The sequence below is a fragment of the Podarcis gaigeae genome (genome assembly GCF_964106915.1).
Source record: "Podarcis gaigeae genome assembly, chromosome: 2".
Taxonomy (NCBI): Eukaryota; Metazoa; Chordata; class Lepidosauria; order Squamata; family Lacertidae; genus Podarcis; species Podarcis gaigeae.
The window spans coordinates 38694663-38983020 of NC_139679.1; the positions used below are offsets into that span (position 1 = coordinate 38694663).

Genomic DNA, 288358 nt, shown 5'->3' on the forward strand with positions numbered 1-288358 from the left:
GGATTTATAGCATTTTGGGATAAGGCTCCAATGAAGTTATTAATCAGAGAGATGGAAGAGTCCAGCACAGTTTATGGTGTGATGTGGATGAAAAGAGAACTCTGAATATTAATGTCTCAGATAATGATTAGAAGATAGAGAAGAATTTGAGGGGGGGATGTAGGAAGGAAGGACAGGAAGCATTGTGGGTAAATATATGCAGCTTCTGGTGGTGATTACCCTCCAAGTAATTAGTTTTTAAAGCAGGCAGACGTTTCAGGAGCCACTTACTCTGAGCTGCTTTAATTATTTATGTTCTCTTTTATTCTTAATATTTATGGCGGGTCCTCTTTTAAACAGGAGTCGCGTGGTGCAATGGGGCCACTCATCCTGAACAGAGATCCCTCTCTGTCACAGGTCCCATTCCTCTTCCTCCCCCCACCCCAAACTGGATATTCATTGACAACAGCCCCTGGCTGGAGTCAGTCCTGCAGAGAAGTTTATCTCTGTGTTTTCTCTCTCCCCTCTCCTTTCGATAGGATGACAAATGGGATGTCAAGAATTCCACAAGACCCCCGCCCTGCACTGCAGAAGCTTCTCACTCTCCTTCGTTAAGGCAGCAAACAGTAAACAATGCCTGTGCCCCAAATAAGCTTTATAGAAATATCGTAATATTCCAACCAAATAATCATGGCAGCCACCTGGGATAATTGCGTTTTATGAAATGGGTTCTATGGGTGGGGGAGTAAAATATAAAAATGCACCAGGGGAAAAAAATGCAACCCAACCCCTAGATCGTCTCCCTAATTTCGGTTGTGTTTTGTATCTCTGCGTGCACTACATTCCCAACTTGTCATCCAGCACACGTGTGCACATTTTTTAAAAAAATATTTTGCAAAGCATGTAACACTTAGAAAATCAGTTGACTTTCAAAGGATAGGGGTGGCTTGGTCCAGGGAGTCTTATTTTAAATATGTATGTAGTTTTTGGTTGTATGTAGTTTGTTATCTGCTTTGAACCTTTAGTTTATAAATGTGTCAGACAGAACAACCTCACAGGGTTGCTGTGTGGATAAAGTGTGTGTGTGTGTTGGAAGCTGTCACATATGCTGCTTTGAGCTCATTGGAGAAAAGGGAGAAGAGGCAAGGTATGAATGGAATGATCAATAGTATCCTAGTGTGATCTACATTGGTAAGCATTGCAGAGACAAAGGCACACACACACCTGTGTCACTGATGCTACTTGTGCCCCACATTGAATACCCCAGGTTACACAGAATTTTAGAGTTACAAGAAGGGAAGTCTCACTGCACAGTACAAGGGACTTTTGGATACAGCAACAAGGAGTCATTATTCAGTTGCCAAATAATTCCACCACCCAGCTCATAGGAAGCTGCCCTATACGGAATTGGACCATTGGTTTGTCTAACTCAGTATGGTCTCCACTGGCTGCCAGTGGCTGTCCATGGTTTCGGATAGGAGTCTATCCTAGTCCTACCTGGATATGCTGGGGATTGAACCTGCATGCAAAGCAGAGCTAGGTCCTGCTCACTGAGCTACGGCCTTTCTCTAGGTCTCAGCCTAAAATGGATTGCAGTAGTGTCAAATCTATATATTTGCCTTCCTCCCACCAATGGCTCAGCAAACATGCACAGTCTTGAAGGATTGAGATGTTGTTACCGTCTGCAACCCACACTATGGAAAACAATATAAATGTTAAGACAATAAGATTGAAAAGATAAAATTTGTTTTTTGGTAGCATTTGATACCATAGTTCAAGAAGATACAGAGCAGGGTGGTGATGGGAGAAGCTATATTAGTTTGCTGCAGAAAAATCAACCAAGTCAGAATTGGCCCCTTAAAGACTAGCAGATTTATTGTGGCAAAGGCTTTCTTGGGTCAGAGCCCAGTTTTTAAAAGAAATAAAGTGATACAGTGGGCTATGGCCCAGGAAATCTTACACCACAAAAATTGGGTGAGTTGTTAAAGGTGCCACAGGATCCCTTGTTTTTTTATTAACCAAGAAGTGTTTTAAGTGTAGTCCCTGACAACTGTTTGGGGACCATGCTCGAATTGTTCGCCTCATGCTGCTAGGATGATCCTACAGAATGGTGATGAGGAATGTATTGGCCTCTCTACATACACTTCCTGTGGAGTTCTGCTCCACCTCCTCCTGTTGCTACTGGCTCGGGCCAGAGGACAAAACTACATAGAAATATGGAGTAAGGTATGACTGTACTGTGCTGGCGATGCCCAGTTTGGTAGATTTATTTTTGGGCTGTGGCTGAAGGTGGTAGAGCCAACTGAACACAGGCTCTAAAAGTATGAGAAAGGGAGAAAAACCTCTCTGTCCACTTATTCCATACCTTGTTTCATTTAATACACCTCTATCATGTCCCTCCTCTCACCATTTTTCTAACCTGAAAAGCCCCAACTGCTGAAAACCTTTCCACATATGGAAGTTTCTTCAGTATCTTGATAATTTAGGTTGCCTTTTTCTGCAACTTTTCCAATTCTATGGTATCGTTTTTGAGGCAAGGTGACTAGAAATGCACACGGTATGCCAAGTTTGTCTTAATTTTAACACCCTACCTTGTTTTTTTACAATGTTAATTATTTTATAATTCTCATTGTTTTTAATATTTTACATTCAATAGTATGCTTAACATATTTTATTGTGTTGTGTGTTTTCTTCTTGACCAATATCTGTGCTATGTTTGTAATTAATAAGTCATTACAATAATGGAGTTATATTTTTGATCCTTTTTGTAATAATCCTTAATATGGCATTTGTGTTTTTTTCACAGCTGCCATGAACTGGGTCAACCCTTTAATGGAACTATTCACCACCACTACCACCCCAAGATCCCTTTCCCAGGATCAGTTGGTAAGACCTCATCTGCATATGTTGTAAACCACCTAAAGGTTTTGGGGTGTTGTTGTTTTACAATCAAGTGGTAGAGTGAGTGGTTACTTTTTAACTTGCATCACCACTATTTGCCTCAATTCCGTCAGATTCCATTCCTGAAAATGTCAGTTCAGGAACGGCAATCTTCCGTACTGCTTCTGCACTGAAGATGGGGGCAGGGGGAGAGACACTCAAGCATCTCTGCAAAATAAGTTACTATCTTTCTCACCATCCCATTTTTGTTGCATCTTTTGGTCCATTTGCAAAAGAACCTTTAGAAGCTGGGAGAGCAGTTGGGCAAAAGCGTAGTTCCCAGCTAAAGCTTACACAAAATATACCTTTTGGCCCCGAAGACAACAATAATCCTTCTGACATTTTCCATTTGAAACATTTATTTTTGGGAAATACATATTAAACACTATTATTTATACAAAACAGAACTAAATTTGTCATAATGCATACAATCCTCAAAAAGGCCGTTTTTTAATAGATTTGGATGATTTATTTTTTTGGTTTCATTCGGTAAAACCTCCCCCCGCCCCAAAGTACAATATAAAAGGAGAAAGCCATTTTTGTCTTGCTTTCGCTGGCTGAGATACTGGCAAACAAGATACAATGCATTTTAATTTTTATGTTGCTGAAGTGCATCTAAAAAAACCAAGAGACATTCTCTATTACCCTTTTCATAGTCTTAAACACTTGAAATATATATATTTTTAGTTAATACAATTTTTATTTTGCTAAAATATAGCAAGTCAGCAAGTAAAAAAAATAATTTTCCTCAGCTTAACACAGCTCAGTAAAGAGTCCTCCGTTTATTCATTTTTTACGTTTGGGAGGCACAACACAAAAAGTTAACATGGCAGGCTTAGATTTAACTTGCAACACAAAAACAATAACAACGTATGAGTGCCTCTGAGCAAAGAATATGTGCAGATGCATCCATTGAGGGCCATGAGTGGCAAAACAAGTGAACTAAATGCCTGACACAGTTTTTGAGTCATAAAGGAAAGCACTTGTCAGGGAACACTGTGGAAGCAGCAAGTAAGCTCATGAGAAGTCTTGGTTAGAGTCAGTTTGTAGGCTTGCATCCTAAGGACATGCAAGACAAAGTGGCCACTGGCTGAGATCCCTGTGTGCTGTGTGTTAAAGTGTGAAGCATTCCCCTTAGGCATGCTGAGAGTGGGCTACATCAGTGCCAGTGAGAGCAAGATGAAAACTTATCATTTGCCTTTTCTGAAAGCCAGGAATCAGCATGCCCGTTCTGTTCTTTGCAGCTCCACAAGAGGGCAGCATGGCTCAGAGCTTTCCACTTTGGAAAAGGAGCTGTGATGAGAGTCTTCTGCACATGGCACAAGTGGAGGTGATTCTATAGAGCTGGCTACTTAAGATTTGCTGTCTGAGGAAGAGAAAGCTGTGACTGCTGGGTAAGTGTGTGAAATCTGGGTAAGTGTTTAGCAAGCAGTTCTTTCCCCCTTTCTCTGTAAAGAGATGTTTCCTCTGACAAATCCAGAAGTTGCACAAATGAACCAACTTCTGGGTTTGTCAGAGTTTAGTCGCCTGACCACTAGAGTTAAGACTGACTAAAGTATTTGAATGAAATCAATGTTAAAAAGAACCCTTTGAGCAACTGGCACAACTCTGATTCAATATTAAAATGTGACATGGAAAGTAGGCATAGGACCTCAAGTATTCGGACCAGCTGATGGGGCAAATAGCTTCCACATGGTCCCTACCTCACAACCGCCCTCAAGCACAGAGATTATCTGGAAAATTTTATCGTGTAAATTGACAATCTTAGATTAAGCTGTGTGCTTAACCAAGGGCCATGCATTACTGCAGAATGCATGCAAGATCCCGGGGCTCAGCATATGTTGTTGCTTGGCCATTGCTCAGGGATGATGGGAGCTGGGGTTTGAGCAACAGCATCTTCAGGGTTACAGGTTCCCTATCCCTTTTTGCATGCATGGCACATCTATATGTGCAGACCTAAGGAATTTTAGCCACAGATAGTTAGAAAAGTTATACACACACAAAGCTGCACAATGAGAAACAGCCAGGAAGACACACACCCCATAGCCTCTCTAACATTTTAAATAATGGTTAAAACAAGAGCTCGGAGGATTGAACTCTTTTCAGCTGAGATTAAAGGGACAGGGGGATTGGGGAGGAGAGGAATGTCCTAAGAATCAAGGTGACTTACATTTGATCCCATAGTAGACCACCTCCTTTTCTCCACTGAGCAAGCTGGCTCCCTATTATTGCTGGCTTTTTTTAAAAAAGGAAAGGGAATATAGATCAGACATGCAGGGAGTAAGATGTGCATAGTGCTGGGTGGAATTGTGCCTTCTGCTAATACTCCATTCACTCTACCCTCACGTTAAAAAACGTTTATCTAGGTCATGAAAATCTTCACTTGAAATGGGTGGAGATAAGATACAAAAGAGAGAGGAACACAAACACACGTACACACACACACACACTAAAAACAAACACACAATGCTTTCCCCCTTCCCACTCTGGTTTACAGAACAATAAACCTTTGGCACTAGGAAATCAAGTGGCTCAAGAGGAAGATTACCATAGACTTGAACCACTGAAACAAAGAAGGCAGACAGGAACACCTCTTTTCTCTCTCACTTTCATATGGGGGGGGGGGGAGAGATGCTTTGGTGGCATGTCTGACCTAGCATCCATCAGTGCCTCACCAGGCCTGTATCAAGCAAGTTGCTAATGAAAGCTTCCTCATCCAGATCAACCTCACCTGGTCAGGATTGCAACTTTTGTTGCTTTAACTGGAGGTGAAACTGCATGGATAGGATATGGAATGTGCGGCACCTTCTTCTCTCTTTGACACAGCCCTGTGCCCCATAACTTAATAGCTTCAACTCATGGCACAACACAAGGTATCACATTCAACTTCAACACTAGGGCAGCTGTCTATGAAACTTACAGTTCACCTCCCAATTGACCAAAGGGGACAGGGGAGGGGGGGTCAGTCTGTGCTTTCTAACAAGGTCCGTCTCAGCCTTAGTAGGAGCTCCCCCAGAGTTTCAAGAAAGGGACACTCACCTATCACAGTAAAGGACCTATCTATGGCAAGGAGGCCACAACTAAAGTAAATCATCAAACCAATGCATATCCTGTTGAGGTTCCCTCTCAACCTCATCCCCTCCCTAGGGATCAGTAACTACAGCCTACACAGAAGAACAGAATAGATGTTTCACATCACAGACACTAGAAAAGAGAAAGACACTACATTTATTACAGAAAAGTACTGTTATTTGGTCAGTTAATGTCAGCAGCTTGGGTACTGTTGGCAGAGAGGGGAAAACAACAGTGGCATAGAGTTTATATGGGGTTTTTCTTGGGTTTTGTTTTTTTTAACGAAAAGAAAAGTGTGGGGCGGGAGGGGGAGAGGAAGAGAACAGGCTGGGTCCTTGCTTAGGCATGGAGTGTTACATTTCATTGGCCACCAACTCCTCTTTGTCAGCTACGCCATTGGAGAGCATATTCTGGCCTTCATTCAAGCGTTTGACTCTGTAGGCTTCAAAATGGATGCTGCTGGTAATGTCCTTGATGTTTTGCATGTGTGTCCTACAGGAAGGAGGAGAGAGGATTAAAAAGAGATCTTTCTGATGTTGGAAATAAAATCAACAACAGCTTGACACAGGAATGTAACGGAGAAGGGCTGTAAAAGCAGTGCCTTGCAAATGCAAAATCTGAGATGCTGTTCTTGACATCTTCAGTAACTTTGGCAGACCCCTGCGTGAAACTATGCTGCTAGTTAGAATGGATAGCACTGGGGTAGATTGACCCTTTGTCAGATTCCTATAACAGCTGAGTGCTGCCATGGGAAGTAAGTATAATAGACCAGGATACCTTAATAACCGCCTGAGCCCTCATATCCCAACTGGTTCACTGAGATCATCACTGCTAGTTGCCTCCTAGGTTACAGAGGGACAACTGGCCTCAACCAGGAGTTGGGCACATAGTATTGCTGGAACACTTTTCCAACAGAGATTTGGCAGACGGACTCGCTTTTTTCAGGCATCCATTGATGACCTTTTTATGCTGACAAGCTTTTACAGCTGTTTAGGTGGGGTTTTTTTTATTATTAGCCAGTCACTTTAATGCTTACCTGTATTGTTTTTATTGGAGTTTTATGTTTAAACATTGTATAAACTGCCCTGATATTTTATGATATGGTGGTGCAAAAATACTTTTATTTACAAATAAATAAATGAGTTACTAGCAGCAGTACTAGCTGTGGGGTGGTAGCATCCAGGATGCATTGGCTGTGATGCTACTTCAGATAAATAGATATTACACACATGTGCATGTGTGGAAATACGTGTGTGTGTGTGTGTGTGTGTGTACACACACACACACACACACACAACAAAGTTGTACATACTCTACTCTTAAATCGCAGAAACAAAATTAAGGAATCTTGAATTAACACCCCCCCTCCCCGTTCTCCCTTGAAACTGTTACCAACCTGATCAAGAGATCCCGCAAGTATGCGAACTCACAATGCGTTGTATTCTCAACTGTAAAAGAAGGATACAATACTTGATATGAGCACAAAATCAATACACACTAGACTTCAGATTCACAAACCACATCAATACCCAAAGAACTTGCAAGTGTCTGAAGCATAGTTTAAATTCTCAATAGTGGCCCTTGAAGATCTAGCATAGGTTAGAACAGGGCTAGCTGTGCCCTCTAGATGTTGTTGGGCTCCCAGCTCTCATTAGCCCCTGCCAGCATGGCCAAATGTCAGGGGTTATGGGAGTTGGGTGTCTAACAACATCTGGAAGACAACCGGTTCCTCACCCCCTGGTTTTGAGGAACAGGACAAGTTCTTCACAGTGTCTAAACAGTGTTGCCTTGGGACTCTCTCTTTACAGAGTGTATGTAGAGTGTCCCCACTCTCAATCATTTATATATAGGCAACAAGGCAAGTGTCATGAGTTCAAGAAGACCCTGCTTTGTGATGGGCTCACTGATTCCATGAGTTACCAAGGATTGGCCACAGGGGGGAACCAGAAGGCTTAAAATGAAGGCCTTTCTTTTCAGAGAACTCTTGCTTTGAGAAAAATGTTTCTAACCAAGGAGCCAAAGAATCACAAATCAGAGAAACCCACAGTAATAAAAAGGTGGCAACAAAACAAGTGTAGCTTGTGCCGCTAGATGCACAAAAGGAGTAACACAGGGGAGGGGAATCATTTGATGTTGCAGTTGACATGGTAGAGGCAATTTTGAGGGAACACACAAACATTTCCAGTAGGAAATCACACGTTTCTCAAACTGTGGTGATCTATGAGCGCCATTCAGACACCCCATGAAAAGCCTGTGGAGTAGTCAAGAGTAGCTGTAGTAACTGAAGTATATGAGATACTCTTGCATATTCCAAAAAGTACCTGAGTATCTGTAACTGACTCTGCCCATGTTTAATAATCTACATGGTCTAGGGCAAAGCAGGCTCACAAGGCTCTGGACTTGTGGTTTTCATCATACGGTGCGCTTGCGCAGTTTACTAATTCCCCACCCAAATCTAACAGTTAAAGGGGCTTTTCTCAGCAGCCTGGCCTAAGGTCCATGACTTTCATTTCATTTCAAATATTTAAGAGTAAAGCTCTCTCAAAGTGGCTTTCATAATAAACAAATATCTCCTGCCTTCCAAATATACTCTCCCAGATTTCAGTTGTATTAAGATCCTATATTTAGTATGAATTAAATCCTTAGTATTTATATGGCATCATCAGTACACAGGGTTGGTCCAAGAAGTTTACAGCCTAAAACTCAACACAGGGGCACCACAAAGGAAAAAGAGAGAGAAGCAGAAGCAGGGATAAAATAGGGAGGCAATGTTGCTTATTTAGTTTGCATGCACTTAGTCTTAGTTACAGGGGAGGCCACAGTCGCGAGGCAGTAGAGCTGTGCACCATTTGGCCAACGCCCAAGCCACAGATTGCAGTGAGGCAGGTTTGATGGCCCTTGGCTGTCAGGGGTGGGGTATCAGGCAGGAAGAAAAGGCAGGTAGGGCAGGAAAACTGTAGGAAAAGGCTGAGACCTACCCTACCAGTGGCTGCGTCTTTGCAGGCGCCTGATGACTTTGCAGGATCAATGCCTCTGCCCAGCTGAATAGAGGCATCAATCCTATGGGGGGTGCAGCCACTGCTTTGGAAGCAGCTTTTCTGCACCAACCCTGAGCGGTGCCATTCGCTACTTCTTCGTGAGCAGAGCAACTTCACTTGCATGAAGTGAAGCCACTTGCAAAGGCGCAACACTGCACAGGATCAAATAGTCCCACTTGCCAGCTTGCATGTGGTGGGAGAAACCAGTGCTACAGGGTGCTGGCTCTTGCTCCTCCACAAGCAGCTTGTTTCCCTCATGTGCAGGGAAGCTGCTCACAAAGGAGCAGCATTGTGCGGGGTCAGATGTTCCAGCTTGCCAGCTGGCAAGCAAGAGCATCTGATCCCGTGCGGTCCTCATCTTGACCATACTTTTAAATCCTATTTTAACTTTTTTATTTTAAAAACAAACAAACCCTGAGTCCTGCTCCCTCAAATTTCTTAGCGAATGGATCCTGGGAAAGTTAGGTGTCCCCAGGGGCCTCCAAGGTGGATAGTACTGTCATAGATTGTCCCTGGGGCAGATCAGTGGGGCTCTGTACAGCCCAGGAGAATGGAGGGGCCTCTAAGGTGTTTCTTTGGCAGTCTTAACAGTTTAAAGTTACTAGGAAGCAAGAGACAGGAGAAAGAGCTCTTACCTTCAATTGTGCCCCACTTCGTTTTCCTTCCCAGAATTCGCCTTCCATTTATCTGGTATTCCTGGTCACTGCCCACCACAGCAAACGGAATCATTTCCTACAGTTAAATTGCAAAGTGTCAGAAATTGGGGCTCATGAAATCCAACCCTTCTTCATTAAGTCGGAAATGTGTTAATTCCTGTTACCCCCACCACCACTATCACCACCACATACTCCTTTATTTCAGAGAGTTCCAACATCCACTTTAGCTCTTCTGAGCCAGTGAAACAGGTTAAGAGGGTCACCCAGCCAACCTAGGGAAGCCTCTCCAGGACACTGTCTCATGAGAGATGAGCGATTTTGAGAATTTCACAGGCAAAACTGACTTTTCACTTAAGTATTCTTTTCCTTGACAAATGACCATTGAGAAGGATGCTTTAGGTTCTGTTTGCCTTCGAGCAAATGCTAAACAAGTCAAGGAAGGACCCGCTCACTTACTCTAAATTTCTCATTTATTAGTCGGTCTTCAGAGTCCTCATCAAACTGCTTCTGTGGGTAGACATCAATGCCATTGGCAAGGAGATCTGCTGTGATCTGTGGGAACAACAATGCAGGGAACAGAAGAAGCCTGTGGTTAGTCAGAAATGCTAATAAAATACCTTTATTGAAAAAGCTATCATAAGAATGTAAATACACCATTGCTGGATCAGGCCACTGGCCCACCTACTCTAGCACCCCAATCTCACAGTGGATGCCCAGATGCCCATAGGAAGCCAGGAAGATGGACCTGAGCCCACTTTACAGCATCTGATATTCAGAGGCACACTGCTCCAACAGTGGAGTCCTCAAACTGGAGCAGATGGGAATTGCAGTATGTGGCCATGTTCTTCATCAAGCCAACTGATGCCATGGTTTGAGGCCCATGATGTAGAAACCTTACCAACGGTAAGGGTGCCTGAGTTCTGATCAGCATCTGGGAAAAGACTTGGGAAACTGATGGACAGCGCCTTGGGTTCCAAGGAAGGGTTCCTTCCTTATCGTAAATAAACAACAACTAGATAAATTGGCTTTTCCCAACCTGTGCCCTTCCAACTCCAAGCCCCACTGGCCATGCTGACATGGACTTGTGGGAGTTTGGAGTCCAACAGCATCTGCAGAGCGTCAAGCTCTCCAGTCCCTGTTCTGTATGAAAAGCAGAGTCCAGGATCTTGCATATACCCTGCAGTGTACAGCTCTTGATTAAATGACACCAGGTTGGAGAAGGTGGAGATACAATATTAAATACTAAGTGTAGTGCAGTTCTAAGGAGCATTAAAGTTTGAGGGTGACATTTTTGGTACATCTCCTTGATCCATGCTGCTTAATGCAGCTTCACAAACTGATGTTTTACTGCTGCTCTTGCTCCAAGGGCAACAATGGTTGGAAATTGACCCATGCCCTCAATTTCCTACTACAGTCGTACTTTGGAAGTCGAACAGAATCCGTTCCAGAGGTCTGTTCGACTTCCAAAACATTTGGAAACCAAAGCATGGCTTCTGATTGGCTGCAGGAAGCTCCTGCAGCCAATCGGAAGCGGCGCCAAACGTTCAGCTTCCAAATATTGTTTGAAAACTGGAACACTCACTTCCGGATTTTGATCGTTTGGGAGCCGATTTGTTTGGGAGCCAAGGTGTTTGAGATCCAAGGTACGACTGTACAAGGAGAAATCCAGCAGTTAATTTCCAGTTACTGGGTCAAAAGGTAGCAGTGGAAGATAGAACGATAGGTAGCCAGAGCAGGGTGAGAGGAGCATATACACCTCTTAAGTTATTAGTCACATGGCTGGGCATATGTTGCAGAGTTAGGTGGAAAAAGCAGGGGGTTGATGGTACACTTCTGTAGCCATTTGGACAGCAGGCCTGGACCATCTTTAAAATCCAGGAGAAAGATTTGCAGAAGGAAAAAGAATCAGAATGGGAAATTGAATTTATTCCTTCTCCACAGAGAGAGAGAGGCCAAGCCAAGAGAAATACGTGCAATGGCTTGGAGATCAATGAAGGCCTTTCCTCTCACCATGCAAGATTGCTCTGAGCTGCGGCCCGAGGAATGTGCTGGGCTCCTAGCCAGCGACTGGGATTCAGAGACCTGCACAGGGGAAGCTGCAGGAGAGGACAAGAGATCCTCAGAAAGGTCAGAAAAGAAGGCACCATCCCTCTTACCCTTTGCTTGAAGTAGTCCCTCTCCTCTAGTGTTAATGTGTCTGCTTTGGCGATGACAGGCACAATGTTGACCACTTTGCTCAGGCGCCTCATGAATTCAATGTCCAGCGGCCGGAGGCTAAAAGCAAGATGAAAGGACTTCTTAAAACAAAAAGGAGACCAAAGATGCTGAGCCATATGACATTCCACTTCCCTTCCCAACTGACAGTAGGCCTTTCTAGAAGCACTAAAATGCCACAAGGAAGCAATTCGCTCTGTGTGATACTCAGGAGGCCAACAGCTGATCTAGGGTGTGAAGTGGAGGTGGGTGAAGGCTCTGGTCCTTCTGCCCCACCAGCCAGGTATCCTCTTGCCTCTAACATGACTACGTTCTCAATAGGACAACAGTAACCAAATGGGGGGCTGGAACCACTATTTGGTTACTGTAAGTTAATCACTTAGGCTGCTGGTTATCAAGCAGGCCTTCATGACCAGGTGTGCCAGACAGTGCCTGTCTGTGAGGCGTACATCACAGGGTGGTTTTCCTGGAAGCATTTGTGGCAATTGCCACCAACAGATATATGACGATTGCAACAGACAAAGAGCAAGTGATAGCAAACTACATCTGAACACATTTAAACATTTTAGACATAGACATTGTTGCTAGATGGACTAGTTGTCCCAGACCAGAACTACATTGAGGACAAAGGGTTAAAGCCCCCCCCATCCCAATGGGACCCCTCACACCAGCTGTTTACTTTTTTAAAAAAGAAGTGTGTTTTCGCTAATTTGGTCCTAAGTCTCAAGACAGATTACATTTCTCTCCACCTTATATGCAGCTATAAATCCTGCTAGTGTATGCACAATGGATGCTTCTTGGCCTGTGGAGTCACAGGTTCAAGTCATTCTCTTAGCCCAGCCTACTCTGCAGGGTTACTAAGAGGAAAAAACAGGGTTAACCCCTTTGTATGCCACTCAAAGTGGCAAGAATAAATGCAATGGACAAACAAACTGTGAGCATTATGGGTTAGGAATTTGCTACATGCCACATTCATTTGCAGAAAAATATGGAGGTGGATTGTTGGATGGAGTAGCTTTAATCATTGATACATGGGAGAAATATGTTGTTTTCTTTGTATTATGTGCACCCGCACCACAGGCACATCTGTCACTTATGATTGACCATGCACTGCATAAGAGCTTTTGGGGGTGCGGGGTGGTCTATGGGAGTGGTAATCCAAATAGGAAAAATCAACATGTGTGAAGCACCCTCACTGTGCAGGAATCAGCAAAAAACAGAAGGCCCAAGAATTTCAGCTCAAAGAAGCCTTCCTAATTAGGGATTGTTTTTGCCAACGAACACAATGCCAAATGCTTAGCAGACCAAAAGTGCACGCACACACACACCACCAGCTTTCCAAAATATCTTGGCTGGGTCTGCCTGTTTACAGGGAGTAGCCATTTCATACCAATGACCCACAAAAAGAAAGTGTGCTTTGTTTTTTGCATTAATCCTGAAAGCAAGTTAAGCAGATTCACGGCTCCACAGCACTATTACTCTGCTCTGCACTCAGCAAGGTACTCAGGACCAAATTAAACCTGAGTTTGCATCAACACTGGTCTAGCTGGGCAAAGGGGCAAATCCTGGCTGCAGGGGCTATAAGCTGTTTCCTCTACTAGTCCTACCAGTTTGCCTCCTGGCGGGGGGGGGGGGCAGATCCATTCCCCTGTCCTCCTCCAGGAAAAAGAAAAGAGGAACATGAGAATTTTGATTAGATTTTTATTTTTATCTTTTGTGGCCTGGCACACTTTGCCAAGGGAGGAAACAGCCGCTAGCAGAAGAACAGAGCATGTTAGAATGAAGAGCTCAAGGAGATGATGACAGTACTGAGCATCTTCTACATGCACACACAGACACGGATGACAAGCAGAGAAGCCAGAGAATTCTGAGAGCCTTTAAAGAGTAGAGTCGGGCAGGTGAGTATGAAGGTCCCAGTGTCAGCCTGCCACATGAGGGCGAGTGTGGGATACCAGAGAGGAGGCTGCTTGCTGAGGAGATACACCCAATTTAGAAACCTTGGCCTGTTTAAAATGGGCCTTAGGTACCTGATAGGATTCTGCTGGTTGTTTAATCACAGGATTTTGTATTTTATGCTAAATGTCATCCTGTGCACCCTGAGTATTCTGAGGGTGAAAGGTGGGCTAGAAATAAGTACTGCTAGTATTTGTTTCTAACCTCATCACCATGATGAAAAAGACTCACAATGCATCCTTTTATTTATGCATGTTGTATAGCAGGAAAACTCAGGGGATATGTGAGTGCGAACACAGAAGGTAGAACAGTAGAATGTTCTGCAGGGTTGGGCAGGGTCTACCAAAGCTATTATCTTCCAAGCAGGTGGTACTGCCATCAGAAGAAAAGGTGAGGGATGCCACTTGTACAGGCCACTCTCCCATAAAAATGGTGCAGAAGCATCTAAGTTGTTAACTATGAGTGGGATTCACCCAACAAACCCCATAAGCAGAAGCCCTGTGCAAGTGCTTTGACTTAACACACTGGGGGCTTTCCCCTCTCTTTCTCTTTGCATGCCCCCCGAAATTGCCTTGGGAGGTCAGGAAAACCCACAGAACAGTGCACAGGGGATCACTTCATCAAGCAAGCTGATACACATGTGCAGATAGAACAGTCCACACGTATTCAACATGACTTAGTCCTGTATTTAAAAGATATGTGCAGGTGCACCACAGTGACACAGGATGTTCTGGTTAAGGTAGTCACTTGCTCTTTTATTACCTGCTAAAACCACTTAAATTTTGCACAGCTTTTAGTCAAGATGCCGAGTATACTGTTTTTTATATATTTATAATGCTTTTAATGGTTTTTAGTGATGATACAATTTGTGCAGATGGATTCACAGTCAGTGTCACACCAGACTAGATACTCAGCTCTGACTCACAGCTTTGGTTTTCATTTATCCCTTTGCTCTGAAGGAGGCAGTGTCTGAAAACATGTCGCACCATCCACCAAAAGGCACAACACAAGCTGTCCTCCAGACATAGAATCAAGCCCTTTACCCTTTAGTGAAGTTATGAGCACAGAGGATGACAAGAAGTTCCTGTATATCATGGTACTGTTTCTCAAATCAGCATGCACATCAGGAAATGACAGAGTCAACTCAGCCTCTACAGTCTGAAGTGAAGCTTGTAACACAAACACACAGTGGCCTAGTTTGGATGACACACTTAAGTCAGCAGATGGTTAGGTTCTCTAACCATCAAGCAGTATATAAATTTTGTTAAATAAATAAAAACCTGATCTGGCTTGTGGGCAAGTTTTCCATATTTCCCCTACCCAAGATTTGTTCTTTGTTGAAGCTCATAGTTAACAATGAGCCCCAGTACAAATGGCACACTAAGCGAAAGCATGGCTTAACTATGTGCCCAGAGAGGAGCAAAACAGCTGCAAACTCCCCTCTAGGAGCTTGTGCATTTGCATAGTCCCAGTAAACCAGAGTTTGGCTTTGTGAGCTGTGCAAAGCAAGAGAAGAGGGAGAGAGACAGACAAAGAAAGAAAGAAATACAGAGTACTGGAGCAAGCATCAGTAGAGCTGCAGAGTTAAGAAGGTGTCCTGATTCACAACGGCTTGGATTTTCCAGATGTCAAAACAGAGCCTGATGGTGAATTTATAAGGTGGGGAGTGTTTGCAATGTTACTACCTTGGCCACTCCTTCCCTCCACTCCAGTATAAAATAACTCAGCCCTTTAAAAATGAGTTTTACTGTCCTGGGGAACATCAGACTGGTCTCAAGTCTTGCTCGTTCAGAATGGCCCATCCTGATATATATGAAACACAGATGCACAGCTCAGCTACAAGAGGACAGGGAAATCATCAGATGATTTGCACAAAAGTTCTACTTTAGAACAAGCTAAAAATGAGAAGCTTTCACAAATGCTGGTAGACGGTTTTGAGATAGGGGCAGGCAATCCGTCAAACTAGGGCTGTAATGAGATGGGACAATAGCTCTGGCTTACAGACTGGAGCAAGGGATTCAAAAGGCTCGTAAAAGCCACTCTGAGCTTTCCCGGTTCTCGCCTGTTTCAGTATATGATAAATATTTATGACTATTGCAAAAAAGAAAAGAAAAAAGAAAAATAGACTTCAGCTGAATTGAATTTAATCCAAATTCCATCATCCCAGAAAGCAGTGCTCAGTGCAAGATGGCCTCGTGTCTCAAAGGCACTGAAGTTTGATGTATAATATGCTAATACAGGCAGCGTGTGAAAAATGCATGCGTTGCAGAGAGATGGTGCCAAAACCCACGGGTGGCTTAATTAGAACAGGGAGAAACCAAAGACATATTTTGAGCTTATTGGCATGTTTGGGGGCTTTTGTGTATCTGGCCTTTGTGGCTATAACCTGCCATCCACACCACCTCTCTCCCTGCAGTGGTTTCCTGACTAGGAAAGACCCATGAAAATCCCTCCTACTTCATGGACATCATCATGAATCACATAATATTTCCATGATATTGCTCAGCTATTTCCATGCTTCTCTCCACAACTCTGAGGGTTATAAGCTTTTAGTTTTTGAAGTGTGAGATCCAGTGGAGTCTGCGTTTGGTGCTGGGTTCTGGATTATACAGCATAACCACGGCCATGTGTCTCTTAATACGAATAAAATGCACTTCTCACACTCCAAACTAAAGGAATATGGCAAGTGGCCCAATCATCATTAGGTGTCTGCCAAAAAACTTCACAGATTATGAGCAACCCCTTTGCGGGAGCATCTATGACATTACCAACCAAGAACAACCTGACAGCAAATAGAGGATCCAGTTGCACCACAGTTCTGTCATTAACAGGGTAAGTTAAGTATGCATTTCATAGACTCCCAGAGTTGGAAGGAACTGCGAGGGTCATCTAGTCCAACCCCCTGCAGTATAGGAATCTTTTACCCCACATGGGGCTTGAACTTACAACCCTGAGATTAAGAGTCTCATGCTCTACTGCCTGAGCTATTCTAGCTATAGATTTTGCATACGGTGTGCATCAATTGGAGACCCATCCCTGGTACAGGTGGAGAGAAGAAAGCTTCTAATTCCCCCAATTATGAAAATATTTGTGGAGATATCACAACATGGCAGTCGTGGATAGGCTGGCAGCGAAATACACACATGCAAGCAACACACATCTCTGTATGACTAAAAAGTAACAGAAGCAGCCTTGGGTCTGTTGAGGAAGGAGTGGGGGGGAAAGCAGGATTGTAAAGAATGAAGACATATCTACAGGCAAGCTGAGTCTTCCACCTACCAGCGCACCCTTCTGAACCCACAGGAATATAGAATTACATTGGGTATCAAGCAGACTGTGCCAAACTAGTACTCCATGATAATGATGCAGGCAGGTTAGAGAGTTTGGATTTGATATCCTGCTTTATCACACTACCCGAAGGAGTCTCAAAGCGGCTAACATGCTCCTTTTCCTTCCTCCCCCACAACAAACATTCTGTGAGGTGAGTGGGGCTGAGAGGCTTCAAAGAAGTGTGACTGGCCCAAGGTCACCCAACAGCTGCATGTGGAGGAGCGGAGATGCGAACCCAGTTCCCCAGATTACAAATCCACTGCTCTTAACCACTACACCACACTGGTTAAGGGAAAGTGAGATGTACTATCATTCCCATTGGAAAGCCTTGTTACAACTAATTTCAGTCACCAAACTGCAGCCACTGAAGTGGGATGGTACGCCATGCTAAAGAAGTTCTAATGCACTGAGAACTAGCAGAAGATCCAGAGTTCTCCATGTGCTTTTTTACTGTCCCTCACTAAGGTTTTTTCTGCTCCTCACCTCCACCCCCCATTCATAACCTGCCAGCTAGGCTGCAACTCAAGTTCATTCAGAAACACGTTCTCACCCATCCCTAGGTCTGTGTCCTCAACTCAAAACACAACGATAAGAAACTCACACAATGATATAAAAAAGCCAAGACATCCATTTTGACATTGGTGAAGAAAACCAACAGCCCAAGAACAAGCCGTTTGTGGCCGCTGCCAAGGGAACACCTAGTTCTAACCTCCAGCAGGGGTATCACACGACTTGTAGCCAAAAGCAATTTCAGGGACATGAAAGCCAGTGATGGGGTGTATCATAGCTTCAAAACCATTTCCTATATTGGAAACACATGTTCCTGGGAGAAGGGGAATACATGAGGCAGACTTCTAGGCACCAATTACCATGCAAGCAGCAGGGCGAGAGGAAAGCTGCGGGGCGCCATTAGACGGGCAGTCTAATGTTTCAGTGGCTACATACGTGGGAAAGAGAAATGTAGATTTACACACTGACTCCCAGTGAGGGTGTGTGTGTGTGGAGCAGGTCCTTTACATGCTAGGAATCAGACCTATCGCAGAGCCCTAACAGAAAAGGGGTGTGAGCACAAGGGTGTCTCAAAATAGTGCTAACAGGGTTTTAAGGCCTGTTTGAAGCCAGGGACAGATAAGACTCTTTATTCACATTAAGACTCAGGACCAACTGGTGGAATTTGGTCTTCATTCATTATCTCTTATTTATTTTTTTTATCCTGCCCTTCCTTCCTCCAAAGGTTAGTGTTTGCCAGGTTTTATGGCAGAGCTTTCCAAACTTTTCATGTTGGTGACACACTTTTTAGACATGCACCATTTCATGACACAGTAATTCAGTTTTACAAGCAAATTGGAGGTTAAACTAAATCCCTTCCAGCCCTGGGAGGAGCGCAGGGAGCATTTGCACGACACACCTACACACTAACATATTGTGACACAGAGTTTGGAAAGCTCTGGTTGATGGTGTACCCCCTCTTTTTTCCCTATGAGGTAGGTTACCTTGAGAAACAGGTGAGCGAGGATTTGAACCTGGCTCTCAAAACAGCCCAATATTCTAACCGTTGCATCCTATGAATGTTCCAACTCATGAGCTGCAAAAGGAACCCCTGTTTGAGAAAATTCACCATAAAGAAAAAGGTACCAAGAAACCAATCTCAAGGAGACAAAAAAAAAGGGGGGGAAGTGTCAGTAGCAGACAAGTAAGTATCTAGACTCTGGGGAATGAGATTTATTTGCTCTGCTCCTCTTGGAGACAGGGAGGTGGTGCAGTCCAAAAGGAGGATACGTACGAGTGACCGGTGGCAGGGATGAAGTATATACAGCAGTGGACTCTGGTATCTGGTATCCGCTTCTTCCGGTTAATATTAAGCTCTTCCTGGAGGTACTTCTCATATTGATCATTGATGAACTTCATAATGGGTTGCCAACTGTGCAAGGGGAAAATGCCATGTATGAAATAAAAGAAACTATGCCTGTGCACAATTATTCAGACTACACACACATATAATATTTGCATGCTGGTAAATGCACTTACATGGAAACAAGTACTAATGCAATCATGTGAGGACCGAAATGGGGAAGGGGTTAGTGTAGGACTGGAAGGGACCTGACCCAAATCCATATACTTTTAATGGAATCTTCTACATGCTCTGGGTGAAATCCATGATCACCCTGGAGCAGGAGTTATAGGTAGTGTGTTCCAGGTTCCCCATGACTTGGAGAGCTCTTGAGCCCATTTTCTGAATATCAGAGCTCAGAAGAAAATACATAAGAACTGGAAGGCGGTTGAAGCATCTCCCACCACATAACAGCCTATGTCTCTTTGTCAAGGAAGAAATCCATGGAATGATCAGTGTTGGCATTTGGAGACTTGTAAGAAGAAAAAAGCAAATCTAAAACCTGATCAGAAAGAGACTTTGACAGAAACAAGAACCATTCAGCATCTCAAGAGAAGCTATCTTTTCCACTGTAAAATAATAGTTTCAAAATCCACAAACTTTTCCCAATCCTGGGAAAAGATACACAACCACATAGTTACTATTTTATTTTCATTCCCTTCTCTGAATATTCCTAATATTCAACTAACCCTGTGATCCATGCAAAGACTCCTACTAGTGCAATAGGGCTTTCTTCCCTCCTCCTCCTGTGCCTCCCCCAGAACAAGGTGCAAGGGGAGGGGAGGGGATTATTCTGTCCAGCAAGCAGAAAAGCTTGCACTGACAGGATGATCAGAAGACGTTGGGTTCCTCCCATCATATTTGCCTTTTTCACCCCTGCAGCCAAGGCTTTCGCCAAACATGTATAACTTTGACTCCTTGTTTTAATGTTCCTTACTTTGTACTTACTAATATTGAATGTCATCTGTTACTACTTTGCACACAATTAAGAAGTCTGGAATTCTTAGCGGTCTCCTTTGGATCTGCTATCCCAAATAACATGAGATCACTGGCAAACATGCCAACTTCCATCATCGTACGGCAGGTTTCCTAGTGAGGCACATTCCCTCCCTAGCCTTTTCTCACAGATTGCCTTCAGTGGATCAGCAGGCAGTTAGACAGCCTATCTTTGGTTCAGATGCAGCACAGCTACTCCCTGGGTTTGCATGCACAATTTCCTCGTCGCTTCCTATCCATGGCAGTGCATTCTGCATTAGAGCCTTTGTTCTGCAGCAGCACATAAACAACACTGTGTGTTCCTAGGGAGGCATCTCTCCCTGTGATCTTCTGCTCCCTTTCCTCTGCTCTGTTTGCTTACAGAATTGTGGTTTAGGAATGAGATCTGAAGCTGATTTGCATTAGCTGCATTTGGGAAGGTTCAGCCATTTCGACTTTTGAAGGTTGACACCATTTGACACTCCACATCACTTACAAAGTAGTTAAAAATATGATTATGCATTCTTTCAACTATACTTCCCCTACCCATATAAGCCACAGAGCACAGTTTAGTGTTTAGTGATGCATCAAGGCATCACAGGAATAATTCTATCACAGCTGTCCCTTGAGAAACTTAATTAGGAAGATGATCCTCAGGAGTAGGCACTTGCAAAGTTCCAAGCCTGTACAGGTTTGTCTTAGAATATTTGCTAGTTATGAGAACCCTCTAGAGAATCCTGGCATAATTTCTCCCCCTCCAGCTTCTGCCTTCGTAAAATGGGGAAAAGCTGAGTAATCTAACTCTCTTCCCAATGGGAAGAACATCTCCTTTGGAAGCGGCCAGTAAAGATAAAATATTTTCTCTCTAGCATCAAGATGGCACCACTATTTTTACCAAGATTGAATTATTCCTTCCATATACTTCATAGTCCAGAAGCACAATCAGCCCAATAGGATAACTTTTTTGCACCAGTCAACTAAAACCCAAGGCAGACCTTGTTAAAGTGATGCTGCTCAGAGTCCACACAAACATGCACACACACCCCACTACCTTAACTGCCAGCTTAATGCAGTCTACTGAAAAGCCTCCCACCCACCCCTTATCCTCCCTTCCAGCCTCTCCATGAGCAGTGGACTGGAGAGTTTCTTGTTTGATGGCTACTCACCAATTCTCATTGTTGATGTGGTCTCCAAATCCAGGGGTGTCAATGACAGTGAGTTTCATACGAACACCCTTTTCTTCAATATCTGAAACAGAATGCAAAGAAGGTAGGCAAGAAAATAACACCCTAGGATGAATGCAGTTGGTGGGTGGGGATCTCTTCAGATACACATCTGCATCAGAGCTGAAAAGGGTCATGGAACTTATAGGTGTTTCAGAAATTTTATACCCTAGTGAGCCAACTGAACAGTCCTCTTGGCCCTGTTTCTTCTTCAACATCCCCATCTCCCCCAAAAGCAACCCCATGATCTCTTGGAAAGGCTCACCATGTGTGATTGACTTGATTTCAATCGTCTTGGGAATGCGCTCTTCAGGACTTGGCTGCACAGATTTGCGACTGATTTTGGATTTGAAGAGGGTGTTGATTAGAGTAGATTTTCCCAGGCCACTCTGACCTGAAAGGCAACAGGAGGCACAAATATCAGAAAACCCTTCTGTTTCACTATTTATATCACCCCCACAGTACAAATTCAAACTGTGTTCATTGAGACACAGACACACACACGAGAGAGAGAGAGAGAGAGAGAGAGAGAGAGAATGAGAAGGATGCCTCAGCTATTGGCTGCAGCAAGTATAATCATGTTGATTTTGCCCTCTTTGGCTGAGAAAGATCGGCTGCTCCCACAATAAAAGGCTTTTGGGAATATGTTATGTTTGATGCTGTGTACGAAACAAACCATCTGAATTTCAACTGGATCTGCAAATTAGCTTTCTAAACAACTCCCTTCTTTTAATTTTCCCTAGCATGCACAAAAGAAGCTCAAATTTATGAAGAAACAAAAATTGAGTCACCTTTCATTCAGCCAATAGAAATCAAAATAAAGAATACATTTGTTCATAACATGTTTGATGTCCGCCCTTCACTTTTGCTGCAAATTTGGTTTCTTTCTTTTAATTGCTGTTGTTTACAAAACTAAAATTTGGCCCAGGCCCGTTTTCTGTCAAGCTCAGAATAAGTTTTGTAGAGGTTCTTATGAACCACTTCAAGTTTGCCTTTCTCCCAGTAGCAGGTTTCCCGCCAGCTAAGGGAAAGAGGTCTGCTTTAAGTAGATTTCCCTTCAATTGTTGCTTTCCAACTGATACCTAGCATTCCCTGGTTCCTGGTGTCCAACCTTGGCTCCACACACACACACACCACACCAAGAAAAAGCATGCTGACAGCTCCATCTTGTTTTTCAGTGACTCCATGTGGCTCAATTTCTGTCAGAATGTGGACACTGAGTTCACTCTGATATGTATGGAAGGAGGGGAAAGTGAACACATCTCAGTTCTAACAGCAATTAGCTTTCTTCTCAGTGAAGAAGAAAAAAAAACCTGCCTCCATCCTCAAGGTTTCAAAATGACCTCTGATCTAGCCACACATTGTTTTCCTTTCTTTAGTCAAACAGTTTGCATTATAAATGTAACTGCTACAAAGGAGAGAATGTGGCTATATTTCTGAAAACTATCCATGGATACCAAGAACCCATTATTAAACTAAAACACCTATAGGTGGTACTGGAAATGAATATACTGTAGCTATCTCCCACAGTCCCAAATTCAAGTCAAATTTCTAATAGGGAGAAAGGGAAAGAAAGAAAGAAAGAAAGAAAGAAAGAAAGAAAGAAAGAAAGAGAAAAGACAATGGAGGAAACACTTGCAGCTACTTTTAAATATCAAAATGAGAGGCCCCTGCAGAGGCATTTTAAAACAGTTTACCTAATGCCTACCTAACCCTTCCAGACTTCACTTCATACTCATGGTCTAAAAGCAAGAAATAAATCAGAATGTGCTGCCATAGCTTATTTCCTAAAGCAGATTTCCCCAACCTGGTGCCCTCCAGATATTTTATACTACCGTCACTATGGGACAAACCCAATCATGATATACAACAGAGAAAGTCAACATGGTGGGCTCTAAAGCTTATTGAATGACAGCTCCCATCATTCCTGACTATCTGATGTTAATTGGAGTACAACAATATGTGGCGAACACCACATTGGCTACCCTTCTGCTGTAGAAAAAAAACATGGGGAGGGGACACCCCCCCCCCAATTATAAACATCTGGTTGAGTTTCCAGGCAACCACGTAAATGGAAGATATTTAAAGCTGACCAGAGTTTTATATAACTGTTAAAGGGGGGAAACAATCCAGAATTGCTGGATTGGTTTCATCTAGGAGCAGACAGGAAGTTGGAAGAGATGCAAGGCAAAAGGGATTACTGAACAATAGAGGCATTTACTGACAGTGCAATCCTATGCATGCCTATTCAGAAGTCAAGTCGTTTAAATCAGTGGGACCTATTTCGAGGTCACACTCAAGAGACCACCATGCTTATGATCTCTACAGCCAAGACCTCAGAATGTGGGATTCTCCTCTGTTAAACTGCTAATTGCAGATAACATACAAGGCGAGGCATATCAGTTCACATGGGAGGCATACACTTAATGCAGAAGGAACAAAGACATTATGAACCTGAATTCATTGTATTAGGGACTATGAATGGGCTTTCTGTTGCAAAGAAAAGAGATGAAAAGACTAGGAAACAAAGGTTGTCCAACCTTAGAGCTGCATTAATCATTTTTCTTTTCCTCAGCAGCAACTCCCTTCGTAGTATCTATTACGATAAATTCAGCTTCATAATGTCTTTGTTCTTTTCATGTTAAGGGTATATGCCCACCGTGTGAACTGATAGCTGCAAACATTCATCCTAAAGAGCCAGTGAAACTCTAATTCTTTCAGAGAGATTTCTCTAAGGATAAGCCACAGCACAAGATTGACTGTGTGGAGTAGCCAGTTTTCATATTTCTACCCAACTCGAGAGTGAATTACAAGACAAGCAGCTTGCAAACCAAGGGAAGAGAAATCCCAGATAACTTGAGTTGTCTGGGATTGGTATACATCTACTCCAGACATATTTGCCACAGAGCAGATCCACGCAAATTTACAAGGCTGAAAATAAATAAATAACATCCCCAGGGAAATGCTGCAGTTTTAATTCAGCAGGCAATTTTGTTGATTCTGCAAAATATCCACATATGCAGAAATACAAACACTGGAGTGAATCCAACTCAGTCTTCCAGGGGTACAGTCAAGCTGCTGTGTGAACAGGAATGGTTATTTTATGGGTCTCGGAAGAAACAAGGGAAGCAGATTTATTCCTGGCTGTGTCTGCATCAAACCACAAATAAAGACAGAAGAATCCCAAACTGAACGCTTCACTTCCTAAACGTTTCGAGTTGGCTCAGCCAAACCTGCACACCGAGCCATTGCAAAGTTCTCTTTAAAAATTCAAATATTTGTTTCCATTCAATTCATTAAATGAGGACTTTGGGACAGAACCCTGTGCTTTTAATTCAAAATAAAATCTAACTACCTCAGTTTGTTTGCAGCTACCAAATTTGGCCCATAGCCAGGGCTAAATATGGGTTAAAATAACATAAATACAAACTGTAATAAAATACCCCAAAGAATGCACACCTATTATTTAAAAAATCCTAGCAAGAAGGCACATAGAAGCAAGTATTGACTTGGTAAATGGGCTGAGTTTGGTCAGGGAGCAGGAGCTGAGAAGAGCAGGAAACGTTCAAAACTTTATTTAGGTTTGGAAATTAGCACTTTGCTTTTGTTGTGTAAAATTTGCCTTTAGGCAACCAGCTGATTAAAGTTTGTGTGCATTCACTTATCCTACAAATCTGGGGGTAACACCAAAGGTGCTACATGCTGTTGAAAAACCACCACTAAATTCTGGAGGTTTCCTGCTGATATGTCTCTCTCTTCTCCATCTTACAGCAGGAGGAACATCTCCACAACAAGAGCCAGGTAGAGGTGACATGAAAGACCCCTTTCCTATGACCCTGGAGAACTGCTGCAAGTCAAGAGTAGACAATACTGGGCTAGATGGACAAATAACCAGACAAATCAAAACAGCATGGCTTGTTCCACTGCAGCTGGAACTCCCAACAGGAAGTCAAGCCATGTGCAAAGGCAGACCTGCACAGAATGGCTCGTGCATCTCTGTGCATTTTGCTGGACTTCTCATGTACACAACACATGTGTGCACACAATAAGTTCAGCATGTCTAATAGATTAAATGTCAGAACTAGCTTTTATACAGAGAAAATCTCCCTGAGGCTTCACTGCAGCCATACATTAGGACTCATGTTACATTGTCCTTTTGCACACCTGGAGTTGGACTACTAGCCATCTTATTCAGGCCACATGCTTCATCTTTGACTCACCACAGCTTGCCATAACTAAAGGCAATTGAGTTCCTTCCTATCCCTTGAAATAGCAGTGACATAGAAGGCTAGAATATGAAGCAGACTGATTGGCAGTTAGTCTTAATTATGTGATTCCCCCCCTCCCTTTCTGAACCTGCGACCTATGCACCACTTTTGCTTAATGCCAGAAACTCGGCAATGCTATAAATCCAGCCCATTCTCTCATTCAGAATTCCAGAATAATTCTTTCATATACTGTAGAAGCCAGTCCAGCTGGCAGTCAGTCAGCCCAGTCTCAAAAGTAATGCCAGCTCCCCCTGGTGTCATTCTAATTACAGCACTTGAATAATGTGTCATTTTTTTGTTCCTTCCGGCCAATTAATTAGAAGTTGGCACTTCACAGGAAGAGTTCCGGGATTGTGAAAAATGAAAGCGTTCTTCTCTGCGCTGTCCTGCAGAACTGACAGCCTCTTAATTCCCAAGTGAAGCCTCTTGTGGACAGAGCACAAGATGGGTTATATCATCACAGAGGAAGATCTGACAAAGCAAGAAATATTAGAACTGTGTCCAGTGAAGTTCATAAAGGCAACGAGCCCCACCTTTTTTCCAGAGTTATGAGCAGTGAGTGGCTGTCAGGTGGAAGGAACACACATCCCTTTTTCCAAAGCATGAGAGAATACAGTAGGCATTTCCTCCAACCTGGGATTCATAGATCAACTGAGAGATAGTGTATGCAAAAATGTTGTGTCTAGATGTTCAGAATGGTCAGGGATAAGCTGGTGACTTCCCTAGTAACACTCATACCTCCCACTTTGTGACTACACAGACCTCTCTCTCTCTCTCTCTCTCTCTCTCTCTCATACACACACAACACTGAGCAGGAACCAAGAATGCACTAATTTGTGTTTTAAGTAAGTCACACAGATTTGCAGCATAGCCTTCTGTTGCAAGTCAATTGTAAACAAAGAACCTGCAGTGAGGTCACATTTAGTCCTGAAAATGGAAATAAGCCCCTGTAGGGCTACTTATCTCTTGCAAAACTTTAGCAAGCAACACCACCCTCATCATCACCAACCAGCTGAAAGGGCTGGGGCACTAGAAGAAATCAGAGTACTTTCTGGAGAGGAGAATAGGGGAGGTAGAGAAGGTTGATGGTCCCAACCAATTCATCAATGTATCAGCAGGCGATAGGGCAATTTTTCCAGTGGGTGTCTTTTTTCCAGGGGTATGATTTAGCAGTCCCAAACAATCAATGACAAATGCAATACAGCTATTCTGGCTGCAGCAACAGAGTCAAACTATTAAAAGGTACAAGTTCTTGCTCTTTTGACATTCCAGTCAGGACAAAGAGCTTATTAGAGGAAACACACGGTCACCTTGACATTCAGCCCACAACACATGGGGAATTAGTTTCGTAATGCATTTAACAAATCTGATAACTTTAAAATTCCCAACTCTTACTAAGCCCTCTGTTGCAAGGATACACAGAGAAAATAATTCTCTTAAGAAGCCATACAAGAAACAGGTTCTACCCCAATGGCACTGCTGCAGCATATGCAAGAACACCAGAAGAATCCTGCTGGACCAAAGACACATCTAGTCCAGAACCCTGTTCTCACAGTAGCCAGCACAAGAGCATATGAGAAGACCACAAGCAGAACATGAGCACAACAGCTCTCTACCCACTTGTGATTCCCAGCAAAGGGTATTCAGAGACATATTGCATCCAACAGTGGAGGTAGAACAGAGCCACTAGCCTGTTCTGCATCTGTAAGAACTCAGTTGTTTACCGTGGCAGCACCTACACGTTGGAACTCGCTGCCAATTGATAACAAGCAGGCATCTTCACTCTATTCTTTTCAGTGCCTGCTATAAATGTTCTTGCTTAGACAGCCTACCCAGATGCTTACAGATACTGATATGAATTTTAATCTGTTTTAGTATATTAACTTCTTGCATGTTTTAATGTATTGTAAATTTCCCCTGATTTTATATGTTTTTGTAAACCTCTTTGAGGATTTTTTTCAATCAAGTGGTATATAATTTTTATGAAATAAATGAACAAATAAATAAATAAATAAATAAATAAATAAATAAATAAATAGCCTTATCCTCCATTCATTTCTGTTTTAAGGCCATCCAAGCTGGTAGTCATCACCACCTCTCAAGGGAGCCAGTTCCATAGTCTGACTAAAGTGAACCACATAGGAAGAAGACTCACCGACTACCATGATGTTGAACTCAAACCCTTGTTTCATGGCTTTCCTCCGCATCTGCTCCAAGATGGCATCTATCCCAACATAGGCAAAATCAGCAGCTGGTTTCTCTGTCCGCGTTGGTGGGACTTGCTTGATGCCAGCATCTCGAGTGGCTTCCATCATGCTGCTTGGGTAGCTGGGAATGGCCTCTGAAGGGAAAATGTAACGAATATTAATATATTATTTCTTTCTTTTTAACGAAACAGTACAAATAAATAAAACATTGGCTCATTTCTTAGTAGCTGCAAGGAACAGAAACCAGGAAGTTTGTTACTGCTTTTTAGACAAGATGGATGTTTAATAACAACAACCATGTCATTGCTGAGTTTTCACACCTAAAGATAGCTTGGGAGTTATACTGACATGAGACAGGCACACCTCTGATGCCTCCATAGTAACCTGCACACAGATCTGGATTCACTTGAGTATTGGAAGAGACTAGTCTACAAAAAACTTGGTTTCCAATGGAACCAAGGGAAGCCTAGGTCTCCCAGAGGGGAGAAAGAAATGTGGCCCTATATAACAGTTGCTCTGAATACAGATATATTGCTGAATACGGATATATACAGATATTCAGTTGCACTGAATACAGAGACAGATGGAAGCAGAGTCCAAATGAAACTCTGAATTGTGTGAATATGGAACCTGAGGTCTTCTCAAAATCTGTGACTTTCCAAATGCCACATGCTGGCCTGAAAGTCCATAATTCAGGATGCAGTAATCACACGTATGCATTATTATAAATACATATATGCAGTATACATCCACATTAAAAAAAGAAAGAAACTGCAAGAACTGCTATAAAATGTTTTTATGTACAAGTCTCCTCTTCAAAGACCAAGTCTCCTCTTCAAAGACACCCACAACATGGTTTTAAAACTCCCTTCTCATGCCTCCTTTCCTTTCCTGGTTTTTATTCCCTGTCCTGCCTTGCAGCTTACAATGCATTCTGCTTTACTTATTGGAACAGCTAGGTAGGTTTTTAACTCCTGTAGGAACCTTGCATGTGGCGTGCCTTGCTCAGACAATCTGTCCCTAGATAGTGGTCAGGGTCATTTTAGGGTGTGAGATGGTGCAAGGTGCTGGGTGAGAAGCCACAATCTTTAGATCCTCCACATGCCCTGTAATTCTAAAACTCATTTCAAACACATGCAGTGGGCTGCTGGCAAAATTCCTGGGTCAAAAAATTATAGAGTGAGGACGCCAAGACGCCTTTCAATGACTCCTGAAATAGCGGCATTTTTAAGATGGGAGAGCCAAGCATTTATTTTATTTTTTGCTATTCTTACACACAACTAGGAAAGAATCATTCCACATGGAAAGTATTTTGCCATTAGTAGGAATGGTTTGTTATCCAACAGTTGAACCTCAGCCACTAAGCAAAACAAAGCGTTCCAGCATTCCCACATTTCAACCCACCTAGAAAAAGGAGGGACAAGAGAGACATGCAGCACTAAAGCTCCCTAACACTTTTACAGATCCATTCAAGATACCTGGGACATCCTCCAGCATGTCAGAACAAGAGCCCTAAAAGTGAAGGAGGTAGAATAGATGGGGTCCATTTAATACAGTGTTTTGCCAGTACTCTAGATCTTCCATATTTGCAGGGCATGGGCAGGTATAAGTCATCCACACCATACCATATAAGCAAAATGGGCTGTAACAGGTTATTTCTGATGCTTCCAAAAGTTATCCTTCAAGATTAACCAAGACTTGGACCAGAAACCTCACAACCTGCATCTTGGTACCCCCTTAAGGCCATAGCATTGCAAAAACATGGAGCCCCGTCCTCTTTAAGTACTTGGCCACAAATTCTTATTTGCTTACTTAATTCATAACCCAAATTTTCCTCCTCAAATGGAGGCAATTAGAGCAGGCAGCAAAGTATACAAAACCAAAAGCAGTAATTCAGTCATTAAAAGCAAAATAGATGTCGCAAACAACATACCAAAACTAAAGAGAGCATAAAAGCAAACAAAAAGAGCCAGAACTAATAACATTACTCTTGTAAAATCAGATCTGAAACCTTGTTACTGTTATTATTTATTAAATTTGTATTATCAACCTTCATCTGAAGATCACGGGACAGTTCACAACTTGTTGGAAAAGAAGTGCCTTCAAATGCAGGGAAAGGGCCATAGACCTGAGGTAGAACATCTGCTCTGCATCCCAAAATTCCCAGGCTCAATCCCCTTCCACCCTGCCTTCTCTGGAGCCTAGCTAGCAAACACTGCATCCTTTGGAGAGCCCCCTGCTGAATAGTGCTTCAGCCACAGGCAAACAGTATGCTGGCCCCTCATCCTGCTGGACTCAAGCTTGGCTCTGCTTTGGCTGCCCCCCACCCAGCATTCAAAAAAACAAAATGGAGAGAAATAAAGATTTAAGACTTCCCTTCCCAACAATGTGTGTTATAAAAAAAAATATTGCATATATTAAAAACTATTTACAAACATTACTATACATTTAAAAACAATTGCAGAGTTGCAATGTATCTTAAATTTAAGGAATGTTTGCAAGAGACCAGTGGTAATGGGTGCGACTATTGCTCTCCCCAGCCCAGTCTCTTCCCTCACCCCACCGCTGGCTTGTTTCTTTAGCTAGGCCGTTGTGTCATGATCTCATCTTCCATGCCTTTCCCCCATTTTTTGATGGAACTTTGGAAGACTTGGCTGCTCTGAATATTTAGGATTATATAGCACCATCCATTATGGCAAGGGGTGATATCTGTGTGCCAAAAATGTGCATATGTTTGAGAATGAAGTCTGCACAGAAGCAGTGACTGATTGCATAGAAAAACGGCCAGAATTTCCTGTTATGACAAAGAAGTGTGTCGTCAAACTTGCTCCTGCTAAGGATGCCAACGCTTTTAAAGAATGTTCCACATTCCTCCTATCAGGATCACAGGCTAGGAACACATTCCCAAACAGACACCATACTTCACGCATATGGCAGGCCTCTAATAGGAGTGCAATGATTTGCTCACATCTTTAATCATTTTTTAAAAATGTTGGTAGTAAGCCAGGGATAAGGAGCCTGTAGCCTTCTCAACTGCCATCATTCCTCACCATTGGTCATGCTAGAAATTGTACTTCAGCAAGGGCAAAGAGACAGAAGCAGTGAAGATTTCAATATTCCTGAACCCAAAGAGAATGATCAGGGAACAGAGATTATCTCAGAACCAGCTGTTCTGTTATGGCAGAAGAGCCTCTTTACTTAGGGGAGAGAAGGCACACAAGGTTCCAAGAAGGACCTCTCAAGGGACAAGGGCTATTGCTCTCCTTGAGGCTTGATGGTTCCCTAGGTCTGGCTTAAGACTGACAGTATTCTTTGGGACAACCCTAAAATCTGAATGCACTTATGCCATTTGAGGATTTTGCCATGTGTACTTAAGTAAGGCTACAGTCTTTCAAGGCACAGCTAGGGAACATGAGGTCCTACAGATGTTGGACTGATCCTATCAGTCCAGCCAGCATGGCTAATGGCCAGTGAGGATGGGAGCTGTAGTCCAGCAACATCTGGAGGGTCACAGGCTCCTCATTCCTGTTCCAGGGTCTTGTGAGGATCTAGAATTACAGCTACAGTGGTACCTCGGGTTACATATGCTTCAGGTTACAGACTCCGCTAACCCAGAAATAGTACCTCTGGTTAAGAACTTTGCTTCAGGATGAGAACAGAAATCATGCTCCGGTGGTGCGGCGGCAGGGGGAGGCCCCATTAGCTAAAGTGGTGCTTCAGGTTAAGAACAGTTTCAGGTTAAGAACGGACCTCCAGAATGAATTAAATTCTTAACCCGAGGTACCACTGTACTGCTTAGAGAAAGAAATGTAGCTAGCAAGAGATAAACCCAGCAGTTCATTTTTAGCACAGCAACGGAGAAATAAAATATCACTTTGTCACAAGCCTTAAGAAACAGCAATACTCTGTACCTACTCACCTACCTAACTTTCCAGCCTTTGCTTTTCTGAAAATGCAGACCTCTTCTATTTACACATCTGTCTACTATTGGAAGAGACACTACTATCCTGCTCTCCCTGACCCAGTTTGGTGGGACGTTCTGAAACCTTGTAAACTGGAATAAGCAGCAGCTAGATAAACACCTACTGGGTGTCTTGAGGTGGAATAAAGTAAGGTAAGGTAAGGGCAGTACAGCCCTAAAAATACATTTACTGAGAAGCCACCCTCATTGATCTTACTCTCTAGTAAATATGTTTAGATTTGCAGCCTATATGTTACATATGCACAGACAAAGCTTAGAGAAACAAATTGAAACTTTGTCCCAATCTGAAAATCAGCCAAAGAGGCCTGGTGTATTAGACATTTGCCATGTGGTATATATTAGCTTTGAATCACACAGTATATCCTAGAGTTACTAAGCCTCTGACAGGCTGGGGAGAGGGCAAATCACAGATGTGCGTGAAATCGAAGACTGTGTCCCTTACAGAGATGGGTGCTCTCTTATCTATGCTTCAACAAGGGGAAGTGGGGTTTGTACTCACAACATATTTGACACTTAACCACTGCTTGTTAAAACCCAGCTGCAAAGAAAAGAAGGATAAAGATTTCTGCAGAAGTAGTTCCAGAAAATCAGTGCAGAACTTAAATATGCTGTATTACTTACACACACACACACACACACACACACACACAAAACATGGCACCGGTTCAAACTCAGCAAGATTCTCCAGTATCCTCATGGGAAACTATCTGTGCAGGTATCTTTCCACAGTGGTTGTAAACATGTGAGCTAAATGCAGAAATTTAAAACAGATTTCAAGACTGATTTCAAACAACTCTCAACCCCAGACACCCAAGGAGCAGAAGGAACTTCCACCTATGTTTATGTCTGGTTGCTATAACGTGGGACATCGTGAGGATTTTCATGGGGAAAAGAACTCTTTTGACTAAAAGTGAGCCTTTATCCATAAACCCATGTTTGTTTCAAAATTAAACACATTTTAAATGTAAAGTGTGATGTCAGCAAAATAATATTTCTTTTTTCATTTTGGAATGGGAGGAACAGAAGGTCTATAATATTTTTTCTCTAGCCACCGATGTCTCTACTGTGGAATAGAAGGGAGGAAATGCTTTGACTTGGGCAAAGGGGAAGAAACAGCACAGTTCACCTTGAGGTTTTTTATTCATCACTGCCTTCTTTTTTTAAAAAAAAGTGCACACAGAGACACCCTTGCTCAGGCGTCCTCTTTACTTGGAACTTTTATGACAGACATAAATGGATGCATATATCTCCTAGGTCAAAAATGTTGGGAGTGAGTTGCAACATATGAACAATGCCGCCTGCTCAACCAGAGTTCAGATTGCTGGGGGTGGGGACCCAAACAACTCTAAGCACACTTAAAGGTAAAGGTAAAGGGACCCCTGCCTATTAGGTCCAGTCGTGACCGACTCTGGGGTTGCGGCGCTCATCTCGCTTTATTGGCTGAGGGAGCCGGCGTACAGCTTCCGGGTCATGTGGCCAGCATGACTAAGCCGCTTCTGGTGAACCAGAGCAGCACACGGAAATGCCGTTTACCTTCCCACTGGAGCGGTACCTATTTATCTACCTGCACTTTGAAGTGCTTTTGAACTGCTAGGTTGGCAGGAGCAGGGACCAAGCAACGGGAGCTCACCCCGTTGCAGGGATTCGAACCACTGACCTTCTGATCGGCAAGTCCTAGGCTCTGTGGTTTAACCCACAGCGCCACCCACGTCCATTCTACGCACCCTTAAGAGACTACAATTCCCAAGATTCTTTGGGGGAAGTCATGACTGCTAAAGAAGTATAATAGAACTTTAAATGTAGAATGTAGATGTGACCTCAGGGTCAAGTCAAGTCATATCGGGGATTCCCAGTGATCTTATCAGCCCTGCTTTCTGGAGAAGAAGCCCACCTTTCACTCTGTAGTATGTGGAGAGCCCGGGAAAAAGGCACAGAGGAGGAGGTCCCAGTGAAAAGCTGAGGAACAGGGTTTAGGTACCCACCTTTAAAGAGTTTGTTTCTAGTCTGACCTTGAACTCCTCTTGGAAGAGAGGACATTGGGCTTAAAGCATAATAGCAGGATTTATTAAAGTTAATCAAGTATGTGTGTGAATGTGACCTACATCTCTAGTCCACAGCCACACTGCATACGCCAGCCAAAGTATAGTGGTACTTTGGTTTGCAACCATAATCCATTCTGGAGGACCGGTTGTAAACCAAAACAGGTTATAACCCAAGGCACACTTTTGCTAATGGGGCCTCCCCCCCAAAATGGGTTGTAATCCAAAAAAAGTTGGGTTGTATTCCAAAAAAGGAACACACACTTCCGGGTTTGATGTGGTTGTAATCCAAAACGGTTGTAATCCAAAGTGGTTGCAAACCAAGGTACCACTGTAGTGCTTGCTCACAGCCTCAAGAGGGGGACGCCCCATGCTTCGCGCAGGTGTCCACAAGCCTTGTGCGCAACCTCGCCATCGCTCCCGAACCCGTTCTGGGGGCTGGGGACGGGGGAAGCTCGGGCTTCCCCCGCCCTGCAAGCTCTGGGAGCGATGGCGAAGTTGCGCACAAATTCACCATCACTTCCGGACCCGTTCTGGGGGCTGGGGTCGGGGGAAGCTCGGGCTTCCCCCGCCCCGAGTCCCGCAAGCAAGCAAGCTCCGGGAGCGATGGCGAGGTTCAGCGCAACCTCGCCTTCGCTCCCGGACCCCCAGCCCAAGGCTAAAAATGAAGCCAGGACAGCGAGCAGGATCCATCCCGCTCACTGTCATGGCTTCTTTGCTCTTTGGGGCTCGGGGGGGGAATAATTTTTTTCTTTATTCCCCCCCCCAAAAAAAAATAAGTGCGTCCTATGGGCCGGTGCATCCTATAGGGCGAAAAATATGGTATATAGGCCTAGGACTCAATGAGGTGGCAAGTATACTGCCAGTTCAAGGCTGCAGGAAGAGACACATGCAACACATACACAGTGGGGGGGGGGGGGCAAATCATTATAGGCTAGCTTTCTCCTTAACAAGCTAGTTTGCCATGTGCAGGGGTTTTTGTTGGGCACAAGACTCTGTTGTGCAGCAGGCTCTGCATTTGGAAGTGGTTTGCCTTGTTCAGAAAAAAGGATTAAAGTATGCTAGCAGAGAACCTATTTCCCCCTCCCCACTTCTCTCCATCACACATATATAACCCTCTTGAAGGAGAGAGACATCAGCAGGAGAATACCGATTCCAACTGGCCAGCATAACACATTTCTGGGGGAGGGGAAAGAATTGCAAGAAAAAGCAAACGACTGCACATCCTGCCTATAGAATTTCAAGGCTGCTCTGGATTCAGTTACCACACTGAAGGGGAGATTTTAATTAAATTAGTTGGGTCTGCTTTGCCTGCATTTACCAACTTGTGGTGAAGGAAATGGCTGTTTGAAACATATCTGGCCTTAAAAAAATGAGAAAAAAGCATAGAGGGAGCTTTTCAAGTTGCTCATCAATCGCCGCACACCTCCCTCAAAGGGAAATACAGCCCCCCAGCTGGGTATGCAGTTGCCAGCAACAAATGTGTGTATTAAAAGAGTGTGGCCGGAAGCTCTTTATCATACAGCTAGTTTTCTCTGAAAGCTCTGCAAGAAGCAAAAGGGAGTTTTAACCCCCTTTTGCTGTTCTAAATTAAATGTGGAGTTTTTTCCCACGACAGAAACCCAGAACGGCTTAGTATGGATTGACGAGCAACAGCTTTCTTCAAATGAGAAATCCCTGTGGGAGTTCTTGCCCCTCCATGTGAAACCTCCTCAGCCTCTTCCTCCTTTACAATACAGCTGCCGGGGAAGGGGAGGGGTGAGAGTGAGGGAAATGGGGGTGGAAGGCAGGCACTTTGCAGCAGTAGTGTGGGGAGGGCTGGTGCATAGGGAGGGCAGGAGGAGAGACAGAGTGGAATCTCTCCCTACTGATGAGTCATTTGGGCATTGAAGCTTACAGCCAAAAGATTGCTGAACCCTGAGTCTCCTGGGAATGCTGAGGAACTCCAGGCAATGACGCCAGCTAGAGTGCAGGCAGCAAAGATTCCAGGATGAATCCATTCAAACACAAGTCCAAGCACATCTTCATGCCTACCATGTGGTGGTGGACTTCTCCTCTAGCTTGATTACCACCACCACATCCCCAAGCAGCCACCTCCGGAATAGCTTTTCCAGGTGGTGAATGGGATTGTTGGATCTGCTGCTCGGCCTGGAAGAGATGACTGTTGTATCAGAGGCTGTGAACAACTTGCTAGGCGCTTTGACTTTGTAAACAACTTTGAGGTTTTCTACAACCAAGCGGTATGTAAATTTTATGAAATAAATAAATAATCCTTGAATTCACATGGAATTGGACAGGACAGGACAAAGCTTAAGAAGGTGTTCAGAGGCCAATTCATTTTACTCATGAGAAGCATGCATGGAATCACAGGCATGAAGAGCCTTTTGTCATCCAGCAACAGCCAGTGAGCAACTTTGAATTCATTGGCGCTTTGGTACGGGACCATTTGTTGAAATGCCATTTGAATGGGAAAGGAGTTTCACAAAGCTACTTCTGGGCAAAGTGAAAAGCAGAAGGCAAATCTCTGAATTCAATCTGTGCCAGGGCAATTAAAGGGGGTGGAGGAAGCTGTACATCATCAAGTCTTCCTACTAGCAAGCAAGGATGCTCAAACCTTGGAAAAGCAACACAGACACGTCTCCCTGCCTTTATTGTGAACTCTCTCAAGCTTTCTATGCCAGATGCTTACTTATTTCTGCCTGTACCAGCAGAAGTGCTGATCCACTGGCTTGCCAGTCCTTAGCCAGCACAGAGGCTCATTCCCCACCCCCCTCCTCACCAAGAACACAGATAGCCATTCATTCAATGCTAAACAATACAGAGCATCTAAGCAAGCCTTCACCATTGGGGGGGGGGCGCGTCGGGGAGAGAGGAGAGAAACAAAGACTCTTCTTATGGAATTGGGGCAATTAGTTCCACAGACAAGGGCAGGACAAAAGGGATGGAGCGTAAGTATTTGCCAGTTGGACCTCATATGTGACCCGATGGGTTTTGCGTACAGCATACTATGAAGTATTAGCACCATATGCTGGGAAGAACTGCAGCCTGCATTGCTTTCTAGCCATTGTTTACTGACCCAGATTAACACACAACATGCTGCCCGTTATCCCATCTTCTTTTGGTGATCCCTAATGTATCCTTGCTTCCCCAATGTCTTCAGTCTTCAGCCTGTTGACTTTTTTTCTTATTTGTAACCTGCCACCTCATGCCACGGCACCTCAAGGTGCTTAAGCCTGCCAAACAGCTTTCTGTTTGCTTCAGCTTGCTCACTGAAGCTGGTTCTGACAATGGGCCATGCGTTAACTCTGCTGCTTATGTCAGAACATCAGCAAGGGCTCAGGCACACCTGCTTGAACTCTCTACAACTTTGAGCAGCTTCTCTGGTCAGAAACTCCCCTTTCCCCAAGACCAGTTTGAAGGTGGAGCAAGAGGAAGAGTGCACCAAGCCCCACCCGAAGGAGCGACTTAGATAGAAGATAAATAGAATCAGAGAATTGGAAGGGACAACAAGGACCATCTAGCCTAGCCCAACCCCCTGCAATGCAGGAATCTCACCCAACATGGGGCTGAAACCCACAGCCCTGAGATTAAGAGTCTCATGCTCTACTGGCTGAGCTGTCTTCTGGTGACACCACTGTGTGTTGGCAACTGGAGTGCTGGTGGTGGAAGACGGTTGGCTTCCAAGTGATAGTAGTTCTACTTCCACAATTTTCTGTATTTGTTTTAGCTTTATGTGGGCATTTTCTATAGATCACTAAGCCCTGCAAAGGCCTAGGAAGGGAAATAACATCTGTTTACAAGTTACTGCAACAACAATCCTTTACATAGTTACCTGGGAGTAGGTTCCATTAACCTCAATGGGACTTAATTCTAGGCAGAGGGTTCTGCTAAGAGCAACTTGCCCAAAACCACACCAGCAAGTCATTCTTGACAAAACTGAATTTGCTACTTTATTACACACATACACACTACGTTTTTATTGATGGTTGATGCATTTTGTTTTGTGTTTGTTGTATATTGTCCTGGGCTCCTTCTGAGACAGTATGCTTAGTAAAAGTCCTAAACAAAATGAGCAAACAAACAGACTGACTCACATTTGAGCAAAGGACTGCAAGTTGCAAGATCAGCAAACTTTTCAGCAAATCATCCTGGCTTCTACTGTTGCAATGGCAAGGCTACAAAAGATACCTGAGATAACTAACCACAGAACAGACCATTGCTAGTCAACATACTGCCATCCAAATGTTGCTGAATTACAACTTCCATTAACCTTGACCATCGGTTATGCTGGCTGAGGCCGATGAATGTTAAAGTCAACATCTGGAACAGACCATTTAGTCATTATCTGCGCACAATGTCAATACATTGCAAGACAGTCCAGAATTTAGTAAAGCGTACACCATGAAACTCTTGCACATTTTCAGTCTCCTAAAACAGACAGAAGCTTTGCTTCCAATAATGTAAACTCCACAAGAAGTGTATAGACAAGGTCCATATGTTCTTCTCACAGTTTGCTTTCAGGGAATCACACACCAGAAATAAATTGCTACTGAAATATTAGTAAATATCTCCAATTACATTTCATACCCAATGTGAGCTCAAATATTCAAGCATATCACTGCTTGCCGTGGGATGGAACAAATCTCACCTTCAAATCCTTCCCATAGCAACAGCTAACAGTAGCATCAGCTAGTTTAAAAGACACTGCAGCGGTCCACTTCTTTCAAGAAGAATTGCCTGGACCCCTCCTTATTTAAACAATTCAATTACCAGCCTTGAATGCTTCTTAACAGCTGGAAAATAAGTTAAAAGTCCCTCATCCCAAAAAAACCCTTTTTACAAATTCAAGGATACATCAGTCTCCACCACCATCAGCCAAGATATGAATACAAGTATACCATCTTAAGCAGGGGTCAGCAAACGTTTTCAGCAGGCGGCCAGTACACTGTCCCTCAGACCTTGTGGGGGACCAGACTATTTTTTTTTGGGGGGGATGAACAAATTCCTACACCCCACAAATAAACCCAGAGATTCATTTTAAATAAAAGCACACATTCTACTCATGTAAAAACAAGCTGATTTCCGGACCGTCCGCAGGCCGGATTTAGAAGGCGATTGGGCCAGATCTGGCCCCCAGGCCTTAGTTTGCCTACCCGTGGTCTTTAGTCTTCCAAGCCAATTCTCACATACACTCAAAGCATTCTCACAAGGCAATAAAGAAACTGTTGAGATCTGCAGAGTTATTTTGTTACAGAGACTGGTTTTCTTTGCAACTTTGAAGCTGAAGATGCCCTGCTGGTGCAAAGAAGATCGGCACACAGTAAGATGTTTCATAGGCCTACTTGCAACAGTTTTGTCTAAGGAGAGTGGAAGATTATGAACACCAAAAATTTATGGGTAGGAGCTCCCAAACAGCTGGCCCTGTGTCAACTCTAAAGAAGGCAATGCATACCAGTGCATTAGCTGGGCATGAGACACCATTTTTGACAATGTACATCTTTTTCAGCAGCAAAAGCCATCTTTGGTATCTGAATTAGAAGACCAGCATTGATACACATAATAGTTTTATGTGATTAAGAAACAGTGGGCATCTGGCAGTTGCCAAACTAGTCAGTAGTCAACTTATTCAACAACAAAACCAACACCCTCATATGTAACAAGCTTGAAAGATGGATGCAGAATCATAAGTGTTGAAGAACATATTTTGGGTTTCTTGCTTGCTTGAACATTTGTCATTACACTTCCCTGAGGGCTATAAACTTTAGAAAGAGAATTATTAGAAATCTAATATGAATTGTTATGCTGTCCAAGTACCATGCAACCCAAGGCTGAAGACTTTAGCTTAACATATCTAAGAGAAACATCACTCACATAGTGATGGGGCTTACATCTGAATAAGCATGCTTCGAACTGGACTCTATACTATTCAGCGGACAGGTAAAATAGAACAATCTTAGGAGATCACGCCATGCCTGACTCCTTTTTCCTAGTAGGGACTCTCAAATGATGTAATATGGACCTTGGTAGTTGATAGAGGAGAGCCAATCTTCATAACTTCCTCTCCTGCCCTCTCTTGATCTAGGAAAATCTCAGAGAATAGTGAACCTTCCCTGCTATTTTATGAATTGAACAGCTAATTGATTTTCTAGTTCTATTCCTCCACAAATCTTAGGATGTTTGTTGCAGTAGCTAAACAGAGACAACCGTCATACAGCTGAGAGAGACTTGGGGGCCCAGCTGACTAGAGCACCTTTTGTTTACCATATTCTTCTAGAGGGAAAGGGGGGTTCATTGCTCTCTCCAGGGCACATTGTCAAAAATGAGTACCATACTTTAAATGCAGGAAGAACTTCACTTTCTTCATCTTGCAAAGGATCTCAAAACACATATAACTTGGTATCCCCATTTTTTATGGATGGGAAACAAACACCTTATTCCTTATCCAATTGATGTTAAACCAGATTGTTTATATCTGAAGCCTTATACACACTTACTTGGAAGTCTCACTGGACTCAATAGGAGGAATTCAGTGGAGTGCTAAGGAGATTGTCCCATCAGCACATGCATTTCACCTTGCCAGATGGCACAATCTCTCCTCTCCTGTCCTCCTTCCAGCTGCTGTTTGGGGTTTCTCACAACGCCTTCCACAAGCCAACTGGGGGGCAGGGGGAGGACAGGGATAGAAAGCCCCATTGTGCCAGCAGAAGCCCTTGTGCTGGCTTTTGCTAGTGGGACCCATTAGCTGAATCCAGCCCAATGGGGTTTACTTCTGAATAAGCTTGCACAGGGGTCAAGCTCCAAAGCTGATCTATGTCGCACATTATCGGTCAAGATGAGCTTAGGACTCAAGGTTCAAGCTATTAAATTGAGTTATACAGGGTGAGTCCTTTAAAAGAGGCCCCGTGGATACAGAGTACACATGTTCCACGGGGCCTCTTTTAAAAGATTCACCCTATACCAGCTTCGCATGGGCTTCTTCAGTTCATTTCACCACCGTTGAGAGCTGCAGGTTGTCCAACTCCTCCTGCACTCATGAGTTGGCTTTTCCTCTCCATAATGAATTGCTACTAGCGGCCTTATTTCCCATATTCAGGGCTCAGCTTTCTGTTGATTAAAAATGTAACACAGCTCAGCTGGATGCCTGCCTTTCCTTCACTATGCTGCCAAGAGCTGTAGTGATGCACCATTCTGAAGGTAGGGTTGTCATTTGTTTTGAGAGAGAGAGAGAGAGAGAGAGAGAGAGAGAGAGAGAGAGAGACCGACCCACAATCAACAGTGGAAGAAATCCCTGCCACTGTGCTGCAATCCAGCTTCAGTCTGCCCTGCTGGCAGTGCAGTAACATGCACATTGCAAATGGATTACAACTCCACTTTTTATGACTTAATAAAGCTTTGCCCACTATCAATGGGCATTAGGGCCTTAATCTCCTTAATCTTGGTGAAAATCCTCCACTTGTTGCCAAACATGGGCTTGCCCAGCAGCAGCTGGTCTCACTTCTGCAGAATGCAAACTCTTTCCAGGTTTGCATTTAGTTGAAGCCAGGGAACTGGAGCCAGGTTCAGATAGCCAGCTGAATGGATGGATTTTGCTTGCTCACACTTGACCATTGCCATCAAACAGCCCATCTTGTTTTACTTGGGGAAACAAATAGGCAGAGCCTATCTCTGGTGAACTGGTGCCAAAGCCCACATGCTCCGTCATCGCTAGTGGTAATTGGTTGTAATAATGTCTAGAATGCCATCAAATTGTGCATCTGCTGGTAGAATCCATGTCCTTCTCAGCAGGCAGCCCACAAGCCACACCGCAGCTGGGAAGCGGTGAGATGGGAAGAGTTAAAACCTCTCTCCCTGTGAGCTGCATCTGCATGAAGATCACTCCCCCTCCAGCAATTAGGCAGGGGATTATGCCACAATCATGCATGTGGACTTCAAGTTCCTCACCCCTGATCTAGGTCACTAGGTGATAATGTAAAACACAAAATGCATAATAAAAACAAAAAACAAGAATAACCCAGTAATTCCCCCCTCCCCAACATATTTTAAAAGGGAATTGGATGTCAATCAGCCAAAGGCCTGGTTAAATAGGAATGTTTTTGCCTGGCACCTAAAGGTGCATAATGAAGGTGCCAGGTGAGCCTTTCTGGGGAGAGCATTCTACAGATGGGAAGCCACTGCAGAAAAGGTCTGCTCTTGTGTTGCCACCCTCCAGACCTGTTGTGGAGGAGGCACGTGAAGAAGGGCCTCAGAAGATGATCTCAAGGTCCTGGCATGTTCATATGTAGAGAGGCAGTCCTTGAGGTTTTGTGGTCCTGAGATGTTTAAGGCTTTATAAGTCAAAGCCAGCACTTTGAATTGGGCTTGGAAACTAATTGATAGCCAGTGCAGTTAGATCAGGATTGGTGTAATATGCTCAGTATTAAGTACTGCTATTGAAATGAAAGCATCACATATAGGGGGCAAAGAATCGATCACCACACCCACACCCACACCCACCCACACACACACACACACACACAATCTAATTCCGCAACAATTAAACAACACTGAGGATCGATGTCTGCTATGCTGTTTTCACCATTTCCCACTGCACTGTTGTGCCTCCAGGAAAAATGGATGAAGCTGGAGAAAGAGCTGTCAAATGCTACCTTTTCTTTTGGGGATGAAGAAAAAGCAACACATTCCTAAGGAATGAGCCAGAGCCAGCTGGCTGACCCTTTGCTATGAAGGAAGGAGAACATGTCCCACAGATCCACACCTCCAGCCTGATTCATGCACAACAGCTAAAATGGACTGTATCAATAGCTTCATAAACCACTCTGCAACACAACTGCTGCTATATTGGCACCAGGGGAAAAGAAACAACATTGACAAGCCAATGTTTCTATAGATGCATCTTATGTTTTGTGAAACAGCATGAGAAAGCATGCACCACAAAGACAAGCAGCAAAGAAATTGGCAACATTTCAAACAAAGTGATCAGCAGAGTGAACAGTGAACTGCTTTCTAGAAGGATCTCAAGAGCAGTTGCCAATGGAATAGGGTCTGCTATAGTACATGGAGAAAGCCTAAAAGCTTTGTACTCAAAATACCTTGGTATATTGGAAACTCTGCAGAGAAGGAGGAGAGGAGAGAGGGAGAAACAGTCCTGGAAGTTTTACTAACATTTTAAGAGGTTTTCATAACTGATTGACACCACATTCATAACAAATGGCACTCAGGCTATGATTTCATTGTTCTAATTGTTATTATAATCTCTATTTGAAAGAAAAAAATGTTAAGTAAAAATATCCAGGGTTGTTGGTTTGTTTGTTTTTTGCTAAAAATGAGCACCCAAGCTTAGACAGTTTAAAATGTTGCTCAATCAGTCCTTAGTGTGGAAGAGTATTCAAGCTTTACCTTGTTAACACAGGGTATAGCAACATTTAAGAATATTTACTCTGAAGAACAGACACAGTACCTAACTCTGTGCAGAATGGGGCTTTTAGTTACCTACCTCTTGGAAAGCATTAGCACAGATACTTCCAGTTACCAGCTGCCTTTACCAGCTGCCTCATGGAAGCAACATCCAGATTTTGAAACTGGATATGGTGCAATATTTCTCTCTCTAGGTTTCGTGTTTCATAAGTAGGGCCTGGGTAATATATCAATATATCGTCCAGGACCAATATGTGGGTGCAGACCACATTGACAACTTCACTCAGTGGTATTTCACTGGTGAAACCGTCAACGCTCCTGAGTCCCTCTGCCTCCAGCGCCCAATGCACTGAGGGAAAAGCAAACTAGCCGGGAGCTAGAGCCCCATGAGGCACTGGGTTGAAAGCACCTCAGCTCCCCCACCATCTTGCTGGCTGAGGCCAATGCAGCTTTTCTCAACATCGCAGTATTTCGCCAAACCACAATGTTTGGCTGATGATACACCGCAATGTTGAAAACCCAACATCACCCAGCCCTATTTGTAAGCAACTCAGAGAATTTTATGGACGAATGGAGTATAAATCCCTAAAATAAAAATAAAATGATAAACACAACAACCAACTCTTAGGCAATTGTGCCTCTGTACAACCCCAAGTGCAAAGAACAATGACTCTCTCTCTGGGTTCTTGCTGTAAAATTAGACTCACAAGAAAATAAAACCACCCAATAGAATAATATGCATTTGTTCTGCTGAGCACAATAATAATCTGTTCTACTTTGTCAAAAACAGCTTATTTTCAGAGGCTGCCATACTGCATTCTTCTGGTGGTTTTCCATCACTAATGCTTCAATCCTTGGCTCATTCTAGCCCACTATAATCTGTGGGGCTGATTAAAGACTTCTCTGTGATAAACAGATTGAGGGTAGCAGTCTAAAACTGCACCCCTCAGTTCACTGACTCAACTAACATAATGGCTCTATTCTGGAATAAGACAAGGGAATTTGGCTGCATGTACACTAACCCACCTGCAGCATAAAAATGTAGTTTTGCTCAATCTGGAATTGTTCGTGCTCACCCCCAGCATGCTGCTTTCAACCTAGACTGATTCTAGATTCTTATCTGTGTCCTATGCAGCTCCTGTCCTATTTCATGAGATATGGAATCACAGATCTCCAACCTGCTGACCTCCTGAGCTTTGTGGCTCTAGCCTCTCTCCTTTTGGCAGCTGACTGGTTGTTTTCATTTGCAGTGACAAATGAGTTGTTAAAGGTTTCCTGTTTATCTCCATGGGGTGGCACCAGATGCTGAATGTGTACTCTTGTGTAGAATATTTCTCCCACCCGCTTCCTTTGGAAGCACTTCCCTGGGAAACTCAACACACACTCCCCGCTTGTCGCATAGTCAGCTCCTGACAACAGGGCCGGAAGGCCTGAGTCTGTATGACGCTGGTCTGACCTCAGAGCACTAGCTCATTTTGGTCCCTCATATGCAAGTTGTGAAATGCGTCCATCTGTCCCCAAGACTGGAGAAACTGGTGGATTCAGTTTTCCTCTGCCATCACTTTACATGTCTCGAAATGGGCTGAAGTCAAAAGCATGCAAACCAAGAGGAAAATATTCCTCTCACTGGTCCATGAAGGCCTCAGTCTGCCATCCCATGCCTTCCATAGCAGTCAGTACTAAAAAGAAAGGCAGAGCACACCAGGACAGCAATCTCTCTCCTCACTGTTGCAGTCTGATTTCTCCCCAAAATTCCCCACCCCATTCCAAATAGTAGGTGACTGGATTTGCTAACAAGCCACCTTTTCCAGATAGGGGAAGGCTTCACACCCAAACCAGCATTGCTGCCAGCCACACATTCTCTTGCCTTTGAATCAGAGAACCAGACCCAGAAGTGGCTTCATCAGGGCAGCTTGACAAGCCATAAATCCCACTCAGTATCCAGGCCTCCATATATTCCAACAGTGCGCCACAAACTGCTGGGCTTGTTTCCCTCCTCCCTCCTTTGCAGAAGTGGAGAACTTGGTGGGTGGGAAATTAATTTATCATTTAGCTCAAGCAAACACCCTAAAAAAAAAAGCCCTGTTCTCCAGCCTGGCAATGTCACATGGTCACTCCAGGAAGCCCTGCCAGGCTGACATCTTGTCTGCAAAGAAACATGGGGCTTTTTATAATATTGTTTGAACTAAGCAAGCAGAGCCCTCAGCCACCTTGTTAATTCCAAAGGTAAGCACAAACCCATCTGACTCTTCCCTTGAAATTTATTTGATTTGATTATTTTATTTATTTATAGCTAAGTTCTACCTCCTTTTCTGGTAGCAAAGTTGCTTTGCCTCTATTTTGAATGGGCAAAATAAGGGTCATCTGAAGATTTGTCACAGCACTAATATATTCTATCTATGGAATTAATAGTGTGTTCCATTTCCTAATTCACACACACACACACACACACACACACACACACACACTTCCTTCCTAAGGTGCCCAGACCAAGAGATTCCAGAGTTTCTCAGGACCACCTTTGCAGTCTGGAGACATTTCATTCAACCTGTTGTAACTTGAACTCATTCATTCTTGCCCTTCTCTCAAAACACCTTGTAAGCTGCTGTTCTCTTTCAGTTCCTACCCTTGGCACCCTTTAAAGATAATCTGCATGCATGCATACACACACACACACACACACACACACAAACCATTGCTTCCTCTAGCCATAGTTTCAGATCTCCCCTTCTATTAATAATCTATTCTAAATTTACTGGATCCATTATGCCACACCTAATTGAATAGGCCAGGCTGCTTCATCACCCCCTTCACATTTCCCCCCTTTTCACTCTCCCCTCAGCCCCTGCACATCTGGGGAAGCGCCATACTGACTATCCATTTCTTCAGCATCTTCAACAGAAGCCCCCTGGGGAAGGGAGTGAGAGAAGGACTGTTCATATGGTGATTGTTCAGTTAGGGGGAAACAAAGGGAGAATTCTGAGCAACTGTGGCTGACGGACCTCTAGAAACAGGCTAGTTTCCAAAGGAATACAGTATAGCAAAAGACTCAATTTCTATTGCATTTTTCTGTCGCACTCTCTCAATATTACCTAGCCAAGCCTCCCCTACTCTGAAGTAATAGTAAAACCCAGCAAGAAGGGTTTAGCAAACAAAGATAACTGGAGTGTTGTTGTTTTTTTTGCAACTTTAAAAATAGTATTTTCAGCATAGACAAAGCAACAGAAGGGCACCGCATTTGTTGAGGCAGAAGCTCCCATGGCCCAGAGCTCACTCTGTCCAACATATGTCATGTTATTTGTGGATTAACAAACAGATACATAACACACACACACAAAACCAGAGCTTAGACAGAAGGTCTAACAAGTGTGGTGGCCACAATGTGGAGTGGGTATGACCTACTTTCAACTGGCAGTGAATCAGCAGAGCAAGGTGAAGAGAACACACAAACCCCTAAGAGAGACAGTTACTTTCTGTTGTAAATAGTCATGTGCACACTGCAGTCCTATAGATTTCTCCTCAGAAGTAAGCTCCGCTGAGTTCAAAGGTGACTTAATCCCAACTAAGCATGTATAGGGACTGGAGCCTTATGTCTCTGTTGAACCCAAGTTAGAAAATGTCAAACCTGCAAATGAATTCCGACTCAGCAGGCTCACGCTGGGATCTTCCTTAGAAAGAGCAATCCAGCTTGTTCAGTCGGAGATGGATGCTGTACTTATAAGGGTTCTTCCTTGTTAATGAAATATCTGTTCTAAATTACTATACTGAATCTTGAACTTGGTGTTGAAGACAGCACATGGCACCAGGAGAGAAACACATTATTATGTGAAGGCACAATGGAATATTTGAGGGGACCACATCCTTTATATGTCTCATATGAGGGAGCTGAGGACTGGAAGAGGGAAGAATTTGAGTGCAGCAAGGAGCAAGGGACACCGACATATTCTCTTTCATTGCCTACCTTAATGCCACACACTCATTTCCCCCCTCTTCAAGTCTTCCTTCTCTCCAAGTCTTCTCCAAGTCTCAAGTCTTGAGAGCTAGTGTGGTGTAGTGGTTAAGAGCGGTAGACTCTTAATCTGGTGAACCGGGTTCGATTCCCCGCTCCTCCACATGCAGCTGCTGGGTGACCTTGGGCTAGTCACACTTCTCTGAAGTCTCTCAGCCCCACTCACCTCACAGAGTGTTTGTTGTGAGGGAGGAAGGGAAAGGAGAATGTTAGCTGCTTTGAGACTCCTTAGGGTAGTGATAAAGCGGGATATCAAAACCAAACCCTTCTTCTTCTTCCAACTTTCTTTCTCCATCACCAGAGCCCTAAAACTGTCTCCTTCTCACACCTTCCTATTTCCCATATTTTCTGTCATTCCTTTAAGTGTCACCTTTATCCCCACCCAATTCCACCTGCTCCTTCCCCAATTCTTCCTCTCTTTTCTCCCGTCACCAGAGGACCAGAACTGTCACACACCCCTCCCCCCCATCAAGACCTTAACTCCCACAAGTCATTTACTGCATGCTCCATAACCTTCCCCCTCCTGCCTCCTCCTTTTTTCCCCATCCTTGCCTTTAGAACTTTGGGAAACAGCTAATGAAAACAGCACAATGGCATAGATTAGTGCAAATATAGTATAGAGAAAAACACCTGCCTGTCATGCTGAGGCATGACAGCCACTGTGAAAAGTGAGGAACCCTGATTCATAATATTATTCCCATTTTAATTCCTGCATTTCACATATATAATCTCAATAATCATCTCAGTACACCTTTAAGGCAGGCAGGAAGGCAGGCACACATGCTCTTTGGGGTTTCCCCCAAACCATAATCTCCTGAAGGCAAAATGTACAGGACTGCTCTTCTCATTTGTTCTGTGCGAAACTAGCTTGCTTCCACCTTTCAGTGTTTTTAGGCAATGAATTCCTAGCAATGAAATCCTAGAAAGCTAGAGTGAAACACTCATTGTTATCTAAGTTCTTGGTTTGTTTTTAAGCATTTTCTGCTTATCTTCTCTGGTGGGGAAGTGATCACTGCCCCATGGGGGGGGGGGGACAGATTTCCAGAATTTTAGTGTGGTTGTAACTAGGGAAGTGTGTCAACTCAGAAACAAATGGTAGTAGCAGACACTGAAGCTCATGAGCTTCCTCATTCAAGTCTTATTGCATTGGGGGGGGGGAGAAAGAATTTTCTGAGTTTGTAAACATCTTAAAAAGTGCTTTGTTAATGCCACTAAAGTCCGCTATTATTATATTGCAGGGAACAAGACTGTGGCTGAGAAGGTGTGAGTTATGCCAGCCCTACAAAGAAGCCCAGTGTTGTTATACACTACCCACACCCTTCCTTAAGCAACATGAGTATGACAACTCTGGAGTGTAGTCCAGTGTTGCTAACCTGGTTTTATTTTATTTCTTTAGGGAAATGCAGTGGGGTGAGGTGATGTGAAGTTAATTGTAGCAGCAGTGCAATTAGTTACAGGCTACAGGAGGTGAAGGGAGTCAGGGTGGGGGGTGGGGATGAGGGTTTCGGTTGCATTGTCTGAATGCCAGGTCTACCTAGCAGGTCAACCCGCTGTGAACCCATGGAGCTGTACAGCTGGAAAGAAGTTTATCAGAGGCCAGCTCTACTCAGGCCTCACCACTGATCAGTCACCAGATCTGCCAGAAATATTCAACCTTCTCAAGCTGTTAGTTGTATGTGTTCATTTATTTGGCACATTTGCTTTGTCGCCCACTTGGAAAAATATATTGCTGTCTCCAATGTAGGCAGCTTATCTGCCTAATTTGGCAAGGTAGGATTTGAACTGAAGTGTTCCAAACTAAATTCCCACCTTCCAGCCCAGTTGTTATCATTTAGAATAAAGTAATTCTCAAACATCAATAGCACTTCAGAATGGTTGGACGCAATTAAATCATTTGAAATGAATTTCCCCACTTGTTTGTGCACAAAGGCCCCTTTCCGTGGAACCTCATTAAATACCTGTAATGAATACTCCCATTACAGATGCAAAGCTTAGGTTAATCTTAGAAACCAAGTTGCACACTCATACAGGATGTTTACTCAGAAACAACCCTCACTGCATGTGTGTGGACTTACTCCCAAGTGTGCACAGGCTTCAAGAGTTTAACTGCTGTGCAACGCCAACCACTCTCAAATGCTGAAGGACATGTTATTTGCTGGCAAATCCTCTCCTGTACACAAAGGACTAAAGACACTCCCCCCAAGTTTCATACATGCTGGTGTGGGAGATTTTTCTTCCTCTCTGCGCCTTCCTTCCTTTTTAATTCCCTTTATCATGGAGTAAGCATTTTGTAGCCTGGGGTATCTGACGCTGCTATTTTGCTATAGGAAGAAGGCAGTTTACATCCTTACTTTACCTTCCTGCTAGTGGAATGCCCTTCAGCCACAGCTTGGAGGCTGGCCTGTTAGTAAACGGCACAAACATCTCTTGGCATGGGGCAATGTGTGCATAATCTCTCTGGAGCTTTTTCAAACTATGAGCTAGCTTAGTTCTTTTCTCTCTTACTTGTTTCAAAAGCTCCTTCAACCAAGAGGCAGGCCAACACCTATTCCCCACATGGAGATGGAAAGAGAAAACCCAGAAGCTTTCACTGGCTCTAATTGAAACAGGGATGATCAATACACAAAAGGTTTAATGAGCTTCCTCTTACAAGGCACTCCTACAAACATAGTTCAAACTAGCTTCTTCCTTTTTCAAAAGGCTAATTTAATTCCCATCGCCTGCAGGCTTCAGATCTAGCTTCTTAAGCCATAATACATGTTATTTATAAACTGTATAGGCTGCTTTTGGGGGCACAGCACACAGTAAGGCAACTTACATTATGATATACACACACAATACAACAACAATCTCCCCTCAGTTCAAGTCCAGTAACTTTGCTACAAAACAACAAGGGTATGATTGTAGAGTGGACTAAAGGAAGGGGATTACAAGGCCAACACCACTCTTGTGTCTCCTCCAAAACGAAAGGAAATGCACTAGAGAAATGCAAAAAGATAATGCTCTGGCAGCCACCACATTTATGCAAATTAAGGATGCCTAAAATATCCTTCAGCTCATCCGGCTTTTATCATCTGCACAGAACCATCAGTGAACATGGCACCTTACAGAGAAATATAGCAAATAAAGAAAAAGGACAGGTCTCTGCCTCAAGGAGCTTCCAGTCTAGATTTTGAAGTATGAAACAGCTGGGAGGGAATGGAACAATAGAGGGAGATACGATAGGGTAACTGAGGGGGGGAGGATATGAGATACTACATTGAATTGACACAAGGAAATGATATTACACATGCTTAAGCATCATTTTGTTTGAAGAAAGGGACTGAGATATTGAGCCAACGTTTTCACAATATGAAGTTTGAGAAGGGATTTGAATGAAGAGGGAGATTTGCCTTCAGTAGTAAAAAAACATCAACCCAAAAAACCACAACCTACCCATTCCTGCTAGGAAGAAAAGATTTGGCATGCAAGACTCAGTAACTGCAATCTGTCTCCCCATCAGCTAGGAACAATGGCACAATTAGAATCCCAGCTGCACATACTCAGCCTCTTGTCCCGGCTTGTTATAGGGATAGGAGGAACAGAAAGGAAAGTTGTCATTCCTTCATGGAGGACACAAGAGGTCCCAGTGGGTCCTGCACTAGATCAGGTCAGGTTCATCCCAGACTCAGCTTTGTTAGCAGGAGAAGATAGGGAAGCATTTTCCTTTCCCACTGGGAAAATTAAAGCAAGGATGTCAGTTTCATACACAAGAGAAGTTTTGAGTTTAAGGGAAAGTTGTTTTTAGATTTGATTTGGGGAAGGTGTGCTGGCATGTGCAAACCCTCTTCTGGAAGTGACTGCAGAGGGCACCTACCAGGGAATGCAAACAACCCATGCACCTTGGCACTGCATGGATTAGTGCCCCCCTTCAGAAACCACAGGGCCCATACTGCTCCCTTCACTCCACTCCAAAACTGTGAATGGATAAGTTTCCATTTCAGATCTATTCCCTTCCCTTCCTACATTCTCTTCTCATTCTCAGCTTGCAAAAAAGAAAAAGAAAAAGGAGCAAATGCAACTCCCTCCCACCCCCACCCGTGCACTCCAGGGGTTATCTTGGCAAAACTGCAAAGACCTAAAGGTTAAAGCAGCACATTTTGGGATGGAAAGAAAAGTGTAAGATAGCTTCAAAACAGCCTTGCCCACCTCCAAGAATAAAACAGGCCTCAGCATCCCCACACCCAGCTTACCCTGCTGGCCCCATGGCACACAGTAGGCCTCAACACAAAGGCCTGCATACATTGTATTTCATTGCAAAGTTTGCCCAAAGGGAAATGAGTTTTACAAAGGTTGGGTGGTTGTCATTTGATCCATTCCCAAATGAAGCCACACTGCATGTTATTAAATCAATAACTTCCGACGCCCTTCCTTCAACCAAGAAGGGGCACCAGACATACCCTTACTATAAAGAAACACCCCATACATCCCAATACACAGAATACTTTGCCCCACAGCAATCCTGCACCCGTAACTCCCGTACTCTAAAATTCCTTGTCAGAACAGTTTATTCCTTTTCAGAACAGTTTATTTGGAAACCTCTCTGCCTCCCTCCCTCCTCCAACACACATTAAAAACAAGGGGGGATATACAGCCCCATTTTCTGTTTCCTACAACCCCCCCCCCCATAAGTGGCGGAGCCCCAGCAGTACTGATGAACATAGGAAAACCCAGAGGGGGGGGGGCAGAGAGAGGAAAAAGTTCCCAGAGGAACAGTTAGCAGAGTTTAAAAACCAAGGCATGTACAAGTCCAGCACACCTACCTCTGGGGCTTATGTTCTGCAAAGACAGGAAAACCCAGGCACTCACACTGTGCTTTCTCAAGCCAGATGGCTAGATAATAAGTAGTAAAGGGGAGGATGGGTTTGGGAGGGGGTGGATTACAGTGAAGTTTTGTCCCTTCTCTTTAGAGTGCAACGTACACTATGTGGAGAGAGGAAAAACTGGGGGTGGGGTGGGGAAGCCTCAGAGGCAGAAATTAGCACACTCGGCTCCATTGGCCAAATATTTACAAAGAGATAGCTGTGAGGCACAAAGCCCTTTTCTTTCTGCAGCGAAGAAATCTGGTCAAGACATGGAAACTGAATTCCCCTAGTCCCTGGTTCTCGCTAGTTTCAGGGTCCTAGACATGAGGCTCACACGCTTTCTGCACCCTTGTCCTTCCCTCCCCACCCACCCCCAAAAAGCCACGCCACGCCACATCACACCAGACACCGCTAAACCTGAATGAGAAAGAAGCTTGAATCCTTCCTTCCTCGCAAATCCAATTGCCTTGTCATAAAACAGCCCACAAAACACAAGGATTTCTTTCCTTCCTCCAGCCCACCCTTCCTGCACTCCCCCTGCACAAAGCCAGAATGGCAACGCAACCTGAGGCAGGAAGTGGGGAGGAGAGAGAGAAAGCAACCTATCTGCAGTTGCAGTGCAAAGGGGTAGGAGAAAAAAGTTTGAATTATTTCAAAGAACAAAGGCAGTTTTGAGGAGACTCACCCAAGCAGCTGAAAACTCTCTTACTCTCCTGGCTGTGTTAGCAGAGAAAGACCCGCCCCCTCCAGGGTCACATGGTTCAGAATGCTAGTCAATGATCAAAGGAGCATTGTCATTCTCTGAATAATGAGCATCCCACAGTGCAATGGAGGTAAGCAGAAGCTGGGAGTGGGGGATAATTGCTGCCCAGGGGTGCAGATAGCAAAGCCAGAGCGGCTAAAAAGGGGAAAGGTCCAGACCCGGCTGTTTAAAAAAAGGAAAACGGCTGGACAAGTTCTCCTGAAGGCAGCACAGTGTCTTCAAGGAGGAGATGAGGCTTTGATGGTTAAAACTCTCTCATGGCAGACTCAGAAACTAATATCCTGTCTTCAAACATGTTTACTTTAAAAAAGTAAATGTCATTCATTTCAGCGGGGCTTGCAAAAAAAAAAAAAAAAAAAAAAAAGCATGCTTAGGTCTAGGTCTGCAATCCTCTGCACTTTTTTTTTTCAAGGAGCAAGTCCTGTTGGACTCAAGCAGGCCTTTCTACCAAGTAAACTTGCACAGATTGAGCCTGTGTATCCTCTCCCACCAAGGGGAATCTGAGCTGGCAAAGGCAGCAACAAGTTTACTCGCTGCAGAGTCCTGGTAAGGTTCTGCAAGCCTGGTCACTCATGCCTATGCACACTCATGAAAAGCTCCACCGAACTCCTAATAATAATATATTATTTATACCCCACCCATCCGGCTGGGTTTCCCCAGCCACCCTGGGGGGTTCCCAACAGATTAAAACATCAAATATTAAAAACTTCCCTAAACAGGACTCAGTGAAACTTACTTCTGAGTAAGCATGTAGAAGATCAAAAGGCTGCACTTCAAAAGCATGAGTGCTAATTCAAAGCAGAAGATTAATGCCAGTGAGGAGCCCCCTACCCCCCCAAAACCCCAACATACATTTATTCAGTTTTCCACACACACAACAGCAGCAATGCAAAAAGCCAGTGAAGAAAAGCAGTTGGGAGCATGGGGGTGGAAATGGCAAAGCTAAATCCAAATCCCACCTTAATTAGGCGAATGGTTTAGGGCAAGGTCATGCTCTGGGTAGGTCTACTCCACAGGGTTGTTGTGATGTTAAATTGTTGCCCTAAGGTCTTTGCACACGTTTCCATGTGCAGCTCTGGCTCGCCAGATGCAGCTTTGTCACGCTGGCCACGTGACCCGGAAGTGTCTCCGGACAGCGCTGGCCCCTGGCCTCTTAAGTGAGATGGGCGCACAACCCCAGAGTCTGTCAAGACTGGCCCGTACGGGCAGGGGTACCTTTACCTTTACCTTTAAGGTCTTTGTATAACTAAGCACAAAGGTAAAAGGTAAAGGTACCCCTGCCCGTACGGGCCAGTCTTGACAGACTCTGGGGTTGGTGCGCCCATCTCACTCAAGAGGCCGGGGGCCAGCGCTGTCCGGAGACACTTCCGGGTCACGTGGCCAGCGTGACAAGCTGCATCTGGTGAGCCAGCGCAGCACATGGAAACGCTGTTTACCTTCCCGCCAGTAAGCGGTCCCTATTTATCTACTTGCACCCGGGGGTGCTTTCGAACTGCTAGGTTGGCAAGCGCTGGGACCGAGCAGCGGGAGCGCACCCCGCCGTGGGGATTCGAACCGCCGACCTTTCGATCGCCAAGACCTAGGCGCTGAGGCTTTTACCCACAGCGCCACCCGCGTCCCATAACTAAGCACACATGATCCCTATTGATATCTCCCCACCACCACGCCCATTCCAAGGCTGGCCCCCTCGCACATAAAGCACGGGTGCTCATTTCTCCCCCTCCCTTGCTAAAGTCTTCCCACCCCAAGACAAAAGTACAGGTATCTCAAAACACAGAATGGGAAAGCAAACAAGGCCTTAATGGGGCAATGTGAAGGGTGAACAAAGAACAAGCCAAATGCTACCGCAAATGGACAAAGTGAAAACAATAAAGATGGAAACTGAACTGGCTGGAGTTCAGGAGACTGAATGACTTGTTATGGGTGAAGCAGTTGGGCGGCAGAGGCATTCTTAACTGGAACACAGGACGGGTTTACTGACTGCAGGCCTAAAGCTGATGAAGGCCTGATCAGACAGAGGGCCTTCTCGGTAGTGGCGCCTGCCCTGTGGAACACCCTCCCAGCAGATGTCAAGGCAATAAACAACTATTTTACTTTTAAAAGACAACTGAAGGCAGCCCTCTTTAGGGAAGTTTTTAATGTCTGATGCTGTATTGTTTTTAATATTCAGTTGGAAGCCGCCCAGAGTGGCTGGGGAAACCCAGCCAGATGGGCGGGGTATAAATAAATTATTATTATTATTATTATTATTATTATTATTATTATTATTATTATTATTATTATTATCCAGCGCATTAAGTGTGCCTAACCTGACTGATCCCAATGGGACTAAAGGATCAGGCTATTAAAAAGACGTCTTCCTCAAAACCAGTTGTTGTTTTTTTATTTCCCTCGCCTTCTTGGGATGCATGTTTTGGACAACATTATGTGCACATTTAGTTTGGAGTAAATATGGCTGTTAAGGGAACTTTGCCAAGTTGCTAGCTGTTAAGGAAAGCAGCTCTAGAAACACGAATGCTTGCTTTAAAATCTGTCTGCCCTTTCAACCAGGTTTTCTGTGCACTGGAATTCCCCAGAAACAAAAGCCAGGCTTTTATGGTTAGACGAATGGAGTAACATTTGGGAAACAATTATTTTGCTGTTTGCTCTGTATATGCCACTGAGCACAGTAATTGTGGTCGTCTTCTGAAAGAATGAAGAATCTGGTATTTCAGTCTCGTGGAATGTGTATGTATCAGGAAGAAATATAAAAATGGTAGATCAGTTTTGAGAGAAACATGGTGGGGGGGCAGTTGCCATCCCCTGCCCAAACAAATGGGACTTCAAAGCTCCCTGTAAGATAGGCTAAATAAATTACAGAGGGTGATGGGATTGTTTTGTGTTGTATTCCTAGAAAGCTACACTGCAGTCTTGGTGTTCTCCAAATGTTGCTGGCTGGGGCAGATGAGAGTTGTAGTCCAACAACTTTCATAAAGGGCACAAGTTTGGTGAAAGCTGCTATGCAGGCAAAAGAAGGGATGCTTTGATCAAATGCTGCAGGCAAGAGCTTGCAGACTTGGAGGGGACCTTTCATCATGAGAGCTAGCAAACTCACACCAACACATTTCAGACCCGTGTATATTCTATGGTGGCACTATGGGTTAAACCAAGGAGCCTAGGACTTGCTGATCAGAAGGTTGGCAGTTTGAATCCCCATGACGGGGTGAGCTCCTGTTGCTCGGTCCAGCTCCTGCCAACCTAGCAGTTTGAAAGCACGTCAAAGTGCAAGTAGATAAATAGGTACCGCTCCGGCAGGAAGGTAAACAGCGTTTCTGTGCACTGCTCTGGTTCGCCAGAAGCGGCTTAGTCATGCTGGCCACATGACCCGGAAGCTGTACACCGGCTCCCTCAGCCAATAAAGCGAGATGAGCGCCACAACCCCAGAGTCGGCCACGACTGGACCTGATGGTCAGGGGTCCCTTTACCTTTACCTTTATATTCTATGGTTGGTGGTTCCCATCTCAGGTAGGAGGCATCCTATGAAGCTTTATTGATGTGAGGCTTTAAAAAATATATTTTATTGCATTGTGATTTTAAATAATTATACTACACTGCCTTCAGCGGGCACTAGGGGAGGGTAGGACAGAAAGTGTAAGATAAATGAATAACAGGCAGAAATCCAACAAAAGAAGCTTTCTCATCACATTATCTGATGCAGTGAAGGCCTCACTTGTTGAATTTGTGTCTGCCATGTTGCCATTAAAGAAACAGGGCTCCTGCCTCTGAAAAGGTGACAGGTTTGTTTACACACCTCTCCACAAGCATGTTATTTGGAAATGTGTATCAGTGGAGCATAGTACCAGGCAATGTGTACCAGAACTCAGGGGGGGGGGGAATTCTACTCTGTCTTTCAAGAAGCTGAAAGGAAAACCAGTTGTGAACAGGCCTGGAGGTAAACTCAAAAGAATTTGCAGACACAGACTAATGGGGCTTGGAAATGTTTCAAAGTTCATCTAATGGTCCATTCTCCTACAGCACCAAGACAAAAAATAATAATAATTAAAAATCTAGGGAGCAACTATAAGTTGGTGAAATATTGCCTCTATGCAGCAACTTGGGAAGGGGATCAAATGGAATTTTGTTTTTTTAGAGGAAGGGGAAAAATGGGAGTGTTAACTGATAAATAAGCCAAAGGCTGTTAAGCCAAACTATGAATGTCATTATTCAGTTTAAACAGGAAATTTGCTGCATTTTGACCTGTCATGCTATGCTATGGGCTGAGCTGTTCCAGAGACTGCAGGAGAAACAGAAAGATAAGGTTTTGGTTACATTTAAGAGATAGCTACAAAGATAGCAGGCTGCTTTCAAGAACAAGCAACAGGGTTGCTAAACCAGCCTTACATACCCAGTATAGGAAGCACGGAGGGGCCATAAGTCAGTGACAGAGTACATGCCTTACATACAAAACGTCCCCAGTTCAATCCAAAGTATCTCCAAGCCCCACCTTGTCTGAGACCCTGCTTGTAGAATTAGGACCCCCTGAGCATTAGGTCCAGTCGTGACTGACTCTGGGGTTGCGGCGCTCATCTCCCTTTACTGGCCGAGGGAGCCAGCATGCAGCTTCTGGGTCATGTGGCCAGCATGACTAAGCCGCTTCTGGCGAACCAGAGCAGCGCACCGAAACGCTGTTTACCTTCCCGCCAGAGCGGTACCTATTTATCTACTTGCACTTTGATGTGCTTTTGAACTGCTAGGTTGGCAGGAGCAGGGACCAAGCAATGGGAGCTCACCCCGTTGTGGGGATTCAAACCGCCGACCTTCTGATCAGCAAATCCTAGCCTCTGTGGTTTAACCCACAGCACCACCTGCACCCGGAGAATTACTGCCAGTCAAAAGGATCTAAATCCTATGAACCAACTCCTGGCTCAGATTCGCACATAATTCTCTTGGTGTCCATATCGCTCCATATGAGAGCCTGATGAGAGTGTATAAAAACAGTACTAGCATTACTAATAACACCTTTTCACAACTTTTGCAAACAAAATCCAAGTGATGCAATGCATCAGCCAGGAGGGCTATTGTTTACTAAGCTTGGAGATTCAAAATAAATTGAATTTTCCAAAATAAATTGAATGAATAAGAATAAATTGGAACACATAAACACAGAGGAGGATGCAAATTCCCACCTATTACAGGCACCAACAGAGCAATCCTATACTCGTAGTACATTGGGACTGGAGACTTCCCTGCTTCCCATCCACAACACCACCCTGTTTCAACTTCTCCAGCTGAATGACTCTGTTTGTTGAGTCTTCTGTCCTCATATCTGGGGAATTCCACCAATATTTTTTCTCTCTCTTTCTCATAGTGGTGGTGTAACTGGCATTCCCCTTCCTGCTTACTCATAGATCTTTCAGTCAGGTACTGTAAGAATACCAATCATTTCCCATCCACCCCCATGCCTCACTCTGAGTTTCTTTAAAGGATTCACATGAGATTTGTTGTCAGAAGTGTTCTGAAAATCCAGGTACGCAATGCTTGCTGGACTCACTCTTTCTGTATGCCTGCTGACACCTTCAGTCAGATGTCAAATGTTGGTAATGCAAGGTGCATGCTGATTTCACCCCTGCAAGGTTTGCTCTTGAAATATAGCCACAATAATGCTTCCTATTAAATATAATAGTCAGAACTCTAACCCTTTCAAAATCTGGTGTAAATTGTGTACATTCCACTGCTAAGGAGGTGGATTTTTTTTTATTTTTAATATACATTATTTCCGTTAACAACTTTCAGAGTTTCAAATCTGGATGAAGAACTGTTGAGCAAATACCCACACGTTCCACTGACTTCTTGATTTGTCATTTTCTTCTGAAACATGATCTTTTGGCTCCCCTATTTCATACAGTTCTTCAGAAGCACTACCTGGGACTCAGGTTACAGAACTGGGAGGTGAATATTTTAATAGAATATGGGTGTAAAAAGTTGCACCCCATAGTGGCAAGTGCTTCCCACTGTATAATGTGTGCAGCAGCCCTCCATAAGACCCCTATATAACACTGTGGAAAGAAATGTTGCTGTGTTTGCCATCTAGTTCTGGAGAACTCAAAAGTCTCTGCCCACTGCTTTGCTGACCTAAAAAGGGTTCTGCCCAGTGTGGTGTAGTGGGCAAAATGCTGGACAAGGGTCTTGGAGACTGGGTTCATATCCACACGCAGCTATGAAGCTCACTTGGATGGATCTAGGCCAGTCACCTTCTCTCAACCTAACCTACTTCTCAGGGTTGTTGTAAAGACAATACAGGAACTCCTTACAGGAAAGGCGGAATATTAACAGAAGGATTAATCAATAAATTTCAGCAATGTAGGGTCATTCTGAAGCAGAGGATCTGGCCTTATCTCCCCCAACCACCATAGCCCAAGTTTGACAGGTATGGGGGCCATCAGGTGTCCCAATTTTACCTGCACCATTTGAAATTAAACTGTATGACATGTGTGGTGCTTTGAAACTGCTACGGTCAGCTGACGATCAAAGTGTCTACATGTTGCCCATGGCTCCCTGCAGGCACAGATGGTCAGCTGATCACCTCTGCCAGCAGAGATCTGTGCACAACATTATGGGAGCCCTAACAATCAGTTGACCACCAGGGCCTAAGAAGAGCTATGTCAGGCACCATGCAGAGGGCTCTGTAGGCAACCTCAAGCAGCTGGTCGATGGTGCCTTCAAACCCCATTTTGGTCCAGCCATGACTTTACCTTTCCAGCACCTGACATATATGGCATTAGGTTTAAGGCAGGTGGGCAGGGCTTGGCCAAAATAGCCTCACAGGCCTAAAGTGGAGTTCTAATACACATAAATACACACTACTGCTTCAGTGCTATCTCATGCATGGCTGTGTGTTGTGTGCCTATTAACTCTATCCAGGACAGGGTGTCACATCCCATTTTACCACTTGAGGTGAAACAGGAAGTGCTGCTTTGCCCTGCCACTGCTCCCACCACTACCTACCTGCTCCTGCTGCTGCTGCTGCCATCACATGCCCTGCCACATCTGATGTGGGAGAAGGAGTGGCACCACCACTGGCACTGATTTTGGGAGAGATTGCACCCAAAATGGATGTGGTTTTGCCTAAAATCAGTGCCAATGGCAGTGACACTTCTCTGAAGCAGAGGCCTCAGCCTGCCTAATGGCTGAGCCAGCTCTGATCCAAGAGTGGATATTGTCTGTACAAAATGGTATCTGAACTGTATCTAGTGGGCAACCAGCCAATAACAGCTCAGTGGGGGGCTAATATAAACAGCTTTGGGGTGGGGAGGTCTGTTTGGTGATTATGATGCAGTTAGTCAGCTCAGCTAGGCAGTGTGGGAAGAGTGACTTGTCGGGAGTGACTCAAGAGTGCCAGGCATTCTGCTGTGCATAATCACCCTCCAAGGTCTGAGCTGGCATTGCTTGATATGTTTAGATTTCCCATAGATGTATAGGATCATTAGGATAGTTCGCTCTGACTATAAGAACACATTCACCTGGCCTTCCTGTTTGCTTCTGCAACAGGTCTATTCCTCAGCTTGCCCCACTACGGCTTCCTGTTTCTCACTCCTACACCCATCTCGAATGCTCAGTCCCTGCTTTCTCTCCCCATGTCCATCTGATGCTCTGCAGAGCCACAATGGCCACCCAGTAAGCAGCCATCCTATGTTCAGCCACTCCTTTCTTACTCTTGCCACCACCACCACCACCTCCCTTCCTGTAGTAGCGGAAGAAAACGGTGGATCAAATATGAAATGCAACATTCCTCTAAAGGTGTCACACCATTTTAATTCAAATTTAATTGAGATTTCTTTAACCAATAGAGCAGGTTGGTGGGGATGGTGGCGTGGGGAGAGAATGAACCAAGATCACCTAATAAAATGAAGCCAAATTCAGTCAGGCAATTCAGAACTGAACAATTCTGCTGAGAGCTCTGTATTATAATACTGAACTGGTTCTTCCATTATAAGTCTGCAGGGCATGGTTATGCTGAATTGGCTCATCACAGAGGTTAAGGAAAAATTAAATATGCTTATGAACAAGGACAGCCTCTCACCTCCAGAGGGCAGCTCAACCCTTCCTTTCTGCTCCAATGGAGTTGCAGGTTTGTGAACCACTGGGCAAAGTATGGTTTCCCAGGTGCAAAACATTCAGGGGGACACCAGTGAAATACTTGGAGCAGCACCAGATAGAAACTGCACAAGAACACAAAGGCACCCTAGGTCTTAAAGCTAAATAGGGTCACAACTTTGACTCAAAAATGCACATTCACAAATATCCTGCACTTTGAAAAAACCTTCAGAAGCCTTTGAGAGCTTCTCTATTATCAATAACTGCTGCAGTTTGGAAAATTCCTTTCCCTGTACTGATGGGACCTGGAATGCTGCCCCAGGAATTCCAAGTTAAGGTAAAGAGAAGAACCAGGCAGTGCGCGGACTAAGCAGTTTTACACTTGTACAAAGAAGCTGGAGAGGAGAAAAACACAGTTAATACAGCTCCATGTTGTGACAACTCTGCTGCATTTCTACAGACTTTGTGGCAATGTCAAATTGGAAGCTGTGTTTAGCCTCTTGCCTCCTTCACACACCGTGTCAGTACAAGGTTAGCCTGGTAAAGCCAAAATGAATAACTGGCTGTTCACTGCAATGACAGAAATATATTGAAGCTTGTGTAGGACAAAGACACAAATCCAGGTTTTCCTACTTTCTACATATGTCCTTAAAGTAAATACATAAAATCTGTCCAAACCCAGTGGTTTCTTCATTCAGCCTCCTTTTGGAACTTTTTAGAGTGGGACTAGGGACAGAATACCTTTGACATGATGAGTTTTAATATTAGCATTGACAATCAAAATGCAAACACTATAAGGAGAAACCTGCCACAGTATTCCATGGTGATACACTAGAAGGACTTCAAGCCTTGCTAAGTTTTTCAATGTACTAAATTCTGTGATTAAAAAAACAAACCTATTTCTAATTTAGCAAGAGAAGATCCAATAAAAGAGAGATAATCTCACTGCCTGAATAATACAATCCACAAATTTACAAACTTGACACATTTAAACTTCAATGGGCTTAAGTCCATGGAGACTAAACCTACTGCAGTTATGCATGCACTAGGTTTGCAATTTGCCTTTCACAGGCTCTAGATCATCCTCCAAACCCAGGGCAAAAGTATTCTTAGGATATGTTCACATTACCATTTACTCCACAACCAGGAGCACCCACTGCTAGTTTTTGAAGCCACAGTCACATAATGTTAGCCACAATCTATATTAACTCTGTAGTTTCTTTAAAGTACTGCTTTTTTATGCTTCTCCACTTCCTCAAACCAGCTTCAATCCAGCTATAAAATTTAAGCTTCAGAATGGTGTGTACATTTGAGACAGCCGTCGCACATGTGCAGATGAGCACACATGCACAGACAACAATTTCACGAATAGGAGTTTGTAAACTGCTTTGAGATTTTTCCTACAACCCAGTGGCATATGAAATCAATAAATCGGAGTTCAGGGGTGTGTGTGGCAGGAGCAAGGAAACCAAAATGAAAAAGGTATTTAAATATACCTTCCTGAAGAAACCAGAGGCCTTTCTCCTGGGCATGGTCAGCCAATCGGTGCCAAAGAAGGACAGAACTTTCTTTATGTATGCTACAACAGCAGCAAGAATACTCATTGCAAAGTACTGGAAGACACAGGACCTACCCACTCTGGAAGAATGGCAGATGAAGGTGATGGACTATATGGGATTGGCAGAAATGACTGGCAGAATCCGAGACCAGGGAGAAGAGTCGGCGGAAGAAGATTGGAAGAAATTCAAAGACTATTTACAGAAATATTGCAAAATCAATGAATGTTAGAACGATGTCGGATAGAAATTAAGTGGTTTCTAGCTCTAATGTTTTAAGAGAATATGGAAAAAAGCTTTAGAAGTAGGTTAAAGCTTATTGATAAGGATTTGCTGAACTAACAATTTGAATTGGAATACAAAAAAGGGAAGTATGAGGAGGTCTGGGAAATAAGTTAAAGGAAAATAAGTTATGGAAAATTTGTGTGTTTTTAATTATTTTTATTTTTGTACTTTTGTTATTTTTTCTTTTTTCTTTTTGATTTTTATTGTATTAATATTGAAAATTCTAATAAATATCTTTAAAAAAGAGAGAGAGATTTTTCCTACAACCCAGTGTCGTATGAAATCAATAAATCGGAGTTCAGGGGTGTGTGTGGCAGGAGCAAGGAAACCAAAATGGTCATGTGAAGACTTCCCTGCTCCCTTTCTGAGGTGAGACCTCTGGGTATATAAATTCAATCAATCAATCAATCAATCAATCAATCAATCAATCAATCAATCAATACAACACTGTGCAAATGCAGCTTGAAACAAAGCAGATGGAATGACTTTGCTGCATTTTAAAGTGGTAATGTGAACATGCCCTCTGTCCCCTGGGCAACAATACTGCAAGTGGCCCCAACATTCCCCATCCCACTGTTTGGGGTCTGTGTGCTGCCTTGTGTGCTGGGAGAGTCTTATTACATCCATTGGGAGTCAATGGGAACCATACTGTCTTAAATCCAAAAACTTCTGAGCGGAGTTCTTAGGCTTGGGGATATGTGTCAAGACAAGATTTAAAGAAAAGGTTTTTGTTTTAAACGGTGTATAGCTTTCCAAGATAGTTTACATGCAGCAAATTCTGTCTTGCCAGCAGATAGCTCTTGGCAGTTGCTTTCCTCCTTAGAACTTGAGAGCTAGTAATAGAGGTTACTGGCTACTAGCTTCAGCTATGAGAAAGGAAGTCCCTTGGTTCAAATATCACCTCAACCACAAACTCCACAGCTGCCTTTACATATGTAAGCTACCATTCTCTCTTCTTCAGCTGCAATGTGGAGGTAATTACTGTATATTAAAACACACTACATAAATGTTAAGTATTATCAACTTAATGGCTGGAAACGGTGTTCTTTTCCGTCCCCATTCACCAAGCGGCTTGGCTTTTGAGATCTGAGCTGAGCTGCGGCTAGAGGGTGGAAGAGAAGCACTCGCAGGTTCGCTGAGGTCAGGGGTGCTCTGCTCTGAAGGTTTTTCAGTTGCGCAGGAAGGATGTAGCTTTTCTTTCTGGTGCACTTTGGTTTTAGCCAAGGGCAACATCCTGCTTCTACAGCAAGGCCTGCAAAGCGAGGCCTAGAGCTTGCAGCAGAGCAACCAGATGGCTCTTATTTTCAGGGAAACACTTTCTTGTAGAGTGCTGAACCTTGTCCCAGAGCACCGCAGCACCACAGGGCATAGCGGATGTATCCCTGATTTCACAACATTCCCAGCTTCAAAGCAAATGCAATGCAACTCCAAACAGTATTTCCCATTTTGAGAAATCGTGACCAGAGAGAAGCTCTAGCCTGCGGCGAAACCATGCCAGTTAACAGAGTACAGGCTTGCATAACACCAACTTAAGGTTTTAAAATGAAATAAGTTAAAATGTATTATGAGCCTATGTTTTGCTTACATACATATCTCTACTGCAACACTTTTTCCTGGCAGTTTCCCCTTCCCCTTTCTTCATATTTCTGCGGAGGTTCTGGCTGACACAAAAACTGCTCCCCACCAACACCAGTCTTAACAGCACATCTAAAAAAACACTCTGCACAGCCCATATTGTACAAATCACAATGCAACATGATATTGATGACCCCACATCCCCGTAGGGCTGCCTTGTATTCACAGTGTTGTACAGAATAAGGGAGCGGGGAGTTCCAAATGGTCCCCATATATTATGTCCTTAAGAAAGGAATGGTGGGATATTCCTGGGGATGGCCCCTTCTTTACAAAAAAGAAGAAGGTAAAGAAGGTATGCCAGACAATAATACAACAGTTATGGAGAGGGCCTCATTCCCCTTTCTTCCTAATAAATGTCAGAGCTTTAAAAATGGATACAATTCCAGCCACTCTCTTGATCTTTTTATATGCCTAGTAAATCTTCAGCTGAAAAGCCCTTTCCTGAAATCCTTACCTCATGCCCCCAATAAAGCGCACCAATTAAAAAACACGTTTTCATGCTTCTTAAATGTGTGCCTGTAAGGTGGAGGCAGGTGGGTGGGAGAGGTTAAGCAACACAATGGAAAGCAACCCTTGATCCTGCTCTGGACCCTGCATCAAACTGGGACCCGTCCACAGTAGGCTGTGCCTGCCTCTTCTCTGCTTGGAAGGATTCGAGGAGGGATGTTTGCATGGTTGAGCATCCCACGACAACCCTATGGGCAATTCATTCACAGTCAACCCTGGTAATTTCTCTAGAATTTTATGAAATAAAGAGAATTTTAACCTGTTTAAGTAGGTCAACTTTTTGTATGTTTTAAGCTACTGCTGTAATTTTTCTTGAGTCCATTGTAAACTGCTTTGAGTTTCGTTTTTGTTTTGTTTTACAATCAAACAGATGTCAAGGAAAGAAACGACTCCCTGACTTTTAGAAAACATCTGAAGGCAGCCCTGTTTAGGGAAGCTTTTAATGTCTAATTTTTCATGGTGTTTGGGAGTCGTCCAGAGTGGCTGGGGAAACCCAGCCAGATGGGTGGGGTATAAACATTTGATTGATTGATTGATTGATTAATTAATTTTATTAAATAAATAAACTAAGTGGAGTAACAGGGGTGCCGCTCAGAGAGGTGCAAGCAAAAATGAATGAGAACAGGATGATGTGCTTTGCCTATTTTCTGTCCACAGTTCGCATGTAGAAAGGAACTAGGCTCCCTTCAAACCAAAACGCAACATGATTGCAACACTTGAAATCACAGAATTGTTTCTGGAAAAGAAAATGGCAGCTTTGTGAAACTGGCACTGCTACAGATGACATACAATACTCATTCTGCAGTTGCAAGAAAGCCAACTTTTAGCATGGCAGCAGCTACACCTTGGAATTCCCTACCTATTGGCACCAAGCAAGTACCTTGGCTGGACTCTTTTCTGTACCTGCTTAAAATACCGTATATTTGCTTAGGCAAGCCTATTCAGACCTGTAGATGTTGACATGTTTAAATCTTTTTCGCTGTTATTTTCATTGTATTTAAATGTTTTCAACCATTCCCATAGATCATTTTTTAAAATTCTATTGTTAAATGTTTAAAGGTTTTAAAATGATTGAGCACTATATATATTTTGGTACATAAAAAATAAAAATTAAGGAGGGGCTGCTTCTTACAGAGAGCCCGGTCCCCATCAGTGTGAGTCTTGATTCATTGTAATTACACCTGAAACTTGCAAAAAAAAAAAGTGGAGGAGGGAGAGCTTTTCCTCTTTGTTTCCAAGTACAGTGGTACCTTGGTTTACAAACAGTCCTGTTTATGAACTATTTGGTTTACGCACTCCACAAGTAGTGTTCCAGTTTGTAAACTTTACCTCAGTTTACGAGTGGAAGGGCACTGGTGGCAGGAGGTCTCATCAGGGAAAGCATGCCTCGGTTTAAGAATGGACTTGAGGAACGGACTAAGTTCGTAAACCGAGGTACCAATGTAGCTTGCTATGCACTGTAAGCCATACTTAGTTCTCTAGTGCTATTGTGAATCTTTTAGTATCTTCTAGGATAAACTGGACTGCTGAGCTCTGTGCAGGGGCTTCTCATGGTGATAGAACTTTGCACAATTAACTGAATCATTATAAGGGTGTTGTTTCCGCTAAGATGTAACATCTATCAGAGACAGGATATGGGACTGGCCTCTTTCGTGTAACAAAATCCTCTTTCTAACTCCTAAGTTTCCCTGCCCTTCCTCCAAGCTTCCCTTCTCAAAATTTATCTCTTGAACAGTCCAAAGACAGATTAATGCATATACCATGAGGCGGGGAGCTACTCTTCTTCTGATATTAAGCCTCAGCCAGCTTTGTTTAGGATCATAGAATCAAAGCCAGAAGAGACATACAAGTCAGTCAACGCCATGATCCAACCACACTAACAATGTAGCCTATCTCCAAATTGTTGTGTACCAAGTAATGATTGAGAAGTCCAGGTTGCACCGTGCCAGAGATGCCTGAAGGTACTAAAATACTCCTAGAAGGCTCAAGGAGATGAGCTGTGTTTCAGGAGGAGCAGTGGCTGGAGACAAAGGGGTACTAAACAGACAGGGTATCAGTGCCAGAAGGCATGTGGGACATTGGGCAGATAGCTGTAGCTCAGTCTGTAGTGGAGTAACAAGTTGTTAAGACTCAGGAGCCAGACCAGGGTCAGAAACCTTACAGGACCAGGTGGAACCCTACTGGCCCCCTGAATCACCTGATCCTGCTGAGCTGATAGCTGAAATTCTGTCTTCTGGCCATCTGCCCTAGAGGTGCTAAGGCACAATAGAGAATAGGCCTCCTTATGGAAGATGCCGTCGTGGCACAGAGAGCAAAGCACCTGAGCTCAGAACTCCAGTGCCATACACCATGCTGCTCAAAATAAACCCTACTTCACATCACATACAGAGTTTGAATCCTTCACCTATCAGAATGTAAATCTTGCCCCAGTCTCATGGCCATGGATCTGCCTGCATGCTGCAGCGTCTCTCTTCAGTGTGGCAGATTTAGAACCCTTTCACACTTTGTGGAGCAGTCCTGCTTGCTATGACTATACCTGTCTTGGCCCTTTTCAGACATTTGTTTTGTGTGTTATTAAATACACAAGGAGGGAAAGTTCTGCCCCATCACTCCTCTGCACACACCACTTGGAGGGTGACTTTTGGAGCCTTCCTGCACATTGTGTTTTCTCTCTTGCTGGCCTTCACCAGGTTGGCATCATTACGCAAACTCCTAGTTCATGCCAGGACATCCTGGGAGAGGCACCCTCTCTGCCTGGAGTGGATACCCACACAGCTCTCATCTTCACCAGCAGAGCTGTCATGTAGCTGAGAAGCGGCAATACTCAAAATGCACAAATCGCTCAGCTGAGCTGGGCTGTGACAAATAGGCTGCTACAATGGGCCATGCAGAAGACCACCTGGGGCTCATTTAGTTCCAGGCTCTGCCCCCTGATTTATATAACTGTAGTTAACAGAGTCGAAGAGAGAAGTGCACTGTGGTGACATCTCTCTCTCTCTCTCTCTCTCTCTCTCTCTCTCTCTCTCTCTCTTTAGCTATGTGTTTTGTGGGTATTTTGTCCACAAAGTACAAAGTGTGGTCTGTGTCTCCATCTATACATTCTCTCTCTCTCTCTCTCTCTCTCTCTCTCTCTCTCACTCACTCACACACACACACACACACTTTTTCACTTTGTAATTAAACAATTATTCTCACATCCTTCTTATCTTATTGATAAAGACTGTTTCAGTAAAGCAAACAAAATTCGCTTTCTAAAAGCTGACAAATGTGTCGAAGGCCTTCCTTATACTAGTATTGCAAGTGAATGACTTTAGATACAATGCTATGCACACTTATCTTGGAATAAGCTCCCCCCCCCACCCCAATACACTGGGAATTGCTTTTGGGTAAACACGCACAGGGTCAGGCTGCATGAGGGAGGTGTGTGAACAAGCTGTTAGTCATCAATCTGCCATTCAGTTTCCAGACCTTTACACTTCATAAAATCCAACTTGTTTAGATCAGTTGGTGGTGTATGGAAGTCTCCAAATAAGCAGCATCCCAGCTTGTATGATAACAACAAAACTGTAACTGTCCTATAGTAACAGTAGACACATTATCCAAGGGTGCATTCTTTATCTAGCCAAAAAAAGGCACCATCCACACACAAAATTGAATTTGAAGTAGACATGGGAGGTTTGCAGAAGCTGGAGGGAAAACGGCTGATTGGGTCTGATTGACCTCTAGTGTTACTTACATTAATGGTCACACTAATGCATTTTATATCAGGATGACCTCTTCATTTCAGATCTTTAAAATACAGCAGCAGTTCTGGCTGGCAAAAGCCTGCTGATACAATCTGCAGGCTGCTATCTTTGAGGCCCAATTCAGGGACCATTTCAAACTTGGCTGCTTTCTCTCATTACATTTAACTGGAGTCAAGTATAAAGGGTACACACATTTTCAGATTAGGTGCACGTCTCTCTCTCTCTCTTAAAAAAGTGGAGGTGGCAGTCTGATCCTTCCCTAGAAGCTCCTTCTGAATATATTTTTAAGGAGGCATATTCTTAATTCTACAGGTATGTGGCTTTCATACTTCACATGCAAATGCATCCCTAAGTACAAATAATAATAATAATAATAATAATAATAATAATAATAATAATAGGTCCTTGGAATCTTCTAATTCAAAATCTAGCCCAAGATCCTGTCTCCCAACTGGCCAACCATATCCACAAGTAGGACTTAAGAGCAACAGCGCTTTCTCCACTCCCACTGAACTCATGTAAAGGTAAAGATAAAGGGACCCCTGACCATTAGGTCCAGTTGTGACCGACTCTGGGGTTGCGGTGCTCATCTCACTTTATTGGCCGAGGGAGCCGGCGTACAGCTTCCGGGTCATGTGGCCAGCATAACTAAGCTGCTTCTGGTGAACCAGAGCAGCACACAGAAACGCCATTTACCTTCCCGCCAGAGCGGTACCTATTTATCTACTTGCACTTTGACATGCTTTCGAACTGCTAGGTTGGCAGGAGCAGGGACTGAGCAACGGGAGCTCACCCCATCATGGGAATTCGAACCACTGACCTTCTGATCGGCAAGTGCTAGGCTCTGTGGTTTAACCCACAGTGCCACCCACGTCCCTCGTGTAGTTCTCTGAAATTCCTTCCCTGTTGATATCAGGAAGGTGTCAACAATGCAACATTTTCAAACCTTGCTTAAAACCTTTTTGCTTAAACAAGCTTTCCCAAAAATGTGACCTAACCACACAGCATTGAATTTGAACTTAGTATTCTGGGTGGGTTTTTTCTTGTATTTTAAGGATACCTCTATGATTTTACATTGTCCACTGCTTTGGGATTTCTTTTTTAAATGATAAGTGGTATAAATAAATATTGGATTACACTGTCAATGTAGCTTCACCGTATACTAACAGCTTAGATAAGGAAGCCAGAATTGTATTCCATCAGACATCATCACTTCACCCACCAATGCATTTCCTACTTGATCTAGGGACTTAGGAGTTGACCTTGTCAGTGGGGTGAACCACTGGAGAGAGGGAGGAAGGCTCAAGCAGCCTGTGAGGTAATTTCCCACAGGCTCCACTTTATGATGCACTGGGCTTCAAGAGGAAGTGAGTTCATGGTCACCCAGAGTTTGTCTAAACACTTTGGTGCTTTCTTCAAAGCACAGCTCAGATCTCATTCTTTTCCCAAGCAAATCCTGACAGCTCTGAATAAAGTTCCTAAGCTTCCCCCCTCCCTTCTTTCCAAATATCAAAGGGTTTGAGGGGCTGAAAAGACAGACTGACACAAGGAAAAAGAACTGGAGTTGGTACAAGTGGAAAGAACTTTCAGAATTTAAAATTTCACATCTCCAACATGGGCATAGCCAGGATTTTTGTTAGAAGGGGGCAGAACCTCAGCCATGTATTTTTATTGGTTTTTATTGATTGGGGGGCAGCTGCCCCCTTTGGCTACACCCATGATCTCTGAAGTTTGCCTTCACCAAACTACAACTTATGAATTTATTTGAGGAACGTCATGGGAATTAAACTGAATAAACCAATATAGGTTTTAGGATTTATAGTTTGGATTCATCCCCTGGACCTCAGAGACCCCACCTTCTGTCCCTGCAATTTCATCTGGAGACCATATTCTCAAATGTATGGCAACACTAGAAACATTCTAAATCCATTGCCCTGCTGTGCTTTACCGCAGAACAGCAGAACATTAGTTCTTTTGTGAATTTTTTTAAAAAAGAAGTGTCTCCTACAACAACTGCTTGCAAAACATCAGATATGAGCTACCTAGCTGTTAAGATTTAGCAACAATTTGTTCTTATTTGTATAAAAAGTATCTGAGGGTTTGTAAAGAGTTCTGATTAGATCTAGTACTTCCTGTTCCACGCAAATCTTATTCCAGGGCGCTGAGTTTGAAATGAAAAAGTTGATGGTTGCCAGGGAAGTGGGCAGCAGATGCAGATTTTAATCAAAAGCTGCTCGTTCAGAGTGCTAATTGGCCTGCAAAAATGCTTGAGAGGTGTTGTTGCATTGCTTCCACTCTCCTTTTTCTTCTTTGAAGCTGGCACCTACCAGCTGCAAGCTGGTCCTACCAAGATGATGCTCATGGCAGAGTATAATGAGATCATGATGAGATAAGAGGGAAAGAGGAAGGTTTGAATCTATGCATAACTAAGGTTGTCTAGGGCTTCATACATTAAACCAGGGATCAGTGTGTTGGGCACAATTCAAAGGATAGTTTAATGCCAGAGTGCTCTCAATATGTTGTGGAACTCCAACTCCCATCAGCCCCAGGAAGCTTGACCAATGGTCAAAGGATCTCAAAGATGATGGGAGTTGTAGTCCAACATCTGGACAGCACCATGCTGGCTACCCCTCAATTAAACCACATTTGGTGTGTGCCCAGCACATTCATATAACTTTGCTGGTCTAAAGCTATCCCAGTGATTCCCATCCACTTAAGAAAGGGGCTGCTGCTGCTGCATTTCGTACCAAGTTTCTATGCAGTCCTCAGAGGCAGCTGTAATCAATTATCTGCAACCAACAGAGGAGCAATCTGAGTGCTGCAGTAATCTATTAACTACAACCAGATGAGCAGTTTTGAGTGTTATATTTATTTTCACTAATCACAATGCAAGCTCTATCAGCAACATCTTAGACAGGAGACACATGGTAATTTTTAGAGAGTTGAAAGAGTTGGTTTGAAGAAGGATTTACTGCTCATGAAAATATTTATCACCCCACTTTTGCATCTGTTCAACTGGCTTTTCAGTATTTGGACTGTTTCGGTAACCTGTATATGGGTTGTACACAATGGGAAGAAATGGGTGTACACAGCATGCGAAGTAAAGTCTCCCTCCTAAACAACGTTTTCCTAAAAAATATTGTTTTCTGTTATCAGCCTTATACATAGCTCAGCTAATGTGTCTCTTATTCCACATTTATGGATCTCTTTGAATTTCTTATCCTTTCTCACTTCAGGCTGTCAGTTTGCACAGTACTTTTTGTGACTTGGAGACAGCCTTGCTGGAATCGTAGGTAGAACTCTACTAAATTAAATTTCCTTGGTGATCTCATCAGAATTTTGGCAGAGAACAATGAGTCCATCATCCCTGAGGGCTTGCCAATTGAATCACCATCACCCCATAAACAAAACTGCCATCTCCCTTGCTCTCCTTGCTGGGGAAGGGAAATCTGTGCTCAGATGTTTGTGTTTGCTCCAGTTTGTTTTTATTCCAAAAAATAAAAAGCCTGTCTGTTATCATGCAGATGTTGCTGGCCATAAACACACAGAATGAAAGGGGAGAGAAGGTGCCTTAAAAAGAAGTGATATCCTTCTGATGACAATGGCTTTTCAAATTTACTGTAAGTTGCTAGAAGAGCTTCAGACTTTGTGAAAGTTAATGCAAGAGCAAGACTGCAGGGGAGCAATAAAAGCCGTTTGTGCAGGCGTCTCACCTTCTTTTTAGTAATGAAATGATGAGTCCAATGACAACTTTTGAGCCTGAATGATGTGATCACAAAATGAGGGACACATATTTACTATCCTGCTTTATAGGTAAAGGTAAAGGGACCCCTGACCATTAGGTCCAGTCGTGGATGACTCTGGGGTTGCGGTGCTCATCTCGCTTTAATTGGCCAAGGGAGCCGGTGTACAGCTTCCGGGTCATGTGGCCAGCATGACTAAGCCGCTTCTGGCGAACCAATACTGAACTGCTTTATACCGAATTGAATCCTCTTAACCTTGGTGCTGTCAACTTTACTGACCTTTGTTACTTTGGGTCTTATATTGAGGCCATTCCAACTCTACTGCCTGGGAATAGTTAGCATGCTAGATGGTTTGAGCACATTGTTTTAAATGCAAAGCATGTCTTATGCAGAGCCAAGCCAAAATCTACCAAAGGGCCACCCCCCAACTCCTCGGAGATTTTTCTTTTTACCACATACCTGGAATAAGATCACTTTGCAGATTTCCCCCAATTATTTTCCAACAGTTTTATGTGCATGCCAACCACTATTTCTCTCCTACGGTGCCTTGAAATAACACCAGATCCCAGACATAATGAGGGATACAATATGGTGGCCAACAGTTGTCAACAGACTTGTTGCTGTTGCAGCTGCAACACCTGTCCTGCCAAACCTTCAGGGACAAAAGGAGCTGTGCTACTGCCATTGCTAACGGTGAACCCCAACCATGAGAAACTGTTCAAGAATTTCTCCTTCCCCTTTGGTTCCCCTTTCCTAATTTCTCTGGCCAAAAATAAGGAGGATAATTTAAAGAGAACATTGGTGTACACCTCTGGTGCTCAGCCCATGAGTTTTGAAGCCTCCCTACTACTGCACACCTTTGGTACATCTTTTGTGCAGCACGATCAGATGACATCTTGGACAACAGCAAGTAATAAAGGTTGCTATCAAGTCCAGTGATGCGGTTCATAGATCCGTCAAGGTTTAAATGCAGACATAACAGTTTTTGTACTTGCTCCAAGCAGCAAGAAAAGCTGGAGGGGGAAGACATTGCTTTTGTTAGGAAAAGTCAGTGGCTTGGGTGAACATCAAAAGAGCACTGATTTATTCTTCTGAGCAGGTGATTATTAAGCATGAATTGATGACAAAGCTTCCTGGCACAATGAGGCCAGCTTTCCTGACAAATGCATAAACAGTGGAATGAAGCAGACAAGGAAGGAGAAAAGGCTGGCTGGTAGTTTACAGAAGGCCAGATTATTTTGGCACCTTTAGGTCAACTTTGGGCATAATATACAACCACCAGTGGCTGCTATTTGACAGCTGAATATGGCCGCATGATGACCTGTCATCAAGCTATTGGTTACTGCTTGTGCTCATGTGGTTTTTGTTACTGTTTGGATATGGTATGGTTATATACCTGAGAAGTTGCAATACATCAGCTGTTCATTAGTCCCTCCAGAAGATCAAAGAACTGTAGAATATTTATTTACAGTGGTACCTCGGGTTACATACGCTTCAGGTTACACATTCTGCTAACCCAGAAATCGTGCTTCAGGTTAAGAACTTTGCTTCAGGATAAGAACAGAAATCGTGCTCCGGCGGCGCGGCGGCAGCAGGAGGCCCCATTAGCTAAAGTCGTGCTTCAGGTTAAGAACAGTTTCAGGTTAAGAACGGACCTCCGGAACGAATTAAGTACCACTGTATTTGATTTATATCCTACCTGTCCTCCCAGAGGAGCCCAGAGCAGCACAGATTATAGACACAGAATACACATTTATCTTTCAAAAGGCGACTTTTCACCACAGGTGAAAGAACAGTTTTGGGCAAGTGGGACAGGGGATTCTGATCAGGAAAATGGCACTGGGGAAAGCGGGGACCCTGATAGGCTATGAGGCTTCCCACAGGTGCTTTCAGGTTTGGGGGGAAAAGCCACGGGAGATCTAATTGCAGGTCCACCCAATGTCTCAACCAAATAAATTATCAACTGTTAGGAACAGCATTGCTACTTTTTTTTCTGGTAGGGCTCCTCTATCTTCTACAGTTGCAAGCTAGAAAATAATCAAATTTCATGGCTGGATATTAGCCGATATCATTTCTTACAACAATACAAATTAAAAATGGAGGTACAAGGAAATTAACAAAGTACTAAGAGATGGTATGATGACTAAAGCAGTGGTTCTCAATTAGCTAAGTACTGCAGACCCCTTGTTTTTCAAAAGCCAAGCCATGGATCCTCGGGTTAAGTACTTAATTTGTTCCAGAGGTCCATTCTTAACCTGAAACTGTTCTTAACCTGAAGCACCATGAACCTGAAGCTAATGGGGCCTCCTGCTGCCACCACGCCGCCGGAGCCCAATTTCTGTTCTTATCCTGAAGCAAAGTTCTTAACCTGAGGCACTATTTCTGGGTTAGCAGAGTGTGTAACCTGAAGTGTATGTAACCTGAAGCGTATGTAACCCGAAGTACCACTGTATTCACTTTTCTTAAAACATTATGAACAAAAGGAACAAAAGGAACAATGACTGGACCCAAGAAAGTTTCAGTTCAGGCTCCATTCCAAGGAGAGCCGCTTCTTCCATTTATAGCTATGTTGACTCCTGGCTTTGTTGCAACATCCCAAGTCTAGGAAATAAACTGTGACTATGTGTGTGGCTTTAAAGGACGGGTAAAGAAGAATAAGAACAAAAAACCCAAACTGGCCAATTGTCAAATTATCTTGTCTGCTCACAAGGAGGTTTGATGTTCCGAAAAACACAAAGCTATCTTTGTGCAATCTTAATCCAGTGCCTTAACTCCTTCTCTGTGATTTATTGGGGTGGCATGTTAGCAGCCTCTTCCCATACCACGTGCTGGTCAACAGAATAAGAGAAACGTTATGCTGAGGCGGAACCAGGTCTCTATAAATAGTTTTAGGACACAGTGATCCAACGGAGACAAGCCCATTCCTATTTTGTTTCTTGTAAACCGTGAAAGTATTTATTGGCTGAGCAGCGGAGCCTCACCTACGGATACCAAGCTGCAATCCCTTATTCACTCAAAACAAAATGAAATAAAGAACCTTCTCTCTTTTTAACTCAAGGGGTCTGATCATTTGTAGACAGCCTACAGAATGCATGGCCAGAGGTGCCACTTCTTTGCCAGAGTCGCAGCACTTTGGGAACTGGAGGTCTCCAGTGAACATATAGCCATCCACTACAATCAAGCAGAAACCATAAAAGTCCACCATCCTATGCTCCACTTCCAGGAAGGGCCATACATTGTGCCATAGTGGAAAGACCTGCTCCCTGCCTTGCAGGCCTTTTCCACCTGGCCTGGGAGGGTGGGGCCCTGACTGACTGCAGCTACAAAAGCAGAGGCTGCTGAATAGACTCTTGCTGGTTTTTTTGTATCTTTATTTTAGATTGTCCTGTGATTTAAGTGGAAACTGTTTGGTTTGGTTGTGTATTTTTTCAAGGTTTATTTATTGTTTATCACTACTTGTGTTACATTGCAGTTATGTATTATTTTCATCTTTTGAGCTACATGGAGCATAGTTTGAACTGTGGAAAGATGGTATACAAATAAAATTGTGTGTGTGTGTGTGTGTGTGTGTGTGTGTGTGTGTGTGTGTAGCAAGGCAAATGGCTTTTATTTAGAAAGGAAAAGCTTGAAATGTACTATTACACAGTGGAAGAAAGGTACAGGACATCTGATGTGCTGTAAATCTCCTGCATCCTTAGCCCATATTTATCTCTGATTAGTCAGACCATGAACTGCATTTTTCTTCCCTATCGAGTAGGAACCAGTTTATTGGCATGTTGACCCAATTCAAGCCATGTAGCATAGAATACCCATAACTCAAACCCATTATATCTCAGGACTAAAGTGGCTTAAAGCCTCAATGGATGCAGCAAGTAATCTTTTCAAAAAGTCATTTATGCTGGCACCAAGCAATGCAGAATCTTGTTATCTTGGACATCAATATACTACTTATCATTTCCAGTGGATGACTCCAAATGTTTGTGTTTTGAGTGTGAATAATTTGTCACTGCTACAATAATTTCATTAAGCACTGAAATTGCTTAATGCTTAGCCTTTCTTGAAAGCGGAAGCAGCATGATACCATCCTTCCTGCTTGCTCTACAGCAAAGGTCATGCTCCACTGTCCATGGATGCTGACTAAGGCTGTGATGGCTGTAAGAAGCAGTTCCATAAGCCATGTTTTATGAATCTCTGTGTCTCAGTGCCAATTCTCCTGTCCTTACCAGTGGTAAAGGAATCAGGTAAGTATTGCCACACCACTTCCTTTGTGAGATGGTTCAATTCCAGATTATATTTATGTCCTGGTACCATTGCTAACTCCACTGTGGGTCCAGAAAGACTGACACAGGGACTCACAAACTTCCTTGTTCATTGCAGACTTCAGCTCTGCAAGTGAGAGTATAAAGTGATTAATCTGTTAACACAAGAAAATACATTCTGAGGTCTGGCTGTAATTCACACTCAAAGGGGGTGGGGTGGGAAACTACATTGTCAAAATTATTAATAACTGCTTGAATAAGTAAGGAGGCCTTGTGGGCCCACCACACTGTTCAGATTTAATACTCCACATTCCAAGGCTTACTTGGAACAAAAACAATTTCCAAATGCAATTCCTTCTCCCCTCCGACATTGGTCCACGTTATAAGAGCCTACATTATGATGAATAGAAGAGGGCAGGTGAGAAGTAGGATTGCAGGTGCTTTCCTTGTTGAGTTAAATGTTTCCATAAAGCCCACATCATCTCTACACCAGCCGGGCACTCTCAGTATAGTGAAAGAACAGGATTCCCCATGACGGAGAAAGGTTCATATGCACCCAGGCTGTATGCAAAGGTCCAGGTGAACACGGGGAGGCTAGGAGCAGAGGCAGCCTGCATGAACCCTTTTCCCACTCCACCCCATTCACTGTGATATATGATCAAGTGAAAGGGTGCACCAATATCGTAATTTGTTTGCTGTGTGGTCAGTCTATCTTGGCATGTCTCATGCCATGCCCAAGCCAACAGATACTTCAGCATCTGAAATCAACCCAGACTCCACCTAGGCTGGTGGTAACATGTGCTTGGCTTTAGCTCTAAACAAAATGGATGGCAGGGATAAAACAAAAGACAATTTCTCATTCACGATTGCCGTTCTAGAGTTATATGTCCAGGACAAGATTAAAACCTGTCAGATAATAAAATAGGACCAAAGAGTAGAAAATTCTTTGCTTTAGAACAGGAAACCTGTCATTTGAGATCTCCAGGAGTAATGGCCAATCATCACTGCACTGCACTCTCTGGCTTGAATGGATGATGAATATAGCATTGCAATGTCATCTATTTCACCCAGCCTCTCTTGCCCGGCTACCCACTCCATGTTCCAACCATGAGTCTTGCTGCCCGCTGCAGGCTCTGCTATGTTGACACACCCTGTTGACACTTAGCATCTGATTTCCTTGCCCAAGTCCTTCCCTATGGTCCTTTAACATTATTGGAATAGTTTCCCTGGCCTTGGCATTCAGATTATGTGTGTCACTGGTACTGTCCCCTTAGTGCTCCAGCCCTAGTCACACATTACAGTGAACAGATGCATGGAAACCCTCCCTGTGTTCAGCCCTTTTGCTCCACTGTGTTTATATCCTGGCATCTTGGCATCCATCTGATCATCAGCATGCCTCACCTCAATGAGTTTGCTTCCTGATTTCACCACCCATATTCCTCAACATATTCCTGTCTGTAGCTTTATACTGGAAAGGATTAACAAATGGTCCACGGGAGTAGCAGGGCTGTGATGTGCTTTCAGGTCGAAGAAAGCACAGGCTAACTGTATGTTTTGTTCTTCTGCACAGGTTTATATCACAAGTGTGCAGAGTCTTTATTACCTAAAGTTTGATTATCCAAACCTGGCAGTTCAGTTTATCTACATATCTCATTATTCAAATGTTTTTAGATGCACTCCCCCCAACACATATACACATCACACGGATAAAGAACACAGGCCCCAATCCCTCTTCAGTGAAACTGGAGCAGTGGGGGGTAGAAGGCCATATTCCCCTATCAACTCAGCCCATATCCCATTCTGCCTTGACTCATTCTGTCTCTTTCCAAGTGGAAAGCTCTGCAGTTTTGTTTTTTTAATTTTTCCAGCTTATCTCATATTTGGCACCTGTTCTGCCTGCACAAAATTGGACTGAGTATACCACCCCTCCCCTCTTCAAACCACACACACACACACACACACACACACCCCTCCGGTATTAGTATCTCAGGGCTGGAGGCTCTTTCCTGTTTAAAACTATATCAACACACATAATCTAGCCCAAATGTGTCAGCTGGTTTTAAGGAAATGTTTCCCCAACAGCTTTTATTCTCTCAAACTGCTGAGCTGCTCAGGGAATTGGAAAGGATTACTCACTGTTTATCCACAAGGCTTTTTGCCTGGTCCTTATTTTTTTTTGGGGGGGGGGAAGTTGTTGTGCTTATTGTCTTTTAAAATCTGTTTAAAGCACTGGCTATAATTAAGCAATCACGAGTGAGCTGCAAGACAGAGCCCAATAAGGCCTCGGGAAAATATACTGGAGGGTTTTTGTTCAGCATATTATTTCACTCCCACCACTGTCTCTCCCACCACCCAAGAATCTTTATCCATAACCAGGCCTAGAGTCATGATGGGACTCTGCTTTTGCAGAGAAACACTATTTATTCAAGACTTACTTTAGGGCAAAATCCACCTAATGGCAATGGATATGAGTGAAATAGCTCAGTCGGTAGAGCATGGGTCTCTTAATCTCATGGTCATGGGTTCGGACCCCACGTTGGGGGAAAAAGATTCCTACATTGAAGATAGTTGGACTAGATGACCCTCGAGGTCCCTTCTAGCTCTACGATTCTATGATTTTCCTTCCGAAGGCAGAAGTGGCTCACTGGGTGGGAAGGAGCTACCATGCTAGTGAGGAGTTGCCATTCCTTCCCAAGGTAGGCAGAGTGAGGTGGCTGGGAGGTCAGCATGGTGCAAATGCACTGACAGAACCAATCTGGTGCTCCTGCCAGTACATTTATTATTTTTTAGAAGTTGTCAGTGTGGTTTTATTGTTTGCAGAGTATGCAGAAATGATTTTGGTTTTAGAACTTGAGCTTTTGTGTTTGTTCTTGTTCATATTATGTACTTCGTATTATGTACTTTGTGCTCTCGGTTTGCATTTTCAATGTTGCAAACTGCCCTGTAGACAGTATAATTACTACATCCTCAGTACCTCCAGATAGGGCTGGGAATGTCCCCCATCTGTAATTCTGAACAGTTACTGTCAGTCAGTGTAGAAGTGTTGCCTTCCTGGACAAATGCAGTGTAGACAATTCTGAGCTAGATGGACCAGTGGTCTGACTCTGTATATGGCACCTTCCTATTGGGGACTCAACCAAGCTTCCATGGAACCCCAGGGGTTTCCTAGAGCAGAGATTGAAAACTATGATAAGGAGGGAGGTGAACACCATATTTGAAGCTAAGCCAGATGCCTAAAGGGCTGGCACAGTGCGAAGCCCGCTTCTCTGAGAGAGGAAGAGACAGAAACTGCTAAGATTAAGTTTACATTATTACTCATAAAGTTGTGACAGGCAGTGGCGTAGCGTGGGTTGTCAGCACCCGGGGCAAGGCAAGTAATTTGCGCCCCCTAACCCGTGGATTTGCGCCCCCTAACCCTAACCCCCAGGTGTTGCGCCCGGTGTGGCTGCCCCCCCTGCACCCCCCACGCTATGCCACTGGTGACAGGGTAGCTCGGGGGAATTAGAGAGAGGAAACCAAAGTTAATCCCAAGGATAAAATCCCAATTCTTGTTGTTTATAAATGCATTATTTGAAGACACCATAGACCCTATGTGAAGCAAATACTTAAGAGCAAGATCGGACCTATTACTCCAAGACGGAATACATTTCTTATCTCAAGGGTATGAACCTAGCAGCACCAGATTAAACACCAACAAAAAATATGCCCCATCTAATGAAATATGAGACAAAAGAACATACCCTCCAGTCCTTGCAGCCACGTAAGTTTGCCAATTGCCCGAGGCCTTCTACTACCCATAAAAGTTTCACTAATCGGTCATTTCTCCGTTCTTTTGACTTTCTAGGCTTTGGTCATCCTCCCTGTTCTGTTCCTGGTGGCAACTTCTCCCCATTTCCCAGCTTTCCCTGGACACATTCACAACAAAAGCAGCAGGCCCATGTCTACATTTTATTGCAATGTTATTTTATTGTGATGATTAGTAAAACTGATCAGCAGCAGGCAACCGGAAGCACAGTGAGAAGCAGCTGAGTTCTACTGACAGGACGGATGCAGTTGCTGAGCTTGTTAATTGTTTCCTCTTTCACTCTCATCAGCTGTTTCTAGGACGCTGTTGGCCGATTCAGAGGTAATAATCACAGCACACAAGCATGCCTTTTTACCTTGTCATCTTGGTATATGGACCTTGCTAGCTGAAGCAACAGGCTGCCAAAGGTTGACATTTAGAGGTCCCTTGAGGATCAATTAAAGCGTTTTCTGGTGGCAATGTTTTCGTAACAAACATTTCAGCTTAATTTGACTCTAAGGGTTTCATGGAAATACACTGCCATCATTGGTCCAGTGGCAAAAATACCAAACTCCACCATTGCCAACTCAGCGGCCAGATGCTACAGAAATGAACCAGTACTCATCCCTGGTTGGTATAAAGGTGTCTGCTGAACTATTTCCATTACGGCAGTGTTAAAATCCTGGAAGGGATCTATAGGCCAATGTTGGAGGCCTGAATCCACAAGGTGTTATGCCACACTGGACTGGAACAAATGAACACAGCAGAGGCAGAGCCAATGGGTGTCAATCAGGGCTATGAGGGATGGTCTTAATGATGACATGCACCTGAGCATTGCCTTTAAAACTTTGATTAAACATTCCAGGAAATAATTCCTACTAAGCACCATTCTCAGACAGATTGACTCATCTCGTTCAGTGGTTGCATAGGTGTCAGTCAGAGTAAATATGTATGCTTCGAAGGGCAGCTTTGCTTTCAGAATGAAAATGGATACCCCTAAGACAATTAGCCCAACTCTAGACATCAAGAAAGTACGTCTGGTTCATGATAGTTTGCAAAACTTTACTGACCAAGGTGTTGGCATTCCAACCAGAAGGTGAGACAGTCAGATCAGAAGTGATATTGTGGGGAGAGAATGCCAAGGATTCACACAAAACTGAGCAGGAGGACCAAGCAGGGAGTCAGGTGGGAACAGGCAAAAATCAGGGATGCTGAAGAAATCAGGAACAAGGGGAAAGAGCATGATCACCTGTGGTGAACGAAGAGAGGAGAGATGACAGCTGAATAAAAGGGGATGGCAAGAATTGCCAAGGATGCAGGAAACAGATGAGAGGAGAAGGTATGTAAAGTCTGGGGTAGCATACTGTACTACTGGGTTAACTGGTAGGAATATGAATAAATAAACCCGAGATCTACTGACACTGGAGGAGGAACAGGGGTGTGTGGGGGAATGCATTGCCCCTGGTGGCACGATCCCGGTGGGGTGCCATCACGGCTGCCCCCCCTGAGCTGGGCGCCGCCACCCCCCGGACGTGTGCCACACCCCTGCGGGTAGTGCGCCATGCCCCCGCCTGCTTTCTGCTCCCCCCCCCCCCAGAGCTTGAAACTCCGCCACTGTCTACTGATAAGAAGAGCCCTAACTGTGGAAGTGGCAGGGTGTGGAGTGTCACCAGGTGGCTCTTGAGTACATATGAGATACACTGGAGCTCTTAAGACAAGATAGATAGGAATTCTGTCAACTAAACTAAGCTTCTTTACAAATACCTACATTCAAAGTTTGTAACATGCAGTTTAGAACCAGAACTGCTCCCTTAGCTCATGAGTAGGCAACATTGTCCACTGTCTCCATGTTATATGATATCGCTCTTGAGCCATTAGCCTGTGCCATTAGATATTCAGAAGACATGAAAGGTACTAAAATTCAAGGCCTAACATTTAAACTAATATTCTATGGAGACAATATGCTATTATTGCTCTTTAACACAGGAAGTTCACTTCCTGCCTTATTGAAAAACATTACAAATTGTGGCGAATTGCATGAAATGGAGATTAAGAACAGAACTCCCCAGTCTTCAAGCAGAGAAGCTGTCCTTTAAAATGTACACTTTTCCATTTTATATCCTACAGCCAGGACATTTTCTGCATAGAAGCACGAGAAATTAACAATGAATTGTCATCAGACATTAGTATTGTTCTGAATAATATTCAGAGGCTTCTCTCATCCTTTTCTTTGGGTAGTGGTGGTAGTGGGGAACAGGAAGAAAAATACTCTTTAAATGAATGTTATGTTTCAGGAGCCTTCCTTTTCCCCCTTGTTTTTACATTTATAAGCCACTCTTCATTCAAGGATCACAGGGTTGTTTACAGTATACAACTGTCATATTTTGAAACGGGGAGTGCTAAGAGTCACAAACTCTGTGTTTTCTGTAACATGTAGTTCTACCCTGAAGAATAAAGCAACTTCAAAGCAGTCAGTAGTATCTCACAGTTAGAAAATATGAGGCATCCACCACAGACCCATCAGGGAAGAAATGGATCAGCCCATCAAGTCCAGTATTTTATTCTCACAGCAGCCAACTAGATACCTATGGGAAGTCCACAAGCAGGGCGTGAGTGCAACGGTGCTCTCCCAACTTGTTGCTCCCCAGCAACTGGCATTCAGAGAGGTACTCCCTCTGACACTGAAGGCACAACACACCCATCATGACTAGCAGTAGTCATGGATTGCTCTAAGCACCATCCAAGTTGATGGCCACCACTATCTTGTGGAAGTGAATTCTCTAGGTCCTCTGGGTGAAGAAGCCCTTCCTTTTGCCTGTTCTGAATCTCCCACCTTTCTGTTTCACCAGATGGGAACAGACTCTTGATGGAAAGAAATCAAAATTAATCCAGGGGATACCATATTTTTCGTTCTATAGGACACACCCGACCATAGGACGCTCCTTGTTTTAGAGGGGGAGAACAAGAAAAAAAAAACCTCCCCCCTCTGTGCAGCGCCCCTTCAGCGAAGCGGCAGGAGAAACGGAGCCCCTTCCATTTTTCCTCCTGCTTTGCTGAAGGGGCGCTGCGCAGCTCTCCCTCTCCCACATTGAAGCCTGGAGAGCGAGCGCACTGAACCCTCTCGCTCTCCAGGCTTCAGTGAAGGCAACCCAAAGCCTCTGGAGCATGGCGGGAGCACTCCCACTGTGCTTCTGAGGCTTCGCATTGCTGTTGCTGAAGCCAAGGAGCCTGCATTCACTCCATAGGACACACACACACATTTCCCCTTAATTTTTGGAGAGGAAAATGTGCGTCTTATAGAGCGAAAAATACGGTAACTTTGAGGCAGCAAAGACACACAAGACTCCCCCTCCCCCACCACACATACACACACTTGCGAATAGTGTTTGTGAATTCGCAGGTGCTGATTCCACTTCAGTTCTGCTTGAAATATCCCCAGCACTAATACTGGCAGATGCTTGTTTCCAAAAGGAACTCTTTGGAAAGACAGAAAGGAGGGAGTTTCTGACCTTAAGCATCTCTGCAGCTGTACTCTGCTCTTTATTATTAGGCCTCACTTAAGCTGCCAGAAGTCCAGCCACCAAACTGTCATCACTCTCTTGGTTAATCGGAAGTTGGGGGCCCATTTCATCCACGGAGAAAGCCTGACTTGCTCACCATTTTGAGCCAGGCAGCTAGTTGTTCTTGACTCCCCCCCCCCCCTTTGGATACTTCATGAATGTTCTAGTTGAGACACTGCATATCTTTAATTACTTCAGAACAGATAAAATGACACCAAAAACCACTATGTGGTAGAGACAAAGGGAGAGAGGAAATGAAGGTTGGAATCCAAGGAAACTTGCCTAGAAGGCAACAGTAGTTGCTACAAGAATCCACCTGCTTATTGTACAGCTCCTGTTATATGCACACATGGTATAGAGAGCATTAGGACTCATTCTGTGACGCTCTTGCACCTGAAACAATTCCAGTGTAAAGTTTGTGAGTAGGATGCAATATCAGTGCTTTGCATTTGTAAAGATGTTACGGTCGTGTTAGCAGTGATTGTGTTTATCTCTACTCTAGCTAGGCTCTAGGGTTCCATCATCAGCAGGCTCCTGGCAAATGAGCTCAATCTCCCAACAGCTCAATTGCCCCATGGGAGGAAGGAACCAACTTCATCTTCAGTGATTCAGATGCTTGCTGTATCTACAGCAAGCTGGTAGATAGGTAGTTTGTATGTTTTATAAAACAACAGTATGTAGGTGCTTTGTTGTTCAGACACAAAGGTCATAATCATATTATTATACAATTACGTGATTATTATATTATTATACAATTATTGTACTCACCCTTTACCCTAAGGACAGGGCAGATAACAATAATTAAAACACAGTTTAAAGCAACTTAATCTTTTCAGCATTGGGCTCTATATTGTGGGAAGCCAGGTGACACTTTAAAAAAAATTATTAAATAAGACTCAAATAGCAGTGCCATAGAAGAGATTTTATTTTTTCTGGCACTCCCAACTCTGGAGGAATAAAAAAATGGAACCCAGCAAAGTTTACAGTATTGATTAAGTCCCCCTGAAACTTAAAATGAAGAGCAGCTAATTGATTTTGAAAGCAAGGGGAACCAATTCATAACCACTGTGCTAGTCTTCATAAGTGAGTGGAGCGATTATTACTATGCAGCCTTTGCCAACAGCAATTTTTTAAGAGCCTGTCACTATCGGACTACAAAAATGAAATATACCTAATTTGGAGAGAAGACTTGTTACAGGCACTGTACAAGAGTGTAGAAAGGTTAGTAAGTTATCTGGATCTAAAAAGTTAACTGGCACAGAATGTCTGCTGTGTGGTTCAAAATCATTATCCAGCTTTGCTCACATAAGGGCTACAATGTTTTTCATTATTTCTGCTCTCTTCCATAAAAGGTACGGATCAGGGTCGGAGACTGGCAGCAGTGGCTTATGAACGACTGGATTTTATATTTTCAAAGTAAGCTTTTCCATGGTTTCTTCATCTCTGTGTGCCTTTGTTGTGCAACCTGAGACCTTAACATAAAGCAAAGTTAGAATCCAATTAAAATCCACAAGAATTTCCTCCATTGCCATCTGAAGTTGGAAAACAATCCGAAGACAAATAATGAGGCTGCCTGCAAAACAATAAGTAGAAGTGCAGGAAAAGGCATGTTATGGAGCCAAACTGTAGATCTCCCCAGGCGGTGGTTGTTAGCTCTGGGTCCTGTTTGAAACAACTTTGGAAACAAGTTGTTTGATTACAGCACATGATAGCAAGCCCCTAAGTCACTCTGTGTACCTTTATCCATGAAATTATGGTTGCCAGATCCCATCAGGTCCTTTAGTCCAAAAAAGGTGCTCCATAACGGAGGAAGAAGTGTGAACAACAAAGCTTAAATAAGAGCAAAGGGAGAGGGAGGGAGGCCACTGGAGCTGAGATAGCCTTAGAGAAACAGCCTTGCTACCTTTGCTCTTGGGACATAAATCTGGACAGAGAAGAGCAGCTAAAGGGGTGTGCAAGGGGGAACCTTTCATGTCACTTGCCTTCGGTTTATAGCTCTTGCACTGGACACAGGGCCTCTTTAGGACTGAAAGCCCCTTTTGTATTAATCTCCCTGAACGTGGCTGTCTCATGCTTTAAATCTCCCACCAGACAGCTGCCCTCATTGTTCCAGCCTTACTCTCAAGCAGCTGTCCTGGGATACTGGAGCCTCTTTTAAATCAAAGTCACCCCCTCTTCCAGGCAGCTGTTCCTGGACTCCATGACTTAGGCTCCACCTCTAGACTCCAGTGAAGAGCTCAGTCTTGCACGATTCTTATCTTCATTCTGGTGATAACTCATGTTACATTAAATTTGGCAGGATGGGTCACAATGCCTCAGAGTTAGATTAATGTAGTTTTGTTTCCACAGAGTTTGTTCATTTGTGGAGAGGCATGAGTCAGATCTTCTCCTGATTCACCTTATGCCTCAAGAGTAGTGATTTGGGGGGCAAGGGGTGGGAAGACACTTTTAGAGAGACCATTAATCTTCCCCCCTTTTTTGTTGCAGTTTTCAACTGTACACAGCTAGATTTCTCTCATTCTCCTGCTGTTATAGGGCAGTTTCGGCCCAATGTTTCTTTTCATGTTTCTCAGCTAAACAAGGAGAACACAGTAAATGTGATGACTTCACATTGCTACAGAGTCATGTATCAATGGGACCAATGGCTGTGTCCTAATGTCACTAGAAGCAAATGAAACCCATTAGAGGGGAAAGCTCCCTATACAGATAAGATGGGCAATCCTACTCAATATCAGGAATCATGAGCATAGCAATCTTACATAAATCTACTCAGAATAAAGTCCCACTGAGTTCCATGAGGTTTACTGCCATGTAAATGGGTCTAGAACTGCGGTCTTAAACTTTTTTTTTTTTTTTTTTTTGCATTGAACTCCTACAGTTTACTGACAGGCCTGGTTCACCTGCAACATTAAACCACATTTAAAAATAAACTATAATTTAACACAGGATTTCCCAAACTTAGGTTTCCAGCTGTTTTTGGACTACAACTCCCATCATCCCTAGCTAGCAGGATCAATAGTCAAGGATGAAACCTTGGTTTAACATACTCAAGTTCTTTGCTCCTCATCCACCTTGTTGCTGGCTGTGTCACACAGAAAACAAGCTACTCATGACGTGTGAACCTGGGCTCATGCTTTGTTTCTTCCTAACAAACCATGAACAGAGGCAAAGGTTTGTTCTTGCTTACTACTCATGTTTTGTTTGAGAGAAACAAACAAACTTGCTTAGGTCCACACACGACTAGTAAGAATCTGGCTTGTTTCCTTCCCCACAGGACACAATCAGGAGTGAGGAGAAGCTAAGCTGTCATACACACTTAAAACCATAGTAAATACTGCATGAAAACTGAGTGAAGAGCCTTTCTGATGCTGACATAATCCCCATCCATTTTGGATCAGCCCCAGATCTAATTCTGATGTCAATTGTGGCTGTACAGGAGGCAGTTGTGTTTCATTTCTCCACCAAGGTTTTTCTTCTCTTCCTAAGGATTTAAGGGAAGGGGTAAAGAGGCTGGATCTTGTTCAGTTCCACACATTACCAGCTTTTGGTTCCCTTGACTCCATCTTGGTATTGATGCGGAAACCTTTAATAAGTGATTCATTTAGCTGGCCAGCATTCCAGTGAAGTCACAGGCGGCACAGTGCCATTTCCAAAGCTCTACTGCAATTTACATCCAGAAATCTCTTCAGAATTTCCTTGCACTCAATATGACAGCACAGAAGAAGAAACAGCACTTACGGAAATTGGTTCAATGACAACTTTTGTAAGAGAATTTTTTTTTTTGCTAAGGCTGGCCTTCCCTAAGCCTGTTCTTCAAATCATCCCCCAGAGATCAGGATGGAAAAGTGAACTTGGATGAAGCCTTGTTTTGACTTCCCACACAGCTCAGGTCTAAAGAAAACAGATGCCTTCCGAGTCACACACAATGGAGCACAGTTCTTCCATATTATGCTTTGGCAGTGAAGGGTTGGTTTGGAGATTTGGGTGGTGGTGATCACACAGTGGTCTTAAGATTTAACAGTAACACCCACCTCCAAATTTCAGTGGCAGATAGTGGGGTTAATGGCTATTCATATCACCAAATTTTGTTCAAAACAGATCACACCAAAGCTTCTTTCTGTGCTAAAATTAGAAGGTCCTTTGTTGTTGTTGTTGTTGTTGTTGTTTAGTCATTTAGTCATGTCCGACTCTTCGTGACCCCATGGACCAGAGCATGCCAGGCACTCCTGTCTTCCACTGCCTCCTGCAGTTTGGTCAAGCTCATGCTGGTAGCTTCGAGAACACTGTCCAGCCATCTCGTCCTCTGTCGTCTCCTTCTGCTTGTGCCCTCCATCTTTCCCAACATCAAGGTCTTTTCCAGGGAGTCTTCTGCTCTCATGATCTGTCCTTCCAGTGAGCACTCAGGGCTGATTTCCTTAAGAATGGATAGGTTTGATCTTCTTGCAGTCCATGGGACTCTCAAGAGTCTCCTCCAGCACCATAATTCAAAAACATCAATTCTTCGGCGATCAGCCTTCTCTATGGTCCAGCTCTCACTTCCATACATCACTATACGGACCTTTGTTGGCAAGGTGATGTCTCTGCTTTTTAAGATGCTGAGAAGGTCCTTAGCACTCTGCAAAACTTCAGCTATGTTGTGAATGGTTACCAAGAAGCTATGGCAATAAGAAATAGAAAACTCAGATGCTGCCCTGCATCACACCCTAAGCTTGTAAAGGGAGGAAGGAAGGAAGGAATAAGATAAGAACTAAGAGAAAGGGCGACTTCTACTGCACACCAAAAGGAAGTTGCAAACGCCCCCAACCTTCCTTGTAAGGTATCATGTCAGGGCTTAAGATGCTCTGAAAAGCAACAAAGAAAGGGAGGAGAAAGCTGTTTATCTAATCAGCAAACATGGAGTAGGAAGGCACTCCTCTCTAATTATTAACTCCTGTGCAGTCATGGATTGGGCAAGAGAATGATACCTACAGCAAGAATGGTAAAGGAGGAATCAGTGATCATGGAATGGACTCTTGGAAACAAATAAACAAAACTTGGTACCATCAAGGAAGGAATGGAACAGGAGATTTAATGTATAACCAGATTAATTGAAAACAAGATATAACTACAGTGGTACCTTGGTTCTCAAATGCCTTGGTTCTCAAACACTTTGGTTCTCAAACTCCGAAAACCCAGAAGTAAGTGTTTCAATTTTCGAATGTTTTTCGGAAGCTGAACATCCAATGCAGCTGTTGGGTATTGTTTCCAGGCACCTGTACCAATCAGAAGCTGTGCCTTGGTTTTTTAACATTTTGGAAGTCAAATGGACTTCTGGAACTGATTAAGCTGGTGCTTTTGTTTTTGCTATTTATTTTGTCTTTTTGTTTTTGAGGCTTTTCCGATTAATTTGTTTTTGTGACTGTGTGGAACCCGGTTCAGCTACTGATTGATTGTGTGACTGTGGAAATAGATAAAAGCCCCTCAACCAAACAGTAACTATCATCAGTACAGGTAAGAAAAAATAATAATTTTAATTTTTATCATCTACAATAGTGTCTTATTTATTTTATAGTACAGTACATTGATTATTGCTTTCATTTTATTGATCAGTGGTCTCGTTAGATAGTAAAATTCATGTTAAATTGCTGTTTTAGGTGTTGTTTTTAAAAGTCTGGAATGGATTAATCCATACTGCATTACTTTCTATGGGAAAGCGCACCTTGGTTTTGGAATGCTTTGGTTTTGGAATGGACTTCCGGAACAGATTAAGTTTGAGAACCAAGGTACCATTGTAATGTAAAACATGGAAGAGAATGAAGAGAAGCTTTAATCCATGGCAAAATTATTACTCTCAGTGGGGAAAGGATTCTGGATTTTGTGTGCGTCCTATGGGGCGAATGCAGGCTTTTGCTGAAGCCTCTCCAGGCTTTGCGCACCTCTCCGCAAGCAGCGGGAGCCCGGCAGCTGGTCACTTCTCACGTGTGGTATAGATCCACTCTATGATCTGTATGTCTGAACCACACCTTCAAATACAAGAAGCAAAAGGGAAGCCCCACTAGGCATGCAGTTCGAAACTCCCATTTGTTCTAGGAGTGTTTTGCAACAGGGAATTTCATTAGTGCAAGCAGTTTATGCACTCTGCACAGTGGAAGGAAAGAAGGACCTTTTTCTGCCTCTCTACTTCCAGCCACTCTATGAAGACCACTCTTCTCCAGAGACCCTCATAAGAATATTAGGAGGCAGGCACAGGAAGCATGGCTTTGTTTTTTGCAGTCTTCAGATGAGGACTAGACCATGTGAAAAATGAACATCAGATTTTAGCTGCAGTTCATTCATTTTCAGCTTTGTATTCTTGTTATAAAAAAGCATGCCTAGACATTCCATTGTTGCGCCCATGTAGCCTAGATTTAAGGTGCCACTTAGCTCCTAGCTTTCATATCTCCATTTCTAATACTAAAGGCATGCACACTAATCCTGAAGGGGGAGAGAGAGGAGCAGCTCAGGGAACAGCTTCTGTTACAGAGCTAGGAGCCCATACAGAAAGCAGGCAACGCTACAGGGTCTACAAAGGCAGGATGGAACATTGTCCAGGTTTCTCTGGCAGTAGCAGTCACAGTTAAGTGAGCAGAGCTATGGAGCTATGGAAATGCTAAATGAAGCTAGGGTAAGGCAAGGTGATGGAAAGGTCAGGGCTGTACTGTCTCAGTCAAGGCACATCAGAACGCCAAGATTTGAGAAAAAGCAATAGACATTGTTCAATTTACAGTACAGTGGTACCTCAGGTTAAGAACTTAATTCGTTCCAGAGGTCTGTTTTTAACCTGAAACTGTTCTTAACCTGAAGCACCACTTTAGCTAATGGGGCCTCCTGCTGCCGCCGCGCCTCTGGAGCATGATTTCTGTTCTCATCCTGAAGCAAAGTTCTTAACCCGAGGTACTATTTCTGCGTTAGCAGAGACTGTAACCTGAAGCGTATGTAATCAGAGGTACCACTGTAAAAGGTAAAGGTAAAGGTACCCCTGCCCGTACGGGCCAGTCTTGACAGACTCTGGGGTTGTGCGCCCATCTCACTTAAGAGGCCAGGGGCCAGCGCTGTCCGGAGACACTTCCGGGTCATGGGGCCAGCGTGACATCGCTGCTCTGGCGAGCCAGAGCCGCACACGGAAATGCCGTTTACCTTCCCGCTGGTAAGCGGTCCCTATTTATCTACTTGCACCCGGAGGTGCCTTCGAACTGCTAGGTTGGCAGGCGCTGGGACCGAGCAGCGGGAGCGCACCCCGCCGCAGGGATTCGAACCGCCGACCTTTCGATCGGCAAGTCCTAGGCGCTGAGGCTTTAACCCACAGTACTTGGGAATAAAAGTAACATCATTTTATCATCTACCTACCCACCCTCTTTTGTCTACCTTCTCTCTTAAGGAGACTGAAGAATGTATCCAAGGCGTGAGAATACCCCCACTGACTCCCTCACCCACGTCTTGAAGCAGCTACTAGTATAGAAGCCCATGTCCCCACGTCAGTGTCCCTTCAGACAGGGGATGGCTTTATTATAACACTAAAGGTGCCCATGTCCAAGTGAAGCAACACTACGGAAGTGCATATTAATGTTGTTTGAAGGATTCCCTTTCACTACCATCCCAGCAAGTAAAGAGACATGAGAACCACCTGAACAAGGACATTTTGGAAAGACAAGACACTTAAGTACATCCAGCACTAAAATTATCTCTAGCACAATGTATTTATTTGCATTTATGTACCACTTAATATTTCAAAAATCTATAGGCCATGTGCTAGTATGAATGCTTGAGCCACAAAGCCTGGGACTCAACAAACCACCTACTTTTGGTATCTGGCTGGAACTACTTAGTTAAGAGGCTGAAAGGCCACAAAAGTGGGTATACTTGCCCTTGTATGGTTGTGCACAAGAAAAGCTTGCAATGCATCCATGGCACTGGAAAGTACATATCACAGAACTCTTCATTCCCAAAATGGGAGCATCTAATGTATGTCATACTCTCACTGAAGTAAAACTGCCCTAAGATCAGATGATTCCCATGTGCCTAGTGAGCCAATGTTGTAACATGCAGAAATCACAAATATACAGCAAATGCGCCAACAGAGAAATCTGGAAGCATGTAAAAAGATATACATGCATCTTCAAAAGTCTACAGTGAACTTGAATACCACTCAAAATAGATGTCAAATCTACCCCCAAAATCTGCCCCCCTTAACTGCTATGTGAAAGCAGCCATGAGCTAAAGCACAGATTTTGTACCTCCAAAATAACCCACATGAATGGCGGAAGAGCTAGTAGGAAAACACAAATGTATTTGTACACAAAGAACTGCACAATGTAAAAAAAGAAGAAGCTCATTTTCTGCTTACCTTCTTGGCATTTGGGTGGAATTTCAGTCACTGCTGGCTGTAGCTTTGGTTCTGGTGGCAGGTGCTGATTGGTTGGGAAAAGCTCCACGTTTTCATTCTGCCTAACTGGTGGTACTGGAACCTCTGAAGATTTTGCTACCTGGATTTCCACACGTTTGGTGGCAACATCAGGCACAGGTGGGCTAGCAGCTTCCATTCTGCGCTGTGTTGGCTCGGGGATCTTTGAGGGGACTTCCATTCTGCGAAGAGCTTGGTCCTGAGGCTTGCCTATATTGATCTCAGTCCTCCTGGGAGTGGTCTCAGGGGGCTTGTGCCCCAGCACATCTGCTCTTTTGAGGCCAAATCTTGAAGCTGGGGTGGAGTTCTCCACTTGCTTAGATGAGATATCAATGGAGATTTCTGTTCTTCTGGACACTGGCTCAGGATGTTTTGGTCCAGAGAGCTCAACTCTCCTCAGAGAAGATTTAGGAGATCTTTGTGCAGACTCCACATGTCTGGAAGGGGTCTCTGAATTCTTGGTGCCAAGATCCTGGAATTTCTGTGTGGAGCTGGACACTGTGGACCTAGCAAGAGGGTTGGGTGTCCGTCTTTGTGGAGTGGAAGAATTTGGAGGCTGGTCTGCTTCTTCAACCTCAAAGGATCTTTTCAGAGCTGGAAGATTAACAAAAAGACATAATCCAAGTTTAAACACCACAATCAACTGTATGAGATTACTGACCTCAGAGACGCAAACAGAAACCTAGAGTTCAAGTCCCCATTGTGCACTGTCCTACAAAGAACTCTTTTTCATACATTTCATTATGCTGAACCTGGAAGGGGGACTCATTCCTATTGTGCTAAACCTAGAAGTCAGGTAAACAACGCAATGTCTCATAGATTCTTGAGCAAAGCCCAAAGTCAGGGAGAGCCCCTGTACCACATGAAGTTCCAGAAAAGGTCACATGGTGTTTCACCAGATTCAAAAATCAGTGGATCCATGGGCTGAAATGTGAGGTCCATCCCAACTCTTTGACTCCTTACTAATCATACAGTTTTGGGCTCTTCCTCTTGAAATTTGTCCTGCTCCATTTATTCAATTATTATAGGCCCTATTGTTCAACTGCATGACATTGATTCAGGTGCCATTCTTTCTAAATAAAATCCAAGTCCATTTGGAAACAGCAGAAACATACACACACAGAGATCTTCCTGCCTAGACTAAATTCATTCAGGATCACTTTTCACCTTATTTTGTGTGCTCATATCCACCAAACAATTGCAAAGGAATGCCCAGAAAATGGCCAAGGACAGGCATCTCTGTTATACATGCATGTTGCATATCTGGCACATCCATCTAGCAAACCTCCCAAAAGACACAGGTCTCCTTGCAAGTTACAGATATTGCACCATCAGACGTTTCCTTACACAGATCTTCAGAAAGTAAAGAGAGAGAAGCAATATGGGATGTAGGTCCCAATAGAGGAGGAGAATCTGGTGAACTTCCTTTAACCTTGTTAGAAAAGCAGCAGTGGGAAGGTGTAGGTATACAAAAAATGGCAAGACACAGTGATTGCTCAAGCATTTTGTTGGGAAAATTTGCTCAAAGAAAGGAATAAAGCCTCCATTTCTACCTCAATGTACTTTCTGTTCCACAGGACCAAACATGGAACCCTTGAACTAGGACAGTGGTTTTCAACCAGTGTGCTGTAGCACCCTGAGGTGCTTTGAATGATAGTCGGGGTGACGCAGGCAATGCTGGCCTCTGTCCCTCTTTCCTCCCCTCCATCCTCTGATGCCCTCTTATGTCTCTGCCTCCCAAAGGCTTGCACAGCTGTTTATTGCAGCAGCCCTGGCTCTAAGCTCCCCAGGCAAATGGTGCCTCTGGGGCTGGTCAGGGGGTGTTTCCCAGGCCCCTGTGGGGCAGTGTGAGGAGGCCTCTCTCTTTGGGGCAGGGGAGAGACCAGGGTTGGCAGCTGTGGCTGCCCAGAGGACTCCTAAGGAGAGGGGAGATAAGAGAGGAGAAGAGGCTGAGGGAACACTCCACAAGGGGGAGGGTGTTTGAAAAAGGGCGAGTGGCTGTCAGCTCTGCAGGCAAAGGGGTGACATAACTGGGCTGCTGAGCCCCACAGGGGTGCCGCAGAAAGAATGTAGTTGGGTCAAGGGAGCCGTGGACTCAAAAAGGTTGAAAACCTCTGATCTATGGCCTAGAAACCACATTGCTTAAGCCAATATACTAGTCTATGGATCACAAGCTGCCCATTCAGTAGAACATATCCAGGCTGCATTTAAGGAATGTAAGAAGTTGTATGACAAACCCAGTGCAATGATGCAGCTAACCACAAGCTGCTGAAGTAGACATTTTGGTTATGCAGGAAAGGAAAGGAAATTGAAGCAGGAAAGTGTCGTTACTGTTATTTTAAAATAATTGCTTGACGCATTTGGGCTATGTTTAATAATGGGCTACATCATGACTGCCACAATATTTCATTGCAGAGACACCTGGAAGCATCTTAAGCTGGAGACAGGAAGCCTCAAAGCCACAGTGAGCAGAGTACATGTGACAGCATCCATTATGACAAGGCCATTTATTGTAGCATTGCAGTGGCATGATGTTGGCGGCGGTTATCTGCGCAGCACAGTTGCTGCAGCCTCGAAACATCACAGGGTGCTTGCAACATTATACTTAACCTTCCTGGTTTGTGCATTACCACCAATTAAGATAAATGGCTGTTTACATACCGCATTTGCTAGGTAATGAGACACATTATCTTTTGAAAGAGGTTAAGTGTCTTCTCAGTTAAAACTACCACTCAGAAAACATCAGATCTTTATTGCTATCAAATGAAGACAACAGTGCAGTGAGTAATGAGGGTTTCAAAAGCACTGAGCAATAAGCTAAAAAGAACCCCAGAGACGAGCACCACAGAACTCCAACAAATGAGGTAATGAGGCAATGGCATCACACTTTCTTCAAAGCTAGGGATGAACAAACCTAGCCTTGGGAAGTTTCAAAAACAATCTCAATTATTTCTGTTAAGCATTTGAATGGGAACTTGCAATCCAATCAGATTGTGGGTGTGGGTGGGTTTGCGGGTGTGATTCGAAGTGGGGAGGAAGGGGTGTAAGGGGCAGGGAACCTCAAAAATAGCAAGGCTGTGCCTGAAAACAGGAGGGAGGCAGTGAAATGAGGGATGTGAAAGGCTGAAGCAGACCTAAAGATTGGAGAATGGGGGGGAAAATGTCAACAAGTGTCTTGAATTGAGGTGGTGGGTGGTAGCAGGGGGTTACGTGCTGTTAGTGTGAAGCAAGCTAGAGGTTGGGAGAAGGGAAACAAAAGCAGAGGTCCCAAGGCTTGGGGTGCTGAGTGAGTGGCTGAGGAGGAAGAGAAAGGGAAGACTAATTCCTTAGTCTTTGTAATGACCAGCCAAGCCTTTGGCAGCAGGTCCCAAAGTAATTTTGAGTGGCGTGGCAACAACAATGCCACATTTGAGCCAGGCTCAAGACTCTGCTTTGCTTGTACACTCACTCACCCTGGAGCCTTCGCAAATGGGGTGCATCCAAAACTGCAAGTCAGTCTCTCTCTCTCTCTCTCTCTCTCTCTCTCTCTCTCTGTGTGTGTGTGTGTGTGTGTGTGTGAGAGTGAGAGAGAGAGAGAGAGAGAGAGAGAGAGAGAGAGAAGAGATTTCTGGACCTTAATAAGGCCAGAGGCGGGGTGTGAGGCTTCAGAAAAATATCAGCTCTCCCATCCTCCTGACCACACACGCAGACATGCCTCATTACCTTCCTTGATGGAGACAGTTTGAGCCAAGCTGTTTCCTTGGGAATGGCTACCCTTATCTTGAAGTTTCTGCTGCATTGCTTAGTTAGTGAAATCCTGCCATGCGTTCCTGAGCCACTCAGTGAACATCAATTGTGTATAGCCCTTTCTCACTGTCCAGAGTGCGCATACACACAGAGACACACACAGACAGAGAGAGAGAGATTAGACCTATTGGGAGAAACAACTCCCAAAGACTTCCCCCAACTCCTTTTGAGACAGCCATAGATTTCTCTCCTGCCAGGGCGGAGGAAGGAGAACAGCAAATGGGATGTGTATATTTTCTGACAGCCAGGAGAGGAGGAATAAGTTTAGACAAAGCCCGACCCTAAAGCTCAAGGGGAAACAAAAATTACCCTGAGCTTAGGGCTGCCTCAGCCCCTTGACCACACTTTCCCCTCCTCCAATTTCCTGTTGCTTTGTTAAGCTTCATGCCTCCCTTTCCCTCTTTTCTTCCCACCCACTGTTACCTTACTCCAACTAGCAGAAGCTCAGTAAATAAAAAATGAAGGCATGTACAGGAGTGGGGTTGGCATATCTGAGGAAGTAGCAAATGAACAGAGGAAGAAATGAAGATACAGTGCTTTTGAAAATAGTATTTTCTGCCCCAAAACCAAGGAAAAGGAAGTAAAAACACTGCATTGCAGAGGGCTCTGCCTCCCTGACTTCTCTACAGGAAAGCGGCCCTGGAATTCTATACAAAACCAGCTGGATACAAACAGGCCCATCCTGCAGATCAAGCCAGGGAAGAGTCAGAATTCAGCCAGAGGCATATGGTGTGCCCTAAAGCCCCAAAACAGTTTAGCTATTTTGTTTGCTTTTTCAATACAGCACATGATTGACAACCAGCTCTCCCACTGCACCACCAGGGAAGAGGGAGCTCCAATTGGAACCCTGATGCTGAGGTGTGTGGTTTTTTCAAAAACCCTTTCCCCACCGTTTCCCAATTACCCACACCACAAACCCAAGCTATTTGCCACACTGGGCATAACATATCAATACCATAATCTGTGAGAAATTGTAGTGAGTTCCTGAGGAGGCTGAAGGAAACTGTCCCCTAGGATGGCCAGAAAGTGGGGTTTGGTGGTCGCTAAAGATGGATACTGATCGCAGACAGTGAAGAACTGTTTGAGGCAAGTTGAGAGTTAATTATTTGGTATGTGAGGCTCACCCTTCCAGAGTCCTTCATTCCTGCCACCCATATTTTCAGGCTTTGTGGAATCTCCCAAATCTAGGCAACAAGGGGTTCTTCAAACAGTACCAAAGAGTACTGGAGTGGGGGAAGCTGATACAAAAATTGCATCCTTTATTCCTGAAGTGTTTCAGGGGTTACTGTTTTGCAAGAAAAGCAAAAACTTTGTAAGTAAATCAGTCGGATCTATTTATCTACAACTGAATGACGAAATATAGACAGACTGAATCTGCTCAGATGCACTTTGCAATGATGAATCAGCCTCTCTGATTTAATCGCAATGATAAAGGAAGCTTTCTGTTTCCTTGAATTTCAGGCAATATCAACGTTAAATGGGTGCTGCAGATTAGCCAATCCAGCTGCACTGGTTTAATTGTAAAGTTCAAAATGCATTAGCAGTAAATAATTAAGATTTCTGAAAGCATTCCCAAAAAGATTTCTGAACAAGTTTCACCAGTAGCATTGCTTCATCTAGTCCTGTGGTTTCCAACATGGGGCACACACCACACAAGAGGGCAATTTGATTTTTAAGGAGGGGGGGAATTCAAAAATGAGTTATTAACAGTTAATGGTCCTTTAGACTTCCTCCATGTGAATAGGAGTTAACTTTTTAAATAATAAGAATTATATGTCACGGGCGGGAGGGGTCAGGAGTTTAGAGATGCTTAGGTGGGGAATGGCCAAAAAAAGGTTGGGAATCACTGATCTAGTCCCTTCTCCCAAGATGGGTCCATTCATAGCGGAATCAAAACAGATTTGCATCCTCAAAATAATGCACTTCAATATGCCAGTTAATGACATTTGTAAATTGTTTAGCCAGAAAAGTAGAAATTATCAACAATTAGACATCTCAAACCAGTATGCCATGCCTTTTCTTCCCTATTGTTCCTATGCTGCATATTATTTTCTTAACAAGAAATGAAAATACCGTACATTTTTTAAAAAAGTACAAATACATTGATTTCAGGTTATGACTTTGTTGGCTATAATTTTTAAGAGGGGGTAGGGAGAAAGAGGTTTAATTTAAAACCCTAATATGGTTTTAAAAATAAAATAACTAATATTGTCTAAATTGAGATGAAGTTCAACAGAGACATATTTAGATCTAAATCCATGACAGCCTGTTCTAATATTGCTTTTCTATGTAAAGAACAAAGCACTGGGAAAACATCTGTCTTTGAGAACTGCACATTAGATCATGTACTTTATTATAACAAGCTCAAATATGTATGACAAAAACCTTGCAGTTTCTCACAAGACACTCATGATCTGGGAAAAAGACTTTCCTGCTTGCAGAAGTTGGGTATTTGACCTGAATTTCTCATGCGGGAAATGCTGGTGGCAATAATGACCAACATGCTGAGCACAAGCCAGAAGGCTCCTCCTCCTGCTTCATTGAGCTTTAAAAACTCAAGTCTTCCTGTCTGTGTTACAAATAGTTTGTTGTGCACTCTTAAGTTCCCCAGAGGGCCTCTTCCATCTGTTTCAGGCTCTGCCAAATAAAGCTTAACATAATAAAACTCCCTTTATTAACATGGTGGGAGGACAATTGTCATCATGACCCACGTGGAACATGGGACGCCTAAGCCAATCACATCTGCCAGTGAGCTGTGGGGGCTGAACAACAGCACCCAAGTTACAGCCAAGTGGATGACATAAATAAGGAAGCCATGGGACAAACAGAAATCATGACCAAAGGCCAAAATGCAGGAAGACACCAGAGTGAGGAAATCCTTGTTGCCTAGACAGCCTAAGAGGAAACCTTTCTATAGTCTTCCCAGTTCAGGAGTGTCTAGTGGTCCACCAGGGTGGGCTGAGCCAATCCAGAGCCTGAATATATTTAAACTGCTAGGCAGACTCCAGCCTTCCATCTGTGGCTCACCACACACAACAGCTGCACAGTGAGATCCAAGTGTTCCCTGGCAGAACTTCACACTTGGTCCAAGGAGTCCCAGCTCAACCATTAAGGTCACTGGGCAGCCTCAGACACCTCATCTATCTCATAAGATTGACGTGAGGGGTGGCTGTGCTACTCCACTGCAGCCAAAGGAGCCCTATGCTGAAGACCAGCAGATTCATTATGGCATATGCCAGGGCTGGGGGATCTCCAGCTAACAGACCCAAGTAGCCCTGGCCTTGGCGTCACCATCTTGAACTGAAGCCAGTGATGCAAAGGGCCTTCCAGTCCTGGAAGGTTTTGAAGGAGCTGCAGCCACGAAGAAAATTATTTACTTTGGGTCACCCGGCATCATTGCGATTGACAGGTGGGAGGCCTCACCCACCTGTCAAAGTGGCCCACGGGGGGAGGTCTTTATCCAACCACCTGTTTCCCACACCTGACATATGCTTTTGTTTCATAAGCCAGGGCACACTTGATCAGAGACAACATGAAGTCACACTGATTTATCCCAGTTCATCTTCTTATTTCTTTGGGGGATAAGCAAGTAACACATAGCCCAAATCATACAGGCCTTAAGTGCATTGTTTTGCTGCCCAATTAAAAAAGAATCCAGAGAAGTGAGACAGAGGGTACACAGCTTCATTGTGCAGACAGAATTTCACAGTAGCCATTCATTGAGGGGCCATCCTGAGTTAAGTTTCCTTCTAGAGCCTATCTGATATGAAGGCAATCAAAACTTTGCAGAGAAAAGGGGCAAAAGAACTTCTGTGTGTCACGGCGCTGCGGGATGGTGGTGATATTCTGTTATGGAATCTCACTCAGCAGCAGGTCAGAAAAACTTTCCAAACCCACTTCTCTTCATCTCTCTTGGTTCCTGTGTACCCACTTGTGTTTCTGAAGCTTCCTCAAAGCCATCCTTGGACTTCAACTGCTGGAAATTCAAAAGTGATCCCGCTGCCTTGCCGCCATAATCCACACACAGCCCTGACCATGTACAAAGCTTATCCCATTCACCATTCACAACACTCTTATAGCATGTAGAAATGTTAGCAGGATACCCACAGCAATTCACCAGATCCCTGGATTTGCACATACCTTGACAGGCCCCTGACTCTCCCAGAGAAGTCCCTCTGAAACCACGCACACCCAAGACAGCTTGTTCATAACAGCATTAAAACATAAACATATCCCACTGAGTTTGACAGCACGGTAAATGCACTATCCTCTCATTCCCCCTCATCATCATCAACAACAACAACAATCTAGGAAGCCAGATGGATTTATCTTTGCCCTAGAAAGGAAGGGTGGGAGGAAAGGGAGAGCAACCAACTGGCCAATCAATCACCACTGCTAACCCCCAACTAGCACAGCGGCCTGCAGGGAAGGGTAAAGGTCAGTATAACAAGGGGGAGTGCACAGCAAGCAAACCAAGTACAAACATGAGTTGCCTGATGGATAGAATCTTCTGCCAGGAAGTATCACGGGGAAAGATTTCAATCTGTTTCCCACCAAACACACTTCTGCTTTTGAAACAGACAGTGAACCAATGAGCTATGGAACTTTAAAAAGAAAAATCTAGGCAGGTTTGAAAAGAAAACAGCACTTATTCCTTGGACTGCACTGGCACCTCTCATCTCAAGAAAGATGCATTAGAGAGCGGTACGTATAAAAAGGTTGACTACCCCTGCTCTTATCCTTCAAAAGATGGATTGACTGTGATTGATTCTCAGTTAAACATCTGGCTAGTTCAGATGACAACCTTGAGCTAGGTTAAGAGCTTTTAGAACTTAAAGAAGAAAAGTCACTTGATCCTGGGACAGTCCACATATATACTGGCCTATTCCGACCTCTTTTTCCTAATGGTGACTGCTCCTGTTCTGCTCAGGCTGCACAGAAAAAGAATTTTGGTTCCTGAAATTCCTTCTGATTGTGCAGATAAAATATAACCGATAGAATTCTACAGGATGGGGTATTAGTGTGTGAACACAGTCCAGATCCAATGATCCCCAGATGGAGAAAAGGTCAGGCGCGATCCTGGTGCTCAGGCATCTTCACTTGGTCACAAGTGGTCAAAAGCCAGGTGGAAAATGCACCCAGCACCTGGCTGATTTCAAACACTGTCTTCCATGCGTGTTTTTGCCTGTCTGGAAGGCATCCTTAACTCAAACAAAGCCTCTTGCTTGCCAGGATGGAGGATAGAGAGTGGTGCATGAGCTGAGTGTGTGTAAAAACCAGCCTACTGCACAAAGGTGACATTTACATTTGTTGCTCTGCCCACTTTTGCCTCCGGCATGTAGTTCCCAGAAAGTTGCCCAGAAGAAAATGCAGCCCTTGGGTTTTATACTGCAAAGCCCAGGAGTATTTTGGATAGTAGAGGGACGCGGGTGGCGCTGTGGGTTAAACCACAGAGCCTAGGACTTGCCGATCAGAAGACTGGCGGTTCAAATCCCTGTGACGGGGTGAGCTCCCGTTGCTCAGTCCCTGCTCCTGCCAACCTAGCAGTTCGAAAGCATGTCAAAGTGCAAGTAGATAAATAGGTACCGCTCCAGCGGGAAGGTAAACGGCGTTTCCGTGCGCTGCTCTGGTTCGCCAAAAGTGGCTTAGTCATGCTGGCCACATGACCCGGAAGCTGTACGCCGGCTCCCTCGGCCAATATAAAGCGAGATGAGCGCCGCAACCCCAGAGTCGGTCACTACTGGACCTAATGGTCAGTGGTCCCTTTACCTTTACTATTTTGGCTAGTACAGATGTTCAGTGAAAAAATGCACAAATGGGCTTTGAGCAGGCATGCAGCTGGCCAAATGTTTGCTCGTATAAGTCAAAGAGAAACTGCCCTGAGCAACATCACTGCAGCCCACCTACCCACCTGCAGAAATGGAGCTTATTTCAGCTGTTTAAAGCTGGGAACACAACCCAACTCTATGTTAGCTGTGTCTTCTTTTCTCTTACCTAAAAACTATCAGGTTAACTGAGAAGGAAGGTAAGTGGAGGAGAAGGCAAGTGGCCATACCCCTGAATTATTATCTGCAAGGCAGACATGGTGGGGGCAGTAGGAGTGTGCCAAGCCCGCCCCCCTCCAAAAAGAAACAACAGCTTGAGTGCTTTCATATAACCACAGGGGCTAAGCTGAGACCATCAAGATTCTTCATATGCCACCAGGCCCTAAATTACGGTCAAGCAGACTTCTGAATTCTCTGCCCAGATCTCGTCAGGATGCTACTCCTAGCTTGCTACTCATAAAGATTCTCAGCATAGCTCTCCATTAGGTATTTGGGTGGCACATTCAACCAAATGGCTACAGGATCGGAATGGCTACATTTGTGAGTGAACTGTACCCGACTTTCATAAACTCTCTATTTTGGTCTGCAAAGGCTCTGAATCATCATGGGAGCTGAGAACATAAAACCGCAGAAAACTTATTATCAGGTCCCCAGCCCCTAAACCTAGTGGTGTCTCTGAAAGCCAAGTGCTGATATCTGATCCTGGAAACAAAATTACTGCAGGCAACCGAGTCACAGGTCTTCAGCAATAAGAACTTCCATTATTCTATCAAAACAGGACTAAGAGGGCTGACCATATCCCCTCCCTCCACCATCATCCTGCCTGCACCCCATCAGACCCTGCCACTCTGCAAGGGGTGGGACTAGATGACCCTAAGGGTCCCTTCCAACTCTACAATTCTGTGATTCTCATGGGGATTAGAGAAGATATGCAATTTTTTTGTAGCATTTACTCTCTGGATATAAATGTCTTTCCCCCAGAAAAGTTACCACTTTAGGACTGCTTCAGATGTTTGGTCCCCCCCCACACACACACCTAAAGTGCTACTGAGAATGAAAAGGTATGAAAGCTGCAGGTGGATTGCATCTTTCTCTCTCGCTCACCACACCTACCTTTTTATCTGAATATATACACTGCCAGGAAACTGTAGCCAGCTTTTAAATACAGTGTGCAGCCATCAGACAAGATCATCACTATAAGGCTTTCATGTACTTTCTTACTCTATGTGCTTTCTGTGTAGGAAAAGCACATGTCTAAGCAGATCTCATCACTCACTGGATTCTGACTTACAGCTATTAAACCACAACTTACAGTACCAGTGCTCAAAGGCTAAATGTATCTGTCCCTCTTTCTCTTCCAAGAAAAAAATATCTAGACTAAAGACATATTGATTTAGGATGCATTTGTTTTCCTGGGAACCAAAGTTCATCTCTAACACCTACAGTTCAACTGCGATAGCACTGGCACAAATCTTTATAATGCAGGCCAGGGATGGAAACCTGTGGCCTTCCAGATGTGGGAATACAACTTCCATCATTCCTGACAATTGGCCATGATGTGCCGAGTTTACGACTAAACGACTAAACAACAACAACGTTGTTGTTGGCCATGATGTGACAATTCAGATGGCCTGTGGCCTTCCAGATGTGGGAATACAACTTCCATCATTCCTGACAATTGGCCATGATGTGCCGAGTTTACAACTAAACGACTAAACAACAACAACGTGCCGAGTTTATAGGAGTTGGGAGTCCAACATAGTGTAACCTCTGGTCCCCCCCTTCTTCCTCTATTCAGTTTTCTACTTCTCTCTCCCCCCCCCCCCACACACAAAAGGTTCCATTTTTTACTGTGGTCCCACTTGTGTGACCCATCTTAGCTCAAGGCCACAACAACCCACACGTCAATCCAAACTTGGTATAATTAAAGACCAGTGACTAAGAAGTAAAAGCAGTTGTCTGTTCTTGGAACAGCAGCCAAGAGACAAAACGTATTATGTTCAAGAGAGCCAGGACAAGGCAGCACAGCTGGTAAGAATCCAAGGTGGCAATTCTACGGATTGCTACAGTATAAACAAAGATCAGTGGCTGGAAGATTCTATACAAAATCCTGAGTTCTGCCAATTATTTAAACAATCAGACACAACAAAACTAATCAGAGATGCCTCGGAGCACAATGTGTCCTTCAAATCACTTATTTGGCACACGCAACTTGGTGCAGGTCTAATACTCCTATTATATACAAAATGTTCCCTGGTGCATTTTGTACACGTTGCTGTTATGATTATTGCATTATAACACAGCAGGCGCTTTCCAACTACACTAGAAAAGGGTTTTATTTTCCCCATCTCCCCTTTGTTGTAACAGCTCGGAATCCTAAGATAGGTAGAAGGAACATTTAGCAATATCCATTCTAAAATTATACAATACATGTGTCATTCATGCAGCGAGGGAGGGAAGTCTGCTTCCAAAATCACTGAACTGTGGGGCTCAAAGAGAGAGATGGATCATCTCCTATTTCAAGATATGCATCAAAGCACAGCAAGTTGGGGGAGCGGGGGGGGGGGGGGAGATGGTCATTACCCAGCTTAATATATGCAAAGTTCAACCCTGAAACAACCCCAGGAGCATGAAAGCAAAAGTTGCCTGTCAAGTCTTTCCAAGGGAAAGCAAGGATGCTGCTGCCACTCCACCTGATTGCTCATCCCCATTGAGGATCTGCCCGATACTTCAAACAAAGACTGATGGTTGCAATACAAAACATTTATTTATTAATTGTCAGCTAGCCAATTGAAAGCAGCTTTCCTCAATCTGGTGCACCCCAGAAGTTTCAGACTACAAGTCCCACCCCACCTAGCATAGCCAACAATCAAGGCTGATGAGGGTTGCAACCTAAGCTATCTGGAGGGCACCAGGTTGGGGAACACTGCCTTAGAGCACTCCATGCCTTTTAGCTACATTCAAGGGGAATATTCTATCAGGGAAATGTTGCCTGGGGTTCCTTCTCTATATGCAGCAGAAAAAGAAGGGGAGGAGGGAGCTGCACAGCTGGCATGTGAGCTGTCTGTCAGGCCAGCTGCAGGCACCCTGTCTCACCATTTAAATCAGTCAGCAATGTAAATATTTGGAATGGTTCTGAGGCCCAAAGACTCCCTTATTGTCTTTAAATGCACAGCATGCTCCCATCAGGGTTTGGTGGCCTCCTGTTCCCCTTATTTACACTGGTTATTCCCTCCCAACGGAGAAAATGTAAGCAGCCTGTTTTCAAGGGGAAAATGGCAAGCCTTGTTAGAAAGGGAGGAGTGACCCCTGAAGTTTCCCTTCCTTTAAAAAACCGCTGCAGTTTTGCTTCTGTTTTCTAGGGCCTCTAGCAGGTTCTCCCTCAGAATACTAACCAAAAGGAGTAAATTTGTTCTCTGGCCTGCAGGAATTTCCTGCCCAGTTGGATACCAGGGAAGCGACAGAATGGAGGGAAACCCAGGCTTCTTGAGGTCTTTCACTCCCGCAGCTATGTGGGATATGGCGTCCACAGCTACATCCTGTAGCACAGGGGGAGCCAATGTGGTTGTTCTCCGGGTGCAGTTGGACTCTTGTTCCCATCAGTTTCAGCAAACACAGCCAGTTATCAGGGATGATGGGTAGTGCATTCTGACAAATCTCTGTCTGGCACACTGGTTACTCTTTCTACAGTACCTTCTACCCACTGAGCCAATATGGGGACTATAAACGTGGGAAGAAGATAGAGCTAGGAAACCCAGGTTCATAATCAAGTAGAACATAAGGTGGTGGACCAGGAAATAACATCTCTCTAGCCAAACCTTGTACTCTTGCTCTTGTACTCAGGTCCTGGCAGTGCGCTTTCCAGAGGCATCTGGTTGGCCACTGTGAGAAAAGGATGCTGGACAAATTGGGTCTTGGACCTGATTCAGTAGAACCTTACTTACGGTCTCTGCATCTGCTGTACTGGCTAGATTCAAACTTCTATTTCAATCTTGAAGTCGAGTGATTCTTGTGTTAGCACTTAGCTCACTGGGGTGTTGAGAGCATACAAATGGGGAGGGGAGGACTTTGGAAGAAGGGTTTAGATTGGATTTGATATCCCGCTTTATTACTGCCTGAAGGAGTCTCAAAGCAGCTAACATTCTCCTTTCCCTTCCTCCCCCACAACAAACACTCTGTGAGGTGAGTGGGGCTGAGAGACTTCAGAGAAGTGTGACTAGCCCAAGGTCACCCAGCAGCTGCATGCGGAGGAGCAGAGACGCGAACCCGGTTCACCAGATTACGAGTCTACCTCTCTTAACCACTACACCAATATAATCAATAAAACAGAATTGTATGACTCAGATTCCTAACAATTGGTGCCCGATATCAATTCCTTGGGTTCAGGTAATGTGAAATGTGAATGATTTAGGATCTCAAAAATGCGCTGGGAAATTAAAAACATTCAGGCCTTTACCTTATGTCACTACAGAAAACTTGCAAGTGATAGAGCAGTTTCCCTACCTTTTGTGATGCCACAGCAGCCTAGATTTGCTCCAAGTGGAAAATGCAAGCATTTTGACTGCCATCCTCATACAAGGCTCAATGAAACCTTCCAACAACAAGTCAAAAACAAGTGAGGGCAAACTGTGACCCTTCAGTAGCATGGGGGGCTTCTGCTATTTGGTTGCTACCTTCACTGCCCCTCCCAGTTTTTATGCCACTACACATTACTTATGTTCAAAATATGTGCCAGTTGTTTGGGGGGGCTGGGACACCCCCAATTCCTTAACACAGCCAAGATGTCCCTGAACTGAAGGGGGTTACAGAAGTGCTTTTAGCTTTCATGAACTCTTTCTCCTTCTCTCTCTCTTTCTCTTTATCAGCCCAGCAATCTACCACATTGCCTCACCTCCCTCCTTCCTGCTGAGGCTTTACTGGCCAAAAATATCCAGTGGAACCCTGCAGGGCTCATGATTATTATAAGCTGCCTGTATCAACCCATCTGCTGAGAAGATTTGGGGAGGCAAAGATCGACAGCTTGCTGATGCAAACATCTGCTTGCTTGCATATCTGCCAAAAAAAGAAAGGGCATGTAATTATAACAGGCAAAAAGCAAATTACAATATAAGAGTCAAAATTCAAAATGGGAGGTTTTCCTAAGCACTGGGCATGCCAGTGGGCAACCCTTCAGTGGCCAGGTGAATAGGCTAGAAGATATGGCTTTTCTGCAGCGGCCAAGAGAGAGTGAGCTGTGAAGTTCCTGCTTCAAACCACATCATGGTCATGAACAGAGTCATATTGTAAAGGGCTTTGAATACTCAAAACATGCTAAGTATTATTATCTGTTATGAAATGCCTCAGGGAAGGGACCTATCTAATTGGTAGAGCATCTGCTTCACATGAAGAAGGTCCCAGATTCAACCCCTGGCAGCTCTAGGTAGGTCTGGGATGGACCCCTGTCTGAAATCCTGTAGAGCCACTGTCACTCAGAGCAGACAATACTGAACTAAATGGACCATCAGTCTGACTTGGTTAAAAACCAAGGAACATAGGGAGCTTCTATGTTCCTTGGCTCTTCTGTGCAAGAGACCTTCTTGCTGATCTGGACAATCTCAGTATTCTGTGTTCCTGATAGAAGTACTTTGCCTTGCTGAGAGCAATGCTGATTTAAACAAAAAACAAAAAAACAAAAAACACTACCTTTACAACTTTCTGTGTTCAACAGTTGAAAAAACCCCAAGATAGACTCATTCAACAAGGTGATGCCATTCAATCAACACAAAGGACAAGGGCTCAAGATTTTCTACAGCTTTCCAGTCACTGCATTCCAAATGTTCCTTCCTGACCCTCAGACACTGTTGCACCTCTCAGGGAAGTGTGGGCTGCAATAGGGAGCTCAAGCATGAAAGTGGGTTGACACTGTGAATGGGGTTCAAGTAGAGCAATGATGGCCAAACTTGGCCCTCCAGCTGCTTTGGGACTACAACTCCCATCATCCCTACCTAATAGGACCGGTGGTCAGGGATGATGGGAATTGTAGTCCCAAAACAGCTGGAGGGCCAAGTTTGGTCATCACTGAAGCAGAGGGTCAACTTTCTTCCAACCACAGTTCCATGCATAACTAATCAACACCTCTTTAATTAAAAAAAAAAGTAAAGCCTCTGCCAGTTTTAAGTGCTTAACAAATAAATTCAAAAGCAAACAACCATCAAACTAACTGCCTTGGCCATGGATCTAGGAAACAGAAGCCAGAACACTTCTTCACTGCAACCAACTTAAAAATCTGGGCTGCGTGAGGAAGAACTCAACACCCCATTGGTGACACTTCAGACAGGTGGAAACATCTGTTATCTCTGTGGAAGTGTTGACATGGGTTTATTAGGACTCCCCACAGCATTCCCAGCCAGCAGAGTGAAAGTCGTGGATTCAACTATCTATACGTGAATGCACAAAGCACTTTGGGAGAATGGGGTCAGAGGAAAGGAGAAAACATCCACCCAGCACCATATATAATAGCCGTGCAGTATGTTGCATGGGCCCAGGGTACAGAAGGTCACAAGTTCAATCCTCCCACTTCCTTTCTTCTTTCCGTAGCACCGTCGTTTCTCCCCACCCCACAAGCAAGGATGTGTGGTCACTTCCTCAGACTAATAAGCCAACAGCAAATACAAGGAATACTATAGCAGGAGCTAGAACTCACCCAATATGAGACAGGCACACAACTGGTGGCTGGCATAAATGGCCTGAGAAAATGGGTGGCTTCCAAACTACATTTTTAAGGTGAATACATGAGCTGCTTGCAAACACCATGAGGGAAAATGGAGGAAGGTAAGAATTGGGGTCTGAGTGATAGAGTAAGACCTCTCTCTCTCTCTCTCTCTCTCTCTCTCTCTCTCTCTCTCTTACATGGTGGGCCTAGCTGGAGAGGCAGAACCATTTAAGGTTCACTTTAGGCAACAAAAATGCATTGAGACAGAATTGTGAGTTTTTTTGGAGCAGCAGGGTAGCTACATAAAACACAGACTTAATTTCTCTGTGAGGGAATTCAAGGGACTGCTATTGCCTTGGGAGCTTGTGATGGGTCTGGGCTCCAAACTTACTTGGGCTACATTCACTCTTAAAGCACATCAGAAGCACATTCTTTCCCTCCAAAGAATTCTGGGCACTGTCGTTTACCCCTCACAGAGTTACAACTTCCAAGAAACCATTAACAAACTTCCGTGCCCAGAATTCTTTGAGGGGGGAAATGTGCTTTAAATGCATAGTGGCATAAGCAGCAGTCATGGACAAACAAAGGAATACACATACCTTCCTTCTCATGTCCCCATTCTCACCCACTTTGTGCCTCACACCTATTAGAAATAAGCACCAAGAAGCTGAATTTTCCTTCAGCCCCTTCCCATCCTATTCCCTTATTTCACACCCACTCTGTTTGACCCTCTTAGATAAATACCTATGGGGGAAAAGGAGGAAAGGGATGTAAAAAATACTTTTGCTATTTCTACCTGCCCCCCCCATCCTGCCCTGTCAAACACACACACACACACAGACACAAAATTAACATTGGCCATGGAAACCCAGAGCTGCCAAGCAGTTATCACCAATTTTCCAGGCCAGTTCCCTTCCCCTTCCTTTGGTATGCCTCTCCAGTGGTTTCATCTTACAAGAGGTTTATTGGCTTGGGGGGGGGTGGGAGGGATGGCTTTCATTTTAAATCATCCCTTCTGTTGCAAATGCAAGAAAATGGCTCAGAATGGTCTGCAAGGAAGTGTTTTTAAAAGCCAAACAAGGAAACTATACAGGTCTATTTGTCCTTCTGAGGGTAAATTAAAATGCTGACAGTGAAAGTAGGGCAAAATGTGTCATAACCAAAATGTGTGGTGAAAAGGACTGGTATGTCAGCTTTTTAATGTGTGAGAGATTCTAGACTCTCTCTCTCTCCACCACCACCCCGCCCACCTACTCATGCAGTGTAGGTGGGGGAAGTCTTTTAGGTCATAGATACAGCCTAGGCAGAGTTCAGGAGATGTGTGAGTAAAGACTCCCTCGGTCTGAGAGCATCTTCTTCGTATTGCAGAAAAATGGGTTGATGGGTTTGTTTTAGCTTCCAATTTTTGAACAAGCGAGCACCAGGCTGCATCAAGACTTCAATGCATTCAATTTCTACCGTGCACATTTATCATGAACAGCTGCTCATACCAGACCAAATTTAGTGCACTAGAGAAACAGTTTTGTCATAGATGGTTTGTGTGACCAAGGGCAACTTCATATACAATAATATTGCCATAGGACATGTGGATGTGGCCATTTCGAGTTTGGGAACCTTAGCCAACTGCAGCTCCCCACTTCAACTGTATGACAACAGACGTGTGTGATTGTGTGTGTGTGTGTGTGTGTGTGTTAATCACATGCAGCAGCTATACATGTTTGCTTTCAGATGCCTAACGAAAAAATGATGCCCAGAATTCACTGTGTGAAGCAACCCTGAGGATGCTATTTACACAATCCAGTTCCTGTGTCATGCAGAATGATGTGTGCTTATCAGTACTGATCTTCTAGCCCCCAACAAAATCATGGATTGGGAACAGAAATAATCAAAGTACACTTTCTAACCCAAGGTGGGACCAGGACCTTAGATCACGGGTAAGCAGAAGGTAGATTGGGATCTACCAGTAGATCTTTGGGTGATTGGCAGTAGAGTGACAAGGATTTCTGACTCCCAACTGTTCAACAACTAAATTACTCTTTTCCCCTTTCCTGAGTTAAGGCTGCTGAAATCCTGGGATAACAAGGAAAAGGTCTGTATGTGGGAGGACTGTGAGCTTAGCTCAGTTTCTTGGGCTTCAAAACAAATTCCAGGGCTCAGCAGGTGCTCAGAGGTACCATCCATGATCTAAGCGCACATCTTCTGCACTTGACTCCAGTTGATAGATCTCTTGATCACAACATGCCACAAGCAGAGAACAAGAGTAAAAGATGGCCACTGGTGACTATGCCTGGCACGAGTCCAACAATTCTGCAATAATAGTGCTGGAACTATATATTATACTACCATTCCCCCTGCTTCAGCCAGGTGTGTGACAGTGAAGGCATTGCCTGAAAATGGAGAGCAAAACTGGTATTTACTGGAATGCCACAAGTGCAGCTGAACAATAAGGAGATGGATATTCTACCTAGTACATGAGGTGGGGGTGGCAGGAGATGGTAATTGGAAGAGAACTGCAGGCATGTTGGTATGATGAAAGCTGAAGTGTGTCAGTCAAAATGGCCACACACTTATACTAAGATGCCATTAATGTGTCACTTTCAGTCACTAACACAAACTTTTTACAGCTCACTCATATGAGCAAGGAAGGGAACAGACACAATACCATGACGACTCATCCCTACTGGTGGCCAAAGAGCAAGTAGTAAGCAAGATTAAGCAAGGTGGAATCAAAAGTGCTTTCCCATAAAGCCTTATGAAAATGACAGACTGCAATCAATAGGATACAAGAGAGTTTTGGTCAATAACTAAGAACAAACTAAGCTTAACACACAGACAAGCTGCATACAATGGACCAACCTGCACAGGTCTTGGTTAAAACTATGAATTCACTCAGTGCTTGCAAGGTATTTTGTGTCCCAAGCTAAGCCAACACTGGTTCCTCATCTTTCTGCATGGCAAATGAAAATGGAATGGTGCCAGTGAGGGTCAGAATTTCCAAACAATCCACATTGCCATGTTTTCATAGGGTTTCCCCATGCCATGCTGCATCTTATTTTTAGGGCCTGGATGTCTCCTATGCTTCCTGTTTGGTACTTAAGAACGGAAACAGAAGGGCAAGGCATTCCCACAGAGAGCACAACCCTTGGAGCTATGCATGATACCTTGGATAGCCAAGGAGCCAGCAAGGAAATCACCACCTGACAAGCTAGCTCTGCTTCTCTACATTGGCATTATCATCTCATGGGCTCCCATTCAAGAATGGCCATTATTTTTAATGTGAAGGGGAAAAGTCAAGCCTAAAACACAGACTCAAGATGAAAATATAATCATGCCCATTTCTAAACATATCCATGCACACCAGCAGGTTTCCCCCCCCCCAGGGGGCACTTAAGGGTACGCAGTACCGGCACCTCTGTTGTTGTTTTTGTTGTTGTTGTTGTTAAAAAGTGTGGCACTTACTGTAACAACTTTATGGTGAGTACTGGCACCTCTTTTTGTAGAACAAAAAGCACTGCATGCTGCTCAGAAACAATGGCCAGGGCAACCCAGTCAGATGGGTGGCATATAAATAATAAAATTAATATTATAAAATATATATTATGAAAAATATTAACAGATACAGATTCCAAATATTTCCTCATAGGCCCCTCCCAATTTGTGTGCAGCAAATCAGGAATAACTGAATACTTACAACACGTAGCAAGTATTGTTCATATCATTAATGTACTTAAATTACATTTACCAACAATGTCTATTAAATCAATAATAAAAGACAGTATGTAAATACTGAAAATAAATTCCATTTAACCCAAGTGAGTGTATCACTTGCAGTCCTCTGGCTCACAGTACTGTCCAACTGTGACCCTGAAGTTTGAAATATTCTTGGCTCCCGCATTTTGGAGGCTTAGTTTGGCAAGCCTACCGGGGAAATATACTGCTTTATAAATACTGGTGAATATTAATGCTATGCCATATCAAATGTCTAAAAATAATGATAACAGCAGTTTAGTTTGATGTCCTCAGCTATCAGCAGCAGCAAAGAATAAACCCAAACATGTTGACCTAAAGGACGAGCCTCTGAATGAGTTAAACTGCCAGTGCCTGGACACCCTGAAAGCAGCAATGAAAATGACTGGGTACACCATGAACAGTGCTAGGGTCATTCTGGGAACAATGGTTCGGTATCTTGATGGGGAAAGAGGATCAGTGCACAAATAACCCAGGGGCTGAAAGAAACAGTCTATTATAGTAATTGGGGGGGGGGGGAATGCTAAGCAACTTACCTCTATGGTATTTGTATAACACCACCACCACCCCTGACACCTGACACTTGGGGCTTATTCATACAACAATTGCATCACGAGCAAGGACTGGCTTGCTTCACATGTAGTTAATGATTGACAATGGTTTATCATGTATGACCTGTGTGCTGGGGCATAGTGCTCAAAATTCCCTGCTTCCCTCCTGCTCTTGGCCATGATGACGGGAGGAAGAAGTGCAAGCCTTGGCTTGTCATGCCATCTGAACCATTAGCCTAGGTTTGGATTGCATGGCAAGTCAGACTTGTCGTTTTCTACAGGCAGAATTCCTCCATAGGCAACCATTCAGAGGCCACATGTCAAAGATGGCAGAGGTGAAAGTGAGAGGTACAACAGATATCAAATCTTTGCTGTTACAGTAGAAACTCAGAGGTTTCTACATATGCCAGCCCATTACACCTCTCCATTCTGGCAAGCAAGAGGCTTTATCACAGTGCAGGGACACATTCCAGCCAGGCAAAATCAATTGATTGGGATAGATATTGCTTTTAGGCCCAGAAAAATCAAGAGAGCTGCCCCAGCGATGTTACATAGCAAGGCTGTTGTCAATTCTTCACTAAAATTGACACCCCAGAGCTGGCGTACCTGAAACAAGGATCATCTGTTATTTTCTGTTGGGCAACAATGTTCTCCTAACTTTAAGGCGATCTTTAGCTAAAGAATATCCTGGTGCATGCTGTGGTCGCTGGCGTCTCTACACAACACTGCGCAAGGCCTCTGTTATATGCCGCCTACAGGAATTGAATTTCACATTCCCCCAACGCACAACCAAGCTATAGAACAGGAGCCTGGTGGGAGGTGGTATTAGACTTGCAATTAGGAGCTATGCTTTATTATTTGATACTACTCCTGGGCAATCTGAGATCTTCCTGGCAAGGTGAGGCCTGGGGAACACTGGCAAGGCAGGCGTTGAGCTAATGAGGAGAGGAACTCCTCAGAAGGCCTGCCGAACCCCCTCAACTTGGGCAGGGGGGGCAATTCTTGAACAAGTGTTGGCAAAATAGAGTATAAATAACTTAAGAGGTGGTGGAGCACTGTGGTATCATGCGATGCTTATTCAAGGCAGTGGAACTTTTGCCAATGGCATCTCAGGATATATAAAGCCTTTCTCCCCTGCCCCAACCACACCATATGTAAAATTATGGGTTTTATCCAACTAAGCTATACACATTCAAATTAATGGATTTTAGTTGTGCCCATTATTGTCACTGGGTCTACTGTGAGTTCAGCTACCATCAGCTATAATCCTATGTTATCAGCATAATCACACTTGTCCGTGCAGAGTAACAGGAACAAGAACAGTTCAATTCAGGGAATATCTCCCATTAGATATTAATAGTTGCTGGTTGCTATAAAAGAACACAAGCATCTTGACAGCTAAAGCAAAACCTAGCATGTGGGTGGAAAGTATTTTTGCTTCCCTGAATATGAAAACCATGTGAAAGGCAAAAGCCATCCCCTAAAGAGGGTAAGAAAAAATTCTGTGTGCTTATCATGTAGGTGATCATTACCACCCAGGAACCAATTAGATCACAAAGTCCCGTCCCCCCACTTGCACTGCCAAAATGCCTCCCCTGCCCCAATGCAGGGAGCGGGGACTAACAGTCACAGGAAAATGTCTCTACACAGACAAATTGCTCTCCCCTTGGTGAAGAGGTATCTTACCCAGAGGAAAATGCAGCATATCCGTTAACAAATGCTTCCCCAGGGGTTCAAAGTTTTTGAAGTGATCGTGTTTGAATGGGGAATTATTAAACAGAGAATTATTTCAGAACCTAAATGCAGTTCAATACATTATCATGCCACCACAATGATCTGAGTGTATTCCTTTGGGTTTCTAAGCATCAGTCCCTGAAAGCCGGTCATACACCCAACAGACATGGAAAACAGAAAGAGCAGTGGAACGGCATTTATGGGTGCAATTTATGCAAAACATGCACTTCAAACAGGAAACAAAATGCATGCAAGAGACACAGAAGGTTTTAGATTTCTGTTCAATTCCAGATATTGGTCTGTAAAACAATATATATATATATATATTGATTGGATGAAAGGTTGCTTACAAAAAAACACTGAAATACAAATTACGTATAGTAGCCCACAGGAACTATAGGATGATGCAGAAACAAGTGTCAAAACAAGGCCACCCAGTTACCTTCTGTATATGGAATGGGAGGCCTCTTATCTGCCTCAGGCAACAAAATCTCTTGAGCCAGTCTTGTTGGCAGCTAGCCTATACTGTGTCATGCTCTAGTCATATTGCAAATGGAGACGAGTCAATTTATATGTTTAGGTCATGGGTGGGGGGGGGGCATCCAATTTGTGGGTGATTCTGTTTGTGAGTAGCATCACTTGGGAAGAGTCTGCAAAAAGTCATTGGAAGCATGGTGCCCTGGTAATAAAGAAATCCCTGCCCTTAAAATGTTCCCACTTTTGTCCTCTACAATGTAATGCTCACATGAGCTATTCTTAGGCCAATTCACCTATTATCAATCAGCTCATGCTCTAGATTTTAATATTTTAAAACAGATGACTCACAATACACTCTGGAACTCTCTCTGAGCTGCCAAGGGGAAGTGAAGTGGCAGGCAGCCACATCCAGACACCTGCTTTCCCCCTTGACCCCCCCCCCCAATCCACCACCACTACCACTGTGCCATTTCAGCAAAAGAATCTGGGGGGGGGGTCTCCAGGGCTCCCCAAACAAAGGTCAAACCTACTCACATCTGCCCTCTGAACTTCAATAAGAGAGCTACCACTTGTGGCCAATAGTCATGACTCAATGGAGAAGCAGATGTTTCCATGCTGCAATCACCTCCCCATTGTTCTTTGTGCAGATGAAATAAAAGGGTTTCTCCATCCCCTTTTGAGAACAGAGCGCGCGCACACACACACACACACACACACACACACACAACTTCCCAGCACAAATGGTAACTGGGCTTTGTATCTGTGACTCAATACGCCTTTGGCTTTGCTTTCACTGCAAGAGCAAGATTGTGTTGGGGGGGAACTAGCTTACCTTCTTGGCAGGGGTAGATGAGCACTTACTGTTCATCCCCTTGCCACAGCTCTGTTCTGAAGAGATCCTACTTCGCAGCAGGGCCTAAGCACTGCCAGTTCAGAAAACAAGGAACATGATGGGTCTCCTTATAGGTTCCTTCTAGCCAGAGTATTGGGAACACTGTGCCAAAACAAAACCCAAACATTTCTATGCAAAAGAAAAAGGGGTGGGGGTTGGAAGCATCAAGGTTTGCAAGACTGAACACAATGGTACTAGGGGAAAGCCAGGGCCCCGGGGAATCTGAGCTTCCTCCGGACCTCTTTGTCAGGGCAGGCTACTACTACTACTACTTCTACTACAACTATTACTACTACTACTAATTTATTGTTTATACCCCACCCATCTGGCTGGGTTTCCCCAGCCACTCTAGGCAGCTCCCAACCGAATATTAAAAACACAATACAGCATTAAACATTAAAAACTTTCCTAAACAGGGCTGCCTTCAGATGTCTTTTAAAAGTAAGATAGATGACATCTAATGAGAGGGCATTCCACAGGGTGGGCGCCACTACCAAGAAGGCCCTCTGCCCTGGTTCCCTGTAACCTCACTTCTTGCAGTGAGGGAACCGCCAGAAGGCCCTTGGCGATGGAGCTCAGTGTCCGGGCTGAATGGTGGGAGTGGAGACGCTCCTTCAGGTATACTGGGCCGAGGCCGTTTAGGGCAGGGGTCAGCAACCTAAGGCCCATAGGCCACAAGCAGCCCATGGGAGGTTGCCGCTTTGTGCGGCTCCTGTGTGCCGCGCTTAACCGGCATGGAGCAGAGCGAGGACTGCCTTCTGCGATGTTGGTTGGCTTCCCATTGGCTGCAGAAAGCTCCTGCAGCCAATGGGAAGCTGCGCACGCCTCCTCCGTGCTGGAAGGAGCACCAGAAATAGTGTTTGTGCATATGTGCGTGCCCACCATGGCATCTGCGGGACCATGAACCGGCCCAAGCCACAAAAACTTCACCGACCCAGGTTTAAGGCTTTAAAGGTCAGCACCAACACTTTGAATTGTGCTCAGAAATGTACTGGGAGCAAATGTAGGTCTCTCAGGACTGGTGTTATGTGGTCTCGGCGGCCACTCCCAGTCACCAGTCCAGCTGCCACATTCTAGATTAATTGCAGTTTCCGAGTCACCTTCAAAGGTAGCCCCTTCATAATACAGGTTATCAGTGGCACTAGACACCAGGGCTCCAGCTAAGGGTGCTGTGGATTGTAGGGTGAGAAAAGTGAGACCACCACCAGGGCCTGCCCCACTATTAAGCAGATTGATGCTACTGCCTCAGGCAGTTTGTTTTAGGTGTCATAAAAGGACAGGAAATTGTTGATTAATCTCATCATAATACAGTATAATAACTTTTCCAAGGAAAAGTGCTTATGGGATTTTCTGCCTCAGGTGCCGATAGCAACTTTGCTGGCCTTGGGTAATCCCACTTTGACTCTGACTCTTAGGCAGCAAAATCTACTGGGCCACCCCTGGCAACCAGTGTGGCACAATGGTTAGAGTGTTGGACTAGAACCTGAGAGAGCAGGGTTCAAATCCCCACTCAGCCGTGAAGCTCACTGGGTGACCTTGGACCGGTCACCATCTCTTAGCCTGACCTACCTCACAGGGTTGTTGTGAGGATGAATGGGGGGGCATGCACACCACCTTGAGATCCTTGGAGTGGTATATAAATGTAATAAATAAATGAAATTTCTGGGCCTTGTCACCACATATTGTCTCATCCACACTGTACATTTAAAACACATGGCTCCCCCCTCAGAACCCTGGGAACTGTGCTCTGATAAGGGCACTGAGAACCACAGCTATATGAAACTACTGTTTCCAGAGTTCTTTGGGAGGAGCCATGTGCTTTAAGCATACAGTGTGGGTGTGACATCTCTCTTAGCCTTTACTGAAACAGGATGCTGTCTTGTACTGAGTCACAGCACTGATCCATCTAGTTCAGTATTGCCTACACCGCTGGTCTTCAACAGGTGGGTTGTGGGTTGCAGACTGATCCAAGGAGGGTCACAACAAGAGCACTAACACCATGCAGATATGTAAGATTAAGAAATGGGTCCCCAAATGCATGCTTGGCTTAAAGCTGATCCTAGGTCTGAAAAGGCTGGAGATACCTGACCTTCACTGAACAGCAGCAGCTCTCCAGTCGGACAGAGGTCTCTTCTTGAGATGCCAGGGACTGAACCTGGGACCTTCTGGACACAAAGCAAGTTGCTCTACCACTGAGCTACAGCCCACCCCACATGCTTCTGCTGCTTATGGGGAGGAGGAAAGAGCAATGCAGAACACTCAACATAGAAAACTGTCTTATACCAGATTAGGCTATTTGTCCACTAGCTCAGTATTGTCTGCTCTGATTGGCGGGGGGGGGGGTGTCTTTGCCATCACATGCCTTTAGCTGAAGTTGCCAAGGTCTAAACTCGGGTCACTCAGCCTGCAATGCATGTGTGCATGTGCTTTGATGCCACTGACTAAGCTGTGGTCCTATCCCCACCCCCACATCAGCACTGCACCACCAAGCCTGGATAGCTCACTTGGTTAGAGCATGGTGTTGATAATGCCAAGGTTGCAGGTTCGATCCACACCTGGGACAACTGCATATTCCTGCATGCAGGGGGTTGGACTAGATGATCCTCAGCGTCTCTTCCAACTCTTTGACTCTATGATTCACTGACTTCAGGGCTAGCTAGGAACCTGCCTTTAAAAGCTGAGTTTTTCAGGATGCTAAGTTCTGCAATATATACAGTCAGAATTGTGGAATACATATGCTACTCCTTCTTCGGGTAGGTGTATTTGCAGTTTTAAAGTGATTTTTTTAAAAAGTTCAAAACACACACTAAAAGTTCAGAACTTTGTTGATCCCCTCTACCAGTCTCTGCCACTTTATTCCACAGAATTGGCCCAGGGGATCAGCCAAAGAGGCAACACATACAATTTAGACGACCAACTTTTTGCCATCAGAACGGAAGGAAGTGATTCCTCCAGAACTAATCTATTTCCAGGTTTGCACTAACAGCACAGAAAGCTGCCATGCAAACATGTCATAGCACCCTGTGGGCTGTAGACAAAACAGGGCATTTGGAGAAATACCAGCATGGCTGAAGTTTAAGGCAGCAGTTCTCCTGTAGCAAGAAAAGGATCTGCAGCACCTTCATATCCAATTATACCTACACAAATCACAATGCCAATGTCATGGGGGGGGGGGCAGGGGCATGTAGCTGAGGAGAAAACTGAACATAAATTTCAACTTAACCACATTTGAGGTCCAGCTCCAACCACTGCTACATACTTGCAAAAAAATTCACACACACACACCAGCCGACACCTCCCCCACCAACCCATTAACCATCTTGCAAACTTATGGCTTTGTTGATCCTTCCCATCTTGAGAGATCAAAAGGAGGTGGCAATGAAGAGCTACAGAAAAGGAACGCACCCATTTTCTTCTGACTTGCCTGTCAGTTTTTGGAATGGGTGGGCATCAAAACATTGTCAAGCAAAACAAACGGGAAGGGAGAGGGGAGGAGACCAGCTGCAACCTCATACTTGTCTGGGCTACACAACAAACTGCAAGCTTGTGGCAACTCCTGCTTCGCCCCTCTCTCAAGGGGAGGGGGGTGAGGCAGAGTCTGCCGGCCGGCCCGTCGCAGGGACAATTAAAACAGAAGTAGTACCAGAAGACCACACACCTAAAACATCAGACACAGAGATAAGTGTGTGCAGGCATACATGGAAACATGACATGCTCTTCCGAAAAGACACACACTTTCCTACCTGACCATTAATCAGCACAAAGGTGAACAGTTTTTATTAGCAGATGCCAGTCATACTAGACACCGCATTCAACTCTGCCTCAGTTTACCGCCTGTTAAATAGCACTAGCAGCCAGCGACTGCACAAGGATGCAAGATGAATGGGTTAAAGGGGCCTTCGTGCTTAATAACACGCCGTTTGCTCAAACTCACAGGCTTTCTTTTCAGAGAAGAATAAGCGCCCCAGACAGACCCCCGCGAACAGTACCCTCCTTTTCTCTCAAATCTTCTGCGCAGGGGGGAAAGAGGCACCTCATCTCAGAGGCCTCTAGCCTCCCCCTCTATTTATTTGTTTGTTTTAAAATCCACCCGTTTCATGACCTGGCCGAAACCAAAAAAGCAGGCAACTCACCAGCCTTAACGCCCACCACTACCCCGCGGTGTCGAGGGGCCTTTGCTCAGTTTCTCCCGGTGTCGTTTCTTTTCGCAATCCCCGAGCACAAGTCTCGCAATCCCAGCGGCGGATGCGATGCGCGATTCCCGCCACCACCACCAACACACCACCGGCCTCCGGCTGTTCCCCGCCGGCCTCGAACCACGACGGTGAGGGGTAGAGGGAGCCGGGGGGCCTTCTCAGCTCTGGGAAGGGGATGGAAACCCACACACGGGAACGAGCGGAACACGGGTGCGCCCCATTGGCAGGGGGGAAAGGGGGGTGGGAGAGAGTGCCTGCGCCAGGATCCCTTTCCTCCCCCTCCTCTTCGTCCTGCGTCCTCCCTCCCTCGCTCCCTGTCGGCTCTACCTACCCTCGAAGTCGGAGATGATACCTTCCAGGTGCGCGTTGACCGCTGGGTCGGACATCGCCGCGCTCGGCTCCGGCTGGGCAAAGCGCCCCCTCCCCAAGTTCCCGGCAAGGTCCCGAGCGCGGCGGCGGCGCTGCGCGGCGGGGCTGGGCGCCTTCGGACGGCCCCCTAGCCGCGAGAGGGGCGGACAGGCGGTCGAGAGGGGCGGGCTGCCGAAGCTCTCGCAGGCAGGATCCCCCGCCCCGTGGGCTCGTCCTGTTGCACAGGCTCGAATGAATGGAGGCAGGCAGGCAAGGAAGGCAAGGCGAGCAGGGAAAGCGCGGCCCTCCCCGCCCCTCTGCTCTGGGCAGCTTCGCGTGCGCCCGCCCGGCTTCCCCTCCGCGCACTGGCTGCGCCGCACGCCTGTCAAGGCGAACCCGAGCAGGGCCAAGCAGACGAGAAAGCTGGGTGGGCAGGACGCGTGCGACTCCTCCTGCCCCCCTTCTCCAGCCGAGCCGAGGGGGATCCGAGCAAGCTCAGCACCAGGCTGCAGGCAACGCCCCAAGCCCGCGAGGCACTCAGCCCAGGGGAGGGCCGGGCCCGGCCGCCTCCTGCTCCAAAGATGCTCCAGCACCGAGGGGGCAAAAGGCTGGGCTCCGGAGACGGCACCCCCCACCACTTGGAACAGCGCGAAAACTCAATCCAGGCGAGGGGGGTGGGCTTTGGAGCATGTGTAGAGCACCTTTTCTTCACCAGTGCGGAAGTGGGCACAAATGTCTAACCAGTCTCCCGATATAGCTTGGACGGTAGGCCAGGGCAGACGTGCCAAAGTAGAAATGGTGTGCTTTTTTGATTGATCGATTGATTGACTGAGTGAGTGAGTGAGTGATTGAACATTAGGAAGAACTTTCTGACAGTAAGATCTGGAAGACAGTGGAAAGGACTCCCTCGGGAGGTAGTGGACTGTCCTTCCTTGGATGTTTTTAAGCAGGAGCTGAATGGTCATCTGCCATGAATGCATTAGCGGTGATTCCTACATTGCAGGGGGGGTTGGGCTAGATGACCCTCGGGATCCTTTCCAAACATATTCTATGTGTATGTTTATGCTAAGCACTCCACATCTAGGCTAGCAGAACAAATCCTTGGCATCTTTCTTTTTACAGCTAGCAAGTGCAATCAGAGAGAGAGAAAGAGAAATGTTAATGGCTGATGTTGTGTTTAGACCTAGGACTACATCCTATACATCAGCTGAAGGCGCAACACCGTTTTATTTATCTATCGTCCTGCCACATTTATAAGGATCTCAGGTCAAAGTAGCATAAAGGAAACAGTCTGTTTTTATCCTTACAACAACCCTGGGAGGTAGAGTGAGAGAGGCAGAGATGAGAAATAGCAGGGGCCAGGAAGAACCCACCTGAAAAGCAAATCAGTGGTTATCTTGTCTTAAGCTCCTTGGAAGAAAGGAGGGTATAAATATAACGAATCCAGTTACCTAAAGTAAACAGGAAGAGCAATCCTATGGAGGAAAGGGAGAGTCAGCGGTGGAGGAACCACCATATCCTAAGCGTTGCTGGACACAGCAGAAGGTAGTGGAGCTGTCTTCCCTCTCCCTGTTTTTTCCTATTGGAGAGAAAATGATTACAGCAGCTCCAGGGATTATAGTTATTCTATCCTGTGAGGTGAACAGGAGGATTTGGGATCCATGACCCCCTATGAGCTACATGGTGGAGGTGGCAGAGGTTGCTGCCACCACAGTGAGGGGGACCTTCAGCCACAGACCTCTCCCACACCACCAGTGAAGGGGCCAGGTCCACAACAGCCAACATCCTCTCTGGGAGCTTAGGATTCTTCTTCTGCAAAAAAGGATGATGAATGAATCTCTAAGAGAGTCTGTGTACTGGTCCAGTAAATGCTTCCGCTGCGCAACCAGCAACAGTTCTCTTTGCAGAGCATTAATTAAATCCAGTGCAGAGATTCTTGTTGCAGTACAAGCTTCAGAGTCTCAGCAGCAAAGAAATAACGACATAGGGAAGCCTGTCTTTCCAAAGACAGGTTTATTGCAGAAAGATAACAGAAACACCTCCGGAGCTTTCAGACATTTTTGCTTCACGCCCCGCAGGCAGAGAAAACAAACACTCTTTATATACTGAGCAACTTAACAACTTAACGAGCTTGACTACTTAAAGTCACATGACATTGCTAACTTGCCAGCGTCTTAGGTTTCACACCCTAACACCCCCTCTCGCTGGCAATACAAAAACAAAATTACTTCAGACCCATTTCTTCACAAAAGTTTTCATGCCGCTGAAACCCAAGCGGTTTTGTAAAACCATCAGCTTGATTTTCATGACTGGGACAGTAATTTAATTTAACAATTCCTGCTTTTACCGTTTGACAAACATTTTGAAAGCGGATATCCAAATGTTTTGTACGACCTTTAAACTGCCCATTTTGTGCTAACTTAAGACACGGTTGATTATCACCCCATACAGTGATTGGGGTGATGGCCTTTTCATACATCTCTTGTGCCAAGCATTTGTAAAATTCTAGATCTCTACATAACTCAGATAAGGCACAGAACTCAGCTTCTGTTGACGACAAAGCAATCAGGTTCTGTTTCTTGGATCTCCACCCAATCAGAGAGTTACCAAATTTTATTACACAGCCAGACACTGATTTTCTATCCTTTAAATTTCCCCAATCACTATCTGCCCAACAAGTAATCTGTGCTTGTCCTTCAGCAGATAATTCAAGGCAAAAATCTTTGGTGTATTGTAAATATCTTAACACTCTTTGAATTCCTTTCCATGCATTTACACTAGGTTTTGAAGCTTCTCTGCTGAGTAAGTTAACAGCGTAAGCAATATCTGGTCTACTCCATTGCGAAAGATGAAGTAAGCTTCCCAGTGCTGACTGAAAGATTTCAGCACTCTTGAATTCAGCACTATCCTTGAACTCATTGTCTTTTACAAAACCCATTTCCATTGGTGTTCTAACACCTGCACACTCTGTCATGCCAAACTTTTTCAACATTTGCAATATCTTGCCTTTTTGATTCAGTAGAAAACTGCCATTTTTGGTCCTATCTATCTGAACACCAAGATAGACCTTTACATCACCAAGATTCTTAACTTTGAAGTGTTTATTTAACTCTTTGGCTAGTTTTTTTACTTGTTCTTGTGTCTTTGAAGTATAAATCAGGTCATCTACATAAACAAGCAAAGATTCTTGAGCATCTCCTGAACCTCTGAAATATAAGCAATTGTCAGCCTTGCTCCTGCTAAAACCAATGCCTACCAAAACGTCATTCAAACACTCATTCCAATTATGAGCAGATTGCTTGAGTCCATAAATAGATTTATGTAGTTTCCATACCTGATTTGATTTACCAACTTTCAATCCTGGCGGAAGCTCCATATAGAGCTCTTCAGCCAAGTCTGAATGAAGATAAGCTGTAGAGACATCCAATTGATTCACTTTGAACCCTTTCTGAGCAGCAACTGCTAATAGTGCCCGTAGGGTTTCACTCCTTGAAGTGGGCGCATAGACTTCAGAATAATGTAACCCCTTTCTTTGCGTAAAACCTCGAGCTACAAGCCTTGCTTTGTACTCTGGTTTCCCCATCGCTGTTGTCTTTATCCTGTACACCCACCTACAACTTACTGCCTTGGTACCTTCTGGCAGTTTGGTGATGGAAAACACACCCAGTTCTTTCATAGAATTCAATTCTTTTTGCATGGCCTCACGCCACCTACTGGCCTCCTCCTGGGGTAATTGCTCAACCTCCTCAAAACTTTCAGGTTCGCAATTTGCCAAACTAGCCCAAACACTAATAGCTTGGTACCTTTCAGGAGGTATACCTTTGTTGGCACGCTTGGAACGCCTTAACAGTTCCTGTGATGTTCCTTCAGTTTCCTCCTCTGACCCAGAATCACTAGTCGTCACCTGTTTGTCACTAGTAGTTGAAGAACTTTCTGATTCTGACTTTACACTCTCTTGCTCTACAGGTGAGCTTTTAGAGCTAGAAGATTCTGACTTTACACGTCTCTCTTGCTGTACAGGTGAACGAGAAGAGCTAGAAGATTCTGACTTTACAGACTTGGGTGAACTAAACGATTTCTCACCCTTGTCCTCAGACTCAAATTCCTCAGCCTGTTCTGGAACTAATACCTGCCCTGGGGCCTGAGTTTCGTTGTTACTGTTCACCACGTCAAATAGTATGTCAGGATTTCCATGAATTTTATTCCAACCATCCTGTTCACAAAATTCCGCACTTCTGCTGATTGTGATTTTCGTTTGATTGCCTTCTACATTCACAAATCTCCAACCTTTTGTGTTTGCTTGATAACCACAGAAAAACATTTCTTTAGATCTAGGATCGCCTTTCCTACGTTGTGCCCTAGGCACCAGCACATAAGCACGACATCCAAAAACTCTTAGATGATCAATTTTTGGTTTTTTTTCAAATAGCATAAAGTAAGGAGTGTTGCCTACTGTGCTATTGTACACTCTGTTAAAAGTATAATTCGCATACAGTGCAGCCTCAGCCCAAAACCGCTGTGGAAGTCCAGAATCAAACAGCAAAGCAGCAATGGCTTCCTGTAATGTTCGAAATTTTCTTTCAGCAACTGCATTCTCCTGTGGTGAATAGGGATTGGTAAGTCTATGAACTATACCTTTCCTTTTTAACCACGTCTCCAGCGTGTGGTTCACATATTCCCCACCACGATCTGATTGTATTTTACGCACCCTGGTGTCAAATTTACATTCGACTTCTTCAATCCAATCCATCAGGATGGAAGCTGCTTGCGATTTTTCTTTCAGAAAGAAAACCCAACTAGCCCTTGAAAAATCATCCACCAAAATTTGCATAAATCTCGCACCTCCAAGCGATTTGACTGGCATAGGGCCACACACGTCTGTGTGCACAAGTTCAAAGGGTTTCTTGCTTACTCTGTCAGATCTAGGATAGTTACATGTCTTAACCTTAGCATGTTTACAAGCACAACAATCCAGAAAATTTGGACAGGGTTTAATGTTACACTCCTCAGCTAAATCTGGCATCTTGCTTACATACTTAAAGCATATATGAGCTAACCTTCTGTGTAGTAGATGTGCACAACCTGTATGAGGAGCCTTATTTACACACTTAGCTTGTGCTTCACCTGTTGAACATCTACCTGCTGCTAACTGCTCTTCATCCAAAACAAAAAGCCCATCCTCACAGGGAATTTTAACTAGCTCCTTCCCCTGTTTCGAAATGGTGCACACATCATTTTCAAACTCAACCTTAAAACCACTTTTTACCAGGCATGACACACTCAAAAGTCCATTCTTCATTCCTGGAAGAACGAAAACAGGAAGGTTAGTTTGCAAACAATTAACATAAATTGTGCCTTTAAGGTTCATTTCTCGTTTACTATTGTCTGCTATAGTCACAGTTTTTGCAACTGGTAGTGTCTTGCAGTTCTTCAAGCTGCCACTAGATGTCGCTGGAACTAAACTGTGACTGGCTCCACTGTCAATTATCCACTTCAAGGTTTGTTGGCTCCTTTTAGGACTCTGTTGTGCTGCCATTGCAGATAGTCCCTTATCAGCACCTGCTCCCCCTCTGGATCGTTGATTCTTGTAGCTCTCACTTCGTCTTCCCCTGTAGCTCCGGAAACTGACCTTGGACTGTTGAAATTCCTGTTGCTTTTCAGGACACTTTGCTATCAAATGAAACCTGCTGCCACATCGAAAACATGACTTGCTGGCCATAGCAGACACTTGTGAGGCTTCCTTACAGCTCTGCCTGCTAGTTCCCCCACGCTCTATGGTGGCTCTATGGTGAATTCGCCTAAGAGCTTCCCAAATTTCAAATGCAGACCTTAAATTTTCCACATGAGGTAATTGGGAATCGTCTATCGATACCATCAACATGCATCTAGCTTTAGTGTCCATTTTATCATGTTCCCTGTTCTGAGCATGTGCAGCAGCCTGTTGCTCTGCTGTGGCATCTGCTGCAACAACCACAAACGGCTTTCGCCTCTGGACATAGTCAGCCCACACTTCTTTGGCTTCCAACCAGACTTGAGCCCTCTTAGACCACTGCACGTAATTAGCAGAGTTCAACTTTGTAAAGGGAACCTGGAAATTTTCCACTGCCATTCTTGGGGTCTGCTGCTACTCCCTCTGTGTGCCCTTGCTTCTCTTTCCCCTTGGGATTTGTTTTACTCACTTTTCAGACGCCTCCAGCCTCCTCTGAAGCCTTTTAAACTTTTTTCCTTCCGTCTCTTCACTAGCAACCTACCACCGTCCTCTGTTTTTATTAACAAAACAAAAACACAACGGGAGGTCAAGCTAGCCTTTTGCAGCTAATGAAGCTGTAAATCTTCACTTACGCAGCTCTCTCAACTTTCTGCAGCCTCTCAGTTCCTTTAAGAGCTGGATTTACGACCAAGCCGGTCTTCTCTCATCCGAAAGCTGCTTTCACTTTCTCTGCACACAATACAGCTGTAGAAACGTAGAAGGATCCATAACCTAAGAGAGTCTGTGTACTGGTCCAGTAAATGCTTCCGCTGCGCAACCAGCAACAGTTCTCTTTGCAGAGCATTAATTAAATCCAGTGCAGAGATTCTTGTTGCAGTACAAGCTTCAGAGTCTCAGCAGCAAAGAAATAACGACATAGGGAAGCCTGTCTTTCCAAAGACAGGTTTATTGCAGAAAGATAACAGAAACACCTCCGGAGCTTTCAGACATTTTTGCTTCACGCCCCGCAGGCAGAGAAAACAAACACTCTTTATATACTGAGCAACTTAACAACTTAACGAGCTTGACTACTTAAAGTCACATGACATTGCTAACTTGCCAGCGTCTTAGGTTTCACACCCTAACAATCTCCAATAACAGCAGTAAAGACAGGTACATAAGATGCTTGTCATCGTGCCATGATGCATTCTGTGGCACTTTCTGCTGGTAAGCTGATAACCCTTTCCCAGCTGGATGAATAGGCCTGTGCCATGGGTGTCTTTTTATCGTTTTTAAATTCATTTACTGCTATTTTCTGTGATGTTTTCAACTGTTTTCATCTGTTTTATTGCATTGCATATGGTGCCTTGAGAGGGCAATTTATTATTATTATTGATAATAACCTTTTTCATGTTTTCAACATTCTAAGAACATCTGTTAACAATTTATAAATGTCATCTAAAATCCAACTCATAATACAAAAGTGTGCCTGATTTCTCTATAGTGACACAATCTTTCCAGCACTAGTGAAACTTTCCATGTTTAACTATCTGTTTTTATTCACAGCATGACACATAGGACTTTAAAAAAAAATGGAACAGAACTGCTTTCTTTCTTTCTTTTTTAAGAAGAAAAGAAAGAAATCAGAATAATGCCCTCAGCAGGATTCTGTTTAATCTGAGTTAGGAAAAGGTTTGTATCTGCCATACTTTATGAGATCAAAAAGAACAATAAGGGAGCGCTGCCTGCATTGAATGCTTCAAATGGTTTTTGGCTTTAAGTTTGGAACTGTTAAACCACAACATTACAGAGACCTTTGTGCACTCCAGGTCAGTTTGCAGCCGAAGTGTTTTCAAAATATGTGGACATCCTTTATACGTATCGGCAATACATGACAGCATTTAGAAGCAGACCAGTGCCTGCTTTACTGAATGAGCTCACTTGTGCATTTCAGAATCAAAGGTGTTACCAGAGATTGACAAGTGGAAGTGCTCCTTTTGCACTGCTGGTGTCACTTCCTTAGTCCAGCTGCCAGGACTTGCTCCTCCAAAAACATCACAGCTGGAGGGAGAGCTGGCTATTGTTCAATAAACAGTAGGGCTATAGCCCAGTGGAAGAGCAACACTTTGCCTGCAGAGGGTCTCACGGTCAACCCCTCCATGCAGGGCTGAGAGAGACCCCTGTCTGCAACCCTGGAGAGTTGCTGTCAGTCAGTGTAGACAATACTGAGCTAGATGGACTATTGATCTGACTCAGTATAAGGCAGCAACTTCCTGTGTTCCTTTGTACACAGTACAGCAAGCAAGCTGGCTGATCAGTGCCAACAAACTTGGCAGTGGCTCTGAAAGGAAGCTGATGTTTCCTTCTCATACAGTGCCAAAGCATCAGAGTTGCATGTACAATCCCTTTCAGAGACTTTTCCCCAGTGTGTGAGATTTTGATAAATGCTCTTGACTAGAAGAATTGAATGCAAGAAGGGAACTAAAGGTGAACTGTTCAGATATTAACCTAGGCCAAGATATTAACACCAAGGTGGTGCCACCTCTCTTTCTTCTGGTCCTGCCTTTTCCATGAACTCTTTAGCTTGAATTTTTAAGGCTCATGGTATTCAAACTGCTCATTTCATTGTCATGTACTGAGACTGAACCTCAGCAAGCAACCTGAAGCTCATTCCTGAAGCAAAGGGCCAAACTACATGTCATGTTGTTCATGCTGTTTTTTGTTTTTTTGCTTAAGCAGCAGCGAGGCCACAGTCAAAAATGCATGGCTGATCCAGAGCACATTCCTGTCTCAGTTTCTTGCTGCTGCAGGAGGATGTTCAGATTCAGGCCCCACAACTGTTATTCCTTCCAAATAAAAGTGTCCAGTTTTAGCATGCTGTCGCAAAAGCATAAACAATCATAGTAGGCAGTTTGGGGCCTTTATGGCTTGGCAACAGTACAGACCCAGTGCTTTTGATGGGCACCAGTCAGCTAAACCTCAACACTTTGAAGTTCAGTTAATTTCAAAGAGCCGTAATTTCTGTACTAAACTATCCCAATGGAATCAACAGGGCTTACAAACAACAAAATTGACTGCAATGTCTCCAAGCTACTGAAAAGGTCTGTTATATTTTCTGGGTCAATACTATCCTGCAGGGCCATTCAGCAACTGCACTACTGTGATATCACTTACGGATAACACATCAAAGGTTAAGGCTACACTACACCTGATTTGTGGGAGTGAGGAGGAAAGACCATGGATAATTTACTTGGAAATCCACGCCCCTCTCTCCCCTAATTCAGCACCTTCTAAGGCTTGGCTATTCCACAGTAAGGCTTCAATGCTATCCACACTTACTTAGAAGTTAACTTCCAATAAACCATGCACAATAAAACCACACATCCAATTAATTTTCATAGTGCGGGGAGAGAGCCAGGTCAAACTTACAAAGACTTCACATTGACTAGATCATGGTGTGTGATATATATATATATATATATATATATATATATATATATATATATGCTTTCGTAGATTTTCACGGGTACAGGAATGCAGGTTTTGGTGTCCTCGGGTGTCTTCCCGTGTAAAAGTTGGGGTGTCTAGGCGACGTTTCGACGAGGTCTCACTCGTCATCTTCAGGCTGGTGCTTTCGGCTTCTTGTTACTGGAACAGAGCGGGATCTCAATGTTTGAGTTCCTATAAATACTGTAGAGGGGGTGTGGTGTCTAGCCTCCAATGTTCTGGGCAGAGAGGAAGTTCCCAGGCTAGTGTGCCTTTTCTTCTTTTGTTCCTTAATTACTTGAGAGATACCTTGAGTGATTTCTTGAGTGATATCCTGAGTACCACTTAGGTGGGTCATTAGGTGTGGATTAGTTGCTAAAGTCTTTGTGTCTTGACACAAAGACTTTAGCAACTAATCCACACCTAATGACCCACCTAAGTGGTACTCAGGATATCACTCAAGAAATCACTCAAGGTATCTCTCAAGTAATTAAGGAACAAAAGAAGAAAAGGCACACTAGCCTGGGAACTTCCTCTCTGCCCAGAACATTGGAGGCTAGACACCACACCCCCTCTACAGTATTTATAGGAACTCAAACATTGAGATCCCGCTCTGTTCCAGTAACAAGAAGCCGAAAGCACCAGCCTGAAGATGACGAGTGAGACCTCGTCGAAACGTCGCCTAGACACCCCAACTTTTACACGGGAAGACACCCGAGGACACCAAAACCTGCATATATATATATATATATATATATATATATATATATATATATATATATAATTTGTGAAAGACAGTTACTTGCAGTCTGCAGAAAAATAGCTTCTACAACACTGAATCTCCCAGAGATTTCATAAATAGAGAGGGAGAGGAAGTGAAGTCATCAAGAGGAAATCAAGCCTACTTTCTCTATGTTTATTTGGGAAAATGACACCCTTACTTGCAAAGCCTGGGAAACAGAATGGAATAACAGGAAAATCCCACACCCTTTAGAACCAGGATTAGAGAGAGAGACTAGAGGGAAAGTCATGTGGTCATGCTTTTGCTCTTCAGCTAAGACTATGCTCTCCTTAGGGTGTGGATTTATTTTATTTTTTAAAAAAGTCTATTAAATCTCACTTTGTTTCACAACTGTTTATACATAAAGTTAGCAGACAACATCAAAACATCATTTGCCAGAAGGCACACAGCCTAAACAGTGAAGCATCACTTCACGGAAGACATGTGGTCTAGCCTTAGGTAGCATCTCTACAACGTTGCCTCTGGCTACCAGCTTCACATAATATCAGAGACAGGTGCTGTGGTTGCATGTATGTAAATGTGAGAGAGGAAGAGGTGTGAGTGCATGTGTACGTGAGAGACAAGTGCTGCTGTGGAAGAGGGAGCAAGCGTAGTGTCAGTTTCTGAAGCTAAACTGCATCACCATTCAGTCATTTCTCCCAACCTTTGCCAAGCCATTGTCTTTTTCTTTCACATGGAAAGAGGCACAGTACAATGGGAAACCTGCATGCCTTCAACAAGAGCATCATAATGACAGCAGGTATCAGTCATCCATTGGCAGCCATTCTACAAATAGCCTGGCTGACTTCAGGGCTATATAGTTCAGGCAGGAGAGTGTTATATTTCTGAACATTTGAAATGCACTTTGCTTGCCCCCTAATGACTTTAATGAACATATGGCACCGGGTGGGGTGGTTTTCTGCCCTGCGCAGCTTTTCCACATGCATGTTGGATGCAGACAGCTCTTGCTCCTTATTACCCATAAATTGGAGAGAGGCAGGCAGTAACCTTCCGCTCTTCTGTATTCAGAAATGTATTGTTCATGGATAAAACGAATGTGCCCGGGTGAGGTGAAGATGGTACATGGCAGAAACAGAAATGCAGAAACAGGCTGGTCTTGTTTCTGACATTTCCACACCAGATCCCAATTACAGAGCCTATAGGAGAAAGATTAAATGAGTCCCCCATCCCCCTCCAATCTGTGTTGCCAAATGGTTTTCATTCTCATTTTCAGACTCTTGGAAATTTATTTCTGGGGTGGAGGGGGTGGGAAGAGAAGGAGAAAATGAGATTTCCATACCTAACGCAAGAAGAGGCTTCTGGGGCTTTCAGGCAGCAATTCCAGCTGCTGTCCCTCCTTCCACACACATTTTGTATCAGCACAGGCATAAATTCCTCTCCCTTCCATGTCAAGGAGCTTCTGTTTGCTACAGGCAACAGTTCACCTGCAGCTTTGTCTGCATAATGATGCCTACCAGTCACTGGGGAGCACAAGCAGGGAATGCGCTGTTGCGCTCAGGTACTGCTTGCTTGTGGGCTTCCCACAGTCATCTGACTGGCCCCTGTGAGAACAGGGTGCTAGACTAGATGGGCCTTTGGCCTGATCCAGCAGGGCTCTTTGTATGTTGTTAACATTCCTGTAAGAAGCAGCAAGCAACTGCTGCTGAGGGATGAGGAACCTGGTCCCCTTCATATGCCGTTGGACTCCAACTCCCTAATGCGATAGCCAGCATGACAGGTGTCCAAGGATGATGTGATGTTCCAACAACACCTGGAGGGCTAAAGGTTCAACACCCTTGGTTTAGAGATGTTTTCCAACTCATCACTCCCAACATGTGGTGGGCTGACCATGTTCTCCATTGGAGGGCATGTGCCAAAGCTCAGACACCAGAAGAGGCTCACTGTTGACCCCTTCAAATCATCCTGGCCCTGGTCCTCTTCTAAGTCCTGGTTCACTGGTAATGCTAAGTCAAACCATGGCTAAGCAAGAATGTGCAAGTACATGAGTATGTGCAGAAAAAATTGTGGCCGCTTCTCTCCTCCTCTAGTCTTTCAGTCAAACCGTGGGTTGTAGTCAAAGTTTGTTCTTGGCTTGTTCATGGTTTGTCTGTGGGAGACAAAGAACAAACCTGGGTTCAGGTGTAGCACTTGGCCAAACTGGAGCTGAGCTGCACATAGCACAGCTAGCAGGAGGAAGAGCGAAGCAGCCACTCCTGTTACTTAGCCATGGTTTTGACTTTGTGTGATGTGTGAGTTGGGCTTTACACAAGCAGTGGCATAAGCAAGGAGAAGGCACACCAGCCTCCAACAGTCTTGAGCTCTCCTTCTGGGCAATGGGTACAAGCCAGGATTCAGCGAAAGAAGGCAAGTGAATGAGCAACAATGACAGTGGCAAGCAAGTGGTCCCAGTCAGGGAACCGAGGACCCCAACTGAGGGTGTCTTGTCCAAAAGCCCCCTGAAATCTGGAGGTGACACTTGAGTTGGGTCAGGTAAGCTTCTGTACTGTAAATGTACAAATGTATGGGATCAGCTTAAGGAAAGAGATTCATATCCTTTGTAAATTTCAGTATTTTCCAGGCAGGAACCTGACAGGAAAAAATGACTATGAAGTTTCCTCTTTCCTGTATTCTTTCTGATTTTTTAATGTCATTCTTTTCTCATTGCTGCACAGAGACGTCACCTAGATCAGGGTTTGGGAAGAAGGTAAATGGTAGATCTCTGGGTGATTTGTAATAGATCGGCAAGCATTTCTTATTTTTGGTGCTGGAGCTCACCATGTGAATGAGGTTATTTTTCCATATGCCACTACAGACATCCATGAAAAACGGTCTGGGGTGGCCTGGAAAATAATAATAATCACCCTCTTGCATTGTTGAGGCATTACATACAAACAACTAACCATGCAATGCAGGGTGTATTTTCCCTGAGTACAGATTTTGTTGGCAGTTACTGGATCTATACCTAATAACAAAATTTATCTGCCAGTTACATGTTGCAATATACTTGGGAGCTGGCTCAGATATTGTTCCAGGTCATATACTGAACTTTGAAATTCTGAACATGTTGGGCTATTATGCCAATATGACATCTAAGTGTGAAAATGTGTTTTCTGGCCTCTAGGGAATCATATTTGAAGTTAACAATAAAACATTCCTTTGGCTGGGCAGATCTCCAGATTGGCTCTCCTTCTGCACTAGAAGTGAAATTTAGGTGGTTTGCTTCTGCTCTTCTGATATAATGAAAAAGAAGCGTACCTGACAAATGTTAAAGGATATAAAAGATCCCAATTGGAAGACCCATTGCTGAGTTGGCTCAGGACCATTGAATGAAGTGCAAAAGCATCAAGAGCTTATCAGAGCACCTTCTATCAGAGATATTCTCTCTCCTCACACACATACTTTCCTCTCCCAGAGGCAGGTGGCACACACAGCACATTTATGTCCCATTTTCTTTAGAGGGAAACATTTGCTAAATTAAAGCAAAAGAAAAGCAAGGGAGGAAAGAAAAAGGAAGGGGGGATAATTAAAACCTTCCTGTTTCCTTTCTTAGCTGTGGGAGGGGAGCATGTCCCTGGGCTTCCTTTGGTATAGTGAAATATGTACTTAAGATATATAGTAAAGGGAGTTCCTGTCTAATCTATGGGAAATTGGGACTGCGTCTCTGTAATGAGGGAGAGACGGAACGGAGAGAAGCAGAGCAAAAGGCCAGGCAATCATTAAAGCGATGGAGGGATGCATCATAGATGGATGGGGGATATGTGGTGGTGATGCAGGGGTGATGGGGAGGCAGAAGGAGGACTTATAAGAATGAAACAGGAAGCAATTAGAGAGGGGGAGTACTAAGCTGACATTACATGCAACTGACTTCCTATCTTTAGTAATAAAACAAGCTCAAGCAAGGAGGTGGCAAGCCGTGTTCAACAAACCTGGAACCACACTTTCATACATTCTATCAGCCCATCTTAGCTAATGCTTTGCTTCTTGACAAAACACAGTCCTTATGAGCTCCTTGTTAGGACAAGGGTCCCCCTGGTGGGGCTTGCATCCCCAGGTTCAGTGGGGCTTCTACACACTGCCTCTAACCATCTTCTTGAGTGAAAAGTGACTGTGGTGAACCTGAGTCAAGGAAACAGGCCCCTTCCCAGAGCCAGTCCTCAACACAAGGTTATTTTTATTCAAATTGTCTTAAAAATAATTCCAGAATTTAATCCAGATCAAATGATGATGACAATGATTGGGGCAGGGGATTGACTTGAGTCGATGTTGTTTATGTTTGAAGAAAGTGACAGATCTGAAAAGCACTGAAACTGCATTGATTTGCCCTTTGGCAAAGTACTGTTGTTGTTTAGTCGTTTAGTCGTGTCCGACTCTTCGTGACCCCGTGGACCAGAGCACACCAGGCACTTCTGTCCTCCACTGCCTCACGCAGTTTGATCAAACTCATGCTGGAAGCTTCAAGAACACCATCCAACCATCTTATCCTCTGTCGTCCCCTTCTCCTTGTGCCCTCCATCTTTCCCAACATCAGGGTCTTTTCCAGGGATTCTTCTCTTCTCATGAGGTGGCCAAAGTATTGGAGCCTCAGCTTCACGATCTGTCCTTCCAGTGAGCACTCAGGGCTGATTTCCTTAAGAATGGATATGTTTGGTCTTCTTGCAGTCCATGGGACTCTCAAGAGTCTCCTCCAGCACCATAATTCAAAAGCATCAATTCTTCGGTGATCAGCCTTCTTTATGGTCCAGCTCTCACTTCCATACATCACTACTGGGAAAACCATAGCTTTTACTATATGGACCTTTGTTGGCAAGGTGATGTCTCTACTTTACTGTAGTAGATTACTTTACTAGTAGATTACTAAAGTAGATTACTCTACTTTACCCCTTCATGGATCACTGCCCCCTTCATGGATCACTACCTTGCCGTGGCGAAGGGGCTTGAATAACTCAGAGAAGCTATGAACTATTCCGAGCAGGGCACCCAAGATGAACAGGTCATAGTGGAGAGTTTTGACCAAACGTGATCCACCTGGAGGAGGAACCGGCAAGCCACTCCATGGACAAAGAAAACTCCATGGACAAAGACAACAGGCAAAGTACCAGCTGGATTTAATCTGAGGCACTCTGAGACATACAACAAATGGTCCCAGAGTTGCCAGACCTTGCTTTTTGGCAGTAGAGAGGCCGAGGTAGGCAACAGCTCTATATCTGTGTGGGTTTATTTAATACCCAGTTTACATCTTGATGTGTTATTTGCAATGCTGTAGTGAACACGCACACAGTAGGACAGCTCCCATGTGCTTCAAAAGGGCTTGTGCAGGAGAACTTTGTGGATAGATTGTGGTCTTTGCCTTGACCCCTGTGCTTGACAGTTGGGCAACTCCAGCCACCTATCAAAGTTAGATTGTGGAGGGCAAGGTAAATTAAAGATCCAGTCTGCCAGGTAGATCCATTTCCCCTTCTTTGGCATACAGTGTACAGCTTTTGGTTCAGTCTTCTTGCCTAGCTAGCAACACTCAGCTAGCATCTCATAGCAACATAGGGAACTACATTATACCATGTCACACCACTGGCCCATACTGCACAACACGGGCAATGGCTCTGCAGGATTTGATCCAGGAGACATTCCAAGTCTTACCTGAAGATGCCAGGGATTGAACTTGAAACTTTCAGCATGCAGAACATGTGTTCAACCACTAAGATACAGCCTCTGTAGTCTCACACTACCAACAGAAGCAATAGCATCATTTGGTTGCCTTTGTTGTCATATCCATAAATATGCAACAACAACAACAAACAAGAACAACTCCTCTTATCCCAATCAGGAAAATATGAGCAAATCCATACACAAAGTTGGTCAGGAATTCTATGTTATAATTCAGTGACCGGAATGGCCTCATTCTGCAGTTTATCCCTACAAGTCATATTTACATATATTGTATTTACTTGGCTCTATCCTCTCGTACATTTTTGTTGTTGTGAATATGCCAGACAGGGACATACGCCTGAACTATGTATTAATTTTGTTGCCATATATTCATGAAGCAGTTACCGCTCCGCCTTGAAATCTCATCTAACCTCAATAAGCAACTTAGCAGACACCAGCAATGCCATGCTAATTCATTTTCCTGAAGGGAGGGAAGTTACTTACCGTAATCATTCCCAAGACAGCAAAGTGAAATCAGAGATCTGGTGATACTAAAAAGTTATTAAAGTTAGTGGGGAATTTGGGAAAACAGCAATGAGCTGACAAGCATGTGATGGTCTGGAAGAGATTTGTTTCCAGGGACACATAGTAATTCAGGTCTTTTAAAGGGGGTACATAGCAATGCCAAGGAAAGTCTAGAGCAGCCTCCCTCAACCCGGTGTCCTTCAAATAATTCTGAACTACAACTCTCAGCATCCCTGATCATTGGCCATGTTGGCTGGGGTTGATCAGGGTTGTAGCCCAAATCATCTGGAGGGCATCAGCTTCAGAAAGGTTGCTCTAGAACAGGCATGTCCAACTCCCAAGAGACTGCAATCTACTCCCAGTATAAAAAAACTGGCAGTGATCTACCCATTGTCTTTGCCAAGAGTTGCTGAGCTTTTGGGGGGTAAGGCTGCCCAGAGCACCCGTGATTGACAGGTTGGACATGCCTGCCCTAGAACAAACACAATTAGGTATAGCAGAACTGTTCAGAACGTCAGTCACATTGCTGGAAAGGACATGAGGACCAAGACATCTTCCTTAGGTGGCCAGCCTATGCCACTCTGATGTTCACCCCACCTCTCTTTAAATGAAGGCAGGACCCGAGATTCCATAACTTCTCTGAAGAACTTCTTTCATTGCCAAGCTGTGGGCGCATATCTACATTTCAAATTTATTACTACTACTACTAATGATCCGCCCTTCATGTTAAGGTCCCAGGACAGGTTGCAACATTAAAACACAACATTAAAAAAACTTTAAACAATTTACAATCAAAAAATAAGGTGGGTCCTAAAAACATATACCTCAAGTGCCAAAAGCCAGGGTAAAGATGTGCATCTTCAGCATCCTCTGGAAGCTGTATAATGAAGGTGCCAGGCACACCTCTGTGAGGAGGGAGTTCTACAGCTAAGGGCCTGGAAAGGAACTGGCAATCAGTGCAGCTGTTTTGAAACAAGGGTTATATAATATCTACATGGAACCCTAGTCAGTAATCTGGCTGCTGCATATTGGACCCATTGAAGCTTCCAAGACCTCTTCCAAGACCTCTTCCAATGTTGCACATTGCAACAATCCAGTCTGGAAGTTACCACAGCATGGAGCACATGCCAACCAGTTTCAAATTGTTAGTGCAAGATATTTTGACATTTTGGCCCATGATCTGGCTCTAAGTACTGGTTTGCACTTTGTTCTCCAGTGTTTTGCTTTTGGCTCCTGATTTAGCCATGTTCCCTCCCTCCCATACTGACTGTGTGAACCCTGGCAGCAATGCCCATTTCAGCTTGAGATAGGAATCTGTTGCACTCCAGATTCCCACCCCAAATGCTTGTCACCCTGATATCCCTGCAGCAGGTAAGTCCTTCTCTTTGTTCTTTCCCATTTTCATAGTGTCAAAAATCTACTGACACTCAGCAAATGACTCTCGTCCAGCCCCACAATAGACACTGACAAGCATTTGTTACATCTCATAAAGGTTCGAGCATGATTTCTGCTCCTGCTCTTTTATCTCACTGTCCTGCTGGCATTGAGCCAATGGAGGAGAATACTAATGGGAAGAAGGGGATTTCTCTTAATGCTGGAGAGGCACCGCCATTCCTGGAAAAGCTGGCAAGAGGAAGTCATTCAGCACACTTAGCTGGGTTCTGATAATCAAGTGGATTTGTGGTTGCTGATTTACCTGGCACCTTCCCCAGCCCTGGGCTCAAAACGGCTCAGCAGGAAGCTTGGAGAGGAACTCTGAAGATACAGCAGCGCCTGGCTCACAGTGCTAATTAGGAAGCAAAAGAGCAACTTGATTGGCAGTTGTTAGCCATTTAGCGTTACATGTTCAGCCCCCCTCAGTTATTTTGAAACTGGAAGCTGCAAGCTTTGCTCGCTCTCTGCATGCTACTCGGATTTGATCGCTGGAGCCGAATGGCTGCTGTGCTTGTTCTGCTTTTAACGACCAGCACCAGAAAAACACCTTTGTCTGCCAAAGATGGGGCCTGGTGAAGGGTCACTCCTGTTTCCTGCACAGCTTGAGAGATTTCTAAAGCTCTTGAAGTTGTGCTTCCAGGGTTTGTTTTTAAAAAATACTACTACTAAATGTCCGGGCTCTGCTTAAAAAAGGCGAGAAGCGAACCATGTCTTTAAACAGAAGAAAAGGAGGACGTATGAAGTGGTCAAACCCAGCTGACCAACAGCAGGTGCCTTGCCAGGCAACTGAACAGAAGGAATAAATGAGCTGCCTTCCTAAGCACCTAAACCAGAATGTCGACCTACATCTTGGGATCCACATCCATTTTTACTTCAGAATACAAAAGGCCCATGTTGACTGGAATGAGCTCCCAAATGGAGTGGGAGTGTTGTACGTTTATTTTTTTAAAGAAAAAAATGCTATGGAATTGAAACATCATCCAACCATTTTCAGATGAAATTAACACAGTGCTGAAGAGCCATGGGTTTTTAATGCTCCTGTCTGTTAGGATGTGAGGTGTGAGAAGCAGCTCTCTCTCTCGTGGGGAGTTTTAAGCTTTTTATGTGGTGTGGCTTCAACGTGCTGTTGTTTTTTACAAGGTGGAGAAGGGGAAACGGTCGAAGCAGCTTTTTAGCAGATAGTAGCTTCCCAGTAGAGACTAACAACAAAAGCACGGGGTTAACTGGAGATTCCCTCTGCTGAGAACAGTGACCGTGGAGGCGGTGCGGGCTTGAACACAGTCCAGGGAGGTCTTATCCAACTCTCCTGGAAAGTCTGTCCATCTACGGAAAGTGCCTTGGCTGGAAGAGCCATTAGAAGATGAGCTGGTTTATGTCTCCAGTGCCTGCCTCTGAAGATACATGGGGTTCCTGGAAGTTTTCAGCTAATGGGAGGAACAGGCACACAGGCCTGTCACTTGCATTATCTTAAAAGCCACTTGGGGCATCTGCTGACTGTTAAGACCCTGCTCTTGGCTTTCAGAGGGATCTTGCTGCAGTGAGATGGAAAGTGCAGGGGAGAATTTTATTAGGCCTGGATTTTCCTTTCCCACGGATTCTCACCAAAGCTTTCCTCCGCCCCTCTTTCCCCTCCTGTTCCGTTTTTAGTGTCACAAGGTACTCCTCAGCGTTTAAAATCATAAGATAGCTCTGCTGTGGGCAAAGGTGCTGCCAAGTACAAACACTTCTGCTGTGAAAAAAGCTATTGATTTACTCTTTGAATTATGAGCCAATGGGGGAGCAATTCAATATACACTTAGGTTTCTATAGACAGCCATCAAAAATCCTCCCTAAAGCCAATCTCTTCTGTCAAAAGCTTTCTGGATTCTCGGGGGGGGGGGGGCTTCCAGGTGGGTGAGATATCTCAGATCTGGTTTTTCTATGCGGGCAATTGGCACAGAAGGCTCCATACATACACACACTTATAATGTTGTGCTTTTTATAACTTATACTATGGCTTCCCATCCACATCAGAGGGTGGCCCTGGGTGGCATGCTCCCATGCTGTGTGTGCTCCCCCATTCTCCACTACCTTTTCCCAATTTTGGGAGGGGCTTGCATTTGCTCCCCCCACCTGCAGGCCAGAAGTTCTCCACCCCTCATTTAAGGTTAATCACGATCTAGATTCTCAGAAATAAATGAATGTGGAATTGATGCTGCTCACTCATACAAGCTTTCAGCACCATCCACATGACACTGTTCAACATTTTAAATAGTTATGTGCTGGGTCCCTCACACCACTTGTTATAAAGTGCACTGCTTGTAATAAAAATGACACTGACAATGTTTTTCTCCTTTCACCCCGGCGACTAATCTTCCTACATTTTCAAATGCATAAATACACAGGCAGATAAATATATACACAAACAGGGGGAGGAATGGACAGTCGCCATGCCACTTTCATGCCATTTTGCTCTATGAGTTGAGTTAAAGATGTTTCCACCAGGAGCACAGGCTCGTGCAGGTTAAGGGAAGTAGGACGGTTCTGCTCTCTGAAACACCACCAATGGCAGCAATGGTTAGAGGAGACTAGCTAAAGGATGAGAGACTAACATTCCTCAAACAGCAGTAGATGCCCTTGTTAAATGGCAGATATTTAGAGCACAGCAGCCCACCTTTGAAGAAAGTGACCAGCTTTCCAGTACATGCGGATTACATATTACTCCATTAGCATTGCATAACACAAACAAATAAAACAAAACAGAAATCATGTGGTTGCTGGAAGCACACAACAATGGCCCGGAATGAAACCACAAGTTTTCTTAGCATCTCTGATCCTAAACAGAGAACTGCTTTCCATCCCTTCCCAGGCTTTCCTGGCTGAAAACAAAAGATTTTTGCTTAGAGAAGCATCATGCATCAGCTTTATTGTTTCATAATTTGTAAGCAAATGTTTTTGTAGTAATTGCTGCTTTGTAGGGAGAGACCCCTACGATGAGTCAGTGAAATGCACAGGTATCAGGCCTGACAGCTGTTGGGATGGGTTGCCCCGCAGTGCGGCCTAGTAGCTGTTGCAAAGACTTGATGACTTCAAATTTGTTCAGGGCCCCCACTAACATTTCCTTATAGTTTCCTTAATTGGAAAACTTCTGCTGTTGTTGAGAATGTGTATATGGGTGCAGCTGGATGGAAGTGCCTGGGCATCACAGTGGGCAGCTAAACCAGAACCATGGGAGGCAGCAAAGCTAGTCCTTCCAGAATTCAGGAGCTTCTCCCATCCCACCGTATTATTTTAGTACTCCCCCACAAGAGTTACACATGCTCCTTCCAAATATTTGCCCTCAGCCTCCTTCCTTCCCTGTATGTCCTCCCTCTCCCCCTACTTTTGCTGCTTTGCAAGGCCTGTCTTGATTTTCCATCAATTATACACTATTTTGATCTTGAAAATGCTATGACTGTAACTAGCGCTGCCATTACCCTGGCCAAAGGGAGTGCAGCTGAGGCAAATTCTGTATCCTCTTCTCTGGGTATGTGGTGGATGGGCTGGGGCAGCAGGGAGGCAACACAGTGAAAAGTCAGTGTTGTATTGTGTGCCGACAGTGGGTGACAGATGTGTACCAATCACACATCTGTTCCACTTCAGCACAGCCATCTGGACACGTTTGAGCTGCAGATTCCTCCTTAGACACAGGGAGAAGCTTAAAAACAGGCTGTGTGTCTTGCTACAGGCTCCTTGTGTCAGCAATTCTTCCCCTGCCTTTTCTCTCCTGCTGGAATCCCTCCTTGTAATCTGCACTAATTCTCTGCCTCTTTTCCATATCTACGGGCCTCTAATCCTCTCTGCTCTTCTCCAGTGATGTGTAAACAAAGCCACTGCTGAGAGGTTAAGGGAGCATTTAAAGAGACTCTGAGGCTCAGAAGAGCAAACATTGAGCCCCCGGAAAGGCAGGCTCAAGCCTCAGTGCACAGAGGCTGGAAAGAAGGAAGGAAGGAAGGGAGCTTGGTCTGTTCCTTGCGAATTTGATCAGCTGGCACGTTTGAAGGGTGCTCGTTCTGTTTCCCAGAGAAGGGCACCTTATTGTTCTTGCTCCTGGCAGCTTACTATTTACTGCATAACTGCTGGCACCCCTCACCCCACCCCCAGCGCTTTCCAAAGAGCACACTAGCTTGCTGCACCCCAGAGCTCTCCTTGGGGACAATGACTGGAATGATGCAGCCATCAAACCATTTCTCCTGCCAGAAATTATGTGCACACCAAAGCCCATCAGCAGTCAAATTTCCCCAAGGCTTCCCATATGCAACATGGGCTGGAGGTTTCATTGAAAAGCAAAGACTGCCACCTAGTGGCATTGTGGAGTCTCAGTAGAACAAAGCAAGATTTTATTTATTTATTTTTAAATTTGTTTTGAGAATTAGCAGCATTCATCCACAAACATCTTAGGAGCAACCACTATGCATATGCATCTAGCTCCACTCCCTGTCCCACATCAGTCATTCAAATGCACAGTGCAGCATCAACCCCCTAGAGGTCCATTGCTCATCTACACAGCAGAAAGGAGCAATTTGTGAGAACGGTATAGACCCTGGTGCGTGACTACTACACACAGTGAGGAGGACTTAGGAAGAGGCAGGTGAGTCTTTAAGAGGAAGGCATTCTCCTCCACTGTCTGAGGCAAGATGTCCCTGAGTACCAGCTGCTGGGAATTTCAGGTGGGCAGAATGATGTTGCACTAATAATAATAATAATAATAATAATAATAATTATTATTATTATTATTATTATTATTTATTATTTATACCCCGCCCATCTGGCTGAGTTTTCCCAGTCACTATGGGCAGCTCCCATTTGAGTGTTAATACAGCATTAAATATTGAAAACTTCCCTAAACAGGGCTGCCTTCAGATGTCTTTTGCAAATAGGATAGCTGCTTATTTCTGTGACATCTGATGGGAGGGCATTCCACAGGGCCATATCTTGATTGGCCGCTGTGAGAAGAGGAGACTGGATTAGATGGTAACATTGGCCTGATCCAGAAGGCTGTCCTTATGCGGAACCTTATTGCTGAACCAAAAGTGTGTAGCATGACCACACGCACAGAGCAGGCAGAAGTGATGCCTTTTCATGGACCAACTTTTTCACATATTTTATGGGGGGGGGGAATATTCATTTCACTTGATTCTTTCTGTAGGCCCAACATTCCTAAATCCTGTTCTGTTAAAGAACATGTGTGATTATAGGTCTCAGTGCCTCTTCAGCAGTGACAGATAGGTAGCCGTGTTGGTCTGCCATAGTCAAAACAAAAAAAATTCCTTCCAGTAGCACCTTAAAGACCAACTAAGTCAGTTCTTGGTATGAGCTTTCGTGTGCATGCACACTTCTTCAGATACGTATCTGAAGAAGTGTGCATGCACACGAAAGCTCATACCAAGAACTGACTTAGTTGGTCTTTAAGGTGCTACTGGAAGGAATTTTTTTTGTTTTGTCTTCAGCAGTGAACACTGATGGAGCAGAAATGAAAACGTAGGCCAAATTGCAGGAATAATCCCTCCAAATAAGGGATCTAGGCTGAGGGTACAGAGTAATTTGGGCTCAAAAAAGATGTAGATTATACTTTTTTAGAAAGGAAGGAAGGAAGGAAGGAAGGAAGAAAGAAAGAAAGAAAGAAAGAAAGAAAGAAACTTGCCATTTTGTTCTCTTTTCTTTTTTGAAATAATTCAAGTTTCTAGATCTCAGGCTTCTGCAGGGAAAACTTTTAAATGTGCTGACAGAGTCTGATGAAGAACCAAGTGGGGCAGAGATTCTGGGGGATCAGAAGGAGGCCTGCGCTGATGGCTCCAAGGAAGTATTTCAGCCACCCAGAAATGAGCAACATCATCAAGTCCCATAGTGCTAAAGGAGCATCTTGGGTACCGTGGTGGCAGCTGAACACAGAGAAACAAGCAATATGTGTAGAATAACAAGGAAAACGCGAGAACATGGACTAAGGCACTCAAGGCCACTGCAAGGAGCAAGCACACGTGACACATGGCTCTGGGACAATGGAGAAGCAGGCCAGCCCCTGCACAATTTATGCAAGTGCCACTGATGTGTGGCTTGAAGCAAACTGAATGCACTGAAGCAACACATCATCATCATCATCGCCTTTGGGGGGACGATGACGATGGCATAAACAGACCTACAGCACAGTTGTAGGCATGTTTACTTGGAAATAAGCCTCACAGCGTTCAGTAGGGCCCGCTCCCAGGTTAAGTGTGTATATGCAGTGTCTTACAGCATACATAGCACATCAAGTGTTCAAAGGGCTTTACATTCCTTTAATAATAAAAAGATACCATATTTTAATCAGTGATCCCTCCCCCTTTTAAAGGAAAAAAGTGCCAGTATTCATCATGAAGTTGTTACAGTAAGTGCCACACTTATAAATTTTGGGGGGAAAGGGTGCTGTAATTGTGTGCCCTTGAGTACCCCAAGAAAATAGAACTGATTTTAATCTGTTTTTATTATGAGTCCTATCAGTGCAAGCCCTGTGCAACGACTTCTGCTTGTGCAATGGGGCTTTCCCTGCTCTCCTCCCACTGTGTGCCCTCTGGAATTAGCTCAGGGGAGTCAGAAGAACCATTGGAACAGTGGGGGGGGGGGAGTAGGGGTTGTTCCATCTGGCAAGCTGGAAGGGGTGCCTTAGCACTATGCTGAATTCTGCCATATACGGTATATTTGTAAACCACCTTCACACACGTGTAAAAGGCAATCCATAAAGTAATAAAAGGAATAACAACATAGCCCTAGCAAGCAAGCCTGCATTGTTAACCCCTCGTCAGATATGAAACACTGGGGCTCACAGAACAGTTACAGTATTCCCTAATCTATCTATTCCCTCAAAAAGAAAAAGAAACTTTTTAAAAGAATCCCTGAGATACTTTTAACTCCTCTTGCTAGTGAGAGAGTAGCAGTTGAAAAGTATGTATATTGGCTGCAGAATAGTATTTCACTGTCCTTCCTAAAGTGGTTTCTGCTCTGATGAATAAAGTTGTCAACTCATCACCTCTTCATTAAAAACACAAGTGTTAATAATCAATGGAAACAGCCTTCATTGTGATTGTCATCAGAAAACTGAGGAGAGGCGTGAGGAAGGTTAAAGCAGCCAGCTTTGCTAGAAGAAGGCAAAGCAGGCAGCAAAAATAGCCACAACCACCCTAGCCTTAGAAGCCAATTCAAAAATTGTATTTTGGTGTTGGCTTCTCCTGATTCAGCAGCAATCTCTGTACTCTTTGATCAGGGTTCCTTTCCTATTGCTTTGGACAAAGATTTATTGCTCTGAGACCGAGTCCAGCATGAAGGGTCCACTTAACCCAAGGAAGACCCATTCATTATCAAAATAGAATCAATCACCTAATGATCTGTGGTAGGGACTGCTAATCTCCCTTGAGCCTCAGATGCTTTCTCCATTTCTTTTGGTTTATACCATAAAGCTTGTGCCCCTCCAGATATTATTGGACTTCCATCCACATCAGCCCCAGCAAACATGGACAGTGGTCTGGGATGCTGGTAGCCGTGATCCAGCAACATCTAAAGGACCTCAAGTTTCCCATCCCTGATCTATTATATAAACCCCCCAAATGGAAAAAAAAGTATCTGAGGGTCAAGGGGAGCCCTAAGCAACAATTTAGAAACTCAGAACACAAAGACTGTAGATGTGTCACCAGACCCAAAAGCCTGAACAGTAATCACTGACTCATAAATTTCCCCTGTGGGGGAAAGGGGACAAATCCATCCCTGTTTTCTATCAAATTTAGGACATGGCGAAGCCTCAGTAAGAACATCACATTATATGGCTTGTGGGAATTGTTTTCAGCCAAGCAGGGGAAGCATTTTAAGATCAAGAGATACAGGATGTATACATTGAAACAGCTGTTGCTGCAAAGTCTTTCCACCCGCTTCATGATGATGAGGCAAACCTGCCCCCCCCGGCTTTGCAATCTAATTGACAGATGGACTGGCCAGTGATTCCAGAGCTGGCTGACTGGTCCATCTTGGCACTCTCAATGCTTTCGGTAGGCTGCTTAACTTTAAAAAAGAAAAAGTTCTGCATATAATTTCCACCCCTCCCTTTAAAAGAAAAGAAAGCAAAACCACTATAAAGCCAGTTGCAAACTATCGGCACCCTGCTCTGCGGCTTCTGCACAGCTGACAATTAGAAATAGTCTTCTCTGAGCTTGACATATGGGAAGGGAACTGAAGCATTCAGTAAGAATTTGGAGAGTGGCACCACTCCCAGAGTGGCTCCATCACACACACAAAAATGTGTGTTTGTATATAGCTCCATAAAGAATATACTATCTGAGAATCGGGGCAGGGGACCTCAAGGAGGCAGAGATAGTGTGTGCTCCTTATAAGTGAAGACAAAGCCTTGTCTGTTGGATGTATCTGAAACACACTGTGCTTTGTCCATGGACCAGTAGAGGCCCAGGGATTTTAAGGATTTTGCCAAAGGTGCAGGAGTCAACACACTGGAAGAGGCAAAAGTGACTTTGTGACCCTTGCATTATTCATAATACGGAGAAACATGAAGCACTGGAGCTTTCCCAAGGAAGAAAACAACTAGAGGATGCACTTCCAGGCAAGCATCTAGGGGCCTGTTCAAACATTACTGGGCCCTCTGGATTCTCCCTGGGGTGAGAATCACAGTACACAGCCCAACGATGTAATTCACTACAATAAGGTATGGTGATGGCCACCAACTCAGATGGCTTTCAAAGCTATCCATAGAGGATCAAGCTATCCATCGCTACTGGTCATGATGGCTCTATGTCACCTCTGAATCTGCGTTGCTGGGGAACAGCAGCAATGGGAGAGACCTGTTGCTCGCATTTGCTGCTTTTGGGTTTCCTATAGGCACTGTGGGAAACAGGAGGTTGGACCAGACTGGCTTTTCATCTCCTCCATCTGGCCTTATCAGAAGTAGGCTGAGGTCATGCATGCATCCTAGGGTGGCCAGGGGTCCTATTTTACAGAGGGTTATCACATTATTATTATTGTTGTTGTTGTTGTTTTTCTGGGGCTACTCAAGGGTACACTTAACCAGCACCTTCCCCTCAAATGTTAACAGTGTGGCGCTTACTGTAATAACTTCAAGGTGAGTACTGGCACCTTTTTTCTGGAAAAAAAAGCACTGGGAGTGTATGTGTGGAGTGGAGGAAGTAGCCTAGAGGCCAAGGTCTAGATACGTATCCTCTCCCCAAGTAGGGTTCAACTAATAACCAAACAGATCCATAGGGCAGAGGATTGGAGTCACACATTTTGATTTGGAGCCAGTTCACAGACTTTCACCATGGCAGGAATGCTGGGAATCAGATCAGGCTCAGATCAGGTCTTGAAAAGCACGCAAACTTCTTAGCCATGCCATGGCTGGCTTAACCCTCTCCCCTGCACTATTCAACACCACACATACAACACACTCCTGGAATAACACCTCTCTCTCTCTCTCTCTCTCTTGCTCCAGTACATCCTGCCAGCTCCAAAGGGCCCCACAGCACGAAAGCAGTGAATCATTTAGTGCATGTGCCACGTATATGAGCTGGGAAGAGAGAGAAGCTCCTTTTGCCTCTTCCCAGCCCCCCAGGAAGTGTTAAGAGTTCCACATAATATGCCGCACCCCTCCGTGAGCACACGCTCCTCCCCACCTCCAGGAGCTGGCACTGGCTCTTAACGGCACACAATAGGCTTTCTGGCCTGTTAAAGGGTGATTTCCGCAGCACGCTCCCCTCCTCCGGGCTGATTCAGTCCTGGAAAGAAAAGCATCTGAAACTAATAAAAGCCCATGGATGCCTTTCCTGCGAGTGGGAGCATTACTCACTGCCACTGAGCACTAGAAAGCAAGGCAACAGGCAGCCAAGGAGTCGGGTGGTGAGGACAGGGCTGGGGGGAGATGAGGCAGCTGCTCCTAGAGAATTGGCTCAGAGGTTGGGGGCCCAAGGCAGCAGAGAAAAGGAAGCAGGCAGCCTTTGGGTGGGAGAGTCAAAGCTCCCTCCAGCAAACAAGAGGACATTAGGGGCCCGAGGTGTGGAGAAGCAAAGGCCAAGAAAACCTGGAGGTTGACTTAAAAATCATGAGGTTTTATAAATAGTAACAACACTCACTTTTGTGGAAACAACCCTTCTCCTGCCTTGCCTTCAATTTGGCTAGTATGGCAGCAAAAGAGCAGGGAGGGGAAAGAGGACAGTTTAAAATGCCTTCACTAGGGGTGGGTAACCTGGGGTCCCAAGGGTCAGATCCAGCCCTCCAGGCATCTGTGTCTGGCCCTCGGGACTATCGCCAGGTAATGCCTCATCCCCAAGCCACACCTCTTCCACCAGCCCTGCTCTCTGCTTTTGCCTGGCTAGGATGTCTCTTTGGACCACGAGAAGACTTCTCACTTGCCTGGATACAGGAAGGAGAGATGTATGTTGCATTTCTGTGTGTTGGAACTGTTGGCTTTTGCATGGCTAGAATGTAGCCTCCTACTGTACAAGGGTAAGAGTCATTTAGCCATTGATCCACCCACTTTTTGCCTCTGGCAACACCCATTATGACACACAGTCTCTGGAAGGATTATTTTATTTCATAGAACCATAGAGTTAGAAGGGATTCCAAGGGTCATCTAGTCCAATCTGCTACAATGCAGGAATAGTTGCCCACCGTGGGGCTTGAATCCACAGCTCATGCTCTACCAACTGAGCTATCTCTTCAGGCCATGGGAAAACACAGCCCTTGGACTGAAAGAGGGTCACCACCCTAGACCTACACAAATAGGTACCAAACAGTCAGCACTCAGTTCAATCTGACCCCATTTTCTATTTTCCAAAGGAGTTTGGGTTATTTTAAGGGGGCTCCCTCCTTCACCTGGTCTGTTGCCCACTTATTATTATATAGCCTATCCCCTGGGGTTTAGCCCTTGATACTTCAAGCATGGAGGCCTGTACCTGAATGTAAGCTAATGACCTGTTTCAGTCCATAGCACATGATGGAACTGCCTTGGTGAAGCTAATCAGGTCTGGGTCTGGCCTGGGTGTCTGAGTATTCCATGCAGGCTGTCTTGAGCTCCTGGCAGGAAAGGTGAGAGATAAATGCAATCAACTAATTTACTAATTCACAAAGGTTATTACATCTGTTCTCATGGTAAACCTATATGCTAAATCACTTGGCAGGATTCCAGGGTGGCCATTCAATGTCCCACCCCTAAACAGCATTTATGGGGACTTAAATTGCAAGTGGCACCCCAGAATTAAATGGAGAGACCCCTAGAACCTTAGAAAATAGCAGGAAGGGCTGTGTTGGTATGAGGGAACCCAAACGAGGACATGTCAAAGGTGCGTTAGCAAACCTGCATAGCTGTAGATGATGGAGAGCTGCTTGCGATACTTTCAGCGGATACCATATAACAGGGCTCTTAAATAGAAAAACTGGTTTTCATTTTTCTTTTTCTTTTTTTCACAGAGACTTGCCTCACATCAGAAGTCAGGCCAGTGATTTCCCATTTTCTCTGCCCTTCCCCCAGATGCCTCTGAGGCAGAACAATAATTGCAAACATATTTATGGCTGGAATGGTAACTGAGAGCGCTGCCTGGATCCACTCAACTCCCCATCTAATCATGTTTCACTTAGTTAACATGATATGGGCTTTTTCGAGCCTGCTGCCAACATTGCAGATGTACTGCAGTTGGAGAGGGAAAAGGGGGGGAGCATTGCTTGAGACACTGGAAATGCCTCAGTGCTCCCTCCTTCTGCCTCCCCTCTCTCTCACATGCAGGATGCATGTCAAGGGTTTCAGTGGAAGCACAAGGAAATTCCAAGACTAGGAATTGCCTCAAACTCATTGTGGAAACACAAAGGAAAAATGACAAGCGGCTAAGACATACACACAGGAATAATTGTCAGCACCCAGCTGTCATTCTTAAATTCTTGCATGCTCAGGGAGACTGAAGAGACAAGGCTTCCTGTTCAAAACAGGCAGGTTGCTCTCAGAGTTGGGAGGTTGAGATTTCATGCCCTCTGGCACAATTGGTCCTGTATGCATGTGTGCATAAATTTACAGGTATGGAAATTTACATAATCTGGGTAGGCTATTCAGGTTGCAGAATCCAGTATTTCTGGGAGCAGAATTTGCGTCAGGCTGTTGTTACAGAGTTTCTATTTCTTTTACATGCACATAGCTCCATCGGACAATGGAGGTCTGTGTTCCTCTCACATGTTTATAAAGCTGTCAGTTGGAGCTTCCTGCAGAACATGTTTAGCTACTGCCCACGTTTAGCTACATTACAGATCACCTTTTATTCCTCAGCTCAATTCAAACATTTGTTTCCTTCCATCAGGACTTGGGAGGAATTCAACGTAGTGCTAAGGAGATAGCTCCATCAGCACACACATTTCTGCTTGGCTGATGAAACAATCTGCCCTCTCCTCCCTCTGCAGGATGTTCTGAGGGTTCTCTTAACTCCTCCAGAGCCAGTTTGGGGTGTGTGTACAAGGGATGCCCAGGGGAGAGAGATGAGGGAATGTCCAACTGAACTAGCAGAGGTTCTGGTAGGTTTACTTCACTGAATCCTGCCCATGGATTCTAATGTATAGAATCAGACTCAGCAAAGATCCACATTCAGTTGTCTGGTATCTGTCATGAGACACACATTAACCAATCAAAGGGGGGGGGGAGCCAGAGTGCCTCATGCCGTTATCTGGTATACAAAGAGTGAAAAAGGAATGACCATTTTAAAATCAGGTCTGTGGTTCAGGCCTGACATTTAGTATGAAATCCAGTGGGACGGGAGCTCTGGCAAACCTTATAATGTCAGGGCTAGGAACTTACTGCAGCCTGGACTCATCATTATCTTCCTACTCCCCTTTCAAAACACACAAACACAAACACACACACACACACGATGCCATGTGGGGAAGGTTCCCCTTCAGTAACGATTCGTGCAGGTGGAACGGAAGATCTGCATGCGGAAACTTGTTTGCACATGAACATACTGTATTCGTTTCTGCACAATATCAGGAGCATGCTTATTTGAAGGGAATGGGAAGGGAGAAGCTTACAACTACCAGAAGATAATTATTTGATACATTAATGAGTGGCTTAAAGGATAAAGATGTGACAAGCTACTTCTCCCATGTGGACGTGGTAGTGCTTGACACTGCAGCCCCCCATTACAATCTTAGAGTCATCCTGATCACACCAACAGCTCTCCTGAGATGTAGCAATGCCTTAAGCAGCAACTACAATATCTGCCCAATCCCTACTGTTTTTGCTTCAGCTCAGGTGCAGAGGAACCCTCACCATGTGGAAGCAAATTATCAGATTTCAGGTTCCGTTCTCCGTGCTGACTAGGAAATCATCTTTCCACAAAAGTAAATGTGTACTAGAAGGGCACTTCCAGATGAGTTACTTTATTGAACACCCACCATGATTTGTTTACAGGGAAATTAGATGACATTGGCTATTTGTTGAGCATTCATCCTGATTTGTTTGCAGGGAGGTTAGATGATGTTATGTCGAAGCAAACGCCATCCCACACTTTCCAGGGCATTTCCCCATCACTCTTCTTATTGCAAAAAAGTCAGATCTTTACTCACCCAAGGTGAGTTTGTTGCATAAAACTCTCCCGATCAGTTATGATTGTGTAACCTGAATTTGCCAGAATGTGATTGAATCCCATCTGAAAACAGTGGCAATCTGCAAGCATCCCCAAAAGTCATTGTTAAAGAATCCATTTTCTAACCAAAATCTTGCCTTAGAACTGAAGCCTTTCCCCTCACTCTTTCATCACTGTTACTCACAAGCATTCGAGATTTTACACAATCAAGTGCTGTATAAATTTTATGAAATTAATTAAATAAATAAATAAATAAAGCCTATTGCTCCAACAGCTTACTTTTTTATGTGATTCCTTTTGTCTTCAGCAAAGGTCTTAAAAAGCTGTCAATACTCATATTTTACACTGGGTTTTGTAATATTTTATCAGCCTGTCTTTAGCACTCTCTTCCTTCCCTACAGAGAGGCAAAAGGCTTGGTGGCAGGCAGAAAAGACTTCAAAGATTTGAGGAACCTGGACCAAGTATCTTCTCAACCCTATATTTTCTTACATGAACATCTTCAATGTATGCACAGAGATGGGTTTGATGTTACATGTGAACTGAGCCACCAATGGACTTCAGTTCCCAGGCCTCAGGCCTGCTTGGCCAATGGTGAGAGATGATGGGAGTGGTAGTCCAGCAATATGTGGGGGCTCATGATGTCTATGAAAAGGATATTTGAGACTGCAGTCCTATATCCATGTAACCTGGAAGTAGCCTGAGAGATCCGTTGGACTTACATTTGTGTAGACATCTATTGGATCGGATTGTAAATTATCTTCTTCATTAAATTCAACAAGATAGATGGACACACACGTTGTGTGCATGTTTCCCCACTTATAGCAACATTTATGCAGTTGTCTTTGGTGCTGATCACTCTGTATTATGAATACAGTGGTACCTCGGTTAAGAACTTAATTCGTTCCGGAGGTCTGTTCTTAACCTGAAACTGTTCTCAACCTGAAGCACCACTTTAGCTAATGGGGCCTCCCACTGCCACTGCACCGCCAGAACACAATTTCTGTTCTCATCCTGAAGCAAAGTTCTTAACCCAAGGTACTATTTCTGGGTTAGCGGAGTCTGTAACCTGAAGCGTATGTAAGCTAAAGGGTATGTAACCTGAGGTACCACTGTAACATTATTTGGCAAAAGCTCTCAGAAATGTGAGAGGTTATATGAGGTGTTCCTATATGTGTTCTAAACACACAGGGCCATTTCATGGGATCTTTGCTGATGTCACCAACCTTAATGCCCTCACCGTTTGATAGCAAGGCTAGTTGGATTATTGTACAGATAAAGATATTTCCTAAAGCAGATAAGACCTTTATTAGGCAATGGGTTGGTTCTTGTGTTTAAACTCCATGCTATGTTTTCAAGGTGAAAAGGATCTGAAACAAAGTTGAAGCATCTGAGACAGTTTCAGATGGAAAATTTTAGAGGGAAAGAACTGGATAAAGTCCAAGGTTGTTGTTGTTTTTCCTTTAGTGAAGCCTTTTTTGGAAACTGAAACAAAAAAATGCTTGTCAATTCAAGGCAGTTTGTTATATTTAAGGATTAACATTTACAGGGAACTTTCAAATTTCCACAATTTTGAGATGGGTTTGCAAAGCACATTGCAGTTTTTGATCCCATTTGCCTTCACAACAGTCCTGTGGGGTAAGTTGTCAGCAATCCCATTTTACAGATGGGAAATTGAGGAAGAGAGGCAATGACTCACCTCAGGTTGTACAACATCTAGATGTCCAAGATTCAAATGCAACTCTGTTTTTTGTACCTATGTAGAACAATTTGCTCTGAAAGTTTTGACTCAAATGTAAGCAAACGTTTCCATTCCGACAACTAAAAACAACCACCCTCCAAACAGCACACACAGTTAGGGTTGTACACAACCCTTTTATTTTGGCAAAATACAAATGGTTATGATCAGCGTGAGCACTCAGTGCCCAGTGAAATGGTCACTTGATTGCTTTCCATGCACCCAGATTAGGTCACCAATGTACCCTTTGAGTCAACCACAGTCTAACTGCAGGGTGATGCAATTTGCCAGGATTCACTCACCAAGAGCAGCAGCCCACATCCTGCCACACTTTGAAAGGGTCACATGAATCAGCCCACAACCCACCACAAATCAATTGTTTTTACACAACTGCAAATTCACAAATGCCAACTAGAATGACAGCTATCCATGGAATAGACCAGTATTTTGAACAGCAACAAAAACCCTAAAGTACAGAATACTTCAAATGTGATGCTTCTGAAACATTATGAAAAAATTCAGTTCACCAGACAACTGCTCACAATGAGTTAAACTGGAAGCTTGCACAGAAAATGACCAACTTTACAGTAGGCTTATTTGTTGCTTCACATGAACATCTAAAGGTAACTTGAAGGGAGATTTGAACAACTTTGGGACAGATCCACATCATGCATTTAAAGCACTTCCAACACACATTTAAAGTGCATAACTTTCCCCAGAAAATCATCGGGACTGTAGTCCCTCCCCCCTCACAGTGCTAAAATTCCCAGCACCCTTAACAAACTGCAGTTCCCAGGATTCTTGGGAGGGGGAGTCCTGTGCATTGAATGTGCTTTAAGTGTATGGTGTGGCTCTGCCCGTGGTTTATTCTTCAGAGTGTATTATTATTATTATCAGCAGCAGCAGCAATCCTCCCCCTCAAATAAGTTCTCTGGTCCACCAGGGTACTAGTCCCCCCACCCCCCAATAACAGCCCTAGGAGTCATCCAGACAAACCCAAAACTAGCCCTGTTTAGATATTCCACATGAGTGACTGTGCAAAGTGGGGGGGGGGGGGGAGGAACGTGTCCAACCTTTCTGCAAGCAAACACACACACACAAACACACACACGTACATTCAGAGAGAAGGTCTGCACAGATCTATACAGTTACCAAAGTTTATTTGTCAGCCCCTGTGGCTAATCACACAGTATATAAAAAAATATACAGAGTCCCAATTAATAATCTTTTACATAAATAATAAGATGCAATATGTATCCTTTTGTAATCCTTGCAGCAACCTGTAAGGTAGATGAGAATCATTATACGTGTTCAAGGGATCTCTCCCTACTTGTGACTCCCAGCATACTGTGTCTGATATTGGAGGCAGAACACATTTATTATGGCTAGTAGCCATTGACAGCCTTGCGCTCTGTGAATTTGCCTATTGCTCTTTAAAAACCATCCATGTTGATGGCCATTGATACATCTAGTGGGAAAGAATGCCATAGTTTAACTATGTGCTCCATGAATAAATCTTACACACTTCTATCATTGCCACCCCTTACTAGTCTTCTTTTCCTAAACTGAAAATCCCCAAATGTTGCAACCTTTCCTCAAAGGGGAGTTGCTCCAAGCCATTGATCATTTTGGTTGCCCTTTCCTGAATCTTTCCCAGCTCTATAGGATGCCTTTTGAGGTGTGGTGACCAGCACACAGTGTTCCAGTAGTTGCACCATAGATTTGTATAATGGAGCTGAAGCTGAGAGAGTGCGGTTTGCCTAAGGACCACAAGAGGAAGGCAGAGGGAAGATTGAAACCAGTGGCCTTCCTGATTCACAGACTAGTCTCTTAGCTATTATTGCACCGGCTCCCCCAACTCTGTGGAGCAAGTTTGGTGAGTCTCGAGGAAATAAGAAAATATCTTTTATGTTCTGTGATGCAACACCACTTTGGAATAGTGGTGAATCCTTTAAAATGAAGGCAATCTGGCAACTCTGAAGCAGACAAGACATGCTTACTTCATTGTGTGACTCAAGAGCAGTATCCACAGTTGCTTTGAAGTGGTTCAGACCAAAGGAGGCAGAGTTTAAGAATGAGAGAGTGGAGAATATATTACAGAAGCTCTGGAGAGGCAAAGACACAGTACACAATCTGCCCTCATTTGTTCTCTTAAATGCTAAGCATGATGTCGCTGGGGGAGGCTGTGCATACAAAATCCTCTTGCCTTGGCTTTGCTCTTTTCAAGCTCTCACTCACAAAGGCCATTAACCAGCGGGAACAGCAAATGGCGCTGCAAAGGATCTGAAAAGCACAACAAGCTGTGTGTGCACAAGTATATTACTGGTAACAAAACTGCTTCTCAAGCCTGAAGATGATTATCCAGAGGCATCACAGAGGGCAGCACGCTATTTGTAGGGCTGCCCTATCCAAGCCCAGTTTAAAGATAAAGAACCATGAGAGAGAGCTGCAGGGAACTTGACACTGCCCTGCAGGGAACTTAAGGGGCACTTGAACAGGCACACACAGCAGCTGAGCACAGTCTTCTCCATTACGGTGAAATGTTTGTGTTTCTATTTAGTCATTCTTCCTATATTTACATAAATTAGTGTGAGCACATTTTATGCAAATATGTGTCATCTTTCGAACCTTGTTTTTGATTGTGCCTTTCTTTCTCTCTCCACTCCCCTTCCTTCTTTTTGAGGTTTGTAAATACCCTAGGCAATGCCTGAATGATCATATTTAGTAAAGTAAAGGGATCCCTGACCATTAGGTCCAGTCATGACCAACTCTGGGGTTGTGGCGCTCATCTCACTTAATTGGCCGAGGGAGCCAGCTTACAGCTTCCGGGTCGTGTGGCCAGCATGACTAAGCTGCTTCTGGTGAACCAGAGCAGCGCACGGAAACACCGTTTACCTTCCTGCCAGAGCGGTACCTATTTATCTACTTGCACTTTGACGTGCTTTTGAACTGCTAGGTTGGCAGGAGCAGGGATTGAGCAATGGGAGCTCACCCCGTCACAGGGATTCAAACTGCCAACCTTCTGATCAGCAATCCTAGGCTCTGTGGTTTAACCCACAGCGCCACCTGCGTCATGATCATAGTTACATTGCAAAATTTCCTTTTAATCCAGGAACCAGCAATGGAGCCATCGATCACAGCTCCTGCTTTGCATGCAAAAAGCTATAGATTCAATCCCTGGCTCCTACAGCTACGACTGGGAAAGACTCCCGCCTCAAACCCTAGAGAGCTGCGGCCTGTCAATTGGTTCAATACGGAGGAGCTGGATCAATGGTCTAACTTCATATAAGGTGGTTCCCTTAATACAGTGGTTCTCAAACTTTTTTCTCTGGACCACACTTTCAGAATAACAATTCGCCCATCCCACACTATTATTTTTTATGGATGAGCAATACATTGGGGGGGACGGACTCCTAGCAGTGCTTGATTTATAACATAGAATACAATTGCTTTATAATATTATCATGGGGCATCCAGAAAGTATAAAACAATGCAGCTCCATAAGAACACAAATCATTCCCAAAATATAATTATAAACGAACCTCTTGTGTATGTACCTGAAGTATGCATGCAAACTGAATGAGAGGTGTGAGCATGCAGTATCACTTAAATGTTCTTGCTCTCATTTTGCAAATGAAAAACAAACATTTTGATACTATACTATGAGTGCTACACTGAACTCTTTCAATGTTAACTTTGATTGTCCTTGAATCTTTCCACCACACTTGCCACACCCTTTGAGATCCACTGCCTCAATACCTCTATTCATCGGGATAAGGCTACTAGCCTAGGCTCTCCCTGGCTCAGGCTGTACTCAGCTCCCTTCCAATTTCTGCTCATGTGACCTGTGCAAGCCTTGTAGTTGGCCTTAAAGTAACAGTACCCTATACTGAAGTTACTTTGAAAAAAGCATGAAGTTTGTGGTCTTATTGCTCCATGGTTTCATGGCTAAGCACCATATAGAAAGCAGGAGCAAAAATAAAAATAAAAAATATTTATTGGAATGTAAGCCTGCAGGCAGGGAGTGTTGTATTTTGATTTCATGTAAGCCACTTTGGGAGCCTTTTTGGCTAAAGAGTGGGGTACAAATGCTCACTATAGATGATGATAGATAGATAGATAGATAGATAGATAGATAGATAGATCCATGTAGATGCCCATTTCCTTGTCCCAATGCTGGCCAATGCCTTATATGCAACTGGCTTTTGCTGCAGGCCTGTGCCAATTTGAAACACATGGCATTGGATGCAGCTGTGAGCCATTTCTTAGGTGGACTTCGTGTGGACAGGGCTGGTCTTCTCCTTGTCTTCATGAGTAGTTCCATGATGCAGGCCTGGCATGCACCACATAGTTTGCAGGGCAGGAGTCACACACTGCTCTCAATAGAAAGCAGTTCTAATTCAAGCCAATATTGCACAAAGTGACCATGTAGTGGACCCTTACATTGTCAGTATCAAAAACATGTGATTCTCATAGTTCCGAGTGTAAGGTAAAGGTAAAGGTACCCTTCCCCTTAAGGGCCAGTCTTGACAGACTCTGGGGTTGTGCGCCCATCTCACTTAAGAGGCCAGGGGCCAGCGCTGTCCGGAGACACTTCCGGGTCACGTGGCCAGCGTGACATCGCTGCTCTGGCGAGCCAGAGCTGCACACGGAAACGCCGTTTACCTTCCCGCTGGTAAGCGGTCCCTATTTATCTACTTGCACCCGGAGGTGCTTTCGAACTGCTAGGTTGGCAGGCGCTGGGACCGAGCAGCGGGAGCGCACCCCGCCGCAGGGATTCGAACCGCCGACCTTTCGATCGGCAAGTCCTAGGCGCTGAGGCTTTAACCCACAGCGCCACCTGCATCCCGTTCCGAGTGTACTAAAACATAAAAAGAGGCTGAAAAAAGGAATAATTGGATTGTACGGGCAAGACCTACATTGTACATTGATTCATAGGCCAGATCTGCACAGCTTGTGAACCACCAAGCAAAAGACAGCCCAGCCCACCAGCTGAATCTTGTGGCTTCTAAAATGCTTTACAACTTCTTTGTTTTTGCTATCCTGGGCAAGTAACAAAATCAGGTAGTCTATTGACTCCTTGGTAGGCTAGTTTTGGCTACCACCACACACTGCACTCTGTAAGAGACATGTTTTATGTGTGGGTGTGTGGCACTTGAGACTCACTCCTATAGTCCTCCATGTGAAGAATTTACATGCTGAAACTACGCATGAACTGCTCAAAGCAAACCAGAACTAAAACCTACATGCAGCCAGTGGATGCAGTACAAATAAATGCTGCTGATATCCAATCCCTCCATCTGATCAAAGTCGTCCGATTTGTGCTGTTAATTACAAAAGAAAACCCATCAAAACTAGATATTATGTGACTATGGTTTGTGGGAGGGACTATGATGTTGCTCTCCTCCTCCTCCTCTCTCTCTCCCCCTCTCTCCCACACTCTCTCTCATGTTCCGTTTCTGCTCCCGCTGGTTCAGAGCACTTAGACAGACAGGGTTATATAACCTTATTTATACTTTGCACAATTGTGCATTTTTGCAAATTGGCTCAGTGGGACCATAAAACGTTGTTGCTGATGGCTAGGAACAGAGGAAATGCAAGGGGCACTCATTTGAAAGCAGGTATCATTGCCACGCATGACTGTACAGAACTCCTCAGAGATTTGCAAGAGGGAGAGAGAACCCAAGAAAATGATAGCATCTGCCCTCTGTTGCCTCAAAGATTACCTAATGTTTATTTATTTAGGAATTCTTATGCCATCACCACACAAATTCATATAAAATATCAGTGTAACTTATATATAGAAGCATTTTCATGGATAACACTGATGTGTACAGAAGCATTACAGGGCAGCCCTGAGTATCAGAAAAGCGAAGCGACTTTCCACGCAGTGTTGACATTGCTGCTGCTGACTCCTGACCCTGCCGGCACAGTGGATGCGACTTGTGTAACTCAAATTCTGTTGCTGGACCACAACAGGGCCCCAGGATAGACCAGAGCCGAGTTCAGTTTTTGTTCGACACTGCTGTGCTCCACCCTCACTTGGTGGTTTTCTCTAGGACGTGTGGTTTTGCTTCTAGTGTGGATGCCCAACAGCTAAAGCCAGGAACGCCCAAGATAGCCATACAGCTTCCCAGCTCGTACTTCAGTCATGCCAGCGGAATAAATTCAGGAACAGACATGGACTTGGGGGGCTAGAAGGTGGCAGTATGTTCCTTGCTTGGCTATCAGACATATTTTTTTTTAAAAGGAAGTCATTTGACACAAGGCTACAGCTTTCTCGTCTTCAAGAAGTAGTAGAAGAACACCAGACACACCCAGCTTTTCCCAAAAGCAATGAGGACAGCCTGAGCTAGCCAATGTGGCTGAATTCAAGGCCATATAGTCATTTCTGGCACACAGATGTTCTTTCTGGGAATGAAGGGTCAAAGCAACACTAATGCTGAGGCAAATGGAAATCAGGCTATGACAGAACACTCTTCCTGAGTATGGGCAGTGGGTGTTTCTTCATGAGATAACTTCTGCTCTGAAGATTCAGGGACAAATTTACATAACCAAAACAAAATGAGCAGGCAATGGCCACACATGCGGGTGAGCAGGTTGACAGGTGACTCAGAGCCAGGGAGTTCGGTCAGCATTGGGCTTTGGCATGTGACCCGTGATGTCCAAGCCCTGAATTTGGTTAGACTGGCCAATATTATTCTCCCTATACTGCAATAGAAGGGAGCCACATAGTACCCATTCATGACAGAGATGAGATTTCAGCGAGAAACATCCTGGTTTATGGTCCAATCCCTTATCTATACTATACCACACAGTGGCATGCCTTTGCCTCCTCCTCCTCTGCTGCAGAAACATTTCTGAACCTCAACAAATCTGTGTCGTGGTGCTTTAAAAAAATAACAATCTCTGAATTTATGTTAACTGCAAAACCACCACAACGAATAACAACAAAGAGGAATTATGGCTTTCAACCACCTGCTAACAGCTGAGAATGGATAATGATGTGACCAAGCGGCTTCAGTAACAAGATATGGCCCAAAGTGGTAGACCTACGTTTTTGGGGGCCCTGTAGTTTGAACTGGGGTCTGGGACGAGGTCTGGGAAACCACTGTTGTCTTCTTCAGTTGGATTGTTCCACAACAGATCACCACACCTTTACATCACCTTTACTGACCCTCAAATTTGGGATTGTTGAAATATATACAAGAAAAAAATAATAATCATGCAATTCAAATGGGATCTACTAGATCAAAAAAAAATTAAGCAATATGGGCTAAAGTCGCTTCTGGGGCCCCTCTGGAATTAGGGGCCCTGAAGCTTAAGCTTCATTAGTTTCACAGTTAATCCACCCAGGCAATCGCTTTACATATTAAGGATGCTACATTGTTCCCTCTAGCTCAATACGGCCTACAGTGACTGGCAGGGGCTCTCCAGAGATTTTTATGGGGATTCTTTCCCAGCCCTACCTGGAAATGTCAGGGTTTGAACCTGGGGTTCTTCTGGATGCAATGCAAATGCTCTACCACTGACCATGACCCTTCCCTGCTATGCTAAGTGTCTTGAGGAACCGCATATCGTTTGGGATTGAGGCAGAAACACTTCTTTGATTAAATCAGCAGTACAAAGACGTCTTAAACTTTAAACCCCATTTTCCAGCATGGTGTGCTCTTGCCCAAAAGTAAATTGCCTGTAAAATGAGGCATTGCAGGGAGAAATATCTGCAGCAACCGTACTGAATTAACCTTCATTTTCCAGGGTTATGCTACCTACACAGGGAATACACACGCACCTGGGACACCCTATCCTAGCAACGAGAAACCCCCTTGCCCAGCAACTAAATCTCTCCAGGCAGCAATACAAACATTTCCAGAGGATAAAGAGCGGGTGGAAGCTCCTGCTTTTTCACACAAGTTTTGGCACGAAAGGCAGCGCTAAACCACAACACACAGGCAAACAAACTGAGCGGCCAACATCCAGAATATAAAGGCATCCTCCAGCCAAGAGCTGGGATAGCCCCCGCCCCAGTCCTCCAAGCTTCCCCACCACCACCAACCGCCCAAATTCACACTTAACAGGCTCTGCATTCATACTCTTCCCTTGAAAATTCACCCAAAAACTGGAAAAGAAGGGGAGTGGGGATGGAGTAGGGGTAAGAATCAAATGAAATCCAGATCCAGAAAACCGTTTTGACCCTTGCTACTTCTCTAGCAACAACATCTATGTGCAGACCATAAAAAGGGTGAGGGGAAGGCAGAGTTAAAGAAATGCAACTTATAGAATGCTGGAGTGAAATAAGAGAGGTTGGCTGATCTGCTTCCAATGAAGCTGAAGAACCCACAAGGGGCAATGGGTGAAAGTGGGGGTGAAAGACAGAAATACACACACACACACACCCTATCAAATGACTCCAGCACTCACCTGTAATCCGGTCCCTCTCCATCCCGACCAGATGTATTCAGCATCCGCCTGTCCCAAATTGTACTTTTTAACCACTCTCCCTGTTGCTTTTCCCCAGCTTTCCTTCTCCACCTCCTCCTCTTCTTCTTCAAAAAATGTTTTTAGTCTAATTTCTTCAACCGGCTGCAATCACGAATGCACCCAGATTACCACATTTCCATGTGCTGATCATATGTTTGTGCTCCAAACTGAAGTAGCTTTGTCTCGTTGAAATAAAGAGGGAGAGAGGAATAAAGAAGGTGCCAAAGGCATGACCCAGGAAAAAAGAGAGAAATTCAATGTGATTTCTCTCCCCCCACTCGAAAAAAATATATTCTGCCACGTGCAGGGCTAAACTGAGAAACTCAGTTCACCCGCAAGACAGTCTTAAAGGCACAGTGCGTACATTTCCAGGACAAGGCTGCCGCTCTCTTGACTTGTCATTTAATATTAGCTGGGAGATGCTCTGCAACTTGGCTCCTTGGAACAAAGCAAGCAACTCTCCGCCAGCTGCTAAAAAGTCTCTCCTGATTTCTCCATGCTTAATTCTGCTGCCGTTTCTCCTCCCCCCCCCTACTTTTTTGGCTTAAAAAGCACTTCGTAGCTCCAGAAGCCAGCTGATTCCTCCATGCAGCCTGGTCTGAGGTTTTGTGATTGTTTTTTTGGGGGGGTCAAATTATACACAAACTATTCCGCTGATGAAGGCTGACTTCAGGAGAGAGAGAGAGAGAGAGAGAGAGAGAGAGAGAGAGAGAGAATGAATCACAGGCTGTTAGCTAGGAAGGATTACGGCACATGTTTGCTGTCTCCAGTGAAGAGGCTTCCTACTCAGTCTTGGCAAGGAGCTGCCGTGTTGCCTTGGCATGAGGAACTGGATCTTCCCTTGTCACATTTGCCAACAGAGGGATGGGGCTCCTACAGCTGGCCTGTAACTAAGGGCTGCAAAATCTTGCCAGTGATGGGGTGGGGTGGTGGTGGTGGTGGTGGTAGAAGAGCCTAGAGGGAAAAGGCTGGATCTCCAGCAGCCCCTGTCAAAAACTCAAGGTGATGAAGTCTGTGCTGGCAGAGCAACCAACCAGGGTGGAAATTAAATGGAATGGTCACAGTGAGCTCACCAACAAGGTGGGGTATCACAGCTGGTTTTATTAAATTGTTGCTATGACTTGGGAGGGTGCAATGCCCTTGCAATACCTACCAGAGAATGGACTTGGACTTATTTGCAGCTGTCAGGGTGGGTCTGCAATGGGCTATTTACAGCAACAGGATGTGCTCATTTAGCATCTCTTCCCATCAAGGCAGCCCACCCATGCCTTGAGCTCAGCCATCATTCCTCCCTGGTCTACCCAACAAGAGGGGACCATAGCACAGTTTTTGCAGCTTCTCCTGGCCGCAAAACCCAAGGTGTGGTTGGATTGCTGGTGGGTGGGTGGAAATGCCTTTTGGGTGCATGGCTGGACTGCATCAAGCTGGCAGAACTTGTGACTTACCAAGCCAAATGCAGATCACCCGGAGCTTGAGAAAATTCCTGGTTCTACTGCCAGGAGGTTGTTGAGCTTCTGGCAGGCTGCCATACATGGCTAAGTGGGGCTGCATTTGACTTGTTAGGTCCCAAGTTGTGCAGGCCTGGGCTAGATTGTCCCTTTCAGCTCCAGGGTTTGGTCAACCAACATCTTTCCAACTAGTTTTTAAAAAATGAATAGGTTGATTGCAATATGTCAATGGTCATGCATGTGGAGTTTCAGGAAGCGGCCATTAGCAAGCAACCAGATTCCTGCCAGTCCTATTCATAGGGCTGCCTCCACACAAATTCTGCACAGATAGCCAATGCTAACAAATGGGTCTGCACTGGAAACACTCTAGAAAGCACTCCTGTGGAAACAAATGTTGCCAGGCCCACAAACTGCTGAGCCTGAAAATGTTCTTCAGATCTCCCAGTCCAGTTTCCAGTAAAGAGAGGCAAGAGCCTCCAAAGCCATTACTTGAAACAGATTAGTCCAAAGGTGGGGAACCTGTGACCATCCAGTGGTTGCTGGTCTACGACTCTCATCACTCCTGTCCATTGACCATGCTGGCTGGATCAGTTGAGAGTAGGAGTTCAAAAATATCCAGTGGGCTGCCGGTGCCCCATCCCTGTTTCAATGCCATTCATCCAATAAAATCTACTACTTTGACTATTACAGTGCTTAATATACCAGTGCAGTAAACCTGACACAAATCCTAAGTGGATTCCCTAAGATGGTTGAATAGCACCTTGTACACCTCTTTCTGGAAACACCGGCAGCCATGCTGTCACCAAACATATTGCCTTGCTTTCCTTTGGACCACATCAGTGAGGCTGAGAGGGTGGTCCTGTCATCTGGACAGCCCAAGGACTCCATACACAGTCCAGGCTTGCACCATGGAAGGTCACTTTGGTTCTTCTAATGCAGCTGTTTGACTTCACCCCTGGAGGTGCATTCCATTGTCTCTCGAGACAGACAGATGGCAACAGGAGAAAGACCTGTTTTATATATCCAGTGGGGTGTGGGACTCGGAGGAAATTTTATACACCCATAGACTGCATGCAGAACATGTGTGATGCAGAATGTATGTGTGTTCAGTTCATGTACTGCCTGCCTGCCACACATGCTTCCAGGATAGGTGTGTAAGCCAGAGACTCATTTTGCACTTCTCACCCACATGTAGTTCAACCATAAACTGGGAGCCTTATGAACTCATCCTTTGTCTTATTGTCAACATAAGGTTTGGGGCACTGGTGTATTATCCTCACATTACACATGAATTCATGGCTGAACTGAGATTTATTTATTTCTATTTATTTAGAAACATAAGGTAAGCCTGCTGAATCAGACCAATAATAGCCCATTTACTTAAGAATCCTGTCCACCCAGGAGTCAACCAGATTCCTGTGAGAAGCCTGCAAGCCAGACATGAGTGCAACAGCACCCTGCAATTCCCAACAACTGCTGTTTGGAGGCATGCTGCCTCTGACAGTGGAGGCAGAACATAGCCGCCATCTAATCCTTGTCATCCATTTAAACCCATCACTGCCTTCTGCATCTCACATTTATTCCTTCATGGAACCCAAAGTAGCAGGTGCAGGTGATTCCCAGGTGGTCTCCTGTCTAGGCACTGACCAAACCCAGACTTGCGTAGCCTCAAGTGCCTTAAGACCACACCCTGGGACTAGAGATTCCCCATTCACTGATCTTCTTAGATCAAGTGGACTTCTGCAACACTTGGGACATACCTCGCAACATGCTTGAGAAGCATGCCTTGGGGTTACATTAAAACTGTCCTTCCAAGTGCTTGTCTATCTGCACAGCTGCCACGGCTTCCTCCAGAGCCCTCCCATGTTTGAGAATATCCTTCCCAGGGCCTGGACTCCAAATTTAGATGTGCTGTTCCAGCCTGCTTGACCCATGCTGACTGAGTGGAATAATTTTGCATTATGGAGAATGAGTATGGCTTGACTACATCCCCCAAATGACATCTCTCTTTCTCTCTCTCAGCACATGACATTGCTGGTCTGCATTTATCTGGTGATTCATTTCCATCCCCAGATTATTAGGACAGATGAATCATCTTCCCATGAAGCTGGAGAAGCAGCTAAGAATTCTGCCTTTTGGGCTGCAGCCTCCATAGGCAGGCAGGCACTGAACTTATATGTGCTCTCCCCACATGTCTGCTAAATATGGCATTCTGGTTACTGGGGGTGGGTGAGCAGGACAGGAAGTGGCATGTGGGATCAGACAAATGCATTCCAACCAATGTGGTCCCTTCGGAGGAAAAAAGTAGGAAACACAGCAGCAGGCACTCAGTCACTCCTTCTAAACCTTGAGTAATTATAGGATCCCTTCAAATACTCTGACACAGGAAGGCATGTTTAATGTCTTTCATATCTGACGGTGCAACTCTGGATGCCCCTTTCTGCCTACAATCTCTTATACAGTCATCTTGCAGGATTAGACAGCTAAGCAAGAAGCTATGTCTTTCCATACATGGTAAGAAACTCTGCATTTTTCATTGAACTGTATAATACAGAAGACAAGGCTACATGGCCTGCTCAGGCTCCAATGTGTGTTATATAGCAGTAGTGTAATATAGTGGTGTGCTATGCAGCTGATTACAGGGAGAACAGAAACTCCTTGTTATCACTCCCCAGGCCATTTCTGAGCATGATTCAAAGAGCTGCTTATGACCTACAAAGCCTATACAGCTTGGGTCCAGGCTATTGGATGGACTACATCTCCCTATATGAGCCTGCCCAGGCTTTGGGACCTTCCGGGAACACTTTTCTCTTGGTCCTGCCACCTTCACAGGGATGTTTGGTGAGGCCATGAGAGAGGGTCTTCTTGGTGGCTGCTCCTGGATTGTGGAACTCCCTCCCACAGGAGGCTAAGCTGGTGCCCTCTCTGTTTTCCTTTTACTGGCAAGCAAATACTTTTCTGTCCTGACAGACTTTTGAGGCAGGGTCTTCTGAGGCTGCATGTTATGCTTTTAGATGTGTCCAGCACTGCCTTTAATGGAGTTACTTTTTAATATGTATAGTGTGTGTTTAGTTGTATCTGTCTAAGGGCTTATTCACACTTGCCTTTCCTCTGCACCTTTCAAGCACTTTAAAGCTCTGTGTCAGAACACACACTCTCCCTTTGCCCCGGAGCTCTCCCCGCAAAAACCCACTCTTTAAAGCTGAACTGGAGCAAACAGCAATCCACAGAAAACCCGAACTGCGGTTTAAAGAGTGGCTTTTCACAGAGAAAGCTCTTGGACAAAAAGAGAATGTGCTTGGACTTGGAGTTTTAAAGCACAGAAAAAGAGCTCTAAAGAGCTAAGTGTGGATAGGTCCTTAATTTATGCTGTGATCTGCCTTGGGTGTTGCACTGGGAGAATGGCAGGATATTAAAAAATAAATAAATAGCAGTGAGCCAGGAATATACCCTATTCCAGGTACCTCCAAGCAAAGGCAAAGTTGTGGAGAAGTCCTTATAAAGCTATTTTTTCTTTTCAGTATGTTTTCTTTCAATTTGAGAATGGGAGATGCTTGAAGGTATAAATTTTGTCTGTGCGTAAGAGTGATTTGCTATATTCTGTCCACATGCTTTGGATGCAGCTAACCTCTTGCAAAACTCACAGGAGAGTTCAGATTTTTTTTTAAAAAACCTAAAAATTAAAAATGTATCTTTCTGCGCAGATAAACATTTGCATACAAGTTTCATTAACTTTCAGCCCAGCCAGCCACCATCTTTAGCTGCTGACATGGAAAGCTTTTTCTTGGATGGGGTGTGGGGACAGGAAGAAAAGCAAAATCCAATTAAAGGCTCGAAACTTCGGTTTGGACAGACCTTGCCTTTCATGCTCAGAAGTCCTTTCCAAAGCAACAAGGGCAGTGCTCGCAACAGAGAGACAAATAAAGCATCCATTATGCAGGCAGCCAAGCTCAGACAGCTTTGGATATTCTGAGCAGCTTCAGAAATGCAGGAAGTGTAAGGGAATCCCAGGCTGGATGCTGGGATTATCCACAGTGTACAGACAATGAACACAGCATTTCCAAGGAATGCAGTGTTCTCATTGGTCCAAGCACCATGCACCACACATGACATACACAGTATCTGCACTTTTGAAACTTCCTTAGAGCCGGTCAGACAATTGGTTCAACTAGCCCAGCATTGCCTACTACATGGTTAGTCCCCTCCTGATGTTGTTAGACTACAGTTCCCATCATCTCTGACCACTGACTACAATGGCTACGGATGATGGGAATCTGAAGCCCAATAAAATATTGAGGATGCCATGTTGGCTACCTTTGGGCTACTTTGAAAGGCAGAGGTCTTACAGGTGTTTTTAGGGTAGCGTGACAGATGTGGCTGCATTGGGTGCAGGGGGCGCCACAACAATGCTGTAGAACGGAGCACGAGAGATGGGGGGGGGGGACGGCCACCAAATTTTAGTGTCGCACAGAGCGCTGCTGAAATTTGAGAGCCCAAAGTCTGCCACTGCATGCTGCCTGCAGTATTTTAATTGGTACAGCAATGATCAAACAAAACTCTAGTAGGATAACTGGCACATATTTTCTGGTATATTTACTTACTTTCTTAAGATTTTTGTGGCAAGCCATCAGTCAGGAGCACAGAGATCACCCATGTGGAATGCATTAACTATTGATAACCAATATAATAAAGTGCTAAGATCCAGTTACAGATAGGTAGCCGTGTTGGTCTGCCATAGTCAAAACAAAATAAAAAAATTCCTTCCAGTAGCACCTTAAAGATCAACTAAGTTAGTTCTTGGTATGAGCTTTCGTGTGCATGCACACTTCTTCAGATACATTGGCCTTCTTCAGATCTGAAGAAGTGTGCATGCACACGAAAGCTCATACCAAGAACTAACTTAGTTGGTCTTTAAGGTGCTACTGGAAGGAATTTTTTTATTTTGCTAAGATCCAGTAGCAGATGCCCCATTATTAGGCAATTTAAATTTTCAAAGTTTTCCCAGGTGATTAGTCTCCCCGCCTCCCCCAAAATAATGAGCTGAATTTGAGGGGAGGGGGAATAAAAGACCTGTTGTCTAGCACCCCGGAATATTTTTAATGATAACATTGTAAAGAAACATATTGTAAGGGGAGCTGCCATCTCTGGGAGTTTACGAGCATATATTCATTTGTTATATTCAGAGTTTTAGTTTCTGGAGTTTGGGTCTGCAACTTTCATTAAGAATAGTTCCCCTCTGGCTGAACTGCTGTTGAGCAGAAAACCCATGGAATATCCTGCCTGAGCCTATTACTGTACTTCCTAGGAACTTGGATGGATGCTTTTAAAACTATAAACTTTTTTTATCTATTCTGTATACTAAACTCTGCTTCCACATACCTCCTACACCACACATTATCTCCCAAGGAACATTTTTAATCACCAATTACTGACTACCTATAAGAATGGCTATCCATCAAAGCTACAGAGTGACTGAAGGTTATCTCGCTAGCTCCAGGCCTTTCTGTTATGCAAGGCCCTTCATGCACAGAGAGACATGCTGCTTGAAGGAGCAGAAAAGAAGGAATTTGCTTTGAGATGAGAAAAAAATATTTAATAGCAAGACAGCTGTGTTGTCCAGTGTCTAGTGCCTTTCCCCAATCTGGTGCCCTCCAGATGCTGTTGACCTCCAATTACCATCAGCCCCAGCCAACATGGCCAATGATCAGGAATGCTGGGAGCCAGGGCTGGCACACCCATGAAGCAAAGTAAGGTGACCGCCTCAGGCGGCAGGATCCACAGGGGCAGCAGATCCCAAAGAAGAGCTTTATGCCTTGCTTGTTCCTGATGTAGATCTTTACTTACCGCTTCTTCCCTGTTGTGGGGGGGCACCATTTTGTCATTTTCCCTCAGGTGCCAAAATGGCTTGGGAGCTATAGTTACACCATATCTGGAGGGACATAGGCTCTGCCACCCTGTGTTTTAAAGGATATATTAACCTATGCCTGCATTAAAAGATATACACCTTGAGGATACCTCAAGATATATCTGAAGGTTGTGGGAGACTGGTCTACATAGTGGCTGTTTCTCATATACACACTGCAACCTGTCTTTGTCTCTGTCTCACACACAAGCTGCTCACTTCAGATTGAAAATATTTTTTAAACAAACATAAAACTTTGCTATGATAACCCGAATATACAACAGCAGAAACACTTAATTCAGAAAAGGGAAAACCTCATGAAGATTTTTTTTTAAACATTGCTCTGTACCCAAACACTCCTCTCTGGACCCAGTTCCAGCAGTCCTGAGACAGGAAGGAAAAGTCTTGACTTGTACTCCATGAATAGCTCTGGTCCGAGGACAGATTTAGATGTGGGTACATTATTATGTGGCTAAGGTACAATTAGGGTTTCTGGAAAGCACTGCAGAGTAGCTGAAAGATCTTGTCTTTACAACCCCAACTCGGGCATGGCCAGAGAGCTCCTGCTCTCTCTACTTCTACCTCCTTCTCTTCTGGACACAGTTATTTATATATCTATGAAGGCAGGTTATAGGGGCCACGGGGAGCAACAGAAGGGGAATTCAACTTGGACATCAATATGCCCATGGGCATTTTGCAAAAAAAGAAAAACAACCTAACCACCAAAAATGAGTCTCAGAAGTCAAATGTTTCTTGGTACATGAGAAAGAATGGGTGGAGGTTATGATGTTCAAAATGCCATAAGAAGAGGACCAAATAATATTTTTGTAATTGATTGGCTTGTAACTTTTTCAGGGTTGGCCAGCGTACAAAACACAGTTCCTCACAGCCAGCACTCTTTGCAAGGACTCAGCTGGTGCTAGCATCAGAACCCTGCTACTGACCTTCCAGAGGACCACTCTTTAATTTCCACTCGCCCATGGTATAAGGTAAAAATTCAAAGACATTCCTGACGTGGCCTTTTCTCCTACAAGACGCATACGTGCAGAGGGAGAGACATACAGTGAAACACACCTAGTCCCTAAAAGGACCACCAGATGAACCTTCACAAAAATGACACTAGCAGTTTTCTCTTGGTGGTTTGAACCAAGAGTCATTCTCTTCATACTGGACCCTACACATGCACCCACAGTCCCACACACAGAGAGGAGCATTGCAGTGCTAGCAGAATATGTAAAGGGGGAAAGCTGAGCTGCTTCTCCCTCACCCCATCCCCCACATACTTCAGTTCTCACAACAGCAAAGCGTCATCACCACGGTACCTTTCAACACCTTTGCTGCAAACAGTTCACCTCTGCTCGCCTGGTTGCTGAAGCTCCTTATGGAGTAAATCTCTGTCTAGTCTTGTGCAGTTAGTTTGCTGCCTTCCCAGCATGGTCAACTGTTACTCTCAAGGCTATTACATTCCATGTAGATACATATTGGTTGGCATTAACAGATAATGAGTGTGTTTTATCTCTCTGTTGGTGTATTGTGTTTGAGCAAAGGGTAATCTGGAATGACACCAAAAAAAGTAATCAAACATAACTAAATTCCATTGTGCTTTGTTTTGTGAACAACTATCCATCCTTTCATAGTTATAAAACTGAGGCCAGGAATCTGTTTTTGATATCAAAACTGGAGGTTGCATCCTTATCCTTTCACACACAAATCTACTCCTGTTTTCTACCACCACCAAACTTTCTTAATTTCAGGCTGCAAACCTAACCTCAATCACATGTGAGGAAGCCCCACTAAATTCAACAGTTTTGAGGAGACATGTTTAGGATCGCACCATAAATTTGAAGGGGAAAACACTTTTTGTTTCCACTATAACCGATGGGAGTCAGTCTCAGACACCTTTGCTGATCTACTGCACATCTACCTAGTAGACCCAGACCTATCATTTGTCCACCCTGGTCTAGTTGAAAGACAGCCATGAGACAACCCTCTTTAATATCTCATAGATGGAAAATCTGTGGTATAGTAGAGCATAGTGTAACCTGGATCTGTTGAATCTCAGCTGCTGGGCACAATGCTGGCATGCATTTACTCTGATTGCACTTGCAAAACGAGGTCAGGGTTCTTGCACTGTGCCCTGCACAGAAATACATAATGATAAGGAATGCCTCCTGCCTGCTTTAAGGATTGTTCCCCCATAGCTCCAAAAAACCCTAACCAAATAAACAAAAATGCCAGTTGAAGCATCACAAGACAAAGCAAAGACAAATTATTCATCTATCAAGCTTGGGAGCTGGCTAAAAAGAGGGGAGAGTTGTAGCAGGACCTCAAGATTCAATAGCACCACCGTATAACAAGAGACTATAACTCCATAGTAATGTCTGGGACTGTAGCTCAAAGTACAGCACACATTTTTACACACAGGAAGTCTCAGGGTTGATTCTGGACTTTTCCATTTAAAAAAAAAAACAGGCAGCAGATGATGTGAAAACACCTCTCTACCTATGGTTCTGGAGACCCAAAGGGTCAGAACAATACTGGGAAAGATGGACAAATAGTGTGACCTGATCTAAGAAGCTTCCTACGGGTTATATCTAATGCTGTCTGTACACAAGTGGAACAAACTTCCACTCATGCAACAGGATTTCATGTCCCTGCAGCCCTCCACATACCCTCAAAAACTGCTCCAGAGGATTGGCAGACTTTCTGGAGCAAAGATGGAGCAAAGCTCCATGGGAGAGGAGAAGTATGGTAGCATAAACCGAAGTCCATTTGCACTCTCTGGAATCCACCCTTTGCTCTAAAGGCTGCAATCCTGAACACACTGACTAGGGAGCCTCACTGAACAAAGTATGACGTCCTTTAAAGTACAAAATACAGATTGCTCAGGAAGGAAGGGGAAATCTAGATGAAAGGAGACCTATTCAGATCCAAAGCGGGAACTAGGGATGAGCAAACCTCTTCAGGCTGGTTCTTTCCGTTTCTCATTTTTCCAATTGCATGTTCCCTTCTCCACAGTTCTGCAGCAATTTGTGTTTTAAACAAAAACAAAAGACCTCATGAGATTGTGTCTGCATTTTAGTGCAAACATCTCGTAACATACACATTTTGTGTGGAATTTTGAACTTATCTCCCACCCTTGGTTGGGCCAATCCTTTCCTGATAAACAATGCAGCTACCGGTGCCCAAGTAGGACATACCCATCTTCTAAAGTCCCTTTTAAATAATCTCCAGCTGTATGTGCATATGAGCAAGCTCTCTGACAGAGTGGCAAATGCAGCTGGGGTGACTCGCCTGGCAAGCAGGACAAATGGGGACAGAGACAGCCACAAGAAAGCCCAGTGATCTCATCTAGGGAGGCAGACAAAGCAGGTGGGCAATGTCAGCCGGCATGCAGCTAACCAGCTCCTTGGCCGCTGTGGGGGAGAGAGGGAGAAAGCACAAAGGGAAAACGCTGCCTGCCTTGGAAATTCCTGGGCCAATGTTACATCCAAAGCATCCCTTGTGTGAGGTAAGTTTCAATGGAAGAGATTATTTGTAGAGTGCCTGCAGATTTACACCAGGTTGTGAGATGCCTTCTGTGTCCAGCCCTCCAGCTGGGCTAGAACGGAAAGGAGTATCCACCACTAGATTTGGAGGGCTTTGCAAAGCAGAAAATTAACTGGAATGCTTTAAGTTCATTGGCTTCTCTTGAATATTTTAATTTTAAGCAAGTTCCAAATGGTGAGTAGATTTCCTATGCTAACAGCTGCCAAGTGTTCATTATCACTGCATGATATCTCTCAAATGCTGACAGAGGGTAAATACAAGATAGATGTTATGTGTCAAACGCTATCAGGTGATGTCATACATCCCCTGGCAAGAGGCTATTGTAGCCCCATCATCTATCTCATAAAGCAGGCATGGCCAAACTTAGCCCTCCAGCTGTTTTGGGACTAAGATTCCCATCATCCCTGACCACTGGTCCCGTTAGCTAGGGATGATGGGAGCTGTAGTCCCAAAACAGCTGGAGGGCCAAGTTTGGCCATGCCTGTCATAAAGGTAAGTTGGCAATGTACATTTATTGACTCACTAGTTAAAACACTGGAAAGTGCACCTCAGGCCCCCCTCCCCCCTGGATATTTAAGGTAAGAGTCTCTCTGGAGAGACTAACAATTGCAATTTTTACTTACAACATGCACATATACACTTTATGTAATAATATGCAAATGCAACAACAAAATAATTATATTCTTCGATTGACAGGTAGGTTGCCCCAGCCACCTGTCCAAGTTGGTTCCCAGGATCATTTGTTCCTACAGAGCCATATATTCACTAGGTTTTGGGAAAAGGTGCTAGACAACATAAATATGATTATGCAGAAAAACTTAAAATTTTCAGAGGTGTAACAGGAAACTGTGGCTTAAACTAACAATAATGGAAGCCCCAAAGCCAGCATGCAAGGAAACGGGGGAGGCGTTGTGTGGGCGGGCCAAACATCAGTTCTTGGCCTAATAAACTGGAAGGAATTAAACTAAGTTTCTGATCCAGGCAGTTGGAAGGAAAGGTGAGTTATTCTTTGTACAACACATCTTCAAAGTGATCACTATAATTTGTGGAGATCCATGTGTAAGAAGTAGGGCTATTGAAAAATTAAGGAGTTTTTGATTGATAGTAATCTGCCTTTGAAATTATATATTTAAATGTAACCCGTTTGTATTTTAACAAAACATCAATACAGTTACATTTTTTGAGGTAGTGAAATACGTATGTGATATCTAAGAATTCAATAAAGAAAGATATCACTCATAGTTCATAAGCAAGGCGGGCTTTAATATTTTGCTTTTTTTCAGCCATGAAAAATAAATAGGGAGGATTCAACATCGTGTTAAAGCAATCATTCCATCAGGCCAAGCATTTCAGCTTGCCAGATGGAGTGATACTCCCTGCCCCATGCCCTGTTACTGGGAGCTCTCCCGGCCCACCCAGAATCAATTTCTGAGGCCATGGAGGGAGGAAAGGGAGGGGAGACCCATTGAGCAAGCAGAAACCCAGCACTTCGGCTGCTGGGACTCGTTAGTTGAATCCCACTTTTGTCACTAACATCAACATCAGGGGTCACCAACATGGTACCCCATCAGTTGATGTTATGCTACAGCTCCCAACAGCTCCAGCCAGCATGGTCAATGGTGAGGCATGGAGGGGGCTGTGGTCAACAACATCTGGAGGGAATCAATAAATGCTGAATTTATCTAGTACAGGCAGAAACAAACTAGTTAATCATCAGGTCAACATCTAGCTGAAGATCATCTTGAATGGTACGCTATTCTACCAATGAACTATCCCCTTTTGGAATTTCCACTGAATGTGTGAGGAGCAAGAGGAAGCTCAGTCTATCTAGACTAAAAAAGGGACTGCAAACTTCAACCGTTCTAGATTTATCCACTGCCCATAAAACAACATTATGTCAGGAATGGCTGTTACATTACAATCTGCTTCTCATGCAAAGACTATGATGAACCCCACGTGTGGCAACATTCTGTCAAAGAAGTCAGTGTTGCTTTTCAAAAAATAAGAGAACCACCTGCAGCTTGAATCCATCCAAATGACGTAGTCAGTGGGTATCCATGGGGCATGTTATTCAATGATGCAATGCCCTGTCTGTGCCAGGCTGCCTCTTTTCCAAAGACATGGGCATTACTCACAATGCATCAAGCAAAAATAATAATAAAAAGTACACAAATAAGAATTGCAATTGAAAGGAGATTGAAAACAACAACAACAACAAATCAGCCAATCAGCCAATGAATCAGTGTGTTTGATGGATAGGTTTCTGCCTTGTGTCTTCCAGTTCAGGATGCTGTGCACATTTTCTGTTATGAAGATTGATACTTAAGCCCATGTTTGTGTAATCCATTTTTCTGCTCCTTTAAGACAGCTGGCCGTATTATTTTTCTATAGAGAAGGCTTGATGGTGGGGGGTGCATGGTGGGGAAAATTTGTCAAGGTGTTCTTTGGCAAGAGAAAGGGTGAAGAGGGAAGGGATCCTTAACTCTTAAGAGGTTTTCAAAATGTGCTGCCATTTTCTTTTGCTTTGGGATGGCATCTTTTTGTTTTTGTTTTGATTTTCTGTTTTGCATTTTTTTTTCAGGTTCATCATTTGTTATCTATTCACATACTTATACATATACTTCATTATACACCTTTAGGCGCCAGGCAAAAACATACCCTTTTAACCTTTGGTTGATTTGATTGACATCCTATGCCCTTTTAAAATGTGGTTATTTGGGAGGGGGCGTGTTAGTGGGTTGTTGTTTTTTTTATTTTGATGATATACATTGTGGTTTTATATTTTGATTTTGTTCTGTGAACCACCCTGAGACCTCCAGGTATAGGGCAGTATATAAATGTAAATAAAGAATCAAACCAATAAATAATACTTATCATTTGCATTGTTTTTGTAAACCACTTAGAGACTGGTGTCGTGTTCAGCAGTATATAAAAATGCAAAATAAAATGATAAAATGAAACTGCTTTCAGACAATTACATTTTCACTGTGTTCAAATTTCATTTTTGCTCCAAAGAACTCAAGGCAGCATGCCATTGAAGAGATCAATGTCATCAAAAGACATTGCCTGGCAGATTGAAATGGCAGTGTCAGACAGCAGACATTGGGGAGAAGCAGCACAGCCACAAGGTGCTGAGAGGCAGAGGGGTGTGTTTGTGTGTGTATTATGCAACCTGTCTTGTGTTCTTTACTCTATTTCGATGTCCTCAAGCACACTGCCACATTGCCACTGTCAAAGGAAGCTTTGGCTGGTATGTGTATGTATCTTGTCTTCCCGCCTCAGGCAGCAAAAAGTGTTGGGCTGGCCCTAGTCTCTATACTCAGAGTGCCAAAGCCTTTTAAGGCCACAGCCACACCATACCTTTAAGCCCTCCAAAGAATCCTGGGAACTATAGTTCACTCCTCACAGTGTTGCAATGATCAGCAGCCTTAACAAGCTAGAGTTTCCAGGATTTGGGCTGGGGTGGGCGAGGGAATGTGCTTTAAATGTACAGTGTGTGCATAGGCTAAGCCAGCCAGCCACTGGTGAAAAAGCAATTCCACAGAAGAAGCATCTTTCAAAGCCTGAGAAGCTCCAAATGGTGATTATAGACAATGTGCTAATGAGCCCAGGAAACACCTGTTTGATAGAGAAAAATTCCACCCACCTGCTTTCTATCAGAGCAAGAATTACTGAGTTGCAATTAATTGTACATCAAAATCACTTATCAAATATAAACACCCACATGCAATAAACATAATTGTAAGCTGGAGTTATCTAGGTCCCATTAAGTGTTTCTGCTGCAGTTCAGATCCCCAACACATCCCTCATCATGAGAGCTTAAGGGGATGATGAAGGCTGCAATTTCCTGCTTATTCTTTCCATATCCATTAAACAACTGGACAACCACACTGTTCCCATTACATGCTGTTCCTTGGAATAGATATTATAAGAGCTTTGCTGCATTTTTCTTTAGCTCCTGGTTTACTCTTCTCACTGGGGATGGCAGGCTGTGTCTGTTTTGAAATGCAGGCTGCCACTGAGGCATGATCTGTGTAGCTTTTATATCAGAGAGTAGAAGGTCAGAGAGAAACAGAGGGATATTAATGCAGCTTACTTGGACTTGTCGGGTCACCAAATCTTCGGAGTCTCCCACTGGAGGTCCTTGAGAGTCCTACGGTAAAGGAAAAATAGGCATTAGGTGCTAAGCAGGTGATGGCAAGCACAAGGCTTGCCATGGGATCTAGATTTAGCAAACAGGTGTAAACTACTGAACTTTAGATACTTTGCATAAAAACATCACAGCTTGGCTGGATCAGGCCAAAGGCCCATCTGGCCGAGCACCCTGTCCTCACAGTCACCATCCCCGTGTTAGGAATGTACCAAGTATAACCCAAGACATCAAAGATCTTGTTTGCCTTTTCGCAAGAAACATCAAGAGCTAAAAATGCCAATGGTGAGGCTAGGTTCTCACGTTTCTGCATGATTTACTGCAGAAACAAAGACCAGGGGCACATCCAGATTGTCAGAACCAGTAACTCTCTCAGATAGTGCTATATGTATGCCTTTTGTGTAGTAAGAAGCAGCTTGGAAGGGACCTGGGATCATCGCCTTTGGTTGTACTCCTATTTCTAAGAAACAGCAACTTTAGGACACCATAGCCAAAACCCAGCCAGTCATATAAGGGGCAGGGGAGGAATTACTACCATACTCTGGGATGATTGTCTTCCCCCACCCCTGGCAGCACTCCTGGTGCTTTAATAACTATGTGATAAGAGATTTGCAGGAACTTAATTCCCACCCTCCCAACAAAAATAGCATATGACTATTAAGAAAAGCTCTGCCTGCTAAATCTTTGCTTGTCATTCATGTATGACTTTTCAAATAAAGCATACAACAGCCATTAGACACCCTGGGGTAATGTTGGGAATGGGGGGAGTTGATTACCTAACATTACAAGCCTCTTGAAACATGTGTCATTCATACCCACAAGCCAAGCATCCCTTGTGATTTCTTAATTATTCAATTCTGACGATAGTCATTGGATATTCAGTCTGTCCCTCAGTTCTGAAATAAGTGACTAAGTCTTAGATCAGGGGTCAGCAAACTTTTTCAGCAGGGGGCCAGTCCACTGTCCCTCAGACCTTGTGGGGGGGCCGGACTATATTTTTGGGGGAGAAATGAACGAATTCCTATGCCCCACAAATAACCCAGAGATGCATTTTAAATAAAAGGACACATTCTACTCATGTAAAAACACGCTGATTCCTGGACTGTCTGTGGGCCGGATTTAGAAGGCAATTGGGCCAGATCCGGCCCCCAGGCCTACCCATGTCTTAGATTCACCTTCATCACATCTCAAAAAGAGTTGTGTTTCATCAGGATAGAGACAGAACAAGCAGCAAACACAATAAAACTAGACAATGATGATGATGATTCCTGCTGACAGGTCTGCTTGGAAAAAGTGACTCATGTCCTATGCGTCTGCATGGCTTTATACGTGCCACGTGGCTTCCTTCGTTAAGTAAGTATTGTTGTCATTATAAGGATTATTATATTGAAATATGACATGTGACCAAACAATTTATCTGTTCTAAAGGAGACTAAAGTCATTCTGAAACTACTAACACTGGTGTAGTTGGGGTTCTATTATAATTGAAAAACAGTACTTTCTCCACTGACTTGGCTGTAGCTCTTTAAGGGGCCTCCTGCCCTGAAAATGTAGCTCCATTAACTGTCATGGACTGGCTGGACACAGAGGAATGGTGGGAGGAACTAGCACCAAGGGAAGAAGGCTCAGAGCCTGGGGAGTGGTGGTGGTGGGACAATGATGAGTGGTCAAAGGGAGAAGAGGAAGAAGTTTGGGAAGGGGAGGTGTCAGAAGCTGAGTAGGTAACAGGGCTTAGTGAGCTGGGAGAGTCTGTGGCAGAAAGAAGTTCAGAATCAGAGGCAGAAGCTGAAGCAGGAGGATGGGAGGAGGCCAAGAGGCAGAGATGAGTCAGGCTGGTGAAGAGTCGTAGGTGTCTTCCTCTCCTGCTGCAACAAGTTCCCCCTCCTCATTGTCTTGAAGAACCAGAAGAGGCATGAAAAGGTTGGAGCAGAAGCTGGTAATGTGCAGACGCAATCTCCGATTGCTTGGTGTGGAGGCAGGGGGGACCCTGGAGAGAAGGCGATTTAGGCAGTTGTGAAGAGGTGGGGACCTTCAGACTCAACAACTGCTTCATGGGGGTAAGAGCTGCCGGAGATGAGTTGCAGTACTCATTAAACCTGATACTCCTATGCAAATATTTTTGCTAATAAAGAGTTAACTCCAACTTGTACAGTGTGATTTACTGCTGCCTCACTCCTGACATTTACTTACAGTGCCAAAGACTAAACCGATGGTTTCCTACAGTATATTGATCTATGATCCCATCATGTCCATGACTGCTCAGAAGCCAAAAGGAAGGGCTCAAAATGGCTCCCAGTAGTCAACAGGAAGGCAGCCATTTGTTGCCTCCAGAGCACCCAGCCCTCCCTTGAAGCTAATATTCTCTGCGCTCCTGCTCTTGTCTGTTTCCTTCACCAACCATCCTTCCCCCCCTCAGTGCTCACAAAAGCTAATCAACACTATTTTGAATTCTAGATTTTGAAAGCACAAATTGTTTAGAATTAGCAGGCATTTTTGCACAATTTGGAGGAACTTGCAGGCTTTGGCATTGATTGCAATAGCTAAAATGCCTTCAAATTCTGTTGGGAAAGCACTGTAGCAAACCCAATGAAAGTGTATGGCAAGGGGAGGAGACAAACATGAGACTGTTCTTCTAAACTGCAGCTCCTTTCCCACTTCCACTCTCCATTGAAATGGAACAGCTCAAAAATTAAAAGATGGGCCATCCAAGAACATTCCACTGCGTGACTATATCCCGGCTATGCTAAATTATAGTCTTTGGGGTGGTTAGCCATTTTGTGGCTGGACAATATTCCTTGAGACTTTATGGCATCTGGTTTGGCAAGCCTCACCCAATTTTCCACGATTCAATAACGCTGATAACAGACTCCCCCTTTCCTGGACACTTTTCTTCAATTCCAAGCATTTAATATTCTAATCAAGCCTCCCAGTCTGGCCTTCTGTAACTTCTTCCATCTTGAATTTCCCTCCCCACTGGCCCTTCCCATTTTACTTTGGCCAGTTCAAGCAAGAAATTGAAAAGAAATGCAAATTCAGGTCACACCATCCCAAATTTCCTTACATGGCAAGATCCAGGAAAACAGCAGGTAATTACAGCACAAAATTCCCACAATTATCCAGGCTAGCAGAGTTGCAAATCAATATTTTCTGCAAGCAATTAACACAGAAATGTGCACTAAACTTCCACTAGGTTGTATTAGTTTACCAGAAGTGGTTGTTAATGATGTGTCAAATATCGCATAAAATACAAAAATTATCAGGTAAGGAAGCATTCTGAAAATGGAATGAAGTGCTGTTTCAGTGCAGCCTTCATTGCATTTCGTCCCAAACATAAGTGTGTGAAATATTTCACTTCAGGGAACAGTTATCAGAATGGAAGATCTTTGGGCCCTTCCCTCTCTAACAATTCCTCAATTAATTAAAAAACAAACAAACCTGACCAGGCCTGCCTCCGTGCTTTTAACAGGAGTTGGGCTTAAGCATTCAATCTGTAAAACATACCTCCATGCCATGAAAACCATAATCATTTGCTAATGGCCACGGGTCAAGCTGCTTCTTCAAGGGGCTTCTTAAGGGGATAGTTGAAAATGTGGGGCAATCAACCTTATATAACCAACATGCTTAGCTCTAATTAATGCATGAAGGGGTTAAGACCACAGAGTAAACTGTCCTGCCATGCTTAGGTAGGTCACTTCCCTTCACCTTGGGAGGAAAAGTTATGAAGCCTTTATCCTTTTCATTTCAACCAAGTGAACCCTACCAGTAACGGTGTCTAAGGTGGATGTTTCAAGCTTAGACTATGTGGTTTAAGCAATTCATCTTTGTGTTTCTATACAAACAATTTAAAAACATTTACCATTTTGGAACCTAAGTTAAACTGCCTGTCTCTTTCTGTGCTAAGGAACGTGGAGAACTTTGAAAGCAACTTAGAAAGAGGATATTTTAAAGGTACAACAGCCTGTATTTCCATTCTTTACTTTGCTGCATGTTTTGTAATTTTAAATCTCTGCTAGGAGATCACTTAATTACAATTGTCTCCAAGAGGTGTATAGGTAGCTCAAAACAATGGGTCCAGATCTTATTTACTGGGTGTTGACTAACTGGAATATGCAACTATTGCTTACAAAAATGGCTTGTCCAATCTAGAACACTCCTGATCCAGAAGGGGACTCTGCACAATTTTTTTTATACTGTTCTCACATACTGTGGGGGGTGGGAAACACCCCTTGACTGCTTTTTGGCCCTCAAGATGCAGTTTATTGTACATCACCTTCAGGGGCAAACAGCAACTGGTGGTGAGAGAGGGGGATTTCAGTGGGTAACTGGTGCAAGTCCTCTATCCCGACTGAGAGGACATTTCAGATCTTAGCCCCACATAGCTGCTTTTCCTTCAAAATAAAAGGTGACTGGCTTCAGCATATTTTGTTTTGTTTTTAAGGATGAAGATGGTAATGTGAAAAGGAAAGGACCTAAGCGATTAGCCTGTTGATGTTCATCTGGCTGCATCTTGCCTCCCTTGCAATAGTTCAAACAAGCCCTCCCCTTTATTAGCACTAAAATTAAACCAACAAGAGGAATATGCAAAGCCACAGCTGCTTTCCAGCATTAATCAGAAACACTCATTCAAAAATTTATGGTTTCCCAGCCTCTGTGTAAAGGAACCACTTGCCAAATATAAGCCAAGCGCAGCTGCGCTGAAAACACAAGCCATGTGTATGAGCGCTTTGTGCTTCTCTCTGCCTCAAATATGCCTGGCAGCAGCAATGCAGTGCATACAGCTCACTTCAGGGAAGGGAGAGAAAAGGTGTTTCTGCAGTTGGCTCTTCAGATTGGCAACTCCAGCATGACTTGCTACACAGCTGACAGCCATAAGAACATGATCGTAAGACGAGCTGGGCTAGATCAGGCTAACAGCCCATTGAGTCCAGCATCCTGTTCTTACAGTTGCTAACCAGATGCCCGTGAGAAGCTTGTAAAGCTAGACATGGGTACAACAAGTCCATTTGCTGGCTGGCTGACAAGGTTGCAGGGCCAGGCATTTGTGCAGCAAACTTAGGGTATACAGTGGTACCTCGGGTTATGAACTTAATTTGTTCCAGAGGTCTGTTCTTAACCTGAAACTTTAGCTAATGGGGCCTCCCTCTGCCACCGGAGCAATATTTCTGTTCTCATCCTGAAGCAAAGTTCTTAACCCGAGGTGCTATTTCTGGATTAGTGGAGTTTGTAACCTGAAGCGTATGTAACCTGAGGTACCACTGTAGTATAATCTTTCTGCTCTTGATTTTAGCAAAGAATGATTGTAGCCCTGAATGACCACAATCCTGCAGGCTGCCCTATATTAATGTCAAGGGCTCATAAGGGCCTCCTCCCTCCTGAGTCTCCAAAATTGAAGAACTTGGGTTCCATCTCTGTTCCTACTTCATGACTGGATTTTGGTGTGTAAATTTGGCTCCCTGCAGCAAAGAATGGGATTTTCCATGGAAAATATGTTTGCTGTTCCAGATCTGCTGATATGTGGGTGGCAGGATGAAGAGGAGAAGGCACAGATACACCTATGCTGCACTTGTACAAAGGGTTCTGGCAGGTTGCACAGGCCATATACTGCTAGAGTCCCCTGAATGGGGCAGATTACCCCTTTGCCACTGCCTTCTAGTGGAATGTGGGTGAATTACAAAGGATAGAAAGAAGAAATCAGCAAGCATGATGGTAGTAGATGTTCACATATTACTACATGAATAATCTGAAAAGCCATCTCTGGCTGGGGGGGGGGGGAATCTACCTTGTTTTATGGGCATACTTGAAACAATGAGATACTAGTGGGGGTTAAAGGCAAAGGGTAAAGGGACCCCTGACCATTAGGTCCAGTCGTGGCCGACTCTGGGCTTGCGTCACTCATCTCGCTTTATTGGTCGAGGGAGCTGGCGTACAGCTTCCGAGTCATGTGGCCAGCATGACTAAGCCGCTTCTGGCGAACCAGAGCAGCGCACGGAAATGCCGTTTACCTTCCCGCCGGAGCGGTACCTATTTATCTACTTGCACTTTGACGTGCTTTCGAACTGCTAGGTTGGCAGGAGCAGGGACCGAGCAACGGGAGCTCATCCCGTTGTGGAGATTCGAACCGCCGACCTTCTGATCGGCAAGTCCTAGGCTCTGTGGTTTAACCTCATCTTAATTATTCTCCTCCACCCTCCCCCATGCATCGTACAAAACCTCCAGTTACAGGCTTTCAAGAGCTCTTGAAGAGAAGCACATAATATAATATTTTAAAGATTTCAAAGTAGCGTACAAAGCTCGAATGAAACTAATTCACAATACCTATAAATACAACTTATAACCAACATATAAACGTCACCAAATACTACATGGCCAGAGTCTGGGGATAAAATGTTTTGAGATTAAACATGTCCTGTTGTGTTTTTCAAACAAAAACTGGTTCAGGGAAGCAGACTCCTTCTGACATCATAGCCTTGGTTTGGTTTTGGGACATTTGACTACCCTGAGTTGTATTGGAATATAGCTTAGGGTGAAGAAACACTCCCCCAAGTCATGTGTGTGTGTGTGTGTGTGTGTGTGTGTGTGTGTGTGTGTTTTAATGGGCCTGGGTGAAGTTAAAAAACAGTTCCTTCCAGCATGAAGATTCAGGTTTCAGTTCTTAACACACAATTTGATCTTATTTTCCATGCACACTGAACTCTGTGATTAATCCAAGGTTTATCCATCTGATCTTGAAGCTATGGTTACTGTTTACATACATTATCAAGTAGGGGAGCTTCTTGAAAAAGCAAACTCGTTCTTTCGTGTCATTAATTTCTCAGCGGAGTGTGTACTAGGCATGAATAAACCTGCCAATTTAAGTTTCTCTGTTTCTATTTCTCATTTTTCCAATCTTAAATTCAATTTAAATTCATTTATGAATCAGCTTGCAATTTAAAAAAAAATATTCATCAAGGTTTTAGTGCAAATTTCTCCTAATGCATACATTTCTGCAAAGCGATTCCCCCAAATATAATGCATTTCTGTTTCTTCATGAATATGTGCATTTTTATACATGCATTACCCCAGTATATACATTTTCGTACACATTACTTGGCAGAACAGCTGCACTGAAAAAAAATTCAGAGATGTATGTATTTCAAAGGATGACTGTATTTCAGATTGTGTATTGTTTTGGAAAGTGTGTGTTAGGTATCTTAAATGCAAATTGATTCAATTCCCCCCAGTACCACCATCCCTAGTGTGCACAGCATTCTGAAGAATCAATCCTGTCTCCAGTTAAACTCCAAAGCTTGTTGATTTAATCCCAGATGCATGGATCAATGGAACCCCTTGATCAAAAAAGCTCTAACAGAATATTCTGGAAGTAAGCAGAGGAAGAAAATAGCTACATACTCAAATGTTCCTGCAAACACTTCAATGGGAAAAAACTGCACCTGAAGGCGTATACCCCACACTTGACATCCCAGAAGAGCAATCAGATCCTGTTACATTTGCCAAGAAGGTACAGCCTTCCCAGATACGGGAGAGAATGTTCATTCACATATATTAATGAATTTAACAAAACCTCCCTAAAAACAATCCATTTCCAAATGTTAAGGAAGGCATACAACAAAGTGCAAAAATTAAATACTCAAGCCGGTTTAAAATCAGGCTGCAGCCAGTCTGGGCAGCAAAATCCATTTTAGAGGAGGAAAGCTGAATTTTAAACCTAAGGTCTAGCATTCCCCTGGAACTCTCAACAGCCCTCAGACTCCCTCTGCTGTCCTGTGCCTTGTTTTTCTCAACCCCGCCCCACCAGCAGCACTCTTTATGTAGGGAAAGCTGCCTTCTGTATGAAAGCTGTTTTATTCATGCAGCTGAAACCCTCCTTAGTTTTTGGAGAGTTTTCTGACACAAAACAGCAATGTGTTTCTTAAAAGCAATGTGTTGTTTTTTGTGTGCATGTGTTTTAAAGAGGTCTTTACTCCACATTTCTGCCATTGCATTTTAAACAGATGATTGTATTTTTCAGCTGCAGACTTTCCCCCTGTGGCCCTTTCCTTCTTTCCTGCTCTGATTTCAAACACGCTCCACTCTCTGTTTTTTATTTTAAAGACTCACCTTTCCCTGCATCTCCCAAACCTTCAACTGATGCTGCAGCATTAATCAACAGCTGCTGCAGTTTCTATGTACTAACCTGTCACATGAGGATATATGCCTAAACTCCTGTCCCCCTGCTGCCCCGTTGGTCAGGCTCCAAAAGGCAAATGTTGGATTTTCCCAGGGGATGATTTATTAAGAGGAGACCATCAGCAGCTCCCACTTTCACCCCTGCTCAAACGTCTCCCTTGCTTACTGCTCATCATTCATAGTAAAAGGGTCTGTGGGAAATCAAGAGCAGCACTGATATGGTGCAAACTCGGATCCTGCCACAAGCCAGAGCAAATTCAAGGCATGTGTAACGTGCATTTAACCTTCATCAGTTATTCCACTAAAGTCATCTTTCAGTTACCAAAACCTGTTCAAGAGATTCCAATAATTTTAGGAGGCATTTCACACACACACACACACACACACACACACACACACACACACTTCTGGGCATGTGTAGTCTCTGAATCGACAGCTTCAATTCAGGTCCCCTCCTGCATATGCTACAACTCTTACATGACTTAAATAAAAGGAACTACATTTATAAGCTATGCTAGAATTCACACTTAGAAAAAGAAAAGAGGCTAATAGCAATTATAGCTTCCATAATCAATCTCACAGAGAGAAATCACACACATGGAGATTAAGGTCAACACCTTTTGCTAAGGGTCCACATGTACACCTAGATCCTTCTGATACAATTGGTCTTTCTGATGGGGGTTGTCCATGTTTGTGAATATTAAGAAAAGCCCTGATGGATCAGATGAAAGACCTATCAAGTCCAGAATCCTGTCCTCACAGTGGCCACCCAGATGCCAATGGCAAACCCACAAACAAGAAACAAGGGCTATAGATCTCTTCCTGCTTGCCAGTTTCCTGCAGGGATCTGGGTGGCAACTGTGAGAACAGGATACTAGACTAGATGGACCATTGGTCTGATCCAGTAGGCCCTTCTTATTCCCTATGGGTGCCTAGACTAGTTGAGCCTTTGTTCCAGTTCAGGTCCAAGGGCTCTACTTACGTTCTTCTAGATAATTTCCTGCTCCTTTAGATATGTGTGACTAGAAGTATTTCAATTGTGGATGCATCAATATTGATATAAAGGCATCACAATATTGACTACTCACTATCTGGCCATGTTAGTTTCAAGTTGCTAGGCAATTGTCAAGAATGTACAAATTGTAGACAATGCGAATGTTGTCCGAAATAGTTCTGAGTGGTGTTTCTTTCTTATTTTTATTATTGTTATTGTTATTTTATTAGCAAGTAAACCAAGAATCACTAAAGTTACATGCCGGGCATTTGCCATTAAAAGTCTGAACCAGCTGCTCTGTTTAGCAACCTTTACATGTCTCATCTTATATCAGCACAGCTGGGCACTAACAAAGTAGAAAGCAAGGCAGTAATTGCATGAAAGTGTGGGCAGCTCACCTGCAAACAAACAGAAGCACAACACAAAGTTTTCCCACTTTATTACAAAGATTGCCTACTTCTGCTCTAAAATTACCATGCAGGAAAACCACTGGGCACCCAAAGACCCATGTCTGAACTAAAGTATAGGGTAAGGCAAACTTGAACCTACCATTTTTTCTGCTTAGCTTTACAGATTTTTAACAACAAAAGCTTCAAAAATGTGGAAAGTCTACTGCTGGAGGAGAAACAAAATGAAGTCAACTAAAAGGGAAGAGCAATAGCTCTGTGGAAGAACATGCAGAGGGTCCCAGGTTCAATCCCTGCCAACTCTAAGGAGGGCGGCCTCCCTGTCTGAAACCCAGGAGAGCTGCTGCTGGACAATACTGAACCAGGTGGACCAGTGGTCTGTCTCTGTGTAAGGCAGCTTTCAGTGGTTCTAAAACAATTAAGAAATAAATTTGGTGTTACTGAATATTGCCTACCCTCCATGTCCTAGGGAGGCATATTCAGAACAAGCCTTCAGTTCTGGCTGTGGCTAAGTGCATTCAGTCACCACAAAGACAATTCTCCCAAGGATGCTTTGGAAACTCAAGCTTATGTGCTTCTCCTACCATTTTAGTATATAAGTTCCCTCTTCTGGCAAACTATGGTTAGAACCATGTCTCCAAGCCACATTTTGAAACCAGGAGGCAAATAGAGGCTTGGAACACAAATAGTGTCTTTGGATAAGCTTTTTTTTTAAAATTGCATTCACATAATCAATACCACATGAGTTTCTGTCCTTCGACCAACAAAAAAGATGGAGTCAGTGGGGAGGTCAGACATTCCCAATTGGTGGTTCCTGCATCTTAGATTTCCCCACAGCCCAGTGGTCAACATGAGAGGTGCTGTGTGCTGTTAGTGGCCACCCACTTCTCTGCACCGTGTGTGTCTATGAGGTTACCATGATGTCATTATGACATTCCTGGAGTCACCCTGTGGTGATTGTTACCTTCACTGATGATATGGGGCTATCATCAATAAGCATCCCTTGGGTGGGTGGCAGCAGAGTTGCCACAGACTTTGTTAGAGGGCCTTTCAGTATTACTGTCCTGCTTTGTGTTCTGTTTTGCTTCAGTGAATGCACCTGATTGTCACCAAATTATGGTGGTGTCGAGCTTATGTAGCAGCCTCAAGCAATAGCAGAACCCTAGGAAGCAGCTTGTGAGTTATTATGCTAAATACTTTCCTGGAATGAAACAGAGATAAATTGTACTGCTTTAATTCACAAAGCCATAATATGTGTGCTGGAAGAAATCAGGCTTCTTATTTCATTCCTGCTCTTTAAGCAATCATGCACCAGAGCTTTTGAAGACTATTGAGATTATTGTACAATAATCCTTGCAGAGGGGGAGGGATAAAAAGGCAGTGGGAAGGTTATCTATGCAGGCAACTGATAAGCAAATCCATGCTCACACCTCACATATTAAGAAGCAGCCTCCCTACCCCAGCAAGGCACCATAGATAATATATGTGCTAGATACCAAGCAACATACAAGGATTAAACTGACATGTGGCAAAAGCAATGGGAACCAGACGATTTAACCAGGAAATTCCAAGTTCAGACATTGAGAATAATAGAAAACAAAGAGGGATCTTCCTGCAAACCTCTCTTAAATCTATAAAATCAATGGAACATCCTAGCACTCACATATCATGCTAGTTAGTTTCCTTCGCTGGAAGATGGAGGAGGAGGAGGAGGAGTATTGGTGGAAACAGAACTATGTTTTTCTGTAGATATTAACATCAACAAGCAGTTTGGATGCTCTTACACTAATTGCTTTCTATACATGGAGCAGAAAAAAGAATGGACTCTATAAGGGATGAGGAAAAAAAGGAAAGGAAAGGAAAGGGAAAAAAAGAGTAAAGCTGGGGTTTCCAATTGTCTCAAATGATGAGGCTCCAGAAACCGGATGGAACCATCTATGAAGAGTCTGGAAGGCAGTCTGGGGATCCCTTCCGTTTTGTGGAGAGACTGGCTCTGCAAATGCTCTAACCCAAACTAGGGTGGAATCTACACACAAATAAAAAATGCTGTGAAAATGCTTTTTTAAAAAACGTTTTAAAAATTACATTGACTTTTGCATAGCTCATTGGCATCATCTAGTGTCACATTTGTATATTAAACTTTACAACACATTTAAAACGTTTTATTTGCAGCTGTATAGCTGAGTCCCAGAACTGCCTAATACAACCTATTTGCCAGGTACCTTAAGCCATTAAGCTACAACCTCATCTCTCCCACAGGACCCAAAGAGGCAGAGAAGGATCAAGAGTTCACCTAAAGGCAGTTTAGCCATTATACAACCATTTTTCTCACTTGTGGAAATAATGCATGGCTCTAGGCAGATTGTCACTGTTATCAACCCAAACTACTTGCATGCCACCCATAGAATCATAGAGTTGGAAGAGACCACAAGGGCCATCGAGTCCAACCCCCTGCCAAGCAGGAAACACCATCAGAGCACTCCTGACATATGGTTGTCAAGCCTCTGCTTAAAGACCTCCAAAGAAGGAGACTCCACCACACTCCTTGGCAGCAAATTCCACTCTCGAACAACTCTTACTGTCAGGAAGTTCGTCCTAATGTTTAGGTGGAATCTTCTTTCTTGTAGTTTGGATCCATTGCTCCGTGTCCGCTTCTCTGGAGCAGCAGAAAACAACCTTTCTCCCTCCTCTACGTGACATCCTTTTATATATTTGAACATGGCTATCATATCACCCCTTAACCTCCTCTTCTCCAGGCTAAACATGCCCAGCTCCCTTAGCCGTTCCTCATAAGGCATCATTTCCAGGCCTTTGACCATTTTGGTTGCCCTCCTCTGGACATGTTCCAGTTTGTCAGTGTCCTTCTTGAACTGTGGTTCCCAGAACTGGACACAGTACTCCAGGTGAGGTCTGACCAGAGCAGAATACAGTGGCACTATTACTTCCCTTGATCTAGATGCTATACTCCTATTGGTAGGGCCAATAGATGCTATACTCCTATTGCTATACCCATGGTAGCTTTGCATATCATTCAGGAGCAGAATGCTAGATGAAAACCTATGTATCTCATGGAAATGCTCACTTGGAAACAGGTTAAACCCCAAATTGTGAAGCATGCCTTGGAGATGCCAGGCATTGAACCTGGGTTCTTCTGCATGCAAGGAAGATGCTCTCCCACTGAGCTCTCCTTTCCTAAGCCTTTATTCCCCAACACCACATGTTTTGGCCTTGGGTATTATCAGCATAACAAGAACCTTCAATGAAATATATATGTTTTCCCCCAAACACACACACACATACTGTATATGTGTATAAAAATATGGGAAAGCTCTTCATTTTCCCCTTTCCAAAGAACAGTACCACAGAATGAGGAGAGCAGTGGAGGGAGAGGAGGAAGGAAAGCACTCTTTTGCCAACTATTTAGTCTCTCCAGATTTAATTTTTTTTTAACAGGGTAACAAATTAAAATCAGGAAAGGCACATGTTACTTTGATTCCCAGAAGGGAGGAAAACTGAATCCAGTTTGGTGGAAAATCTTTTAGATTAGACAGCTGCATCATCTAAGAACAAAAACCAGTCCTGCTCCTACCCACTCAGCCTTTCCTCCTCAACTTCACCAAAACTGTCTCAAGTCACCCCATTCTTAACATCTTGCAAATCAAAACCAGACAAGAGCTTACATTTGGAAACAAACACCTTGGCTTATATGGAAAGGGATGAAGGATGCTTTCTTGGGGAGTATCAGCCTCCAGAAAATCCAAGCATCTTGCTAAATTATACTGAAAAGCCTCGATGGGCCTTCTGAGCTCATCGAGAGTTGTTATCTTTTTCCTAGTCTTGAAGTATGTGAGAAAAGCTAGGGAGATCTACCACTACCCTCAGATGATTTTTGTCTCTTTCCCCCTTCTGCTTTGATGATGAACCTAAAGTGCCTGTAAGGATGTAAGGGATGAGAGACAGGAGTGCAGTCAGGGCCAAAGTCCTTTCCTGTGTAAGCATGTCAAGTGTGCCATATTATGTTTAAAATGCATTTTGCACCACACAAGTTGTCCCATTTGCATGCAATGTTAGCACATCCAGTGCACCCACCTCAGCAACTGGTCATGCAAATTCTATAAGCAAGTGGGCCACCCCATGTGATCAGTTCATTCATACATCATATAGCACATGATGAACCCTTATGTGGGAAACCACTTTACCAGTGACTGAAAACCCTGTTGATTTCAGTCGTAAGCTTGAATGGTAGACCCTTCCACAGAGGAACTTTCTGCACTTCTTAGTGTTTTTATGTGGAAAATAAATTCTCGCCCTCCCCCCACCCCCAAATTAGAAGGTATGAAGGTTGCTTGGGATCCCATGTACCAACATTGCTCCTTCCTTGGGCAGATTGCATTGCCCACCCTCAGCCCATGACCCCCCACTCTCAAGGCAACAACGTGGGTGTCCAATGCTGTTGTTTACTTATGGAAATCAGTTGTGCTGTCACAGTGCAATTGAACCCGGTACTGGGGGGCAGGGACCCTCTTCTCATGGATCTTGGGGAACTGCAGTGCTATCAGGACCAAGCCACATGTGGTATTAATCGTGCGAATTGAGTTAATGGCGTGAATTCACATTTCTGATGTATAAAAAGCAGCCAAAGGAAAAACAACTTGAGCAGCTTAGGAGGAGGTTTGGGAGGGATTGTGAATCAGTGGAGACCTCCCTTGAAATTAGTGCTGCTGCGCCAGAGTTTGCATTCCACTTTTTTTTAAAAAAAAAATCATTTTGGCATTTCAAGGGAAGGTTAGGCAAAAGATTGGGTTAATCATCAGGAAAGCAAAATCTCAGGATTTTCAGGTGGGGAAAAGATTACCTTTAAACAATTTCACTACTACTTCAAGTGGAGGCCAGGCTTCACCCAGCAGCCTGGGATGCATTCCCTTCTAATTTGGGGCTACCAAATTTTCTAGCGGGCATCTTGCCTTTGAAGGTAGTAACACAGAATTCCCTCTATATGGGGGGCAGTAAAATGTATTAAATGCAGCATGTAATACGTATTATCAGGAGTCAAAACTCTCATTTAGGGTGTCTCTCTCAGTTTACATTACGAAGGCCTTGAATCAAACAAGCTACCATATTTTTCGCTCTAGTTTTTGGAGGAGGAAAACAAGAAAAAACATATTCTGAATCTCAGAAGCCAGAACAAGATGGATTGCTGCGCAGCGAAAGCAGTGATCCCTCTTGCTGTTCTGGCTTCTGGGATAGCTGCGCAGCCTGCATTCGCTCCATAAGAGGCACAAACATTTCCCCTTACTTTTTAGGAGGGAAAAAGTGAGTCTTATAGAGCAAAAAATACGGTATGTGCCGTATGCTGTTTACGATCACAGATTTGCTTAGTTGCATGACTCAGTCTTGAAGTAGCATTCATTGCAGTAAAATATAAAACCTCCTTCTGCAAATGGGAAATATCCCGGATAGGCTATCATTATTTACAGAAGATAGCCGTCATTTAAAACAAGGTGGTTTATTATTCCTCTCAGGTGTTACCACATCTTCCCCTTTTCTAACCCCACAATTTTGGCCCAAGCAAAATGTTATAAAAGATCCTGTGCTCTTTTAATATGCAAGTAAATTTGCCAAGGGTCTCATGCATCCAGAGGAGATACCATAAACCACACAAACTTGTCTTATATACCCCCTATCTTGGCTTCCCAGCATTTGCTATTAAATATGGGAAGTCTGGGTCACTTCCTGAACTTGGTGACTAGATGCTTTGAGGCTCACTGGTTGCCCTAAGAGCAGCGAGAGATCAGTGCACTGAGAGACCCAAGGCTGAGAATGAAGATTTATTGTGGAAGGAACTTTAACTATTGTTACTGGAAATGAAAGGTAAATACTGATAGGGAACTGGGTGCCTGAAGCTCTTCTACTATTAAGGTTTGAACGTTCTACAGCACTCTTTTTCAAACTTCCAACAGCTGAGGCAAAGGGGAAAACCCAACAACACACTAGCACGATCAATCTGTCAACATAAGCATTTCTGCTTGACGGACAGAATGATATACCCTCTCTTCCTCCCGCATGCTATTCTGGGAGATTCTCCAGACACCACTGCCCCAGCCAATGGTTGGGTGTAAGAGGGAGGATTCCTGTGCTAGTAGGACTAGTTGAACTTACCCACACTAGTTCAACTATTTAGTTCAGACCTGCCTTTCCCCCCTGAACTAAGGCATCCAAAATGGCTTCCTTTTAGGCACTGCAAGAGTAAGAACAGAATGTCCTTAGAGGAGACCCACCCACCCCATGTATCTTTGTGGGTTATTGATACGAACAGTCACCTCAGTTGAAAAGAGACATATCCAGAATATGGACTCATGCAGAAATGCAGTTGGCAACCTCCTAGAAAGGTGGAAAACTCTGCTGCAACTCTACACACAGGGAATGTTCCAGTGATTGAATGACACTCCACCACAGTTACGTTTAGTCCTGAGAAGTGAAAAATGATGGTGTCATTTTTTTAATACCCAAAGGGTATTAAAATTAATACCCAAAGGCAAATACTTGTCTTCCGCTGCTGCAGAGGGTAGAACTAGAACTAATGTGCACATGTTAAGGGTGATCAGAGTGTATTGATGGTAAGAGCAGTTCAATAATGAAACCAATTGCCTGGCTTAGAGGTCTTCAAGCAAAAGCTGGACAACCATCTGTCAGGGGATGCACTAACTCTGGATTGCCTCCATTGAGCCCCAGGGATCTGGACTAGATTGCCTATAAGGCCCACATCCAATTTACCCACAGTAAAGGCAGATTCCATGTTCTGGCCTTGCTACCTTCCAACCCATGAAGAGTTGAAGCAGGCAACCTTTTCTTATGGGAGAGTGTTTTGGACTCAGAAGATTGTTTCATTATGTCATTCCTTTCTCTCAGTTTTGAGAGTCACTGGTAGACACTCTTTAGCCACTTTGATGCTTGCAGTCCAGTCCCAAGTCTGTATGCTCATTGATACTTGATTCGTAACAAGTCTGCTTACAATTACAGTCCTTGGTCTTGTCTGTGTAAATACAACAAGTAGTGCAAATGTCCCCCCCACCAGCCAGAAAACCACAGGGAGTGCTGTAAAACTGGTTTGCCTAAATGTTGTGGTCATTGTAATTGCACAGGGTAAGCTACACACAGACATATCTTTAGAATTAACGTTACTTTTTGTGATTGCATGAACATCAGTAGCAGACAGCATGGTGGGACAGTGGCGGTATTATTATTATTAGAATTTATATCCTCCCCTTCCTCCCCAAGGAGCCCAGAGTGGCAATCAGATACACAGCCATCAATAAAAAACATTCAGTAAAATCAGTCTAAGAACAAGTACAATTAAAAACATCAAAAAGTAGTTACAGATAAAAACTAAACACAATGAGATCAAACAGGAGGCTTTTAATTTTCTCTTCAGTCCCTTTCTCATTTCTTTGTTATTCGGTATTTGCTAGTGTCTCTAGTTTACTATTTGTTATTTACTCTATTGACTATTGCCCAACCTCCAATCAGTCACTTCTGTTTACTGAAAGGTAGAAAGGGAGGGGCCATGTGGCAGTGAGGTTGGCATGGTGCAAACACACCAACGGAAGCACCAGATTGGTTCTGCTGGTGCATTTTCACCATGCCAACCTCACTAACACTTCACCCCCTCCTCTTCCTCCCAGGAAGCTGCAGCAACGTTACTGACTGGAGGTCAGGTGAGTGTCACCGTCCTACCACACTACCTTATACTGATGAGTATGTTCCTGGAAGCCACTCCAGTGCCTTTGTTAGGGAGCTGCAATCCTCTACCCACTTTACTTGGCAGTGGGCCCAGTTGAACTCAATGGAATTCACTTCCAAGTAGGCGTGCCTAGGATTACGCTGTAAATCATCCTTGGGGAAAGGGTTAATATATTACTTTCTCCCAGAAGAGTTGCATTCCAAGGACCAGGGTGTGTCTCAGCCATACCAGTGTGTCTTTTATCAGAGGCAGCAACATGTATTAATCCTTCTCTTAAGACATGAGTGAGTTATACGTGGCATGGAAAAGAGCCCTGAGGCAAGGATTTTTGTTTTGTTTTGCTTTACAGTTCCTACCATGGAAAGAGTACAGTTCTGGCCTTTCCCGCCACCAGGCTACTGGATTTACAAAGATATTATTTCCTTTGTTTAGCTTTTCGGTTTCTGGCCTGAGCCAAGCTCATAGGGGTCTTGCCATGCTCTCCTTTACTTCTCATGCCCTCCACTGCGTAGCTTATTATAATCACAGGCCTCCCTGAATAAAATCACGAGAGTGGACAATCCTCCACTGCCAAGATATACAGCTTTGGGTGCAGTCATTGCAAGATGTGGCAACATATTGCAATTCCACTTAACAACTGCAACTTTCATTTCTTTATACCATTTTTCTAAGCCAAATAACCGGTCTGAGGGGGAAATGCACAAAGTAGCCTATTTATTGAAGCAACCTTTTAAAATATAATCCCTTGGCAGGTGTTTAATGTTCACTGCAGACAGATCTCCTCAATGCAAATGGAACAGCGGGATGCAACATTCCAGATTCTGCTCATAGACTGTAAGTCAGATGTTCTAAGTCATGGGGAACCAACATGATGTACTTCAGATGTTGCTGGACTACAGCATCTATCATCCCTGACCTTTGACCACCTTTCTGAGGCCAATGGGAAGTTGCTGTCCAACAACATCTGGTGCACACCACGGTGGCCACCCAGATCTGTGTGATACCAGTAGTTAGAAGCAGTCAAGAGCACCAAAAAGACAAAACAAATACCAGAGATATAACAGAAATATGAGCATGTGTCAGGGAACTGCCATCGGAGTTAGAGGTGCTGGACAGGCTCCAGCAGAGTAGGAGAGACTCTGCAGCAGAAGCAGGAACCAGCAGGGGGAGTGCAGGAGTTACAGCGGAGGGGAGGCTCTCAGACGCTTCTAGTGAGAATAGTGAAGAGGTAACTAGACCCCCTTTAGGAATTCCCTCCCTTCGCCGGAAACTGTCACGCAGAGAGTCACGAAAGCGCATGTCCGTCAAACAGCTTTTATGTTGGCGTAAATTCCGTAGACGCCCACTGTCAGATTCTACCAGCGACTGACGGAGTCATGCTTTTGGGGGCTCCGTTAGTGCCTGGGTTTGGATGACCGGCCAAACCCCAGCGGGATCAAGCTTTTACGCACAAGCAGCTCATTATCCCATCATAGCAATCTGACAGACTCCGAAAGCTGTTTGTGCAAGCAGAGGGCATCATGAGTGAACCAGCAGGAACCGGGGCAGCTGGAGCTGGAGCAGATCCAAGCCTGGAAGAAAGGTACAGGGCGTTGGAGGTCCAGCTCGCACTGCAAACGGCGAGGCTGGAGGAGAGGAGGGCTCAAGATGCAGATAAGGGGAAAACCACCCCACTTGCCAGAAGGGTGCCTGGATTGGTGCAGAAATTTGGGGGGAATCCCAGGAACTATCAAGCCTTTAGAACAGAGATGCAATATGCTCTCAATCTACTGTTTGATGACTTCCCCGATGAGAACTCTAGAGTGGCGTACGTGATTGGCCATCTAGAGGGAGGGGCGAGGGACTGGGTTCGCCCCCTGATGGCAGCCAATAATGAAATCTTAAAGGACACAATGAAGTTTTTTCGCGCCATGGACTTGATGTTTTCCAGCGAGATTGAGCAGGGGATGGTGCGCAGGGAGTTGATGGCTTGTAAACAGGGGAGCCGATCTGTACGTGAGTACTGGACTGAGTTCACCATGCTGATTCATAGACTGGGGTGGAACCTTGCTAGTGAACCTATTCAAATGCTATTTGAAGAAGGTCTCTCTCCGGCAGTGAAAGATGAACTTTCCCGGGCGCCTAGGGCGGAGTCTATGGACCAGCTGACTAAATCAGCGCTGTCCATAGGAGCACGCCAGGAGGCTAGAGCTTTGGAAAAGCGGGAAGGAAAGGGGGAACGTTGGAAGGACTTCCGCATTCCAGAGATTCCGGAGCAGCCTTTCCCGCCAGCAGAGCCGATGGAACTTGGAGCAGCGCGCGCGCGCACAGTTTCAAACACCAGTGAAGGGCGGAAGAAGGAGGGAAAGAGCGGCAAGAGATGCTATCTCTGCCAACAGCCAGGTCACTTTGCCAGAGTCTGTCCGCAAAGGAAGGAATGGCAAGGGATGGCAGGAACTGTTGGGGGGAAGGAGGAGGATGAAATGAAGGAGCAAGTAAAAGCCAACGCCTGGTTGCCAACATCGGGGCACAGCAGCCAGGCCAGGGAGTAGTGAACGTGCCCACGCCGGAACCCCCAAGACCAGCACTTGTGATAGAGGTGTTGCTGGAACTGGCAAACGGACACCCACTAAAGATAAGAGCGCTATTGGACTCAGGTAGCTCATGTAATTTCATGAGTAAGGAGTTTGCAGCTGAGCACCAGATACAGACTATCCCATTAAGTAAGCCTTTGCAGGTTACCACGATTGATGGGAGGGAGCTGTTGGGAGGAGAAGTGAGCCAACAGACTGTACCAATGATAATGAGGGTGGCACGGCACACAGAACTGATAGCGTTTAACGTAGCCACCCTGGGAGGAGCCCCTATTATCTTGGGAATGAGCTGGCTGGCACTACATGATCCGCTAGTAGGCTGGCATCAGCGCGTGGTTTCCTTTGGATCAGCACATTGCCTAGAACACTGCAAGGAGGGAGAGGCCCAGGCAGGCAGCAGGGCCACTCTAGCAGGGGTGGAAGTGATGGACAAGGGGAAGGTGCCACCACAATACGCTGACTTGATTGACGTATTCAGCGAAAAGGAAGCGGATAAATTGCCCCCGCACAGACCCTTTGACTGTCAAATTACCTTACTCCCAGGAGCACAATTGCCAGTGGGCAAGCTGTATGCAATGTCAGACAGTGAGATGCAGGAGTTAAGGGAGTTCATTGACAAGAATCTCAAGAGAGGTTTCATCAGAGAGTCACGAGCGGTGGGGGGCAGTCCAGTGTTCTTTGTGGACAAAAAAAACACGGGCAAGCCCAGACTTGTGTGTGATTTCAGGTCCCTGAATGCAGTGTCAGAACCAGTGACTTTCCCTATGCCTAGAATTGATGACATTCTGACACAGGTGAGAAAAGGGAAGATTTTTACCAAGCTGGACCTTAGGGGGGCATATAACTTGATACGTGTGAGGAAGGGGGATGAGTGGAAGACCACTATGTTCACCCCCTTGGGGGCGTTTGAGTACCTCGTTATGCCTTTCGGATTACAAGGAGGCTCCGCCTGTTTTCAATCATTCATGAATCACGTCCTGGGGCCATTGCTCTACAAGAACTGCGTAGCGTTCTTAGATGACGTCCTGGTGTACTCAGAGAATGAGGAGCAGCATGTGCGAGATGTAAGAGAGGTACTGAGCAAACTGCGAGAAAACCGGCTGTGGGTGAAACTGGAGAAGTGTCAGTTTCATACTAGGGAGGTGGAATTCCTGGGGTACCGGTTGTCTGACAAGGGATTGGCCATGGATCCCAGCAAGGTTCAAGCGGTACTGGAATGGAAAACACCAAAGACCAAGAAGGACGTGCAAAGGTTCCTGGGGTTCGGAAACTTCTATAGGAAGTTCATCAAAAACTTTGCCCATTTGACCGCGCCCATCACAGATTGTCTTAGTAGCAAAAAGAAATTTGTTTGGACGGAAGAAGCGCAGCGGGCGTTCGAACGCCTAAAGCAGGCGTTTGCGTCGGAAGAACAGCTTCTGCACATGGATCTACAACAACCAATGAGAGTGGAGACTGACGCGTCAGACCGAGCAGTGGGGGCCGTGCTTCTCCAGCCGGGAAAGGATACGTCGGAATGGAGACCGTGTGCATTCTTTTCGCGGAAATTGAACAAATCCGAGAGGAACTACACAGTGTACGACAGAGAACTGCTCGCCATTCATGAAGCATTCTGGAAATGGCGGCACTTGCTGATTGGGGCGCAACACAAGGTTCAAGTCCGAACTGACCACAAAAATCTGGAATATTGGAGAACAGCCCGTGTCCTGAACCAGAGACAAGTGCGATGGGCCCAGGAGTTCTCCAAATTCCACTTTGAGATTCGTTACGTGCCAGGTTCAGAGAACGTGAGAGCGGATGCCCTTTCCAGGAAACCTGAGTACTTAGAGGGGGAGGGAGCGCCTGAGGCAAGGCATGTAATCTCCGAAGACCGCTGGGTGTGTGGGGCGGCATTGGTGGGGCAAAGGGAACTGATGGAAGGTACGGAGAACGATGAATACGCCCAAGAGAAACTCAGAGAACTCAGGAGGACAGAAGAGAACACAGGGGGATTTGAAGAAAAGAACGGGGCGTTGTATTACAAAGGGGCACTGTACATACCAGATGGGGAACTGAGGGGCAGAGTACTCAAGCAGTTGCATGACAGCCCCACAGCGGGACATTTTGGACAGCACAAAACCATGTGGTTGGTTACCAGGGAGTTTTGGTGGCCCAAGGTGAGGGAGGACGTGCGGGAATATGTTAGGGGTTGCGACAGGTGTCAGTGAGCAAAAGGAGAGAGGGTGGCGCCAGCGGGGCTATTACAACCCTTACCCACGCCAGAAAGGCCTTGGGAGGCAGTATCCATAGATTTTATGACGGACCTGCCAAAATCCAAAGGCAAAACAGCTGTCATGGTGGTGGTAGATCTATTAACCAAAATGTGTCATTTTATAGCCTGTTCACATGCGGTTACAGCGGAGGAGACCGCCAAGTTGTTTGTAGAGCATATTTTCAGGTTGCATGGCGCCCCCTTGAGGGTGGTCAGTGACAGAGGCAAACAATTTACTTCCAGGTTCTGGAGGAAACTTATGAGCTTACTGCAAGTAGAACTCAATTTCTCCACTGCCCGACACCCAGAAACTAATGGGCAAGCGGAAAGGGCAAACGGCATTTTGCAACAATACCTGAGGTGTTATGTAAAGGACAGAGAAAATGATTGGGTAGATAAGCTACCGCTGGCCGAATTTGCCTACAACAACGCGGAGAATGTGTCCACAGGGATGAGTCCTTTCCTGGCAAACTATGGGTGCCATCCCCGGGCATTCCCAGGAGAGGGGGGGGAGAGGTGGAGCGTGCCGGCAGCGGAACATTTTTTTGAAGAGATGGAAGCGATCCACCGTCAGCTTCAACTTAACTTAGAGAGAGCCAAGGAAGAATATAAGAAGCAAGCAGACAGAAATAGGAGGGAAGGTGAAATCATAAGGGTGGGAGACCGAGTGTGGTTGTCCACCCAAGGACTACCGTTCAAGGGTGGGAGTAAGAAATTGAGACCCAAGAAATTGGGACCCTTTGAGGTCATACAGCAGGTCAACCCAGTAGCATTCAAACTCAGACTGCCCAGTCACATGAAATTACACCCAGTATTTCACAGGTCATTACTGTCGCCGTACCGAGAGGGACGTGAGTGGGGGGAGCGTGAGAGAGAGGCCACCCAAACGCTCGTGATAGAAGAGAGAGAGCGCGACATGAACGTGGCAGGAATCATTGATTCCAGGTGGAAGGGGAATCAGGTGGAATATCTGGTAGAATGGGAGGGGGAAGTAGAGTCGGAAAACACTTGGGTGCCAGCAGAGGTAGTGAATGACGAGATCTTAATAGAAACATTTCATCAGCGTTTCCCAAGAAAACCGCAACCCGTGGCACGATTTAGAAGGGAACACTTTGGGACCACCGATGAGGAGGGAGAGTTTGAAGGGTTCCCAGAGTCAGGGGTGGGTGAGGAAGCTGCCTCCGACGAAGAAGAAGAAGACGGGGAGAGAGACGGGACGCCGTGGCTAGAAGTGTTTGAATCCTCTGATGACGAGGATTGCTCTTTCAGGGGCTTTCCGCCCTCACCGCCAGTGGGAGAGGAGGCGGGAGGGGGTGAAGGGGGGCCTGGGGGGGAGGTGGATGTCAGGGAACTGCCATCGGAGTTAGAGGTGCTGGACAGGCTCCAGCAGAGTAGGAGAGACTCTGCAGCAGAAGCAGGAACCAGCAGGGGGAGTGCAGGAGTTACAGCGGAGGGGAGGCTCTCAGACGCTTCTAGTGAGAATAGTGAAGAGGTAACTAGACCCCCTTTAGGAATTCCCTCCCTTCGCCGGAAACTGTCACGCAGAGAGTCACGAAAGCGCATGTCCGTCAAACAGCTTTTATGTTGGCGTAAATTCCGTAGACGCCCACTGTCAGATTCTACCAGCGACTGACGGAGTCATGCTTTTGGGGGCTCCGTTAGTGCCTGGGTTTGGATGACCGGCCAAACCCCAGCGGGATCAAGCTTTTACGCACAAGCAGCTCATTATCCCATCATAGCATGCCACAACTTTGTACTCATATTTGCTATGTTTTTGTTCTAGAACTACACACTTTTGATTATAAAAAATCATGCATGGAGGGCATCTGAAAAACTTAAAGAGCCTGCTGTATACCCCATAGATCTCTAACTAAAAAGGTAAGAACATAAAGCAAGCCCTGATGGGTCAAGCTGAAGGCCCATCTAGTCCAGCATCCTGTTCTCACAGTCACAAAGCCCACGGGAAGCTGACAAGGAGTGCTCACCTCCCTCTTTCATTCCCACTACCAACACCTCAAGCAACAGAATACTGAAGACCTAGAAGGATTTTGTACCTATGACAATAACTCTTCAGCTAAGAGAGAGTGTGTGGAAATGGCTTTGGACCCAACCCCAAGCATAGTGCTATGGAAACATTGTGGTGTAATCAACAGCGACAAGTATTGTGCCTGGAAAGTGCAAAAGATAAGTGTGGATAAGCAGTTTGTGAGAATTAAACAACACACATGGGCAAAACCAGTCATACAGGTCATACCAACTTGATTGGATCTCCACTGGAAGGAAGGATGCCGGGTGAATGGACAGAAAAGACCTGTGTGGTTGGCTCCAATTGGTGTTTAGATGGAGCTCTCCATGGATTAGTTTTGCTCAACCGCATGAGGTCCAATTAGTAAACAACCACCCCTTTATTTCCTCTCCTCTTTCTCTAATATTCTTTGCCTCAGCTGTTTTGCATAAGTCATGTAGAACAACTGCACTGCAAGCTCCTTGTTGTGTTATGTACTTTCTGCTTTTGTGGGCCGCATGCAGCACTCAAGACTGAGTTGGTTGCTTAAGGGGTGAGTGGTCGTGCTTTTGAACTGGGCATTGGAAAGGGTAACTTTCTGGGTCCCTTCTGACACCACCAGACATTTTGTGGTCTCCTCAGATCCAGATAGGCAGCAATGAGAAGGCAACAGAGGAGAGGTGCTTCCTCTACTGCTGCCTGGGTGGCAGCCTAAGTCCTCCTTCTGTTTACAGAGATAATATGATTCCCGTGAGCTGTCAGTCCTGGGCAGTTTCCCAGCACTAAAGTTATGCCAAAGCCATCCTACCCTACATTCATCTGTCCATTAATCCTCCCTGCCTTGACTTGCAACTCACAGAGCGTTTCCCCCCTCTTTCTGTAATTCATGCAGTTGCTGTACATGTCCAGGCACTTGCAACTCAAGTCCTCAAGCCATTCAGTTCCTGAGGGGGTTTGAGGCAACTTGAACTCATTTCCTTTGTTCACCTTGTCATATGAAAATAGATGAAATCTTTTCCCCAGTGCCTTTGATCACCCCAGAGATAACAGCCTGTGGAAGAAACCTGCTACCCACCTGGTTCTGAAAATTTTGCTAATGTGATATTAGAAAAGCAAATTCCTACTACAGCTGTGACAATGGCTTCAGGTAATGAGGCCTCCAGTTCGAATCAACAAATCTGCGTAGTGAGTATGTGACAAGATTCAGGTTCCCCTTTGCTGTTACCAAAGGCAGCCACTACCCAATCTTTGTCTCCTGTGAGCCCTTGATAACTTCATCCACGTAATTGTGTTCCTCCCCAGTCATAGTCTGGCAGACCATGAATGGACTTCATGCTGATGTGCTTCCTCCTCAACATACTCTGGCTCCCTTCTTCACATTTTGATTGTCACTAGCAACACTTTGCTATAATGTCTTAATCAGGCATTAATCAGGATTCTGTCAACCATAGCTTGCTTCCAAATGAGAATTTGAAACAATGGTTTGAACAGGTATTCCAGTTACAGTTTTTAGGCAAATTATGGGTGGCAGTGACCACATATTACTAATCTTGAAGTAAGGGACGGCCCACCCATGAAGCAAAGTGAAGCAGCCACCTCAGGTGGTGAAAACCCACAGGGCGGTGTTACTGTGGGTAGCTTACCTGCCCCTGCTGTGGCTTATGGCAAGTTCTCATGGAGTTCCATGAGATCTTGCATGATTTCTATGAGACTTTGGTGGGGACAGAGTACCTTCCTGGTTTGCCTCAGGTGGTAAAATGAGATGGGCCACCCTATTTTCAAGGGAAAGGAAATTAAGGTTATTTACCAGAGCTCGCAAGAATTTCTGGTGTGTGCTACAGCATTGCCCTGCCCTCTCTCAGTTTCCTTGGTTTTCAGTCCAAACAAAAATCCCATTCTCCATAGGAATCCTGTTCTCCAGTACAGTACTTCGGACTTAGAGGCATCTTATATTTTCACAGCATCAAGCTGGTTTGGATACAGACACACTGATGCTCAGACTAAAGACTTAAAGACTTACCAATAGTTGCTTTTTTGAGAGAGAGAGAGAGAGAGAGAGAGAGAGAGAGAGAGAGAGAGAGAGAAACTAAGTTTATACATTGTTGCCTATAATAATCACATTTGTGGTTAATTATCAAAGAGGCCTACAATTTTTTTTTAAGTGCTACAAAAACTTGCCACGTTTGAACAGAAATGATAGCAGAACAACAGGCCCTCCTGTTTCAGTTCCCTGAAGAAAAAAAAATATACAACTTAAGCAGAAGAAGACTATAGAAATTCTGGTATTCAGGCATGGCTCCAAGAGACCCCACACACTCAGTGTTGACATACTAGCTAAGGTCCTCCAAAATGACACTTTCCATTGTCCTCAAACTTTTAATCAGTCATGGTTTAAATAATCTTTTTTATCATTCCCTCTCAGATATCATGTGTATATCTGCTAGTTAAACTATTTGGCAATTTAGAGCAGGCATCCCCAAACTCTGCTCTCCAGATGTTTTGGGACTATAATTCTCATCATCCCTGACCACTGGTCCTGTTAGCTAGGGATGGTGGGAGTTGTAGTCCCAAAACATCTGGAGGGCCAAGAGTGTGAGTATTTGGGGAGTATTCTACCACATCTATTTCTTATTAAATTTACTAGAACAGAGTCACATTAATTTGCCCAAGCTGATTTTAAGGTCATCTAAACGGGTGGCCATCACCATGTGTTCTGGTAACAAATTCCATAGTTTATCAAGGCGCTGTGTGAAGAAGTACTTTCTTTTGTCTGTGTCCTCAATCTTCCACCAATCTGTTTAATATGATAACGTCTCAATATTATAAAAGTGGGGAGAGGAACTGTTACAGAGAGATCTATTAGCAATAAGGGGCAATAATATTAACAGTAAAGATAATCAAGGGACGCAGGTGGCACTGTGGGTTAAACCACAGAGCCTAGGACTTGCTGATCAGAAGGTTGGCGGTTCAAATCCCTGCGACGGGATGAGCTCCCATTGCTCGGTCCCTGCTCCTGCCAACCTAGCAGTTCAAAAGCACGTCAAAGTGCAAGTAGATAAATAGGTACCGTGCACTGCTCTGGTTCGCCAGAAGCGGCTTAGTCATGCTGGCCACATGACCCGGAAGCTGTATACCGGCTCCCTTGACCAATAAAACGAGATGAGCGCCGCAACCCCAGAGTCCGTCATGACTGGACCTAATGGTCAGGGGTCCCTTTACCCTTTAAAGATAATCAAGATGCATTTGCAAGAGCTGAGATGCTGAGTCAGACTCAGAAACTGAAATGGTCCTGATCAGCATTAAAGCATGCAACAGGTCAGCTTCAAGTAATGACATGCTGCCAACCATGCCTACATGTTCACCCATGGAGCGGGATCTTTACCAGGAAATTAATCATTGAATGACTGAATAGGAAAGACCACCCACATGAAAACATTCCAAGCAGCAGCATTTCCCAATGATAAAAGTCCCTGGCAGCTTTAAGTAGCTTAAAAGTTGGCAGCCTTAGATAGCTGGGATACAGTCAGTGTTACACAGCTGGATTACCTCAGTCGTCGTAGCATCTTTCTCATCTATGCATCGTGTGCTATACTTATATTATGCATGTTTATTATGAACAGCTGCCTGTTCATAATAAGGAAGATGCAGGAGGTTACCATGGTGGTTTCTGTGTAAGGCGGGGGTTGCACAAAAGAAGGGGAGATGGTGGTGAAAATAACGTGGAAAGCAGGGCTGCGAAACAGAATTGAGAAGTCCTTTCAAAAACAGGGATGGGAAGGGGGAAAGTGAGCTTCCCAAAATAGCGTGGAAAGGGGAAGCAGTAGGAGGTTAATGTGGGGGGAATGGCAAGTGGAGGACAGTTCGTAGTACATGCATATATTTATGTCCCCAGAATGTGGAACTACCTCTGCACCAAGGTGTATTCCCCTCCCCCCCAAAAGCTGCAACCCTTGAAGTAGGTTTTTAAAACACATTTCTCCAGGTCAACCTTCACATTGTTAAGAGAACTATTTTAAGATGGATAGTTTTCTTTTGTCTGTAGGAACTTTATAGTGTTGTTTTATTTGTTTTAACTAGCCTAGGTTTCTAAATGGCTGTTAGCTCTTTGCGTTGTGTTTTCATGCTTTGTAAGCTACCTTGAGGGGGCTATGCCCCAAAAGCAGCCTATAAACAATTTTATATCAATACATTAATATCAATCATTGTTTCCACACTTGATGCATCAGTGCCCTGAAGTGCTGACCTCACTATCATACACAGCCCCTCCAGACATCCTTCTTATTGTACATTCATGATGATTTATGCTCATGATGGCCTCCAAAAGTTTGGGGTGGACATACTGCTTCGTTTCCAACTGGTGTATGTCCTGTAACTTCCTGCTGAAATCCTGTACTTTTTCATACCACAAACATTCCAGTTTGTGCACATTTGTTGTGGTATTACGCAAGTGTGCCCCTCCAGATGGTAATTATGCAGTCCAACTGCAGAAACATCACAGGACAACCAACAAAGCAGAATGATGTGCAGATAGCTCTCCACTAATGCACTATTACTGCACCAAGGACATGTTGCAGCATACAACCGCAATGAAAACATCAGTCTGGAGGTACCCTTCGAGTGAGAACTGGTAGAGAAGAAGGTAGTTTGCAATGGTAGTGGCACATTGGGGAGCAGGGGAAGATTTGATGGCAGCTTAATTCAAATACTCAGATCTGTGCCGCTATCATATCTAGCTTTTCCCTAAGAGAACCAGTAACTGCACAGATGTTCCTTCCCCAACAATAATGGTCATGTTTACACGCAACAATTTTCTGCTTTTTTTTAGCGCCTCTGCTGCTGTAGGGCTGATGCACAATTTAATATCGGTGGCTTGGTGCTTAAATTGCTGGCGAACTACCCAGCTGAAGTGCTGAGCAGCATCTCAGGGAAGAACATCAGTACAAGCGCACTCTGCTGCAGAGGGTCACTGGTGTTGAGAGAGTAATTGCTTCTGCTGCTTCTGTTGTGCTGAGAGCTCTTTTCAGAGCTCAGCGGACTCCCTATCCTCAAAGCAAGACAATAAGTGAAGAAAGAGTTTGTTTACTTTCATCCCAATGTAACTTGTAAAACAAAGTGGAAATAGTCAAAACAAAAAAAATTCCTTCCAGTAGCACCTTAAAGACCAACTAAGTTAGTTCTTGGTATGAGCTTTCGTGTGCATGCACACTTCTTCAGATACACTCATGCACACGAAAGCTCATACCAAGAACTAACTTAGTTGGTCTTTAAGGTGCTACTGGAAGGAATTTTTTTTGTTTTGACTATGGCAGACCAACACGGCTACCTATCTGAAAGTGGAAATAGTTCAGTAACTATGGCTGTGTGCACACAACATTTTATTTTAGGATCAACTGAGACAGAGTACCTGTCCCCCCCCTATGTAATCCACACACAAACTAGATCTATTACACCCCCCCCATAAAGCACTTCTTCAGAATATAGTTTCAATCCAAAAATAAAAATTCATTACATATTGATTCTGCATTACACTGCAGTGTGTCCAAATGAAGGTGATACCAGCAGAGGGGGAATATCCACACCTGCCCAAGGCGTACACCATGATCACAATCACCACTTTCTTCTTCATTCACCTGGGTTATGTGCAGGGCGGAAAGGTGTGGATAACCTAACCAAAGAGTCCTCCTGACTCCCTCGCAAAGCCTAGTAAGCACTTGTCCAGTTTGGGGGAGGAGGTGGGAGGGCTCTAGGGCCATGCCAGAGCCTTACGCCTCCTTCCCAAAGCCATTGCTTCCCTTACCCTGCTCACTGTTAACAATCAATCCTGTTTGATCTATGCAAAATGTTTCTCACAAACACTTGTATGCATGTAGGGACAACCATTTGAATGGCAATGCCCATCAACTTTGGTGGGTGACCCCCCTCAAATAGTCTATGTGGGCGGGCAAAGGGTCCTCAGCCCCTAGGAATTGACTCCTATGTACCTGCAGTCAGTGCAACATGTGATGAACCATATTGTGAAATGCACTTCAGCACTCGACCTTCACAGGTTCAAATCACAGCTCAAGTAGAGCACTAGTGAGGGCACAGCTTGCTAAGAGTGGGCAAAAGGTGGGCTGCAAGAGAAAGGGGCATGTTTGTCATTCGTTTTGCTGCCAGACAATCGCTCAGTATTTCTGAGCTAGTCATGGAAAGGTCTTTGCAGTCTCACTAGCTTATATCACATGCCAAGTTTTGCTGGGTTCATAAAGGACAAAGAGCACTGAGCTGGGCAGAAGGAAGGAACAATTTTCTGAGCAAGGGATTAGTCATCTCTTCAGACATAAAAACGGCACGGCTTTCCGGTTTCCATTTTACTTGCAAGTATATACCAGAGATGTGGCGTGCTTTACAAAGCTGCGAGTGAAATTAAAAGCTTTTATACATATGTATACACTTGTTTGAAAAAGAATCAAAATTCAAATTGTCCCTCTTTGAGAATCATTAACAACTTGGGCTTCCTTTAATTAATTTTGACAGTCTTATGCCGCTGTTTAAATTTGCTTTGGCAACTCTGAATTCAGATAGATACCCTGCAGCTATGGCTACAGCGGATCTGAAATGCTGGGCCATATCTGCAAAAATATCAAATATAAAAAGGGGTGCAGATGGCAGCCCTCAGGCCAATTTACACCTAGATGGGGTGAAAAGCATGAACTCTCATGTTCCATCATCTTATGTATGCCATAATGAGTTGTTCCACCTTGCCTCTTAATTTTTGAAGAGGAAGGCTCACGGAGAAATTATGCAGGTAAAAGGCCATAGTTCAGTGGCAGAGCAACGCATGCTCTGTGTGCCAGAGATCCCATGCTCAGTCCCCAGCATCTGAAGGTCAGGCTGAGATTGACCCCTTCCTGAAACCCTGGGGAGCCCCTGCCAATCAGTGTTGACAATACAGGTCAGTGGTCTGACTTGGTGCAAGGTAGCTTCCCACATATGCATACAACCCATTTCACATTTTACGCTAAAGGTATAGGGGGTGTGCATCCTGAATAGATCATGATGTGTGCTCTTGATATTTATCAGGGCAGTTAAATGTGATCACATTTTCAAACCCACTTGTGCCTACAAAAGCTTTGGGGCAGTCCTACTGCTTCTTTCTCAATAGGTGCATGTTCCATAGTTTCCTACTAAAATCCTGTCAAGTGTTGATTTCCCCTCTCCTCTCCCCCACTTCTGTTGTGCTACAGCAACAGAATGCCCATCCAACTATCCAATAGCATTGGGGAGATGTTGCAGAACCACTAATAAAGTAGAATGATGTCTGGATAGTTCAACATAATCACACCACTAATGCACTATTTTTGCATCAATGACACGGTGCAAAATGCACCCATTTAAAAAGAAGATGTGGAGGGGCCCATAGTGGGAGTCCTGTTTACCTCACATTGTGTACAGATTGCCCATTCTGATAAGTGCTTGAAGTGGCTCTCAGTCTCTGAAGAGCTCATTACACCCATTGCACTGCCACCAGTTATCAGGGAAAGCGCTGTTCAACGCCTGCTACTGATCACTGCAATCCCACCCTTGTGTCTGCACCAGGCCACCAGCCCTGTGAGGTTCCAAAGAGATAAGGAAGGAAAAGGAAGAAAGTATGAACACAGCACACAATCCCTTGCCCACTGAATATCCCCTGGTGTGCCTTAGCCCTGGGGACAGGAGTGCCAGCTTGGCCCCACAACCATGGGTGCCCAGGGCTGTGGGTGCCATGCAGTGTGCTTGGCCCTGACACTGAAATCTGTGCATGCCCAGCCCCTTCATGTGGGTGCTCGGGCACCCAAGGCCCCAGGGAGTTGGCACCTATGCCTGAGGAGATGTTGCCAGCACTGGGCACAACTGGTCTCTCCTTTCAAGAAAGCATTACCAATACAGTTTATGTCTACTTCAGGTATTCATATAAACCATGCTGCCCTCGCCCCGCCCCATCCCAATTATTGCCTAATTGGCAATCCTTGCTACATTCATAGCACTCTACCAGCCAACGTTCTTTAACAAAGGCCTACAAATATATCCTTATTCCTACATGCCACTGTCATATTTCTAGGTGCCCTGAAGAATTTTTAGTAGTTTTGCTCAAGGAGTCTGATCTATCTTAGGTAGATAATAAATATTCATATGAAGCTGCATGTAGGCTTTCTCCTGCAGATAAATGGTTTAACAAAAGCAAAAGCTTCGTGGAAAAGCCAGATCCTTGCTGGCAGGGCTAATGGTGGAGGTTTGAGCAATCCTAATGATAAATCCCAGTAATACTTCTGATGTTATAAAGTGGAGGGGGAAATCATGGTATGATGAACTATTGAGCATATAAGTTTTACAGGAATTTAAACAAGACTAATCACAGTAAAAGATTAAGCCAGTGAAATGATGACACATGCAGTGGCGTAGCGTGGGGGTGCAGGGGGGGCCCGGCCGCACCGGGCGCAACATCTGGGGGGGGCGCTCGCACTCACACCTCTCTGCCCCTATCTGGCTCACTCACTCTCTCTCACTGCAGTGCTGGCCTGTGCAAATCCGATCTGAGCCGCCGGGTCGCCACCCACTGTGGAGGGGGTGGGTGCCAGGTGTGCGGTGCGGAGAGAGAGCCGCCCAGTGCAGCGCTGAGCGTGGGAGAGAACCACACCAGACCAAACCAGGCAGCAGCAAGAAGAAGCTGGCAGCGGTGGCAGGTTAGGGGGCGCAAATTACTTGCCTTCCCCAGGTTAGGGGGCGCAAATTACTTGCCTTGCCCCGGGTGCTGACAACCCATGCTACGCCACTGGACACACGAGAAGTCAAACACAATCTATATGAATAAATTATATGGCCCTGTGTTCTTCTTCTTTGGAGATCACTCGCAGCCAAGTAAGATGGTCTTCCATAAAACAGTTTTAACAATGAGTCCATAAGTGACTGTGGAGGCCAATTCTAGATCCAGTTTGTCTCCCTTTGGGGGAGACAGGCGAACTAATGCCCTGTATATGAACATGCAAAATAGAAGGATGGCAAACTCAAAAATCCGATCTAGTGAAAAGATCCTGCAGCAAAGAAGGAAAAGTGGTGGAAGGGGAAATGGTGACATGTATAAAGAAAATCACAATAGACTGAAAATCATGTATGTTTGTAAGAGGCACCATTTGTGAATACTGTATTAAAGTAGATGCATACATTAGCAGAAAGCGGTGTAAAGCAGTAACTGAGTTTGAGCTTTCGCAATCTGTGCTGGCTGGTTTTGGGTCTCAACATAATTTGACTCTGCCCCTTGATTGCCACATGTGCATAATATGCATCTCAGCTGCTGGGTACTTGGGGCTTGACAACAATACTCTCACCCATGGCATGGGCCTTTGTTGCTTAAAAGGGAGATCGGAGCACTGTTTTAGTGATTAGAAGGCGTAGTCACCCCCCCTTTTTTTTAAGACCATGGTAAGGTATAGATTAACCCCCTGGCTTCTCTGCACAATGAGTAGCTAAAATGAATAAAGTGCCCTATGTTCTGGCTGTGTATACAAAGCCCCAAATCCTTTTGCTTCAATTTAAAACAAACAAACAAAAAACCTGTTCATCATGCATCAATAAATGTTGCTAGAGCTAGTATGAGAAATGAAAAAAGAGAAAAAATAGTTGCACCATATGTTCTTAGCATGCACTGCTCCTTAACCATCAAAATCTTGAATGAATGGCAAATTTCCTCTCCCATTCTGAAACAGAGACCCTGAGAAATCCTAGAATTGCAAAATGAACACACAAATGCTTAGATGAGAGCTGGAAAATGAGTACTAATCAGTGTCAGTAAATGACAATCAGTGGTATGCAAGGAGAAGCCAACAAAGGTATTGAATAAATAAAGGAGCCCATCTTCTTAAGAGCCAAGGATGTGGTGAAGCAACAAGGGAGGTGGATCCCCACAACTGGAAGGTTTCTGACCCAATGGTAGAGGATCTTACCCACTGAAAGGTCAGAAGTCAAGAACAGAGCAAGTATGTTGAAACCAGACTGGCTGTTCAGCCACAAGAAAGGAAATGACTCATGTAGGAAGCTAATAGGTGAACCATGTGAATTGGTTAGATTTCATAATCCTAAAGTCTCCAGGCAAACATGACCAAGCAAGGTGGCTTTTGTTTACTGGCTGAAAAATGTAACTATGCTATCAACTCATCAAGAGAGGCAGTTACTTGAAACAAGGGCACAGTGTTTTCCACGGCAGAGAATGGGTGCTTTTTAGTGGAGGGATTGGAAGAGAGAGAAGTGATGTGTGGAAAGAGAGAAGAGAGCTGACCTTTAATATGTTGTGGTCAATTCCAGCTGCAAACTCAGGCTGTTCTAGTCCATGTGACTTTACAAAACTAGGCCACAGAAATTTCTTCTTGCTCGCTAAAGGGAAAACATAAAGCTCTTTCTCTGGATAACAGCTAGTGGCCACTCCCAGATTAAAAGAAGCCTTTCCTCACTGCCTTGCCTGCTCTCTTCCTATGATTTCAAGGATAAAGCTTGATTCTTTGAAAGCAAACAGAATCTCGTATGCAGAGGGTGTCTAGATTGGAGCAAGCTAAATTCTGAAAGATAGACGAAAAATGCCCAAGCAACAAATCACAGGTTGGATTTTGCAAGCTGAAGCAAAAATAAATCAGATGCTGAGCTGAGGTCTGGCAGACTTGCAGAGTTTGTGGCTCAGGTGCCAACCTAATTTTAAACTTCCTTCCCAACAATTAAAATATTTCTGCAAGGTGAGCTTTCATGGCAAGTCCTTGAAGCGGTTTTCATTCACTATATGCTCCTCCCCTGCTGCATCATCCCACACATTTAAATTTCCCAATTTAGAAATGCCTAAATTAGGGAGGATCAATGGTCCCCGGTATTTTCCAAGTGCCAGCATTGTGGAAGAAGAATTGCCCAACACGTCTTGCAAAGGAAGATTGTCACTCTTCCATTGTTCTCCTATGGAATCACATATTAGATCTGATATAGACTGCAGACAATGCATATGGTGAGGCATGGGAGAAAGCCTATGACGACAAATAAAGAAAAGTCTTATCCCTTGCCCTCATACTTAATAAATGTTCTCAGGAGATTTGACAGTCCAATTTCTCTCCTGATGAGTGAAAGGCAGCTCTCAGTAAAAATGTTATTCCATTCGTTCCCTTCAGAGATTGAGTTATTGCCATAATCAGTGAAGATTTTCCCACTGACACAAAAGCTCTTTTAGCAAGCCCTTATAGGCTTGGCCATTGGGTTTATTCTTCATTTGGCCTCAAGGATTAGGTGAAAATTAGTGCTTTCTTTTTTTATTGCATTTAAGGTACACTAAGCATTCTGCCTTCAACAGCAGTTAACTAGGACTCAAAGCCCAACTAACTTGTTTCTTCAATCAACATAATAATCAAGACAGGAAAATGTATTTTTTATTAGAAACAATAAAATGGGATAAATGTATAATGATTGCTCAACTTCTGGCAATTTAACTGGCCAAGACAGGCTTCTGCAGGCTCCTTGCCAGAGTGATGAGTAAGATGGCATTGGTACAGTGGTAACACTTTCTTCACCAAACCATGGACAGTTAGTGTAAAATATAAAACGAACTTCATATCTAAATATTCCTCATTAATCTGAACAGAAGTTTCATTCATCTTTGGCATCTAGCAGCCTACTGTGTTGCAAGGGGCAACTGTTGTGGTTGGCGAGGTCCAGCTGTTCTGATTGACTATTTTTAGTGAGCAAATCCAGCAAGAAAAAACAAGCAGTTGTTAATTTTGCAATCACTTTTTTTTTTTGCATCATTTAGCAGTTGTTTCAGATTCCATATCAGTAGCAATTGTTACACAATAATGAACTATGAAGGGATCATTGTCAAACAGTGGGGAGGCAACAGCTGGAGTTCTTCAGGGTATGGCTCCAGAACTGGCTCTGCTTAGTGTTCTTGGTACGCATCCAGATGGCATTGTTGCCCATAGCTGCTTAAGCACTGTAGCGCTAAACCAGAAGTAGAGGAGAAGTTACCTCCAAAGAAAAAAAAGAGGTCTCGACTAATGGGGGTGGGGTTAGTTATACTACAATGTCACCTTGGAATGTTGCATTTAGCCTGCTGCCATCTAGTGTAGCACAGTCCCTGTGTGGTTTGTGGTTGCCAGGCATGCCAAATATGAATATATGAAACTGCTTTATATAGTGAGTTAGACCTTTGGTCCATCTATCCCAGGATTTACTGTAAGCAGCAAGTGGTTGTCCAAAATCAGCTCCCCGGCATCTTAAGTGGAGATCTTTTTCAACCATGTTACATTATATGCCTGTGTTGGAGATGCCAGAGACCCTGTACACGCAAAGCCTGTTTTCTACCAATGAGCTACAGACTCTTTGGCTTGATACTTGCAAAGCTCTCCATTTGGAAGTACCATTGTTTAAATAACCAAATAATGCACTGAGCAGATTTTCAAGTTGTCACAAAATGTGCATGGGCTATGAGCAATTTTGAGGAGGAATTTGGGTTCCACCAATTACACTGATAACCTAAAGGGTTAGATGAATGAAGTTAAGCAAGAATTTTACAGTGCTATGTCTAGTAGAAAAAGCAAACGCCACAAGCAGAGCTTCTGAATAAGGTAGTACAGCTGTTGAGAACCATAGCAGAAGTGGATACATGCTAAACGAGATGAAGGAAGGAGCTTACCCAAAATCCTTCATGAGTCAGAATCAGAAGGAAACTTGCCAGCCTTTTATACCATGCTTGGTTTCATTATACCCAATACAGTGGTACCTCTAGTTACAAACTTAATTCGTTCTGGAGGTCCGTTCTTAACCTGAAACTGTTCTTAACTAGAGGAGTGCTTTCGCTAATGGGGCCTCTTGCTGCTGCTGCTGTGCCGCCGGCACACGATTTCTGTTCTCATCCTGGGGCAAAGTTCTCAACTTGAGGTAACTCTTCCAGGTTAGCGGAGTTTGTAACCTGAAGCGTTTGTAACCTGAGGTGTTTGTAACTCAAGGTACCACTGTATTTACTGATGCAAAAATTCAGGAAAACAGTGGCTCAATTACAAAACTTGTCATATTTTCAAACATGCTGATTTTGGAAGACTTTTTTAAGTATCCAAATACCTGGAAAAGCCTCCTTCACCCACATTATGAAGGTTATGAATCATAATCCTCAATAGACTTGGTTCTTAGGACACTTGTTCTGGTGGCCATCTGTGGTATGTTATTCCTGTACCCTACTCAACAATGATGTGCTCTGTGCTTTGAAAACACTGGCAAGGAATTTACCCATGTCCTTTTAAATAAATCCTGGGCCATTTGGCCATGCTGTACACTTCCAAGACCTCTACAAAAATCAGACCCAGTTCCCAGTTCCTTGCTTGGCAAAAATCAGATGTGGATTAATGTATCCGGTAGAGTGGAAGTCCTCCTCCATAAAAATCCTGCTACTATTTAGCTGCTGACTACCAAAAAGCATAGTTACGCCTGTCCACTGTAATGCGACCCAGCCTTCAGAGAATCAGAGTTGTGGTTACCACTCCAGGGATTAATGAATAAATACAGCTGATCAGTTTCACAGTAACAGTAATTATTCTTCCTGCAATGAACAGGGCTCTATTATTGGTATATGCCAAACCAATCTTTATTTCCAGTCTAATAGATAACCTGGCTTTCAGGTCACATATTACTTTATTATTAGGACTCTCCCAGTTTTTCAGAACTTGCAACATAATTAAACTGGAATACCGTGAGCTCAGACTGTGCAATCATTCAGGAGAATTCCAGTGACTCAGTATCTTTGCAAGAATGAATTCCAAATTCTGTTAATAGAGGATTGTTCACTGCATGGTTCAAAGGCTCAACTGCTCTGAGTTGGTCCCATGTCAGGAAATACATACTGGATCTGATTTATGTACAGGTTTTAAAAGTGGACAGATGGTGCTGGTGTTTTGCAAGCTAGTGGCTACACAGTTTATTTCTGCTTATTCAGAAGAATTTATAAACTGCCCAAACAATCCCTAAGTGGCATACACACAGTAATTTTAAACAATTATTAACATATAAATAAAACCAGCAAAATTTAAGAGCGGGTATACACAACTTGTTTTCATGTCCAGATAATGAATGGCTCTCTCAATTCTCAGGTATTGGTTTGCTGACAATCTATAGGACATGTCCAAGATGTACTAATGAGAAAGGCAGAGTGGTGCAGTGGTTACAGGGTTGGACTAGGACCAGGGAGACCCAAGTTCAAATCCCCACTTAGCCATGAAGCTCCAGTGCCACCTTGAACCAGTCAGCCTCTGTCAGCTTAGCCTACTTCACAGCAAATGTTAACAGTGGAGGAAAGAGTGATGGTGCACCACATAAAGCTCATCTGAGGAATAGTGAGATACAAATGAAATAATCCTTGATGAAAGTCTCCACATGATTTAGTTGTGATTGCTGCATCTCAGGGGGTTGAACTTGATGACCCTTGGGATCCTTTCCAATTCTGCAATCCTATGATTCTATGTGATGGTGGTTCCATTTTGTTGAGTTCAGATGTAAGTCAGTGCAAACTGGCTGTATGTATTATGGACTGCCAGCAAGTCAAGACCTGAGCGGACATATTGAAAAAATAAATAGCAGAGCACCCTGACTAGATGTAGGTGCACCAGAATGCATTCAAATGATGCATGCCCAGAACAGCATAGGGGCAAGCTCATTTGAGAGCTAATAGATCTTACTCCTATGTACATGAATGCCTTGTCTCTTAGAAGTTCAAGAAACACAGCACTAGAATTTTAGGAGCCTCTCTCCTCCCCTTCACAGAGCCATTCCTTTTGGGGGAGAGTTACTGTAGTTTCTGGCTCTGCAAATAGTTGTGAGATCATAGTACACTCTTTGCCAAAGTGTGTGATAAATCTGTGGCTATATTACAACATACTCTTTTCTGCTAACCAGCAGACTTCTGAGCATCCAAAAACACTCAGGAAATGAAGTCTAGTGAGAAAAAACTATCTACATTGCCTTCTGTCTGTGTCAGCCTGATGAATAATGACCACTAATATAAGTTTCCAACCAACAAAATAAAAATTCCTTGAATTGCTAATAAGCTGGAGAAAAAAACAGGCCATTGATTCATTGGCTACCGGTGTTATAACAACTCAAAACGAAGAGCTCTGCTACCATTTGGGCAAAGATGTTGGCGTTGCCCCTAGCAACAACCTGGGCCTTCACACAGTCTTGTTTGCTGTAGCCATGTGGGATTTATTTCTAGGAAACTTCATAGGTCACATACAGTTCAGGGCAGCTAACATTGATAGCCTGGACCCTTACTCACAGTTGAAGAGAAATATGAGCACTTTGCTGACCATTGTGGAATTTTGCAAGTACCTTGCTGAGATGAAAAAGATTCCTATTTCCTGTATGGAGACCTAACTTCACTTTAGCCTTTGGTCCAATTTTATTGCTGAACAAACAAGATGTAAAGTCAGCAGGCATAGAGATGTAGAGCTTCTTTCACCTACATTGGCTGTTCTGGACATTCATCTGACCTCTAAGGCCCCATCTGAACTATACATTCAAAGCAGTAGAGTATCATACCACTTTAAACAATCATTGCTTCCTGCAAAGAATCCTGGGAAGTGTTAGGCGACCCTATTCTGCAAACTACAGTTCCCGGAAGTCTTTGGAGTAAGCCATGACTGTTTAAAATTGTATGAGGTTACTTGTGGTTCAGTAATTTCCTCAGTACGTATTATATGCAAATGCATATAGGTGAACCACAATGGCCTCTCTTTATTTCCACAAATAGGAAGCAAACATGCATTTTAAACTCCACAGGTAGCCTCTGACTGGGGTGCAATTTGCAGCAGTAACAGGTAGTGAAAATATTCAGCTGCCCCTCATCTCTGCTTGCCACTGCAAATCACCCACATTGTTTTTTCTTAGGAGGAAGGGAGGCCATCAGTGTTCAGTTGCACAATGTGGAGTCAGGCCAAGACACCCTGACATCTGCTCTGGTTCCTTTCTACCTGCCAATTTATATTCTCCCAACTCTTTTTTTTTAAGCTTATGCCAGTTGGCTCCTTAGCATGCAGGTCATTTTCAGTTTCAAGTAACACATACCGGTACTCATTTAAATTAATTTAGCGATTTCCAGGCCCTACATCTCCAGAGTGAGGAGATCTACGGTATTTGACAAGCTCCTAGTCCTCAGAGTTGCAGAGAAACTTTTAAACAAGTACACAGTTTACAGGTATACCGAAAGTTTAGGGTTGCTTCTCATGAGCTTGATTCTTGTTCTACAACATATTTTCCCATGTAGTGGAAAACATAATATATAAAGTACCTCATACTGCAACCCATGAAGCTGCCCTATAAAACCATGAGAAGTCACAGTAGGGATTCTAGAGTTCAAAAGTAAGGGGGGAGAGAGAACTACCATTTTAAAACACTAATTGGTTCACATTCAAACTGTAATCTGGAATAAATTCTGGAGAGATACAGCAGCAAAATATACATGTGCCTTTTTTTCTTTTTTACTGGTCTAAGGATTTAGTTTGTAATCCTAACCCCCACTTACCTAGAAGTAGGTCCCACTGAATTCAATGCAATGTAATTCTGAGCAGACCTGGCCAGACTTTTCAGACTTCATGTGCCTGTTTCCCCCATCAGCTTTTGCTGCCAATGCTTTCCCTATTTCCCTACACCAGGCAACTTTGATCTTTCCAGTGCAGTTAACCACACAACAGATAAAACAAAACGAACAACCCAGGCTCGCTCTCTCTGTATGCAGCAAGAGAGCCCAGGTGATGGATGCAAAGCCCCTGAAGAAACATTTCCCCCTCTGCTCACCTGTGTTCGATGTCTTCCTCATGCTGCTCTTGTCCCAGCTGTTACATAGGAAGCCAGCAAAGTTTCTTGAAGCTACTCCGGCAAATAATCCCCAGGGTGATCTGCGTCTGCTTTATAATCCTTTTGTTCCAGCAGGCAGGGCTCAGCAGGGAAAGTGTACTCCTCCTACGTGTTACATGCATATACAGACACAGTTGCAGCTGAGGAGGGAGTCCACAGCACTCCCATTAATTAGAACACACCTTTTCTAATCTGATGTGCAGTCATGGGGTTGTTCCAACTAGGCTAAAGCTGAAGGAGGCGGCTAGCGGAAGAGCTCAGCTGCTGCCGCAGCACTTTAACCTTTTCCCCTCTGTGAGCAAATCAGGCTTGGTGCATGTCCCTGCCCACTCCAGGCCTCGGAGATTCCCTTCAGGTTTAACCTGTGTGTTCTGGGGGAGGTATTCTGACTCCCCACCCACTAGGTCCCACACCCACCCACTGGCTTTTTCTCTGTGTGTGCCTTGCTCCCTGCTCCTCCCCGTAGCTCAGGTCAGAGTTAGGTCTAGAGGCAAGCAGGCACTAGTTCAAAGGACATCAGGGCCTGTCTGGCTGTTTACGGTAAACACAAAGCTCCTCTTTCCCCTCTGAAAGGAGAGACTTGCACAAGGCTGCTGGTTACGTAAGAACATTGGTTCAAATCCTGTAGTGTAGACTTAGGAGACTACGTGTCTGTGTGCAGCCAGTCATTGTTTGGAGGGAACTGGGCATGCCAGGCAGCTACTTTAGGCATTGTACACACTATACCTTGAAGGCACCTTTGAAGTACTGTTCTTTCTCTCCAAGAACTCTGGCCACTGTAGTTTACCTGGCCACAGAATTATACTTCCCAGCAACATTTAACAAGTGACCAAACCCAGAATTCTTTGAGGGGGGAAAATGTGTTTTGATTGTGCTTTAAAGGTATAGCATGTCCAATACCTAAGTTTCCACATAACACCACTAATATTTTATTTAAAGGAGGCTTGGGTACCTGAGCACCTTGTGAGACATCTGATCTTTTTCAGATTTTGTGTGTGTGTTTGGGGGGGAGGGCAAGGAAGACACCTGCAGTAAATTGTAAGTAATTGGGAATCAGAAAAATGAGTGAAGAGATAGGAAAACATTAAAAGTAAGGATAGGGTCTGAAACATTATGGGTCCTGTTTTTAAAAGATGAAAAAAGGAGTCATTGCCTGGGCTAAAAAGGGTGAACTGTTCTTGCAGCATTCACAAGAGATACCAGCTTGCTGATTTTCATTTAAAAAATAAATAAATATCAGCCTACTGGGAGGGTTTTTCTACTTATGCATTCATGCATGCCAATTTATGGCTGCTAGAATTATATGGTAAAACCAGGATTAGAAAAAAGGGCTGCACTATTTTATTTTATTTTACTTTTATACAGGCATGCCTCAGGGATGCCTCAGGGATATTGCGGGTTCAGTTCCAGACCACAGCAATAAAAAACAAATATTGCAATAAAGCCAGTCACACACATTTTAGACTTAAAGGAAAAAATCAATTGAAAAGGGATGTGCATATCATTCATATTCATCTTCATAATAAAAATAACTTGAATGTGGGCAGGCGATTTACTCAGGAGGAGCATCCACCCCACATCCCTATGCAGGAAAAGAGGTGGATCCCTTGCATTGACTTTAGACCAGAAGAACAGGAATCTATGTAGAGGACAACCACTATTAAGAAGGTACAACTGTCTCACCCTGGAAGACACAGCCCACAAAACCTTCTGTATGTTTAGTAGACCTGTAAAATTTCAGCACATGGACCATGTCATTCAGGGATAAGAAAAGCTGCTCCTCCTGTAATTCTCTCTTCTGCCCAACTAAGAAAAACACACAAGCTCTGTCCTCATGAAAAGATGCACGGAATCAATTGGTGCAGCAGAATCCCAGCACAGTAAAGGTAAAGGTAAAGAACCCCTGGACAGTCAAAGGTGACTATGGGGTGTGGTGCTCATCTTGCTTCATGCTGAGGGAGCCAGCGTTTGACCACAGACAGCTTTCCGGGTCGTGGCCAGCATGACTATACTGCTTCTGGTGCAACGGAACACCGTAACGGAAACCAGAGCGCACAGAAACGCCATTTACCTTCCCATCGCGGCAGTACCTATTTCTCTACTTGCACTGGTGTGCTTTCGAACTGCTAGCTTGGCAGGAGCTGGGACAGAGCAACAGGAGCTCATCCCATCGTGCAGATTTGAACTGCCGACCTTCTGATCAGTTTAGACCACAGTGCCACCTGTTCACTTTGCAGCACAGTACAGCAAAGGTGGCCAGTTACTTGCTACTAAAGGACTAGAAACATCTTTTGAGGTCAGCTGTTGGCAGTGGCGTAGTGTGGGGGGTGCAGGGGGGCCGGCCGCACCGGGCACAACATCTGGGGGGGCGCGCTCACACTTGCAGCTCTCTGCCCCTACTAAAATCCACGGGTTAGGGGGCGCAAATTACTTGCCTTGCCCCGGGTGCTGACAACCCACGCTACGCCACTGGCTGTTGGCAGATAAAGCCACCAGTGGCTACTAGTTACAATGGTTATTGTTCTCCCTCCACTGAATACCATTTTCTGGGAATGACAAGTAGGGGGAGAGCACCACTGTGCTCAGAGTCGGGTTTACCACAGACACCTGGTTGGTGACTGTGGAAACAGGATGCTGGATGAGGTAGGGCCCTTTTGGCCTGTTCCACCAGAGCTGTTCTTAAGTTCAGTGCCCCTTACAGAGAAGGTTTTAATTTTCCCATTCTGAGTAATATAAGTTACAGATTTATTTATTTTTAAGGTGGTGCCATTTAGAACAGTATAAAATCCAGTCTGAATTCTGTACGTGACTGCTCACTGGGTGAAGAATCAGGCTTCCCTCTCATACACCTCAAATAACATCCCAAGGGTTTGTCCCCCTTTCACTTTAAAAACTGGGACTCTTTCTAATTGCAATGGATTAGTTCTTATTACTGCTAATCTAGGCCAGAGACCTGGCACACTTTCCTCCTTCCTGGGGCTGAAGCAAAAAAAAATGCAATAGTTTAGGAATAGAAAAAAATATCAGAGGCCACATGACAAAGATCGTTTTCGTTAGGCTGCCTGGATGGCCGAATTGTCACTTTTGCCTAAGAGGACAGGTTAATGTTTAATATAATACAGATCCCACCAGCTTCAGATAGGCAAGTCATTTTAGAACTTTTTTTCACCTGGCTGTTTCATAAGATGAGAGAGGAAATTCACATATTTTATTAAAAAAGCTTTTTTGTGAGAGGTGGTGTTCAAAGCAATGGCAGTAGGCAAGGTGTAGCAGGGGGCGTGCAGAGGGGTGGTAACCCCAGGTGCAAAATTCTGAGAGAGCCACTACCATGTGCCCCCATGACAGGCTCCCTCAATGTGGTTGAGCTTCTGCCACCTTCTGGAGCTGCAAGAAGGCAAGCCGGCCCAGGCTAGGCCTTTGGAGCTGGGGCGGCACCTTCCTACACCCAAACCCTGGAGTAGCTTTGCAATAGTCTTTTTTTCTTTTTTTCAACAAGGCAAAACATGAATGTTTAAACAGAGGAAAGGGGCCAGTGGCCCTTCCAGCATGGAGCGTATGGCTGACATACAATTTACAGGACTGAAGAACATCACTACTGAAGAACATGCTGTGACTTCTCTTTAAATATTATATATTCAAACTCAAGTGTGTTTTTGTGGGGGGTGTATTTTTGCATAGTATGTTGTGATTACAAATCATAAAGCTCATCCTCCTGGTGTTTGTTTGCTTATTACAAATATTTAATAAACCACTCTTCAGCTTGAGGGTTCCCTGAACAGCATTTCACCATTGAAAAACAATGGCAATTGGATTTGAATACATTAAACACATGCTCTTCAATATGAAACTGCTGGGGAAATCCCCCCCCCCCCCGAGTTTTGGACTGTAGAATCATGAAGACGTGGATGACACACAACTCTTGTCTCTCATTTCCCAGGGATACTGCTGTGGTCCTGAACACCTGATTTGGAGGTGGTTCTGGGATGGATGAGGTTGAACCAATTTAGGCTGAATCTAGGTTAGACAGAGGTACAAAGGAACATGGAGAACTGCCTTATACTGAGTCAGAACATGGGTCCATCTAGCACAGTATTGGCAATGGCTCTCTAGGGTTTCAGGTGGGGAGTGTCTTCTGGGCCTATCTGGAGATAACAGGGACTGAAACTGGAACCTTCTGCACCACATGGTCTACCAATGATCTATGAACCTTCCCTAAGGAGCCATAGATTACCTCCTTCTTATCTTGATTGAGTTTCAGAATGAATCAAGATTCAGCACTTTACCTGCTCTGCACTGTTGGGGGGTGGGGAAGATTGCAAAACACCCAATCTACCAGAATATATACCATAACATCCAAATGCTGCCCCTAACATTCAGATTTAATCCCATGTCTGCCCCAACCTGTTTGTACTCTTCCAGGTTCCACTCCATCTTGCCAGGTTCAGGTTCTGCCTAGGCTCCTCTGTTCTGGCTCTTGCCTTCTGACATTCAAAATAAACATTTTATTTTCCGGTGAACGTACTCTTATGTGTGTGACAGACCCCTATAATCCTAGCAAGTGTTAAAAGACAGGTTAGCTTCCTGATGAGGTAATTACCTGGGTGATGGGCCATTAAGAGAACAGTGGAAAGGAGGCTGTTTTTCAGATGAAGAATGGGTGGGACCCCTTCTCCAGCTTTTAGAATAGAGCAGTTTGCTGTGATGTGACCTAGAAGCTGGATGCAAAGGCTGCAGTCTGGAAAGGCAGAGAGAGCCATGGCTGATTTCTGCTTGAATTCAAGGCTATGGCTTTGGAAGAATCAAGACCCTTTGGGGTTTTTAATGCTGTGAAACCCTCCATCATAGGCTCAGGTCGTATATATGTGTAAATAAACCATATTTCATAAAGACACCCCAGTCCCTGCTGTGCCTCATTTCCAAAGGAAACATAAAGTGCCTGGAATCTCACACCGCTCAGAGATGGGGTGGCATGCAACACTGCCAACAAATACAAAACAAAAGAAATCATACAAAGCACAGACCCCACAAAGACTTTCAATTTGGTTCATCCTAAGGTGTCTTTCTGTAAATGTTCCTGGATCACCTGCAGGCAAAAGCCATGTTGCTCCCAGGCATTTTCAAATCAAAAGGTGCATTGTAACGCTTAACAAACTGGCCTATTGTGCAGCTCAAACGAAGTAAGTCACATTATCTCTTGATTTCTTCATGAGACAAATATTTAGCTTTCTCCCTGCTTTCCCCTCACATTTGTGCCTGCTTGCTGTGATACATGCAGGACTTTCAGAAAGGACTCAGCAGAATTGTCATGTGTTCCACCAAAGAGCAGAGTTAGGAATCTTCCAGAGATACTCCAAGGGGAAGAACTGGATGTCCTCGCCCCTCATTAAAGAGAGGCCAGAGAAGAAGAATGAAGGGCAGATGAATGGGGAGGATAAGCAGGGGCAAAAGAGCAACAGGTCAGCACTTCAGGGCCATTAGCTGCCAAGCAACTTTCATCATATGTGGGAAATGGCTTTGCTGATGGATGTGAAGATGGAAAACAGAGTGATGGGGCTGTAAATCATCCACATCCCTCTCTCCAGTGCTGTGTTTGTTTTACTTCTGGGCCTGCCAGCTCCATTCCAGCACACATAATACCTTTTTCTTCCATGGTTACATGGCTGGAGGGTGCTTAGAAAGTTTTCCACCCAGCTTATTTCCTTGTCAGGCTCACTTTGGCAGATGAGCAGGATGAAAGGAGGGCTGCCAAAGCAAACAGTAGGCGGTGCTGTGCCATCCAGCCCACTGGCAGAGAGGAAGAGTTAAAAACACCTAGAATATCATGTGGAAGAGGATGCAGATAGGATAAAGAAGTTGCAAAGGCAGGAGATGCCAGCTGCAGTACTTCACCTCTAAATGGCTTGGACTGCCACTCCCAGGGGATGATGGGACATCTGTGGGACACCAGGTTGGCAAAGTCTTCTCTATGGGGCCTCTCCCAGCCACAGCTGGTGGGTGATCCCATCTGCAGCCTTGGGAATGGATGGATGGGCAACTGACTTGCCCTGTGTATTTTGGTAAAGCCAGAAGGCCTCTTGTGGTCCTGAGTCAGTAGAAAGGGGCCTCAGCTAATTAAATCAGCCTCACAGTATTTCTTAGCGAGCCAGTGAAGCTCAAACACAGATGGCTCTATTAGAGAGTTCAAATTAATTTTGTATCCTGGGGTATTTTGCCACAAAGCCTTTGAGCAGATGCCAGCCATGCTGATTTGCTACCAACCCTTGCAAGGAAGCAGCTCTCCAACTCGAATGATGATGATGACACAGATGCAACTTCAAGCCAGCTCTGTGCGGCTGGTTGTACGTTTGAGTATGTTTTGCCTTGGCATTCAAGAGCCAGAACTCATTCTTCTATGGAGTCAGTCCTAAAATTGGGGTGTGGGGTGGTAGTGTGTGTTTTCAGTCTTTTAAAAATGATTTTCTGATCAGATTTGCAAGCTGGATCTTTTAGCATCTCAGCTTGAAAAAGGGCACTGCATTGTCCACAGGTTCTGGCAAACTGCAGGGGACTGGGAGGAGGACTGATCAGTCCATGCAATGTATTCCATGCGCTGGTAAATGCAGTATGGATGCAATGAGGGCAGTGGCGGAGCTTCATGCTCCGGCACCAGGGGGCGGAGAGCAGGCGGGGGCATAGCTGGCATGCGTCCCGGGGGTGTGGTGTTCCTTCCACAGGGGCATGACACACGTCCTCGGGGCATGGCACCCAGCGCAGGTGGAGGGGGCAGCTGCAATGGCACCCCACTAGGATCGCACTGCTGGGGGTGGTGTGCTCCCCCTGCACTCCTCTTCCTCCTCCAGTGAATGAGGGAAGGTCATCAAGTAGCATGCTCTGTCCCAGCCTTTGCTAATTTGGTGCCTAACAGATATTGTGTGCTACAACCCCCGTGAGCCCCAGCCAGCATGACCAATGGTCAGGGATTCTGGGATTTGTGGTTCAAAACATCTGGGTGACACCAGGAGACAGCTATAGCCACTCTAGGGGTTGCTATAACCTTGCATAGAGACACATCAGTGTGTATTTTTCAGCGTCATCAGGTTTTCAGGAAAATCAGAACAAAGTACGTATTATTAAAGGCTGAAGGGATTAGGCAGAGGAAGCAGCAAACATAATGTGGACTATTCTTTTCTTGCAGAAGGTTCCCTCCTAGGGCTTGTAATCCAAAGCATTTGGAGGGCACCAGGCTGCCCCAAATCTTTCCAGCAGTATATGACGGCTTGTGTCTCAGGCCAGTCAAGGAGATGGCACCTTTAATTTTCTGCCTGCACACCCAACAGCTCCAAATGGAGGAGATATCTCTCTCTGCCAGCCAACCACCTCCAAAGAAGCAGGGAAGTTCTCTGTCTGCTTTTTTCAAGTTTTGTTGTGGGTGCACTCTGCTGCATGGAGACAGCGTTGCTCTGACAGACGTGTGCATGGATGGCTCCTGATGGGAAAATAGCCTCAGAACTTGGACGCGTTTCAGGAGGAGCTCATGGAACCGCCTTCCCGCTAGCAGCTGCAGAAACGGACTGGCGTGGAATTTCCTTCCCATTGCCAACTGCCACTCATTCCTTTGATCTGAGGGAGAACAAACTGCCATCCTCTCAGAAAGCCACAAGGTGTGTGTGTTTTTTTTTTTATTATTAAAAAAGATTGCATGCCCTTTGGAATCTACCCGGGTTTCGTTGACTCACTGAGGCCCAGGAAAGGAATGAGATTTACCTGAGCTGGCAAGTGCCTTATGCATATAGGTTGGTGCATATGAACACACACAAGAGGCAAGTGGGGGGGGGGATTGGTCAGGGGACTGGAAAAGTGGCCCCTAGAAAATGGATGTTCTGTTCACTGTTGCCTTGCTTCAAGAGGCAGGTTGGGGCCAGAAGGTTCTGAATCCATTGCCCATAGCAATAAGTGGACATCACCACGGCCTTAAATCTGTGGTCTTCAAATCCTGGTTTTGAATAAGGTAGTTTCCAGCTGACCTGTATCTATCTCTGGTCAGCTGCAGTCCCCCACCCACCACCCCACTTCAAAAGATAGGCTGAGGTGATGAGAGTGTTCTGAAACAGCCTTCCTCAATCTGGTGTTTCTCCAGATCAGCCCAAGACCATCAGCCTAAGCCAGCACAGGAAATGGTCAGGGATGCTTCAGCTGTGATTCCTGCATTGCAGGAGCTTGGACTAGTTGACCCTTTGGGTTCCTTCCAACTTACAGTTCTATGATTCTATGGCAGCTGTAGTTAGGGCTGGACTTAGAGCTCATTGACAATTCTGCTTTCCCCCAGGAAAACTCAATGTTTACTGCTGAACTGGAGCAAATTTCAATTGGGTTTTCACTGGACTGACGTTTGCTCTGATTTAGTCCTAAATGTTTTCTAGGGGACAGTGGTATGGATCATCCCATAGGGATTTGTGGGGTTTTTGTGGGTGTTGTTACTCTACTGCTGTGACTGATTCCCATGGTTTAGCCTTTGTGATCATGCATATCAAGTGCAAGTCACCTGTTGTTTGGACTTTCAAGTCTTCTGGGAGATTTTCTAATAGGTGAAACTTGGGGTCTCAAATTTCAGAGATGCCCTGTGCGATGCCACCTCTCACCTTCCATTCTACATCATAGCTGCACCATCCCTTGTGGTGTCCCCAAGGCTCTGTGCCCAGTGCAACCAAACCGGTTGCACTTCCCAAAATCTGCCTCTGCTCTTAGTTATCTGGATAGAGATCACCTAAGATTACTTTTGGTTCTATATAGCACATAGCAGCTTGTGGGTCTAAACATTAAATTGGATGGGGAACATCCTTCAGCCTGTGGGCTACATTCCCTTCTGGGATGTCTTTGGGGGAGGGAGGGGGTAACATGCCAGTGTTGGGTGGGGAAAGAGGCAAAGGTTGCTGAAGCAATGAATGTGAAATTTACCTTTGTACACCGGCTAGTCTCCACACACACCTCTCTCTGTCCTCCATTCAGACAAGCAAGAGGCATTACTACAGTTCAAGGGCATATTCTATCCTGACAAAAAGACTAAAGGGGCTTGTGAAACAGAGATGGTGATAGGGGTATGGACTGTGACCTGTAGAGAGAGTCCCTAGAGACAGACAGAGAGTCCTGCAAGTTCCTCACACCCACATTAAATAGAAGTAGCATTATTCTGCCAAGCAAATCCGCTTTGGCTTTCCACTTCCTTTTTCTATCCACCTCCCTCCCATTTCTTTGTTCAGTCTTTAACTCCCAGCATCGTTAGCTCTTATTTATTTTAAAATATTTTTTATTTTATATTGTCAGGCCAAGACTCCCCAAGTTGGCGAACAAAAACCAGTGTTTGAAAACCACAGCAAAATGCTGCGTAAAATAAACAACCCAAACCACTTAATTAAACTGCAAACGTAACAGTAAATGAAAGCCAGTGGAATAAAACGTAACAGAATAATACTTAAAGGAAAAAATAAAAATAAATGAGCAGTTCGTCATCATTCAGCAAAAGAGCCTGAAGCAAAACCAACCAACCAACAAACACCCTCTTGAATTTAGGATACCAACAACAACAAAGCTCTCTGAAATGAAACCACCTTGGCCCAGCATCAGAAGCTAAACTAAGAGGGAGAGCAAGGAAAATTTTCCCCAGGAGAGCAATGGAGGTTGGTATTCATTGAAAAAGAAAAGAAAAGGTTGATTTGTGCCTGACTGCACCAGATGGTACTTTTGCCTGTTTAGCATTGAAACTAAGTTGGTTAGAACATGGTGCTGATAACACCAAGGTCACAGGTTTGATCCCTATATAGGACAGCTGCAGAGTCATTCATTGCAATGGATTGGACTAGATGTTCCATAGGGTTCCTTCCAACTCTACAAATCTATTTCTATGAAACCTCCTTTTGGGAGCCCAACTGAGGTCTAATGGAGAGAAACAAAAGTTTTGAAAACTACATTGGGACCTGGCCTCTTTTTTAAAAAAAGAAGAGGTGGACTCATAAATATCCAGTCTCAGCCACACTCCAAGTTTGCTTTGGCAAGCACGCTATGCCCAAAGACTGGCAGCTACAGATAATTGCTCTTGCTCCCCAAGATCCAGTTGCAGTGAAATCTGGGCACACGCATGTGCCTTGCCGAGAGGGTGTAGCAGACAAATGGAGCCTAATTAGAGAGTGATTTGTATATTGCAGAGTAGGAAGCAGACAGCTTAATGAAGGGGGTCTGGAATGCTTGCCTAAGGTGAACAAGCAGTTACAGGGCCGGGAGGTTGATGCACAGAGTTAATAGCACTGGCTGCCCTCCTCTCCCCATTTAACCCTTCTTTCTGAAGCTCATTCTGCAAATCTATCAGCGCTGGATGTATGGGGTTATGAACTGATCATTGCAGCACACAGAATGCGTGTCTGTTTTTAAACGGCCTGCCCCAAGACATTTTCCTGTTCCATTATCACTGTGGGTGTGTCCACACTTAACTGTGAAATAAATCCACATGGTGCACTTAATACATGATGGTCCCATCCTTCTTAAAATAACAAAGAGCCCTGTGTTGAGTGAGTGTTCATCATCACAGCCAGACTCAGATAACTCATGATGTGAGAGGGAGGGATGCTATTCATAAGGAAAGCTCAAGAAACCTGCTTTGTTATCAAACATTATTTAGGAATAACCACAGAAGGTACAAATAAGAGTTATTCTGCTTTCACTACATTTAGTCGATAATTATATATCTGAGTTTGCCCAATAATACATGTTCACTCAGTAATAAACCCTATCAGTGAGGCTTGCTATAAGTGTGTACAGGACTGCAATCTAAGTGAATCTGCAGACATGTTTCACTTTGGTAGCTGTTTATGTCAAATCTGTTCTTTCACTGTATCAGCTAGTTTTAGATGATGGCTTGGTTCATATGGTAAGTCTAACTATGATGTCCTGGGACTGAGCTTGCAGCCACTTTGCCCCCCCCCCCCAGTCCTTTTTGCTCCCATGTTGTGTTGAGCTAAGTCAAAGTTTGACTCAGTGTGGCATCCACATCTGGGATCAGCTACAAACTTTGGCTACAGCTTGTGGATAGTGCAGAGAGAGCTTAACCATGAGCCACTAGGGAAGCCAGCATGTGTACTACCTCTCTTTTAAATCTACCTCTACCCCTCTTTTAAATCAGAACCATTGAAGGTGGTGAAGGTCCTGTGTGAGTGTCTGGAGGAGGTTGGAGGATGGATGGCGGCTAACAGATTGAGGTTGAATCCTGACAAGACAGAAGTACTGTTTTGGGGGACAGGAGGCGGGCAGGTGTGGAGGATTCCCTGGTCCTGAATGGGGTAACTGTGCCCCTGAAGGACCAGGTGCGCAGCCTGGGAGTCATTTTGGACTCACAGCTGTCCATGGAGGCACAGGTCAAATCTGTGTCCAGGGCAGGTGTTTACCAGCTCCATCTGGTACGTAGGCTGAGACCCTATCTGCCTGCGGACTGTTTCGCCAGAGTGGTGCATGCTCTGGTTATCTCCCGCTTGGACTACTGCAATGCGCTCTACGTGGGGCTACCTTTGAAGGTGACCCGGAAACTACAACTAATCCAGAATGCGGCAGCTAGAATGTTGACTGGGAGCGGCCGCCAAGACCATATAACACCGGTCTTGAAAGACCTACACTGGCTCCCAGTACATTTCCGAGCACAATTCAAAGTGTTGGTGCTGACCTTTAAAGCCCTAAACGGCTTCGGTCCAGTATATCTGAAGGAGCGTCTCCACCCCCATCGTTCTACCCGGACACTGAGGTCCAGCACCGAGGGCCTTCTGGCGGTTCCCTCACTACGAAAGGCCAAGTTACAGGGAACCTGGCAGAGGGCCTTCTCGGTAGTGGCGCCCTCCCTGTGGAACACCCTCCCACCAGATGTCAAAGAGAACAACAACTACCAGACTTTTAGAAGACATCTGAAGGCAGCCCTATTTAGGGAAGCTTTTAATGTTTGATGTATTACAGTATTTAAAAAAAAAAAATTTGGAAGCCACCCAGAGTGGCTGGGGAGGCCCAGCCAGATGGGCGGGGTATAAATAATAAATTATTATTATTATTATTATTATTATTATTATTATTATTATTATTAGGTTCTAAAAGAGAGCCCTCCACACCTTCACTCTTGAAAGGCTAGCAGTGCAATCCTACATGTCTCCCCAGAAGTAAGCCCCACCGAGTTCAATCGGATTGCAGTATGAAGCTCCTTCACCTCGAAACCTCAGCTCATGAGGGGCAAGAGAAACCCTCATAAAACACACACTATTTGGAAGAGCTTCTGTAGCCCAGATAGTTCCTCAAGTTCTAAGGTTCCCAGCCAGACAATGCAAATCTGATGGTCAAGTCCCTGCCAGATGTGCCCTGTGCCATTTGGATAAGTAAATGGTTTGGTTCAGAAGATGGTTTGGTAAAGAAAGAATGCTTGTTCCATGGTCCTTGAGGATCATTGATTGATTGATTGATTGATTGATTGATTGATTAGTGACATTTAAATCCTGCTCTTCTTCTCCAAGGAGTGCCCAGCAGCTGGTTCAGTAGCATGGAGAGTGTCCTATCTGGATATGTGAATATCACCTACATGGATATACCATGTAGTAGTTTCCTGCCTTAATAATAATAATTTTATTACGGTATTTTTACCCCACCCATCAGACTGGATTTCCCCAGCCACTCTGGATGGCTTACAGTACATATAAAAACATAGCAATGCAAGATGACTTGGACGAGCTATTTCCCTCCCAGGGCCCTTAACCCTGTATGGTTCTCAGCAAGGGATTGGGGGGGGGGGGGAGAGATTGGATACCTCTCCAAACCTCACGAGCCCTCCTCTAACTTTTGGCACTTCTCAACCATGCCATGGTTAGGGTTTCTTTCCAAGAATTTAGAATTCTCAAGATAACACAGATGAAAGGAAGAATCTGGGGGGCAAAGAACAAAGAGGGCAAGCAGACATGCAATCTCAGCCTCACAGGGAGGATGCAGGCAGTGCCAGGCTTGCCATGATGATGGATATGTCAGGGAGGTACTGACTGGCAATTCACCTGCAAGAACAAGGGGCGATAGCCTGGAATTTAATAAAACCTCTGGACTCAGCATAAATCACCTCCCACCAGAGGCATGATTTAAGGGATGTTTAGACAGCCCTGACTTGTCTTTAATCACAGTGGGAGAGGCAGGTGTACTAAGATTTAATGGGCAGGGGGGAATGTGATCCTGCCTTCTCTTTGCATTCCTGAAGCCTTCTTGGCATCACATTGCAGGTGACACATGTAGAAGGCCAATGAGTACTTATAGGGATGCACTGAGCAGGCAACATATAGCTTGCAGGCTACACCAACATCCCTGTCACTTGAGTGGAGCCCATGTTATTGTTAGAAGAGTTTTAAAAAACCACAACAGTTTGTGACACGAATGTAGGAATCTGCCTTATGTTGAGTCAGGGCTTGAGGCATGGTTCAGCCACGTTGACTGAACTTGGGACCTTCTCATGCACAGCAGATGTTCTGCCACTGAACTACAGACCCTTCCCCTGCTCAATCTGCTTATGAGCTGCCTAGAGGCTTCTGCTTGCACAGGATTCTGTTTCAGACTGACCCAGGGAGGCTCTTCTCATGTTTAGGTTCTTATCATCCATGCTATAGTTTGTTTTAAAAGTTTGTGGTGTTGTTGTGTTTTGAACTGTTTCCTATGTAAATTGCCTTGAGAGAGTGGTTTCAAAGCTGATAAATTAATTGTAGTACTACTACTAAATAATTATATAGCATCCTTGAAGCAGCTGGCAATAGCCTTTATTTGCTCTTCTGAGCAGAGGGCAAGTTATTGTTGGAATGTTTAAATGCACACATCTTGTGATTTATAGCATCCTCTGAAGAAGGGAATTATTACTACATGGTCATTAAGTGTATAATAACTGTAATGAGAATTATGGTCATATGGAGAAACTTGGGGTGGCATTCTTATAGGACAGTGTGGTGCATAAGTCAGCCTTTAACTAACACTGCAGGTGAAGAAAAGGAACACTTTAGGGCTGTAATAGGAATTTGTTGGATGGATCCAGAGCATATTGTTGATGCTGGAGGAATCAGAGCAAGCAGCAAAACAGCTGCAACTGTGCAAGTAATGTGTGGTCTCCAGAAAAGCAAAATGTCCTAGAGCCTCGAGTGAAACACCTGTAAAAGGAATGGGAACAAAGCAGCGTATTCACAAGCAGCTAGGCATCTCATGTCATAAGACTCCAACTATTCTTCAATTTGAAGTCAATTTGTAAAGAAAAAAAAAGGAAATTCAATAAACATTATATTGGGGGTGGGGGGTGGGGAGAGAGAAAAGGGACTCCCACTATGTCTCTTTTGGGTTATTTGGTAGATTCCTTTAAAAAATGCTACAATGCACATAGGTGAGTATGCTAGAGAGTAGTATTTTTTCCCTCTACCCCAGGAACTGTTATCCAGATGGTAAAACTGCTGAATGTACAGCCAGATCCAGTGTGAGATTAAAACATTGTATTAAACCCTGTCTTATTTTTGTACAAGCTACACATGTTCATGATCACTTTACTGAAGGGCATGTTTCAGAAGTTAGTGCAGAGGACAGACCAAATGAAGTAAATGAATTCCAGCATAAGGGGGAGAGTGGGTTGAGAGAGTGGCTCTCCAGGGTTGCACACAGGGATCTCTTCCAACCCTACCTGGGAGATCTTCTTCCTCTTCCTCTTAGCCAAAGGCCTTCCCCATCCTTCAGCAAAGGATGCAGTCTCAGGGTCTGTGAAGGAAACAACCTGCAAGTTTGACTCGAGAGAGCTGGACTTTATAAACTTTTGGAGAGCTGTTGGGTTTTTAAAGCTGTGCACAACATATATAATGGCACTTAAAAGTTTCAAAATACCAAGGAGCCTTCACTGACATTCTTTTCAAAATGAAACCAAACCCGGGTAAGCACTGTGCTTCCAGAACTTCCAACCACCCAGAAAAGTGGGTTAAGCATGACACTATAAATACACAAGTGTGCACCTATTTTCATCTGAAAAATGATGGAGGTTAGGTATGATCTCCCCCACCCCATCCCACACATTAATTTTGTAGCAGGTCCTGAGCAAAGATATAAAAATGTAGTGTAGCTCTTAGAAAATGAGCAAATCTAGTTGAAACAATCCTGAGGATGGGGTCATTTTTACCTAGATACAAGTAAAGCTAATTTTACAAGAAAAGGATCGATCTCTCTCTCCTCTCCAACTTACAATTACATTAGGAAGAAAATTCCTAGGGAAACATTGCCCTCTCGTGTCCAGCATTAAGTTTGCAACACATTCGTTTCATACCGTATGTTACAATGGGAATTTTCATTTGCAAGCACTACAAAGACAATCAATATACCGTAGTTCACAAGCTAGTGCACAATGCCACAAGCCCAGAAACTATTACCAGAACCTTGGGGATTTTTTTGCCCATTATAGAAGAAAACTGACTTGAGACTAATTTAGGCGATCCCATTGTGAAAAACTATTTATAATGAATTTTCAATAGTCAAACATTAATGTTAACATGACTGCACTCTAGTGGGCAAATGCTATTTTGCTTTTCCTAAAGGAACAAATTTCTTAACCATTATGAAGCCATGCCTGAGTCTAAACTTTTATATCTCATCCCTAAGCTAGAAACCTCATTGGATAAAGCTACCCAGTTCCTACCTTCATTTTATCTGCTTGCCTCCTGCACAGCTGAAGGGATGCTCCCTTACTTCTTTTCTGGCAGGGCACATGTGCCTTTAACAGCTGCATGGCAGACAGAAATTCAACAGGTGAAACTTTTCCCACCACTCAATGGTGCTGGGGAATACGAATACTGGGGGAATGGCCATCAAACCCAACAACAAACATTATGATTATCCTTCCTGGGTTGCCTTTCTTTCTATGCCTATGAATGTGTTGCAGACCCCAAAACTTCCACAAACTGGAGTGTGTAAACATGAGGTAAAACATGTGTAAACATGAGGTAAAACAGGTAAGTTTTACCTCAGGATTCACATGACAGTCCTCAGAGAGAGTCTACCTCTCAGTTGCCACCCATAGAAACCTATTCTCCAGTTCTGAGGGAAAGGTAGGGTGACCTTAATGAAAACCATCCCTGACTTTCCCAACTTTAGCCAAATCCTGTCTTTGAAAAACAGTAGATAGTAGTGTCATCCCAAAAGGGGGGCCAGGCCTGCCCCACTGCAGTTCAGGCTAACTGCAAGGCACACAACACTGTAGGCCGGATTCTGTCACCTTAGGACATTATTTCCCAAAATTCTTACACTGAGGGTCCACTTGGCTCTTTCTTCTGACAGGATTTTCTTTGAGATTACATAATAACCACAAGAGGAACCCTCCCCATGTCTTTCTGTGTTCAGTTTACCTCCTTTACAGGCTGGTAATCCCACTCTGTGTCTGCGTTGGGAGCAATAAAATGATCTAACCACATCATCATCCTTTCATTTGCAAGCAGAATTTCCACAAGAAAGAATTATTCACCCTTAACAGATGTTGGCTGGAATGAGGCAATTCCAGGGCAGCTAATCATGCAGAGAAGCAGCAGGCAGCCTCTTTTCTCAAGACCTGCTTTGAAGCCACTGAACTATTTTATCCCTTATTCAATTTGTTTTTCACGGCCCAGTAGCAGTCCTCCTGCAGCCCATGGCTTGGGGATCATGGCCGTGGCAGACAAAGGGGTTAAATCTTCTTTCTCTGAAAATAAGCACCGCGGGCTCTATTATAGAAGGAATAAATGAGAGGGATGGTGCCTGAGCTGGATAAAATATGAAGCAATAACCTGCTGCTCCGGTCGGTTAAGCAGCGTCTGGGAAGCTGAGGGGACTAAATGCAGATGGCATTTACTGGCCATTTCCTTGAACTGCCCAAATATTAGAGCTATTAGACAAAACTGACACACAGAAATTCCAAGTTCAACCCCCTTTTTTAAGCTGTGGCAGAGTTAAGGAAGAGATGCTATCTAATTTAAGGAAACACCCTTCTCCTGGTTTTACTTTTTTCCCCTCCTCAACATTGGGGAGGGGGCTTTTCCCAGGTACAAGACAGGAGTAAGTGCCAGATATACTTGGAGGGGCTCCAATGCTTTTTTCTTGACTTGCTGTAGAACAATTTATGAAATACAACCTATATCTGATGATGTCCACCCAGGCTCCACAATGTTTCCTTGGTGCATTTCTTATTTCTTTTCTAGAGATATGTGTGGCTTTATGCTATATTTGCTGTCACAATCTCTCCCATTCTCAGCCGTGCTGAAAATTCTCCTTACAGAATTCCCAGGGTTCCCCGAGGAAAGGAATTAATGACTGTGATAGCTTCCTGTAGTGTGGTAGATAATATACTATTTGTTTTCCTTACAGCCTTTCAACAATCATGCTGTGTATTCTTTCCTTGGTTACAGGCGTAAAACTTCTTTACCTGTTTCTCTAGGCCAACCAGATTCACCGAAAATTGTCAAGCTTTTCAAAATCCGCCTGTTCGCTCCCCTTCAATTTATCCTCTCTCAACAAAACATTCTTTCAACTTTTGCGCATATTATGAACCAGTTCCTGGTTGTCCAACATATATAGCATCCTGCACCCACTGAGTAACACTTTACGCAAACTGCTGAGAGGTTTTGATGATTAAGTGTTGCTTGCCTGTTAAGCAAGCAAACAAACGATCCATTGACTATCACTGAATAGGTCTGATAGATGGGAGGGCTTGGGCTACTAGGTGAGCACTGCATCACTGCTAGACCTGAGCTTCAGCCAAGACTCATCATTGCTATTGCAATGATATTTAGAAATAACCGAAGTACATATGCAAGAAATGCACCATAGTGGGGAAAATCATGACCAGTGACTGTCAAGGAGCCATGTCAACCACAGGGCAGGCACACACCTGGCAGGCACAGAATTCAATTAGCTCTTTATTAACAGCACTCTGGTTTGCCTTTGACGTTGATGAAGCTGACCACAAGCTCCATCATTCCCCCCACTAGCCTTTCACTCTGGATCCATCCTAAGCAGATGAAGGCTATGTCAAGGGGGCAAGAGGCTCTTCTTGGCCTGTTGCTCAGGACTCTCCTCAATCAAGGTGTCAGAGGTGAGCCAGCAGGTCTGCGACTGTCCTGTTGCTGCATAGCAGGCCCAATCTCTGACTCCTCTCTATCTGAGTCTGTGTTTACACTGCAACTCTCAGCCTCTAACCCTGTCCTGGAAGAACCTCCTTTTTCCTGATACCTCTTGATTGCTTCTAGTACCTCCCAGCTCATCAAACTGCCCCTCAGTGTCCCACCACTAGGATATGGGACCTAAGTCATCTTCTTTGCCTTCTTTGGCGGGCTTTTGGGTGGGGGGCTCCTACCACTCTTCCTCATCAAGTTAGTCCCTGACAGTGACTGACCTGTGTGTCTGCTCAGTGTGCTGTCCAGGTGATAAATACTGAGGGACATTTTCTTTTTATATATAATATTTTATTAGTTTTTTAACATACCATTTTCAACAGTGATTAAATATACTTTTACATCTTATTGAAATTTTTTTTACTTCCATCAGTCCTGTCTGAAAATTTTCCAATCTAATCTCTTAGTATGCAGTTCTTATTTTCCCTGTTACATTTCAAACTCATAACCAATATCTCTATCTTTTTCTACTTTGGAACACTTTGTATATTTCTTCTTACAAAACTTCTTGTATTCCTTCTAGCATAATTTGTTGTTCTTCAAATAATTCATATACTTCTTCCAATCTTCTGTAAATCTCTGGTCCCACAGGTTTTGAATCCTTCCTGTCATTTTGTCCAATTCTGCATAGTCCAGTCCATTAATTTCATCTGCCATTCTTCTTTCTTACTGAGGGACATTTTCAAGGCCCTTGTGCCTCTCCCTTTTATGCTTCTCCTCTCATCTTCAGAGGAGAACTCCCCTGGGCTAAGCTCCAAGTTCCGGCATGTCCTCTCCTGACATATTGTTGTTTTCTGAAGTGGCAACATGAGTAGGTCCTTGCATCAGATTGGCCACGAGGCTTCCATAGCACACCAAATTTAGTGGCTGTGGAGCCAATTCTGTAGCTCACAGGTGGGAGACCCGCAGCAATCCAGATATTGTTGGACTACAACTGGCACCTGCCCCAGCCAGCATGGCCAATGGTTAGGGCTGATGGGAATTGATAGTCCAGATGGAGAGCCACAGGTTCCCCATCCCTGCTGTGGCTTCTCCACTGATGCTGTTGTCAGAGAGATTCTAAAGAAGAGCTGGGGACTTCTGTAGAGGGATTTCATTAAAGGTCTTAAAGCTGTGCTGTGACATGCAGCCCTCAGAAAGGGAATAAACCAGATGGAAGGTTCACACGCATATAACCCAAGTTCTCTAGTATGTATCCCATTTAGATTTAATCAGCTCATTACTGGATATTAAATAGCATTTGAAAATGAAACACATATTTAATACATAGGGATTTAAGTATTTGTGACTAGTTTTTAATCCTTAATAAATAGATGTAGAAATAATCAGCTATTAAATGAACATACAGGAATTGGTTGATTAACTCTTAATTATAAGGGCAAGTCTTCTTCAATGTATTTATTATAACGCCTCTTTCAGTATTGGCTAATTATGCCACATTTGATTATAGAAGAGGGAAAACCTTATTTATTACAGATTTTTCAGTTCAGTAAATGATGAGTATCTACAGCTAGCTCAATTGTTAAAGCCTTAATAAATGTTTTAATTAATTATTTCATTAAATAAAAGTCTCCTCCAATCTCATGGAGGAAGATTTTTTTAAATTTTTTTATTTGCAAAGGCATTAAAGGAGATTAAGCCATCTCATGCTGTTTCATAGCTTTTGCCAATCTTCCATCAACCCCGGACTTCTAGGGGATTTGAGTTAATAAGAAGTAATTTGTTCTTGTTTTTTTGATTGGCAAGTAAAATTTTCATAACATAGTATGATTTGTTTGAGAAATGCATTACCTTGTGGTTCTGTTCTGCAATAAAGCAGACATTTGATCCGCAAAAGGGAGGGAGGATGATCCCTAATATCCCATCCTTCGCCCTTTCCCTTTCCTCTTGTCCCTGTCTCCATGGCTAAATCCTGAGTTTTGACCTTAAGGGTCTCCATGGATGAAGTACACTGAGGGTGTAATCTATAGTTCTTTGGAAGGTATCCCAGGGTCCATAAAATATATTGGATCTACTCATCTGTTGTCAGAGACAGAGCTCTGGATACCTATGTTTAGGGCTGGGCAATTAGCTTTGGGACCCTGAGAAAGTCTTATTTTTCAAATATAGCCTCTAGTCCTCATGCCCGTGGAGACCCAGGGTCATGGTTCCTACCTTGGGGATTAAAAATTCACACAAAAGGATATGTATTAAATTTAAAATCCTGTTTCTTCACAACCCACATTATACTAAGTTTGATTTAGTTCATCATATTAAGTTGCAACCAAAACTTTACAAAAGGAAAGACCTAAGTGGAGGGAATGGACAGTAGCTTAGTGCCAGGGCATCTGCTTGGCATGCAGTAGGTCCCGGGCTCAATTCTTTGCATCTCCAGGTAATGTTTTGAATGTCTTCTTCCTGAAACCTGGGTGAGCTGCTGCCAGTCAGTGTAGGCAATACTGTGCTAGACGGGCCAGTGGTCTGACTTGGTATAAAGCAGCAGTTTCCTGTGTTCCTAAATAAAGCATATTGCAATGTACATTGCAATGTACACATCTAGCCACAGCTGAAGCAACTTAACTTTCGTTTGACAGTTTTTCTTTCTTGCCTGTATTTTGCTTAGTTGAGCTGTTGACACGTATGCATTTCATTTTATGTTTCCTCTTTAATTTGTTGCAGAGTGCTACCATTAACTTCACATGTTGTAGCTGGCAACAATTGTGTCCGTGTGAAATGACAGCAAACTTGGTTTGTTACCGTGTTACTTTGTAATGTAGGTTTCTTTTCTTTGCTAAGAGTTTAAGGTACAGTTATTTATAGTTGAGTACAGTGGCACCTCGGGTTACATACGCTTCAGGTTACAGACTCTGCTAACCCAGAAATAGTACCTCGGGTTAAGAACTTTGCTTCAGGATGAGAACAGAAATCATGCTTTGATGGCGCGGCGGCAGCAGGAGGCCCCATAACCTAAACTGTTCAGGTTATGAACAGTTTCAGGTTAAGAACGGACCTCTGGAACGAATTAAGTACTTAACCTGAGGTACCACTGTTTTCAGAAGCAAGTCCTGTTGTGTTCAGTGGGACTTATTCCTGGGTAAATGGGACCTATTCCCATGTAAATGGGAATAGGATTACAAAATCCTTCAGGATTATTGGTGGTTTACAGACTACTAATACAGTGGTACCTCGGGTTACATACGCTTCAGGTTACAGACTCCGCTAACGCAGAAAGAGTACCTCGGGTTAAGAAGTTTGCTTCAGGATGAGAACAGAAATCGTTCAGCAGCGGCACAGCGGCAGCAGGAGGCCCCATTGCCCAAAGTGGTGCTTCAGGTTAAGAACAATTTCAGGTTAAGAACGGACCTCCAGAACGAATTAAGTACTTAACCCAAGGTACCACTGTACATGATACTTAGCCTGTATTTATTGCAATGCAATACAATGCAGGTTTCAAACCAACAGTTTTTGTTTAATGCATTTCCATGTGTGGATGGTTGTTGTGTGTGAATTTGCTGCATTTTAAAAGTCAGCAAATGTTGGCAGATTTTAGACCAGAAAAGTTTCACATTTGAAATTTTCACAAGTTGGGGTTAACAAAGGGTAAGGCCCATTCCACTCTTTATGGTTTGCTACAGAAAATATAAATGCCATGCTGGTGTTTTGAGCAGCAAATACATAACACTTGAACATGAAGTCCCTGTTTACATGCATCCATCTTTAACTACCACCTTACAAATGATTGGGGAGCCTGGATCAATGAAGTTTCCTAGATGTCTGCACATGAACATTTAAAAATGCATATATAGCCCACAACATGCTTGTTTCAATGATCGCCCATGTCTCCATGCAAATTAAGATGTGAAGACCTGACATAAATGTGTGTGCAATTTCTAAAACCTAACAGTTAGGCTTAGGCCAAAACAACTTAGTTAAATTCACTTTGGTGAGAGCACACATACCTTCCTTTCCTGTCAAAAGTTTTAATTAATATTCAGTCCACCCACACAAGACTCTGCTCACAGTGTACTGAATGACCCAAGACGATAGTTGTGGTAAGTGATCTGCAGAGGCCTTTCTGATAAAATGCCACATTTCAAAGAAGACAAAATGTCACATAACCACAGCTCTGCTATCAACACCACAAATGACTTTAAAACACACAAAAACACATACAAAAACAAAAAGCTATACACATAGCTGAACACTTGCTATGCCAGCACACTAGTTCCAACTGCAACTAACCAAATTAGCAGGACATAGGCAAGGGAATTTGTCTCCAACTTTTGGTGATGAAATTCATATTACCTTTCAATGTAGAGGTTCCTATTTGGCCATTGTAGCTACTTGCCATCAATGACCACTCTTTGGAAGGGTCCCTGCACTTATTTTGAACATGTATGAGCTCTATTTTAATTGCCACAGGCTGCACAGTGTACCTCGGATTACATACGCTTCAGGTTACAGACGCTTCAGGTTACAGTTTCCGTTAACCCAGAAATAGTACCTTGGGTTAAGAACTTTGCTTCAGGATGAGAACAGAAATCACGTGGCGGCGGCACGGCAGCAGTGGGAGGCCCCATTAGCTAAAGTGGTACTTCAGGTTAAGAACAGTTTCAGGTTAAGAACGGACCTCCAGAACGAATTAAGTATGTAACCAGAGGTACCACTGTACTTTTTGCATTCCTCTGCTGTTTAACTCCAGCTTCTTACACATGTGAAAGCTTATGCTGTAATACAGGCATAGGGAATCTCTGGCCCACAGACCAAATTAGGGCTGCCAGACTCCTAATTTGCGCCACAAAGCCATTCTCCTCCAGCCACACCCACCTGGCAGTCACCTGACAGCTCCTAATGTCACATGTGGATCAGGTGAAGAGGAGGAGGAGTTTGGATTTGATATCCCGCTTTATCACTACCCGAAGGAGTCTCAAAGCGGCTAACATTCTCCTTTCCCTTCCTCCCCCACAACAAACACTCTGTGACTGAGTGAGGCTGAAAGCCTTCAAAAAAGTGTGACTAGCCCAAGGTCACCCAGCAGCTGCATGTGGAGGAGTGGAGACATGAACCTGGTTCACCAGATTACGAGTCTACCACTCTTAACCACTACACCACACTGTGAAGGGATGTCTGCGAAGGGATGATTGGGAACCTTCTGGGACCTTAAATAAGTGCCTGGGTGTATCAGCAGTGTGGCTTGCATTCAGTTCTAAATTCAAACATAGTCCACTGCAGACCGTACTTGAAAAGAAACGATCAGGACCCACCATATTATACCTGCACATAATATGGTCCATCCTAGGTGCTCCAGACAAGCTGTTCGTTAATGAAAATTCATCCTGATTAGATGGCACTGTCTATAATGGGCATTCATTCTGAGCGGGGAGGTTAGATGATGTTGTGTCAAAGCAAGTGTCCTACCACACTTTCCAGGGTGCTTTTATTATCCCAAAATAAGTTCTTTAGAGGAAGTGAGTCAGCTGAACAAGACCTTCCCAATCAACTATAATTGCATGATCTGAATCTGTCAGTATGTGGTTGAATCCCACCAGAAAACAGAGACAGTATGGAAACACCTTTAGTTAAGCATCAAATGGAAAGTTGTTCTTCAACGAGAGAGGAATGGTTGCAACACCTTGTGAGATGCACCTTTCTACATCATTAACTGACTTTCAGGAAGAAACCTTCGGGTCCCTTCCAACTCTACAATTCTATGATTTTATAAAGGGTGAGATAGAAAGGTTATTTATTGATTGGCTAAAAGTTTTCCCTTATAAGCAGCATGACGCAGCAGTCTGGTGTTGGAGTTCAGAGATTGGTGTGTGGAGTTTGAATTGTGTCTGTATATAGAAGTAACTTGTACAAAGCTGCGCTATACTCTGTTTATTATAAAAGCAAATACAAATCAAGTTACTGTTCAGCAAGCTATGTTCCTGAGTCGTCCTGGCTACACTGACTAAGCAGCGTGGTAGCAGAGAGTTTTGGTTGAGATCCATCAGCATTTACAACTCTGTGGCTTTGATTAGACAACTTAAACAGTATCAATGCAGAAACAAGTACAGTCATACCTCGGGTTAAAGTAGCTTCGGGATGAATATTTTCGGGTTGTGCTCTGCGGCGACCCGGAAGTAACGGAGAGCGTTACTTCCAGGTTTTGCCACTCGTACATGCGCAGTTGCTCAAAAAGACATCACGCGCATGCGTGGAAGCGAGGAAATGTGACCCACGCATGCGCAGACGCACAGTCACGTGTTACGTTCACTTCAGGATGTGAACAGGGCTCTGGAACAGACCCCTTTGGCATCCAGAGGTACCACTGTACATCAGAGAGAGCATTCCTTGTCTCAAGCATCTCTTTCCAGCTGCCAGCTCACTGTTTGGATCCTACCACTTGAGGGAAGAAGTGAGCACACACACCAGCCCCTCTGCTTTTTAGCACTGACTCATCCCTGCAAGAAAGTCTGAGCTGAAATGAATATTTATATGCATTTCCCTCTTGTGAGTTAGTGAGCTGGTAAGCCTGAGCTTTGCTTTGCAGAATATTGGCAGGTAAACTGAGCTTTAAAAATAACTCATTGAAGGGCCTCTGCAGCAAACAGCCCAGCCCTTTCTCTCCTACCACAAAGACCACCATCATGAGACCACGGAAAAGGTGTGCCTATAGCCAGCTAGAAAAGCACAAAGAGTACCTGAGACTATCAGCAGCAACAATCATGGTTTGCTTTCAAATACTTTGTATAAAAGGAAACTAACATGCAGCTTGTGTTGAGAGCATTCTTTGTAGGAAATCTTTTCCCATAACTGATACTGTACTGGATTTCCTCAGAGCCATGGCAACATGTATTTTTCATTCTCTCTGACATACTATTCATTCAAAGCACATCCCCCCCACTCAAAGAATTCTGAGCACTGTAGTTTCTTAAGAGTTGCTGGGAATTGTAACTCTGTGAGGAGTACAGTGCCCAAAATTCTTTGAGGGAAAGAATGTGTTTTAAAGGTGTAGTATGTACACACAACCTATGTCTTATCTCCAAACCATGAACAATTGTTCAATCCCCAAAGCATTTCTTTGGTTACTGTGGTTAACAACTTGTCTCTATTGACTAAACTTTCAGGATGTTATTTTTATTTTTATTTAGGCTACTGATTTGATTATGCAGAGTGTTTTGACTCAACAGCAGAGAAAAACCTTGAGAAAATGTTTGCCAAGACATCTTTGAGAGTTACAGATTTCTCTTCACTGTTATTTCCAAAGTCCTACCTAGGGCACTGCATATAATACAGCCCTTCTCAACTGATTCAACATCACATCTTTTAAATTCTCTGTTTCACGAGTCTGCCCAATCTGAATCCAATAGCCATAGTGCTTTACTGTCCCCCACAGAGTTGGTTGTGGATATGTGGGGACTGCAAACCAGTCTTGCTTTGTAGCACTTTCTTCCCACACAACAACATCGGAGCACCCCTGCTAGATCCTGCCAAACTCCACCTAGTCTACCATGCTTTTCCCCACAGCAGTCAGCTAGATTCTTGTTGGAGGCTCACAAGCAAGGCTTCTAAACAGTAGCCCTTTCTTGCAGTTGCTTTCCAGCATTTGGTGTTTCTGTCTTTGAAGGTTCCTTATATCCACAGTGTCCGAGAGCCATACATCCTAGATCGCCAATGTGATGCCCTCCAAAATTTGTTGGGTCCCAGCTCACATCAGGTCCAGTTAGCATAGCCAATAGTCAGGGATGATGGGAACTGGAGCCCAACAACATGTAGAGGGCACTACAGTGGCTACACCCTGTCAGAGAAATCCTACCATACATTTAAAGCATATTTAAAGCACATGGCTTCCACCAAAGGATCTTGGGAACTGAAGTTTTTTAAGGGCAACTGGAACTCACCGGAACTCAGTTCCAGCATCTCTCAAATGGGTGCCATTGCCGTTATAAGAAGACTAGGGAGGTATTCATGGTGAGTTCTAGCACCATGAAAATAGCACTGTTAAGGGTGCTTTGAATCATAGCTCTGTCCAGCGTAAACTACACTTCCCAGAATTCTTTGGGGGAAGTCATGTGCTTTAAATGTATGGTGTGGATATCACTTAAGCTAATGGCCATCACCACCTCTTCTAAAAGTGCGTTGCGCAGATGCTAGTGCTAACAATTGTCCTATATCCTACATGACAGATACAGTGAACTATTAATCTATCAATATTCAAGGGTAATGTAGAATTGTGCAGTGACATCTGGAGCCAGAGAAGCTTAGAATTATAGAATTTTATAGAATTGTAGAGTTGGAAGGGACCATGAAGGTCATTTACTGGAAAAATGTTGCTATGGTATTATCTAATCTAATGTCTTGTTTTAAAGCTATGTTATGTTGGGCTGTTGCTTTTTTATCTTTGTTATTTTCCTTGGCATCTTGACCATGAACTATGTAAAACTTTTCTGTAGCAGGGATGCAATAAAACCAGATCATAACACCACACTAAGTGAGTATTAGGGTTTGGGGTTTTTTTTTTACAAGCACATTAAAACAGCAGCCTAGGGGTTGTTTTGAAGCACATGTTTAGAAGGCCTGGGTGAATGAAAAGGTATTCACTTAATGCCTGAAATATGCATGTGAGATGTACACTGTTAATTCTTTCTGCTTCCAGGGATATGAATCCACATCTGGCCACCAAACGATTCACACAAATTCAGGGGTAACATCAGAGGCCGAGTTTGCAATGTGGCATGTCTAACTTGAAGCTCATGTATCTCACCATGAACAGAGACTTGAAGAGCTTCAACAATAGGCCACATGAAGGTGTCCCTGCTATCTTAGGAGAGGCAGATGGCCTTTTCATTGGTGGCACCACAAATGCAGAACGCTCTCCCTTTATCTGCCGCTTACGTTATACACTTAACTGTCGCAGGTGACAACCTTTTTATTTTCCTGAGCTTTTCAGGTGTCATTTCAATCCTGCTAACTGCTTTTTAAATTGTGCAGCTTTTGTTCAAATTTACAGTGCTTTTTTTTTTTTTGGCGAATTGTTCCAGGAATGTTACTGATGGATGTTACAGAAATACTTTAAATAAATAAGCAATGAGTTACCACACTCTTCTCAATCTAGAAACTGAAATGGATTTTTAAAGTATATACTCAGCCGGCCAAATATCACACTGGACTCAGCTAGACTGGTAAAGAAAAAGTGATTTATATGTGTTGTAAGTACGATATAACTTTGTGCCACCAAATGACAACATGGAGTCCCATTTTTCTCTACCTGTTTTCCCTGTTTAAATTTACAACGGCTTTAAACTGAAACGCTTCTTTGATGTGTCTAGATCCAGCCGCTGATTATTATTTTTCTAAACCATCTTACAGACCAGGTGTCAAAACAACCTTATAAATGTCTCTCAACCACACTGCAGCTGCCCCTCACCAGTGCATTTCCTGAGCAAAAAGAGTGTGCTATAGACAGGAGCATTTGCAAGAAAGTGGGGTCTGTGGTCTTCTCAGTGGCTCTGAACCCAAGAAGCTTGTTTTGCTCAGTGTTGCTCAAGCCTGTCGTTAGAGTGCACAGCACCTGCACACCTTGCTAGGCTGTTTGCTCACCAAAAGAGGTGCCACACATAAGGCTCCCATTCTGTGTGCCAACCCCTTCACTTTACAGAACTTCTAGTGTTCCTAAGATCTGTGAGCTCCAGCACCAGCCCAGGACGTTTTGCCACCTGAGGTCAAATGCCCTGCCTCCTGTGCCGCTGCTGCTTCTTCCACCATCACCAGGCAGCCTCCAGCACTGCAAAGGAACAGGCAGGACAGGCCTGGCCCACAGTGATCCTTTCAGCCGCTGATGCAAAGAAAGTCTCCTTTCCCCCCCTCCCCAATTGCTGCTGCATCCAATGCTCCCCTTGTTGACACAGGGGAGGGGAACAAAGAGTTGGCAGGCAATGCAAGCAGGGCAATGCAAGCCCCTTGTAAGTATTATAAAATACTATGATTTATTTGTTTACCATTTTAAAAAAGATAAATCATTTTCCTTTCCCCATAAATGCATTTATTTAGTTATGAAAAGACTGATGACTTCACCCATTACACCAAAACTTGTTCCTACAAATCTTACATTATCCCAGTGTTTGAATAATGGTCGTCATGTACGGGCAGAAACTTTCATCAGTCCATACATTTCTGTGCTTGCCCAGCTATGTCGTTCGTGCCTCCCCCAAGTAAACAGTTCTGCAAGCTTTCCAAGAATCACTGTCACTCATTCATTTAACTGGCATTCCAGTTACCATAGTATTTGCCGGAAAACAGACATGGAGAAAAAAGTACAGGGTATAATACATCATCTAATCATAAACCAGATTACCAATAGGCTCTCCAGGTCAAAGTATGGTAAAAACAGAATTCCAAGGCATGTGTGGAACCTCAGGTGACATCAGTGAGTGGGTTGCAAGAAAGTATACATAAACAAACTCCTAGGATGACTAGTCCCAGAAGGAGGAGTAGAGAAACCCATGAATATCATGCCATCTGGAAGACATTAGGAGGAGAAATCTCATCGGCTGGTAAGAACATTTGTTGTACAAGTGCGCACCACATATATTTGTGTCTTTCTAGGATGTATGGTAACATTAGGAAATGTCATTGTTGGAATGTAAACCAAAATTGTGCAAGGAGGATATCCTGTGGTGAGAGATGCCTCAAAAAATACCTTTTGATGGAGATTGATTGAAATGTTTATAGCACATTCTTGATTGAAATGTTTATAGCACATTCTTGATTGAAATATTTATCGCTCATTCTGGCAACAGAGGTCTGAAGAAAGGACCATTGCTTTGTGTGCAGAAGGTCGGAGGTATAATCCCTGGCATCTCCAGGTAGGTCTGTTAGAGACTGCTATCTGAAAGCCAGGAAAGACACTACCAGACTTAGACAATTTTGAACTAGATGGACCAATGGTCTGACTCAGTAAAAGGCAGCTTCCTAAATTCCTATAGACTCATAAATTTAGAAGTCTTGCTAAGCTCACTTTTTATCGGGAGTCAAATACACAGTATCAAACCCTGGGAAATTATGTTCTAGGAAACAAAAAATCACAAAGTCAAAAAACCTATGCAAATGTCTAAAAATACAAAATTATTACTTCTTACTATACATTATAAGGCTGACATAATGCTGCAACTCCATCATGACTACAGAACAGCAAAGAAGAAAAAACACACCCAACCCGCCCATGTTTAAAGGAGAGTGGGAGGTTTTGCAGACCACACTCTGAAGTGTGTGCATCAATCCTTAAAAAGAGGGTTTGGAAGAGCTGTGAGGACAGGGATTGGGATGAGCTGTGAGAGATTAGGCAAGGGGATGGGTGGTGTGTAAAGTGAAGGAGTTGTTCGGGTGTAAACTGAGAAGCGGGGTTGACCTGGTGTCAGGACAGGGGGAGTGGCAAAGGGGTTAGTAGGTAAGCAGGGTGGGTGGTATTCTTGCTAAAAAGTTTAAGTTTAAAGCATTATTTAAATGCCTTTTTCCAGACAGTGACTTGAGCTTCCTTCAATTAAAGTGGTTATAATAACAATACTTGATCTTGATTCTTAGCAGATTCAAGCTTTGTTATTCATTGTTTGCAGTAAATATTGCAGCAGTGGATTCTGCTGGGTCTGAGAATGACGGGATTATTCCATCTGGCAAGAGATCACTTCTAATTATTATACACATTATTCATAGTGTTGCGCCTCAGGCTGCACGTCATGTCTTCATAGACCATATTTTGTGTTTCTGCTGCCTTTCCTTTGTTGCAGCATTTCTTGATCTGTTAAAGGGGGAGAAAGCAGGCAGCAGTTAATATGCATTGCTCACAAGGATCCATCCCAAAGGGCTGGAGTCAATATTGATAAGGGGAGGGATGGGTAGGCATGTGTTGATCTGATACCCAGTGTGTTGGGGGAACATAGGGTATAGAAAAAGAGAGCTTTGGCCTCTTCTATACCCAAGCAGTGATACAGATCACTACTATAGCAGCTTGAAGACATATGCGCCAGTCTGGAGAAGCCTGGTTCAACTGACAAAGACTTTGAAACAATAGCACTAGGCAACTCACACCTAAAAGGTAAAGGTAAAGGGACCCCTGATCATTAGGTCCAGTCATGGCCGACTCTGGGGTTGCGGCGCTCATCTCGCTTTACAGCTTCCGGGTCATGTGGCCAGCATGACTAAGCAGCTTCTGGCAAACCAGAACAGCTGAAAGTATTTTGCTGCAATTGTAATGGAAGCAAAATTTATCACAGGATTGTGATACATTAGCACTTGGAAGCAGGGGCAGCAGGTGTTGCTCCCTAGCTCACTGGGAGGCCAAATACTTTGCATGCAGAAGGTCCTTGGTCCTATCCCCAGCATCTCCAGGTAGGTTTGGAAAGGACCACCATCTGAAACCCCGGAGAGCTGCTGCCAGCTAGTGTAGGCAAAACTGAACTAGATGGACCAATGGTCTGACTCAGTATAAGGCAGAATGTCTTTGTGGGGGAAACTCAGGAATGCAACAATTTAGGATGAACGTTATCTATGTGTTCAGAGATACAGGGCTTCTCCACACTTCCTCTTGTCCTGCTGCCTTCCTCTGGGGAAAACCGTGCTAGGAACAAACAGTAATTCAGTAATTGTGGATGGCATCAATTCTGTGGGGAGAAAAGCTATCATGAGAGCACCTATCTTTTAGGTATTACTGGTATTACTCCGCTTTAATTATTGCAGAGGAAAAACCATTAGTGTGCTTTTCTATTCTGTTAAATTGGGATAATTCTGCATACTCAGTCTGTCAACATGCTTTGATGTAGTTTTGAATCTTCAGTCTGTTTCTTTTCTCTTCAGCACTGAGATTGCATGAGCCCATTCAGTCCTGAAATAACTATGATACTGAGTCCAAGAGACCATCTCATTCATACAGACCCATGAAGAAGCACATTATTATGCCAACAACTTAGCAATTATGGGGAAGGGGAGAGAGATTCTGATGCCATATACTTGGGAATATTTCCTCAGTGAGGTGCAAATCTTTTAGGAGGAAGACTGATGGAACTCAGCTAACATAAAGGAAAGTCTTAGTCATACTCACATCTATATGAGATAGGATAAAATATCCCAGTCCAACAAGCAAGAGCAGTGACATGAAGATAAGGATATATGGCACCCAGAGAAATGAAGGACACTCGGTTAGCTTCATAGCTGAAGTCTCTTTAGAGATAGAAAAAGAGGAACATGTTTTGTTACTTTCCACACAAGCCTATGGTGAAGAAGAGCAAATCAAGAACCCAATTGCTATGCTGGGGTTGTGGATGCAAGTTTTGCCATTTACAAGTCTTTCTCCAAACATGCCCTAAGATATAAATGTCTATCATGAATAGAAGAATTAATGTTTGCTTAATTAACATTATCTGCACTGTCCTTAAAGAGTTAAGGGCATCGTCCAGAAGAGGGAGACTCCCTGAATTCTGCCTCATCTCTGTCTTCTGGCCCCCCCTCCTCTTCTGCCTCTGAGTCTGGAATGCCTTCTGCCACAGCCAGTGGCGTAGCGTGGGTTGTCAGCACCCGGGGCAAGGCAAGTAATTTGTGCCCCCTAACCCATGGATTTGCGCCCCGTAACCCTAACCCCCAGATGTTGCGCCCGGTGTGGCCAGCCCCCCCTGCACCCCCCACGCTACAACACTGGCCACAGCCTCTTCCTGCTCACTAAACCCTGTTGCTTCTTCAGCTTCTGACACCTCCTTCTCCCAGCCTGCTCCCACTTCTCCCACTGACCACTCATCGTCCATCCCGTCCCCCCCACCAATCCCCTGGCTCTGAGCCTTCTTCCACTGAGGGTTCCCTTGGGGATTCCCCAGTTGGTGCCTCCCAGCAGTGGTGTAGCATGGGGGGTGCAGGGGGGCCGGCCACACCGGGTGCAACATCTGGGGGTTAGGGTTAGGGGGCGCAAATCCACGGGTTTGGGGGGTGCAAATCCACAGGTTAGGGGGCGCAAATTACTTGCCTTGCCCCGGGTGCTGACAACCCACGCTACGCCACTGCCTCCCAGCACTCCTCTGCATCCAGCCAATCCATGACAACTTACTGCACTAATGGTATGAGTTAGTTGTGTGTATATACATGCACATTTTGCTAGATACTTGTCTTTCTCTTTGTAGCCAACAAATCGTTCTGCCATTCCCTCTAACTGTTGAAGTAATGATTGTTCCTGACCCACCTTTCACTGCCAAGATGATAGTGCTGAAATTCATTATCCTGGGCTCCTGGTTAATTATCAGAGTGCCCCCACACAAATACCCGTCACTGTCATTCTTCTTCACATGCTTCAGCATTATTGTTGATGCGTTCTTCAGCTCAAAGTACTCCATGCGATAAGCATATTCAGGAGCTTTGGTCATGTGTAGACCTTGCTTTTTCACATATAGCACATCCATGGCTTTCACAAGTGTCCGTCTCAAAAGCAGCCCCGACATCGCCAGTTGGTCAAACTTGCAAGTAATATTGACAGACTCCCCTTCCTCAGCAGTTATAACTATTAGTTCTGGCTTGTTTTCTGTGACTTAAAAGAGAAAAAGGGGGAGGGACAGGCATACAGGACTGGTGAGACTCTGAAGATATTGGTCGTATTGCTGTGAAATAATGGGACTTATCTATACACCTGCACAATTGACTTCAGTGGGTTTTAAGAAGGATGGATTGCACCAGGTTTCAAATGCTGAAACCAGCAGGAGCTGAGAGTGGATACAATCATTTCCAGTTTCTGAAATGGTGGAAGCCCTTTCACTCTTGAGTAGGAATGGACAGCACAGTCAATTTCAGTGACTCCCAGTTTCTTAGCTCCCCGGTCTTTAGTTTAGTTTGCCACATTTCTGCGTCATTTGCATTCTTTCAGAAAGCAAGTCCTCATGAAAATACGTCTACATTTTAGGGTGCATTTCTTGCATTTCTCCTAACAGACATGTTTTTGTATGTTCTTTTCCCAGCTTGTATATTTCTGCAGTGTATTTTGTTATTTTCCTTAGTGCATGCACTTTAATGCATGTTTTCCTAATAAAGAAATCTCTTCAGAAATATTTTGGTTAGAGAACTGTGTTGCAAAATTTGGAAATGCAAATTCCAAAGGATACCAGTGTTTCAGTTTGTGCACTGTTTTGAGAAGCAAGGCTTCCTTGGGAGATAAAGGGGATACATATTCTTCCAGAATGTGCTACTGCTTCTGGGAATTCAGCCCTCACACCGCATCTAGTTCCTGGAGAAATCAGATTTTCCTCACTAGCACCAACATGCTTTTGAGTTTTAGATATGAATGTGCTTGTCTGCAGTTGTCCGTAGCCCCTGAAATATCACTGTTTGCAGGAGACAAATACAACACAGGGATGTTTAATTTTTAAAAAATAAAAAAAATGCTTGTTATTGTGTTAGCATTTTTCTGGGTGCGTATTCTAATGTTGTGGGCAATAAGTTATCTGCTGCATGTGACCTTTAAGAGAAAATAATGGAGAATTTGAGCAAGAGAACCACTACCACCCCTCCAGAAGAAATGCCTACAACTTGAGATTATTATTTTATTTAGTTTCTTCATCCTGGAAGACTGTCCCTACCACACATGCCTACTTGCACGCACACACACAAAGCACTGAAGAATGTCCCTTCCAGTTTTGTTTGTTTGCCTGCTGAAAGGTATGAGCATGTTTTTCTTTGTCCAGTCTCTCTGTAGTAAGACTGATCCCCCACAAGGAAATTTAGGAAGCTGCGTTATACTGAATCAGACCACTGAGACATCTAGTAAAATATTGTCTATATAAGGGCAGTCCAACCTTTCATACTCATTGGGACGCAAGAGTACTTAAGCACAGAACCTGTGGCCCACACACTGAATTAAATTTCCATATCGTGAAATAAAGTGTTCACAATATGTTTAATATCATTTAATATACACAATATATTTAATTATATATATATAATTAAGTACACAATTAATATATTTAATTGATTTAATTATTAAACAAATTTAATGTATGCACTCTTGTTAGCAACCCATGACACAAATGATAATTTTTTTTCAGATCTTAAAATTATTATTCTTGAATCTGGCGGGAAGGCCACAGGTTGAACCACCTTAGTCTACACCAGGGGTAGTCAATGTTTTTGTACCTACCGCCCACTAATGCATCTTTCTTGATGGTAAAATTTCCTTACCGCCCACCAGTGCTCGATGGAAGGAGGATTCAGCTTGTGCTGTAGAACCCCCTGCTGCCCACCTAGAATCCTGAAACGCCCACTGGTGGGCGGTAGGGACCAGGTTGACAACCCCTGGTCTACACTGACTCACAATGACTTTCCAGGGTTTCTTAGCCCTACCTGGAAATGCCAGGGATTCACACTGGCCAATTTCACACATAATACCTAGCCATGGTTTGTTTAACAAAGTTAAGCACAGTTGACAAATAAACCATGAATTGTTTCTTTAAAGCTTGTTTTGTTTTACAGCTGCTCTTGCCTTTGTTGTTTGGTGAGTGTCTGGAGTGTAGTGGTCAAACAAACCATGGTTTACAAAGTGTGCCAAATTCATCAAATCAAGGTTCATAAGCCAACAACAAACCATGGTTTCAGACTGTGGTTTGCTGGCAGAAAGCAAACATAGCCAATCCACCGAAAAGGTTTCACACATAATTCTAAGCCATTAGTAAACCATGATTTAGTGGTATGTGGAAACCGGAGAACTGTTGCTGCAGTGTTTTCTAAAGACGCTCACTTTCATTGCAGAAAACCTACATTTCTCAGCATCTACCCCATAACATTATGTTAATAGGAAAATGCAAAGTTCCTGACGACTGTCATCCACCCACCCTGACTACCGTCACAGAGAGGCCTACCAGAGCCCATCATCACCTTATTCTGGTACAGCCAAAATCATTTAGTTTAGATAACTTTTTTTGCATAGACACGAGGATCTGCTTTCTGCTATTTTTATTTGAATATTTGATATCTTTTACTGTCTCTCCCTCCCCCCCCCCCATTGAGAACTCAACATTTATGGAGGGGAGAATTAGGCACAATGAGAACTAGTTCTCAGAGAGCTTTGAGGATAGTTCAGTATCTTAATCTTTTATATATAAATTTAGCTTAAACCACCAAGTAGCCACTAATTATATTCATACACTCAGGTTTCAAAATTAATAATAGACTATTAGTGTTGCCTGTAACAGTATTTTTCTTTTCTGCAGACACAAACAGTGTTTTGTTCACTGGCTGTGCAGCAGGTACGCATGCACACATGTACACACACACATACACACACACCCCAAAGAAAAATCCCTATCAAATGCCATGTTAATTGACCCTAGTTCAGTCATTTGATCTCAAAAGAGGGTCAAACTGCACTTTACCTTCTACATGCTTTTCAGAAAGCATTGTAAACTGACTCCTTTTATTTTGAGGAAAAGCAGCTATATGACCCTGATCTGGAATCTGACCCACATCAAATAATGCAATAGTTTACGATGAACACCACCTTTGAGTGCAAGATAGCAGCTGGGGTGGGGTGAGATTTTTTAGTAGGAAATTATTAACATGTAAATTCACTGCAAATGGCATCATGTATGCATGGAAACATTTGGGCCATGTAGATTACGATCTCCCAAATCCAAAAATCTTCAAAAACGTAAAGATTTCAAAATGGGAATTTCAAATTTGATATACATTTTGGGATTCATGGGACTTTCAGTTGGGGTGGGTGGGGGATCATGTTATTTTTCAAGAGTTAAAAGACATGAGCAGTTTCTACTTGTATGATTTTAACAACTATGATGGCTATGTAGGCAAAAGGGAGCCTCTGAAGCAGGACCAGTCAAATACATTTTGGCACCCGAGGCAAAATACTAAATGGTGCCCCTTTGCCCACCAGAGAAGGGGTGAAGATCTACATCAAGAATGAGGGTGGGGAGAGAAGGATCCACATTGGGATCTTCTGCCCCTGTGAATTCTGCTGCCTTAGGCAATCACTTCACTTGGCTTCATGGGTCAGCCAGCCCTGCTCTGAGTTCACTTCGAGACAACTTGTTTATTGAGCATTCACCTTAATAGTTTTTCAAAAAGTTTGCGATCCGATTGTATTTTTGAGCATTTGTTCTGTTTGTGGAGAGGTTAGAGAACATTGCATCAAGCAAACATTATGCCACACTTCCCAGTGCATTCCTCCATCACCTCCCTCAGCAAAATGTCTGGAGGTTTGTTTGTTTTTCTTAGCGGGGGGGGGGGGGAGACACATGAGCTCCAAAACAAATTTAATAGCACAACCTGAATTTGCTGGTATGTGACTGAATCCCATCTGAAAATAGCAACAGTCTAGAAACGCCTCAAGAAACAGTATTGTTATTGGTAGAACCCTAGTTGCAGAAATGGGGAGGGGGGACTTTAGGGGGGAAATTAAGGAGGCAACCCCTCCCCTCCACAGATACAGATACAATGCAGCAAAGTCAGAAAAAATAGTAGTTTTCTTATGCTTACCTTCGGAGGCTGATGTTCCATGGGGAAGCAGGAAGAGAACATGCATGGCAAGCACCCAATTGGACATTTTGCAGAATGACTCTCTTAAAACTCTGCAGCAGAACTGGCTTGTCGCTGAAATGACTGAACTGATTCTGAACTGAAAACACAGCAACCCCGAGGACTGATATTAACCACAGCACAAGTCACATGGGACATGTTGAGCTCGTACGTGTGATGGGTATGTGGGTAAGAAAATAAATAGATAATGAAACATTTTCAAGGCTCGGGGTTCAGAATTTGTGCTTTATATGTCTGGGGAGCTGCAAGTCTTGTGTTTTTCTGAAGGCAAAGCTTTTGTTCAAGTAGACCAGCACCCAGCCACAACAGTGCATATATTAGATGCTATAGGAAATAGGGAGGCCAGATGCAAAAGAAGACAGGCTCCCACAGTGCACCTGTTAAGTGTTGTGTAGAAAAGAGGGGTTTCAGCAGGTGTAGTTGGCATAAGGTGTACCTAGTGCAATTCCCTTTTTTACACAGCAGAGCCCTGTTCTCTTTTGCATCCAAAAGGGATGCAGTTGTAGCACCCTGCTTGTGGTTAACGCTTAGCTGGAATGAAATATTCAACGCAGCAATAGAGAAATTAAAATAATAATTTATTTGTCAGACAAATAAATGAGAGGCTCAGTGGTATATGGTTACCAAGCTCTGGCCTGGCCTCTTGCCATCCTGGCCAGCACTTATATTCCCTTAATCCAGCCCCCTTTGCTCCTCCTGTGGCTGCCTCTGTCCAATCAGCCTGGTTGAAATTCCTATTGGCTGTTTGGTAGAACCAATCACAAAAGATACACCCACAAAAGATACACCCACTTCCTTGCCCTTATAAGGGAGACAAAGAGCTATATATAAATGACAAATAAGTAATAATATATCTTACATGGAATCTTAATTACCAGCTCACCTCTTGCCCTCCTTGCCCTCCTTGCCCTATTGCCTTCTAAAACAAATGTTTAATCTTACATTTTTATGTTCAACAGATGTCAAGGATCTTGAGTTTCACATCAATATTGAAAGATTTCCTTCATTTGAAAGTTTCTAAACAAATGCCTGACAACCATATATATATCAAGAGTGCTTGGATGGCGTCTTCTGTCTAGCAGGGGGGCTAGGCTGGTGGCTGACTTAATTTCAGGATAAATACAACTCTTACAACCATATGAAATAAGAATCTAGCATTCCTTAAATCCTTTGCATAATTACATTTAAGCCAATATATTTAAGCTAATATATTTCATTCACTTATCATAGGTAGCCTTTTAAAAGAATAAAGCCTTTGTAAAGTAAAAAGGAACTCAGTAAAAAACAGCTTTTAAAAAGAAGCCTCTTCAGTTTACACCTCCCCCCTTTCCCCCTCCTTTCCCAGCCAGCTAGATGCTTCTCCCATTAGCTCTTCCCAACAGCTTTAGAAAATTTCCCAAAAATGCTCTCTTTTCTTCTAGCCAAGCCAGTTGCCTTTTTCACTGCTCTTGGCCTTTCAACCTTGGAAAGAAGATCTGGCTCATTTTACTGAGAGGCACATTGGTATTATTTTACTATTTACCCTTGCCTTTAATTGTGTTTTCTCAGCCTTGGGGCAGCATATGTAATTCTCCCTTTTTTATGACTTTGAGAATTGTTTTTCTACTATAAATCAATGGGGCCCCCTTGTCTTAGGAGAAAAACCTCTTGCCAAGGTTCTTTCTGCCTGGCATGAAACATTTGAAAATCCTTTTTTTTTTTTTTAAGCTCATTTTTAAATACAAGCCTTGATAAAATATAGAAGCTCTGATAAAAATGCAGGCTTATGATTAGGTGCCTCATTCCCCCCTTTCAAGCTCAAGGACCTTCATCCCAAGTGTCCTTGATAGCTTGACCTTCATCATATTCCTGAGGTAAAGCTCTGTATAGGGCCATGATATGAGGTAGAGTTTCATTTGAAACCATCTTGCTAATTGTACTTCTAAAACATGAAATGATACATGGCATCATACACAAAACCATTACCACTACTGTCAAGAAAAACAAGCAAGACAATAGTATCCCTTTGAGTCCTGTGACATTAGGTAACCAATTGGTGAGCCATCCCATATCCCATCCTTCCCATGTTTGTACTGGGACATGTGCTATATTCTCCATCTTTGTGGCCAACACACGGATTGCCTCACCATTATCTGAAATGTTAAAGCAACAGGCATTCCCTGTCAAGTTCAAGACTCCACATAGGCCTCCCTGCCTGGCAAGTACATAATCCATTCCCATTTTCAGCTGCAAAATGGCGGCTCTACTTTCATCCAACTGTTGTGCAATAAGTCTCAAACTCTGGGCCGTTGCATTGGTTACAAGTTCCACTACTGCTTGCAATCGAATTATTCTGTTTAGATTATAAATAGGATCCCGTGCCCCTTGTATGAGCTCACCAGGATTCCAGGAGGCAGGATCATAATAGGCTATAATGCGCTCTGGCGGCCAATCATCAGTACCGCTCCAACTTTGGGTACTTCCTCCTGCTATATGAGAAATATCAGCATTCCTTCGTGTTCGCCTGGCCGAACTAGTGGGCATAATCCACATTGGTGGTAATACCCAACCCAAGAAACAAGTCCCACTCCATTTGGAAGGGAGCTTTTTGTATGCCCATTCTCCACATATCCACCACAACCATCGGGTCTGAGGTTTTTGGTACGTGGAGTACAGAAGGCGAAATACCAAAAGAGGTAGAGAGTTCACAGTGCAGTATGTTAGATTGCCTTTTTCTGTCACAGTTATGTTCCACACCACTTTCCATGCGTGAATAAAAGGAGGTGCACAGGGCAAGGTATTCCGAGTTCGATAGGTAGTACCGTGTGCCCAGGTATGACTATTCTTAATATAATCCCAAGTATAGTGACAATGAGAAGAGCCTATCATGGGAGAATCAGCTGCATCTGATGATTTATGTACACAGAATTCCCCTTGTACAGGTATAACTCGTAATGGTTTAGTTGAGTTCCATCCGGGGAAATTCTGTATTTCTGTTTGGTGTGGCATTTCGCTTACCATACCAATGGCATCTAATGGTATCGGTAATAAGGGCATACCTCCCTCTGAATCATCTGGCCCAAGAGAGCAAACAAGGCAATTGGTCCTATTTGCAACATTGGCTACCATCTCAGCTAAGCCTACCCACATATTGTGGTCATGGCTGAATCCATATTTAGCCAATTTGGTCAGATTCAAGGACCCTTCCCCTTCCCAAGGGATCAGGATTAATAATAAAATCATGTTGATGTCTAGTATATGCATTCCTTCCACAAAAGATTACCTTATTGTGATAGCAAATAATTATTAGCCCCAATATAATTCCCCCAGTGACAGAAATGGGGTACCACCAAGACCAAAACATATATCCCGAGGATCCCCAATGAGTAATATCTCTGATAATTGTTCCACAAGGGGGCAGTCAATCAATTGTATTAGAGAATCTTTCCGTTCACAGTCGCTGGTTCAGACGCTCCTCAAGCTTCAGGCGTGCGCAGGTCAGCCAGCTTCCAGGTTGTGGCTGCAGCAGGCCGGTCGTCAAATGTTGCCCGTGACCTAGCCCGTTCCCGGTAGGGCTAGATACAGGGGTTTTTGGAGAGAGTTAGTTTTAAAGGATTAGAGGGGTCACCTTTGCACGTCCAACTGCCTTCGGACTTCTTCAAACGAGAGTGATGAATCCAGGGGGTCACCTCAGCTACCTTCACCGCTGTTGGAGTAGAGAGCAAGACGGTGTAAGGTCCACGCCACTTTGGTGCAAGTGGATCACGTTTCCACTCTTTCACCCATACGCTATCGCCAGCCTGCAACTGATGAATCGGCTCGGCAATGCTGCACGGCGTGCGTTCGAGGGCCCACCTGTTAAGAGAAACAAAAACACGGGAGAGAGATTGCACTTGTCCCTGTGTCACATGATCTCCTATTTGTTTAAGGTCAGCTGGAATATCCTGAACAAAGGAGGGCGGTCTCCCATACAGGAGCTCAAAAGGTGACAACTTAAGTCTTTTTGTGGGTGCACACCGAACACGAAACAGTGTTATGGGTAACACATCTACCCATCCCAATCCCGTTTCCTGGGTTAATTTTGCCAATTGGGTTTTCAGAGTCCGATTCATTCTTTCAGTTTTCCCTGAACTCTGAGGCCTATATGCTGCATGCAGTCTCCATTTTACTTGTAGGACTCGACATACATCTTGTACTACTTGATCAATGAACGCTGGCCCATTATCACTTCCAATGCATCTAGGTAATCCAAACCTTGGGATCAATTCAGTGAGGAGTCTCTTAGTTACCTCTCGTGCCTTTTCAGTTCGGGTGGGAAAAGCTTCAACCCATCCGGTAAGAGTATCTACAAACACAAGGAGATACTTGAATCCCTTAGAAGGGACCAGCTCTGTGAAGTCCACAATTAGACTTTCCATGGGGACATATCCCACATGTTGAATTCCAGGAGGTTGTACTGGTCCCTGCCTGGGATTGTTTTTAGCACAAAGAACACATTTCTGTGAAATGCAAGTTGCTAATTGTGATAGATTAATAATATACAACTTCCGACTGAGACTCTCTCTGGTTGCAGTACCGCCAAGGTGAGTAGATTCATGATAATTTCTTACAATTGTGCCTGCTAGATGATGAGGTACATAAATCCTATTGTCCGGCAGGATCATCCAACCGTCCTTCACAACCGCTCCTTCCTGTTCAGCCCACTTCCTCTCTTCTGGGGTATAGTGAGGTTTAACTTCTTCTGGAACTACCTCTGGTATGAGGGCTGCTATAAATCCTCCCACAGGCTTTTGGGCTGCCTCTCGGGCTGCTTTGTCAGCAGCATGATTTCCTCTGGTTATTGGATCCCTTCCTCGTCCATGACCTTTGCAGTGCATTACAGCAATCTGTTCTGGAGCCCATACTGCTTCTAACAGGATTTCTACTTCAGGTCCATATTTCAAGGCCTTCCCGTGGGCTCCTATTAGACCTCTTTCTTTCCATAGAGCTCCATGTGCATGCAGGGTTAAGAAGGCATATTTAGAATCAGTATAGATGTTTGCCTTACATCCAGCTGCCAATTGCAGAGCTCTAGTTAAGCCTATAAGTTCAGCCTTTTGTGCTGATGTGCCAGCAGGCAAAGCTTCAGCTTCCACAACTTCCTCATTGGTGACCACAGCATATCCTGCTCGTCTGGCACCTTCATGAAGGTAACTGCTACCATCCGTATAATATACAACATCTGGATTTTTCAATGGTTCATCTTTCAGATCAGGTCTACTGGAATAAACTTCATCCATTACTTGGAGACAATCATGTGATTCCTCATCATCTACCTCTGGTAGGGGCAGCAAAGTCGCTGGATTGAGCATATTCACTACTCGTAGATGAATCCTGGGATTTTCACACAATAGGCCTTGGTATCTAGCCATCCTTGGGTTCGTTAGCCAATAACTACCCTTATATTCCATGAGTGTCAGAACAGCATGAGGTACATTCACATACATCGTCTGGCCGAAGGTAAATTTATCAGCTTCTTTGACAAGGCTTGCAGTGGCCGCTACTGCCCTTAGGCATGGAGGCCATCCTTTTGCTACTGAGTCCAATTGTTTAGACAAATAAGCTACTGGGCGGTTCCAACTTCCTAATCTCTGGGTCAGGACTGCAGCTGCAATCCCATTCTGTTCATGTACATACAGCTGAAAGGGTTTTTCCGAATTAGGCAATCCAAGGGCTGGGGCCTCCATAAGTCGTTGTTTGATAACTAAAAAGGCTTGTTTCTGCTCAGGTCCCCATACGAATGGGTCCTTTTCTGCACCTCGAGTGCTTTCATGTAAGGGCTTGGCCAGACTGCTGAAATCAGGTATCCATAGTCTACAAAACCCTGCTGTTCCCAGGAATCCTCTAAGTTGTTTTCTTGTGGTAGGTTCCTTGATAAGGCAAATAGCTTCTTTCCTCTCTGGTCTCAATGCTCGTTGTTGGTGTGAGATGTCAAAGCCCAAATATTTGACCTTTTCTAAACATAACTGTGCCTTTTTCTGGGAAACTCGGTAGCCAGCTTCCCAGAGCAAGTGGAGCAGTTCCTCTGTCCCTTCTTTACAGGTATTAAAATCCTTTGCCGCTAGTATAAGATCATCTACATATTGCAGAACCACCTTTTCTCCCGGTATTGAGGGGTAACTTGTTAGATCCCTCGCCAAGGCAGTGCCAAATAAAGTTGGGGAATTTTTAAATCCCTGGGGCAATCTTGTCCAGGTTAGCTGGCCTTTTGTTCCTGTCAAAGGGTCTTCCCACTGGAAGGCAAATATAGGTTGGCTCTGTGGTGCCAGCCGGCAACAGAAGAATGCATCTTTCAAGTCCAATACAGTAAAAAATGTTGCTTCTGGTGGGATCAAACTCAACAAGGTATATGGGTTTGGTACATTTGGGTGCAAGGTCTCGATAGCCTGGTTTACGAGCCTCAAGTCCTGCACTGGCCTGTATTCATCTGTCCCAGGTTTTCGAACAGGCAAAAGGGGTGTGTTCCATTCTGATTGGCAAGGCTTAAGCAGACCATATTTTAATAGGCGGTCCAAATGTTTCTGGATGCCCTCTGCTGCTCGCCGGGGTAAGGGATATTGCTTTACAGATACGGGGGTAGCCATAGGTTTTAGGGTTACTACAATTGGAGCTATATTCTTAGCCATTCCTGGTGGGCTATTTTCGGCCCATACTCCTGGTGGCACCTGTAGAGTTCGGAGGAGCTTGTTTAATTCTGTATCCAATGTGGGTTGGACTTGCAGGGCTGACATTAGGCGCCATGATTGTTCCTTAGGTACTGAGAGGGTAATTATTCCTGCTGCTTTTGATGGCAGTTTCATTTCTGGACCTCGAGGAGTGAAGGTGATTTGGGCCTGCAATTTGGACAGCATATCTCTGCCTAAGAGAGGTATTGGACACTCAGGTATATACAAAAACTGATGGGTTAAACGATGTCCCCCAATCTGGCATTCCAAAGGTTGGAGGAAAGACCTCTTAGCTGACTGTCCAGTGGCACTTTTAATGACTACACTTTTGGATGCCTTTTTCTGCAATAGTTCTGGGAGTACTGAGTATTCAGCCCCAGTATCAATCATAAAGTCTATTAAATGGCTCCCTAATTGAATCGTGACCGTGGGCTCCTGGAAGCCTAACTTTATGGAGTCCGGTCGTTCCTAGTCTTGAGTAAAATCCTCTTCTGCCAGTCCAATGAAATTGTCTCTATTCTGTCCTTGTCCTGGTCTCTGATATCTTCCATTTCGGATCATTCCCCGTCCCCGTCCCTGGTTTCTTGGGCCGGAGCCTGGGCCTGGGCCTGGGCCTGGGCGTACTTCTTCCAACCTCAGGGGTTCAGGACATTCCCGCTTCCAATGACCCTCCTTCTTGCAATTTGCACATTGATTCCTTCCCAGTGGTGGATTCCTTCCTCGCCCTCTCCCTCCATTTAAGGGGCGGTGGTCTTGCTTCACTGCTGTGGCTAGCATTACCATCTTTTCCTTCTGCCACTTCTTCTTCTCTTGCTTCTCAGCCTCATCCCTATTCCGATAAACTCGGCGTGCAATGGCCATAATTTGGCTCATCAGCATCCCTTCCCATCCTTCTGATTTCTGAATTTTCTTACGAATATCAGAAGCGCACTGGGCCACAAATGTAGCAGTAATCATTCTGCTGTTTTCAGGGGCTTCAGGGTCAAAAGGAGTCCATATACGATAGGCTTCTTGCAGCCTCTCTAAAAAGTCTCCTGGACTCTCATTTGGTTTCTGTTCTACTTCTGAGACTTTAGACATATTAGTGGGCTTCTGGCATGCCCTGCGGATACCTTGCACAAGTGTCTGGCGGTAGGTGGTAAGTCTGGCCAGGTGAATTCCATTGTTTGGATCCCAATTAGGATCTTCCAAGGGAAAGTTATCTTGGAGATGACGGTCAATATTAAAAATATTTCCCACTCTGGCCTGCTCACGCAAATATATCTGTGCCTTTTCAATTATGTCTCTCCTTTCCTCAGTGGTGAAAAGAGTATTTAGGAGCTGGCGACAATCTGTCCAAGTAGGGCTATGAGTATTTACTATTGAAGTCACCAAGTCCATCATAGCCTGAGGTTTTTCTGCAAAAGATGGGGTGTGTGTTTTCCAATTCATCAAATCTGTAGTTGTGAATGGAATATATTGCAGGGTCGAAGTTCGAGGTGGCCGTGGTCCGGGTTGCCCGTTAACCAGCGCAGGCTCCTCAAGTGCATCAAATACTCTTCTAAGAGGGGCTACTACGTGATCTTTCTCTTCGCTTTGCTCTAGGGGCCTCAAATCATAGGGGATGGTATTTGTCCCAAGGCGTTCTTTTAGCAGCTTTATACGCCTGGCTGTATTGCTTGCTGACCGATTAAGGTCTCCCTGTAACTTCTGTAATAATTCTCTAGGACTTGGATGTACAGGGGTTTGGGGTGGGCAATCAGTTGTTCCACTAAAGGAGACTGTAGATGCAGGTCTATTAGGAGTCACAGGTGGAATAACCACTTCTGCTTGGGCTTTATTATAGGACTCCAATGCCTCCTGAAGATATTTATCATAATCTATCAAGGAATCAAGCTCTGTGACTCCACTCCCATTATTCATTCCACTTTCTTGCCTTGGGGTTACAACTGGCGGAGTGTTTGAATTAAGCTCCCTTCGATGTGGAGCATAGGGTGGAGGTGGAAGCACCTCTTCCTCTGGTCCCTCAAAAATGGGTTTGAGTTTATTTGGCAAGATTCCTTTCCTAGCTTCAGCTTTTACAGCCAATAATTTGCATCGTTTGACTTTGCATTCCCTTATCCATGGAGGATTTTTATTTAATGTGCTCAGCCAGGAATCTATATATGGAAATTGTTCTGGGCACCCTCCAGTTTCTTTGGCGATATTAGACCAAAGTTTGCTTACTAAATTTATATCAAAAGTTCCCTGAGATGGCCATTCAGTATTTTGTTTCGGCCATTCTAGTTCACATAACGTTCTCAAGCGCTCTGGCGTCATTTTGACTCCATATGCCCCTGAGAAGGCTTTCTTAAAATTATTTAACATACACTCAAGAGGTGTATTTTCCCCCTTTGAACCCCCAACTCCCATTGTATGGCCCTGTGAAGTATCCACTCAGTCACTCACACACACGCTTTGTGGGTTTCCTTGCCTAGTGAAGTCGCCTTACTAAGAACCGAAGTACTGCCCACTCCACACTCAGGTCAGCTACAGATTGCTCTGTACTTTCTCACACATACAATGCGCTAGATACTTCACCACACTCTACCTCCCAATTTTCCCTTTTCCTCCACCAGACCAACATCTGATGTACCCAACCACCTAGCGTACTCAGTTTCCCCTTACTGAGACGCAGAAGTTTGATCAAGACTTCTCTTCCTCCCAATTAATTGGAGGGCCAAAAATCCCTTTGTGCACTTACCCTTGGTTGGTTCCCTGTTTCCCCCGGTCCGTCGCCGCCAGTGAGCAGGGTATCAGACAGACGAGTCTTCTGCGTTCCCCCTGGAAAAATTTACCAGTGCGCGCTGGGTAAGCAGTGGTCCTCTCTCTTGTACCCTGCCCAGTAGGGCGAAGGGGCTGCGTTCCAGCAGACCACTTATCCGAGTCACGGCACCATAAAATGTAGCACCCTGCTTGTGGTTAACGCTTAGCTGGAATGAAATATTCAACGCAGCAATAGAGAAATTAAAATAATAATTTATTTGTCAGACAAATAAATGAGAGGCTCAGTGGTATATGGTTACCAAGCTCTGGCCTGGCCTCTTGCCATCCTGGCCAGCACTTATATTCCCTTAATCCAGCCCCCTTTGCTCCTCCTGTGGCTGCCTCTGTCCAATCAGCCTGGTTGAAATTCCTATTGGCTGTTTGGTAGAACCAATCACAAAAGATACACCCACAAAAGATACACCCACTTCCTTGCCCTTATAAGGGAGACAAAGAGCTATATATAAATGACAAATAAGTAATAATATATCTTACATGGAATCTTAATTACCAGCTCACCTCTTGCCCTCCTTGCCCTCCTTGCCCTATTGCCTTCTAAAACAAATGTTTAATCTTACATTTTTATGTTCAACAGATGTCAAGGATCTTGAGTTTCACATCAATATTGAAAGATTTCCTTCATTTGAAAGTTTCTAAACAAATGCCTGACAACCATATATATATCAAGAGTGCTTGGATGGCGTCTTCTGTCTAGCAGGGGGGCTAGGCTGGTGGCTGACTTAATTTCAGGATAAATACAACTCTTACAACCATATGAAATAAGAATCTAGCATTCCTTAAATCCTTTGCATAATTACATTTAAGCCAATATATTTAAGCTAATATATTTCATTCACTTATCATAGGTAGCCTTTTAAAAGAATAAAGCCTTTGTAAAGTAAAAAGGAACTCAGTAAAAAACAGCTTTTAAAAAGAAGCCTCTTCAGTTTACACCTCCCCCCTTTCCCCCTCCTTTCCCAGCCAGCTAGATGCTTCTCCCATTAGCTCTTCCCAACAGCTTTAGAAAATTTCCCAAAAATGCTCTCTTTTCTTCTAGCCAAGCCAGTTGCCTTTTTCACTGCTCTTGGCCTTTCAACCTTGGAAAGAAGATCTGGCTCATTTTACTGAGAGGCACATTGGTATTATTTTACTATTTACCCTTGCCTTTAATTGTGTTTTCTCAGCCTTGGGGCAGCATATGTAATTCTCCCTTTTTTATGACTTTGAGAATTTTTTTCTACTATAAATCAATGGGGCCCCCTTGTCTTAGGAGAAAAACCTCTTGCCAAGGTTCTTTCTGCCTGGCATGAAACATTTGAAAATCCTTTTTTTTTTTTTTTTAAGCTCATTTTTAAATACAAGCCTTGATAAAATATAGAAGCTCTGATAAAAATGCAGGCTTATGATTAGGTGCCTCACAGTGAGTTACAAGTAACATACAGTAATTGGGGCCCCCACTAGACACCACCTCAGAGCAGGGTAACATGTGCAGTGCTTGCTCTGCTCTCACCGCCATCTGTTACTGGACCTGCTGTTCTCCTGAATATCTTATAAGATGGAGGAGCTAGAGCTATTTATAATGGATGCCATGTGAGATGGAGTCCGTGCCTCTCTCATGTGGTCAGGCTGGTGCTCCTAGATGTTGTCTCCTTACACTCTCCCCCAACCCAGGACAAAATGTCCCCTCTCTGTCCCAGCAGCTCTGCTTCCAGGGCACCATCTTGCCAGCCAAAAATGAAAAAAAAAAAAGTAATTCTGTTTGTTAATCTGTGAGGATTAGATCATGCACAATTGCCACAGAATGGAACTCGCACTAACATAAGCTAACAAGAGAGACATTTCTTCTTATTTCTTTCAGAAGCAAGGAGCAAGCTTGCCATCACTCTGCTCCACTTACAGTGGTACCTCGGGTTAAGAACTTAATTCATTCCGGAGGTCCGTTCTTAACCTCAAACTGTACTTAACCTGAAGCACCACTTTAACTAATGGGGCCTCCTGCTGCCGCCGCGCCGCCAGAGCACGATTTCTGTTCTCATCCTGAAGCAAAGTTCTTAACCTGAAGCACTATTTTTGGGTTAGCAGAGTCTGTAACCTGAAGCGTCTGTAACCTGAAGCATATGTAACCTGAGGTACCACTGTAATTTGAAAATTAACCAAAGTTATGAAAATAAACTTTTAAAAGCACACATACCTCCTTTCCCCCAATCCTCAGATATAGCCACTATCCATATCACGTGGGGGGGGGTGAGTTATGTGCATCTAACAGACTCTTTATACTACCCCTCTTCCTTCCTCTTCACAAAGGAATGTACAGTAGTCCTTTGCTGTATTAGCTGACATGGGGACTGAAATGAGGGTGCTGTGAAGGCTAAATTCAAAGATGGGTGGGTGGAGCTGGCAGGAGGAGGCAGAAGTTTTTTCCACAGCTTGGATTTTAATATGAGCCAGTGAAGAACTCATAGGATTATAAAGATTTCCCCTTTTTGTGGAGTTCCCAGAGCTTGTATATGAGCCCAAGTTAGGTAAACTTTGCCACCACCCCAGGTTTTAAATCAGAGATAAAACCAGAGCAATTGACTGGTCCCATAAGTACACATTAAAATGAGATTGCCATTCTGTTCAATGGGGCTTCACTCCTAAATTTGAGGGCTTACTGTGGCTGAAACCAAAACTGACCAACAGTTGTATAGTTGGCTGTGCCACTTCTCAGCTACTTTGCTAAGACACTCCTTTCTGGAGCTGGTAGACTAAGCTGGGGGCAGGGGGAGTTTACTAAAATAGTTCAGTAGTATTATTCTTCCACAGTTCAAGTATTTTTATTTGAAGACACACACCCTCCCTCAAAAAAAGTAATAATCACAAGGCCTCTTCAAATGAGTATGGTAAATATCTTTTTAAAAAATAAAGACAAAACGATAGCACTTACAATATATATATATATATATATATACACACACACACACACACACACACACACAGACACATACATACACTGTATATATGCGAATATAAGCCGACCCAAATATAAGCTGAGGCACCTTTCGGGCCGCTTGTCCCTCCGCTGCCCGCCTCACTCGAGTATAAGCCGAGGGGGGCTTTTTCAGCATAAAAAATGTGCTGAAAAAGCCGGATTATACTCAAGTATATATGGTGTCTGTCTGTCTGTCTGTCTATCTATCTATCTATTTATCTATCTATCTATCATCTATCTATCTATCATTTATATCTATCTATCTATCTATCATCTATCTATCTATCATCTATCTATATCTATCTATATCTATCTATCATCTATCTATCTATCATCTATCTATATCTATCTATCATCTATCTATCTATCTATCTATCTATCTATCTATCTATCTATCTATCATCTATCTATCTATCTATCTATCATCATCATCATCTATCATCTATCTATATCATCTGTTATTTGCACCTTTAGATCACAACTCTGACACATGATTTGTCCAAGGCTTCTCAGAAGGTATTTAACAAAGGTGAAATTTGAATGCAGATGACTCTACTGTTGCTGCCACATTAATATACCTAGTCTGCTGCAACTATTACAGAGAGGACTATCTACAGATGCTATATAAAGGAGTGCTGCAGGAAGACAACCCTTCTCAAAACCTGAAGAAAGATGCATTGTATTATGCTGGAGAAAGAAGTGGAATCCAAATAGCAGACTGCTTCTTTCACGTGAAAGGCAAGTCTTTCTTGACTAATAAGACACTAAAATGGCTTAGAGATGTCGTAAGATGGGCTTGCAGAGCAGAAGGTCACACAGAGTCCCTTGCTTTCGCAATCTGAATTGCAGAGTCCCGCAGTGTTACAGTTTTCCATGTGTTTCTTTACACAGTCACTGGCACTAGAATTTTATAAAGGTTGGCACCGCTGGAGATATGTATTCCTTATTGCACCTGAGGAATGACAAAACAAAGGGAAACCAGAAAAGACAAATCAGATGGGAGGAGAGGAAGAATTATGTATTTTTCTGTTTACTTTTACCCCATCCATTCCACTCTTTAGAAAATAAGGCATCTATGTCCTGGTAGCCACTGTTTTTATATACTTTGCTGAAACTTCATCTAAACCATTGTAAAAGCTGTTAAACATTTTCACTCAAAGTCAAGTTGTGGGCTCTTCACAGAAATGTTGTGGTTTGTATTGCCTTTTTGCTGCACATATGCATAAATCTTGGCTTCAACTCCATGAAGATGAAAACGCTTTATGTGGCTGTGCTTGGAGAGGGGGACCTTCTCTGTCCTCCTGCAAACTCCTGCGCATGCATCTACAAAACAGCAAGCACGTTTTGCCTTTGTAGTGATTTCATCATGGCAGCAAAAACTTCTCCAGCCTAAACTCTGCAGTAGGACAGCCACCCAGCTCAAGGCTCAACGAGGAATGCCTACCTTCGCACCACCCCAGCCCAGGCACACTTCACACTGGAAGAGTTTCACCTTGAGGCAGACTTGGGGTGCATGGCTGGACTGTGTGGTAGTTCCTCTGGATTCAAGCTGAAGAAATTTAAATGCTACACCGAGCATCATCTGGTGCCTGGGTAGGCTTATTATAGGCAAAACTGAAGTGTTGAGTCCCAAAGATTGCGGGAAAACAATTATTCTAATAAGTAAATTATATGCTCCACACAGATCTTTCTTGTAATACACACACAAACACACACACACACACACACACACACACACGTATATAAGCTCCCTGGAGAAGTTTCCTCCCCCATAGGAAGGTTTCCAAATGATATCCTGGGAAGAAAAACATGAATCCGCAGCCAATTCTTATAAAAACTGACCTTTCTTCTTTCTGCAATGAAAAAACGTAACAGCACAAATGGCTGCCAGGATAATAACGATGAAAACTGGAATTAATATTTTCTTTTCTGCATCTTGTGATACTTTATTGGTAGTTGTTTCATTTCCAACACGAACAAGAGCAGAACCTGTATAGGAGGGGAAGAGGAAAAAAGCAACATCTGGAGTGAATTGTCTCTTTGAACACAACTGACTGTGACAATGTGCAAATATTCAAGCCTCAGGTACAATCAAGCCACCAGTACCTCAAAAAAGTGAGGAAGCTACAAATAATCACAAAACCACTGCCAACATCCCTTTCCTCAGCTCCATTCCTCCATCATGAATCTGTCAGTGGAAGTCCCTCCTATAAAACCTCCATGTTCTGGAGCAGTAGACCCCCGAATACCAGATGCAGGAGACAGATCAGAGGGAAAGGCCCTGTTCCTTGGATCCTGCTTGGAAGATTCCTGGAGATGTGCAAATGACAGACCATCCAAGTGTCCCTATTTTCCAGGGATAGTCCTGGATTTATAGAAGCCGTCCCAGTTTCTGATTTGATCTCAGAATGCCCCGCTTTTCCTTACAACATCCCTATTTTCATCAGGAAAACGTTGGAGGGTATGGCGTTATCCAACCCCCGAGCCAAGGAGATAAGTAACTATACAACCTAGAGAAGACATCTCATTAAACAACAGGGAAGTTGTTTAATGTTTATATAACTTGGAATCTGCTCTGTGTGGCTGGGGCAACCCAGTCAGAAGGGCGGGGTATGGTGATGGTGATGATGTTGGAATAGTATGTCCCTATTTTCATCTGAAAAATGTTGGAGGGCATGAAATGATTACTGCAAGGAGCAGTGTTGGATTAGCTCAAAATAAGTGACTAGCTAAGGCTACAAACTCAGGGCACTTGGAGACCACTGCTATTTTGGGTAGGATTCAATCATATACTGTAGCACCCTGCTTGTGGTTAACGCTTAGCTGGAATGAAATATTCAACACAGCAATAGAGAAATTAAAATAATAATTTATTTGTCAGACAAATAAATGAGAGGCACAGTGGTATGGTTACCAAGCTCTGGCCTGGCCTCCTGCCATTCTGGCCAGCACTTATATTTCCTTAATCCAGCCCCCTTGCTCCTCCTGTGGCTGCCTCTGTCCAATCAGCCTGGTTGAAATTCCTATTGGCTGTTTGCTAGAACCAATCACAAAAGATACACCCACTTCCTTCTGTCCTTTTATGGAACACAAAGAGCTATATATTCTTCCATCTATAAATGACAAATAAGTAGTAATATATCTTACATGTGTCTCAACAAGGAATCTTAATTACCAGCTCACCTCTTGCCCTCCTTGCCCTATTGCCTTCCAAAACAGATAGTTAATCTTGAATTTTTATCTTCAACAGATGTCAAGGATCTTGAGTTCACATCAACATTGAAAGATCTCCTTCATTTGAAGGTTTCTAAACAAAAAGCCTGACAACTATATATCAGGAGTGCTCTATGGCGTCTCCTGTCTGGCAGGGGGCTAGGCTGGTGGCTGACTTAATTTCAGGATAGTTAAAACTCTTACAACTATATGAAATAAGAATCTAGCATTTCTTAAATCCTTTGCATAATTACATTTAAGCCAATATATTTAATACATTATCATAGGTAGCCTTTTAAAAGGAATAAGGCCTTTGTAAAGTAAAAAAGGAACTCAGTATAAAAAACAGCTTCAAAAGAAGCCTCTTCAGTTTACACCCCTCCTTTCACCCCTCCTTTCCAGCCAGCTGCTTTCCCATTAGCTCTTCCCAACATTTATTGCCCTTTAACTCTCTCAGTTTAAAAAAAAGAAACAGCTTTAAAAGATTTCCTTAAAATGCTCTCTTTTTCTGCCAGCTAGATGCCTCTCCATTGCCCTTGGCCTTTTTAACCTTAGGAAGAAGATATGGCTCATTTTACTGGGAGGCACATGGTATCATTTTATTATTTACTCATTCCTAATTATGTTTATCTCTGCTATAAATCAGGGGGCCCCTTGTCTAGGAGGAAAAAACATTGCCAAGGCCTTTTAGGCAGCTGGTCTTTTGCCTGGCATGAAACATTTGAAAATCTTTAAGATACAGGCCCTGATTGAAATATATAAGCTTTGATAAAAAATGCAGGCTTATGATTAGATGCCTCAATACCAGGATGTTGTGAACACATCTGCCCCAAGCAGAGAAACACAGCATGAGTTAGGAAGCAGTCAGAGAGCTGGGAGCAGCTTCCCTCCCCCTCCTCCTGACAAGGAATGGAATGTAGATAAGAGTGTGAGGTAGGGAAGTCAGCTTGCTCAAGAAGCACAGGCAGGCTCAGAAAGCAGAAGGGGTAGCATTTCTTCACTGGAAGAGGAGGCAATTAATCCCCTGAGCCCAAAGAGTAGACGTATGGGAAAGGTATTAGACAGAAACAAACCCAGTGTGATGGCCTGGGATTCAGATTCAGAGGCTGAACCAGAGGAATCCCAGCCTGCACAGGAGTCCCCGCCTCCAGGGCCGGCTGAACTGGGGCAGGGCCTTGATTCTGAAGCGCCTGCACCTGTGCCGGATCCTCAGGAGCAGGCACCAGGTGATTCCACTCTGGCTCCAGAGGTGGTTGAGGACTCAGTGCCTGCAGGTGAGTCTCCCCCTGGGCCCAGTAACCCTTCAGCCTCTCCTGAACTGCAGAGACTCAGGGCAGAGAGGCGAAGGGAACTGGTTTCTCCCAGGAGGAGTGCTCGCCTTAAGGCCAGGAGAGGCGGGTCTCCTGGGGGCCGGGACCGCCCCTGGCATCAGAGAAGATAAAGGCCAGTCAGCCCGGTCCCAGGTTGCGGGAGCAACGTCAATGAAGAGCTGTTTCGGCCAGCATCCAGTCCTGTTCCTCCAGTGTTCCTGTCCCCGCCCGGCTTCCTGCTTCGGACCTCACCCCGCTCCTTCAGAACTGTTTCCAGGCTATTGACCCAGGACCAGACTTTCACTACGCCAAGGGTAACCTTCCCCCCGGGACCAGCACACCCAGAGACATAAGGGTCATAGGTTCAGGATATTCTGCAGAACCAGGATTCACTCCTTAGAAGGGTCAACTGATTCCTAAGACACAGATGCTTGGTTAGACGTCCGAGACTAACTGTATCTCAATAAATCTTCTAGCTAATTACGACTTGCATACTGTGTTATCAAGATGGCAGCTTGGGCTCTTGACACAGGAAATTCAGGTTGCTCAGTTAAACTTAATCGGGAGCTCTTGCATAACAAACTCACCCACCCACCCACCCCACAATTCTGACTTAATCTGACAGGAAAACACACCAGAAAGTGTGGGATAACGATTGCTTGATGCAACATCATTGATTGCTTAACATCCCCACAAAAAAAAAAAATTAAAAAAAATCAGGATGAATGCTCAATAAACAGGTTCTCTGAAAGTGACCTCCAGTACAGAGCAGAGACTGGGCTCTGGGCTCCAAACATTAAACCCACCAAACATTTCTTTCCAATTCACCCCTCCCCCCCAAAACACATTCCCATCTAGATTATTATTATTTTATTCTTCATTTATTAAATTTGTATACCACCCTTCATCCATAGATCTCAGGGCAGTTCACAACATAATCAAAATCACAACCAGTTTCCTCTCAGTTAATTTGCCCTCAAAATACCCACTCCCCATCAAAAAATCTTCCACTACACTACAAGTTAAAGTTGATTTTCAAATGGATCCAAGCCAGTGTCACTGCCATGGCTTTCTGGACAGTTTAGTCTGTAGGCAACAAGACATTTTTGTTGAACTCACCCTGGGAATTATCACAATTTGTGTTGTTGTTGAAGATGGAGCAGCATATCGTGCCACTATCAAAAGAATGCCGCTGAAGAGTACTGATGAGAGAGAATAAGCCATCTTCATTTTTCAAAGACACAAGTTTTGAATTGTGAGTTAGGTTGGTTCCATGGTCACCAAACCAATAGAGCTGCCTCTGTGGATGCCCTCCCGATGCTGTGCACACCACAGTGTCCTTCTGAATTTTGATTTGAGGTTCAGAATACGGTGCTGGAAAATATGTAGGTGGTAACTTATTTAATTAAAATATTTCTAGCCCCACTTTGCATTATGAAAAAGAAGCCGAAAGTGGGTTACAATATCAGTAAGTTAAAAGCATAAGACATTCCTATTCAGAGCGGACACATTGAAATTAATGGACATTACAAACTTAAGTTCATTAATTCTGTTGAATTTACTTTGAGTAGGACTCAGTTGAAGACATCTCATGTACATAAACTAAACCACCAGCCAACCAAGATAAATTATGGCCTTTTAAACTTTCTCTCTCTCTCTCTCTCTCTCTCTCTCTCTCTGTGTGTGTGTGTGTGTAGGGGTGGTATTATTTTTGTTTGTTACTATGATATGTATTTTTGTGTTGTTATATCATAAATTGCCCTGTGATCCTTGGATGAAGGATGGTATAAAAATAAGTAAACAAACAAACAACTGACTGAAGAAAACTAAAATAACATAATAAGCTCAGCAGTCAACAATTCACCACAAAGCCTCAGGAAATAGTTCAATTTGTTAGTGTGTGGTATTGATAACACCAAAGTTGCAGCTTCGATCCCTGTATGGGACAGCTGCCTATTCCTGCATTGCAGGGGGGGGTGGACTAGATGATCCTAAGGGTCCCTTCCAACTCTATGATTCTGTGTAATAAACAGGCCTTTAATTGGCACTAGAATTTTATAAAGGTTGGCACGAGCTTTATCTGGGGTGGAAGAAAATTTTGCAGCCAGGTACCTACGTATGTAAATAGAACAATAAAGAAATTGTTCCCAGACTATTATGGACCACATTCAGCTAAAGGTCATTATTTCTTCATAAACAGAACTGGGTTTGCTATATGTTTAGCATGCCCACACTTCCTCCAATATGCATTTTCATTACTTTAATATCACCTTGCTTTTGACACCAGCCCCAACCCATCAAACCCAGAGTTATTGATGTCCATTGTTCATTCGCTTAAACTTACCAACAACCTTTAGATATATAATTTTGTTGTCATCATCTCCATTAACAGCTTCCAAAAAAAACTTATAATGTCTTTGGTCAGATATTTTTACTTTGTGGACACTGAGGATAACAGATTGATTTATCACCATCAATGAAATTCTTCCATTGTCAGTAATATATTTATTGCTTATTGAGTTGAGGTCACTTTCCTTTGGACAACTTGTCTCATTATGACAGAACTTCACTGTTGCATTTAGCATTGCTTTGTTGTTCTCACATGTAAGGTTGACGGTTTTCCCAAGTGCTGCAGTAACATCTTTGACACATGTGAAATTTGGGAATTCTGAGAGAAAATGGGGTGGGGAGACATAGCAAATGCATCAGTTGATTCAAGCACTGAAACAGGCGATTAAAAGGCACTATTATGACAGCCGAGGTCAGCTGCATCTGTCAGTTAGGGATGGCTGTAGCTCAGTGTCAGAAGCAAACCAGCAGTAAATCACAACGTGAAAGTTGGAATTAACTCTTTATTACCAAAATTATAATCTGCACAGGAGTGTCAGGCCTAATAAGCACAGCGACTCATCTCTAGTAGGTCTTACTCCTGTGAAGCAGTTGTTGAGACTGAAGACCCCCACCTGTGTGCCTGTCTTTGCTCCTCCCCTTTCATGCCTATCCTGGTTCTGGGAGATGGGGGGCATGGGAATTTGTCAGAGCAGGAGGGAAAGACACCTACAGTATGACTCTTCACCAGCCTGACTCATCTCCACCTCTTGGCCTCTCTGATGGAAGCTGTAGTCCACAACATTTGGAGGGAAGTTTAGTGAAGGCTGTTTTAGCCCTTGAGATAAGGATTGTACCCTAAGGCTGGCAAAAGGTACAATCCTAAGGCATAATAAACTGCCACCAGTTAACGTAAACAAGCCTTCCTCCACCTGGAATTTACATCCTTTTTAAGGGATGCTGGACAGAAAGATGAGATTAATGTAGTCTAACCTCCAGAAGTTAGACTACAGCTCCCATAATCCCTCACCATTAGCCATGCAGGCTGGTACTGATGGGAGCTATAGTCCAGAACATCTGGAAGGCATAAATTTGGGGAAGAAGGAGTCTCATTGGTGCATACTTCTGAGTAGACATGTGTAGGCTTGTACCATAAAATGCTGAGTGGGTTTGGGCTGAACATCTTACTCCTGTACAAATGCATGTCGGAGTATAAAGCTGTGGAGAAAATAGTAACAGGAGACAAGCTAGAAGGGTGTTGAATTTATAATACTCAATCATTTAAATCTGGTTAGGAGCACTGGCCAGGAAAGCATATAATCCATCACCAACAGCAATGGGTAGGGAGCATAAATGAGCACATAAGGACCACTTTGTATACAATCTGCAAAGCGCAACCCATTGATGAGAGCAGAGCCTGTGTTCCTCAATATATTGTGGGACTCCAACTTCCATCAGTCCTGGCCAGCATGGCCAATGGTGAGGGATTATGGGACCTGTAGTCCAACTTCTGGAGGTCAACACCAGTCTCATTTTTCTGCCCAGCATCCCTTAGAAAGGTACACATGGCAAGAGAATTTGCACAGCTGTACTTAATCAGGATTTATGCACCATGGCTGTAGTTGTGCCAAGATTTATGTAATATTACTGAAATGCAGAAAATACAGCTCTCATTTTTCAGAAATGTGCTTAATAGCTCAGAATACCTGAACACAGAGCAGCTGATACATATTTTTAGTATTGAAAGCTGGGGCTATCTCCTATCCCTATGCAATGAAAGGCAAAAATAAGAGCAAAAGATAATTCCAAAGCACCCCACAGTCACCAATGGGCATAGGAATGCTTACCACTAGATCCCTGAGTGGTTACTAATAGGAAGCACAGAGGTAAGAGCTGGAGAGATGCCATCGGGACGATGTTGAAATAGTGCTACAGGCCAGCCCTGCTGCTGGAAGAGGTTTCTGACACCATGTCGCACACCTGAGAAAGACCTCGTTGTTCACCTGTTGAGAAAAGAGGATTTGTGAGAGTCCTCCTCCATTTTCATGCAGTTTAAACGGATTTGAAAGAAGACCACTTCCAACAGAGTCCTTCACATTCTACCTCTGAAGTTGATTCGTCCTTTAAAAAAAAACACACCAAAAATATTGCAGAACAAAGAACATGTTGGATAAGTGTGAAATCACTTTGTAACAGTAGTGAATGGTATGGAGGTGCTTACCTGACCTCCCAGCAGATGAGTCACTGCCATCACAATGCAAATGCACCGGCAAAGCCAGTCTGGTGCTCTTGCAGGTATGTCTGCATTGTGCTGCTCTCTCTTTCCCAGTAAGCGGCAGTGAGACACCTTTTGGGAAGTCAGGTAAATGTCATCACCGCATTGTCTGCTACTGCTTCGTAATATGAAGGGACTGGCAATCAGCAAGCATGAATGTGACTGGGTGTCAGTCACAGAAGGGAGTCTTCCCTACTTCTTGGGGAAGGAAAAAAATTCCTGGAAGGAGGCATAAAAAAACAAAACCTGCTCATATATTTGAAAGGTACCCATTGGGGATGGAGGCCTTCAAAATCCAGTGGGGCACAGATATTTTGGCCACATCATCCTCTTGCATTGATTTGCAGTGATTTCTGTTCCTGTCAACAAACACATGATATCATCTTTCTTCAAGAAAGAGGGCACTATGGTTGAATTACAGGGTTTTACAAGTTACACTCAACCAGCTCTTAAAACTGCAAAGTATGGAAGGCCTAGCAGGGGGCTGGCGGTGCTGGTGTCAACCTCTCTTAATGTATCAATTCAACACTGTCCATCGTTGACCATCCCTGCTTTTTTAGTGCTGTCCCTTTCTGATAGTCTCCTGAGAAATACTTATCATATCCACGTGTACATACATCCAGTAAAGTCTTGTGAGGAACTGAGATCATATTGGGATATTTTGGCCACGTCATCCTCTTGCATTAAAGCACCGTTAAACCCAGTGGATTTTTCTGGGGGGACGCATACCCCTAAACATTTTGTGAATTTATGTTTGGCCTCATTGAGGGGCAGTATTTCAATATGAGTAGGAAAATGAGACTACCCCTAAACATTTTTTTAGAGCGGAAAAAAGCAGCTTCCCCTGAAGAATCCTTGGGAGCATAGTTTGTTACAGGTGCTGAGAGTTCTTAAGAGAACTCTACAGTCCTACCTTGTTCCGGGACTCTGTTCGACTCCAGAAACCATTTTAAAACCAAGGCGCAGCTTCCGATTAGCTGCAGGACCATCCTGCAGCCAATTGGAAGCCACACTGGATGTTCGGCTTCCAAAAATTGTTCGAAAACCAGAACACTCACACCTGGGTTTTGATCGTTCGGGAGCCAATATGTTCGGGAGCCAAGGCGTTTGAGATCTAAAATACAACTGTATTCCCTTCACAGAGCTACAATTCCCAGGGTTTCCTGGCAATAGGGATTAATTGTTAACACCCCCCCCCCCCCGTGAAAGAAACAGGGGAACAAGCTACAGTTCCCAAAATTCTTTGGGGAGAACCATGACTGGTACAACAGTGTCCTGTGGCTGCTGTCTACCAACCTCAGTGCAACACCAACATTCATATACAGTGATACCTCGGGTTACATACGCTTCAGGTTACAGACTCCGCTAACCCAGAAATAGTGCTTCAAGTTGAGAACTTTGCTTCAGGATGAGAACAGAAATTGTGCTCCAGCGGTGCAGCGGCATCAGGAGGCCCTATTAGCTAAAGTGCTGCTTCAGGTTAAGAACAGTTTCAGGTTAAGAACGAACCTCCGGAACGAATTAAGTACTTAACCCGAGGTACCACTGTAAAGGCTGCTCATATCCAGCACATAGAAACATTGCCAAGCACAGGACTCCTCTATGCAAATGAGGTGGCAGAAACCTAAGATGGCAGAAGACGGCTGTATGGCTTCAGACTACTACAGGTAGGGACCCATTTTGAAATTCTCTCTACATTATTTTCTTACATTCCCTGCTGAACATGAAGTTCTTTATTTGCTCCAGTGGGCAAGAGGATGGTGACCCAACGAGACCCAAGAGGCTGCATTCCAACTCCCTACAATTTAGACTTTAGGTTATCATGCTATAAACATGAATAACAGCAATTCCTAAGGTTTGAATCCCAGAACACTAGCTCTGAAGCAACTTCCTTGCCAGAAAAAATAGCATAGGTCCATTCTGCTATTGAATAAGGATCTACCATGTCATTATCTTTTCTACCAACAGAGGGGGTGCTGCTCATATCTTACAGACAAGACAAGAGTATCCTGTTCACAGTTCCTTATCACCAGTTACCAAGTTTGCAACAGGAAGAAACATGAAAAAATAAGACCATATCTGCGTTGGATGCAGATTTCCGGTATATTGCTGCATGCCACCCCAATCTCCAAGCGGTATGAGATCCCAGGAGTTCCAGGAGCTTAGCCAGTGTCCATGTTTCCTTTTGGAAATGAGGCCCAGCGGAGACTGTGGTGCTTTACTGAAATATGGTTTATTTACACATATATGCAACCCGAGCCTAGGATGGAGGGGCTCACAGCATTAACACCCCAAGAGGGTCTTGTTTCTCCCATAGCGGCAGCCTCAGATTCAAGCAGAAATCAAACATTGTGCTCTACTTCTCTGGCTCTCCAGCCTGCAGCTTTATCTCTAGGTCACATCACAGCAAACTCTGCTCTCAAACTATCTAAGAACTGAAAGGGAGATTCCACCCAGTAATACAAATACAAACGATAAGATGCATGAAAACACCAAATCAGGAAATTCCCATCCTTGAACTGAGGTCCTCAGAGAGGTGAAGGAGCCATGGCAGAGGTCCAGAGGTGGAGCCCAGCTCCGAAAGTGCATAGCATTTTTTTAAAGACAGATTATGCAGGAAATCCTGGCCTTTGTCCTTGACATTTTTGGGCAAATGACCAAAAAATCAAAACAGAAACAAAAACTGAACAGGCCAGCTTTGGGTTTTTATGCCCGCTTGACCTCTGTGACCGAACCTGGTTAGGAACAATCCTATATACAGTGGTACCTCGGGTTACAGATGCTTCAGGTTACCGACGCTTCAGGTTACACTCTGCTAACCCAGAGTGCTTCAGGATGAGAACAGAAATAGAGTGGTGGTGGCATGGTGGCAGTGGGAGGCCCCATTAGCTAAAGTGGTACCTCAGGTTAAAAACAGTTTCAGGTTAAGAACAGACTTCCAACCCGAGGTACCACTGTACATTATCCTGATTGTGAGGTTTGCCACTCAGTTTGGTCTTGTGTAGCTGGATCAAATTGTGCACTTGCCATTCCTTATAAAAGGAAAATGCCAGAGCAGTAGGGGCAGAGTCAAATTCTGATTGGGGACTGTATTCAGGGCAAAAAAAAACCCACAACCCAGTTAAAGGCTTCCCATGCCACAAACCTAATCTGGCTCCTCCCCAGCCCAGCTATTGCTTAAAACCCTGCTGAGAGCCCTAGGGTCCTGCTCCTGCCTCTATCTACCTGGTCCAGGGCGGGTCCTGACAGGTTCTATAAGGACTGCTGCTGCTGCCGCTGCTCAGCAGACAGGGCTTCTTCTTTTAAATTGCTTTTAAATTGTTTTTTATATCCTTTAAAGGTTTTTTTAAGTGTTTTAACTGTTTTTAACTGAGTTGTAAGGGCATTTTGTGGGATGTGCCTGGGAAAAGAGGAGCAGGGGAGAGCGGGCGGGGGAGAGACCCAATAAAAGTGGTTGTGGATAGAGGCACTGGCGGAGGAACAGGAGTGCAGAGGAAACGGACCGCCCCCATTAGTTTTGAAAAACTAAAAAATAGAGTGCGAGATTGGCTTCATTATTACCAGATAATGGAGGCATATAATTTGGACAAAAAAATTGGCTTCCAGGTGGAAAAATCAAAATTGGAAACATAATTGCTAGATCCTAAAATTAAGAACTTGTCAAGAATGTATAACTTGCTATTGAAGTGGAATACTTAGGATGAAACAGTGAAATCTGTTATGATTAAATGGGCACAAGACGTTGGACATAATATTACGATGGCTGACTGGGAACAGTTATGGACCACAGGTATGAAGTTTACGGCATGTAATGTCTTAAGAGAGAATATAATGAAAATGATATACAGGTGGTACATGACACCAGTCAAGCTCGCAAAAATATATCATTTGCCCGATAATAAATGCTGGAAATGTAAAGAGACCAAAGGTACATTCTTGGGGGGGGGGGAGGAAAAATGCCGTATTATGAAATGCACTGTTTGTGAATAGAGTACTTTTTGACAGTCAGCTCTGCAAGGGAGGTACATTGTTTTTGGCTGTCTCCTCCTGATCTTGAAAGAAGGGAAAGTAACTGAAAAGTAACTGAATTTGAAACTGTTTTTTACTTTGTGAAATGGGGGTTTAAAAGTGCTACTTTTTCTTGCAACAAGTACAGACTGCTACTGTGTCCCCCTAGAGGAAGTTTTTGAATTTGTTACAACAATTGGGCCAGAGGGATTTTCCACTTCAAAACACATTGTGGCTGTGGGATTGACCTTGGGCACTCAGCTAAAGTGTTATGGCAGATGGAAAAGAAAAAGTAGACTTGCTCCAAGACAAAACAACGAGGTCTGGGAAATCTTTTCAGCGAAGAGCATCAACATCTGGTCCTTCTGCCTCATCTGCAGCTGCATTTACACATGGTCGGCCAATTGGTGTTAAAGAAGGATAGAACTTTTTTTATGTATGCCACAACAGCAGCAAGAATACTCATTGCAAAGTATTGGAAGACACAAGATCTACCCACCTGGGAAGAATGGCAGATGAAGGTGACGGAGTACATGGAACTGGCGGAAATGACTGGCAGAATCCGAGACCTGGGAGAAGAGTCGGTAGAAGAAGATTGGAAGAAATTTAAAGACTATTTACTGAAATATTGTAAAATTAAGGAATGTTAGAAGGATGTTGGAATGAAGTTATGTGGTTTTAGCAGTAATGTTATAAAGGAGTATTTAGAGATGGATTGTTAACAGGTGAGAATGTAAAGTTATAATATATTAAGATAAATTATTAAGATAAAAGCAAAAATGGAAAGGATTTGCTGAAATAAGTAATTGAACTAGAATACAAAAAAGGGAGGAGGTCAGGGAAACAAGCAAATGAAAGTCAGGATATGGAAAGGTTGATTTGCTTTTAATTGTTTTTTGTGTTTTGTATTTTTTCCTTCTTTTTCTTTTTTTTATTCTTGTAACTTTTTTGAAATTTTAATAAATATCATTTTAAAAAAAGGAAAAATGGGGAATAAGGATATGTTTTTGGATAATATGTCTTGTTATAACTTTGAATAATATTTTTTTTAAAAGTACAGTACAGTACAAAACAAAACAAAAAACAGGGTGGAGTGGGTCTCACCCAGCTGTGCCCACCTGGGTACTCAGTACAGCATCAGGCCAGACTCAAGGGTTGAGGAGGGGGAGCTGTAGAGTCTCTCCATCTCCAGACTCTCTGTCCAGTCGGGTGTGTGGGTGTTCCTGGTGTTGGGCAATCGGGGCAGATAAGGGATTCTGCTGGTTTACCGCCTGCCTTGCAGCCCAGCAGTCTCCCTGTCTGAACTGACTGGGTTGGTCTCAGAGGTGGTGTTGAGGACTCCCAGACTGCTGGTACTGGGAGACTTCAACTTCCATGCCCAGGCAGCTGGTTCTGGGGCGGCTCAGGACCTCATGGCCCCCATGACAACCATAGGGCTCTCCCAACATGTCACTGGCCTAATGCACACGGCAGGCCAGGCTCTGGACCTTGTTTTCTCGACTGGGCAGGAAGACAGTAATTTGAAGGGGTCGGACATAGACATCAGTCATGGTCAGATCACTTTCTGTTGAGATTTATCGTATTTTTCGCTCTGTAGGACGCACCGGACAATAGGACGCACCGGAACATAGGTGGGGGAGAACAGGGAAAAAAAATCTCCCCCTCTCTGCTCAGCGCCCCTTCAGCGAAGCGGCAGGAGAAACGGACCCCCTTCCATTTCTCCTCCCACTTCGCTGAAGGGGTGCTGCGCAGAGAGCGAAAACTGTGCAGCACCTCTCCAGCAAAGCGAAGCCTGGAGAGCAAAAGGGATTGCTGTGCACCGACCCCTCTCGCACTGGAGGCTTCAGGAGGCTATCTGCAAGCCCCCAGAGCGCAGCGGGAACTCCTGCTGCATTCCGAAGGCTTGCGGATAGCTGCCTGAAGCCCCCAGAGCGCAGCAGGAGTTGCGCAGCCATCCCCAAGCTGCACAGCGCTCTGTATCGCTATTCTGGCTTCGGGGACAGCCTCTGAAGCCTCCGCAGGGTAGCGGGGTGCCTTCACCCCGCTGCCCTGTGGAGGATTTGCACAGGTAACCCCAAGCTTTCAGCTTAGCAGCGCAGCCTACATTCGCTCTATAGGACGCACACACATTTCCCCTTAGTTTTTGGAGGGGAAAAAGTGCGTCCCATAGAGCGAAAAATACGGTAGGTTGTCAGACCTTCTCCCCTCCACAGAGGCAGGGGATCTATTAGCCCTTGGAGGCTGATGGGTCAAGTGGGATTCAAAATGGCTCTGAGGGGTTTTCTGGCTGATATGACTAGCACCCCTGTTGAAGCCCTGGCCGACCTCTGGAACACCAGGCATTTGACTGATTTAATTAACATCTGATGCCCTTTTAAAATGTTTTTTTGGGGGGCAGTTATTGGGCTGTTGTTTTTATTTTTATTTTTTATTTTGTGGTTTTATATTTTGATTTTGTTCTGTGAAATACCCTGAGACCTCTGGGTATATGGTGGTATATAAATTAATTAAATAAATAATAAACAAACATCCACCAGCATAGGAAACATAGGGAGCTGCCTCATACTGAATAAAACAATTATTCCATCTAACTCAATGTTGTTTGCACTGACTGGCAGTGGCTTTTCATGGGTTCAGATCAGGCACATTCCCTACCTGGAGACGTCAGGAATTGAACCAGGGACCTTCTGCCTGCAAAGCAGATGATTTACCATTTACCTACGGCCCTTCCTTTCAGGTCTGGTCCTTAGCCAAGCCTTAGGGGGTGAAGAAAATGAAACCGAATCAAATTAATTTTGGCAGGCATGGACCCGAAGGATTAATGCTGTTCTGTTAACCACAAGTCAAACCTCAGGAGAGAGGCATATTACTTGTTAAGGAAGGAAGTTAAGAAACAAAGCCACTTGAAAAATCGAAGATGCTTAAAAAATAATGCTGTTTCTGGGAACATAAAACTGAAAGACAAATTCCACAAAGTGCATGAATTATAGTGAAAACTGATGCTGGCCCCAAATTCCACCCTCTAGGTTTGCAGCCCCATTCACAAGCTTCGAAAAAGTCCAGGTGCATTCACAGCACCTGGTAGTAAAGAGGATGCACCCCTGAAACTCTGCATGGTATGGGGGTGTCCCATGGCTCCTCTGCAGGAGGTGAGCACTTTTGTCTCCATGGGTTTGGGGGATTCCATCTGTATCTATACCTCCTATGCAGTCTTATGGAGTGAGGCAACTCTGTTAGATTGCATGGGAATATTGAGAGAGGCAGAAGCCTTATTTTTTTATAGTAGAACATTAGAGGGAAGTTGTCTTACTCGTCCTCTCTGTTATTTTTTAAAAGCTGAACAACTTGAGCTGATTTATTTTTTAAAAGGAAACGGAGAAAGGTACAAGGAAATTGCAGAGCTGTAATCTGGGGGAATTAATTTAAATGTTAATCAGTTAAAGCAAACATTTGCTAACTACGTGTAACAAGTCCATCCTCCCTCCATTACAGTCCCTCAGTTTTAGCTCTTCTGGACAGTGCCGCCTTGACAGCAAGATCAGCATATGGATCTGTTGGCCATCCAAAGCCAATCTGATTTTTACCGTGATGAAGAGAGAGACCTTCTGTTGAGTGCTCAACAGCAATAAGCACACAAACAACCAGACTCTCCCAACCCAGCAACAACAATTAGATAAAGAAAAGGGCTCTTGAGTTGACAGTGCTGTAAGATCTGCACCATCTTCATCTAAACTCAGGAGTAGAGGTAAAGGGACCCCTGACCATGAAGTCCAGTCGCGGATGACTCTGGAGTTGCGGCACTCATCTCGCTTTATTGGCTGAGGGAGCCAGCATACAGCTTCTGGGTCATGTGGCCAGTATGACTAAGCCGCTTCTGGTGAACCAGAGCAGCACACGGAAACGCCATTTACCTTTCTGCCGGGAGGTACCTATTTATCTACTTGCACTTTGACGTGCTTTCAAACTGCTAGGTTGGCAGGAGCAGGAACTGAGCAACGGGAGATCACCCTGTCGCAGGGATTCAAACTGCGGACCTTCTGATTGGCAAGTCCTAGGGCCACCCACATCCCTAAAAACTCAGGTATAAAAATGTGTAATTAAGTCATATTTCTTAAAGACACTGCAGCCTCCACTGTGTTTCGTTCTCAATGGAAACACGACCCTGGGTGAGCACCTGGAACCACATGGGATCTTGGGCAGAGATTGCGGATGGCTCACAACCTTTGTATCATTACCATCAAGTCCAGTTTGATCCAGGTACAAAGTCAGATAAGTCATTGCCACGTAAACAAAACTCCTTATGCAACGGAGAGTATGCTCTTCAGCAGCCTCCTTATAATAACTGGCTAGGCTTTGCCCTACAGGGCAAATAAAAGGCTTCAGGAAAAGAAACCCTTTCATTTAGGAGATGGGCACTAATCAAAGGATGTTGTCTTCAAACTCAGTTTTCCTCAGGGTACAGCTATTAACATTAATGAGCATAATTAACCCAGGCCCATTCATTTCAATGGGTCAACTCTAAGTCAAACTGATGTGAATACCAACCACTCCATGTACAGTATTTGCACCCCAAGGAGCAAAACTGTCACGTTGCAAAAACAAAAAACCAAGAAGCATCCCTTCTGGATAAACTGTTTTGCATTACTTTAGGAACGGGGGTGAGGGGAAGAGTTGTTAAGGCGTCCAATCACTTCCTTCCTGAACCCCCCCCCCCCTTCCCTGCCAACTATGGTTCTCTGGAAGAAACTCAATCAATAGCTAAGCTGTGCATTAGTTCTTAGGAAAGAGGAACTCCGTTGTGTACAACAGAGCCGAACGGATTTGCCACAAGATGCAACTGAGCCAGCATGAGTTTGACCAAACTGCGGGAGGCAGTGGAAGACAGGAGTGCCTGGCGTGCTCTGGTCCATGGGGTCAGAAAGAGTCGGACACGACTAAACGGCGAAACAACAACAGCAACTGAGCCGAAATCAATACTGGTATCCAGCGAGTACACTCCAGGCATTCTTATACTGCACCTGGAGGCGATTTTGAGTAGGGAAATCGCTGGCAAAGGAAAGGGACTCTGCTGTCCCCCGCAGCTCCCCGGCTCCCAATCCAGAATCTGTTTTGGATTTAAAGGAAAGCTGACAGCGTTCATCCCGAAGTACACCCTCTAGTAGGTACCCTCAGCATAGCTGTCAACCTTTCCCTTTTCTTGCGAGGAATCCTATTCGGAATAAGGGGATTTCCCTTAAAAAAAGGAAAACGTTGACAGCTATGAATTTTGACGCCATGCAGCCTGGATCGGATTCTCCCACTCCGGATTCTAAGCGCTGTCGTTGCAAGAGGAACTCGAGTTCGCTCCAGCCTCGCAAGACCTTTGCAGCTTTCTCAAACGGGCGACCGAAGCCAAAAAAAACACCACTGGGAAAAGCCTTACCTGAGAAGTAGAAAGCGCGATCCCTGCTTGTGAGCCCGCAGCAAGAAGCAACGGTGCGCTCGCAAAACGAAACGAAAGGAAAACACGGAGAAATGCTTTCACTTCTCGTATGAGGGATTAAGTTCAATGAGTCCACCCTCCCGGAAACAAGGGATTTGAGCATTTAGGCTACCCACTTTCACTCCACCCCACTTGTTTCACCTCTCGACGACGTGTTCTGGGCTGGATCTAGACACATCAAAAAAGCGTTTTGGTTAAACCCGTCGTTAACGTTGAATGAGAAATCGGGTTGGCAAAAACAGAACTCCACAGCGCCATCTAGTGTCACAATTGTTAGAATGCATATTCAACGCATATAAAGCGCTTTTTCTTTGCCAAGCGTAGCTAGTCGCTTTCGTTAGGTTTGAGTTGGTCCTAGTCCAGGTATGATCTGACTGCTTATCTTAGACGTTTCAGGTTCTTTCATACATTGCAAACTTCTGCTGCAAAAGGCTCCCTTTAACAGTGACATTTCCCTCTGACAGCAGCATGTTAGGAAGACAGATAATGCTTCCCTTTCAGAGAAGCAGACATTTCCCCACCACCACCAAAATTTGCAGCCAACATATTACCTTGATTGTCTTTCTATCCCGCTTTTCATTCAAATGAATTCCAAAGCAGGTTACAAACAATAAACAACAAGAACATAGCAGAACATCATATAAAATAATTAACAAGTCATCAACAAAACAATTGTTGTCTATAAAACACTGTCAACAAAGCAACAACTTAAAAAAATAAGATAAACCACAATGAGAGCAAAACTCATACTGTATGAGCGACAAATCAATATGACATTTGTAATCGATAAAACAGGCAGGAAAAAACCCTAAGTAAATAAATATAAATAAATAAATAAATAAATAAGTAGTCTGTTAGGACCTGTCCAGCAAGTGGTCCATGGGAGGAGGGAGAGTTTGGGAAGCAGGTGTGGCATTTGGACTTTGTTCCTGCAAACCCAGCCAGCGACTAGATAAGTGTTGTTTTTCAATCAGCTGTGTCCGGGCAGAACGATGGAGATGGAGACGTTCCTTCAGGTTACTGGGCCGAGGCCGTTTAGGGCTTTAAAGGTCAGCACCAACACTTTGAATTGTGCTTGGAAACGTACTGGGAGCCAATGTAGGTCTTTCAAGACCAGTGTTATATGGTCTCGGCGGATGTGGTACCAATGGGGGCTATACAATGACAACATTACTTCTTTATGTAGATAGAAATATATGCATTAGTTTCCATAGGTCTACTCTGTATTTTTCCCATGTAAAAAATCCTTACTGAAAAACACAATTTCCACTTGCCCTACAGACAAGTAGACAGAAGTGTTTTCAGAAATGGCTCTAAGGGCTCCTTTATATACTGCTTTTTTATACTTGACTACATACAAGATAAACATGAATTGCATCAAATTCGATTGGAGAATGAGAGCATGGGATGTGTCTGTGAGAGAGAAGAACATAAAAATGCAAGGTTGAGTGAAACTGGAGTGGAGGAATGTTCTGCAGGTGCTACAAAAAATGGTTGTAGCAATATCCTCAATGTGAAACCCTACTTCAAGATTAACTATGGCTGTGTACACATAACCATTTACTCTGGCTCCAGTGGGCTCCCACCAATGGTGTTTGAAGCCATTTGCACATGATGCTAGCCCCAATCCATGTGTAACCTGTAGAAATACTTCTCTGATGTGCTTTCTTCTCAAACCAGCTGCCATCCCATTTGAAAACAGCAGTTACCGGTAAGCAGATATGCTAATGTGACTTGAAAATGACCTCACTGCACATTAAGCTGCTAATGTGTATTTTCACCTTTACTTTCTGAATTTAAAACCCTTAAACTAACAGATTGCCCTTTTGCATTATAAACAAGGCAATAAGGAAACTAGAGCTCAAATTCTGTTTATTATGAGCAATACTTGAACTTTACCACTCTTATCCTGTGGCAGTGCTGGATTTACGTATAAGATAAACAACCAATAGCTTAGGGCCCCACTCTCTCTAGAAAAAAATTAAAGGAAAAAACCTGGATGTAAATTTCCAAAATATAAGATAAAAAACAAATAAGATAAAACCTACATACAGCAACAGTGTTTTGTGTTGTGTAGGCTCCTATGATGTAAGTAATGAGCCCGGCCTGCTAGCCTGCTCCCTAAAATATCACTGGTTTGCTCATTTCTATATACAGTGGTACCTTGGTTCTCAAACTTCACCCATTCCGGATTTCAGCTCTCAACAATTACTGTACTTGGAAAAAATACTTATTTTGTTTTGTGCAAATGGCTTAGATACCTATTAGGTCCATAAATTATCATATTCAACACACACAAAACAGCAACAATTTGTTGTCGACAAAGGACAGTGGGACATCTAAGGGGCCCCATTATCTTCAGTAGCTTAAAGGTAAAGGTAAAGGTACCCCTGCCCGTACGGGCCAGTCTTGACAGACTCTAGGGTTGTGCGCTCATCTCACTCTAGAGGCCGGGAGCCAGTGCTGTCCGCAGACACTTCCGGGTCACGTGGCCAGCACCAGAGCAGCACACGGAAGCGCAGTTT

At 44.1% G+C, this 288358-nt stretch overlaps 3 protein-coding genes across 10 annotated transcripts; all 3 read right to left on the reverse strand.

Annotated features, from left to right (window-relative positions):
* Positions 1-3260: 3260 nt before the first annotated feature.
* SEPTIN9 (septin 9) lies at positions 3261-218586 on the reverse strand. 8 transcript variants are annotated; one of them, XM_083725859.1, is made up of 12 exons: positions 217998-218586; positions 176986-177042; positions 92308-92958; positions 27695-27880; positions 21537-21665; positions 21215-21296; positions 18966-19103; positions 11842-11959; positions 10142-10237; positions 9665-9761; positions 7388-7439; positions 3261-6483 (listed from the first exon to the last, which is right to left on the reverse strand). In XM_083725859.1, the coding sequence occupies exons 1-12, from the start codon at positions 218017-218019 to the stop codon at positions 6345-6347; spliced, it is 1767 nt and encodes a 588-aa protein (XP_083581985.1). In that variant the 5' UTR covers positions 218020-218586; the 3' UTR covers positions 3261-6344. The 8 variants fall into 8 exon arrangements, with proteins under 8 accessions (XP_083581985.1, XP_083581988.1, XP_083581987.1 ...); XM_083725862.1 differs by lacking the exons at positions 176986-177042; positions 217998-218586 and adding an exon at positions 170663-170798; XM_083725861.1 differs by lacking the exons at positions 176986-177042; positions 217998-218586 and adding an exon at positions 161931-163067.
* A 27642-nt stretch (positions 218587-246228) lies between these two features.
* On the reverse strand, positions 246229-254881 carry LOC310838624 (uncharacterized protein). The gene is made up of 4 exons (XM_083726163.1): positions 254720-254881; positions 250428-250769; positions 249303-249421; positions 246229-248003 (listed from the first exon to the last, which is right to left on the reverse strand). The coding sequence occupies exons 1-4, from the start codon at positions 254784-254786 to the stop codon at positions 247893-247895; spliced, it is 639 nt and encodes a 212-aa protein (XP_083582289.1). The 5' UTR covers positions 254787-254881; the 3' UTR covers positions 246229-247892.
* A 13337-nt stretch (positions 254882-268218) lies between these two features.
* Positions 268219-285793, reverse strand: LOC310834267 (butyrophilin-like protein 2). Its single transcript, XM_083717817.1, has 6 exons — positions 285774-285793; positions 275916-276071; positions 274085-274408; positions 272860-273114; positions 269060-269206; positions 268219-268540 (listed from the first exon to the last, which is right to left on the reverse strand). The coding sequence occupies exons 2-6, from the start codon at positions 275974-275976 to the stop codon at positions 268368-268370; spliced, it is 960 nt and encodes a 319-aa protein (XP_083573943.1). The 5' UTR covers positions 275977-276071; positions 285774-285793; the 3' UTR covers positions 268219-268367.
* Between the last annotated feature and the right edge of the window lie 2565 nt (positions 285794-288358).

Excerpts from the sequence above, each read along its gene's own strand:
- SEPTIN9 (XM_083725859.1), bottom strand. The coding sequence starts at position 218,019 with ATGAGGAAGACATCGAACACAG. Across the intron at positions 10,238-11,841 it reads GGGACTACTTCAAGCAAAGG|ATCACAGCAGATCTCCTTGC; the intron begins GTAAGAGGGATG and ends TTGTTCCCACAG. Across the intron at positions 6,484-7,387 it reads TTGCGGGATCTCTTGATCAG|GACACACATGCAAAACATCA; the intron begins GTTGGTAACAGT and ends TCCTTCCTGTAG.
- LOC310838624 (XM_083726163.1), bottom strand. The coding sequence starts at position 254,786 with ATGTCCAATTGGGTGCTTGCCATGCATGTTCTCTTCCTGCTTCCCCAT. Across the intron at positions 250,770-254,719 it reads TGGAACATCAGCCTCCGAAG|TCACAGAAAACAAGCCAGAA; the intron begins GTAAGCATAAGA and ends TTCTCTTTTAAG. Across the intron at positions 248,004-249,302 it reads TTATCCTATCTCATATAGAT|ATCAAGAAATGCTGCAACAA; the intron begins GTGAGTATGACT and ends CCCCTTTAACAG.
- LOC310834267 (XM_083717817.1), bottom strand. The coding sequence starts at position 275,976 with ATGGCATCTCTCCAGCTCTTACCTCTGTGCTTCCTATTAGTAACCACT. Across the intron at positions 274,409-275,915 it reads AACCACTCAGGGATCTAGTG|AATTCCCAAATTTCACATGT; the intron begins GTAAGCATTCCT and ends ATTTTCTCTCAG. Across the intron at positions 273,115-274,084 it reads TATATATCTAAAGGTTGTTG|CACCGTATTCTGAACCTCAA; the intron begins GTAAGTTTAAGC and ends CATATTTTCCAG.